Source organism: Sarcophilus harrisii, chromosome 1 (genome assembly GCF_902635505.1).
Source record: "Sarcophilus harrisii chromosome 1, mSarHar1.11, whole genome shotgun sequence".
NCBI lineage: Eukaryota > Metazoa > Chordata > Mammalia > Dasyuromorphia > Dasyuridae > Sarcophilus > Sarcophilus harrisii.
In genome coordinates this window covers 96806650-97095007 of record NC_045426.1, presented here as the reverse complement: position 1 = coordinate 97095007, position 288358 = coordinate 96806650, and positions in this window count along the sequence as shown.

The following is a 288358-nucleotide window of genomic DNA, read 5'->3' as shown; positions in this document are numbered from 1 at the left end:
TATATTTGAGTATCCACATGGGTCTCCAGCTTCATCACTCCTCCTCTAAGACCAAGGACTCGGGCCAGTCCCAAGATCATCCAGAGAGCTAGTCTAGACACTATATTTTGGCACTCCAAGGTGGGACTCAGAAAGCACACTAGACACATTTGTATGTAGATACATGCATATATGTATTATACATGTATATATGTAAACACATAATATGTATACACACATGTATATACTTGTATGTATATACACACATATGTTTATGTATGTGATTGTGGGTAGACAAGACCAGGAGAATGTCATACACAGTAACAGCAAAATTGCATGGATGTTCAACTATGATAATTTTGCTCTTCTCGGGAATACTGTGATTGAAGACAATCATTTTACTTGGGATGGGAAAATGCTATCCATATCCAGAGAGAGATCTAAAGAGACTGAATGTGGTTCAAAACATACTATATATAATATATATATATATATATATATTCTCCTATTTGTGTAGTGGTTGTCTTACTTTCTTTGCTTTTCCTTTCTAGTGTTTTTTTCCCTTTTGTTCTGATTTTTTTCCCCTTTCACATGGTGACTAATATGGAAATATATTTAAAATGTTTGTACATATATAACCTATATCATATTGCTTACTGTCTTGGGGAGGTGGAAGATAAAGGAAGAAGTGAGCATTTTGGATTTCAAATTCTTACAAAATATATAAATGTTGAATATTCTTTAACATATTTAACATGTATGGGGCTACCTGCCATCTAGGGGAGAGGGTGGAGGGAAGGAGGGGAAAAGTTGGAACAGAAGTTTTTGCACGGGTCAATGTTGAAAAATTATCCATGCATATGTTTTGTCAATAAAAAGCTACAAAAACAAACAAATAAATAAATGTTGAAAACTATATTTCCCTGTAATTGGAGAAAATAAAATACTATTAAAAATAAAGTGACCACTGGACATATGATATTTGTGCTCAGGAGAGAGACTACTTCCATTCTTCCAAATTATCCTTGCTCTCTGACATCCATCTTTTTCAAGGAATTCATTTCTGTAATCACTTAAAGTAATATTATGACATTTCAGAGACCATCAATTTTAGAACATCAATCATGGCTTTTGTTGATGTCTTTTTATTGTGAATTCCACAATATTTGTGGTTTTGTAATATGCTTCAGAGCTCTAGATTCAGCCATCTTTTCCATAGGGTTGGATTTGACTTTTCAATATATTTCTACTACTCTGAAACCTTCCATTAATCCTCTGCCCTTTCATTGATTTTTCTTTCCTTTAGACTTTGAGCAAAATAATTAAATATTAATATTTCTCGACATGGTGCTTTGAGTTATTTAGAGGGAAATTGCTCTAAAATTATATGAAAGAAATTTGATAGCTTTCAAACATTTTTATTCTTTTCATTTTTAAATCAAAAGTGATTGTGATTGTGAGTCAAGAGACTTAGTTTCTAATTCTTTCTTTTTATCATTAACATTGACCTTGGACAAAGTAAGCTCTGTGGAGCTCAATTTCCTCATCCATGGAATTAATGGACTATATTACATGTTATCTATTCGTCTCATTTTCTAGCTGAAGGAGCTGAGACCCAGAGAAGCAAAGTAAAGAATAGAACCATGAGTTGAACTCGGGCTCTGAAATCGCAGATTTTTTTTTCTATCTAGTTCTAAAGTTCTCCCTAAAATAGTAGCATTTCACATTTCTACCTCACATCATAACTACTGTTCACATACTTTCCTCAGTCCAAGTTGCACTACATATTATCCCCTGAAAATGCTTTTTAGTTTACTGCCACTGAGCCACTTGCTTAGGCTATGCACTGTGTTAATAATATCTTCTGCATACACCTTTACTTATTGAATTTCTAACTCTTAAAACTCAGCTATAAGGCTACCTCTCCCAAAAATCTCATATGATCTTCACTAGGCTTGAACTTAAAACTTGTCTTTTCTAGGTCTCTATGTATATCCTAAATAAAATTTTTTTATCATACTCATTATTTTTATCATTGATTGTTTTATACGGTGACTCTCTGAGTTTGTATTTAAGCATAGGGGGATAATATTCCTACTTTTTAGATTATTATGTGCAATATTTAAAAATATATTTAATATTTGTCATGTTGAAGAAGAAAAGTTAGCCCCAAAAGAATTTTTCCCTCTTCCCTCATGGGAAAGAAAAAAACAAAGAAAAAGATGAAAATGATATGCTCTGATCCATATTCAGTCTATTTTCTATTCCAAGTCTATTAGAACTGCTTTGAATTACTGCATTGCAGAGAAAAGGCAAATCTATCACAGTTGATTATCAACAAGTTACTGTGTACAATATTCTCTTATTTCTGCTCACTTCATTCAGCATCAGTTCACATAGGTCTTTCTAGAATTTGCTGAAATTAGCCAGTTCATCATTTCTTATGAGACAATATTTCATTATATCCATATACCATAACTTATTCAGCCATTCCCCAATTTTCAGTTACTTGCCACAACAAAAGGGGCTACTATAAGTATTTTTCTACATGTGGGTCGTTTTCCCTTTTTTATGATCTCTTTATGATATAGGCCTAGTATCGATGCCCCTGGATCAAATACCTTTTGCCCATCATTCCAAATTGCTATTCTGAATGATTCAATTATTTCAGAATGCCAACAACTAACAGTTCCAGTTTCCTCACATCCTCATCATCATTTATCATTATCTTTTTTTGTTACCTTAGGCAATCTGAGATGAGTAAAGTGGTGCCTGAGAGTTGTCTTAATTTACATTTCTTTAATCAGTAATGATTTAGAACATTTTTATATGACTATAAATGACTCTAATTTCTTCATCTGAAAATTCATATTTTTGACTATCATTTGGAGAATGGGTTGCATTCTCATAAATTTGAGTCAGTTCTCTATATATTAGAAATATATATATATATATATATATATATATGTATATATATATGTGTGTGTATATATATATATATCTGACTGTAAAAACTGTTTTCCACTTTTCTGCTTCCCTTCTAATAGTGGATATATTGGCTTTGTTTGTGCAAACCCTTTTTAATTTAACGTAATTAAAATTATCCATCTTGCATTTCACTATTTAGTCTAATTCTTCTTTGGCCATAAATTCCTTCTTTTTCCATGGATCTGACAGCTTGACCATGCCTTGCTCTCCTAATCTGCTTAAACTATCACCCTTCATGACTAAATCATGAACCCATTTCAGCTTTATCTTGGCATAGGGTGTTAGGTATTGGTAAATGCTGAATTTCTGCCATTTTTTTTCAATTTCCCCAGAAATTTTTGTGAGGTCTTATCACTATAACTGGAGTCTTTGGGTTTACCAAACACTAGATTATTATAGTTATTGACTATTTTGCCTTGTGAACCTACTCTATTCCACTGATCTACTGCTCTATTTCTTAGCCAGTACCAAATCCTTTTGATTACTGCTGATTTACAATATAGTTTTAGGTTTGATACAGCTAGATTACCCTTGTTTTACATTTTTTTCCTCATGAATCACTTTGATGTTATTGACCTTTTGTTATTATTTTTATAGCTCTATAAAATAATTTCTTGGCAGTTTGATTAGTATAGCACTAAATAAGTGGAAGTTTAGATAGAATTATCATTTTTATTGTATTACATCAGGCTGCCCAGGAGAAATTGATATAGTTACAATTTTTTTTAGATCTGAATTTGTGTGAAAAGTGTTTTGTAATTGTATTCCCATAGTTCCTGGGTTTGTCTTGGCAAATAGACTTTCAAATAGTTTATATTGTCTAAAGTCATTTTAAATAGATCTGTCTTTATTTCTGTTGCAACTGAACTTTGTTGGTAACAAATATCAATGATTTACTTGAATTTATTTTATGGGGATAATATTGTTTATTCTGCTCTTAGCTTGTAAATTCCAGAAGAGTAGGAGCTATAGCTTACCTAAACTTTATGTTTCCTCCAACAAATTTAGAACATTAAAAAATGTTTCAACAACTTAACAAATTTGTTGGATTGTATTCCATTCAATTGACAGCAGGGCCATATTCTTCCTTATAAGCTTCTTCATTATATTGTACTTGATTAATATTTCATGACCCTAGAATTCTTAACTTCTCTGGAAATCACCATTTTTTTAACCTCTACTAGCAGTTTCTTATATCTTACTCTTACTGCTTCTTATGTCTTGCCTAGTAATTGCCAATAAAAAAGAACAAGAAAATATTTCTCCCAATATAATTTTATAACATATGACATTAGCTATGTTTTTCCTAGTATATGTAAACCTACTCTATATGTATTGACTCCTTAATGCATTCCTCCAAAACAATCATTCTTATCTCTCCTTCTTCCAAGATACCTTAGCTTCTTTTAAGATCTCAACTGAAATCCTATCCTTTGAAAAAGGCCTCCCCCATTACTTACATTCATCAAATTAGCATTTTCTCTCTGAGATTAAGTTACACTTATTGTAAAAATCATATATATATATATATATGTATATATACATACATATGTATAATATATGTGCACATATACACATACAAATTCATTGTTAGAATTTGAGCTCCTTAAGGGCAGTGACAGCACTTTGAATTTTGTATATATCATCCATCAATCTATCAATTGGTAAACATTTATTAATTATCTACTATGTAAGAGGTGCCATACTAAATGTTGGAGATACAAAAAAGAGGGAATAAACAAATACGAACTGTTTACAAGATAAACAGGAAATAATTACCAGAGGGAAAACATTAGAATTAAAGAGGAATAAAAACGATATCCTGTAAAAAAAATTAAAATTTAATTGGCAGTTAAAAAAAAGTCAGGAAACTCAGTAGGCAATTTTGAGGAAGAATGGCCTTCCAGGAAAATAGTCAGAAAAAACATCTTGAACTGAGAGATGAAAGAATCATGTAGCCTCTATTACTATATTTTAAAAAAAGTATGTGGTAGAAAATAAAGTTTAAAAAACCTGGAACACTAACAAAGAGACAGGTATAACTTGTTTTGAATGCCAAAGATGGGGATAGCTGGTATAGATGAAGAAGGGCTGGACCTAAAGTTAGGAAGACTTGTTTTTGTGAGTTAAAATCTATTTACTAGTGGTGTGACACTGTCCAAGTCAATTCAACCTGTTTGCCTCTGTTACTCATCTGTAAAATGAGCTGGAGAAGGAAGGCAAAGGCAAAATACTCAACTATCATTGATAAGAAAATCTCAAATGTGATCAAGAAATGTAATACATGACTGAAAAACAACTGGGCAACAAGAGAGAGAATGGTACATAATTGGCAGATTTGAGAATTATCAGCCCAGGGATGGTAATGTAATTAAATGCATGAGAGCTAATGAGATCACCAAATGAAGCAGTATAAGGGCTAAGAGAAGGGGACCTTGAACTGAAGTTTGAGGGAAAGCTATTTGAGAGAACATGACCTGGATAAAAATTCAGCAAAGAAGAAAGAGAAGTACTTATATAGCAAGAGAACCAGGAAAGAGTATTGTCCCAAAAATTTAGAGAAAACAGTATAAAGAATGAGAGAGTAAGCAACAGCTTTACAGGCTTCAGAGCTCAAGGGAAATTAGTATTCAATTCCCTTATTATATAATAAGTACTTAATGAATGTTTATTGATTAAATGTCCAACAATGCTCCAAATATCTTGCCCTAGAGAGTTATTCCTGCTCTTTAACGTGAATGTTTCCCCCAAGACTTTCTCCTGTCTTCTATTTCTTGTATCCATAGACTCTCTAGAATTCACAACACGTGTGATACCTAATATGCCGGAGGATTTTCTCATGCTGTCTTGACATTATTAAGAGTATCAGTGGAGCCTTCTGATTATTTCAAACTGTCATCCTTTGTCCTTGCTACTTGACCAGCCAGTCCTTTCTTTCTGTTAAAGAATTCCTGGATAATAGCTTGTTCTTCAGACAGGTGCTCTAGCCTCCTTCTATCTCCCTTATGCTTCTTCATGGCCTTTTTTGAATTATGCATCCTCAATCTTTCACTTTAGTTTTCCCTGATATTTGACAATACTGGTAAATATTAATATTAAAAATAGGGCATTGTGTTCACAGTGAGATTAAGGCCAATAAAAGGGTTTTTTTGGATTGCCCTTGAAAAAAATGAACTCTTCTACTTTGTGTATTTTAAATAAATGTATGTTATACTAGATACTTTTCATTTCCATTTTGACACCACATTTAAAGTCTTCCTTCTAGGGACCTGCAAATAAACTTTTAAATTCTGGAATAAATTTTTAAGAAAATGTTTAAAGTAAAAATGTCAGGACAGAGTTGTTTATGTTATTTGGAACTAAAAGTAAAGGAAAATATGATGAGGTTAAAAACAGGGGTAATGGAGAACATTATATATTAAAAGGTACTGTGATTTGGTGAAAATAATTCCATAATTTGAGTGAAAGGTGCTAAGATCAAATCTAGGCCATGATCCATGGGTAAACATGAGTCAGACCCTATTTTTTCTCGGTCTCAGTTCTCGTATTTGTAAGATTTGGACAATTATCTTTAACTTAAATCTCTCAAATCTATTTCTCCCTTGCTTAATCAGTTCCCTATTTCTTAAAAGATAAATAAATAAGTAAATATCTCTCTTTGAGACTATTTAAAGCCTCTTGCAATCTAACCTCAACCTCTTTTTTAGACTTACTGCATATTATTTCCCCCTTTGCACACTTTATATTGAAGCTACTCTGGCCTGTTGGCTATTTATTATCACACTGTTTTATCTTGTTTCATGCTTTTGTACAAACCATCCACTGTACATAGAAAAATGTTCCTACTACATTTCATATTATTCTTATCTTCCTTCAAATTGAAGTTTAGGAACCATTTTCTAGACTAGGCTAATCATATTTTAAGCTACAGGCTCTCTGTCAAAAAGCCCCTAGCAATAGAATATTTATAAAGTGCTTAGCACTTTGTAAAGTGCTTGACATATAGCAAGTGTTTAATAAATGCTTATCCCATCTCTCCTTCCTCAACTTCAGGCAACAGTTTGTATATATTTTGTTTTGGTAATCTATATACATATGTTGTCCCTCTTTCATAACTCTTCCAGGAGAATGTCAACTCCTTCAAAAGCAAGGGCTATTTCGTGTTTACCTAGTAAAGTCTCTCGTACGTAGTGTTTAATAAACCCTTGTTGAATGAATACATGTACCTGGACTAATATAATGGAATGGGTTCTCAGTTTCTGTAAAATACTTCATAGAAAGTCCTTTTAATCCACAAAAAGGGGATATTTGATAAAAAAACAAATTGATTACATTTTGTCAATAATGAAGGTTTCCCTTCCACACTGTGCTTAATATCTGTTACAGGAAGAATTGAGAAAGAATGAGAATAAATTGGAATCCTCAATTGTTTCAGTAGTCACTGAAAAGGCCTAAATGGGGTTGTCTAACTTAGTTCCAGAGTTTGGGATGGAAGGGCAAAGCCCTAATTGAATCTCATCTTCAAACATCCAGTGTAATAAAATAGAAATAAGAATGGAATTTCATAGCCGCTCAATTTGTGAACCCTTGTAGCAGCTCAATTTGAGAACTCCACAGAACAATTACCTATATATTAACAGATCATAGGTAAGTCTTATTTTTTTCCTTCTCAGTGAACATTTTCTGGCAATAAAACAAGCACTGCCTTCTTTGCCTTCTTTCCTTATTACTCTAATATTGCCACCAGGCTTCATTTAATAAGAAATAACTATGAATAAATTACAGCATCAAATTATGCACCAGGAGGTGACTTGGTATGAAAATCCAGACTGCGGCAGTGCCCCTTGAAGTTAATTCAAGTTAAGCTAGGTAAAAAAAAAAAAAATACTTCATTATTTTCTGAGAACCAGAGTTCTTTTTTCATTAGAATCACAGTTAAGCAGACTGCCTGTAGAAAGCTTCTTGTGACAGGCTATGAGGTAAATGAAGCTCATAACTGTGGGGTCAAGAGACTTGGCTTCTTGAATTTTTCACTAATTTGTGGCATGAAAGTTGTGTTTTTTTTTAAAATAGAGCTGAACTCATGGACTCATATAATTTAGTGATTTTGAAGGAAAGACTCTTAGAGGACCTCTAGCCAAGATTGCACCAGATGGGTACCATCTAAATAATTCATGGAATCATGGAATGGATTCTCTGCTGACTATTAGCAATAGCTAATTTTTTAAATGAATGAATAGATAGATCAACTGAAAGGGAAATAATTTATTAACCACTTATTATGTGCCAAACGTGGTGAAGATATTGGGGGGTACAAATAAAAACAATCCTTCTCTTATAAAGCTCACAGTCTAATAATTGGGAGAGTCAATACATATAGAAAAGTTGAGCTGCAAGGAGGACTGAATGGTCTTGAAGTCCAAAGTGTGAAGTGATGAGTAAATGGAAATAATTATAAGTCCTCAGGGTATACCAGCAAGTCTGTTAATAATGTCCAATAATCTGGAGGGCAGAAAGTAATTTCTAGTTACCTTATTAGATAGATAGTAGGTATTTATTTAGGTGTAAACATCCTTGTATATTATCTGGTGGGTGGGAGGAGTACAGGAGAGAGGGGAAACAACTCAACAGTACTGGGAAGAAGAGAGTATGTCTGAGAGACTGAATGCTCCAAGAATTCTGGATTCCCTCCTCTGCAAATGGAGAGAGGGAGTCAATGTCCAAACAGTATGGAGGAAGGGAAAAGAGAAATTTGATAAAGGATTTAGGAAGAAAGAGCTCTAGCTTTTTCTGGGGCCTCAGTGAGAGTTAGACCACAATTGTTAAAATAAAATGTGAGGAAAGTGAAAAAAAGTGTACTTCTGCTTTTTTTTTTAATATCTAAAAGAAATGAGCAAATGGCCAATAAGAGAACCTTACATCATTCAAGAATTAGTAGTATAGAATCATGAAATGAAATGTGAAAGAGACCTTATATATAAACTAGTCCTTTTATTCATTTTATAAATGAAGAAACTGATTCTAACATCATAAATTCTACCAATATAACCCCTGCAAAAATGCTCCATGGATATTGATCTTAATTATAGCTAGAATTAATGCAACATTTATCACATGCCAGTCACTGTTATCTATTTTGATTATCACAAAAAGGTATTATTTTTTTTTACAATTTTACATTTTACAAATGAGGAAACTAAAAAAAAGAGAAAAAAAGACATACCTATAGTCACACAACTAGGAAGAATCTGAGGCCAAATTTGAACTTGGATCTTTTGACACCTCCTTCCTATTAATGGAATATTTGGTACTTCATGATTTTATCCAGTCTGAGATATTTGTTGAAAGCCAGACTTTATTTGGTCAGTAAGAACATGGAAATGACTTCAACAGAAGACATGGATATTCTCGATTTGTTTTAAAAACAAAATGATCAGTTCCTAACCTGGTACTACATAAAAATGGGAAAATCCTTCTGGACATCTAAAGTCTTCCATAATTTAGTTTGACCTTCATGTCAATTCTTATCTTAAAATGCTCCTCTTCATTGAACTATATTTCAAAGAAAATGCTAATCTTCTCTGGATCATTATATGCCCATTATACTTTTTAAAGACTCATCTTAAATTGCCTTTGGAAGGTAGCTGGGATTAGTTAATAAATATTTTAACCTGACTGCAAGTATTTAAATTCGCACTAGTTAAAGCTATAATTATATAAAATACAGTAATGCTTTCCAATGAAATATACAGTATAAATTCAAATAATGCAACAATTTCATGAGATGAATTATTCTCACTTAAAGGGACCTGTACATATAAATGTCCCTTCTTTCAAGTCAATGCTATTCAGATTCCCATAATAGATCTCCTAATCTTCTTCCCCTCCAGGTAGTAATGCTCTCTTACCAGACAGCTTTCCAAAATGCTTTCTCTTGATCATGCCTTTGTCTTTGAGCTGCAAGGACTCTGAGTTTCCTGGTATTCTAAGGCCCTCTCATGCCTTTATTGTCCCATGTCTTGAACCGTTTATTTATATGTCATATCACCTCCATTATTTTACAAAATCCTTTGTGGAAGAGAATGGTTCAATTCACATTCAGAACTAAACAATGTATAAAAGCAAAAATGGATTCTTAAAGATTTTACTCAAATCATACAGATAAAACTAGAGAAAACTTTGTTCAACCCATCTTTGATGATAAATAATAAGCAAAACATTAAAAACATAAAAAAAAATCAGAGTTTCAAGTTGTTGACCAAAGAAATTAATCAATGTTACGACCTACTCAAAAAAGTACTTCCTATAAATTTTAAAGATATTTTCCTTTGTATATGGCATTTTGCAGTTTACATTGAGCCATACAAACAACAAGGCTTCATTGGTGAAATCTACAACCATTCAAAGACAGGCATCCTAATATTTCATATAATAAAGAACAATGAGATGAATCATGTACACTGTTCAGAATCTCACATGCAATTGAATGGGAATTAAAATGTGTTGTTTCATCAGCCCAAATAGCTTAGACAAAATACCCCATAGATACAATGAGCAGGATTCAAAGTGATTTTGAAAGTGTAGATGGGTGTTATAATCAAGTTGGTGGAATAAGGGCAGGAACTCACACAACCTTTCTGCCAAACAACTCCAGATTCCTTTAAAAAGTGATTCTGAACAAATGTTAGACCATTAGAACACCTCAAAAGATGGAGTAGAACATTTTCCAGCTGAAGACAACTTAGAAGGTCAGCAGAAAAGTTCTGTGACATCAGGATGGGAATCCAGCACACAATCCCAATGCAGGCTGTACTGGCACATCTGGCCCCAGTGTACCAGTGCAGCCCTAGTCCTGGACCCACCCCCAGCCCTGGACCATACCAATAAAGCAGTAACGGGTCTAAAGACCTCTGAATCTGTGGCAATCATGGTGGCTCCAAGACTGCTCAGTCCAGAAACATCAAAAATGACTTGGAAGGTCAGCAGCAAATATCTGTGGCAACAGGATGGGAGCCCAGTGCCTAGTGCTGGGTACTCTAGTGCAGCCTGGACCACAGCCCAAATCAAGTGCCAGCAGAGCAGGATCTCTGAATCAGCAGCAGCACTGGCAGTTTCTAAACCTCTCAGCTAGGAGAGAGTAAAGATGGCTTGAAGGTTGGCAGAAAAGATTTGTCACTAGCATGAGAGAGCCTTAGAATACCAGGAAACTAAGAGTGGATGACAGCAGTGATGCTAATGGCAACTTCCTGAGGTCTTAGCTCACAAGAGTTTTCTTCATTAGAATTGAGGACAGATTCTGTTGCTTTAACACATTACAACTTACAGCTACATTGGAGCAGGGATACTCCATAGCACAAGAGTGCTTGTGGCCAGATACCTAGAATAATCTCTGAAAACAGCTGCATAAAACCAGCAAAACTTGGGACAATGCACCTCCACCCTGGAAATAGAGCCTTCCTTTAACAAAGAGTTGAAAGCCAAGTAATAGGCTTCCAAAAGGAATAGTCAACAGAAAAGTCTCTTGCTCCTGAAAATTACTGTGGTAATAAAAAAGATGAAGATATACACTCAGAAGATGATAACAAAGTCAAAACTCCTACATTCAAAGTCTCCAAGAAAAATAAGATTTGGGATCAAACCCTGAAAGAGTTCAAAAGGAATTTTGAAAATCAAGTAACTGAGATAAAAGAAAATTAGTAGTAAGACAATTGAGAGTGGTGCAAAAGAAAGTACAGAAAGATAATGAGAAGAATTCCTTAAAAATCAAAATTTGCCAAATGGGAAAATAGGTACAAAAGCTTACTGAGGAACATAATTCCTTAAACATTAGAATTGAGTAAATGGAAGGTAATGACTTTATTAAAAATAAAGATGCAATAAAATAAAAAGAAAAAATAGGGGGGAAAGCATGTGAAATGGGGGGGGGAATACAGTTAACCACAGTAATTGTAAAAAGAAGATGGATGAAATGATCAAGAGATATGAATGATACCTAAAGGGCTATAAAATCATGCGTACCCTTTGACTTAACAATATTAGGCATGAATCCCAAAAGGAATTTGAAAAAAGAAAAGAAAAGGACCTGTATAAACAAAAAAATCTTTATAGCACTTTTGTCCTCAAAGCCAAAAAAAAAAAAAAAGAAAGAAAGAAAAAAGAAACACATCAAGCTTTAAATCCAGACCATCTGATTTCAAACACAGACTACTTTATATTGCACCATATTGTTTCTAGCATTTATGATCAAAATAAGAAGTAAGTTTAAAATGTGAGAAGAGAGCATAAAAGATACCCTATACACTGCATTGTTATCTATGAAATATTGAAATATATAGAGAAAAATATTCAGAACATTGTCTAGGTAATTGTTAGGAATGTTTATAGATGGAGATAAATAACAATCATATAGGATGAGATGATGTGCGTGAATTACAATTTGTTCCAATGTAAGATGCCAGAATACTTAAATTACCATAATATGTAGCCACTATATAATACTGTTCAACATATTCTGTGCTTCATTGATAATTGAATGTATTTTAATGGATTGAATTGGTTGCTCTGAGAGCCATAGTGTCCAAAATTCGGGAATTATTAGTTCTATCATTCCCTGCCTTAGCCAGATACATCTAGGATATTGCCATCAGGTGATATATTTTTTGGGAAAAAAATTATTAAGCTTAAGGATTGTAAAAGAAAATGACCAAGATGGTAAAAGGAATAGAGAATATATTATATGGAAATGTTTTAAATGGACTGAATTTCATTGAACTTAATTAAACTTCTTACCTTTTCTTGGATTCTGTAAACTCATCTTTGAAACACGGATTCTGAATTTGCATATTATAGAGTTCCTTCCTAATTCTACATTCCATGATATATGGGTTCCTCAGTTATATTAACTACATAGTAATATAGACCCTTTACTACCTTCATATTTGCTGTTATCCTATTTTCTAGCTTTATAAGTTGTAAAGTCATGGTTAATAGAATTATTTTTTCTGGGTTATGGAAAAATATACTTGAAGCCATTAGAGGGGAAAAATATGATTTTGAAAGACACTTATCTATAAATTCGTTGTAATAATTCACATATATACAACACTTCTTATTTTATAAAGTATATTTCTAACAGAAAAAAGAGATCAACATAGTTGTTGCAAATATACATGTTACACATAAATAAACAGACTCATTTAAGTAAAATAATTAATCAAAGATCATACAATAAGTGTTAGAGCCAGGATTTAATTCTAGTTCTTTTGACTTCAAGACTCTTGTGTTAGACACTATTTCATAGTGCTACTCAATTACCTGGTCTCAAATGTTTATTACATAAGATATCATTTAAAGAGTTTCTTTAATGTATTTATTCCCTTTAAGTATTTTGGAGCACTTTAATGGAGAGGTTTGGGAAAAATATAAAGAAATAGTGAAAGAGACCAGAAAAGAACATAAAGAAATAGAAAATCTGTAGTTCTATAATTGTGAAAGTTTGGGGTTTGACCAGCATTATTGGAGCCTCTTTGCTAAATCTATAATTAGAGAATCCTTGTTTCTTTAATAGGAATTTTTATGACTGCCCTTAATGAAACCTCTAATAAATAAATAGGGATTAGAGAACTATTGAAGAATTTTGAGTAGAGGAGTTACATGATCAGGTATATTCATATGGAAGAATCATCCTTACAAGATACTACAGGATAGAATATTTGATGTCTTTTGCAGAATGAATTTTCATTTTTCTTGAGGTAAGAACTATATTCTTATATACAAGATATTTTTATTGGTAGATCTGTATATTGCCCAAGAGAAACAGGTGAATAGAACTCTTGTCAGTAGACAACCATTATATAGAATTATAACCAGGTATATAACTCTATCTATATATACATATATATGTATATGTATATACATATATATATGTATATACATATATATATATGCACACATACTAATGTGTGTGTATGTGTGTGTATGTGTGCAACACATGAGTGCTAGGGGATTTCTATTTTCTTCTGCAGCTCATTTTATACATGAGATGTTGAGGTAAAAAGGATTCAGTGACTACTTGTGTAGGGTCACACATTTAGTAGTAAGGATTGAAGGCCACATTTGAACTTTTTCTAACTTCAGTACAAATATTCAACTCACTGCTCCATATAGTTGTCCCATATGCACAGGGAGGGGAAGAGTCAGTATGTGTGTGTGGAATCATTACAGAAGGAAAGCATTGGAATAAAGAGGCATTGAGAAATGCTTCCTGTAGAAGGTAACATTTTCATTGTAGTGGGCAGTGGTGAAGTCCTCTATGGCATTTTAATCGATGATTCTAAATTAAAATTTAGAGGAAGATGGATCATATAAAGAAATCCCCCTTGTGGGATTGAAGGAAGAATTGTAACTAAAAATTCTTATTCTGGACCATTTATATTCCCAAGTTCAGGTTTACCCTCTTTTGTATGGTTTAAGTAGTCAACCCAACACAAAGGAGGTATATGGTAGTTAGGGGAAGGGGGCCCATAACAAAAAACCGCATGATGTCATGTTTCTGGCATGATAATCAGTTCAGATTTGGGTCAGGGTTTCAGGGAGGTCTATTTACTCTGATCTGTTTGCCTCAGTTTTTCATCCTGTGTTAGATTGTCTTTTGCTGAATTACATCATTTCACAACATTGCAACATGAATATAAGGGGATTACAAACTTAGCTATCTCAGAATGTAACAACCAGCTCTATTTTTTAATATATATGCACAATTCAAATCCCACGGGATTCATAACCAGATTGCATATCTGGAAATAAGCCTGGGTTTTCCATATTAACTGCACAGTACTACAAGATCTAGCAATCCAGTTTTAATACAAATCTCTTCTGTCCTTTGTAGCTAAACTTCAAAATGCTTCCTCTAACTTGTTGTTCAGCTCTTTCAGTTGTGTTTGACTCTTCACAATCCTATTTCAGGTTTTCTTGGTAAAATTACTGGAGTGGTTTGCTGTTTCTTTTCTAGCTCATTTTATAGATGAGATTTATCCTATTTTTCTCTTCTCACTCTCTTCATAATGCCTCAAAAATGTTTTCCATCCTCATCATTGAATGAAAATGGCTCTCTTCCACCCATCAAATTTAATGGACTTTTCTCAATTGTTATTCTCCTTGTTTAGTGCCCACAATGTGCTAGGCACTATGCTAAGTGCTGAAATTATCAAGGAGGGCAAAAACATCCCCATGCTGCCAAGACCTTCCCATGTAAGTGTGAATAAAGGGAAGAAGAGAAAAAAATACATACATATATATATATATATATATATATATATATATATATATATATCTGTGTACAAAGAAGATATCTCTGAGATAAACTGAAAAAAAAATTAAAAGGGTAGTCATTGTCAGTATGGCTACCAAAAACTCTATACAAATCACTTTATAGAATCATCATTCTCCTTTCTCTGCATTTCTTGGAACAGCTAATACACTAGATACTATCTTCTCTCTAGGTATTTGCAAAGTCATTAGCTCCTGATTCTCTTCCTACTTATCTCTTCTCTTCTTCACTGTCTGTTTTGCTGGATTTTCTTAAGAGTCATGCCTTTTTTAACTCTAGGTCTCCCTCAAGGTTCTATCCTGAGCCCTCTTCCCCTCTCCCTATATGCTACTTCACTTGGTGGTTTCATAAACTCCCACTGTCACCATCTCTATACTGATAATTCTCAGACACCTATATAACTCTAATCTCTTTTCAACTATGACCTCAAACATCCAATTACCTTTCAGACATCTTAAAATAAATTTCAGTATACATCTTAAATTCAGTACTTTGCAATGATTAATATGATTTCTGTCCCCAAACTCTAAGACAGAAGCTTTTAATCTGAGATCAATATTTTTCTTACTTTTTAAATTTTAATGCTTGCATCTCAAAATGAATATTGAATGTGTTGCAATGTTACTATTTAATTTTATGCATTTAGAAATAGGATTCTGAGAAATGCTTACAGGCTTCATCAAAGTGGAAAAATAATCCATTTTATTTGTACATATGCACACACATACACACACACAAACACAAAACAGATTAAGAATCATAACACCAAAAAATATTTCCCATCTTGATACTGTCTTATATACTGTCATCATCATCATCACCATTATCATCATCATCACTACTATTATCACAATCACTCACATGCTTATTATGCCTTTAGTTCTGCAAAGTACTTTGCACACATTATCTCATTTGATCTAATCCATTACCCTGGAAAATAAGTGTTATTATTAACTCTATTTTACAGATGACAAAATAAAGTATAAGATAAATGACTTGACTTGTACAAAGTTCCTTGTCACTATACTGATAGTTCCTTCCCTTTGAAATGCTTTTAAATTTATCCTAGAGAGATCTTTGTACGTAATTGTTCACATTTTTTCTTTCTTGTTCCAAACCACTAGTACTATGTGATTGGGATGTCTTGGCAGCCTGGGACTGCACAGTCCCTAGCACATTGTAGGCACTTACCAAATGCTTGTTGACTTGATGATTTGGGATAGCTTGTTGGTAGATTCATATATGAAAATAGCCATATGGAATAATTTGCTTAGTTTCTTTCTGCTACTTGTGTTAACACATTCACTGAAGCCTTGTTCACATCAATCATTGAAGCTTCTGGAATTTCTCTCATTTTCATGACCCTAATGATAGGTATTAATCTAGCACTCATACTTAGCAGACCATAGAAATATCTCTTTTGTGCTTCATTTAATGTATGTTCATTAAAATTTTATGAATGACATTGCAAATATGTGCCCAATGCCAAGCAAGCTGTAATGGCTATTGTTGGGTTCCTACAGTTCAGCATTTTCTATGTCGTTTTTACAGCATTTTTCTCAGGCATTGGAAATACATTTCCCATCTGGTGGTTATGTTCTCATCCCTTACTTTATATGAGTACTCTCTTTGCAATGTCATTTTATGTGCTTTGCAGTTCAGGCTAAACGGAAAGCAGCTGAAAATTTCCCTATCAAAACCTCCTGAAGAAGCATTTATGATTATTGTAAATGATGAACTAAAAAGTTGGCTTCTTATTTCTAGATCATTAATAGATATAAATAAAACCCTAAGTATATGAGTGTATGTATATGTATATGTATATGTATATATATATATATATATATATATATATATATATATATATATATTTAGAGAAGCTATATGAGATAGTGACCTATGTCTATTGACAAGTTTTACTGTCAAACAGGGACAGGAAGTATGTCCTTTTTTAAAAATTTTATTGATGGGAGTCGGGGGAAGTACAACTAGTAAACACATCTCTAGGACTGTGAAATAGAACTCTCCATTAAAGGTGGAACTGAAAATCGACCAATCATTTTATTCATATAATGGGTTCATTACTTTCTCTAGGGATAGATCATTAATGACATAAGTAAAGTCATAAATAACATACATATCATGTGGGCATAATGCAAATTTGAGGGGAATGACTAACATGTAAACAACAAAGCTGAGATCCATTAAGATTTCAAATGTCTGAGATGATGAAGTGAATCTATAAAAGTGAAATTTGGTAAGAATAAAGTTTAAATAACTATATAAGTAGACAAGAAAAAAAGCTTAGGCGAAGGTTCACTTAACATAGTGGATTTGACTGCACTATCACTATCACCAGCGTGTACCAAAGAATATTTCTCATCACCAGAAATTTCATTATTCTAGAGATTGCATCAGCTTTGGTGCTCACACTCTCTCATCAATATCCTCAGTACCTTCAGATTTTTTTTTTTTTATTAGAGGGCTGGCACATGAAGCAAGATCTTTTAAAACCCACATAAAGAAGAATCTCAGTCTAGCCATTTCCCAGAAGACATAGTCCTTGGATTTGAGTTCCCCATAATCATGTTCCCACTCTGGTTATCTTTTCCTTCCCACAATACCTAGTTTCAGTTTCCTTTTGTGTGTTGTTCTATCCATTAGACTGTAAGCTCTTATGGGCTGGGACTGACTTACTGACTTTTTTTCCTCCTTATATCCCTGATGTTTAGCACAGTGCCTAGCACACAATAAGCAGGTGTTTAATTAATACTTATTGGACTGAATTATTCAAAAGATGACTGAGGGATGTTAAAAGACTCCAGAGTATAATATAAAGCTGAGGTGGAAGAGCGGATGACATTGGAAAAGGTCACTTAATCATTCTATATCTCTGCTTATTTATAAAATGAGCTGCCTAACTTCAGGCTTTTATTAAGATAAAATGAGATGATACTTGTAAAGTACTTTATAAAGCTTAAGTCACTAAATGTTATCAGTATCTTCACCTCTTACAGTAGTAGTTGAAGTAGTAATAATAGTAATAGCAGCAGCAGCAGTAGTAGTAGTAGTAGTAGTAGAAATAGTAATAGTAGTAGTAGTGGTAATACTAGTAGTAGTAGTACTAGTAGAAGTAATAGTAGTGGGGTGATAGTGTTAGTAATGGTGGTGGTAGTGGTCTTAATCATCATCATGATGGTAGTAGTCTTATAGCAGCCAAAAAAAGGAAATTTGACTTGAGGCTGCCTAATACTTCTTACTACATAGTAGGCACTTAGTAAGTATTCATAGATTGTTTTCTTTTTCTTTTTATTTCTAGTAAATTTATTTATTTTTAATACACATGAGTTTGAATGATTTCTATTACTACTTTTGTTAATTGGGTAAAAATATTATCTTCTTTGAGAATCAGTTTTTTCCTTTGTAAAATGAGGGTTGGGTTAGATAATGTTCATGTGTCCTTAAAGTTGAAAATCTGATTGAAATAATTACATTAGGAAATATACATTACTTAATCATGTTGGGGGAGAGAAATCAGAGCAAAAAGAAAAAATCATGGGAGAGATTTAAAAAAAGAGGAAAAAAAATGAACATAGGATGTATTGACTGACATTGTTTCCTTCCTTCTTTTTCCGGATGCAGATGGCATTTTCTGTCCAAAGTCTATTGGAAATGTTTTGGATCACAGAATCACTGAGAAGAACCATGTTTTTCATAACTGATCATCACACATTGTTGCTGTTAGGATATATTCAGATTTCCCACTTCCATGCTGTCCCTGGTAGATACATTTGAGTTGAATAGTGGAATAAAAGTCATAAGTTTTCAGTTTTTTTCCAAACTCCTACATTGCATAGCTGAATGATTTAAACCATGCCACTTGAATATTCTTTCATTTTCTACATTTGGAAAGAGAGATAATATTAATCACTTTTCCTTCTGCCCTGGAGGATTGGTTGGCTAATGAGTTAAGGAAAATGTTTTATTTTTTTCTTAGATAAATTCTGCTAAGCATAAAACAACACCAGAGTTTATTAATGTGTTTACTCCCTTTTGGCACAGTGGGAAGGTATTCATATAGAGTAGACATATGGGAAAGCTCAATATAAAACTAAGGTATAAGCATCATCATTATTATGCTAGTACTCAAGCTGTCCCTCTGGTAAACTGAATAACAAAAGGTAGTGGCTTCTGAATTAAAACCTGTTAGAAAAAAATAGAGGAACCAAAAGGATCTAGCCATATTAACAATGATAGATAATGTAAAACATGGGAAATTATGATCTTCATGGCTCTCAATGTGACCAAAGTGATTACCCATAACTATTATATAAGCTGATTTTCTTTCTTCAACTTATCTTTTTTATTCTCTCCACAAATCACTTTATTAATCAGTCAATCAATACCACTGACAAATATAACCATGATACCTGTTTCTGTCAAGAGAGTACCTTCCCTTTACTGTTGGGAATATTGTCATTGTTTTTCAACTGCTTTCTCATTTCTACATGTGTATTCCCTTCAGCTCTCTAGCCAGCTTATCTGAGGTTATCATTCTCTTCCTCTTCTGCTTCATCCCCCTTTTTATTATTATTATCATTATCACCACCACCATCATCATCATCATTAGTATTTATGTGACACTTAAAAGTTGTAAAGTGCTCTACACATATTATCATTTTATTCTCATAACTGTAAAAGATAATGCTACTATTATCCCCATTTCAAAGCTAAAAAAGGCACGAAGTGATACTTTCCCAAATCTATACACAGATACATACATATATATATATATATATATATATATATATACTTACAATATACATATAACATAATATATGTATACTTATATATGGATAGATATAGTCATAGAACATGAGATATAAATGACAGATGTAGAAATAAAAGCTAACTTTTATATAGCTCTAACTCTATTCCAAGCACTGTGCTAATCACTTTATAAATATTATTTCATTGTATCTTCCCAGCAGCTTTTCAAGATAGATAATATTATTATCCACATTTTAAAGAGAAGCAAACTCAGACAAAATTCATGTGACTTGCCAGGTCATGGAGATAGTCAGGGTCTGAGACAGATTTGAAATCAGATTTATCTGATTGCAGAAGTATAATTCACAGTATGAGAATTTAAGAGCAGGTATCTTCTCTCAGTGGAGCAGGATATGAGAAATCACTCCAGTATTTTTGCCAAGAAGACCCCAAATGTATTTAAGAATAGCCCTATATGATTGAAATGACTGAATAACGACAAAAATTGTTCTTTCTCAAAGTTCAGTATTTAAGAGCCTAGAAGGAAAGTTGAGGAGTTAGATTTAATAAGAAAACATTTTTTTAAAATTTCTTTATGGTTTTAGAGTAGCAATCAATATACCTGGTTACAAATTTGAGCAGGTCTTCCTTATTCAAAAACCAGCACAAGATTTACATACAAAAGCAAAGAGTTCTGATATCTAGAACAATTAAAGTATTCATGCAAAATATTTATTAAATGTTTTCTGTGTTCTAGGTTCTGAGGATGAAAAATAGCAACAACAAACAAAAACAAAAACAAGACGGTCTTCATCATTAAAGAGTTGATATTGAGGGTGTTTGGTGATAGGGAAGGGAGATGGTGACATGTAATGTGAAGATAGGTAAGTAAATTAATTTGAGAAGAAAAAGAACACCTAAAACTAGGGTAAAGGAAGGAGTTTTGGTGAATATAACAGCGCAAAATTAAAATAGAAATTTTGTTAAAAGAGGCAACCATTTTGTTACTTTGAAAATTTCCTTAGAAATTAATGCCAAAAATTTCTCTCCACTAGTCCTTTAGAAAACAAAACAAAACAAAACAAAAATCAAAACATATTTCTTGTCCAGATTTTAAGTTCTTGAGGGCAAAGGCTTTCATTTGCCTCTTTTTGCAATCCTAGCACTTAGTATAATGCCTGGCACATAATAAGTACTTGACAAATATTTGTTAAATTAAAATGAATTATCTTATGATCCTATAAAATGTGAAATTAGCTCTTAGAATACTGTCCTTGAAACATAACTAAAGTTATGACAATGATGACAAGTGGCTTTCTCCCTCTTTGAAAACAAACCTCCCAATGAAACTCCCTCATGAGCTGAGCACACACACTCTCCCTTACAATTCTCCCTTATGCATGGTTTATGCTTCTGCCAGAGGTGGAAGTTTATATAATAAAATGCTTCATTTTTCTGAGGATAGAGGTTTTTTTTTTCTTTTTTCTTTTTCTTTGTCCAAACTCTCTTCCCTTCAATAACAATAGACCACTAACCCTCTTTAATAATGATTTATAATTTACAAAGAAGCAAAGTGTGTGATAATTGTTATGAGTCTAGAAGAATCCTGCCTCTTATCCTTACTAACAGTATCATTATAGACAAGGCATTTACTATGTCTAAACCTCAGACAACACTCAAAGGCTACAATCCAGAGAAATGTTAAAGTTTCTGTTGATGGAGGGAGTTCTCAAATTGAAAAATAACAATATTATATATAACATCACATATATTCATATAAATATGTATATATAGATATGTACATTATGTATATGTATATATCTATCTCTATAAATTCAAATGCATGCACATTAATATATAAGTAAATAAACAGATTTAATTAATTGTTTGGTTGATGGTTATAATCCTTTTTTTTTTTGTGAAGAGTTCAAAAATAACATAATTGGGTGAAAGTCAAGTTACAATATGTCCTGCTAGGACTGATCACGCCCCAAATACTCAGAATGTTCTACCACAGATCAAGCAAAAATAATACGTTCAAAGATATGTGTGTACATGCACACAATATGTATATGAGCATATACAAATATACATATAAATATATACATATATGAATATATACTTATATATAGATATAGTTATGGAACATAAGATACAGATGACAGATGTAGACATAAAAGCTAACTTTTATATAGCTCTAACTATGCCAAGCACTGTGCTAAGCACTTTATAAATATTATTTCATTGTATCTTCCCAGCAGCTTTTCAAGATAGATATTATTATCCACATTTTAAAGAGAAGCAAACTCAGACAAATTTCATGTGACTTGCCAGGTCATGCAGATAGTCAGGGTCTGAGACCAGATTTGAAATCAGATTTATCTGATTGCAGAAATATAATTCACAGTATAAGAATTTAAGAACAGGTATCTTCTGCTTGCCATCTAGGGGAGGGGGTGGAGGGTGGGAGGGAAAAATTGGAACAGAAGTGAGTGCAAGGGATAATATTGTAAAATAATTACCCTGGCATGGATTCTATCAATAAAAAGTTACTATAATAATAATAAAAAAAGAGCAGGTATCTTCTCTCAATGGAGTAGGATATGAGAAATCACTCCAGTATTTTTGCCAAGAAGACCCCAAATGTGTTTAAGAATAGCTCTATATGACTGAATTGACTGAATAAAACAAAAATTATTTTTTCTCAAAGTTCAGTATTTAAGATCGTAGAAGGAAAATTGAAGAATTAGATTTAATAAGAAAACTTTTTTTTTATTTCTTTATGTTTTTAGAATGGCGATATACCTGGTACAGGAAACTCCCATCAAAGGACTCACTGACAATATACAAGAGTGTTTATTCTGTAATTTAACCAGAGATACAACTCTATGGAACAATATTCAGCAGTGACATTTTGAAACTGGATTATTTAGGATAGCTCCTGTGAAAATTTCTGACAGAAAAAAATGCCGTAAAGAGTTCAGTCCGATTAAGTGTTTTGTTTGAATATAAGCTTCCATCTTGGGGGCCATATGGGCATTTTATTAAGTGATGCTAAATGAGAACTCAGTATTTTTGCTTTGCTGCTCTTCACTATAATGATTTTGACAAGTCCTTCCTGCTTTTGTAGCTATTGATTGTATTGTGAGCCTACAGCATCAGCAGTAGTGCTTAACGGTTATATATAGCTTACTATGTGCCAGGCACTGTGCCAAGAATTTTCCAAATATTATCTCATTTGATCTTCACAACAAACCTGTTAAGTAGATGCTAATAAACAGGGTCCATCACAGTGCCAGCAAAATGTCCCCTGTAATTTCCTTTTGACAAGATGTCTGACTCACCATCTATGTGCTGGAGAGAAAAATACACAAGGACTGCTGTCACAAAGATTAGAGTTCAGATCTGGTCTCAGACATTTATTTGCTATATGAGCCTGGTAAAGTCACTTTCCTCAACAATAAAACAAGGATAACAATAGCATTGTCCATATTCTTTGGAAGCTGCAGTCTATTTAATCATACAAGTTTTAAGTGATTATGTGTGTATATATATATATATATATTTCTATAAATATACATCCACACATATATAAATACAGAGAGATACATATTTGGGTCTCCCTAAGTAGTTAAGTAAAAGATGCACTTACCAAATAACATGAATTAAGTATGAGACAAGTAGTTCATTCCTATACAGGGAGAAATATTTCATAGAAAGAACTACAGTGTGCAATACATACTCAGTAGAAAACAATTCATTAACTTAATTTCTAAGAAGTATTTAATCTTCTAGGAAACTGATAGATAAATCTTTTCAGGATATTGTTTTATATTTTCAAATTAGTTGGCTACTTTCTGACTAAATAGCCATCTTTTGTCTTTTGTTTCTGGTGGTCACTCAATCTGAAGAGGATTTTGCCTTTACTATCAGTCCACTTATGCCACTGATAAAACTATCACCATTCTCATGGTCATTTCCACAAAAAACTAATAGTTTTCTAAATTTCAAGTCTGCAAGAATTTCTACTTAAGGAAAACAAACAGGGAAAAGCAGTAAAGAGAGCATGGATTCCCAGCACAAATGCATCTCATTAAATCCCCCAGAACTAATTCCTACATGGTTATCAAAATAGATAAAGAGTAGAGGCACAGTGGATAGAGCACTAGGCTTTACATCAGAGAAGGTCTACTTCATGAATTCAAATCCAGCTTCAGATACATCCTAACAAAGTCACATTGAGCCAGTACCTCTGTTTCCTCATCTGTTAAATGAACTGGAGAAAGAAATGGCAAATCAATTCAATATCATTGATAAGAAAACTCCAAAATAAGGTCAATAAAAAGTCAAATCTGATTGATCAAAAAAGGGAACAAATATGACTTTTTTCACCTCTTATTAAAATGACATTAACTAATGTTGTTCAGCCCAGAGAACATAAGGTAGAAATTGTTATTTTTTTCACAGTTCTCCTGAGTCGTCTGCTCTCTTGGATCAATAGCCAATAAGGTTGTTCCCATTAAATCTGGTAACTCACGAGACTGGTAGTCTAAAGTTGAATTGCCCACTAGAAATAGGCAAATATCTATTTATGCTTTATATAAACTCATGTTAGCGAGGTTTTCCAGGCTCCTGGGAGATTAAACAACTCCTACGAGTATGTCAGAGGTAGGAACTAAATACAAGACTTCTTGCTTTTGGGCCTAGTTCTCTATTCACCATGTTGCCATGCTGCCTCTCTCATAAACATGTCTAGTTTGTTTAAATTTCCTTCCCTACCTTGGGACTAGTTGGCAGTAAAATCTGAAGGTGATTTAAACACTGAGCTGTAGAAAATTGTAACTTGTTGCAAACTGCCTTGCTGTACAACTCAGGCAGCACTGAATTAAATTAATGTGGTACTTTAAGAAGCCAACAGTAAGTATGAGCCCTCGATCACACTGCATTCTTCATCCTGTGCCTTTGTTTATTGCTTACATCAATACTGTGAATCACTCTGGCTAATGGGAGACAGGTACAAATGGATTCCCAGAAAGTTGGTGGGAGGAGCCAATCATTTGAATTAGTAGTTTCCCTCTCTTCCCTGATGTTATTGTGATCAGAATTGCCAAGAAAAAGCAGAAAACCTACTGTTTAAGAATCATAAACTTAGGAGAGTGTAGTCTAGAGTTAGGGGAAAAAATAAGTTCTTATACTTTAGAGCAACAAGAACAAGAAAGGAGAAAATGATGTGATAGTTCAGTTTTCTGGAAAATTAGGAAATAGCTCTTTTTTTAACTACATGGTTTTGGAGAAACCAGTAACTGATTCTATCTTCTGGCTTTAGCAAGAAAATTTTGTATTGTTGTTCCATTGACTTGCAGTTGTCCAAAAAAATCAGAACTGTAATTGAAGGCCTCCTCCCTCATTGGTCCTTTTTTTTTTCTTTGGCTGCGTGAAATGAAATAATTATCTTTTATCCGACTTTAGGAAAATAGATACATGGACATTTCTATACTTCTCAATGACTAACCAAAATAGGATTTATTTTCTAATTTCACATACACTTTCCAGTGTCTAATATAGGTTAGTTTTCAAATCTAAATATAAAATCATTTCAAATATCTGCTTCTCATATTCTGTTTTATATGTTCAAGTTTTCCCTCTGGAGAATATTAAATTTATTGTGCTGTGCATGGTAAAATTTGAGATCCCCTTTTTTGGTATTCCTTTTCTTGGAGATACATATGCAAAAAATGAAAGAGATTTCTGCCATACATTTGTTCTATTTCTATTCTCTTCTTTCAGGAACTTCACATCTTATCTTACCTACTTTTATTTAGTAATCTGTGAAATATATTGGACTCTTCACCTCCCCCACCACATTCTACTGACTCACTTTCTACTAATAAAGTTACATACTTTATATTCTGATTTCCCAGCATTTTGAACCTGGAAGAAAGCTTTGCATAGATTAGTCTCTGAATCAGGATAATCAGTGTTCAACTATCTTTTTCTAACACTAGTAATATAACCTTGGATAAGTGTTGACTGCAGATAGTATAAATTTAAGGATTATATGGATCTTTTAGATTTGTTCACTATTTCCCAAAGGCAAAAAAAAGGTACCAGTTTCCTACCCTAAAGATGTCACATAAGAAATACTTCATGTAAATTACTATACACATACATACATACATATGAGTAAAACTTTTTTAAAATTACATGTACATATATATATGCATATACTTACATACATACATACACACATAAACATAATACATATGGAAATGAAAGTTAAATCTCAAAGGAGGGATGATGTTAGTGATGGAAGTAATTGGCAAAGGAAATCTTTCAAAAGAGAAATGATTACATCTTTCTACATTTCAGTTTCTTGGTTTTGTTTGGTTTTGTCTGGTTATTTATTCATTTTTCCTATGTTAATAATTTGTTCAGTTTCAGGAATTACCATTATGTAATTTTTAAAAATAATGTCTATAATGAATTTTTTTATTCCCTAACTTATAGTCTTATAGTATATGTTGTTTTCAAGGGCCATCTCCAGTTCTCCTGATCTGTATCTGGTCATTGGACCTACATGGCTCTGCAAGAGAAAACAAGGTGGGTGACTTTGAACAATCCTATCTCACTTAAACCCAATTCTCTTACATGTTATAGTGTCACCTCCCTGATGTCGTGGTGTTTTTTGGGAATGAAAGAAAAACAACAAAACCAACAATAACAATAACATAGGTTGCATTTAAGGCAGGATTGAACCCCGATGTTCCTGATTCCAGAACCAGTCTTCTATTCATTCACTATATCACACTATCTCAAACATACTTCTATTTAGAAACATCATACTATTGAGACGCATGTGAGTATTTGATATTTTATATACATGTTTCTCAGTAGCATGTTTATTTTATCTGAAAGTTAGCAAAACAGTTTTCACAGATAAATAGACTAATAAAAAATAAAAATCATTGTGACCATTAGTTGTGCTGCTAACTGTTTGTGATAGGGCATTTGTCCATGCTTACTAGCACAACCAATTGATGATAATATGCTAAACTTGTATATAACTTAAAACACTGTCATGAGAGAAAATCAATTGAAGAAAGTGAATGAAAAGCATATGTCTAAGAGAAGACTTTTATCCAAAGACCACAAAATGTCAGAACTAAAAAGGAATCTTAAAAATTATGCAATCTACCTTTTTTCATTCAATTTACAGATGAAAAAGCTGTAACCAGTAAAATTTGTGGACTTTGCAATTTTTTTTTAATATATTAGCAGCAGATTAAGTATTAAAAGTCAAATCCTCTAATTCCTGTTAGAATTTTCTTTCCCCTAAAGTATACTGTTACTTAAGGGACTTATAAATAATATCATATGAGGAAAATTATATATAGACTCTTTCATTAATAGAGAAAACCATTAACAAATAAGGATTCAGCAAATATACAATGCCTAGCCTCATTTTAAAGTTCTTTTTAATATAAAAGTGTCACTTCTTCACTACTCAGATATGAACTAGCTGCTATGAGTTTCTGTTTCTTTAATTCTTGGGTTTGGCAATATGTTGTCATTTCTACTTTAAAAATTATAAAATATTTTACAATTAATTTTTATAATATATACATATGTGACTAGTTAAGAGGAAAATATAAGTGTAATGATGGAAGGGAAAAAGTTTAATTAAAAAAAGAAGAGAACAAAAAAGGTTGGTTGGTTATTGGTAATTAGTATAGTGTATGCAAATGAGAAAGTAACCAAATAGTCATGGAGTAATGAACAATTAGATCAAGAAGAGAAATTGAAAATCATCATATCTAAATCTCTTATTTCACAGATGAGAAAATAGAGTCTCAGAAAGGCTCAATGGTTTTCCAATTGTTACACTACTAGAGAAAAAATTCTACTAGGAAATATGAATCCAGTTCTTAACTACCAAATTGGTTTTTAACAATGTTGCTCAGTCTTTCCAGTCATGTCCAACTTTTTTTGACCACATATAATTTATTTTATTTTATTTTTGTAAAGACACTGTAATGGCTTGCCATTTTCTTTTACAATTCATTTTGTAGATGAGGTAACTAAGACAAATAAAGTAAAATGACTTCTTTGGGAAGCACCTTAAGGTCATATTTGAACTCGGGTCTTTCTGACTCCAGGGTCATTGCTCCAACCATTAGACCACATGGTTTTCCAATGTTGATAATTTTTATTTCAAAACAAAATAAATATCTCTACCATTATTTCCTAACATTATTTACAGCAATTAACTTGCATAGTAAATTCAATCTTTGTGTATTGTGCTGAGGTAAATTTTAGGGCAGACTGTAAAAACATGATTCCAAATCATAAATTAATAGCATTTGAATGTGTTGATTTAGTGACAAATGGAGACAGATCAAATCCTCAAGTTGTTTCCCGGAAAAAAAGTTTTTTTTTTCTTTTTTGTCAATAATGTGATAACTTAGGATTGAATATACAGGTCAGTCATACTATTGTAGAATAAAGAAAAGCTTTGTTGGAAAGATGATCCCTTGGAGAATAGGTGAGATTTCACCAGAGAGAGGTGGAGATGTGAACCCCCAAGGAAAAATATCTATTTGAAGAATCTAATAGAGGTAAGAAACCATAGAATATCCTGAGGTCACAGAGAAAATTCTTGTCTTACTTGTTTTAGGTTGTAATAGAAAAAAATAGTGGAAAACAATTACAGGAAAATAGTTTTAAGCAAATTATGGAATGTCTTAAAGGCCATGGATAGGATTTTTTAATTGTTCAGTTTGTCCCAAAAGGACAACTAAGTGGATAAGCACTGCAGAAAGAAAGATTTCAGTTCAATATAAAGAAACACTTCCAATAAATCAGAAGTTCCCAAAAGCAGTTTATGTTGCTTGGGGACATAGAAAGTTACCCATGATTAGACATCTTCAAGAGAAGAATGGATAACCTCTTACCAAAAGTACTGCAGAGAGAGTTCTTCATCTTGTTTGAGATAGACTGATTGCCCTGTAAGTTCCCTTTCCAACTCTAAGCTTCCTGATTCTGGGAGATTATAACTGTATTCTGCATTCAGTGGATATTTAATGAAGATATTGTGAATAGTGAATAAATATATGTGCATTTGGGAACAAAATCATCTGGCTCAGAGCTAGGAATGGTAAGACTAGCATGTTAGACATAGGGTAAGAAAAAATAACAAAGAGTTAAGAACACATCTTAATGGCATTTTTTTTTTTTTTAGAAAAGCACACCTTTTAAGTGCCAAATCAGCCACTTTATACTGAAAACTCAAAGTTTTGTGGCACACAGCAAAAGGCAAGATGTACAATCATAAAAGTCCATGGTACAGGTAGGAGAGGAAAGTCACAAATGCTTTGTCCTGGATCAGGCTAAGCTCATTAAAAAATTGGCCCATTCTCCAATTCCTGAGGAAGTGTATAAATTACATGAGGAATTAAATCAGTATTCTCTTCTAGTCCTCAAACATAAGTTATTGCCAGTCTTTGGGAAATGACAATCTGTACACTGCTATAAATTCTGAAAAGGCTTTTGGCTGAGCTAAGTAGTATAATGCTGACATGTTGATATTGGGCTCCAATTGGGAAGATTGAGAGAGATGCTGGATGGTGGAATTCTCTTGGAAGCAAAAAAAAATATGTGTAAGTCAAATCCTTTTCCTGTTAGATTCACCCAAAGCAGCAACAAATCAGTTTGTCAAAGGAACAATTGAATATCTGCAGTTGGTGTAAGAAAAAAAAAATAGAAAAAAAAAAGAAAAGAAAATCTTTGCAAGAGAAAAACATCTCTTTTGCACAGATGATTAATGCTTATGGGTTCTAAAAACTCATTAGTGAAGCTCATCAGGGAGATATAGGTATCATCTTGGGTCATGAATGGAAAGTATATTCTAAATATATACCACTAACATTCTGAACAACCAGTGTATCTTAAATTGATGTGAAAAAATCCAAATGAAACTTAAATAGAAATGAGTTTATGATTTTAATCTCCTATCCAACAGTTCTTATTTTATTTGATATTTCAAATGTTATGAGATGTACCAAAATATCCAATTAAAACCTGAAAACTCTTTTTCCCCTCAAATTGTGATAAGATTTTATTTCTGAGCAAATGAAAATGCCTGGTTCCAAGGGAATTAACTTTGCTTCACTTAGACTGTTTATAGGATGCCAAAACAACTGATCAGTTTAGTCAAATGACTATTCAAGTCAGCTATTGAAAAATAAAATGATACAAAATAAAACAAAAAACAGAAGTGAGCAATCATTTAAATTCTATTCACCAAACATTTATTAAGTATCCTTTTTGAGTCAGGCACTATGATTGGCACTATAAGGACAAAATGTGAAATCATCTCTGCTCTTAAAGAGCTTTCACTTTATAGAATGGGTGACAGTAGTGGTAAAAATAGTATATGAATAGAAATATGAATGTAATATAATATAATTTGTGAAATTTGAGACTAATACCAAATAGGGAAATCAAAATAGGTTTGCCACTAGAGGTTCAGCCTTGAGAAAAGTTAAAAATTTTAAAAGAGAGAAAGGCATTCTAGTCATAAGAGTTTGGGTATTAGTCTGTGGGAGATAGAGTTCATGTTTCCAAGAATAGCAAATAGGTCAGTCTTCTGATTCTTTTGAATCATATAACCCAATGATCTTTGTAGATTTTGCTTCAGTCTCTGTTGACTCATTCATTGCCATGGTCTCTGCAGAACCACAGACTATAAGAATGAGGAAGAGAGGTAATAAGCTAAAGACAACAATAAAAACCTCATCAGCAATTGAAAATGTTCCTGTATCAATGCTTTCATCATCTTTTACTTCTAATTCATGAGGAAAATTCAGGAGATATGGAAACATATATCAATAAAATTAATATTTTTTAAAGTCCATGAAATGCTTTCCTCAAAAGGACTCTATACATTAAGAACTTCATTTTATAGAGAAAAAATGGTAATTCAGAGTATTCATAAGCATATAATATAAGTTTTGAGGGAAATTTAAGTGATTATTTAGCATAGCCTTTTAATTTTACAGATCAAAAAACCAAGTCTTTCAAAGCCATGAATATAGTATGTGGCAATTGAAGAGTCAAGCCCTGGTTTTCTGACTTGAAATCTATTCTTATTTTGGTGACATTAATGCAGCTTTGAAGAACTTTCCTCAAGGGGCATACTGAGAATTAATGGCAGAAACAAAATTTGAATTTTTGTGTCCTAACTATATCCAGCGGCTTTTTCTACTACTAGCTCAGCCCATTTTCAGCAGGGTAACTTCCATGATCTGTAACTTTCTGTCTTCCCTTCCTCAGAGCATTTCCTATACAAGACTGAAGTTATTTATCCATTTTATATCTCTATGTCATCATTTTTTTCTCATGGGTTAGCAGGTATCTGCCCAGGTTTGTTTTACCTTGCCCAACTAGAAATCCTACTAAAAAGTTTTCACTTTCACTAAGCACTTCAAAGTATTACCTCATTTGATCCTCACAACAATACTGGGAATTAAGTTTTATTATTATTCCCATTTAACTGATGAGGAAATTGAGACAAATAAAAGTTATTTGGCCTAGGGCAAAACAACAGAAACAACAAAAACAGAATTCATATTTGGCTCCTGATACTTCCTAACTGTGTGATCCTGAATAAGTGACTTAGACTATCTGTATCATGGGTCCTTCCATTGTAAAATGGGGTTAATGATTGCATCTGCCTCAGAGAATATTGTGAGGATTAAATGAAATAATATTCATAAGTGCTTATTCTAGTGCCTGGCATATGGTTAGTGATAAATAAATACTTATTTCCTTCATTTCTTTTTATATTTATCTCCAGCTCTTAGCAGAATATCTGAGACTTAATATGTATTTTCAACCTCATTCTTTCATTCATTCATTCTATTTTTAAGTGATATAAATAAGTTTCTTATATATAAAATAATCTAACTTTGTTTTCAAAAGGCCTGACTTTAGATCCTAGCTTCAATGCTTCTACGTTTTTTGGCAAGTCACTCAATTTCTCTGGGCCTAATTTCAAAAAAGAGATGGCATTTGACTTTCTTCCAGCTCCTAATCTATAATTTAAGGTATCTTCCAATTTTGAGATTCAGCATGTGAAATGATCCTATGTTATTTATTTTATACATGTAGATAAGTAGTATTTATATATACATCATAAAGTTATGTCAAAATTTTTCTTGATGAGGTAAAAATGGATAACTAGAAACAATAGTCATAATCATATGCTTGAAAGATCTTAGAATATTGTCCTTAGAGCATCTAGAACTCAAAGCTTTAAAAACATATTTTAAAAATGGATTTATATGTAATTGGGGAAAATAAAATATTAGATAAATGGAAAATATAGTCCATGAAATAAGACATTTAAGTGATTATTTTAATGATAAAGACAAGATAGAGTAGCGACTGGATCTGAACTTTCACTAGTATAAGGAAAATCATGGATTGGGAAACTCCTTCTGTCAATATAGGCTAGTACCTTCCTTAAAGTTCATAATATTAGAAATTTGCCTAAAGGACTGAGAAGTTGTAACTTTCCCAGAATAACTCAGTCAATGTCAATGTAGAATTTGAACATAGTTCTTCAAAGGTTCAAGGCAAAGTAATCATCCTCTATACTATATTGCATTTTAAAATATAAGAAAAGAATAAAAAGAACTGTAGCACAAACTAAAAGGTTAAAAGAGTTCACAGGAGGGAAAATGTTTGTTGGATGGATGGATAGATGGATGAATAAATGGAGAGATAAATGGATGAAATGATGCATAAACAGATGAAAGAAAATGAATATACTAAATGATAGGTAGGTAATTTGTAGAGTTCAGAAGCAATTTTAAGAAGGCCATTGGAGGTATATTAGGTATTGAAGTAAGAATAAAGTCTGAATAGGGAATGAGACCAAGAAAGAAAGTCAATATAGGAAAAAGACAGTAACTTTTCAATTGAAGCAATGGCATTTTTGGTAGCTAATTTCATTACTGAAAATGAATGAGTTTTTGAATTACAGACAATAAGGAGGTCCTGGGGTCAAAAGCTGCTTTGTGGTACAAAGCCTTAAGCTGAGAAATTGTTGCAAATAGCAACATTCATGTTTTGAAATTTTATATTATGGAGGTACTTTTTAGGGAGTTAATATTCCCAATGACTGCTTTTAGTCCAAAAGAAGCTGCCCCAAAGCTAATTATCATGTACTGTAGTGAAGTTAATAAAATTGCTTCCTAATGGAGCTTTCTCCTGAAGAAGTCTTTTGAATATTTTCTGCCTGAAGGGTCTTGGCGTCAGTAATGATATATAATGTTTACACTTTTTTTCATGCTTGTATAAAATGGGGCTAAAACAACTCCAGAACAAAGATACCTAAGCATTCAGAAAGCAACCAGATCCATTCATTCTTATTGCATGTGAGGAAAGCAACCATGGTGACAAAACCCAGGTTGTTCTGTATAGGCACATAATTGTGGAATTAGCAGTTTGTTTTATGACCATTTGGAATTGATAACCTGGATAGAAGAGCTGCTTTTTCCCCCCCCCATAAACAGATATGCTTCTGGAAAAAAAATGTCACAATTAATCAGTGGGTCTAGAACAAAATGATTGCAGTTTTGATTGGAGCATTTTAAAATAAACATTTTCCTCCTATTTGAATATTCATTTACTCATTTAAAATTAATATTTAGGAGAAAAAACATATTTTTGAAATTTAGATATATTATATAGAAAAGACCTCTCTTTGAAAAACTTCAAAAGCCCTTTGTCCTTACATACTTATATGTGTATATTGGCAGTTAAGATGAATAATGGCTAGAGCAGATTTGGAATTGGGAAGACTTGAATTGAAAGTCTGCCTCAAACATTTAGTAGCTTTTGTGATATAGCCCAAGGCAAGCTTCAATCTGCCTCAGTTTCCCCAAAAGTAAAATTATGGTAATAATTGTACTTACTTCACAATGTTGTTGTAGCAAGTGAAGTAATACATTAATTTTTTTTTTTAAAATGTGTTTTATGGAACAGCTTCCTGGAACAGTGGATAGAATGACAGGCCTGGAGTCAGAAAGACTCATCTCCTTGAATTCAAATCTGGCCTTAGACACTTACTAACTGTATGACCCTGGACAAGTCACTTAACTCCATTTTTCTCAGCTGAAAATAAACTAGAGAAGAAGACAGTGAACAACTCCTACAATTTTTGCCAAGAAAATCCCAGATGGAATCACAAAGTTAGACATGACTGAAAACAGTTAAAAAATAATGTGCTTTATTATATTCTACTTTCTTCAGCTGTAGGCTTTTTATACCCTAGGTATGTCACTTTTTGTCTAGAACTCCAGACTCTTAACCTGGTTCTTTTCTGGATGTTCTTCCCTAGCTATATATCTGCAGGGGTTTTTCATTTTCTTTTTCTTTTTTTTTTTTTTTAATCCGTGAAAGGCAACATGGAACAATAAAAATGGATTTGACAGCAAAGGGCAAAAATTGTTTCTTAGCCACTGTCCTGGACTATATTTCTGTGGCTTTCCATTAAATGCAACAAATGAAAGGTGTTTTTGCTTTTCACATTGATTGGCCCACCTGCCTCCTTTGTAAAACCCCTTTAAGGGGAACAACAGATCCCAATGGGCAACATATCCAAAAAGTGTCATTTAAAGTTTAGCAACATATCCCAGAATTTTAAAGAGTAAGAAATCTCAGAAAATAAGGAAAGAAGAACTCTCATTGCAGAATACCCGACTCAGGGACCCACCCTGGAGAATCCCTGACTCTTCTCAAAGTTTAATAAGAAGGTAAAATACCTACTGCCAGTTAAATTTTAAAGCAAAGCAATAGCATAATTTTAAAATATAAATTGCCTTGAGCTGCACTTCTGCATAGCTGGAAATTTGAAGATATAATCTAATTTCTGTGTTGTGCAAAGAGTGATCAAGAGCATTATCTCAATAGCTCAGCATTTTAAGGTGAAATAGAGCCTCCATGCATTTCTTTTATTGTATATTTTTCTTGTGCTGTCGTCATGGGGATTTAGAGAGCTCTGAAGTCCCTTGTAGTTATTTCTTAATGTATACTAAATGACAAGTAGAAGTCAGGTACAGGATGGAGTTGGAAAAGCTAGTTCTGCTTCAACAACCTACTCATTGGTGATGATGACACAGTGAGTGTAGTGGAAGATCCTGGGGTAAATGCTAGGTTGGAGGAAGACCTACAGAATAAAAGACATCAAAGAGCCCTATATAGTATAGTATAGTAATATATATATATATATATATAATTTATAAATAAGTAGATATGTATATGCATCTGCTTAGTTTTGTTTTGTTTTTTATAACAATTTAACAAGAGAAAGAATGAAAAGAGCAAATAAATAAAACATCTATATTTCTATATTTTCCAAGATAACTATAGCTGGAAAGAATTCTCTAGCCAAGTAACAGAAACATATTCTCAAATAAACTTTGTAATATGTGAGATGAAAATAATTGTTTTAAAATTAACAAACGTAACTTGGATAAATGTGGTGACAATGACACTAAACCTTTTGGGATATATTTGGATCTTGCACAGTGAAAGGAAAAATACTTTCTCTCTCATTTACTACCAGTGTAACATTAGAAAAGTCATATGTCATTAAATTCTAGTGTGAAAATAAAGACTAATTAATAATTGATAAAATCTGAAAATGTGGATGATGAGAATCCAAAACATTTCACTGACAGATATAAAACCAGACAAATATTTATCTCTCACTTTGAAGTTATAACTGCTTAGACTTCTATGGTGTTCTATCATAGGCCATTCATGAAAATAATGTCAAATGCTACTGGTTTTGGACAAATGCTTTTCCATGTACTGGGGGAAAAAATACAATTTTTAGAAAAAGTACTTTTAGAAATTTTAGTTTGGGAATGTATAATATTAAACTCAAGTTTAAGGAGAAAAAAGCTTATGAGTGATATAGGCTTAGATTATTTTGTTTAGCTTTTTAGTAGCTTCTAATACTTGAATATATATGTGTGTGTATATATATATATATAAACATATATATACATATATAGTACACATATACATACATGAATATATACAAATGCTTCTTTGCATCTGAGCAACCTTTAGTATGAATTGATAAATATAAGGAAAGGAAGAACTAGTTAAATTTTTGGTTTTAAAAGATTAAAACAAGTTAAATAAAATTCCAGTGATGAACATCATTGATTTTAAGAAATCAATAAGGCAATTTCAGTGTTTGTAAAATGATTTACTATGTAACCCCAACAGTATATTTTCCTTGGGGTGAAACTATTGATTTTAAGGAAGAAAAAAAAAAAGCTCTATTTCCTCCTTGCTCATCTAACAGTAGAGTTGATGGTAGATAGCATCTTGTCTCATTACATGTGTTTATGCTGGAGAATTGTAGATGTTCCCTGTTACCTGGGAAAAATAACAGAGTTCACTGTTGTAGCAACTGGTCATTTTTACACTAAGAGTAACAATACAAAAATGAAAAGGGCAGGCAGTTGGTTAAGAATGGAATAGGATAAAAATAAGTTACATTAATTGCACACTTCAGTGCATAGGCTAAGAATATGTTAAACTAGAAAGATAAATTCAAAATTGTTTTCTAAGTCCTTACATTCTAACTGGAGATAGCATACATATGAGAGGTCAGAAGCAAGATACATGATAAAGCTTAAGGGTTTCTAGGGTTGAGTAGTAGAGAAAATAGAAAGGCAATGGGGTATGAAGTCCCACAGGGCCAGAGAATATTGTAACTTCTGATGGTTTTTAGAACCTGGTGGCAAGGAACGTGTTGTGGTCTTTAATCTTACCAGAAGGCCTGTAGTTATTGCTTTCCTACTCAGTGAGGAGAAGTTAGTGGGTATATCAATCTCACATTTGAGAGGCTGGAGATTTCTGTGATCTGGATTCGTGTTCCCTAGAAGTGGGAATCCTGTTGGGATAACGGTAGGCTTATTAGTGGAGAGGGTTCCATATTGGTCATACTCTCTGGTGTCCAATTGTGGGTTCTGAGTACGTGTTGGTCAAGTGGAACCAATAAATCTTAAATACAATCTAAAGCAAAACAAAGTTTAATAAAAAGGAACAATGTATTCATATTTGTTTTCATTTTTTAAGTTTTAAGAAAGCAACTGTGGTACCTAGAAAGAAAACAGAAAGTTTGAGGTTAAAAGAATAGAGTTTGGAGTTGAAACCACATAAAAAATATAGAAGTTGAAATATATTAAATGATTTTTATAATGAGTATTGCTTTAGATAGTCATTAGGTTTAAATTCTAGTATCTGGGGGAAAATATTGGGATAGAAGGTAATCCAGTGTGTTATTAAAATCTTTGTAGGAACTTTCTCTTCTCTGGACTTTATTTTAGTCATATGTAAAATTACTTAATTGGATTAGATGATTTCTAATATCTTTATAACTCTAATACTCAAGAATTCTGTGATATAAAATTTATTATTATTACATGATTAAATATAGGAAAGAGGAGGCTAGTGACAAGGTTTCTTTGAGATAAAGGATAATTACCTGATATCACACTATATACATATGAACGCACATATTTTCCTCCCCACACTAGACCTGTAATTTCATTGGATTAGGAGATTCTTGGTAAGAAAATTACCTTTGCCTGTGCAGATCTCTACTTCTATAGTTCAAAGTTTTTTTGTTGTATATCAACATAAATATATATGAGTTATACTGAACTATTGAATAATACTAAACTATTGAAATGATAATTTCCTGACTATAAAGTTTATCTCGCATACATGTGCCTCTGTGAATATATTTCTGGTAATATCATGTCATAAAAAACCTGCATTTGAATGAAATGATATAGAATATTTTAATTTCATATGTACAATATCCCTGATAACATAAGATGACTTATATAAAACTTCACAATGCAAAAATATGGTGTATTTTCATAATCTCAATTGGAGCAATATGTTTGTGATGCAACCAGAACAAGAATTTTTGACCAGTCTTTTTCCGATGGTTTATGTTAACATGATGGTTATTTTGAGTTGTTGAAAACAGTGACAGTGAGTCATAGAGGCACAGATTCTGAAAGTCCAATCAATTTTGAAAGTCTTTAATTTCTGTTTAGTAACAATCTATATCTTCTGTATAAGGATAAATCTACTAAGTTTCATGTTGTGATCATCAAAGCTTCATAAAATTTTTGGTCTTTGAGAGCAATTGGTCTTTGAGATAAAACTTAAAAAATGACCTTCAATTCTTAGACCATTCATATTTGTAGTGATAAGGGTGAAATAGTATCAGGAAACAGGGTAGATGGTATTAAGAAAAAAAAGAATTTGTAGTTTATCTAAAAACTAATTGAATTGTTGGTGCTTTTTAATTTGGATTAGTTGTTAAGAAACTATATTGAATTGAATAGTTGTATGCACTTATATATGTAAATGAAAAGGGAATTAGCAGTTATTTACAGAGAGATGTTCTTAAAGGAACACATATTTTGGTTCAAGTACTTAGGGATAAAGACGACATATGATTCTGTTATATATATTTTAGAAAGGATTTGATTTGCTAAAACAAAATGGAACTTTGTCTTCTTTGTTCTTCAAACCATCTTCTCTTTCTAACTTAGTACACTTGAGGGTATTACCATCCTCCCACTCCTGCAGGCTCACTATTTGGGTGCCATTCTTGATTTCTCACATTCTCTTAATTCCCTATTGGATTTCTTGTCAAGTTCTGATTCTACCTTGAAAATCTCTCTCAGACAGAGTTTCTTCTCTGCTAATATGATAGTTCAAGCCCTAATCACCTCATGCCTGGAATATTGCAATAGCCTGAATAGTCTGCATATAATCGCCCTGATTCTAATCTCTGCTCACTCAAGTCCATTCTTTATTATTCTTATTGGTTTTTACTCATTTCTTTGCTATTCATTAGGACAAACACTCTATTTCATGAATCCAGTTTTTGTCAATGTTTTTCTCCCATCCCTGGTATCACTGGATCACAAACTGTGAAAGGAGTAAGGTATAAGAAGACTGGAAAAGGTTACTAATGGCTTTAAAAATCCAATAATATTTTATGATCTTAGAGGTAATGTGGAGCCACTGAAGTTGATATAACAGGAGTCAGACCTGCAGATCATATTCATAGCTGAATAAATAATGGACTGCATATATGTTTCCATTTTGTCTTCCCCTATTGGATGGTGAGCTCTTTGAAAAAGGAATTGTTTTGTTTTGTTTTGTTTTTACCTCTCTTTCTATCTTCAGTTCTTAGCACTTTTAATCTGCATGAAGTGTCTTTAAATCAGAGAATCTAGGTAACAGAAATTCTGGTTGCAAATGTTGTTGGTGACATGCTAAAGAATTAGCAGCATGATCAGTTACTGAAATCATATGGAATAAGTCATGACCAATAGAATAGGAAGAAGTGGTCACAGTGATTGTGTTTTTCCAAAGTTTTTTTTTTTTTTCTTTAAACAGTTCTCTATTAAAGTTTTATTGTTATTTGAGTTCCTCTCACCATAAGCTTCACTGACTTCCATGAAAGGATTCTCTTCCTTGTATTTTTATAATTATTATACTACAATCCTATAAAATACTGTCTGCATAGTTCTTGGTTCTCTATTTAGATACCAATTTAATGTCTATGTGTATCTTGTTACATATTTTAAAAGATAGAGTATCCATGGTACACCTTTAAGTTCAATCTATATTACTGAGAACTTCTCCATTACTTTTTTAAAAATGGGTCATCAACAAAAGGATAAATGCATCTCTGAATTGTAGCATTTGCTGATTTTTGAAGGCTAAAAACATGAGTTACACTGAACTACTTTGAAAATTTAATGGCTCTGATTCCAGTACAACCCTGATTATATACTATATTAAATGGTTAAATCAACTAAGATGTAACATGGAACTCACTATTTAAAAACAAGAACAAACAACACTAAGTTCATAAGCAATCATTTTAAAAGACCTTTTTTCATGACCAGTCTTGGATCTTGCAAAGAAACTGGAAAAATTTATTTCCTTCCTATTACACAGAGATGGGGATAAAACATTGCATTTATTATAATATTTCGCTGAGGTTTTATTTGTTTTTGATAAACTTCCCCCCTGCCTTTTATTGTTTGTTTTAAAGTTTGTTTTTTTTTTCCTTAGGAGAAGGAAATTAATTGGGAATAATGATGATGTAAAAAAAATGACTCAGAATCTATCACTATTTTTGGTATTCTAAATGCTACAGTAAAGCTGGTGGTGACTTGGAATTATCCTTTTAAGTGAGACATTTCAATATATGATATGGTGAAAATCCACAGAGGGAAGTGAGCATGCATTGCAACTCTAAACTGGGAAACACACTGAATTTGGCTTCCTGTGTTATTTATGGAGGAAGACAAGGTTTCTACTTTTTTTGAAAATCATAACTTGTTAAATTTAGTCGTCTCTACATTTATATAAGTGTATGTGATTAAGAGGATAGTCACAATTTCCCTGATTTCTTTTTACCAATACAAGTGCTGCTAAGTAACTGATTAATATTCTGGGAAGCAATTTCTTCTCTTGAATAAGTTGACTCCCTGGTGTGTTACATATTTGACACTTTGGGAAACTGCATTAATATTTAGAGGCAACTGAGGCTTTATTTTAGATAATTTAAGCCAAACAACTAATATATGAGAGGGCTTTATTTAAGTTAATACAAGTACAACCATAACCCCAAATTAGAAATGTCCTCCATCCTTTTGTGTTGGCAATAGTCTTTAAGATTGGTGAGTCGAAATGCTTTATCAGTCACACATCTATACCTCATTTAATGCTTTAAAAATTACAACTTAAGAAATATCAAAAAGCTGAATTTCTTTCTTTTCATAGGTAGAAATGTTTGAAAAAGAATGTGGCATTTAAATAGAATTATCCAATGTGATATAAACCATGTATATCTCAATTTTTAAATGGTAAAATACTATAAAAATAGTTTATTTTAATGGATTTCCTAAGGATCAATAATTTAAGCTGGTCTTTCTCATTTCTCATTTCTTATTTCTTATGCTTTATGTCCAGCTCTGACAGAAGAGTACCATGTTAGTTCTTTATGGTAATCGTAGTTTGAAAGAATTACAGGTAGACAGGGATTGTATCTAGATTCATGAGGAATAATCAAAAAAAAAAATAGTCCAAAGGCTTCCTGCTTTTATTCCTCTATAAATCCAAAATTAAATTAATGGTTGTCAGATACTTAACAATATGAGATATATGTAGAAATAGGAAAACCTGTTTAAAAAAAAGAACACATAGTCACATGTTTTCTAACAATTAAATACAGGAAGAATAAGATCCATCAAATATTTGTTAAGTTATTGTAGTATATTTAAAGATTGTTTCAACTTCCCTGTCTCCATCTATGGAAAAAATAATTTTATACCTTTTAAGAGGCATCTCTCTCTCTCTCTCTCTCTCTCTCTCTCTCCTCTCTCTCTCTCTCTCTCTCTCTCTCTCTCTCTCTTTCTCCACACACACACATGCACACATCTATCTATCTATCTATATACACACACACATATATATATATATATATATATATATATATAGTTCTATACATTATTTTAATATTGTTATATTAAGAAAATTATTTAGACATTTTCCTTAATCCTTTGAAGGAAATTAATTTAAACATATGTAAAATATCATTTTAAAAAGTTAATTATTTTAAAATAGGAGAAAATTTTCTCTCATGTTTCTTTGACAACACAAGTTCATTAGACCATCACATTTCTATTTTTGAAATGCTTTCCAATTTAAGACTCAGAAACACAAAATATTTTGCCTAGTGAGCTCCAAAACTTAATGGAGCTTGATAAAGCCCAAAGTATTTTTTTCCCCCTGAAAGTCCTGTAAATATCATAGAATCAAAAGTTTTTAAAGGCCCATTATTGTCTGTTTTTCTGACTTTAGCCAGAATAAATATGATCTCTGATTTAATATCATTCAGCTATTAAAAAAATACTAAACAAAACAAATAACAACATCATGCCCTTTCTCAATAAAATATCCCAATGTTTAACAATCCTCATATGAAGAAAATATATTTATATAAAATCTATAGACCTCAGTTTAAGTTTATGTCTTCAACTTAAGATTAAATTCAGTTTAAAATCATGTCTTCTTTTCTGGAAAAATAAATTAATTTTTCAATAACATGAGTTTATAAGCTTATTTGTTAAATGAACATGAAGTCATTCTTCTTGGGAATTAAATGGATTATTTTGCATACTATAGACAAAAAGAAAAAAAAATTGTTAAACATTTTTCATTTTGTGAGAACCAGATTGACTAATACACTTTCCAATTCCATTTTAATCTCTTGAAGGATATTTACGTTTCCTATTAGGTAATATAGAAAATATTTTCATTTTGCTGGTTCTATGGATAAAAGAATAGTCTTCCACTGGTATCATATTGGCTCTTTGTCTCACATGGTGTAAAAGGTCAAGCCCTAAGGGGCTCTGGGATTTTTACTAAAGCATTGATATTCATCCTATGTGCTGTGCACTGTGTGCATTCAGACCACACATTGAGACTGTCCCTAGTAGCAACTGTTTTCTACCTTCTCTTGTGAGTAGTAATAAAGTCTCTTAAAACTAGCTCTGTGTGGGATGACACATCTTATCTGGACTCCTCTGCTATACAACTTTTAAACCTGGTGTGTTAGTATTGGTACATCCATAATTAGACTGCTAATGGAACCTTTAGCCAATAGGAACTATCTCAATTCTTTTGTTTCTTCATTATCTATTAACCATAACTTATTTTCCCCTTTTTGAATCTCTGCTAAATGTATCTCCAAGGTCTTCACCTTCCTCTTCTAATTGTGGTTTTCTGAAGAGGGAGGGTAGAGTACAACAGAGAATTTTTAATGAATACTAAATATAATGAAAGGGATACTTCACAGTCTCTACATTCTAATCTGGTCTAATTTATATTCTATTAATTTGGAATGTTATACTTGGGGTTTCATGTGCAACAATACTTGTATGATAGAATTATTACATATTCAAACCCTTCATTTTTCAGATGAGAAAATGGAGACTGAAAGAGTTCAAAAATTTTCCCACAGGCATATAGTTGGTTAATAAATAGCACAACCAAGACTAAAAATTATATCTCTTGAATATTATTCAAGTATACTATAAATAAAATCAGCAGTAGCAAAAGTAGAATCGTGGTAGCAAAAACAAAAGCATCACCAGAGCAATTATTCTTGCATATAAGACTAGGTTTTGCAAAGCCAGATATGCAAACCTATAATACAAGATTTTCACCATTATACTACTGTTACTTTAAATGATACAGAACAAGAACCCCAAACTTACTGTGCCCTTATCTTCCTTGGCAATTGCTCTTATTTCTTAAACCATTTAGGTTTAGGATATACATAGGTTTCTATAATTTCCCATTCCTTCCAACTTTACTTTCTTTTTACAAGAACACCATTCAATTATAGTTGCATGTGAACATGTGAACTTCCTTCTTACAATTGCCATTCCCTCCTTTCTATCTTTTTTTTTTTTTTTTCCTGAATCAATTGGATTAAATGACTTGTCCAGGGTCTAAGACCAGATTTGAACTCAGGTCCTCCTGACTTCAGGGCTGGTGCTCTATCCACTGCAGCGCCTAGATGCCCCAATTCTCTCTTTTTTATGATTTTCTTTGACTTTCTATGTCTCTATCTATGTTTCTTTCTTTTTGTTGATCTCAAGAGCTGTTCATGAGCTGCTGTAAGGGAAGAGAAAGGAATAGGTATTTATCAAATATCTTCTATGTGCTTATTGTGCTAAGTGATATATATATACATTTCATTTGATCCCCAACACCAAAAATTCCCATTTTGCACTTGGAATTTTACTCAGGAAATTGTGGTAGAGAGAGATTTTTTCTGACTCAGTATCACAAAGCTAGTAAGTATCTGAAACTGAATTTGAACTCATATCTTTGTCATTCCAGATCCAGTGTTTTATCTATTGTACAGGATAAGAATTCTTTGTAATTCTAGGAACCATTAATTCAGCTAAAGAAAATAATGTCTTAGAGAGAAAAAAACAACTACAATAACTGTCTTCATTCTTAAATGCTTAATAAGAGCTATGCTAAACCAAGAATACTTGAGAAACATAATGGAACTGAACTAAATATGTCTTAATGGAAAGATTTTGATGGAACAATAGACTAATTATGTTACTCAAAGCATTTTTCAAGATTAAGTTTTTCTTAATCTTGAAAGTTTTTCTGGTTAGAAATATCATTCCTAGTCAAAAATTATTCTCCTTTGATTCTATTTTTCAAGGTACTTTTATTGTCTCCTTGTGATATACTTAATATATTTTATTTTGTATTCTGGTAACATTTATAATTATCTTATTTTTCCTTCTTTATTGTAAGCTCCTTTTTAGAGTTAATTACCCCTCCCCTTCTTTAGACATTGCGGGGGAGATACAATGCAACTTAAACACTTTATTATATAAATATTTAGTATATTTGCATATACCATTAATATGTTTATATAAATCTATGTATACCATTAAGACATTTCCTTGTATAGATGAAGTGTATGCCTCATTGTATGGATGAGTCTGGTATGACTTTTAGGTCCAATTATATGCAGGCAATAGGTTGCCTGCATAAATATTTTCTATTACTACAAAATGCCCACAGACATTTCTGTTGTTCTACCTATATTCTCCTCCCTCCTATTCTTTGCTTTAGCCTCTGTGCCAGTTAATAAGATCACTGTTAGAAAAAAATAGTAAGAATGCATTTTGATAAATCTTTCAATATCTCTTGTTATGTCTTAGGGACAAGGAAAAGTACTTGCTTCATTTATTTTCAGAGCATACATTCATTTCTCTTTGGAAACAGTTTTATATTTGTCTCAACACCATGTGTTAACAAGATTTTGCTCCTTCCTTTTCCTTTATGACACCCTTCTTACTTTCATCTCCCCACTGACATGTAAACATAACCTTCAATCTCTTCAGATTCTTTTCCATCTTCATTTTCAATTTGAAGCCCTTCAGCTGCTTTAAAGAAAGCTCTTCTCCTCTCTGGAAACCTGAGAATAAAGAGAGAGTCCTTAAGATCCTGGAGTACTTTCTGTTTTAGTGTCAAGATTATACACTTTGGGTGGCAGAAATAGAAATATCTCACTCAAGTTAAGAGACTACAAAGTGATGTTTTCTTTCAGTTGAAGTTATAATTACCTTTCCCAAAATGGCATAAATCTCCCTCTGGATCTTTTCTTATCCAACCAAATGTCTGTTCTTCTTTTGAACTTGAAAATAGTTTCATTAAATCCTTTATCAACAAAAAATCAAACTGAGGACTCCTGGACTGGTACTATTACTATATAGTTATTGAGTATGAGGCATTTGATGTTCAGGGGCCCACAAAGGTGAATTAGCATTATTCTCTTAAATGCAAGCTTTTAATACTAGAAAATGATGTGTGTGTGTATACACACACACACACACACACACACACGTGTGTGCGTGCACACAGATTATTTTGTAGTGTTATGCTACATTTTTTGATAAATCTTCAAAACTGCCAGTGTATACCAATATCCAGAAGCCATAATTTTTAAACTCTTAGTAGTACCTATAAATGCATCATTGCAGCTTTAACAATAAATATAAGAAATGTTTAATTAATGCTAATTATTTACAGATGACTAGAATAATGCAGGTAAAACACTTTGAAAAGTAAACTAATCATCAAGTGTTACTTTTAATATTAATATTAATATCACTTCTATTAATAGCTATGTTATTATAGCATGTCCTTTTGCTTGGCTCTATGGACAGAAAGTCATCACAGAGCCTTCCATTCAGAAATTAAACTCTAGAAGAAAAAGGACGAGCACGTAAAAAACTATTTCATAACTGCATTGGAGAAAACTAAGAAAAGAAGTTTGAAAAATTTTCAACTGTCTAAAAGTAGCTTTGCTTACAGACAGATCTATATGCCAACTGCTGTTCTTGCAAAAGGAATGAAGATTCGGTTTAAAAAAATAGCAAATGTGTTTTATTTTGCAAGTAATCTGTTATGCTGTGACAATGTCTAGGAAGACCTAGAGAAACCAGAAAATTGGAGAGTCTGACTTTGTTATCACCATTGGAGGTAACATTTGTTGGGAAACTTGAAAATACTTCAGTCAAATGAGAAGGGGAAATTTATGCTTAGAGAGGCATTCCTAAAACACTAGCTACCAAGGCAAATTTGAATATTTTAGTGCTTTATCTTTTTGGAAATAATATTGAGAGACTTAGTCATGACATAAGTACAGATTTCCTAAATAAGTATTTCAATTAAGCATTGAAATGTGAAAATACTTATTGATTTTGTACTGAGATTTTGTAATGTATATGTATATAAAAGTATCTATATATTTTACATGTGTACTTGTGCACATTTATGTATTTATGAATACATGTGCACATATTCCTTTCTTATCTGGGATTTGTATTGTGCTTTAAATATAGCTATGTTCCTGTGTGTTAAAATGAATGTTCACTCACAGGACCTTTGAAGCAGTACATGGTAGAATTGCATAGGAACTTATTTTAAAAGATCTGATTATAGGATGAGATGATAAGAAAAAAAAGTATGAGAAGATTAAATAGCAAGGGGAAAGAATAACAGATTTCAAGAGACATAGACAATCATATAATTGCTGAAGAGCCTGAAGTAGGCTCTTAAAATATTGACTTGGCCGTTCTATGAAGAATGTGTGGATGATATGGACGAGAAAAACCTACTATGATAAGTTTTAGTTAGGTTATGTTCAGGATAATTTAATTTAGTATCTGCTATGATGAGATGGAATGAAACTTTAAAATACATATATATTTATTTCAAGAATAACATTATGCACTCCATGATTATTCAATCACTGATGTATAGAGAGAATCAACATTTAGATCATGTTAATTACGATAGAAAAATGTTTTGTATTTTTTACAAATATCATCAAATTTATTCCTCACCAAAAAATGCAATAAGATAGATGTTATTTTCATCCTCTTTGACATTTGAGAAAACTGAAGAAAATAGAAGGTAAGTGACTAACTTGGATCCACCTAATCTATAAGATCAAATTTGAATTCAGATCTTCCTGACTTTAAATCAAGCCCTCCATCCATTGTACTACCAACTGATTTGAGTATATGCTGTACATTGGCTGACATTTTCCATCTATTTTATAAATTCAATTTCTATTTTTTTCACACATCTGTGTGAGCATTAGCATCAGTAGTGGTTGTAGATTTGAAATTATTATCTCTGGTGTCTTATATTAATTGATTCAACCTAATTGCTTAAATACTTGTTCGATTCATTATTTTATTTGTATATATGTACTCTTCTCACAAAATAGATTCTAGTCATTCCACATTTTAATAATTAGCTTAATGAAATATTATGCCATACAAAACAAAATATCACCCAATTATCAAATTTCTAGCAATGAGATGCTCTGCACATGCCTAGGTTAGTCCTTGGATAGCAGGTGTATATTTTATCTATAGGACAATATTTGAAAATTAAGTCTTTGAAATTAATTCTTTGGATTATTTTCTTCAGAAATACTTGGGTTCTCCAATCCATAATAAATTATTTTTGGGGAAAATGACTAGTGAAAAATCATACTTATGTAGCTGTATATTTAAAGTGTCAATTTTATTTTCAAATTAAAATTAATGGTGATACCATGGGCTTTCATGGAATTATGATTAAGAATCATTTGAGTAAGAGATTGGAATAGATGATCTCCAATTCTATAAACTATCAATTTGTAAAAAATGAGTGGAAATGCTGCTGGCAAAGGAGCATTCTCCCTCCAATTCTTTTGTTGAAGGAATCTGCTATTTCTTATGAATTACTGAATATATTTGACTCTACAACATAATTTCTCAATGAATGACTCCTCCCTCAAATGAAGCTTCTTTTAGCATGAAATCAAAAAAAAACAGATTTTTTTCTCATTTTTCCCCTCATGATTTGATTTTTCTTGTGCAATAGGCCCTATATAACTTGTACACAGCAACAACAAGATTATGTGATGATCCACTTTGATGACCTTGGCTTTTATCAGCATTGAGATGATTCAAGGCAATTCCAGTAGACTTGTGATGGAGAGAGCCATCTGCCTACAGAGAGACTATGGGCACTAAAAATGAATTGTAATGTAGTATTTTTACCTTTTTGTTGTAATTTGCCTGATTGTCCTTTTTTTCTTTCTTACTTTTTCCCCCCTTTGATCCGATTTTTCTTGTGCAACATGATAAATGTGGAAATGTGTTATGAATTTTATATGTTTAACCTAAATTGAATTACTTACTATCTAGGGGAGGAAGAAAAATTTATAATGTGTGATTTTGCAAAAGTGAATATTGAAAGCTATCTTTGCATGTATTTAGAAAATAAAAATCCATTATTAAGAAAAATTTAAAATGAAATTAAAAAATAAAGAACAGTATATATTACACTTTCTGGAGTCAGTATATGTAGATTTAAATACTGCCTTAGACTCTTACTGCTACAAGTTTTCCTGGGCAAATTAATTTCTGTCTGCCTATTAGGTTCATCTGTAAAATTATCATAATAATAATAATACTGTCTTTAAGGGTTGTTATGAGATAACATTTGTTTCATGTTTTAAAAGCCTTAAAGCACTTTATAAATGCTAGTTATAAATATTAATGCTAATGTATTAAAAACAACAACAATGCAAAATATAGTGAGGTAGGGCATGGTAGAAGTTGTATTCCATATCATTAGTTGGATAGAAAGAATGGTTGACCAAAAATAAAATTATTGCTAATGCTTTCTCAAGTATAAGGAACTTAGGGACCATCATAACCCCTGAATTATGTTTGGCTTGAGCCCAGCCAAAGTGAGAGTTGTTATCCCATGTCCTGCTTATGCCTCAATTATCTTAAGTGAACCCTGTGCCTTGTCTTTAGGAATTATAAACATTGTCTCACTGGTTTTGAGTATGGTGAGGATGATTATAGAATTAGCTAGTCATCAGTAAATGACTTAAGTATCCCACTGAGATATGATGAAATAAATCCATTTATTGATACATATCTTTATATTTCATATATTATGATTAACTTTAACTATTAGCACACATTATTAGACACATATTTTTGAGGGATTATGAGATTGGATTAATGGCTTAGATCTAAGAGATATGTGTCCAAGTTTGATATGGTTCAGTTATTTAGAAGTCATGGGCTTCATAGTTTGCTATGAGTAGTTTGTTTTTTGAATCTCATAGGAACATATAAAATGAATCTTGTTCACTTTCTTTTCATTTATATGTTTGCTACTAAAATAGGAATACAGATGTAATTTCTAAAATAAAGATACATTTCTTGCAAATAAAATATTGTGAAATGTTAATTAAATAATGATTACACTCATTTTAACCTGCATGTAATTGAATATGGGGATGTTTGTGTGATTCCAGAGCAAAATGCCTTTTGACAGATGACAGCATAACATGTTTACTTCAACAAACATATAGAAAAATTTACCAATGTGACCTTTAAAATAGAAAGAAAAAATATCTAAATTTTCTTATTGTATTATTAAATAGGACTACTCACATTAACGATGTAATGTTTCTAGCAGACCTTTTTTGTAGTGGCAAGGAAATGGAAATAGAGCCGATGCCCAGCAGTTGGGGAATGACTGAATAAGTTATGGTACATGAATTTAATGGAGTTTTATTGTTCTGTACGTAGTGATGACCAGGCTAATTTCAGAAAAGCCTGTAGAGTTACATGAATTGATTCTAGTGCAGTGAGAAGAACCAAGAGAGCATGATACACAGCAAGAAAATTAAATGATGATCAATTGTGATGGCTCTGTCTTTTCAACAATGGGGTTTTTCAAGGCAATTTCAATAGTGATAGAAAGAACAATCCACATTCAGAGAGAACTATGGAGGCTGAATGTGGATCAAAACATAGCATTTTCATCTTTGTTTTTGTTGTTCCTTGTTTGATTATTTTTTTCTTTTCTGTTTGATGTTTTCCATCCTTTTAATCTGATTTTTCTTGTACAGCATGACAAATGTGGAAATATGATAATTCTAGAGCTTGGCTCTCCATCACCTATTATGTATTTTACTTCTTTGCTTTCACTTTTATTCCAAACATGGGCAATATGAGACAAGTTGTTTTTTTTTTTTTTTTTTTTTTTTAACTCTGCATGGTAGTATCAGTGACATGAAAGACACTGATTGCACTCATGTCTCAACACTGACGATAGCATTGGCTTTTAAGAGAGTTTTTGGTCTGATTTTAGAGGACCATCTATAAAATTAGGATACTTAGGCCTCTTCAGCTTATCATTTAATTATATAGAGGTCCTCAAACTTTTTAAATAGGGGTCCAGTTCACTGTCCCTCAGACTGTTGGAGGGCCAGACTATAGTAAAAACAAAAACTTTGTTTTGTGGGCCTTTAAATAAAGAAACTTCATAACCCTGGGTGAGGGGGGATAATTGTCCTCAGCTGCCGCATCTGGCCTGTGGGTAGTAGTTTGAGGACCCCTGAATTATGTTAAATTATATAAAGATGAATTATTAGTCTCTAAACTCTTTGTTCTATTTAAAGTTTATCTTCAGGACTTAAATATTATCAGTCCACATGTAACAAATTTTTTGGTCTCTAAAGATAGCCCATTTCAATGTTTCTGCTTTTTTGATGTCCAAGGTTATTTGTTTTACTTTTGAAAAAAAAAAATAGGTTGTCTATGAGCTTGAAAAAGACTAATGTATCTCTGCTGAAAGTTGTTCTTTTTATACAATTATGCCATTGGCTCCTGCTGCAATTTCATGTGTCAATCAGCAAAGAATCCCAACAACAGGATAAGTGGATATGATTAGATATTATTGCCTTTCAGCAGTAATGGAAACTCTAAGTAGTAAGTATCCACAATTTTAATATTGGTGCTGGTGACAGGCACAGATATTGCTTGCAGTATTCACAGTGTTAGTCATACTTCATAAAACAAATAAAATTCTTGCTTGTTTTCTAAAACTTTCTCATTCACACATTTTGGATTTATAGTGTACTGAATAAGATTTTTGGGATACTTTCTAACTTTTAAAAGTTTCAACTTTGTTGAAATAATTGATGAAAAAAGAAGATGAATTTTAACTACCAATGTTAATTAATATGTATGATTACTTTTTTTTATATGGTTTCTTCCATTGCATGAAGCAATGATGGGAATTGCATGGGGAAAGTCACTATCACTCTAGGAATCTTGATTTAATGATTAGTTGAATGAGGGGCTGTTTAGATGATTTTTAATACCTTTTCTAGGTCTACATTATAGTGTCCAACTATTAACATTAAGTTTAATGAAAGTATCTATAAAGTATTTTGAACTTCATTAGGACTAGGGAATCATCTTTCAATAAATTATGGCATTCTTTTTCTGAAACAAAAATTAGTACATGTGAAGAGGATAATGTAGTACATGTTTCACATAATCATAAATTCAGAACTGGAAAGAATCTTAATGGACTTCTAATACAATTTTTACCTTAAAAATATTCCACTACAATGTTCCTGTAAGGTTATCAAGCTTTTTTTCTTAAAACTTCTAGTGAGAAGGATGCCATCGCCTCCCTCGCTTAAAAACAACAAAAAAATCTTATATTTTGTATTAAAGAGAAAGTATTTGCATATGTGAACATATAACAAATATATCCAAAATAAATACTCAGTGATAATATATTTGGAAAGCTCTAGCATCTAGGGAATCCAGGATAAACTGAAGAAAAGTCTCATGAAGAAGAATGTGTTTGAGCTTTAACAGAAGCTAAAGATTTTAAGAAAAAAAAGATAAGGAGGCATCAGAAAGACTGAAGATTTTTGATCATGGAAATGATAAAGTCAGAATTGCACTTCAGGGATATTACCTTGGCAGCTGAATGGCTGATAAATTAAAACTGATTTTATTTTACAAAATCTGTCATGCATTGTCACATGCCCTTTATCAATCTATTCTCAGCAGGACAATTGTTTCCATTTTTTCAAAGTTATTTTATTAAAATAAACAGAATAATAAAAAGAAAAACAGAAAAGGAATACAAAACAAAAGAGAAGAACATTGCCCTGTACCCATCAGGGAGGTTTCAAGTATATTTATTAGCAGAAGAAATTATATTCACGAATGTCCATCTTTTCTTTACTTCCTTGTAAATTGTTATTTTATTCTGTGGTTTTTTTCTTTGTTCTTTTCTCCCCCTTTCATAACTCCCATCTCCTCTAAGCATGCTATAGTTATGATACATATGTAGATACACACACACACACACACACACACACAAACAAACATAAAACACAAACAACACCCTGCCCCTTCCCTGCAAAATATATATATATCTATGTATATATATATATATATATATATATATATATATTTTTTTTTTTTTTTTTTCCTATCCCTGATAACTCTTCTGCTTTAATTGTGCTCCATTACTGGCCATGCTTTAACTTAACCTTCCCCACCCAAGGATCACTTCCTAGTCTTCTTTCCTCACTGTTCTTTCCTATCTGCCCATTCCTCACCTCTTATTTCTTTATATATTTTGGAAGGTATTATACCCTTTAGTTATATATATATATATATATAGTATATATATATATACTATATATATGATACTACTATATACATACTATATGTATATATGTATATATATATATATATATATATATATATATATATATACTACGAGCCTCCTCCCTCTTCTAATGCTTCCTTTCTATTCTTCCCCTGCATTTTATTTGTATAACGTAATTACTATTGTTACCTTAACTGACACAATCTTTCTTTTGAGCTATCTTATTGTTGATGTCCATCTTAAATATATGGTATACATTTCCCATATTAAAAAAAAAAAAAACAATTTTTCCATGTTAAAAATTGATTTTTTGATATTGGCTCTTATAGGTTAAATTTCTATTAAGTCCAGGTTTTGGTAGAAAGTTGTGAAAATCTGCAAGAACATTCAATATTATGGATAATTTTGCTGGATATAATATTTTTGACCACAGGCCTAGTTCTTTTGTTTGCTGGTGTAGATGATTCCAAGACCTATTGTCTTTTATTGTGGCTGCTGATAGGAATGGGCAGATAGGAAAGAAGGGTGAGGAAAGAAGACTAGGAAGTGATCCTTGGGTGGGGAAGGTTAAGTTAAAGCATGGCAAGTAATGGAGCACAATTAAAGCAGAAGAGTTATCAGGGATAGGAAAAATATGTATATATGTTGCAGGGGAGGGGCAGGGTATCCTTTGTGTTTTTTTTTTTTTTTTTTTTTTTTTTTTGTGTGTGTGTGTGTGTGTGTGTAAGTCCTGTACAATTTTAATTGTACCTCCAGCATATTTGAATTGTTATTTTTTTCTTGTTTCTTGAAAAAAATTCTCTTTATTCTGGGGGTTTTGAAATCTGGCAGTAATACTTCTATGTGTTTTCCTCATAGGAGGATCACTGAGGTGATGATGGGTGAATCATTTATTTATTTATTTATTTTGTTTCTACTTTTCTATCACCCCAGGACAATTTTCTTGTATTGTTGTATAGGTTTGCTTGTTTGTTTGTTTTTGCTCACAACTTTCATGTAGAACAATTATTCTTATATTTTCTCTTCTTGATCTGTTCTCTAGGTCTATTGTTTTTCTTATAAGGTGTCTCATATTATATTATATTTTTTCATTCTTTATAATCTGATTTGTTATTTCCTGGTCTCTCATAGCTTCACTGACTTCTCCTTGCCCAATTGCATTTTTCAAATTATTCTTCTGATCTTTGGGACTCTTCATCTTCTTTTCTAGTTGGTTAACTTTTTTTTCATAATCTTCTTGTTTTTCTTACATAATTTTCATTTTAAAAAATTCCCTCAATGCCTCTCATTTTATTTTTAAATTCTTTTTTGAATTCTATAAATTCTCTCTGGGCAGAGAGCCATTTAACATTACTTTTTCAAGTAGAAGAAGCTTTTTTTTTTCTTCTTTTTTTTTTTTTAACTTAAGTGTCTTCCTCTGAAGATGAACCCCAGTCTTTCCTTTTCCCATAGTAGATTTCTATGGTGGGGTCACTTCTTCTTTGCCTATTTCATTTTTTAAAAAAATAAGAACTATTAGTGTAAGTACCTCTAATTGTGGAGTAGGAGGAGGATGGTGCCTCAAGCTTCACTTCAGCTCTCCTCTCTGACCTAGATCCCCAAACCAAGACTTCCATACTTTTTCAAGTGCCCACAGTCACCAGCATTCCTGTCCCTCTGCTTCTGCACTCACTATGTGCTGATTCCTTCTCTCCTAGGGCCACTTCCCAGCAGCATAGCCGAGCTTCATGTTCTCAATCAGCCAAGGTTCCCTTTGTCTCCCCAGATTCAGACTATGATTCCTCACATGTCCAGGAGTTAAAAATCTCTGTAGTTCCTGCAGAGGGTCAAGCCACATCCAGCTTGCCTCACTGGTCTTCACTAGGTATTTTCCTGGAGCTATCCAAGAAATATTTGCATTTAACATCGGTTAATTCCCGTCCTAAGGGCTTTCTGTGGATTTTCTTGGGCTGTACCAGGAGGACTCCTGATAATTCCCAAGTCTTCTTGATTTTTTCACCTGTCTTTGTTCACTTTGAGGCATAAATTCATTGTTTGGGGAGGAAATCTGGAAAGATTGGAATTTACTGGCCTACTTTGCCATCTTCCCCAAATCTTCCCAGAACAATATTTTTTCTAAACACAATTGAAACAATTTCATAAATATTCAATGCAGATATGTGTTAAATGACATTTGATGTTATAGATTTTAGTTTGCAGCTATCTTATGATAAGGTTTATACTATATGGTGATGATCTATAGGTGTGGGGAAGAAGATCTCATTTAGTGATATCATTTGCATGTTCATACACTGAACCAATATGTCTAATAAGGGCAACCAGACTATGAAGTGGCTAGATCATTCATTGCTTTGGAGTCAAGAACACAAGTTCAAATTATGCCTCAGACACTTAATAGCTGTATGGTGCTGGGCAAATGAGTAAAGATTTCAGCCTCATTATCCAATTTATAAAATAGGGATAACAGTTGCACATACATTTCAAGATTTTTATAAAGATTGGATGAGATAACCTTATATAGCAAAACACTTTACAATTATAAATCTTTTAGTGCTTTTTAGTAGCTTTACCTTTTTAGTAGGCTTGACTAGATTAGCAGCAAATCAACAGTGGAGCCAGTGGCATGTGAGTCTTTCATTTCCCAGCACCAGATTCATACTTTCCTTTTTTCATTTCACTATCTCTCCCATGAGGTTTTATTCTTAAAGTGGACTTTATAACTGACTGGGTACTGCCTCTCTCTGACTTTGTCTCCTTCTTTTTCCATAGGATTTAAAGAATTAGGGACTGAATCAGAAGTTAGAGATCTTCTAATACAATTGACCTTATTGATCTTAGTGAGACCCAAAAAGGGGAAATTATTACTATAAATTATAAAGGGACAATGCAATTGAGATAGGAGTTAGACTCAGGTTCTCTCACCCAAGTCTTTTAAACCATGTTCCACACCCTATTGAGAGAATCTACTTGAAAGGCCTGGTGATCCCTTGGAGCCTCATATACTCATAAAGTTGACTTTTTCGGTAAGATAGGGGCCTTTGTGCTCATACTACCCTAAGTGGGAATTTGGAATTACTCTATGTGGCTCTTTGGGAAGAGCAGGAAAAGATTGAATGAGACTGGGGCCCAGCCTCCTCAGATTCCCTGTCCATCTCCTTCTCCTTACCACCTTAAAATCACGACTAGATCTTTCTCTTATACAAATTCCCCTCAAATAAATACTTCATGGATTAGGCTGTATTTAGTTGATCACACTGAATCTGTTTTAAGGCTCTCTAATTCTATCCACCTTTTCCGTCAAGTTGCTCATGCTGTAATGTGATCAGCTAATACGAAAAGGCCCAAGCAATAGAAGTCCCTAGAGCCAGGAGGTCACCATGACCAAAGCTAAGGCCAATTTCTTGTTTGCCTAACAGGAAATAGAACCTTCAGGGACAAGCAGAGCAATAATTATTTCCCTGGTGCCCTTGTCTACCTTTTATTGCCACAAATTCTGCTCATCTTTTGGCTGCCAGAATAAAATCACCAGGGATGGTGAATCCACAGCTCTCCTCTTTCATTATACCAGTCTTTTCTTTCCACTGTTTCAGGAAAGCCACAATCTTTTTAAGAGAGAGAGTGAGAAGAAAAAGAAGGGAAGAGACAGACAGACAGACAGAGACAAAGAGAGATACAGAGAACAAACATAAAGTCACCCTTCATTTTGCCAAGTATTATGATATAGATGATAAAAGTTTCACTAATGACAGCTGTAATACATCTCCTTATTATATAGTACTTGTGGCCTGAGGACAATTTTTTGGAAAGTTGTAAACATTGCATATTTTACTGCAATGGCCACATCCCCTGACACAGACATATTTAGGATGAGATTATTTTGTCAATCACTGGTATTGCCTGTCTTTGTAACTCTTATCTGTCCCTTCACACATTTGCTCATAAATTATTACAGAACATTGTCTCTATGTGTGGAAAGAATAAGAGGGCTTAATCAGGTTCTGGCATGGTAATATATTTCTTTTGTAGTACCCAGTGATAGGATCATTGATGATTTCCCATTTTAGTTAAAACTTAAAACATTATTAAAAGATAAATGGTTTACATCTTTATGTTCTCCTGGCAGTTGGATTCCCTCCTGGGTAGCCCACTGGTCATTGTAAAATTAAATTAATGAGAGAATTTTGAGCCAGTGTCCTAAGCTGATCAGTGATCATAGATGGAAGTTGTGGATAAAAATAGCACTAGATTTAACTTTTGAATTCATATTTTATTCTAATTCTGAGTGTGGTGTCTAATAATACTTGGAGTCTACAAGGGAAGACGAAGTTATACATAAAGATGGTAAGGGAACTTGAAAGAGTCATTCCATTTTACTAAATCAACTAAATCATACAATTAATTCTGTGACTGATATATAGAATAGGGAAATAAGAAAAAAAAGAGAATCTGTTAAAAATAATCCTTTATTATCAAATTCTTCCATACTGAAGCAGGAAGCTGGGAAACAATTTTACAAAAAGCGTTTCTGATTTCTAAAATATATAGAGAAAGAAGTCACATTTATAAAATTATAAATCATTCCACAATTGATAAATGAACAGGCAGTGTTTAGATGAAATTTAAGCTATCTATACTCATATGAAATTATGCTAAAAATCACTATTGATTAAATAAATGCGAATTAAGACAACTCTGAGGCACAACCTCATACCTATAATATTGGTTAATATGACAGAAAAGAAAAATGATAAATGTTGGAGAGGATATGGGAAAATTAGAGCACTAATGCATTGTTGGTGGAATTGTGAACTGTTTGAACCAATTGCTTTGGATGACATTTTGGAACAATACCTAAATTACTATTGAACTGTGCATATCCTTTAATCCAGCAGTACCACTAATAGCTCTGTATCCCAAAGAAATCACAAAAGAGGAAGAATGACCCACATGTATAAAAATGTTTGGAGCTGCACTATTTTTGGTGGTAAAGAATTGAAAATTGAGAGTATGCCCATCAATTGGGCAATGGGTGAATGAGTTATGGTATATAAATGTAATGGGATACTATTGCTCTATTAGAAATGATGAGCAGGTAGATTTCAGAAAAACCTGGAAAAACTTACATGAACTGAAGCTGAGTGAAGTGAACACAACCACTGTACACAGTGACAACATTGTGCAGATTACACGAACTGATGCTGAGTGAAATGAGCAGGACCAGGATATCATTATATACTTCAACAACAATACTATATGATGACCAGTTCTGATGGACCAGGCCATCCTCAGCAACGAGATCAACCAAATCATTTCCAATGGAGCAGTAATGAACTGAACCAGCTATGCCCAGAAAAAGAACTCTGGGAGATGACTAAAAACCATTACATTGAATTCCCAATCCCTATATTTATGCACACCTGCATTTTTGATTTCCTTCACAAGCTAATTGTACAATATTTCAGTCTGATTCTTTTTGTACAGCAAAATAACGTTTTGGTCATGTATACTTATTGTGTATCTAATTTATATTTTAATATATTTAACATCTACTGGTCATCCTGCCATCTAGGGGAGAGGGGGGGGGGTAAGAGGTAAAAAATTGGAACAAGAGGTTTGGCAATTGTCAATGCTGTAAAGTTACCCATGCATATATCCTGTAAATAAAAGGCTATTAAATAAAAAAAAAATTGTGCAGATTATCAGTTTTGATAGATTTTGCTCTTCTCATCAATACAATAATTTAAAACAATCCCCCCCCCAAAAAAAAATACACATCAATTATGGAAAAAATACACATCACTATCCACATCCAGAGAAAGAACTGTGAAGCCTGAATGCAGATGAAAGCATACTTTTTTAACTTTTTGTTGTTGTTTTCTTTCTATTTTTTTTCCATTTTGATCTGATTCTTCTTTCACAACATTTGAGTAATGTGGAAATGTTTAATATGATTGTACATGTATTATCGGTATCAGATTGTTGGCTATCTTAAGAAGAGGTAGGCAAGGAAGGGAGAAAAAAAGTGGAAATCAAAATATTTTAAAAGTTAATGCTGAGAACCATTATATAATTTTTAAAAACTAAAGCTAAAAAACTGTGCTATGTTCCAGATTGTTAGTATACTGTTTACTAGTAAATAGAAATAATATGAAATAAACTGGTTGGTTGGTGGGCTGATGACTTTTAGCTTTCTATCAGGATACCCATGAAAGACAGAATGAGTTGTAAATAAAACCTCAGACAAAATAAGCAGTGATTTGAGCAAAGGTTTCTTAATGGGAGCAGTAGAATTCTGAAAAATTCTTTATTTTCTTACTTTAAGAAGCATAATATCCCACTTAGTTACCTCATTAAGTTTCTCTAAAAATATTGAGAAGCAAAAATACACAATACTGAAGAATTATTGAGCAAATATTATGTAGAACTTCAGTGAACTCAGGTATAAAGAGGGTAAGGATAACATCTTTCCCACTTAAAAGTATAGAGGGAAAAAATAATGTGAAGGAGGATATGGGTTTTTATTTCTTTTCCTTTACTATTTTCTTACTATTCTTTCATCCATCCTGCCTTGGTAACAGAAGCTAAGTAGAAGGAGAAAAGTATGAAAGAAAAGAGAGGCACTTCTTACATGGGTTTCTCTCCTTTCCTTTTGTATTTTGAGTTCTTAAAATTCATTTCTAGAGTAATAGGAGAAAGCAATACAACCAGAAGCATTTAAGAAATTCAGTCGAAGCTATGTAAATGCATTCTCATTGTAAAATAGTCATTATTTAAAACATTACCCCTTTTCATCTGGGCAATAACAAGTACTTCATATTTAGGGGGAGGAAGGCAGAAAATATTTATCTAAGTTTTTTTTTGTTGTTGTTGTTGTTTATGCTGGAAACTTTTTCTGAGGTAATTATACCAAAGCAGAAATCCAAAGACATGTTTATATATGGGAAATTTGTTAGAAAATTCAAGACAGTTCAGTGGCATCATCTCCTCCTGGAGAATAACATGTATCATATCCAGTGAGTGTTTCAAATTGCCAAAGGTATAAAAATAAGATAGTCTAGTTAGATTGACTAACATATAAGAGGTTTTCTTCCTTCATAAATATATCTGACAATGACGCTTTTCTACATCAAATTATCAAGATGAATACCTCTTATGTATTAGTGAATAGGCAATCTATTGTCTAAGTGCTAAGTACCTGATAATCAAAAATTTACAACAATTTTTGGTCATGATACTGATCTGTTTTCTTCTGGTAAAATATCTCCACCTGGTAAAATACCATCACTGATAAACTGTGGTGAAATGAGAAAAACCATGGAGGATAAATTAGTAACATAATCCCATTCTTTTAATGTGTCTCTATCTCTATATCTCTGTGTGTCTTTTTATTTGTCACTTTCTGTATCTCTATCAAAATCTACTTTCCTGAAATTTCCACTGATATGTTATATAATTTTATTTTTTTTATTCTCAAGTACTAAGCAGGAAAAGTCAAATCGATTTTTAAGTTACAACCCTAAAATATTTTGTAAAAGTTAGCATGCCTCTCAGTCTTTGTGCTAGACCAAATCTTTCCATTTTCTTACAATGGTGCTTGCTTTTTTTTGTTTTTTTTTTCCTTGTATTTTTTTTTTCATTATCCCAGTTAACCTCATTTAGACTCATTCAAAACCTGTAAAATTTATTACTAAAATGTGGTGCCTGGCATGTTCTCTTAAAAAAATAGAGTTTATCTATTTATTTAACAATAGTTTTTAGGGGGCGGAGCCAAGATGGCGGAGAAGACACACGCGTCTTTCTAAGCTCTTCTCTTACCCTCTTTATCAATAATATATCAAGCCTCAAAAATAGTCTTGACTGCTACAATTCGTAAAGATAAGAAGTAGAACAACTCACCAGCCGAAAAAAATCTGCAGTCTCGCCAAAAAAGGTTGGTTCCGGGGCCAGGGGGGAGATCGGCACAGACGGGGAGAGAAATTAGGTTCCGAGGAGAGTCTCAAACCGAGGGTGAAGGCACAGATCTCAGCACAGCGCCGAGCCCAACCCGCAGTACGGGCTTTTCCTTGGGTCAGTTGTGATCCTGCACGGCAGGAGGACGCAGTCCGGGTTAGCCTCCAATCTGCAGGGGGGAGCTCGCTTAGGGCCATAGAGCTTTTTCCAGGGCCGATTTGCATCAGGCAGAGACGCTGGGCAGAGTTTGTGGCTGTCTGCGTTCTGCGGTCTGCGCTCAGCTGCTAATACTCACAGTCCCACAAGAGGCTCCGGCCTTGGCGGTGACACTTTCACCACTTAGTCTCTAGCCGAGGGCAATCGATAATCCACTCAGCTCTACTAAGCAGTTTGATAGCTCGGCCAGTGCTGAATCCACCTCCTGTTGGGGGAAGGGAAAACTCTCACACAGAGCACTCCCATACCTTGGAGCCGGAAATCGGTTTACATCTCTCCCTATTCTGCAGAGGAAGCTGGTAACCCCCTTGCCTAGGAGACCTACCCTAAAGGCTTTAAAACATGAATAAAAAGATGAAAAGAACAATCGACAGCTTCTATGCAGAAAAAGAGCAGGTCAGCAAACCTGAAGAGACCTCAAACAGCAAAAATGCATCAGACTGTCCTCCTTTACATAATGCTCTCATAGAAGAGACCATTAAAAGTCTCAAAAGAGAGTTGGAAGATAAATGGGGAAAGGAAAGAGAAGCCTTACAAGAGAGCAACAACTTCCTTAAATACGAATTGGAAAAAATAAAGAATTCACTACAAAGTAGGATTTGTGATTTGGAAAAGACAAAGAATTCGCAAGAAAGTAGGATCCATGAATTGGAAAAGACAAAGAACACGCAAGAAAGTAGGATCTGTGAATTGGAAAAAGAAAATAATTCACTAAAAAAAATTAGTGAAATGGAAAAAATTCCACAGACCAAAACAATACATTCAAAAACTCAATTGGACATATACAGAAAGAAGTAAAAAAGCTATTGAAGAAAATAATTTTAAAATTAGAACTGAACAAATTGAAACTAATGATTCATTGAGACAGCAAGAATCAGTCAAGCAAAACAAAAATGACAAACTGGAAAAACCACGAATTATCTACTTGCAAAAACGACAGACTTGGAAAATAGATCTAGGAGAGATAATCTGAGGATTATTGGACTTTCTGAAAACTATGATGAAAAAAAGAGCCTAGATACTATTTTACAAGAAATCATCAAAGAGAATTGCCAGATGTAATAGAATCAGAAGGTAAAATAGGCATTGAAAGAATTCATCGAACACCTTCTGAAAGAAACCCTAAAATAAAAACCCAAGGAATATTGTGGCAAAATTTCAGAACTATAAGATTAAGGAAAAATTTTACAAGCAGCCAAAAAAACCATTTAAATACCGAGGTGCCACAATAAGGATCACCCAAGATCTGGCTGCCTCTACATTAAAGGAAAGAAGGGCCTGGAATATGATATTCCGAAAGGCACAAGAACTTGAGATGCAGCCAAGAATAAACTACCAGCTAAGCTGAGCATTTTCTTCCAGGAAAGAAGATGGACATTTAATGAAACAAATGAATTCCATTTGTTTCTGAAGAAAAACCAGAACTAAACAAAAATTTGATCTCCAAGAATAGAACTCAAGAGATGCAGAAAAGGTAAAATAACTCTTGAAAATTGTATATCTGTTGTGGATACACAAAAAGAATACATGTATAATTTGATTGTACTGATATAACATAAAAAAGGGAAGTAGATATGGAAAAGGGATGATGGCAGAATAAGGTGGGAAGGAGGGATAAAAAGAGGGGAACCACATCCCACAAAGAGGCTAAGGAAACTTATCATATCTGAGGGAATTTAGAGAGGGGGAGGAACATTGTGTGAATCTTACTCTCATCAGAGTTGCTCAAAGAAAAAATAATTGACATTTGTTTTAGAGAAAATTTCTCTCGCCTCATTAAAACGGGGAGAGGAAAAGGAAAAGAAAAAGAGTAATAAGGGAAGGAAGGGGAAAGACCAAAGGGGAGGGAGGGATTATAAAGAGGATAAGTATCTGATACAAGAGGGGTACATAAGTTTAAAAGGGAAAGAGGGTTGGGGAGGCAAGAATAAGTAAAGCACAATCTGGGGTTATTAGGATGGCAGGAAATACAGATTTAGTAATTCTAACCGTAAATGTAAATGGGATGAACGCCCCATAAAGAGGAGGCAGATAGCAGACTGGATCAAAAGTCAGAACCCTACAATATGTTGTTTACAAGAAACACATTTAAAGCAGGGGGATGCATATAGAGTAAAAGTAAAAGGCTGGAGCAAAATCTATTATGCTTCAGGTGAAGTCAAAAAGAGGTAGCCATCCTATCTCAGATCAAGCAAAAGTAAAATTGATCTAATTAAAAGAGATAAGGAAGGTAACTACATCCTGCTAAAGGTAGCATAAACAACGAAGCAATATCAATATTAAACATATATGCACCAAGTGGTATGGCACTCAACTTCCTAAAGGAGAAGTTAAGAGAGTTGCAAGAAGAAATAGACAACAAAACTGTAATAGTAGGAGATCTCAACCTTGCACTCCAGAATTAGACAAATCAAACCACAAAACAAATAAGAAAGAAATTAAAGAAGTAAATAGAATATTAGAAAAATTAGGTATGTTGGATCTTGGAGAAAATTGAATGGAGATAGAAGGGAATATACTTTCTTCTCAGCAGTTCATGGAACCTATCAAAAATTGACCATATATTAGGACATAAAGACCTCAAAATTAAATGCAAGAAAGCAGAAATAGTAAATGCTTTCTTTTCAGATCATGATGCAATAAAACTACATTCAACAAAAGTTAGGGGAAATAGACCAAAAGTAATTGGAAACTAAACAATCTCATCTTAAAGAATGATTGGGTGAAGCAGCAAATTATAGATACAATTAATAATTTCACTCAAGATAATGACAATGATGAGACATCATACCAAAATTTGTGGATGCAGCCAAAGCGGTAATAAGAGGGAATTTTATATCCTTAGAGGCTTACTTGAATAAAACAGAGAAAGAAAAGATTAATGAATTGGGCTTGCAACTAAAAAACTAAAAAGACCAAATTAAAACCCCAATCAAATACTAAATTGGAAATTCTAAAATTAAAAGGAGAAATTAAAATATTGAAAGTAAAAAACTATTGAACTAATTAATAAAACTAAGAGTTGGTTCTATGAAAAAGCCAATAAAATAGATAAGCCTTTGGTAAATCTGATTAGAAAAAGGAGGAGGAAAATGAAATTAGTAGTCTTAAAATGAAAAGGGAGAACTTTCCACCAATGAAGAGGAAATTAGAGAAATAATAAGGAGTTATTTTGCTCAACTTTATGCCAATAAATTTGATAACCTAAGTGAAATGGATGACTACCTCCAAAAATACAGACTTCCCAGACTAACAGAGGAAGAAGTAAATTGCTTGAATAGTCCCATTTCAGAAAAAGAAATAGAACCGGCAATTAAACAACTCCGTAAGAAAAAATCCCCAGGACCAGATGGATTTACATGTGAATTTTACCAAACATTTAAAGAACAATTGGCCCCAATGCTATATAAATTATTTGATAAAATAGGGAATGAAGGAGTCCTACCAAATTCCTTCTATGACACAGACATGGTACTGATACCTAAACCAGGTAGGCTGAAAACAGAGAAAGAAAATTATAGACCAATCTCCTAATGAATATTGATGCTAAAATCTTAAATAAGATATTAGCAAAAGACTACAGAAAATCATCTCCAAGATAATACACTATGATCAAGTAGGATTTATACCAGGAATGCAGGGCTGGTTCAATATTAGGAAAACTATCAATATAATTGGCCATGTCAATAACCAAATTAACAAAAACCATATGATCATCTCAATAGATGCAGAAAAAGCATTTGATAAAATCCAACATCCATTCCTATTAAAAACACTTGAGAGTATAGGAATAAATGGACTTTTCCTTAAAATAATCAGCAGCATCTATTTAAAACCATCAGTAAGCATCATATGTAATGGAGACAAACTGCAACCATTCCCAATAAGATCTGGAGTGAAACAAGGTTGCCCACTATCACCGTTACTATTTAATATTGTATTAGAAACGCTAGCTATAGCAATAAGAGCTGAGAAAGAGATTAAAGGAATAAGAATAGGCAATGAGGAAGCCAAATTATCACTCTTTGCCGATGACATGATGGTATACTTAGAGAAACCCAGAGATTCTGCTAAAAAGTTATTAGAAATAATCCACAACTTTAGCAAAGTTGCTGGTTATAAAATAAACCCACATAAGTCATCAGCATTCTTATATATCACTAACAAAATCCAACAGTCAGAGTTACAAAGAGAAATTCCATTTAAAGTAACTACTGATAATATAAAATATTTAGGAATCTATCTGCCAAGGGAAAATCAGAAACTTTATGAGCAAAATTACAGACCACTTTTCACACAAATTAAGTCTGATCTAACCAATTGGAAAAATATTAAATGCTCTTGGATAGGGCGAGCAAATATAATAAAGATGATAATATTACCTAAACTAATCTATTTATTTAGCGCTATACCAATCAGACTCCCAAAAAACTATTTTAATGACCTAGAAAAAATAACAACAAAGTTCATATGGAAAAACAAAAGGTCAAGAATTTCAAGGGAATTAATGAAAAAAAAATCAAATGATGGTGGCTTAGCTGTACCAGATCTAAAACTATACTATAGAGCAGCAGTTACCAAAACTATTTGGTATTGGCTAAGGAATAGACTAGTTGATCAGTGGAATAGATTAGGTTCAAGGGATAAAACAGTCAACAAATATAGCAACCTAGTCTTTGACAAACCCAAAGATCCCAGCTTTTGGGATAAGAACTTACTGTTTGATAAAAATTGCTGGGAAAATTGGGAACTAATATGGCAGAAACTAGGCATTGATCCATACTTAACGCCGTACACCAAGATAAGGTCAAAATGGGTTCATGACCTAGGCATAAAGAATGAAATTATTAATAAATTAGAGGAACATAGGATAGTTTACCTCTCAGACCTGTGGAAGGGGAAGGTTTTTATGACCAAAGCAGAACTAGAGATCATTACTGATCACAAAATAGAAAATTTCGATTATACCAAACTGAAAAGTTTTTGTACAAAGAAAACTAATGCAGACAAGATTAGAAGGGAAGCAATAAACTGGGAAAATATTTTTACAGTCAAAGGTTCTGATAAAGGCCTCATTTCCAAAATATATAGAGAATTAACTCTAATTTATAAAAAATCAAGCCATTCTCCAATTGAAAAATGGTCAAAGGATATGAACAGACAATTCTCAGATGAAGAAATTGAAACTATTTCTAGTCATATGAAAAGATGGTCCAAGTCATTATTAATCAGAGAAATGCAAATTAAGACAACTCTAAGATACCACTACACACCTGTCAGATTGGCTAAGATGACAGGAAAAATAATGATGATTGTTGAGGGATGTGGGAAAACTGGGACATTGATTCATTGTTGGTGGAGTTGTGAACGAATCCAACCATTTTGGAGAGTAGTTTGGAACTATGCTCAAAAAGTTATCAAACTGTGCATACCCTTTGATCCAGCAGTGTTACTACTGGGATTATATCCCAAAGAGATTATAAAGAAGGAAAGGGACCTGTATGTGCACGAATGTTTGTGGCAGCCCTTTTGTAGTGGCTAGAAACTGGAAACTGAATGGATGTCCATCAGTTGGAGAATGGCTGAATAAATTGTGGTATATGAAAATTATGGAATATTACTGTTTCTGTAAGAAATGACCAACAGGATGATTTCAGAAAGGCCTGAGAGACTTACACGAACTGATGCTAAGTGAAATGAGCAGGACCAGGAGATCATTATATCTTCAACAACAATACTAGATGATGACTAGTCCTGATGGATCAGGCCATCCTCAGCAACAAGATCAACCAAATCATTTCTAATGGAGCAGTAATGAACTGAACTAACTATACCCAGAAAAAGAACTCTGGGAGATGACTAAAAACCATTACATTGAATTCCCAGTCCCTATATTTATGCACACCTGCATCTTTGATTTCCTTCACAAGCTAATTGTACAATAATTCAGAGTCTGATTCTTTTTGTACAGCAAAATAATGTTTTGGTCATGTATACTTATTGTGTATCTAAGTTATATTTTAATATATTTAACATCTACTGGTCATCCTGCCATTTAGGGGAGGGGGTGGGGGGGGGTAAGAGGTGAAAAATTGGAACAAGAGGTTTGGCAATTGTTAATGCTGTAAAGTTACCCATGTATATATCCTATAAATTAAAGGCTATTAAATAAAAAAAAAAAAGGAAAAAAAAAAAAAAAAACAATAGTTTTTAAATTTCAAAATACATGCAAAGATAGTTTTCAAAATTCACCCTTACAGAATACTATGTTCAAAGTTTTTCTCCTTCCCTACCCTTCAGCCTACTCCCTTAGACAGCAAGGGATCTAATATATGTTAAATACATGCAATTCTTCTATAAATATTTCTATATTTATCATGTTGCACAATAAAATTCAGATCAAAATCGGGGGTGGGGGTGCCATGGAATGGCAGAATAAAATCAGGAAGCTACTTGAACTCTTCCAGTCTTCCTCTAAAAATCACATAAAACCAAAACTCTGACAAGACTCTAATGGAATGAAAACACTCTGCAGCTCAAAAAAGACTGGAAAAACTTTCAGAAAGGTCAGTCTCACTGGGGTGAAAAGTGTTCAGCCCAGCTCAGATAAATTCTGGGAAAGCCAGTGAGCAGGTCTCAATCACAGCAGATCAGTAACAGAGACCCTCAATCCTGGCTCAGTGGAAGAATAGGACAGTGGGACAATTTCCAGTCCCAGGTCAGAAGGCAAATTCTCTAAAAATATTGAGAAGGAAAAACACACAATACTGAAGAATTAATGAGTAAATATTATGCAGAACTTCATTGAACTCAGGTATAAAGAGGGTAAGGAAATAGGGAAGTTAATAGGATCCTAGATAACATAAAAATGATTGATCTATGGAGAAAATTGAATAGGGACGGAAAGAAATACATCTTTTTCTCAGCAGTATATAGCACCCGCACAATCACTGACCATCTTTTAGGGTATAAAAACCTCACAGTTAAATGCAGAAAGGCAGAAATAGTAAATGCTTCTTTTTCAGATAAGAATGCAATAAAATTTTTCTTCAATAAAGGGCCAAGGAAAGATAGATTAAAAACCAATTGGAATATAAATCTAATTCTAAACAATGAGTGGGTTAAACAACAAATCACAAAAAAAAATCCATAATTCCATCCAACAGAATGACAATAAGGAGACTACTTACCAAACCTTATGGGATGCAGCCAAAGCAGTTCTTAGGGGAAATTTTATATCTCTATATAGCTGCATGAATAAAATAGAGAAAGCAAAGATCAATGAATTAAGCATACACCTAAAATAAAGCTAGAAAAAGAACAAAATAAAAGCCCACAATTAAATACCAAATAGAAATTCTGAAACTCAAAGGAAAGGTAAATAAAATAGAAACTAAGAAAATTATTTAGCTAATTAATAAAACTAAGAGTTGACTCTATGAAAAAATCCAACAAAAGGGGTAGCTAGGTGGTTCAGTGGATAGAGCAGCAGCCCTGACGTCAAGAAGACCTGAGTTCAAATCTGGTCTCAGACACTTAACACTTCCTAGTTGTGTGACCCTAGGTAAATCACTTAATCCCAATTGCCTCAACAAACAACAACAACAACAACAACAACAAAAATCCAACAAAACCAAAGTTTTTGTCTACTCATAAAATCAAAAAAAAGAAAAAAAAAAAAAAAGAAAAAAAGAAAAACAAATCACCAAAAATGAAAAAGGTGAACTTATGACCAATGGCAAAGAAATTAAAGCAATTATTATAAGCTATTTTTTCCTTCTTTATTGCAGCAAGTCTGACAATCCAAACAAAATGGATGAATATTTATAAAAAAAAATAAATTGCCCAGGTTAACAGAAGAGAAAATAAATTACTTAAATAGTCCCATTTTACATAAAGAAATTACATAAGTCATTACTGAAGTCCCTAAGAAAAAATCTCCAGAGCCAGGAGGATTCACAAGTGAATTCTTCCATTCAAAAAACAATTAATTCCAATACCTTGTAAATTTCTTGTTAAAATAGGTAAAGGACTCCTGCCAAATTCTTTCTATGATACAAGTATGGCACTGCTACCCAAACCAAAAAAGCCAAAACAAAGAAAGAAAAATCATATCAAAAATGAAAAAAAAGAGAAATATATCTATTTTTCATAAAAATTAAAATGATAATCATTCTGTATGTAAAATGAAAATTTCTTCATTATAAGAAAGTTAAATAAAAGAGAACATATTTTAATTGATGGTACACATTTATAACAATAATTTGATATTAAAATGTACCACACTTTTTTTTTACTATTGTTTATGATAGTCCAAAAACGCACAAAAAGTCAAAATTTCAATATTCTATTTTATACATGAACTATCTTAATGTAATGTTATATTAAATAAAGTACCACCCCACAAAATATGATGGACTAACATCCATTAGTACTTTTATGCCAAACGGTCTCTGCTATAAATGGAATGTTTTTTTTTTCAATTCAAATAATTTTGTTTATGATTATATTTGAGAATAAATTTGAAGAAATAATTAGTATTTTTGAATTTATAACAATTTAGTCAAAGGACTCAAATTTTTTAAGTAGTTAGTGTGGGATACATTAAAAAGTCTAATCAAGTAGGAGTCATTAAAACCAGTTAAGTTCTCAGAATATAGAGAACATACTAATAATATCAGTATTAAAACATTTATAAGATCAAACTACATTGTGATATATTTTCATGTTGTAAAACTAAAATGTAATAGAGATGCCAAAAGAAAATAAATTCAGAAATGGTTTTTAGCATTTACTTTAGCTCAGAAAGTTTCAATACTGTCAATGTTGTCCACCTTAACTTTTCAGCTGTGACTAGTTGCTATCATAACATCAGAGATCATATAAAGTTTTCCCTGTTAAAAGAGTGTTTTCTAAAAATGAATAAGGTTCTTGCCTACATATCATTATTGCTCAACTTAGTGATCATTTATGTAATTATCAGATTTATTGTCCATGACAACATGACCCAAGATGGGAGCAATAAACACTATTTCTACAAGCATTTTAATGACTTTATGAAAATTTGGGACAAGCAGGACATACAGCAAAAATATTTTCTGGACTTTTTGCCATATGTGTTATAGGGCTAATCAGAAAGTATTTCCACTTATTTCAGGAAAATTGACTTTTTAAATTTACTTGTATTCAGATGTTTTCATACACAACATAAAAAAAAAAAGTTAAATGTTCAGGTGCTTGTGCAAAGTTTTCATTGACAATTATTTTGTTTTATTTTGGATATTTCCTTTTCAATTTTAATATTTCTCTGCCTCAAAGCATATACTATCTGCCCAGGGGACTATGGGAAGCAGTTTATGTTCTTCTAGGTCTAAAGAATGTACTAATTGTGATGATGCAGAATGGGACGTCTAGTGAAAGCTATCCACAAAGAATATTTTATTTTGTGTCTTTTACCTTCTTGTATACAGGTACACACACACACACACACACACACACATATAGCTATATATATGTTAAAGTTCATCTTTCCATATATGTATTTATATATTTGAATTTAAATTTAAAATTTTTGAATTTTAAATTTAAATTTTGAATTTAAAAGTTAGAAGAAACTTTAGATTATCTTCTTGACTTTTTGCATTAATGATTTGAAGATCAGTGAGAGGAAGTTTTGTTCAAATAATGTTAATGAAAAAGAATTACACTATTTTATATTAGTCATTGGGTCTGATTTTAGCCAGAGAACTTGAACTAGCTCAATCTATTCTCATGTCCTTATATGTAATTTGGAGAGGCACATGTAAACTAAATTGGTTTTCATAGGTGATTCATATAATTCATAGTGAGCTCATGATTTGAGATTTTTATTTGATAGGAATTGTTTGCAATTGTCATTTTTCAGTATTGTTCATACTCATGTAACATTAACCACATGAGAATGTCAGTAAGAGAAAACCATCTAAAATATATGTGTTTCATGAATAATGAAAAGGAACACTAAACATAAACTAATCAGAAGACCTGGTTTTAAGTCTTTGTATAATTTGCTTCTTTTGTTATTTTGAATAAATGTTTTACCTTTTTTGAAACTCAGTTTCTTCATTATAAATTGGGAATGGATCCTCTTCATTCCTAAGTCACAGATTTGCTGAGATGATTTCAAGAAAACACCTGAGGTAAGGCAAAAACAAAACAAAGCAAAACAATTTCATCTGAAATAATTAATTGTAAATTCTCACATTATTCTTGAGAAAGAGTATTGCATAGTAGACACAGAACCAGTCTCACTATTAGAAAGAAGTGCATTCAAGATTTGTGTCTATTCCATATTGACCATATGACTGAACAAAACCTTTAACCTGTCAGTGCTCCTGAGAAACTCTAAAATCTTTATGTTTTGGAGAAGATGTTGATCCATAAAGATTTAAAAAGTCCCCTACTTATATCTCTTTACATCAAATAAATCATGGATACAATTTAAAAACCTGTTTTTATTATATATAATAAATGTCAAGAAGGGAAATGGCATAAGGAAATAGATAGAATGCCAGGCTTAGAATAAGGAAGACTTCATCAACTTCAAATGCCACCTTTAACACTTAGTCCCTGGGAAAAATCATTTCATTTCTGATGACCTCAAGCAATCCTCTAGACTTATCTACCAAAGCTGAGATGGGTTATGACTTGTTATAGGAATTCCCTATAATGACAAAATCACGTTCTGGGTCTCTACTGCAGCTATTGCTACTTAGGGAGGAAAAAACAAAAACAAAAAAACAGCCAAAGTAAGCTGCTTCAGGGAACTCTCTTTATGAGTGCACCATCTTAGTATTTGTTCTACCATTTAATTAGACTAAAAATAGCAAAATTCCCTGGGAACATCCAGTTTCCAGGGCAACATAGACCTTCTGTATATCTATCTGAAGTGATCAAATTCTCAGAACAATAGATATTTACAGCTGATGACTGGTTCACAGAACTTCTTACTATAATCATAAACTGCAGCAAAAATGCCTCAGGCTTTCTCCTACACACCCCTCAGGGATGTTGGGGAGTCTCACAAAGCTCTGTGAACTTAATAGCAAAGAAATGAATCTAAATTATATTATTACAATTCTCCTGTAAAAGTGAACTGAAGTCCAGATTCCTGGGATATATCAAACAAAGCATAACATACATGAAATACTTCGAGGAATGAAAGAAATCAATGAATTAGAATGAAACTTTTGTGGTATTTTAGAGATCTAAAAAACCTTAAAAGTCATTTGAATTCATTCCCTTTTGTAATTGATAAAATTAAGACAAAGGGACCGATTTAGGATTATTCCAAGACTTGGACTGACATCCTCTGACTCCAAATTCTTTTCACCAATTTGCTCCTGATTGATCATTCATTCTATTTTATTCCTGGGCAGAAATATTCTCTGCACTTAATAAATGTCCATTTGGTCTAAGAAAAAAATTACTTCACCTTGTTTATAAATGACATTGTTTAATTCATAAAGGTAGAGATAAATGACAATATAGATAATTTACAGTCTAATTTTCTTATTTTACAAATTTAAAAAATGAGGAAACTAAGGTATGTCAAGATTAAGCATTTTGGGATTATAGTTCAATATAAAACGTATTAAGGAACACATCAAAATTTGAACTGAAGTTTTCTGAGTCCACACTCAATGCCCTTTAAGCTGTTCCCTTAATATTGTCTCCAAATTTGTCCCTTTAAAGTATATATCTATTGTTTCTTTAGGACAAAGCAGAACACATCTATTTTTATTTTTATTAATATATGCTTTGGGAAAATAGAGTCTCCTCTATCCTATGATAAAGCATTGGAGAAGGAATTTAGGAGAGATTTACTGAAGATAAGCTGCATTTGTCAAGTAATAGTACTGACATCACCTTACCCACTGAGACAAAAACAGACCAACCATACTTAAGATTTAAATTCAAATCTTGGTCACCTTGATTTTAGTCATAGCCATGACTGGAAGACCTCACTATTCTGAGGAGGTCATGCTGAGAGTAAAAAGGGCAGAAACTCTTTATAAAAGATAGAGACAGTTATAATTCTTTAGAAAAACATGCCGCTCTCACCATTCAGAAGATGCAGTATTGAGCCCCTTTCTATATAAAAATCTGCCCTACTCAAAACTTGCAAACATACTTTGTCTTCAACTGAGGATTCACTCACTAATATTACATTTAAAGAAATTATTTTTGTTCTCAGCAATAATGCCTCTTCTCACTGAACTATCATTCCACAATCTCTGGTTCATCTTTTTCATCAGCATTGTTTCCCCCCTCTTCCACCTCTTAGACTTCTTACTATTCAATAACTCTACTATATAGTCATCTCTTCAATAGGAAAACTGACCCTTACTACTAGAAAAATAGCTATAAATCTCTGTCATACAGTCACATTCTCTACAAAATATATGGAAAACCAATCCCAACTTAAAGACTTCAAAGCTTCCTCTAAACTATTGAATATAGTTATAGATTTTGTGTATTTAGATGTAAGCTGATATACTTTAAATAGTCTTGCCTTGCTCTACATTGTCCTTGTCTTCCATCAACTCCCCAGCTATTGGCTATTAGCTGTCATCAGGTACATCATTTTAAACATTCCAAAATACATTTAGGGAGTATCCAAACCAATATTTCCAAAATTTATGTTGGATGATTTTCTTAGACAAAACCAGAATATATGGCATAGAATAGGTGCTTAATAAATACTTGGTTACTGATTGACTGACAGAGAAATGGTCAAAAAAGTTCATGAAGCTAATAATCCAAATTGTAACTTCTAAGAGTTACTGGCTGGTGGTTGTTTGCAATATGTGAAATACAGCTATCTTTTCAACATCATGGGGGTTAGATGCATGACTCCACTGCTAGAAAGTCTGCATAAATTTTCTGGCTCTCCCTTCATACCAGAGAAGAAGTCTATTTTTCTTTTACTTTCATTTATGTGGTATACAACATCCAAGTTTAAAATTTGGGTTGATATTATACAAGACTATAATTGGTTTTATGCATTTCTGAGTTTCTAACTTTCTTTGGTGTTGCCTACTTCTCTAACTTCTGCAAAAACTCCTTCAAAATTCCTATTTAGTTTCTTATGTCACCCCATGATATAGTGAAAGCCCAAATGGGAAAGTCATAATGTAAAAGGGACAATTAAATTCTTGAGAACAAAGGTAGATATGCTAAGTAAAGCATAAATATATAAAAGTTTAATTTACTTAGTATGTATGGAGATATTAGAATTAATATTCTTCAATCTACTCACCTTGACTGTATTGCTATTGAATATGTATTACTTGGACCAAGAAATTCTGTATCTATGTATCTTTCCATTTATATCAGTATTTACAAGTGATTAATGTGAGGCAACTTTCTTCTTCGAATTCAAACTTTCTATTTTGAAGGCTGATTTACACTTTGTTTCTTGCAATAAAGTTGTCACATTCTTCCTGCTTCACTCTCCTTGTTTATCCCCATTAGCAACTCTCTTTCTCAATGGATATGTACTCATTATGTCACTAATTTATTTATTCATCACAGATTCATTAAGTATATTATTATGTACCAAATTCATAATGGTACATTGTGTAACCATTGGGAGAATTGGAGATTTAAATACTAATTTAGTCTCTTTCATGTACAGTAGGTGAGATGAATAATATATATTTTGTGCAAATTAAAGTGACTAATGAACAGTCAGGATGATTTGTATTTAAATTCAGCAGTCACTTATGAGTTATGTGACTATGGGCAAATAACTTCAACTATATAAGTTCTAGTTTCTTGATTCCTGAAATAACAGTGACAATAACATCTATCTTACACTGTTATTATGAAGAACACTTTATATAATATCTTGTTTTCTTGGACCCCTGAAAACTTAAAGCAGCATATACTTGATAATGATGAAAATGATGATGAAAAGTAAATAAAATGGATAGAATATGCCATCAGATAAGATGAAGAAGAAATCAGATTTTTAAGTAGGGAGGATTTATGGAGAAGGAAGCATTTAAATTGATCCTTATGAGATGTCAATAGAAAGAAATGAGAGGGAGAACTTTCTAGTTATGAACAAATAATGAGAAGGTGACAGAAGTAGAACATTGAAGAATGATAGAAATAATATTTGTACACAATAAAACATGTGAATGAGGCTCAGTGTAAAATAAGATAGAAAAATTAGTTTGGGGAAAGAAATAATGGCTTTGAATGTAAAGGTAAAGACTTTAAAATTGATAAATAATAGACATTATTAAAATTTTTGTTAGTGGCTTAGTAGTATAAACGTGGGTATGACCTGGTAAGAATAATCTGATATTTTATTCCTTCTTCTAATCCTATAAAATGGATGTAACAGACACATTTAAGGAAGAACAGACTGAGGATTTTCATTAAATAGCTAATATCCCAAATTGAGCAGAGAGTAGCTTGGCTAGGTTAAGACGAAAAAGAATGGAAGCAACAGTAAGAGTGTAATGAATATGCAACGCCACATCAATAACTCCAATATTTTGCAAAAAGTGGTTCAAGGAAACAGTGCATAACAAGTATTAATCTGCTTTTATTTTTAAAGCAGAAACTGGAAAATCTACAAGGAAGCACATTTTAAAGATTCCATTATCACATAAGAGAGTAGTACTGAAAATTGTAGATTAAACTTATTCTGTTTGGAAACCAATCTCTAATGTTTCGACTCTTATATTAAAGTAAAAAACTAATGAAAACTGTGTTTGAATTTAGCTACATTATGTGTGGAGTCCCATAGTGTTTTCAATAAGGCTAACATTTCATTTCAGTGCAAATGAATGAAAATGTTCATTAGCATAAATCTCCTTAGATAACCTTTTTACTTAACTTGTTTTCATTTTCTTTAAAAGGATAATTACCATTTACATAACACCAACCAAGCTATCTATGTAATTTTGCTAAGGTTTTTCTTTGCCTCAAAGAAATTTCATTACCATCTATGATATTAACTGTAACATTTATATAAACTTACACTATTCACTTCTTAATAACTGTGCAAATTCCTCTAAAAATACTATTTGCTACTTTGCTGTGGTAATTTTCATTTGGCCAGATCTCTTACCTATTACCATACACCTTGATTGCTTTTGTGGAAATAGTTTTATCCTTTGTTAAAGTACATTTCCAATGACTCATCTTGGTATAAAAGTTGTTCCAGCTGAGTATATACTCTCACAGGACACATCAAGTTGGAAAGTCTTTAAATATGGATCCAAAAAGGAAGGATTATTGATGGTCATGATCTGAAAACTAACCTAAATCCAGAGAATAATTATTTGCTTTTGGCCTTTATTAAATTATCCCTTCTTTGTATTGTGATAATCAATTAATGACTTCTAGCTATCTGAATGGAAACCATGGTTTAGGATAAGCCACACTTCTGATGTTTGGGTTTAGAGTACTTTAGTATTCCCCAATGCATCATGAATTTAGATAATAACTTTTTCTTTATTAATGAATCAGTACACACTTAGTTTAAAAAATTGTTTCTTCCTTGAAAAAGGAAAATTACTTCCAATAGGCTTTACAATAACGATAGCATGGAAGACAGATATAATGTTGCTCTCCCAACTCTTACCTTCATAAATTTTAAGGAACAATCTTGGATCATTATAAAAAGGAGCAGCAAAATGTTTGCATATCTAGCTATTCTGGGCTATTTTTTCCCCTGTTCCCTCCTTCCCATCAAGTTGATCAAGGATATGAAAGTTGCTTTTTGTCATGTCCTTTTTAATATTTTTCATATTATGTGTTGGAGAGTAAGGACTAAAAAGATTTGAAAAGTCACAGGTAGATACATTATGAATGGCTCTTACATCAAAAACAGAATTTTTATTTGATTCTGGAAACAATAAAAAGGCTTTGGAGTTTGAGAAGAGGATTGTTATATGGTCCTACCTATGTTTTAAGATCACTTTAGTAGCTGAATGGTTGATGAATTAGAATGGGGAGAAACAAAGTAGTCAGACTTACCAATAGGCTATTACAACAAACCAAGAATGAGATAACAACAGCTTTCACTAGAATAGTGGGCAATATCAGGGGAGACAAAAGTGCAAATTCAAAAGATGTTGAAAAGGTGAAATTAATAGTCCTTGACAATAGATTGGATATGAAAGGTAAAAGATAGTGAAAAGGAACGGGACCATGGTGTTACCCTCTACAGTGACAGGGAAAGTAAGAAATAAGGAGAGTTTAGGAAGATAATGGATTCCATTTTGGACAAGTTGAGTTTAATATGTCTCCTGAAATAAAGTTTAAGATCTTTGAAAGGCTACTAGAGATTTATAGGCAGGGTAAGTAGATTTAAGAATCATTATTATAGAAATGGTGATTAAATCCATGGGTGTTTAAGCATTGTATATAGGAAAGAGAGCCCAAGATAAAGTCCTGAGGGATACCTACAATTAGAGGGAATAATCTGAAAAGCAAAGCAGAAAGAGAATGAATATCAGATACTAGGAAGAGCATCAAGAGAGAATGTTGTCTCAAAAATTTAGAGAGAAGTATCAAGGAGGAGAGGTAAATCAACAGTATGTATATATATATATATATATATATATATATTTTATTTAATAGCCTTTTATTTACAGGTTATATGTATGGGTAATTTTACAGCATTGACAATTGCCAAACCTCTTGTTCCAATTTTTCCCCTCCTTCCCCCCCACCCCTTCCCCCAGATGGCAGGATGACCAGTAGTTGTTAAATATATTAAAATATAAATTAGATACACAATAAGTATACATGACCAAACCGTTATTTTGCTGTACAAAAAGAATCGGACTCTGAAATATTATACAATTAGCCTGTGAAGGAAATCAAAAATGCAGGTGGGCAAAAATATAGGGATTGGGAATTCAATATAATGGTTTTTAGTTATCTCCCAGAGTTCTTTCACTGGGTGTAGCTGATTCAGTTCATTACTGCTCCATTGGAAATGTAAATCAACAGTATTAAAGGGGACACATTGGTCAAGAACAAGAATCAAAAAAAAAAAATCCATTGAATTTGGGACTTAAAAATTATTAGAGTCATTTTAGTAGCATGATGGGTTCAGAAGCCAGTTAATAAAGGATTAAAAGAAAAGTGGAAGGAGAGAAAGTGGAGGGATATATGTCAGAGAATCATTTCAAGGAATTTAGCAACAAATGGAAGAAGAGATATTGGATAATAGCTAGAAGGGATAGAAAGAGCAAGAGCTTTATTGTTTTTTCACAGGAAAGGAAGCAGTAAAGAAGGAGACATTAAAAAAAAAGTAAAACAGTAGAGATGACTGAGGGGTCAGTCTATTGAAGGAGATAAAATAGAAAAGAATCACATGAACCACAAGAAGGGTTTTCTTTGGTATGGAGTAATGTCAGATTATGATGTAGGAAAAGGGTGAAGGGGTTAATATTGGTTGAAGAAATTTGAGTGACAGAAAATGAGGAAGAATAAACAAATGAGGAAACCAATGTCAATTGGTTTAATATTTTTTTCCTCTTGTAAAATCTGAGGGAAAGTTTTCAGTTGAGAGAATATGAGGGAAAGCTATGAGAGTTTTGAGGAACATAAATACATTTGGGAGAGCCACTATGAAGAATGGGATAATGAGTTAATTAGAGAAGTATAGTAGTGAGGAGTTAATTGAGGTTATAGAAAACAAATTTTAGTGTACTCACTCAGAACTTTTACATGATTTCTTACATCAAAATATTTGTTAGAGCAAAGGTGGAGATAGTCTAAGTGTTATAGGATTCAGGCTTGGTTGAGTGTAATTAAAAGTAAGATAAGGAGACTAGGGATTCAAGAGAGGAAAAGGTAGTTATATTGGTTTATCAGTGGTCAAGATGGGTAGAACAAAAGATAATGATTAATCCAGGAGTGATAGAAGAAAGAAAATTTAGAGCAGTCAAAGAAATTAGAGGCCACAGTATGGATGAAAAGAAATTTTTAGAAGTCAAAGCAGAGAAAAGGGTGAAAAAGTCAATAGATTATAGTTGGATAGGGAGGATTCAGAAGATATTATGAAGATCAAGATAGGCTAACTGGAATAAATGGTATCTAAGGTGAATCTCGAATGAATTTAGGAAATTAAAAGTCAGAATTGAAGGAGCAGAGCATTTTAGGTGTCTGTCTTGCTTCTAGCCACTGCCTTCTCAAATCTTCCTTTTTTTTTAATAACATTTTCATATTTCTTGACTTCATCCCTTCCCATCTTCCCAAAGAGTTAGATAAGATTTCTGTATCCAACTAAATGCATATAATATATGCTTCCTTTTTTGGACCAATGAAAGCAAGGTTCAAGCATTGTCCACCTCCCCCTCATTTCCCCTCCATTGTAAAAGCTTACCTTGTGTACTTCCTGTACATGAGAAAATGTGTCCCATTTATCTCTTTCTTCCACCTTCTCCATTTCATCCTTCTTTTTCAATGTCCCCTCCACACACACATACACATGTGGAAATCACTCCAATATAATAAACACAGTGTGTTCTGTGTAATTTTTACCTGTTCTAAATTCTTAGGCATTACATGCATTATCTTTCCATATATGGATGTAAACCGTTAAAGTCAAGTGAGCCTTCTATAATTAGTCTTTCATGTTTACTTTTTATGCTTCTTTTGAGTCTTCTGTTTGAATGTGAAATTTTCTATTCAACTCTGCTATTTTTATTAGAAGTTCTTTATTTCATTAAATATCCCTATTCTCTCTAAAGGATTATATTCAATTTTGTTGGGTAGGTTGTTTTTGGTTATAATTCCAGCTCCTTTACTTTCCAGAATATTATATTATAAGCCCAACAAACCTTTAAGATGTGTAATTTTGTGTCTTGTATAATTCCAACTATGGCTCCATATCTGAAATGTTTCTTGCAAAATTTTCTCTTATAGCTGGGAGTTCTAGAATTTGGCTATAATGTATCTAGGAATGTTTATTTTGGGATCTCTTTCTTTGAGGCTAGCTATTTTTTCCTAAAAGATTTTTTTTTAAAAATTCTACTTTGCCAAAATAATCCCTTTTTTTTATTGTGTGTGTGTGTGTGTGTGTGTGTGTGTGTGTGTGTGTGTGTGTGTGTGTTTTGAAGTCTCATGCAATCATTAGTTTCTTTTTGGCCAATTTTAATTTTTAATGAAGTATTTCTTCAGTGAGCTTTTGTACTACTTTTTCTCAGTTGATCAAAGTTCTTTTCTTTGCTTCTTAAAAATGTATGTATGCATGTATGTATATATTTAATATTTCCCAACTTCAATTCAAAATAATTTTTAAACATTTGTTTTTAAGATTTTTTGAGTTCTAGGTTCTCTCCCTTATCCCCACCCACAAATAAGAAAGTATATGTTGAAGTTATGCAAAACATTTTCATAAAAGTCAAGTTGTGAAAGAAAATACAGATCTCTCACCCTAATGAAATAAAAGCCCTCAACAATTAAATTAAAAAGAAAGAGAGAACTAGATAATGCTTCAATCTGTATTCAGACGAAATCAGTTTCTTCTCTGGGTAGGCATAGAACTTTTCATTATAAGTTCTTCACAATAGTTGTGGGTGATTGCACTACTGAGAATAATGAAGTCATTTACAGCTGGTCATATCAAAATATTGCTATTACTTTGTATAAAGTATATTTTACTTTGTTTAGGGAGGATTTTCCAGGTCTTTTTTCCTCCTGAGAGCATACTGTTTATTATTTCCTAGAGAATAACAATATGCCATCATAAAAACATGCCACAGTTTATTGAGCCATTCTCCAATCGATGAACATCTCCTCAATTTCTATTTATTTATTTATTTATTGTTCTGGAAAGAGAACTGTTATAAATATTTTTGTACACATAGGACCTTTTCCTAATTTTTTTCTTTAATTTTTTTTTTCTCAAAATCTCTTTTGGCATTCATGCCTAGTAGTGATGTTGTTAGGTCAAAGGATATGCATAAATTTTCAGACTTTGGGTACAGATCATATCTTTTTATCATTTATCAATTGGGGCTTGACTCTCATTTTTTATATGACACTTCATTTTATTTTTATTATTTTTATAACAGCTTTTTCTTTTGTTTATTAAAAAAATTATTTTCAAAACATATACATGGATAATTTTTCAACAATGACCCTTGCAAAATTGTATTTTCCAAGTTTCTCTCCTACCCCCCACCTCTTCTCCTAGATGGCAAATAAGCCAATATATGTTAAATATGTTAAAATATATGTTCCATAAAATATATACATACATATTTTTATAATTATCTTGCTGCACAAGGAAAAAAAATAGATCAAAGAGGAAAAAATGAGAAAGAAAATAAAATGCAAGCAAACAACAAAAAGAGTGAAAATGCTATGTTGTAATCTACACTCAGTTCCCACACTCCTCTCTCTGGGTATAGATAGCTACCTTCTTCACAAGACTATAGGAACTGACCTCAGTCTTTTCATTGTTAAAAAGAGCCATGCACATTAGAATTGATCTTCATATAATCTTGTTGTTGCCATGCACTATGATCTCCTAGTTCTGCTCACTTTGCTTAATATCAGCTTATGTAAATCTCTCTAGGTCTCTCTGAAATCATCCTGCTGATATTTTCTTATAGAACAATTATATTCCATAAGATTCATATACCACAATTTATTCAGCCATTCTCAAACTCATAAGCATTCACTCATTTTCCAGTTTCTAGCCACTACAAAAAGGGCTGCCACAAACATTTTTGCACATGTGCGTCCCTTTCCCTCCTTTAAGATCCCTTTGGGATATAAGTTCAGTAAAAACACTTCTGGATCAAAAGGTATGCACAATTTGATATTATTTTGAGCATAGTTCCAAATTGCTCTTTAGAATGGTTGTATCAGTTTACAACTCCACCAATAATGTATTAGTATACCAGTTTTCCCACAACCCCTCCAACACATGTAATGTTCTTTTCCTTTCATCTTAATGGCTCATTTTTTAAAAATACATTTGACTCAGTTCCCTCTATGTTTGAGCAACAAAGCTTTTTTTTTTTTTTTTTTTTTTTTTTTAATGATTTTTTGGTCTTTTTACTATTAGATTAATTCTGTTTTTAAAATATTTCCTTTAGTATTTTTTGTGCCTCTTTTATAAAGCTGTTAATTCTTTTTTCATCTTTTCCTTTCATCACATTAATTTATTTTCACATTTTTTGCCTTTATCATTTTCATCCTTTTCTTTACTTCTTCCAGGAATCATTCCTGTCTTTGGGTCCAATTAGTATTTTCTTTGAATTTTTGACTATAGCTTTTTAAACATTGCTGCCTTCTTCTAAGTTTGTCTTATTATTCCTTGACATTATAATAGCCATTTATGGTCATGTTCTTTTGTAGGGGTTTGCTCATTTTCCACTTTATTTCAGACTTTATCGAGCTCTACTCCTCTGGGAATAGGAGGCATTTTGGCCAGTTACAAGCATTTTTGTGTGACTGTTTTCAGAACTAGTCCTGGGAGTCTACAGGTTTTAGTATCTTCACAGTTGGTGTTATCCTGGAAGAGGTATGGTCACCTGTGAACCCCCTTCAGGTCTGGGTTATAGTCTTTACATGAGAAGGTCCCTTTCTCCCCTGCAGCTGGAAGTGCTAATGCTCTAGGTCCTGCTCCTTATTCACTTAGGAACAATTAAAAACACTCCTCCTAACTTTGAAACTTATAAAACTACTCATTGCAATAATTAATAATCAACATCATCTATACTTAGTGTCAGAAAAAGCTCTACTGTAATTTTTATCTTTTCTGAGGTGATTTTACTTTTTTGATTCACAGCTTACTCAGCTCTACCTAGATCTTTCTCTTGGACTATGCAATTACTAATATCAATCTTAGCCATATCATTTACATTTTCATATAAACAATTTGCCCTATTCAGTCTTTTGAAATTAGTCTTTATTGAAAGCTCTTATATGTTAAGATTTCTATTGGCTTAAGTTTGAGACAAAATCCTAAAAATGTAGCAGTTTCTTGAAAGTTCATCCCCCCGCCCCCATTCAATACTATGGATACTGTTGCTGAATATGATATAATATTTTTGACTGCAGGCTTAGTTCTTATGATTGTCGATATATAGTATTTCAAGATCAGTGGATATTTTATTGCAGCTACTGATAAATTCTGTGCAATTCTTATTTTTAACTCCAACAGATTTGAATTTGCTGTTGTTGTTATTGTTGTTGTTGCTGCTGCTTGTAAAATTTTCTTTTTGAGCTGAGGGTTTTGAAATTTTACAATGACATTTTTATATGTTTTCCTTTTAAATATCTTTGAGGTGGTAAGTAATAATTTTTATATATTTATCCGTTACTCTCTTTTACTAATACATTTTCTTTAATTATTGTATTATTGTTTCAAGTTTTCTTTTCTGGTTATAGTGTTCAAGAAGTTAAATTATTTTTATATATTTTTTTCTTTTTGATATGCTGTGCACATTTGTTATTTTTCTTATAAACTTAAATACTTTAAATACTTTCTTCTAGTTTTTCATTCCTTATATTTTGTTTTAGTATTTCTTGTTTTATTATAACTTGACTGGCTTCCTCTTACCAAAAAAGGGGATGCTTTCTTTACTTCAGGATCATCCTCGGAAGATGACTCCTGAACTTTATTATTCCTTTTTTTGTTTTTTTTAATTTAATAGCCTTTTATTTACAGGTTATATGTATGGGTAACTTTACAGCATTGACAATTGCCAAACCTCTTTGAACTTCATTATTTACATAGGAATTTTCTATTTTTTGATTCTTTCTCCTCTGCCTGCTTATTATTATTATTATTATTAGTAGTAGTAGTAGTAATGGTAGCAGTAGTAAAAACTTAATAGTGTAATCATTGTGGGGTAGGTGGGAATGGTACCACTAGTTTCTCTTCAGGTCTCCCCTTTGACCTGAAACTCTAACCCAAGAATTCTGCCTTCCTGTAGTGTTCCTGCCCCACCTCTGTAATCACTAGCTGTGTATTGGTTCCTTCTCACCCAGGGACAAATCTCAGCAACACAGCTGGCCCTGGCATTCCTTAACAGCAGAGATTCCCTTAATCTTTTCAGTTTCAGAATCCAGACTCCCCATAATGTCTAGGAGGTAAAAGTTCCTGTGGTTGAATCTGAGGCTGTCTCCAACATAGTTATCCCTCTGGCTCACATCTGCCATGTTGGAGGTGTTCACATTTCATGACAGTAATCTTCAATCCTGGGGTCTTTGTTATAAGCTTCTCTGGTTGTACAGGGATGGGAATCAATCTATATAAAACCCAAAAAATCATTTGCTAAGGCAACCACAGAATATGATGAGTTGAAAGCTGGGTACTACAACCTCCCACTGTTTAAGTTCCAAATAACACTTGGTAGAAAAAGATTCCTCACTCATTTTAGGGAGGGCCTCTGTTCTGTCTCAAATCTTTGTTTTTCACTGGTCTTGATTCCCTTAAGATTCAATTTTGTCTTGATTGTAGCAGAAATATAGGATGCTTGGAATTTTCTAGCCTACTGCTCTACATTTTCCCAGAATTTTCCCCTAAATTCTAAGACTTCTTGATTGTCTGAAAAACTTGATTTGAAAAATTATTAATTTTAAGTGACATTTTAATGCATTAAGGGATGAAACAAATCTCATTGCCAAGTATAATAATCAGAATAAACTTTCTTTTCCCCATATGAGATTCTTTTTTTAAATGATTTTTAATTTGTTATATACTTCATTCTTCATTACCCTGTTATTCCCCTTGATGTTTCTTTTCTAGAACACATAAAATAATGATTAATTCTTCTATGAGATCCTTAGCAAATACTTCAGAGAGAAGCATTTTGTATAATTTTCTTAATAAATTGTGATAGCATTCGATGAGAGAGAGCAGGCTTGATTTAGAGTACTAAATCTCATATTCAAAAGATTTATATTTATTTTTGGAGAAAAGTAACTTATTATTTCTGTATTCTAGTTCTTTCATCCAACAGATAAGAAGAATTTTCATCCAAGGCCATCCTTTTAAACTCTGTCTCTAATTTTAATGTGTTCTTTTATTGTCCTTGCTTAAAAATAACGAAATTAAAATGGAAAAGATTGATGAAGAACAAAAATGAAATCAGTTTTTTTTTTTTTCTGATTATGAAAGAGATGAGCTTGAAGAGTCTCTGGAGAGAAAGAGAAAGAGAACAATTAAATTACTTTTAAGTCTACTGAATGATTTCTTCCTGACTCAACAATCAATCAATTAATAAATCAATCAGTTATCACTCTTCTTTGATACAGCCAGATCCAATGATCTTTTCATGAAGAAAGCCATCTATACCCATAGAGAGGACTGTGAAAACTGAATATGGATCACAATATAGTATTTTCACTCTTTTTGTTTTTGTTTGCTTGCATTTTGTTTTCTTTCTCTCTCATTTTTCTCCCTTTTTGATGTGATTTTTCTTGTGCAGCACAATAATTGTATACATATGTGTATATGTATGTATGTATATATATATATATATATAGAATTTAACATATATATTTTTAACATGTTTCACATGTTAGATTATTTGCTATTTAGAGGTGTGGGGGAGAAAGGGGAAAATTTGGAACACAAGGTTTCACAAAGGTCAACATTGAAAAATTTTCCATGCATATATTCTGAAAATAAAAAGGTTTGATAATTTTTTTTTGCATCAGTAGTCATTGATCTGTAGTTTTCTTTCTCTCTTTTGACTGTTACTGGTTTAAGTATCAGTACCATACTTCTGTCATAGAAGCAATTTGGCAATATTCCTTCTTTATCTATTTTTCCAAATAATTTACATAGTATTAGAATTGATTGTTCTTGAAATGTTTGGTAGAATTCATTTGTGAATATATCTGGCCCTGGAGATGTTTTCTTAGGAAGTTAATTAATAATTTGTTCAATTTATTTTTTCTAAAATGGGACTATTTAAGTAATTTATTTCCTTTTCTGTTAACCTGGGCAATTTCTATTTTTATAAATATTCATTCATCTTAGTTAGATTGTCAGACTTACTTACAACATTTGGGCAATGTAGCTCCTATTTATTGCATGAATTTCTTTTTTATTGGTGGTAAGTTTACCCCTTACATTTTTTGATGCTGGTGATTTGATTTTTTTCTTTCTTTTTTCTGATAAAATTAACCAACAGGTTATTTATTTTGTTAGTTTTTTTTAAAATAAAATCACCTCAGTTTTAATTATTAGTTCAATAGTTTTCTTAGTTTCTATTTTATTAATCTCTCCTTTAAGTGTCAAATTTATAATTTGATATTTAATTGGGAGGGTTTAATTGTTTTTTCCTAGATATTTTCTTGCATGCCTAATTCATTGATATCTTTCTCTATTTTATTTATATGAATTTAAAGAGGGTAAAGATTTTTTAAAGATATATTTCATTTAAAAATACAATATTTTCCCTAAGAACTGTTTTGACTGCATCCAATAGATTTTGGTATATAGTCTCATTATTGTCATTCTTTTGGATGAAATTATGGATTGTTTCTGTGATTTGTTGTTTGACCCACTCATTTTTTAGAATTAGATTATTTAATTCCCAGTTGGTTTTTAACCTTTCCCTGACTCTTTATTGAATATAATTTTTATTGCATTGTGGTATAAAGAGCAGGCATTTACTATTTCTGCTTTCTTGCACTTGATTGTGAGGTTTTTATGCCCTAATACATGATCAGTTTTTGTGTAGGTAACATGTATGGACTTGTTTCTAGAATATTGGGGCAGTTTTCCTTAATAACTTTTTGTAGAATGCTACCCAAGATCTTTGGCCCAATCCAGGCCCAAGGTCCTGGACTAAAAGTAAGCCAATCATTTTTAAAATGTCTCTTCTGCATGTATTTTCCAGGTCAGCTGTTTTTTCAATGAGGTATTTCATATTTTCATCCACTTTTTCATTCTGTTTATTTTGTTTGACTAATTATTGCTGTCTCACAAAGTCATTAGCTTTCATTTGTCCTGTTCTAGTTTTTAATATGTGATTTTCTTCACTTATCTTTTGTATCTTTTTTTTTTTCTTTTGGTTTATTCTGTTTAAGGAGTTGTTTTCTTCACAATATTTTTTCCTTACTTTGCCAAACTGTTGACTTTCTTAGGCATACTTCTCATTTCCTTTCTCATTTTTTTTTTTTTTTTTGCCTTCTGCATCTCTTATTTGCCTTTTATGAGCTTACAGGAAACCTCATTGGCCTTGAGATCATATTAACTCACACTGAGATTTCTTCTGTGGATCTACTGTCATTGTCTGAATTTGTGTTTTGGTCTGTCCTATCACCATAGTAGTTTTCTATGGTAAGTTTTTTTTTTTCTCTTTCTTCTCATTTTCTTTCCTTTTCTTTTGAAATTTCCTGTTTTTTTTTTTTTTACTTTTAAGGTGGAGCTCTGTTTCTGGGATAAAGGGGGTACTGTCCGAACCTTCCTGTGCAGCTTTGAGGACAGCTCCTTGTGTTTGTGGGGTTGGGGGGGGAGGGGAGCTTTGCCTGATTTTTTTCAGATATCAGCCTAGTTTCCCAGAGTTTCCTTCTGAGCAGACTGGAAGCTGCCCCCTGCTGTGCCCTGCTGCTGAGCCAGGACTGAGGGTCTTAGATGCTGATTTGCTGTGATTAAGACTCTCTCACCAGCTTTCCCAGAGTCTGTCTGAGCTAGTCTGAACACCCTTTTCATCCCAGTGAGATTGACCTTTCCTGAAATTTGTCCAAACTTTCTTGAGCTGGAGAGAGGTTTCATTCCGTCAGACTCTGTTCAGAGGCTTTGTTTCATGTGGTTTTTGAGGAGAAATGGGAGAGCTCAAACACCTTCCTAACCTTTACCATCTTGGCTCCACTCTGGGGCTCAAGGGATGTAATTTGGAAGACATGTCATTTTGACAAAAAAAAAAGAATCTTTATTTTTTTCCCTATTTGTCAAAAAACACATCTAAATGAAATTTAATTAAAGGAAGTAATATTAAAGCTCAATGTAAAAAAAAAATTCTTGGCAATTATAGTTGTCTAAATGTGTTTAGGAAACAATGATGATTAATTAATAGAGGTCTTCAAGTGGAGGATATTTTTAAAGGAATATAATCTTCAAGCACAGATTCAACAGCTTGATCTATGGGGATAGTTTTACCTTTGATAGATTATGTTTATATATTTATATGATATGGAGACCTTTGTTCCTGTATAATATTCACCAGGATAAAATAATAAATATGTTCATGTGTAGAGGGCCAGTATTGAACAAATCCATGAACAAGAAGACCAGTTCTCTGTTAGGGCAAGTGATTCAAACTATTGGCTCACCATTCCCTATCAATGAATGATAAAGACATACTTGAGATAAATTTAGGATATTCTTGATAGGGAATGCATGTCACAGAAACAAGACATTTTAACTATACCATTTACTTCTTGACAATGAGTTAAAGGCATACATGAGTTAAATACATTAGTGTGATAATTTCTGCTATTTACTTCTCTGAACAAGTACTTTGGTATTGATAAACTTCACAACTATTTCCTATTTTGTGGGTACTTATGAGCATCACTATCTTATTTACAATTCTGTGTTGATGAGTACTTTGGTATTGATAGCTAAATGGATACTGAAATGTCAAAATATGGATTGTGCATTAACCCTAGAAGGTATAAGATGTCATCTGAAGGTAGCTAGTAATAATGTAACACTAGTTTAAAGAGTATATAAACCCTGAGGCTCAGATTAATAAATGGATATTGCAAAGGTATCTTCCACCTGGTGAATGATAGTATCATTCACACTATCAGTATTCACTGGAGCTGGACTCCAATATTCATGCATTATGTTTTGTTTTGTTTTTTAATCTAATTTACTGTAAGCAGAATTATAAAAAAAATCAAGTATAACCCTTCCCCCAATATCTATGAGTTAAACTAATTCAAACACTTAATTGAGCAGAAGAAAATTTTGGTCCATTATATTTTGACAAATTAATCGACTTGCCCAAGAACATATAGACAAAAGAGTGGCAAAACCAGGATTAATAACCAGATTACCAAACTCCTGGTCCTGTATTCTCAATATTATATAACAAACATTTTCTTATTTATTACCACCTACTTTACTATTGTTAATTGTCATTGAGCTATGTCTCTCTTTCACACAACATTTGCTACTCTGATAAATAACACTGACCCTTCAGGAAACAACCAATACCATTTTAAAGGTCCTCAATTATGGATGTAGGCAAGGACTGGTGTGACATGATTAGCAACAAGCTCCTGCCCCTTTCACAAGAAGTGAAGGACATATTCTTAATTAAAACTTGACCTGTGATGTCTCCTGCTGCCTGATTTCCATTAGTAGTCACTAGAGATGAAATTCTAATTATGGCATTTGAAGAAATAAAAATTCTCAAGGGAGAGGGCTCTGTGCTCAGGTTACATTGTGGCTAGCTGCAGTAGACTGACTTTACTGTAAATTTCCTCATTTTAACCTTTGCCTTGAAAATGCAAAATGAATGGAGTTCTCTTGAAATGGCAGACAGATTGAAAGCCTGCTCAGTGTGGGTGTTTCAGAACTAGCCTAAAGCCAAGGCAACATCCTTTTTGTAATAAAAGTTCCATTTGAGTTCCTGCATTTTCTCTGAAGTTCTGTGTGTACTATTCTTTGAAATGTTGATGAGCTGACATTTAAATGCTGCTATGGAATAGATGACAATCAGATTTAAAATGAATTCACTGCACTTTCTTCCCTCTAGTTTGAATCACATTTGGAGATGAAGCTTATTTTTAATTAAGTTTAAATGTAACCAAGTATCTAGCAAGATACTTTTTAAAAAATATAAACATTTACACACAAAATGTAGAAGTGAACTTTGATTCAAAATTGTGATTCTCTAAAAAGGGTTTAGAAAAAGTTCAGAGGATTCAGTATGTACTCTTTAAAGTTAACTGTGATATTATCAGTGACAACCTTTAATATATCAGAGTCAACATAGAAGAGTTTTTCTTTTACGTTTTTCTATAATATACCTTTTTGACATTCTGAAAAAGCTTATGAATCTCTCCTCATAAATTCACAAAATATACAGGATTACCAAAGAAATCAATTATTTTATAACTGGGTTATCCAAATGTTTTAAAAAATAATTCACAAATTAAAGTTAAAGGTGCCTGACATAATGTAACATCTTACACAATTACTGTGAGAAAAGTCACAAGAAATACTAAAAGTAACAAAGCAAATAATAATAATAATAATAATAAATGAATTTAAATATATATGTATATAGAGAGATATAGATAGATTAAAGGGAAATATTTAATCAATTTTTTAATATAAGGAAAAGGTAATAATCTACAAAATAAATAATTCAGATTTCAGTATATGAAAAACTTTTCCAAAAGCTTTTTTCATCTCTTGCAAAATTGCTGTCTGGGAAACAAAGGAAAACTTAATTAGGGCTAAATTCTTTGTATCAAATATCTCTGATAACAATATGACAGTCACCATGATAGGTAAGCAAAAACAAAACAAAACAAAACAATATTATTATTAGACCAACAGCTACTTTCAAATGAAAAAAAAAGAAATATGAACAAATCAATTGATTTGAAATTAAGAGGAATTATTATGTATGTAGTGTTTAATATTGGTAAAATATTGTATATGTATTTTTCTTGGATATATATGAAAATCCTGTGAAATAGTTGTTACTTCTGTAGCCAAAAACAACTATTTTAAGTAATTTTGATAACACTGCATACAGTATTATAATGAAATCTGAGTGAGGAGAAAAATGAAAAAATCTCATTCCTGAACTTTTCAAATATAGTTTTTTTCACCATCTTTATGAGAGAGATGAGAGAGAGAGAGATCCTTCATAAAAGAAATAGGTCAATAAAGTCTAGAATACATATGGAAAACATGAGAGTGATTAAATGATTGAATTTGAATAACTTGGGAGGGAGAAGGGAAGGCCTATTTAATAATGTGCTTTTAACTAAAGGAAAGCCTTAACTGTGAATGTAAATGGGATGAGCTTATTCATAAAACTGAAGGTTTGGGGCAGAATAGATTAAAAATCATGTTGTTCACAAGAGATTCACTTGAAGCAAAAGGACATGCCCAGAAGTAAAATAAAGGCCTTTAACAGAATCTTATATACTTTAGCTCAAGTGAAAAAAATTAAAAAAAAGGGCAAGAATAATGATTGTTATTTCAGACAAACTAAAAGCAAAAGTAAAGCTAATAAATTAAACAGGGAAACTGCATTTTGCAAAAAGATACCATAGATAATGACATATTATTTAGAAAAAATGTCAGCACATTTTTCTGTTAAAGATTTCACTTTGCAAATATGTTTTTTCTAGTTTATTAATATTAAATTACCAATACTCAACAGATAAGATACAAATTTTTGTTACTGCCAAAAATGTGTTACCCTAAATATTTTGATGTTTGTCACTCTGATCTTATCAGATTTGTCTTTGTAAAGAGGTGGACAAAGGGGGAAAATACATACATAAATACATACATACATATATGTATAATGGAATGAAGTGCATAATTAGTAAACTTAACTCTGACCTTTAAATAGAAAAACTTAACTAAAACTGACAAGGATAGAAGATGTTTCACTTAACATTAGTTCATGCAAAAATTTCCAAATTTTTCTAAAATCAATCTGTTGATCATTTTTTATAGAACAATAATATTCCATTACTTTCATATACCATAATTCAACCATTCCCCAACTGAAGGACATCTACTCATTTTCCAGTTTTTTGCCACTACAAAAGGAGCTACTAGAAACATTTTGTGTAAGTGGCACTGTGGGATCAAAGTGTATGATCGTTTTTCTAGCCTTTGGAAATACTTTCAAACTGCTCTCCAGAATGGTTGAGCAATTCACAACTCCACTAACAATGCATCAGTGTTCCAATTTTTCCAAATTTCCCTTTAATATTTATTAAATAGGCAGAAGGTGCAAAATGATGTACTAAGCACTGGTAATGCAAATAGAAAAGCAACACAATCCCTAATACCAAGAAACTCATATTCTAATAAAATACATATTAGATTATATCCTTATGGCAAAGCACCATCAAGGACAGTAATATATCTTATTTAATAGTATTCCCATGAATGACACAATGCAATTTAGTGAATTGAACCAAGTCAAGAATAAGTCTGTTGTGCCACAGTTCTCTTTTGTTGTTCTGACCGTTTCCACATTGTCCTATTTACTCTGCATCAGGTTATAACCTTTCCCTCTTAATGTTTGATGAGATAAAGGTCTACCTCAGTTGCTCTCCCCCAAAACCCCAGGCTATAATCATTCCCTCTCAAATGGTTGATGAGATAAAGGTTTTATATCTTTAGGCTATAATCATTCCTTCTTCCTCCCATACCCATCCATGGATACTTTCGATTCAGCCAGGGGACAGTAAGACACAATCTTTGCACCTGGATTCTCAGAATAATAGAATGCTGACAGAATAACGGGCATTGAATTCTGAGAAGGTTATTATTCAGGACACTGGATAATACCCTTTGGTTTTGTGTCTCCTAGATTTGTTTTTGTCAGTCTGTCTGTCTGTGTTTCGGCTTTGGTTTTGATTAGTGTCGAACTGGACACAGTTGTCATTACTGGGTGTTCTTTTAAGACACCATTTAGCTTTGGTTTTGATCAGTGTCAAACTGGATGCAGTTGTCACTACTGGATGTCTTGTTAAGACACCATTTGGCTTTGGTTCCGATTAGTCCCAAACTGGACGCAATTGACACTACCTGAGTGTCTCCTAAGACACATCTGGTTCTGTGTGCCAGTTGGCACAACTCTGGGCATTCCAGAATATAAATCTGGGTGTTTTTTTTTTTTTTTTTAAAGACAGCATCTGGCAAAAAACAAAACAAAACAAAACAAAACAATGGCATGCTCTGTTTGGATTATGGGAAGGGAGGGTAGACTGGAACTGACTTTGACTGCTGGACAATCTAGGTGTGCTCTGTGTTCTATGTGATTTGTTTGTGTGATCTGTGTTAATTTGACTGCTGGACAGTCTATGTGTGTTCTGTGTTCTGTGTGATTTGTCTGTTTTGTTAATTCTAAGGGTTTTGTTAAATTTAAGAACAATGATCAAATTTGGGAATTGGTTATTTCAATACCAAACTCCAGCTGGAGAAAACGTTTGATTAGGAATTTTAAGATGATTCTAAGTTTGGGAAATAAATTTTACTGTTGCCTCTGCAGGCTAGAATTAGTTCTCTTTAAGGATAAGATCTTATAAGAACAATAGCTTTTAAAGAAGTTCTATTAACTTGCCTGAAAGGGGTCATGTGCCTCTAATTAGTTAAAGTATGTAGCAAAAAGGATCTAACTTTTCTGAAAGCTTCAACTCTTTGCAAGTTGGAGCTTAGGAGGAGTCTATTGGGAATAATGGCCACATGGGGCTAGAGGAAGAGAAAGAAAAACTATGCTGTTTCATTACTTGAAATATGATAGAAAAAGCAGTTTTAGATTATTGGGAATTTAAAGCTGTATTTTGGTTCAGAGTTTGTTACCTATATTATAACATTGTAAGTTATGCTTTGAATCCAGCTCTGCTGGAATTGGGTTTTATGGATTCTTCCCCATCCATCACCCCCACTGATTTCTGCTACTTTAAATGTTGGGTGGGATAGGGATTTTTTGTCTTCAAAGGTAAAGATTTAAACTCGCCCCACTGCTGTTACTTCAGCTATTGGAGCATCTAGTCAGCCTGGAGTGGTTTAGTTTGACTTCCCTCCCCCCCTCCCTTTCTTCCTCCCCCCTGCACCCACTTTTAGGAGGTGTGTGGGGAGACGGGCAGTCATATGGAATCCTCTCCTCCCTCCTCCCTCTAAACTGTTTTTTTTTTTTTTTTTTTTTAATCAAGTTGTAGCTACATGGTTCTTGGCTTAAAGAAAACTGATTTGTATAAATATAAGGTTATGGTAAATATCTCTTTAGGATTTGTTATTGGAGGTAAAATTTCTTGGGTTTGTAGTTAATGTGTCACTGTATTTTTTTTCCTCCTGTAACTGATTTCTATAATCAGAGTAATGGTCAATAAAAAATTGTCAATGCAATTCAATTATGTCATACCTTACTGTTTCCAATTCTGGTAATTACGATATAATCACTATATCCTAAATACTTGAACAAATAAGTATTTAGTCTGGTCATCTATAGATTACTTAATATTGTTTCTGGATATTCAAGTATTTTTAAGGTTTACAACTAATGAGAGGCCACATCTTGTAGCAGTCCTTGTAGACTAGTCTTTCTGTCTTGAGCCCTGCTGCTCTGTAAGCAGAGGCCGCGTCATGCACAAATGACCACAGACCTAACTCACAGTGAACTCTCCATATACTCCCCAACTACAGAGGACCTAATATGATTGTAATAAGGAACTTTGTGTATTGCTGATTAACTCTGGGGTTATCAAGGAGAGACTAGACCTTGCCATAAGTCCTTGCATTGTTATAGCTTTATTTTGGTTTTTATTTGGTCTATTTACTTCACATAGAGTTGGTCAAAATTATGGTGCTAAGACATTCTAGAGGAAGGTAATTCAAGGATTTGAATAGTTAGAAAAGAGTGTGTGGACTGTTGTGCCACAGTTCCCTTTTGATGTCCTGACCTTGTTTCTCTAATTGTCCTATTTAGTTATTCTGCCTCAAGTTATAAACTTTCCCTCTTAATTTTTGATGAGATAAAGGTCTACCTCAGTTGCTCTGCCTCAAAATCCCAGGCTATAATCATTCCATCTTAATGTTTGAAAGGATAAAGGTCTATCCATTTTAGACATCATTAGAATATCAGTAACCTCTCCAGTACCTCCCTCCATTGTGTCATCCTAGGTGCCTTCCCCCATTAGGTTATCCCCATCCAGGTACCTCCCCCATTATGTCAATGTTCTTGTTATCCTATAAAAAATCTGCTGTCTAATACTCAGGGCTGGATTCTTAGAGACTATAGTCTCGTTCAGCCCTGTAACCAAACATGGATCCATTTGGTCCCAGTAAATCTCTCCATTGAATACATTATTAATTTGTTCTCTAGTCTCTGTCTTCCTCAGTTTCTCCAGCATTACATGTCAAGAACTTTCTTCTCCATTTATTTATTAGTTGTTAATTACTAAAGATGCAGTACCTGTAACACATTCAAAAGTGTCAGAGTGTGTCTCTACCAAAGATACATCTTTTTGGTCATGGTGGCTAAGCTTAAAGCAAGATCCATAGTATAATTAAATTTCATTAATTTAATTAAATGCTTTTGGATTCAACTTTTAAGAACCTGGACTAATTCCATCTAGATCTGAGAGGATGTGATCAGGGTGTCAGAGGTGATAGAACTTGTTTGGCACATGTCATCTCTTTTTTTTTGTTTTTTAGGGCACCGGCATTATTCTTAATTTTTCTTTAAGATATTTACTAAACAACAAAATATTTATCATAACACTTTTCTGTAACAAAGAAATAGAAACAAATTACATCACTATCAGTGGTAGAATGACTTAAAAATTGTGGCATAGGAATGTAATGGAATTTTAATAACTGTGTTCTAATAAATGGCAAATAATAAATGCAGAGAGAACCATGGAAAGATTAATATGATCTTATACACATTGCTCTTACATATAGTAATATCTATCTACCTATCTACCTTTCTACCTTTCTATATTTCTACCATGTCACTGAAAAGAATAATCATCAAAAAGTCAAATGTGAATATGGTAAAATTACAAAGAATAAGCATGGCCCCAAAGAAGAGTTATGGAAAGACTCCCATCTCTATAACAATGGGAGATCCATGTGGCATATGGTACATTGCGTCTCTTTTCAGATTTTTAAATACATGGTAATCAGTTTTACTCTTTTTCTCTTATCCATCTATTTAATTTTTTCACTTTAAAATATATTTTTTAATTGTGGAGAGCCCTATGGGAAAGAAAAGGGGGGAGAAATATTGAAGGAAAGTACAGGCTAAAAATAAATAATATTAATAAAAATCAATTTTAAATGTTATTATTCATTTGTAAGTCATCAGGCCAAATTATTGCTCCCTCACTCTCTTTGCTTGTCATTTTTGGTTAATTTGCTATCTTTTTCTGAAATTAGGTTATTTAGGATATTATTTTTTTCCTCCCTTTTTAAATTGTTTTATTTTTCTGATTACACATGTACATACACTTTTAAAACACATTTGCTTATGAATCATGTTGAAAGAGAAAAATCAGAACAAAAGGAACAAACCACCAGAGAGAAAATAAAATAGAAGATAAAGAAAAAAAGTGAGCATTGCATGTGTTTATTTGAATTTAGTATCCTTATTTCTCTCTCTGGATGTAGATGTCATTTTCATCCAAAGTTTATTGGGATTACCTTGAATCCCAATCTTCAATTGCCTTGTACTGCTGAGAAGAATTAAGTCTTTCATAGTTGATCATCCCACAATCTTGCTTTTATTGTGTACAATGTATTCCTGGTTCTGCTTATTTTGCTCAGCACCAGTTCATTGTAAATCTTTCCAGGCCTTTCTAAAATCAGCTTGTTCATCATTTTTTATAGAACAATGATATCCATTACTTTCATATAACACATCTTATTCATCCATTCCCCAATTGATGGGCTTCTATTCATTTCTCAGTTCATGTAGGTCTTTCCCCCTTCTTTATAATTTCCTTGGGATACAGATCCAATAATATGCACTGTTTTATAGCTATTTGGTCATAGTTCCATATTGTTCTCCTGAGGGATGGGATCATTTAACAATCATATCAACGATATTTTTATTTATTTCTTATTTTGAAATTATATGTACTTTAAAAGATGTTAATCTTTTTTTTTCAATTTTTAATTTTGCTTCCATCTAATCGAATAAAGGCTTTTCTGAAAAATTCACCTATTTTATCATTTTCTCATAAGAAGGGGGGAATTATAACTTCCATTAAATTGAGATTTGTAGCTTTTGTTGACATTTCTCTATTATCATTTGCACTGTTTTACAGTCTTTAATGGAATATTTAATTTGTGTAAAGGTATACAAAAAAATACACATATTTTTAACATTCCAAGTCAGAATTGTTAGTAATTCAAATTTATAATTCCAAATATATATATATATATGTTTGTATGTATACACAAACATACATGTGTGTATGCATGTAAACAAAAAAATTTAAAATGATTGGACATGGGTTTTGTAGGAGGGAATCTTCATCTCTCATCCACCATCATTTTTGTAGGAGGCTTTATGTATAATCAATCCAAAATATCTAAACTGCTAAAACATCTCTCTTTTTATTTCCCTCCAAACCTTCACTGCATCTGAACAGGTAATGTTTCTGTCAAGAAAACCACGATTCTTTAATCTCCTTGATATGTAACCTTGACATTTTACTCAGCTCCTCACATCTGATCAGTTGCCATATTTTCCCATTTATAAATTCATAATATGTCTCATATATGACTTTTTCATATTATCAAACAATCAATAAACACTTCTTAAGTACCTATTATGTATCAGACACACCCACTGTAGTTCAGGCAATTTTCCTCTAATAGATTGATTTAAGACTTTCCCCATCACAATTCATAGTCCATGTGATATTTTTTGTATAAATAACATTCCTTACCACCTGCAAATTCTATTCTTTCTTAGAACACCAGAGTTTAGCAAGGTCTGTGTGACAAGGAATAGCTTAGACACTACTACAGGGAGATTCTAAAAGATGGGTATTTCCACTGAGTTTTCCCAATTGCACTATTCTCTGCACTTCTCTTTGATTGACTTTACCACTATGAGAAATTGCTGAAGGGAAACTCTCTCATTTCTTATTTTATCTATCCTATTACACACACACACACACACACACACACACACACACACACACACATACACACAGTATTAAAGTTATCACTAGAATTTTGTTAAAGCTTTATAATCTTACGACTCAACTTCTTTCTTACTAACTCTCTAATGTACCCATCTTAACCTGTCCTACAGACAGAATATATGAATGATGGTACTAAAGAGTTAATTTTCAAACTATATGTTTAAAACATTAACCTTCAAGAGAGACAGGAAGGGTGCAGGACTACTTCTACAAGGGTAGCAATGGAATAGGGAATTAGAGAGGAATCTGGTTGAAGTTAGACAAAAATAATGAATTTATAATCTGGTCTTTAGTTTTTATTTTTGTTTTTATGTAAATTTCTTTTTAATGTATACTTTTGACTTTCTTCTTCCTTCTAAAATGGAATATCATTAAGGATACTTTTCCTTCTTGATTGTGGTGAAAAAAAGCAGAGTCTGAAATTAACTGAAACTTGTGTTATCTCATAATAGTTGTAGAGATATTTACATTGATTTTTATAATATATACACATATATGTAAAACCACAAAATATAACATGCCACGGAACTTTGAATTTATTTTTTCAAGTCATATTGTAACATTTGTAGTGAAAATTCAGTTTTTTCTCTGAATAGTAACATGTGGGAAAAATTTCTTAAAGTCAAAGGATTCCAATTTTTAAACCTTGTCCATAGTGCATAAAAGCCTAATACTGGCTTTTTTTCCCCCCATACACTCCATTTATATCCATTGAAAACATCAAATGTACTTAAGGATGTCAAATCTAATAATTTTATTTTTCTTCTACTATTTCGTAAAAGCTTTCCAAATATTCACACTGTTGATCTTCTGATTTGATAATATTTCTTATTTTCTACTTTATATAGAATAGATGAAAACAATTCAATGGTTTCATTAGGCATTCCAGAGAAGCAATTTGACTGACATAATCTGACAAGGCAAAGAATGTAGGAAATGTAGAAAATTAAAAGAAACTAAACCTTCCAGTATCCATTACAAGTAAAATGAGTTGTTTAAATTTTCCTGGATTTGAGTAAATTTGTCCTTGCACATTGTGGGATGTTTGACCATACATAGCTACATCTGAGCAAATGAGAAATGCATGAGATTTAACAGCTGGTTCTATTTCCCTGGCAAAATATAACATAATTTCCCAAGATTTCAAATCCTAGGAACTCTTCCAATATGTATGCCAAGATATGTTAAAAGCATTTAAAGGATATTGTTTTACTCTACTTTTGGAAGATCCAGTAATGTTAATACATATACCTATGGTAGTTTAGGACTTTCAGACAATCAAGACATGTTTATTAAGTATTATGTGTCCCAAATTGCAGTAAACCCCAGAGTTACCAAAAAAAGCAAACAAATGCTTTCAACAAATTTAAGTCAGAATATAGATAACAATTAAAGAATAGAGGGAATCTCCTTTCCTCCATACCCCTTAGTGGGGATGGCACTAGTAGTTGGGGGCAAAAAGCAATGTTTCATCATGAAAGTGGCTTATAAGCTGAGTCTTGAAGAGAATCAGAAACTCCCAGAGTTGGGAGGTTGAAATGAGAGCATTCCATCCATGAGAAACACTTAGAGAAAAATATGGACACAAGTGATGAAGTGAAATATCAAAGTAATAGCAGGTGGGTCAGAATAGCTTGTTTTTAATTATGCTTTGTTAACTGTTGCTTAATTGCTTTTTTTAAATTTATTTTTATTGCATTAAAAACAATTTTTTTAAACATTTGTTTTAAAATTTTTTGAGTTCTAGATTCTCTCCCTTATCTCAACCTTCAAGCCCCATTAGGAAAGCACATTAAAAGTTATAAAAAAAATTTCCACATAGAGACTGAACGAAAATCAACACATGCTATGTTCACTTTTTTCTTTTTTTTTTTTCCTCTTGTGGTTTTTCCTTTTTGTTCTGATTGTTCTCTCCCAAATTGATTCACAAAGAAATGCTTATTTTAAAGTTAATGTATATGTATAACTGAATAAAAGAAAACAATAAAAAGGAAAAAAAATTATATAAAAAGCATCTTGTGAAGGAAAACAGATCTCCTTTCTGCCAAAAAATCAAGAAAAATAAGAGAGAGAGAGAGAGAGAGAGAGAGAAAGAGAGAGAGAGAGAGAGAGAGAGAGAGAGAGAGACAGCGAGAGGAAGGGGAAGGGGGAAGGGAAGGGGAAAAGGGAGAAAGAACACTTCAATCTGTATTCAGACAATCTTTTTATGGCTATGTATAGGACTTTTCATAAGTCCTTTATAGTAGTAATGGATCATTGTATTGAAAATAGCAAAGTCCTCCACAGCTGACCATCCCATAACATAGCTTTCACTTTTCCACAATACATTTCCCTTTGAATGGGTTCATGTGTGACTTTCCAGGTTTTTCTGAGCACATCCTACTCATTGCTTCCCATATAAAATCCCAACTGTTGTGCCACAGTTCCCTTTTGATGTACTGACCTAGTTTCCCCATTGTCCTATTTATTCTGCCTCAGGTTATAACCTTTCCCTCTTAATGTTTGATGAGATAAAGGTCTACCTCAGTTGCTCTGCCCCCAAACCCCAGCCTAAATTCATTCCTTCTTAAATGCTTGATGAGATAAAGGTTTTATATCTTTAAGTTATAGACATACCTTCTTAAGGTTTGAAAGAATTAAGGTTTATCCATTTTAGAAGTCATTAGAATATCAGTAGCCTCTTCAGTACCTCCCTCCATTGTCTCATCTTAGGGGACTCCCCCTATTAGGTTATCCCCACCCAGGTACCTCCCCCATTATGTCATTGTTCTTGTTATCCTATAAAAAGATTGCCCTCTGATACTTAAGTGCTGGACTCTGAGATGATAGTTTCATCCAGCCCTGGAACCAAACATGGATCCGTTGGTCCCAGTATCTCTCTCCATTTAATAAACTCTTGAATTGATCTTTACTCTCTGTCTTGCTCAGTTTCTCCGGCATTACACAACATTATAACATTATCACTCACAATTTATTCATTCGTTTCCCAGTTTATGGGCAGTTCCCAGTTTCCAATTTTTGGCCCTGAGAAGAGAGCTATTTTAAATAAAAAAATATATATGTACATATATATGCGTGTGTGTGTGTGTGTGTGTGTGTGCGTGTAAAAACAAAAGACTAAGTAATCTCTTTTGGGATTCATGGCCAGTAATGCTATTGTTTAAAAAAAAATTTTGCATGATTTTGTAGCCCTTTGGGCATAGTTGATAACTTTTAATTATTTATCACTTAGGGCATGACTCATATTGTAAATCTGACTTTTCTCTGTGTTTGAGAAATGAGGTCTGATAAGAGAAACTTGTTTCAAAATGCTCTTTACAATTACTATTACTAACTACATTTCATCCCATTTATTTTATTGTCTCTCTTCTTTCTTCCTGTCTATCTTTAAAAGTTGTTGTGCCACAGTTCTCTTTTATTGTCCCAACTTAGTTTCCCTAATTGCCTGACTCATTTTCCCTAAATTGTCCCGCCTCTGTTTGCCTGAATTGTTCTGCCTCAATTGTTCTGCTCAATCCTGCAAAACCACCCCTCCCTCTTAATGATCAGAATATTTGATAAGGATAAAAGGTCTTATATTTTAGAATATCACAGTGCCTCTCCCCATCCCAATCTATCAGAATATCAGATACCTTAAGAAGCCTCCCCAATTCTGTCAGAATCTCCATCTTGCCTCAGTTTCTGCAGCATTACAAGGAGTTTTCTACTGACCAATCCCTCCCCCAATATGCCCTCTTTTCCATCACACTCTGCCTTTCCCATATCCCATTCTCCTTTTAATTTCATGCAAGGTAAAATTGATTTCTATATGCATATTGACTGTACGTTATTTCTTCTTTGAGCCAATTCTAATGAGAGTAAGATTCACTCACTCACCTTCTTTTCTTTTTCCCCTCCACTGTAAAAGTTCTTTTCTTCCCCCTTTTCATGGAAAATAATTTATACCATTCTATTTTTTCCTTTCCCTTTCTACCAGTACATTCCTCTCTCACTCCTTAATCATTTTTTAAAAAGATATTATCCCTTCACATTTGACTCACAAGTGGCCTCTGTCTATATATACTCCTTCTAACTGGCATAACAATGAGAAAGTTCAAATGAGTTACTAGTATCATCCTCCTATGTAGTAGGAATGTAAACTGATAAACCTTATTAAATCCTTTATGATATCAGTTTCCTGGTTACCTTATTTGAAAATCATTTTTTTCATTCAGTTCTGGTTTTTTTTCATCATGAATGCCTGAAAATCCTCTTATTTGATTGACCACCTTTTCCTCTGAATGATGATATTCAGTTTTTCTGGGTAAGTGATTCTTCTTTGGAATCATAACTCCATTGTTCTCTGGAATATCACATTCTAAGTCCTCTGGTCCTTTCCTGTAGAAGCTGCTAAATTTTTTGTTGTCCTGATTGTGGCTCCACTATACTATATTGTTTTTGGGTGCTTGAAATGTTTTCTTCTTGACCTGAGAGTTCCTGGAATTTGGCTATAATATGCCCTGGAGTTTTTATTTTAAGATTTCTTTCAGAAGGTGATTAGTGGGTTCTTTCAAATTTATTTTACCCTCTGGTTCAAGAATATCAGCACAGGTTTACCTGATAATATCTTGAACTTTCAGGTATAACTTTCAGGAGATATGAAATTATCTCGTCTGCATCTATTTTGCAGGACAGTTGTTTTTCCAATGAGACCACATTTGTTCTATTTTTTTCATTATTTTGGTTTTGCTTTATTGTATCTATTTTGTGTCTATTTTGCTTTTTAAGGCATTCTTCTCCTTATTAGCTTTTAGTATTTTATTTTGCACAACTCTCAATTTTTTCTATCTCTTTTAGTTGATTTTCAGAATCCCTTTAGAACTCTTCCATGGCTTGAGGTGGGGAAAAAATGTTTGTTTTGTTGTTGTTGGAGGCTTTGGATGTAGGAGATTTGACCTTGGTATCTTTTTCTGAGTTTGTGTTTTGAACTTCTTTGTCATTATAATTAGAATCTTTTTCTGTTGTCTGTTCATTTTCTAGCCTATTATTTGATTTTTAACTTTTTAAAAAAAGGGCTCTGTTTCCAGTGTGGAGAGTGCACTGTCCCAAGGTTCAGGGTTTTTTTGCTTCTGTTTTCAGGGGTCCTTCTAGGGAACTGACCACAAGTACTCTTTTCTTCCCTGAACTGTTAGAAATTTCTGCGCTCCACTGTAGCTATAGGGACTAGTGTGCTAAAGATATATAGCCCTTCCTCAGTGCTAATAAAGAGATATTCTGGGAGCTGAAGCCCCAGAAGCTGTCCCTGCCAACACTGCCCACTTTGGGTTTTTTGGCATCCCAACTATTGATACTCTCACACTTGATAAACTTTTCATGGTGACCTCCAAATCTTCTTGGGTGTTTCTGGGCTGAGAGATTCAGAGGTCCTTAGGCCAGTTTCTGCTTTGCAGGCACTGGAGAGAGAGCTAGGGTTGGGGCCAGAATGAGCTGTTGTGTTGTGCACCAGAAGCCTGTGCTGGACTTCCAATCTGGTGCCACAGATTCTTGCTGCTGACTTTCTAAGTTGACCTCAGCTAAAAACATTCTGCTCTGTCTTTTTGTGTGATTTAATATTATAAAATTTGCTTAGAGTCATTTAAAGGAATTTGGAGACATTTGGAGGAAAAGTTCTTGCCTTTATTCCACCATATCAGCTCCTCCTTTCACCTTGCTTTTAGAAAATTTGAAAGGGAGCAAAAGGTAAGACATTTCAAAAACATAAAATGTCAAAGAAAGGACTTTTTTATTATTCTGGAGGTAATAATGAATCACTAGAGATTATTATTATGAATTAAAGTGAAGTAAATTAGAAATATAACTTTACATTACATTTACTTGCTTTTAGATGGGTAATGGTTAGAGGGAATAAGAGATAAAATTAAAAGTCAAGAAAACCTAAGTTCAACACATGCCATCTGACACATACTAGATAGGGAACAATGGTCATATTACTCAATCCCAACAAGCTTCTAAAAATAAAAATAGAAGATTGCAATAAAGAAGCTAATGAAAGATATTTATAAACTATACACTGTCTTATAAAATAACCATTATGCTTTTCTCTGATTTCTCTGGCTCCCTTACATTTATGCTTAGACTATTTTTCTTGTTTGCCTATTGTACAAGTCAACTCCCAGGGAGAAAGCTATTGATTCTACTAACCATCTGCATTCATTTGGTGTCACAAACATGATGCTTCAAAAGCCTTCCCTCCCAGAAGAACTGGAGACATATCAAAACTGTCCCCTGAGATTTAGACTGCTCGTTTATTTTTATAGTGACATTTAGGTATTCTGACAAGAGCTTAATTATTGTATGTTCCACCAGAAAGGTTGTCTCAGACAATAAGTGTAAATCACCAAAATGAAAGCACCATAAGCTATTATTTTTTCACACTAGTTGACATCTGTGATATTCATTAATAAATAATTCAGCATGTTTATGGATGATGATGAAGAGACTAACATTAATGCTGGGAGGCTTTGTTCCCATAGGATCAACTCAGCAGATGATTCATTCTAATCAGGCTATATCTTTCAGAGTGTGGTTTTGGTTGGCACTAATGTTAAACTAATTTCAATAGACTACACTAGGTCAAATCTCTCACAGCCAAATTTCTGGTGTGAATCTAGCTGAGTTGAAGGTTATCCCATCTTGTCCTTACATGCTTTCCTTCTTCCCCCTTTCTCATTATCTAGAGATTAATTTTTTTTTAATGTCATGTATTCTTTTGGCTGTCTCATGAAATGTCTCCTTAGAATAATGTTTTAAATGCACAAAATACACAGTATTTCAAAGAAACCCAATTATGTTAAAATATAGGTACGAAGGGGCAGCTAGGTAGTACAGTAGCCTGAGCATTGGGTCTGGAGTTGGGAGTTCAAATCTGGATTCAGACCATTTACTAGCTCTTTGATCCTGAAATTCAATTTACCTCTGTTTCTCTTCTGTAAAATAGGGACACAATGAAGAAGGAAATGATATACCACTTCAGTATCTTTACTAAGAAAACTCCAATTATGAAAGTTCATGGGATCTTGTAGAACCAGACACCAATGAACCACAAAAAGAGACATAATTATCACTTTTTTTTAAAGTCAGGAAACTGAGATCATGAATCCCTGATCTCTACATCTGGTTCTTTTCTGACACTGCCCCAGGAATAAAAGGTTACCAGAGAACATTTCATCTTTTATTTTATAACTTTTTATTAAAGATTTTTATTTTTAAAGCATATACACAGATAATTTTCATCTTTAAATCTTTAAATGAAGCAGATGAGAAGAGACAAAGCTTGCACAGCATGTCTCTCTATATCCTAAATATAAATGAGGCTCTAAAGTCCATTTAAAGTTGAAATAAATTCTCAAGTTAGTATCCAGAATTTACTCACTTCCAAATGATACTAAATTTTGGGATGTGGGTCATGAAAGATCTTTCAGAGAAGTTAGAAAATGTTCATTTATAGCTGGAGACTCAGGATACAGGGACATAGATATAGTCCATTTCCAACAATTTCCTTTTGAGATACATCCCTGAAAATTAGTCATAATATTCTTCTAGAAAGATTAAGATTTGCACACTATAATGCATTAAAGGGATCGCTCAGCACTAGCAATCAAGTCAAGATAATAAGTAATTACTAAACATTTACTATTTCTTATATACTGTAATGTATATATAGAAAGATCTCTGCTCTCAAGGAGTCTAATTTTGGAGACATGAAAAATGTAACTAATATATAGCAGGATGAATAGGAAATAGTCACAAAAGAAAAACACTAGGATTAAGGGGGAATGAGAAAGTTTTCTTGCATACTGTGGGATTTTGTTTGAGACTTCAAAAAAAGTGGGAAAGACAAGGTGGAGATGTGATTTTGATTGACTTATTTCCCTAAGGATAGATGGATACAAGCATGATATAAAATGAGAGAGCTAACACATAACCTGATATTCCAAGGAAATCTGTATCTGAAGTCTCTGGTAATTTGACAATCCCTATTTTTTGTTTATTTGTTTGTTTTTGGCTTTTTGTTATCTTTCTTTTGCTCTGTATATGTATGTATGGGGCAGGGAATACATGCAAGTCCTTTTTTCTTGTTCAGAAACTTAGACATAAGATCTGGAAAATGAATGTCATTATTTGCATTTCTAAAAGATCATAAACTCATAGTCAAAGATCATAAACTAATGGTCCTTGCCCATACATTCTGTTTGTGTCAAGGGATAACAGAGGAGTTAAGCTGGTTAAAACAAACCTGTTTGCAAGAGACAGTTGCTATTGTTGAAAATTTAGCCTTTGCTTAGTTTGGGTAGATTTCTTTCTCAAAGGGCAATTTTGTGAACCAACTGTATACAATAAAGAATAAGAAGTACTGATGAAGAGAAAGGTCCATCATAACTTTTTTCATTAATCAAAATTAATCAAGCAAAAATAATAAACTTAACTACTATTCTCTACCAGGCTAATCCAAGACAATGTACCATTATGATGTAATGAAAAAGACAATGTATTGAAGGATAAGTGATCTAGAGTTGAATATTGTTTCTAACATAATGAATAAACTTTTTTTTTCCAAAACAGAAGAAAAGGAGTATTTGCAGAATGCTAGCTAATGCATGAACTTTTAGGGAAATTTCTGACTCAATAACAAATATGTAAATCCATTTAATATTATTGAAATAAATAAAAGTGTAATTCTTAAAAGTAACCCTGAAGATGCTAAGTAAAAAGAAAGCATTCCCAGAAGATGGAACTAAATTATTTTTTCCTGTGAATAGATAGATTAGACTTTAAGAAAGACAATGTTTGTTTTCCAGGTGTAGAGGAGGGAGAAAGTAAGAAAGAGAACACCAAAAGATAGATGGTCAACGACATTATCTTGTTTTCCTTTGCTTTCTTCTAGGAATACTGCTACAAACTATGGTTCTACTCTCCAGGGGGGGAAAGGTATGTGTGTGTAAAGATTATTACAATAGAAGGAAAGAATAAAGGTGGGGGAGCACTTTTTGAACCTTAATTTCATGGGATTTGGCTCAAAGAAGGAATAACATGCCTATATAGTTTGGAGCAGAAATTTCCCTCACCTTATTAGGAAATAGGAGAGAAAGGGAGAAAGAAATGCAAGAGGGTCATAAAAGGCTGTGCTGAATTAGAAAGAAAAAAGTTAAGAAAAGGAGCACAGTTTGAGGCAGGTAGGGTCAGAAGAAAAACACTGTTGAGGAGGAAAGGGGTGAAAAAAGAGAGAAAAGTATAAATGGGAAAAAATAAGATGGAAGGAAATACCAAGTTAGTAATCTTAAAAGTGAATGTGAATGGAATGAACTCTCTCATAAAACAAAAGCAGATAGTAGAGTGGATTAAAAGCCAAGATCCTACAATATATTGTTTAAAAAAAAATAAAACAACAACAAAAATGTGAATCAGATATACACAGAATAAAGTTAGAAGGCTACAGCAGAATCTATTATGCATAAACTGAAGTAAAAGAAAGGAAAGGTATAGTGATGGTGATCTCATACCAAGCAAAAGCAAAAATGGATCTAATTAAAAGAGATAAGGATGAAAACTATATATTGTGGAAGGGGACCAAAGATAATGAAGTTATATTAAAAGTACATATATATTCACACAAAAGTACATATATATAAAAGAAGAACTAGAGAACATTATGAAATGCAAAATGAACAACTTTGCACTAAATTATTATTATTTTAATAATAGCTTTTTTGCTTTCAAAATTTATACAAAATAGTATTTTACATTCACCTTTGCAAAACTTTCTATTCCAATTTTTTCTCCCTCCTTTCTCTCCTCCCTGCCTTCTGCTAGACAACAATTAATTAATCCAATATATGTTAAATATCTGCAATTGTTCTATACAAATTTCTGTGATTACCATGTTACATAAGAAAAATCAGATCAAAAAGGAGAAAAAATAAGAAAGAAAACCAAAAACAAGCAAACAACAACAACAAAACATGTGAAAATATTTATTATATTGTGATCCACATTCAATCTCCACAGTCCTCTTTCTGGATGCATATGGTTCTCTCCAATACAAATCTATTGGAATTCACAAAAAAACCACATCCATCAGAATTGATCATTTCATATTCTTCGTCATTCACTTCCATTTTTCATTTCTAATTTTTAATGTATTATATTTTTCAATTGCCTATTTTAACTCTTTTTGTATTTGGCCAATTGAATTGTTTTGCCCATTCCTTTTGTTCCCCATTTCACAAATTTTGTTTTTCAATGAGTTGGTATCTTTTTCATATCTACTATGTAAGGCATTATATGCTTTTTCCATTCCTTGTTGCAATGATTTCATTTCTTTTCCCCATTTCTCTTTTAATTCTTGTTTAAAATCCTTTATGCAGTCTTCTAAGAAAGCCTTGTGAAATGGAGACCAGCTTATATCTTCCTTTGGGGCTTCATCTGGAGTTTCTTTGCTTTTAGGAACCTCAGGATTTGAGGTCTGTTCTCTCCATAAAAGCTATTTATAATGAGAGTTCTTTTTGTTTGTTTGTTTGTTTTTGTTCACCATTTTTCTAAGGCTTGAAGTCTGCTCTTATTGAAAAGAAGTGACAGCTGCTTTAGTTTGACCTGGGGCTGTTCTGCTGATTGACTTCTGGTGTTGGGTAATCACATCTAGGTTTCCAGTTCTTCCAAGGCTCAGTGGTATACTAATTTGCCTTTTGAAGCAAGTCTGCCAAACCACCTGATTGCAACTAGGACAGAGTCACCTAAAAGGCTCACAGAAGTTGCCCAGGTGTGTGGAACCTGTAAAGCTCTGACTCCTCACCCCAGCTTCTTGCCCCTGTGCTGCAGTCTGGGCTTGGCAGAATATCCCCTTGCCCATTTGAAACAGATCTGTTCTGAAGTTCTTTCAAGATGTCTTCTTCTGGAAATGTGTTGTACTCCAAATATTTGTATGTTCTTTGACTCCACAACTATTTTAGATGCTTAATCTGCTGTTGGTTTGAGAGGTCAAAGTAAGTCACAGAAAGTCATATATGCTCTCTGCCATCTTGGCTCCAACCTCTGTAATCTCTTTGCCAAAATTTTATATAAGATTCTTGCATTAATATTCATGAGTGAAATTAGTCTATAATTTTCTTTCTCTGTTTTGGCCTTACCTTGTTTAGGTATCAGCACCATATCTGTGTCATAAAAGCAACTGGGTAGTCCTCCTTCTTTCCCTATTAAATATCTTGGAAACTCTTAAGGAAAGATCTATCTCAATTGGATAGGAGGAAATGTGGCTCCGTGAAGATGTAGAGCAAGAAATTTAGTTGGATGCTCTTAGCCAAAATAAAACAGCATTACCTTCAGTATCATGAATTAGAAGGCCAAAGGATTGGCAAATAAGCTTTAATATCGCCAACATAAAAAGCTAAATAGTGAGTCTCTGAACTTCAGCATAATAAGTAGGACTTGACCAGATCACTCAGCACAGTGGGGAAGTCTGCATCCCTACTCCCTACAGCACAATCAGTGAGAAGCCTATGTTATCCTGTAGAGGTAATTCATGTCAGTCTCTCCTGTGCCCTATAAGCAGATCTCTGCCTTTAAAAATAAACAAAAAAGTAAAAAGTGCTCTGACCATAGAAGCTACTATGGAGATAGGGAAGAAAAGAACACAAACCCAGAAGAAGACAGCAAAAACAAAACACCTTTAGAGGAACTCTCAAAGAGGGACTTAAACTGATCTCCAGCTCAAAATGCTGTCTTGAAAGAGTTCAAAAATGATCTTAAAAGAGAGTTTTAAAAGGGGGAGCTTTGCAGGAGAGTTTGGAAAAGGAAGCAACTCTAAAAAATTGGTGAAATGGGAAAAATACTGAAGAAAAATAAATTTCTTTAAAAGTAAATTTGGTGAAATGCAAAAAGAAAAGAAAATCTTTGAAAAATAGAATTGCTGAAATGTAACAAGAGAAAAATTCCTTAAAAATATAATTGGTGAGGTCAAAGGATATGAACAGACAATTCTCAGATGAAGAAATTGAAACTATTTCTAGTCATATGAAAAGATGCTCCAAGTCATTATTAGTCAGAGAAATGCAAATTAAGACAACTCTAAGATACCACTACACACCTGTCAGATTGGCTAAGATGACAGGAAAAAATAATGATGATTGTTGGAGGGGATGCGGGAAAACTGGGACATTGATGCATTGTTGGTGGAGTTGTGAACGAATCCAACCATTTTGGAGAGTAGTTTGGAACTATGCTCAAAAAGTTATCAAACTGTGCATACCCTTTGATCCAGCAGTGTTACTACTGGGATTATATCCCAAAGAGATTATAAAGAAGGGAAAGGGACCTGTATGTGCACGAATGTTTGTGGCAGCCCTTTTTGTAGTGGCTAAAAACTGGAAACTGAATGGATGTCCATCAGTTGGAGAATGGCTGAATAAATTGTGGTATATGAAAATTATGGAATATTACTGTTCTGTAAGAAATGACCAACAGGATGATTTCAGAAAGGCCTGGAGAGACTTACACGAACTGATGCTGAGTGAAATGAGCAGGACCAGGAGATCATTATATACTTCAACAACAATACTAGATGATGACCAGTTCTGATGGACCTGGCCATCCTCAGCAAGGAGATCAACCAAATCATTTCCAATGGAGCAGTAATGAACTGAACCAGCTATGTCCAGAGAAAGAACTCTGGGTGATGACTAAAAACCATTACATTGAATTCCCAACCCCTATATTTATGCCCACCTGCATTTTTGATTTCCTTCACAAGCTAATTGTACAATATTTCAGAGTCTGATTCTTTTTGTACAGCAAAATAACGTTTTGGTCATGTATACTTATTGTGTATCTAATTTATATTTTAATATATTTAACATCCTACTGGTCATCCTGCCATCTAGGGGAGGGGGTGGGGGGGTAAAGAGGTGAAAAATTGGAACAAGAGGTTTGGTAATTGTTAATGCTGTAAAGTTACCCATGTATATATCCTGTAAATAAAAGGCTATTAAATAAATTTAAAAAATATATATATATAATTGGTGAAATGGAAAAAAATAGTGAAAAAACAATTACTTTAAAAATACAACTGGCCAAATGCAAAAGGAAGTAAAAATAAAGGTAGCTAAAGATAACAATTCAATAAAAAATAGAATTGGACAAATGGAAGTGAATAACAGCGGGACATCAAGAATCAGTCAAATAAAACCAATTATTATTTTTTTAAAATAGAAGACAGGATAAAAATCTTCACTGAAAAAACAACTGGCCTATAGATCCAGGAGACAAAATCTAGGAATTATTGGACTATTTAAAATGAAAAAAAAAAAATAGAGCTTTAACACCTTTTAAGTAATCATCAAATAAAACTTCCCTTCATAACATAGAAACAGGGGGTAAAAAAGTCATTGAAAGAATCCATTGATTACCTCTCACAAGAGACCCCAAAATGAAAATTTCCAGAAATAGTGTAACTAAATTACAAACTTATCAGATTAACTAGAAAATACTGCAAGCAGTCAAAAAGAAAGAATTCAAATATTGAAGAGATATCATTAGGATCACCTATGATCTTGCAGCATCTACTCTAAGGGAACAAAGCTGAAATATGATATTCTAAAAGACAAAAGAACTTAGATGGGAATCAATTATCCAGCAAAACTAAGCATTAATTTTTTAGGGGAAGAAATAGAGAGTCAATGAAATAGGGAATTTTCATTCATTTGTGAAGAAAATACCAGAGCTGAACAGAAATTTGATTTTCAAATACTAAACTCAAGAGACGCATTACAAAAGTAAAAAGGAGAATAAAAAAAAACACAAGTTTGAAAAGGTTGCAATGTTTACATCCTTATATAGTAAAATGATACATGTAAATTTTGAGAATTGTGTCTTTGTCAAGAAAATTAGAAGGGGTATACTTAGAGTGTGTAGATAGATGATGACTTTAATATGATGACATAAATGGTGTGGAAAGGGAATTTTACTGGGAGAAGAGGAATGGGGAGGCAAAATGGAATAAATTACTCCACATCAAGAGGCAAAAAATACCTATTACAGTTGAAGAAAAGGAAGGTTGGGGAGAACCATTGTTTAAATCTTAATCTCATTTTGAATCTTAATCTTTGAGAAAGAAAGAGAATATCATAGACACTTTGGTATAGAAATTTCTCCCATCCTATAGGGAAAAGAGGGAGGAAAGTAGCAAGCTAATAGAAGGGGAAGCAGAAGTAGAGGGGGGAAAAGTATAAGAAGATGGGGCTGAAAAAAAGGGAATATAGATTGAGGACACTGATGGACAGAAGCATAACACTTGTGAGGAGGGAATGGGTGAAAGGTGAGAGAGAAATATACAACTTGGGAAAAATAGGAGAACTGGAAATATAAAAGTAGTAATTTTAATTTTGAATGTGAATAGGATGAATTCACCCATAAAACGGGATAGCAGAATGGATTAAAAGCCAGAATCCTACAACATGTTGTTTACAAGAAACATATTTGCAGCAGTAAGGTAGAAGTATAGGTAAAAGACTGGAGCAGAATCTCCATTAAAAAAAAAAAAAAAAAAAAGCAGGGGTAGCAATCCTAATCTTTAAACAAGTGAAAGCAAAAATAGATCAAATTAAAAGACATAAGAAAGAAAACAACATCTTGATAATGAAGTAATGCTAGAACCATACACATACCAAGTGGTATAGCATCCAAATTCCTAAAGGAGAAGTTAAAGGATTTGCAAGAAGAAATGGAAAGTTAAACTATATTAGTAGAGGATCTCAACCTCTCTTTATCAGAAAGAACTGAATCAAACCACAAAATAAACAGGAAAGCAGTTTTGGGAGCTGAGCAGAATTTTAGAAAAGTTAGGGATAATAGTCCTTTGGAGGAAATTGAATGGGGACAGAAAGGAATATACATTTTTCTCAGTGGTACATGACAGCTACACAAAAACTGACCAAGTGTTAAGACATAAAAAGCTCGCTATTGAATGCACAGAGGCAGAATACACACAAAAAAAGCATCCTTTTCATATCTTTGTACAAATAAAATTACATGTAATAAAAGGCCATGGAAAAATAGATGAAAAATTAATTGGAAACTAAATAATCTCATTCTAAAGAATAAATGGGTGAGACAAAAAAAAAAATCAAAGAAAAAAATTCAATCATTTAATCCAAGTGAATGACCAAAATTTGACAGCAAACAAAAATTATAGGATGCAGCCAAAACAATTCTTAGGGGAACTCTAGATGCTTAACTTGAATAAAATAGAAAAAAAAAAAAAGCATAAGATGAATGAATTGGACAACTAATTTAAAAAGCTAGAAAAAGGACAACAACCCTCCCAATTAAATACCAAATTTGAAATTTTGAAAATTAAAGGAGACATTAATAATATTGAAAGGAAGGAAATTGTTTAACCAATAAACAAACAAGAGTTGGTTTTACAACAACAAAAAATAGAGAAATCTTTAGTTAATTTGATTAGAAAAAGATAAGGAACAAAACACAAATTAGCAGTATTAAAAAAGAAAAGGGTGTACTTACCATCAACAAAGAGGAAAATAAAACAATAATTATGAGCTATATTGCTCAATTGTATGCCAATAAATCTGATAATCTAATTGAAGTGGATGAATACTTATAAAAAATATAGATTGCCTAGATGAACAAATAAAAAAAGTAATTAAATTGTTCCATTTTAGAAAAAGAAACCGAAGAAGCTATTAATGAACTAAGAAAAAAAAATTCTCCAGTGCCAGATGGACTTACAAGTAAATTCCACAAACATTTAAAGAACATTTAATTAAAATATTATATAAACTATTTGGGAAAAATGAGGGAAGAAAAAAATCATACCAAATTCCTTTGATAAACATTGATATGGTGCTGATACCTAAACCTGAAATGGCCAAAATGGAGAAAGAATATTATAGACCATTTTCCCTAATAGGCATATCGATGTAAAATCTTCAATAAAATATTAGCAAAAAGATTGCAGCAATTTGTCACCAGGATAATATGCTGTGACCAAGTGAGTTTTATATCAGGAATGTAGGACTGGTTCAATATCAGGAAAACTATTAGCATAATTGACAATAGCAATAACCAAACTAACAGAACTCATATGATTATCTCAATAAGTGCAAAAAAAAAACCTTTTTATAAAATCCAACACCCATTTCTATTAAAAACCCCACAGATCATAGGAATAAATGGGGTTTTTCACAAAATTTTAAGTAGCATATATTTAAAACCAGCAACATCATATGTAATGGGGATAAACTAGAAACATTTCTAATAAGATCAGGAGTAAAAGAAACTTGCCCACTGTCAACACTACTATTTAATATTGTACTAAAAAATAGCTTTAACAATAAGAGAAGAAAAATAAATCAACAGAATTAAAGTAGATAACAAGGAAATGAAATTATAATTATTAATGATATAGTATTATATATAACCAACTAAAGATTTAGAATCAAGTAAAAATTACTATAAAGTTAATTTTAACAAAGTTGCAGGACACAAAGTAAAGCATTTTTATATGCTACCAATAAAATACAACAGCAAGAGACAGAAAGAAAAATTGTACTAAAAATAACTGTAGATAATATAAAATATTTAAGAGTTTACCTGCCAAGAAAATGCCAGGAACTATATGCATATAACTACAAAACACTTTCAACACAAAGTTAAATCTAAACAAATGGGAAAATATCAAAGGCTCATGTGTAGACTGAGCTAATATATTAAAAATGACAATTCTACCTAATGTACTTCTTCAGTGCCATATAAATCAAAAAGCCAAGAAATTAGATTATGTGCTTGAAAAAATAATAACAAAATTCTCCTGATTGAACAAATCGTCAAGAATTTCAAGGGAATTAATGAAAAAAAAAATGCAAAGGAAGGTGGCCTAGCTGTACCAGACATAAAACTATCTTATAAAGCAGAGTCATCAAAACCATCTGATACTGGCTAAGAAAATTTAGTAGTGGATCAATGAAATAATTAAGTTCACAAGACACAATAGTCAAGGACTATAGTAAACTAGTCTATGGTACTGTATAATAGTATACTATAATCTATGATAATCTAGTGTTTGATAAATCCAGTTTCTGGAATAAGAATTCATTATTTGAAAAAAAATTGCTGGGAAAAGTGGAAAATAGTATGGCAAAAACTAGGCATTCACCAACACCTAAGAAAAGGTCAAAATGTATTTTATATTTAGACATAAAGAATGATACTCTAAACAAATTAGGAGAACAATGCATAGTCTTCTCAGATCTATGGAGAGGACAGGATGTTGAGGACAAAGAAGAAATGGAGAACACTATGAAATGCAAAATGGATAATTTTCATTATAGTAAATTTAAAAAGTTTTTGTACAAACAAAACCAGTGTAGCCAAAATTAGAAAAGAAATAGAGAACTGACCAGGAAAATTTACATGCAGTGTTTCTGAAAAAGGCTTCATTTTTCAAATATCTAGAGAATTGTTTCAGATTCCTTAGAATACAAACCATTTACCAATTGATAAATGATCAAAAAACAGATTTTGGAAGCTAAGCAGGATCAGACCTGGTTAGTACTTGAATGGGATAAATGGTTAAAGATATGAAGAGAAAATTTTCAGATGAAGAAATTAAAACCATTTCCAATCATATGAAAAAAAAAAACTGCTCTACATTACTATTCATTAAAGCAATACAAATTAAAATAACTCTGAGGTACTACTTCATAGCTCTTAGATTAATTAAGATGACAGGAAAATATAATGATAAATTATGGAGGGGGGGAGAGAACCTAGGACACTATTACATCATTAGTGAAGTTGTGAACTAATTAAACCATTCTGGAGAGCAATTTGAAACATGCTCAAAGGACTATCAAACTCTACATGCCCTTTGGTTCAGCAGTGCCATTACTGGGTCTATATCCCAAAGAGCTCATAAAAAAAGAAAAGAATCCACACATGCAAAAATGTTTGTCACAGCTCTTTTTGTAGTGGCAATAAATTGGAAACTGAGTAGATAGATGGCATTCAGTTGGGTAATGGCTGAAGTTATAGTATATGAATGTAATGAAATATTATTGTTTTATATATAATGATGATCAGGCTTATTTCAGAAAATTTTGGAAAGACTTATATTAAATGCTGCTAAGTGAAGTGAGTAGAACCAGGAAAACATTGTACACAGCAACAACAAGATTATGTGATGATCAATTCTTATGGACATGGGTCTTATCAATGATGTGGTGTTTCAAGGCAATTTTAATAGACTCGTAATGGAAAAAGCCATCTCCATCCAGAAAAAGGACTATGTAGACTGAATGTGGATAAAAACAATGTTTTTATTTTTTGTTGTTTATTTGTTGTTATTTTTCTCTTTATTCATTTTTCCCTTTTGATCTGATTTTTCTCATATAGCATGACAAATGTGGGTATATGTTTAGAAGAATTTCATATATTTAACCTATTTTGGATTACTTACTGTCTAGAGAAGGAAGAAGAAGGGGAGTGAGGGAGAAAGAAAATGGACATAAAGTTTTGCAAGCATGAAAACTATCTTTCTATGTATTTTTAAAATAAAAATTATTAACATTTTTTAAAAGTTCAACTTGCTTTGGTATCACACAGCTCATTGCTTCAATTTTTATTTTCTCCATTGTCTGAAAATCACTCTGGCCATAATTGAGTTTAGGATTTTTCTTCTGTTCCATTAAAGCTTCAAATAAATTAACAAAAAGTGAAATTGGATATATGTTCAGATATGCCTCTAATAACATTTATGTCCTATACTTTTCCTTGCTTTTCCTCAGTAGTATTCGCTTTTTCACTTAGAAACTCACAAGGTGACCCCACTTATAAAACCACTAAGACCAGATGAACATAAATATGTCCAAAATTAGGGAAGCAATATGAGTTTTATCTCTCAAATTTTACTTTCTCTGACCTATGTGCTTTTGACTTTAAGTTGCCTCTTCACCATACAGTCCTCACCACCATCATCTGACTCACTTATTTAATTTAAAGAACCCTGAACCTTGTCACAATACCTAAAGTGACATCTTCCTTGAAATAGAACTTTCCCCATTTCTTGCCTCCCATAGTTAAAGTGTGTACATCTTGAGAGCAAGGAAAGTCTTCTGTTTTTCTTTTTGTTTAAGCCAGTATTTAATACAATGATGAATGAATATTGGATGCTTATTGTTTTCTTTATTTTCAACTATTCAACTATTCATGGATTTTAGATTCTGACTCAATCTGGCATGTAGAGAGCACTATTCAAAGAATAGCATTGTTGAAAAGGACCTTAGAGATGATCTAATTAAAATCCTTCTTTTTGATATGAGCAAAATGAGATTAGAGGGAAATAGCTTGTTCAAAAACACCCAGGTGGTTACAAGAAAAGCCAGTTCATGGAATGTGTGAATTCCAGAGATGGAGGGCTGCTTAAAAATAGACTATGGTAGAAGAAATCCAAAGTACAGCTGGGAAATAATGAAGCAAATATAAATAATCATTATATAAATATTATTCATGGTTGATAATGTTTCTGATATCCCTTTTACATATACTCTGTATTTTATGTTCATTAATGCTGAATAAGTGATATGCACTTTTGCATTATCTTCAGTCTTGTTGAATATACTCTAATAGTAGTAAAATCTATTTGGAAACTAATTATTTGAATTAATAGTCTAAGTAATATATATATATATATATATATATATATGCACATACATATATATACACATTATAAAATGGTTATGAAACACTTTACTTGAATATTCTCTTTTGAGTGTGAGATAGGTAAGTAAAAACATCATCATTCCCATTTTATAGATGAAGAGAAAGAAGTTTATAGAACAAATAACTTAGTTATTTAAGGTTAAAAATATGTTCAAAGACTAAGATAGAACTTAAAAATCAGATCTTTTGGCTCCAAATAAACTGGTATGCTCCCAAGTATGACTGGCTCTTTTTCCACTACACCATATTGCCTTTTAAAGAGCACACATAATTCTTAACTAATTCACTGCATCTTCAGTCAGAATTTAGTTTGACTCATTTAGATAGATGATTGCATACAAACAGTTAGGATTTAGGAGATAGATAAAAATGAGCTTCCAGGAAGGACTGAGTTGACCTTTTCCTCTGGGGGTAAATGCATTTGTCCACTATTGTTCTGGTTCAGTTACTTTGAACTGAACAGTCTCCTGAAGTGAGGGCTGCATGTGCTTGAAAACCCATTATAACCCTGCCTAATGTTTCCCTATTGCAATCACTCATCTGTCTTCCTACCAGCCAAATGTTAATGTGACATCTGCTATACCTAATTCTGATGAATACTGAGAACTTTTTGGCACACAGTTTATCACACTTATTGCCATCAGTTTCATACAAGACATGTCATTTTTTAGGGGAAAAATTTGTTCTTGTTGCCTGATAATTTTATGAAAGGGAAACCAGACAATCCTATCAATTGCCAAGTCCAAAGACCTAGGATCATGCATCCAGATGTTTATAATCCTTCATAATATTTGCTGACCTAGGCAATTTAAGCCTCACAAATAAGCACATTATGTTTGTAATTCCAAATTAAACAGATGGAGCTATAATTAAATGCTAATAATGCACTACATTAGGATTTTATAATGTTAGTAAAGAAAGAGACCAAAAAAACAAAAAAAAAAAAACAAAGCCTAATCAGGTCACAAATTAAGAATTCCTTTATCAGTCTACATTAAAAAAAGCAAAGAGCCTAGCAGTGAATTCAATAAGACTTTGTAAAGAAAGATTTGTGTGTGTGTATGTATGTGTGTGTGTAACAATAATAATTATAGTAATAACATTGTAGTTGATGATTTTAGTGACAAAATAATATTTATGATAGCGATTCATGTTCAGGGCATTATTATACAACATTTCAGAAAATTCAGACTTATAATAAAGATTATATCATAAAGTAGAAGAAAAGTAGATGTTTCTATAGATTGCAAAATTCTGGATTTACTAGATGTTTAGAATGATATGATCAGATGACTAGATTTATAATTTATTCCAGAAGTTTACTAGTTTTTATTAATTAAGAGATAAGAGCCCACCTTACATATGTAAAACCCAAATATTCTTGAGAATTCAACAAATTAATTCTGTTGAGTCCAGAGACTATCTTACTACAGAGATTTATTTACAACTACTCAACATGACATGAATGCACAAAAATTTAAGAGCAATGTTTTTAAAAGATGTTACTTTACTGAATACTCATAACAGTTAAACTACATATACTGCAAATAATTTAAAATGTTACACAAGCAATTCTATGGGAACAAGAAGATAGACATATCAAAGCTGTTCTGAAGATGCTTCCAATATGTTTATAAAAGATGAACCTTCATCCAAATTTTTATACTTTTTTATACTTTTTATTTAAGTATAATTTAATTAAAAATATAATTTATACTTTTATACAGAAGATATGTCTCCATATCTTGCTTGTGCCAGAAGTGCAGTAGCAGCTCCCAAGCCTAATTCTATTGCTGATTGGTCATGTTTCATGATTCAACCTCTTTTATTTGAGCCTGGGCTATTTTGTCCTTCCTTAGGCAATGTGGGTTCATCTTAAACTTCTGGCCAGATTAAATATAGACATCAATCATTTTAGGTCTCAGTAGGACAGAATTCCAAAGCTCAAGTGATCTATTAGCAATAGTTTCAGTCTCAGATTCCTCAGTAACAGGGACTGTAAGCATAAGCATCACCATTTTTGGCTCTAAATACTTTTATTCATTTACAAAAATTCATTTCTTTTATTTGATTTTGCAAAAGTTTGAATGCTGAACTTATAAAAAAAATAACAATAGCAAGGCATTACTTGTCTTACAGAGGGTTTTAAACTCTATTAGAAGATGATATTATTTATATTTTTATTTTATATTTGTTATTATATGTTATATATTTAAACTTTTGTCATAAGTTATTGTTTCATTTCTATAATTTAATCATTGCAGGCAATTCTTTGATGTGGTAACTTCCTTTCTGGTACAAAAATCTCTATAATTATAGTTATATAAAGTTGGCTAGAAAATCAAGTAGTCAAATAATAAATAACCTTTCCTTTTCCACCTCTTATGAGCGATAGGAGGAAGAGAAGAAAAAAATTTTTTTTCATTTAAAAATAAATTGAAATAAATGGAAATGAATATATTGAAACAAAACAAACAAAAATGTCACTGAGGTAACATATTTTATATTAGATGGAATTTGAAATAAAATATTCCTAACTTTAAGATTCTCCCTCCTGCCACTAGACCTCAGTGCCATGCATACAGTGATACAGTTTCAAGCATTGGGCCATATCTATTTTTGGTAGAATAGATAACATCTTATGAGCTTTTTGACTATATTAAAGACACATTTTAATATTTTTAGCCTGTAAAAATAAAAAAAAAAATTTTTCTTTTGATTTGTGTTTATTTTTTTTCTTACAAGGATGAGTTTTTCTTGATCTTCCTTAGTTGCTTCATCATTAAAATGCTATTTCCTTCAAAGCAAATTTTTTATCTTTCATTTTCTTTCTATATACAAAACATAATAGACTAGCAACAGAATACTAGAAATGATAGTATATTCAAAATCAGGAGATCTTGATAAACATTTTATTTCTGCCACATCCTAATTTAAAATCTTGAGAAAAAATCATTTAACTTCTCTTTTAGTTTCCTCACCCGTGAAATTGGACTCTCAGAGATACACTACCTATTCCCTTAATTATAAGGAAAGCAGTTTGTAAAATGGTGAAGTGTTATAAAAACAAATTATGGAATACATATCCTATGAGTAAATACTTAGTGGAAAAATTTTATGTGGTGGGGATAGGTAGACAGCATTTTCAAGCACATAATACAAGCAAAAAGAGTGCTTGCAGAAATATAGGTTATTTCAATAGAACTACATGAAATAGGGGAAAAGCATCCTATAAATCTCTCTACTCAGATATTATTATGATACTTTATTGTTAATTAAAGACATGTTTCCTTAATGTCTTTCCTTAATGTCTAAAATAATAATAATAAAATGAGAGTTTTTAGAAACTAACAGAAAAATTTCTACTGTGGTACTCCTTTTAGCCCCCAAGTATTTGTGAAATCAGTCATATCGTATCAATATTAGAGCTCTTGTGAGGAAAGTATAAATATACAAATATGCACCTATATGCAAAATATATAAGTATGCAAAATATGCAAAATACTTTTATTCCCTTTAAATATTTTAGAAAGGAAAATTTTTATACTTACTTTGAGGTACATGTGTAGAACAAAGAGTTTCCTCCTGAGGTGAGGGAATAAGCTATCTATAGCTGAGAGCTGGGAAAAGATCCATTAGATCATAACAGATAAGAGAAGATGGCTATCCATTAGGCAATGTTAGCATTTTAATAAAAATTTTGAATCCATATCAGTACAGAATTAATAAGAAGCAAATGAAGTTAAAGGAAAGATAAACATTATAGAAGTCAGAAACAGAAAAGCTGAAACTAGAAGGTAACATAGATACTGGAGACAATTGTCAATTGGGTATCATTGTAGTAAATTGGACCAAGAATGCATCATGTTTAACTGAACATTTCTGAATACTATTAAAATTAAGGGAAAATGAATCAGTCTTTAAAATTTTTTCTGGGCTTGAGAACTAGCCACATCCTAGTGAAAATTCTGTTAATATGCCCTAAGGTCTCAGAGAATACTTTTACTACATTCTTCCTCTTTGGGAGCCAGCTGTGGAAATCAAGGCCATGAAATTGTGGCAATTAACTGTGACTTTGATGTTAGATACATCTTCCTTGGGCTTTAAATATAAGGGATTAAATTTTTAAATATTAGATCATTTTAGGGTTGTCTGCCCTAAAAAAATAATGCCAACCTCTACAGTTTATTTATATGTGCCATAACTTTCCTAAATTTATGCCAGTTACATCTTATTTTGAAAGCAAGCTAACTCAGGAAAAGATGCTCAGGAAAAACAAATGTTTTCATAATGCATCTACATAACTAATTCCAGGTCATGAGTTGTTACATATAAAAAATGGTAATGAAAATTTCTTCCTACCTCAGGACAATGTATTTATATTTAATTCCCACATAACATGATTAAACACTGTTAAATACTCTCTCCATCGTTGTAACAACAAAAATTATCATGAAGGTCAGATTTGGTGGAGTAGAAAGGAAAATGGAGCTAAAGACAGAAAAGGCAGAATTTTATTCATAGAATCATTTAATGTTAGAAGTGAATGGGATCACCGCATTCTTGTAGACATAAGTAAGATACAAGGGTCGCTAACTATAATCAATAAGATAGAAATTGCAAACCTCTGTATGAAACATTAAGCAAGGCATTAGATGAGTATTAAGGGAAAAAATGATGCATTTCTATGTAAGAGCATGCAATAATTTGATATGTCCCATGAACAAAATGAATTATTTTGTTCTGATCTGAATAGGAAATGAAAAAGAGTCTATCTGATTTTCAGGATGATAGCAGTATTGAGAATGAGATAGAGATGTGTAATAATAATAAATTTAAGTGAATTCATAACAAATTGGGACTTCAACATATAATGTACAAAGGGACTCACCTCTGGCTCAAAACTTACTCATGAGTAAAATGGACAGATGAAGTGGATTTCAAAAATTCTATCCATCTCCAAGTTATATATTACTATTATTATATCCAATAAGTAATAATACATAAGTCTGTGACAACCAAGATTCAGGTGGTATTCAGTGATATTCAGTAGAGGTCTGAACTTGACCTTCCCTTATTCAATATTTTAATCAATGAATAGTGACATAAAGGGCATAACAGATTACAGATAAAATAACTGAAAAGTATAACAAAGTCACTGAACTAACAAATCAAAATTTATCCAAAAAAGATATTGAAAGTTTAGAACAACGTGCCAAAACTAAGTAAATTTGATGAAAAGCAATATAAAGTTTTGCAGTTAGATGTAAAAATAGACAAGCACCAAAACTTTCCAAGCATAAGATAGAGTATCAGAGTATCAGAACACTTCACATGAAAAAATGATTTGTGTGAGGAGAGGAGGTTTGATGGGCTGCAATCTCATCATGAGTTCAGAACAAAAATGATTCAAATGTCTCACAATGCTCTGACACAATGCTCAGATTATATTTAGAGTATATTAAGAGATGCATTTTAGAAGTACATTCATTTAGAGGCAAATGAACTTTGTTTGAAAACTGGCTTTGTCACTGACTGCTTATAATATCAAAAAAGTCATTTAAAATTTCTAGGCTTTTATCTTAATCTAAAATTCTATAGGAGTGGTTCAACTGACTGAGAAGTGGAATACTTTCTGCTTCTAACCCTATAAAATTGAACATTTAAAATTCAGTCTTGTGATTTTACTTTAACAAGAAATTTGAAAAATTGAAGATCATCCAGAGAAACCTGATCAGAATGGTGAAGTGTATATGACAGATAGGGAATCGTTGCAGAAATTGAAGGCATTTTACTCTGGGGTAAAAATAGGAGTAGGCATATTATTTTTTTCCTTCAAATATCTCAAGAGCTTTCATGTGAAAGAAGCACTCATTTTGCTATATGTCATTTCAGCATAGCCAAAGAAGTAGGCAACTGTTAAATGCCTTTAAATTTTGGCTTGGCATAAGAAAGAATTGTGAAAAGATTATAGCTATTTGGAAATGGAACACAATACTTTTTGAGACATTGAGCTCCTTGACTATGAAAGTATTCTTGTAGAATATTGACAACTATTTATTAATTGTTTCCAAAATAAGACAGAAAACTGTTCTAACTACAACATGGATTTTTTGTTAAGTGTACTAAACTATATATATATATATATATATATATATATATATATATATATATATGCACATTTGCTTACAACTAGTCTACTCAAGAATTCTGTCTTCCCCAAATTGATTCCATTTATTTCAACTGAAATATTTTTTCCCTAAATACCAATTTTGTGCTAATTTGTTGTGGATATAAAGACTTAAACAAACTCTACCCCATCATCAAGAAGTTTGGCTATGGGACAAAATGTGCTTCTTGATTTAGCTATTAAAGCCTTTCATGAGATGGCCTCAATTTCTATTCTCTTTTTTTTAATTATTTTTTTTTAATTTAATAGCCTTTTATTTACAGCTTATATGTATGAGTAACTTTACAGCATTGACAATTGCCAAACCTCTTGTTCCAATTTTTCCCCTCCTCTCCCCACCCCCTCCCCCAGATGGCAGGATGACCAGTAGATGTTAAATATATTAAAATATAAATTAGATACACAATAAGTATACATGACCAAAACATTATTTTACTGTACAAAAAGAATCAGACTCTGAAATATTGTGCAATTAGCCTGTGAAGGAAATCAAAAATGCCGATGGGCAAAAATACAGGGATTGGGAATTCAATGTAATGGTTTTTAGTCATCTCCCAGAGTTCTTTTGCTGGGCGTAGCTGGTTCAGTTCATTACTGCTCCATTGGAAATGATTTGGTTGATCTCGTTGCTGAGGATGGCCAGGTCCATCAGAACTGGTCATCATATAGTGTTGTTGAAGTATATAATGATCTCTTGGCCCTGCTAGTTTACTCAGCATCAGTTCGTGTAAGTCTCTCAGACCTTTCTGAAATCATCTTTCAATTTTTATTCTCATTGAAAAATCATTTCCCTCCTGTAGCCTAAGATACAGGCAATCTGGCTTTCTTTCTGCTTTTCTCTATTCCTTAGGAAAATCTGTCTCTTTATCCATATCTTTGAAAATAATAATTAATAATAATAATAATAAAAATAATAATAAACCAAGCATTTATATGATTCTTTAAGGTTTACAAATCATTTAAAATGTTATTTAATTTTATCCTCATTAACCTTGAGTAGTTACTATTATTATATTCTTCTTATACAAAAGGAAACAAAGAACACAGAAGTGAATAAATTACCCAAAACCAATAAATGTTTGGGGTCAGTTTTGAACTTAGGTCTTGCTTATTCTAGATGCTATCCATTTAGCCACCTAGCAGCCTTTGTTCTCCATGTTTGGAGTACACTTCTTCTCTTACCTTCACCTAAGATAATCTTTCTCCTATTTTAAGACTCATATTAAGCTCTAACTTTCCTTTTCCCTTTCCCCCTTTTCCTTTTTCCTTTTCCCTTCAAATCGATATCATTGTCCCACTATCTATTATTTATTTGTTTTTATTCCTTTTATATTTGTTCTGAGAATAATAATGTATATACACACACACACACACACACACACACACACACATATATATATATATATAATATATATATATATATAGAGAGAGAGAGAGAGAGACAGAGAGAGAGAAAGAGAGACAGAGACAGAGAGAGACAGAGAGAGGGAAAGATATGTGTATCTATCTATATCCACATATATATGCATGTTTACATACACATATGCATGTATGTATAAGTTATATATATATATATATATATATATATATATATGTACATGAACACATACATAGACAATTATATACATATAAATGTGTGTGCATTTTTTCCCTAGAATATAAGCTGCTTGAGTACAAGAATGGTTTCTTTCACTTCACTTTTATTCTCATCTTGCAGCTTAGTATTAAGTGTAATAAAAAAGTAGGTGTTTAATACTACTGATTGATTAGTACTATCAGATATAAACATGAGAGGAAAACTATGGTGTCAAAAATAAAAAAAATTAAAATGATTGTATATGTATAACATATCAGATTGCCATTTTGGGGAGAGGGCCAAGGAGAGAGGAAGAAAAAAATTTGGAACTCAAAATACGGAAATGGATGATGTTAAAAATTATTTTTATATGCACCTAGGAAAATAAAATACTATTGAAATAAGTAAAAATAAAATGAAATAACTTTTAGTTTTGCTTCCTTATGGGAAACTAAAATTAAAAATCAAGTATGTGTTAAACTGCATTTGAAACTTTGCACTGTTCTTTTCCAAATGAATCCATTAAAATCTAGTAAGCACATGCTGAGCTTGGCAAGTCACTTAAAGAATGCTGACTATACCATATTCTTCTTGTATAGTTTGAGTCCCTTGGAAAAAAAAATACATATTTTAAGTATTTTAATAATATCTCCCCATAATGCATCCTAACAGCTGCCTTATATTGCTGACACAGTATATAATATAATCCTCAGATGTAGTATGAAGTGTGAGTCTCTGTATAAGTATTAAGATTTTTGTTTTTATTACTTTTCTTGATGCATTAATTTAAAGAATATTGTATTACATTCATGCTGAGTTAGAATCCAAGAATTCTAGAATTCAAGAGCTAGGAAGGACCTTAGAAATATTTTAGTCAACTGACTTATGTAAAAAGTTAGATTCGATCTCCTAAAGAAGACTTGCAAAAGAATGATAATCTTTGCTTTGTCATTCTTTATATTGAATTATTATAACAAATAGTGCTTGACCTATCTGTGAAAAGATGGGTAGATTACCTACTAACATTATATTTCTTGGTGCTATCTGGGATGTTTAATAACTGTAATGTAATAACCAATGGCCCATTAGGCTAGTTAAGTAAATGCAGCTAGGTTTCACATAAAGTAATGTACCTATAATGGAGAAGATGAATTCTAGTTTGACCTCAGATATTTACTGCTGTGTATCCTGGGTAAGTAGTTTAACTTCTATTTACTAACTTAGTTATTTCATCTCTAAAATGGAGTTAATAATAAAAGTAATAAATGCTTTTGAGAATTATTGTACCAAATGATATAATAATTATAAAAGGCTTGGCATAATATCTAGCACACACTAAGATCAATATAAATGTTAGTATAATTATAATTATAATCTAGAAAGAAGAAGATATGTTTTAATCATTATCAATCATGTATAGGAAAGAATTCATGAGTAAACAAGGTAGAATAAAAATCACAGATAATTGATTACATTCAATTTAAAAGGGTTTATAGAAACAAAATGAATCTAAATTTAGAAGTAAAAATTACCTGTGGATAAATTTGCAGCAATTTCTCTCATAGAGATATCATTTAAAGATATATGTGAAACTGATTTAATTGTATAAACAAAAGAGCCATTCCTCAGTAGATGAATGGCAAGGAAGAAAGGAAAGAAGGATTGAGAAAGAAGGGAGAAAAGAAGGAAGGAAAAGAGAAAGAAAGGGGAAAAAAAGCAGAGGAAATGAAACATAGGAGAATATAAAAGATTAGAGAGAGGAGAGTAAATGAAAGATAAAGGAGACAAAGAAGGAAGGAAGAAAAAAAAGAAGGAAAGAAGAAAACAAAGAATCAGGAAAACCATAAAGGGTAAAAGCAAAGAAAGAAATTAAAGAAAAGGGAAGAAAAATACAAAACAAAAAGAGAATGGAAGAAAGGAGAGATAAAAGATAAAAAGGTAGAAGAAGGAAAGAAAGTAGAAAGAAGAAAGGAATGAAGAAGGGAAGGAAAGAATGAAGCCAAAGAAGGAAAAAAGGAGAAAGGGAAGGAAGGAAAGAAGGAAAGAAAGAAAGAAAGAAAGAAAGAAAGAAAGAAAGAAAGAAAGAAAAAAAGAAAGAAAAGGAGGGAGTTAGAGAAGGAAAAATCAAAGGAGAAATAAAAAAAGAAAAAGAAAAAGAAAAAATAAAAGAGCAACAGACTTTTGCAAAGCACAGGAAAGAACAAAATAAAAAAGAGAGAGAAAGAACATCATTCAGGAAGCATGTGTGCGCGCGTGCATGTGTGTGCTATGGCTTACTTCTGTAGAAAACAAGATATAGAAAACATAATCTCTGCCCTTGGGAAGTTGTTAGTCTTTTTTATTAGGGAAATAAGAAATAGACATGAAGTAATTAGAAATCAAAATAATGTACTATAAAATCAGTTGCTGAGTTTTTGACATAGAAGGCATCCAAATTAAATTAAAGATGGACAGAACTTTATAGCATGGTAAATTCAGAGAAACTTTTATGCAAAACCTGGGAGTTAGACTTCATGCATACACTCTAGAAGGGTAGGTACAATAGAAGAGGAGATCTTTTTAGCTGTGCTTGGCAGAGGCTACTGGCAATTGGGATTAGCAATAGAATGAAACATATGAATGGTTTATATACTTTGATGCTAATAAGATGTGGGCTGCTGAAGAACAATGTTTTGCCTTGAGTAGAAAGCAAAGAATTTGGAGAGAAGTATGTTTAGCCAAACATTATGATTATGGTAGACTGAATTGTAATACTGAGGATTCTGGCATTGATTCTACAGAGTATTCAATTATTGAGGATTATTTAAGAAAAGATGACATGAAAGAAGTATTTTGGAATAAACTAATATAATAGAAAAATAAAGCATAATTTGGATGGAGAAAAACTGAAAACAGGAAACTCACTTCCATAACTTTGAGTAGACTAATGACGGGAAAATAAGTAATCCTTATCTGAAAAATAATGATAAAACTAGTGATGTTAATAACAAGAACAACATCATAATCTTAATAGTGATGAAGTACTTTATAATTTGTAAAGAATTTCTCAAATATCATAATACATTATTGGTTCAAATGTATATCATACATTCCAAAAGAAATGTTTAAAAAATACATAGAATATATACATCAAGAATACCACCAATTTATATCTTATACTAAGGTCTTATACAAGCTGTGTTTTCTGAAAGATATAACTTGACTTATTCAAACCTTTATGACATATTATCTCATTTGATAGTGACCAAATGTTGACAATGAATCACAAATCTCATTTCCACTATTTTAACATACTCACATATATGCATTCTTTCAGAAATCATTGCAGGCTGCATACTTGCTCTTCAATTTTTCCAAGGGTCTGTGATTTTTTTACTATTTAAATTTCATACCACAAAGCATCCTCCCATCACATGCTATTGTGACTCAGTGTGTGTTTTTCAAATTCTCAATAATGTTACTTATCATAAAATTTTTGTGAGATTAAGTTATCAATTATTATTTTAACATATATATATGTTTTGGTTCTCACAAGAAACATCTAGGAACTTATTATAATGGCTTTATTTTACAAAGGAGACGTATTAGCATGAATTTGTGATTTTGACAAAGGTAGAAAAATTGTGAATACCTAAAGCAGAATTCAATCTCAAGTTTTCCTTACTCAAAAGATAAGTCGGCTGTGGATGCTTTATTTTTTCTTCTTTCAACATCAAGTACATATCTGTCTCTAATCAATTGCATATTTAATACCTTTCACTTTTGTTAGATGATTATTGGATTTCATGTTCAGTAAAATATGTGCTTGATGATACTGTCTCTATTACATTTTGGGGCACAAGATACAGAACCATAAACTTGGGGGGGTAGAAGAAACATCAAGAAGCATTCATGTAGTCAAACCTCTCATTTCATAGAAAAAAATTACATCCCAGGGAGAATATGTTGCCTAAGCCTCTTCAGTATGGATTTTGTATTATTATTCTTTGGACATTGTATTTCATTAATTTCAGTACAATATACGGGAAACATCCACCAAATAATCTCTATTGATAGATAGAAATGTGTACACTTTACCTGTGTATTAAAATTGTGCTAATATATTTAACTTAAATCAAATTGCTTGCTCTCTGAAGAGGAGAGAGGGAGGGTGAGAGAAAGACAAATTTGGAATGAAAGGTTTTGCATAGGTAAATGTTAAAAAAAACGATCTTTGCACGTATTTGGAATTAAAAAGAAAAAAGAGAGAAGAAAAAAAAAATTTTGATGAATCAAAAACCAGGAGTTCAGATAACTTTATTAAAACCATTCCTTCAGTATACAAACTTATAAAGAAGAATTCCTTTTTAAAGGACCATGGCTTTCCAGGTTCCAGATTTTTCTAATTAGTTTTTCACCTCTGTCCAAAAGGCCTACTCATAATGGAGGTATCTTTCTTGATGTTGCTCTCCCTCTAATAATAGATTTCATTTAAAAGAAAAAAAAATTCCACTTGATAAAGTACCCATGTCAGCCATCACCATCACTAAGATGGTTCTGCTTTTAAGTCCTCCACCTCCTTGCACTTTATTATTTTTAATTTAAGATTTTGTTTTCCACAGTCACATGTAAAAACAATTTTAACTATTCATTTTTAAAACTTATGAGTACTAGATTCTCTCCTTTTTTTCCTTTCTAACCCCTATCTTTATTGAGAAAACAAGCATTTGGATATAGGTTATACATATGTAGTCAGATAAAATATTTCCATAACAGTAATGTTGTAAAAAAATAGACAAAAAACTCAAGTAAAACAAAGTTTAAAAAGCATGTTACAGTCTGCATTTAGATACCACCAGTTTTCTCTGGGGCTGAAGAGAATTATTCATTTTAAGTCCTTCAGAGTTGTTTTGGATGATTACATCGTTAAGATTAGCTAAGTCATTCATAGATGATCCTATTACCACATACCACTACTTTGTACATTATACATTTCACTTTGCATCACCTTATGGAAATTCTTCCATGTTTCTTTATGATAATTATGCTCATTTCCCATAGCTGGTAGTATTCATTCCCTCATACCACAATTTGTTCAACTATTCCCAAATTAATAGCCATTTCTTCTATGTCCCCCAAAGGTCTCTATACATATTCTTGTATAAAATTTGCTTTTCTTGTATATAAATTATTTTTTTTGTCATTCTTGTACCAACTCCCTCCTTTTCAACTCACTTTTATGTTTTCTTTTTTTCTGTTAAAATATAAGCTCCTTAAGGCAGAATTTATCTTTCTTTTTACTTGTGTTTATGTTCCTTCCCTTAGCATTGTGCTTAATATATAGCAAATTTTTAACAAAGTAACCCCTAATTCAGTGGTTCTCAAACTTTTTTTCAGTATCTTTATCCTATTAAAAATTATTGAGGATCTCTCCAAAGCGTTTTTGTTTATCTGGATTATATTTATAGACATTTACCATATTGGAAATAAAAACTATTTTTGAATTTGTAGACCCTAAAAGGGCTTCATAGATCCCCAGGATTCTCTAGACCATACTTTAAGAACCACTGCTCTAATTTAACCATTTAACTAAAACCACTTACTCCAAATATGACAATGCTTTCTAATTTTTATATCTAATGATTTTTCTTAATTCTCATTCTACAGGCTTTGATATTTTTTCATCAACTTCTCCAGAATACCATTTCTATGCTTTGTTTTTACTCTTCCTACATTTTATCTTAATTCTACTTCCACCTATTTGAACATTCATTCTTAGGCTCCTTTGTTGATCTTTCTCCAGATCATTCTCACTAAACATGAGTGTCTCCCTAGGCTCTGATCTGTGCTGTCTTTTATTTTCACTTTATCCTCTCTTATTTCAAAGTCATGTCAGATGCCACAAATTCAATTATATCTATGAATATGATCTTCAGGTCTATTTATCCAGCTATATTCTTTCTCCTGACCTTGAATACATACAAAACCAAAAAATACCTTTTAGACATTCTAAGATAAATGTCTTTTACATATCTTGAAGTCAGCATATCCAATATATGACAGACATGTAATGTTTCCCTAAAACTCTCTTGCTTTCTAACTTGTCGATAGCTTTTGACAGTCTTTCAATCACCCTGACTTTCAGCTTGAGTGTCATTCTTGACTCATCTCTCCCATTCACTTTACATATTCAGCTTGTTGTCAAGTCTTTTTATTTATATCTTCACAATATCACATAATATCACACAGCTGACACCCTTATGTAGACCCTCTTTACTTATCTCCTTAAAGCTTCTCTTCTCATTCCAGTTTATCTTTTACTTAACTGCCAAAATAATTTTCAAAAACACAGGGCCAATTGAGTCAATCTTCACATTCCATCTCAGCAAACTTTAGTGATTCTCTATTACCTTCAGAATTAAAAAGATGTTTTTATAAAAGAAAATTCTGTTTTATGTTTAAAACTAATTGCAATTTTTCCACTTAACATCTTTTATTTTGTGTCAAGAAATAAATTGAAATTTTTGACAGTAGCATAATACAATTTTAATACAATCCAATTTTTTCCTCTCACTCAATATAGATGCATTTTATTGCCTATAGTATAGTTTCGTGACACACATATTTTTAAACCTTCATGTCCTAATATGGGCAATATGTATTCTACACAAAGAGCAGGCATGTGTCATAATCTCTGTGATAATTGGGAAAAAGTCATTTCTTCAACTAACAAATCTTTCCAGAACAAGGAAAAATTGCTGTGGTTGAATTTAACATTCCTATTGATATGTAAAAAAGATTTTTATTCCCCTAAGTCATGTGTCTTAGATGAATTATATGTTTTCTGAGACTGGATGAAGAGTTGTCTGAATTTAAAACAGTCTCAAAATAGGTGCTTTCTAAAAGTGAGCTCTGTACTACTATAGCAGGACATCTTAAATCAATGTGGACATTGAATTAGACAAAAAGAGTGAATAATAAGTAGCTGAGTACATATCAAGGGAGCAAAACCTGTGGGAAATAGGCAAAAAAGCAAGCACTTAGAGAATCAATGTGCTTAAAAGATCCTAGTAGACTTCATAAGGAAATAATTGTAAAAATCACAATAGAAGTAAGGAGTGCAAGTTGCCTTTCAATAAATGCATAATTTATATGCCTAACATCCAAAGAAATATTGGGGAATATTGGTCATAAATGTTTTCAAAGATTCTAGTGATACAGATGTAAATCTCTGTGAGGCCTTAGCTTAAAAGATTGTTTTAAGTCAAATTCTTTCTTTACCTTAAAGCCCTATGAAAACACAAGATATCTTTGATAGTGATTATAATAAAGAAATATGAAAAATCCTATTATGAGACATTCCCAAGTAGATTGTCTTCACACTACTTCCCATATACTAATTTATGTGGCCCTTGACCAAGGGTTAAATACCAAGAGACAATGACAGTCTTAAGAATAGGGGACCAGGACTGTGTTTAGAGATGAATATCCATGGTCCATCCTATAAAGAATTCTATAGATATTAGACTATTTCAGCATAATCCCAAACCCAGCCCAGACTCTGACTCAGATCTGGCCTCAGTCAGACCTCTGCAACAGCAGTAATACTGGTAGCACCAAAGTGAACTTGGAAGGTCAGAAGAAAAAGTCTGGGAAACCACTAAAGAAACCTAGCACTTCATCTCAATGTGAGCTGCACTAACATAACCCCAGTCTGGCCTAGACCCCAGCATCCCTGCAGGATCTCTGCATCAGCAGCAATGCTACAGGCTTCTGGGTCCCTTGGCACAGGAAAACCAAGGAGGACTCAGAAGGTCAATTGAGAGGATCTGTGATGTTGGAAGTCCAATATGCAATCCCAGCCCAGGCTGCTTCAGTGGAACCTGGGTCAAGAGTCCCATTACAGACCAGCACACTAGAAAATATTGCAAGTATCCAGTATGAAATAATTCAAGTATAGTGGAGGCATATTCAGGATAACACAAGATTTAGCAGCTTCTACATTAAAGAACCAGAAGACTTGGAATATGATATTGTGAAGCACAATGGTGCTATGATTACAGCCAAGAATTATGTTATTATTATAAGAATTATAATTATTATAAGAATTATTATTACATCCAGCAAAACTGAGTATAATTTTTCAGAGGAAAAGGTGATTATTCAGTGAAATAGATGATTTTCAAACATTTGTGATAAAAAGTTTGGAGCTGAATGGAAAAATTTTGTTTTCCAATAGAGAATTCTGGAGAAATATAAGGAAGGAAAATGATATCAAAAGGTTTACCTGTTTACATTCCTACACGGGAGGATGATATTTGTAATTCAATGGAATGTTCTCATTATTATGGCAATTAGGAGGAGGGCACAGGTGTGAATTGAATATGAAGGGATCATATCGTTTTGAAAAATGATGAAATTAAGTGGTGAGATTAGAATGTACTGGGAGAAAGTGAAAGGATGAAAGAGAATGGTACAAAATATCTACCATAAAAAGAGACAAGACATTATTAATCAGAGAAATGCAAATTAAGACAACTCTAAGATACCACTACACACCTGTCAGATTGGCTAAGATGACAGGAAAAAATAATGATGATTGTTGGAGGGGATGCAGGAAAACTGGGACATTGATGCATTGTTGGTGGAGTTGTGAACGAATCCAACCATTCTGGAGAGCAATCTGGAATTATGTCCAAAAAGTTATCAAACTGTGTATACCCTTTGATCCAGCAGTGTTACTACTGGGCTTATATCCCAAAGAGATTATAAAGAAGGGAAAGGGACCTGTATGTGCACGAATGTTTGTGGCAGCTCTGTTTGTAGTGGCTAGAAACTGGAAACTGAATGGATGTCCATCAGTTGGAATGGCTGAATAAATTGTGGTATATGAAAATTATGGAATATTACTGTTCTGTAAGAAATGACCAACAGGATGATTTCAGAAAGGCCTGGAGAGACTTACACGAACTGATGCTGAGTGAAATGAGCAGGACCAGGAGATCATTATATACTTCAACAACAATACTAGATGATGACCAGTTCTGATGGATCAGGCCATCCTCAGCAACGAGATCAACCAAATCATTTCTAATGGAGCAGTAATGAACTGAACTAGCTATACCCAGAAAAAGAACTCTGGGAGATGACTAAAAACCATTACATTGAATTCCCAATCCCTATATTTATGCCCACCTGCATTTTTGATTTCCTTCACAAGCTAATTGTACAATATTTCAGAGTCTGATTCTTTTTGTACAGCAAAATAATGGTTTGATCATGTATACTTATTGTGTATCTAATTTATATTTTAATATATTTAACATCTACTGGTCATCCTGCCATCTGGGGGAGGGGGTAGGGGGGTAAGAGGTGAAAAATTGGAACAAGAGGTTTGGCAATTGTTAATGCTGTAAAGTTACCCATGCATATAACCTGTAAATAAAAGGCTATTAAAAAAAAGTTAGAAAAAAAAAAGAGACAAGAAAAAGCTTTTACATTATAATAGACATTTAGTGCCCCGAACTTTATCTAGTGTTGACTCACTCCAACACAAGTTTTTTGGAGCTGACCTGAATCATCTTTTTGTTGAAAAGAGCCCCATCCATCAAAGTAGGTCATCACATAATCTTGTTATTGTTTTGTACAATGTTCTCTTGTCCTATTCACTTCAGTTAGTGACTGTCCATGTAAATCTCTTCAGGCCTTTCTGAAATGATTTTACTGAACATTTCTCATAGAATAATAATATTCCATAACATACAGTGGAGGGGCATAGGGAAAGGAGAAGATGAGTGAATAAACCTTACTTTTCTCAGAATTGATTCAAGAAGAAAATAACATGCATACTCAATAAGGGTATAGAAATCTATATCATATATCAGGAAAATAGGAGGGGAATGGAATATGGGAAGGGGAAATGGGTGCTAAAAGGGAAGGTATTTTGTGGGAGGGCATGATCAGTACCAAAAGCAAGTTTCTCTGATGATGCATGATCAGTACCAAAATACTTTTGAGGAAGGACAGGGTGACAGGAAACAAAGAATAAATGTGGGAAAAAAACAGTTAGCAGGGGAAGCAAGTTTCTCTGATAAGCTCCCATTCTGCAAATATAGAGGGAACTGAGTCAAATTTACAAAAAAAAAAGAGCTATATAACAATTGATAAATGATCAAAAGATATGACCTGTGCCCAAAGGGCTATAAATTCATGCATATCCTTTGACTTAACAATACTATTATTTGGAACAAATATTAAAAGAGATTTGGAAAAAACAAAACAAAAACAAAAGGAAAATGACCAATATGTACAAAAATATTCCTAGCATCTCTCTTCTTAGGGTAAAAAAATTGGAAATTGAAGGGGTACCCATCAATTAGGGAATGGTGTGCTTTCATGGAGGAATATTATTCCATGTGAAATGATGAGCAGGATACTTTTAAGGAAAAGAAAACAACAGAAAGGAAAGTCCTCCATCAACTCAAGGAAAGTGAAATGTATTGTATACAAAATAATAGCAATGTTCTGGGAAGAGTAGTTGTGAATGACTTTGCTATTCTTAATAGTACAATCATCTATGACTGTGCTGAAGGACTTATGATGAAAAATTCTATCCATATCCAGAGAATGAACTGTTTGTGTCTAAATATAAAATTCTCTCTTTCACTCTATAGCTCTTTCTCTTTTTCAACTTAATTTTTTAGGGTTTTTAATTTTCATTACAGTGGGAGATTTATGTTTTCTTCCCAACTTGATTTTTATGAAAAAAATTTTACATAACTTCATATGTAGTTTCTTAATCATAGGTGAGGATAAGGGATAGAACCTAGAACTCAAAAATTTAAAAACAAATGTTTAAAAAATTGTTTTGAATTAACTGTGTAAAAATATTAAATAAATAAATTTAAAATAAAAATTCAAGGGAAGACCAATAAAATGAGAAAAGGAAACCAAGTAGGAGGATCAACCAAAGTAGAGGTTTAGATATATTAAAACTATATTTACATGATTAAATAGGAATAAGCAAAGGAGGGAAAAATCCAACTTTAATGCCCAACACTCAGATTGTGCCATACAAAAAAATGTGTGAAAGTTTCAGTCAATAAAAAGGAATATGATTTGCTATGTATGGTTTTGGTTCAATCTAATGTGAACCACACTCCATTTTGATCAAGATATATAATAAAAGTTTACTAAATATTAGTTATTTGTTACTGAGTGGAAGTAGCATCCAGAGATAAGATCTGAAAAGTGCTATAAAAAGTACTTATAAATAAGGGATAGAAAGCTGCATTTATTTTGATACTAGGAAATTCTCATTGAACTATTGAAGGGCAATATTTCCTATAGAATACTTTACATGAATATACATTTAAACATACAAAGCAATTTTAATACCAATGTGTATCAAAGATATAGACAACACTTAAGAAAATGCTAAATTAACCAGCTGCAGCCAAAAAAAACCCTTAAAAACAGAAACAAAAAATGACCAATTGTCTGTCCTAAAAAAACATTGTTCGTTATTTTCTTTACAGGTAATAAGAACCCAAAGCTCTTATATATTTTTGGAGATAAGTTTAATAGTGACCTCAAATGATAGGGGTTTGAAGATAATTTTATTTATGTATATGAAATATGAAATTCTACCTCATAACTATCAGATTAACAAAGAGTAAGAAAGAAAAGGTAAAAATGTTAGAAGGATGGTAAGGGAACAGGCACATTGCTCCAATATTGGTGGATCTAAGAATGAATGCAATTTTTGTGCCAAAATAAAAAACAACAAAAAATAAATAAAAAAAATACTTCTGGGCCCCTTTGATCTAACTCTACCACTGCTAGTCCTATTCCCACAGAAATAGAAAAATGTTTTTACCTGCCAAAAAAAAAAATCACCATATTGCTAAGAGCTGTCTCTTATAGTTGATCATCATACAATCTTGCTCTTACTATATACATCAGTATATAGTTCATGAAAATCAGAAGTTCATGAAAATCTTGTTCTTGCTCATCATTTCTGATTGAAGAGTAGTATTCCATTACATTCATAAGTAGCAACTTATTCAGTCATTCCCCAATGGATTGGCATTATCTCAATTTCTAATCCCTTATCACCACAAAAAAGAGATGCTACAAATATTTTATATAACAGTTTTCTTCATATTTTTTTATTATTTCTTTATGATATAAATGCAGTAGTTGTAATGCTGGATCAAAGGGATATGTGAAGTTTGATTTCCCTTTCGACATAGGTCCAAATTGTTCCCCAGAATAGTTAGACCATTTCACAATTCTACCAACAATACATTAATATCCCAGTTCATATCCTTTTACCATTTATAAGTTGGGGAATGACTTGTGTTCCTAAAAATGTTGCTTAGCTGTATATATTAGAAATGAGGCATTTATCAGAAACATTAGCTATAATAATTATTTTCCAATTTTCTGCTTCTCTTCTAATCTTTGCTGCATTGATTTTGCCTTATAGATTTTTAAGATAGTAAAATACACATGCGCAGACACACAATCACATACACACAAGCACACACACATACATACACACCCCAAACCTGGGAATAGTTGAATAAGTTGTGGCATATGAATGTAATAGAAAAATATTTTCAGGAAAAAATAGATATTACAGCAACACATTAAGAATTAAGACATATAAAGTAGTGCAAAGAGAAAAAAAAAGAATCTGAATAAAAATTTAGGTTCTATAAAAGTATTATGAAGGCAAATAATGTTTGGAGACTATAAATCAATGAACAGTGAAATACACAGAACAACATAATTTATTCAATAAAAACAATTAAAGAAAGTCAGTTCTCAAAAATGTATGTCAAATACCATCACTATGCATAATTTCTTAGGACTAATGAAACATGTAGTGCACTTAATGACAGAAAGGAAATAGGTTTAGGGTACAGTATAAATATGCAAACACACATACACACCTATATATATATATATATATATATATATATAGGTGTGTGTGTGTGTGTATGTGTATATATAATTTTCACAAATACACATAATAAAATAAAATTAATTCCATCATTTGATGCATGCCTATGTATCAAGAGATGAAAAAGACACTACAGATTATAAATAGGTAAATAGATCAATAGATTGACCTATATGTGTATATATATAAATACACTATATGGATATGTGTATAGCTATTTCTCTATGTATAGTTATGTGTGTGTGTCTGACACAAATACACAGATAAAATAAGGGAAACAGAAAGAGAGGGAGACAGAGATTAATGAAAAAGATGTATGTATATATGTGTGTATATACATACACACAATTCATATACACAAAGCCTGGAACGATGGATGAAAAGTTCATAGATACATAGATAGATAGATAAACTTTATCTCATTTTCGTAAAACCCTTGAGAAGAAAGTCTATTATGCATTTTTAGATGAAGAAACTAAAATAGAAAAAGCTTAAATTACTTATGCAAAGATACATAAATAATAAGTGGTGTTTGAAGGTTGAATTTTATTCAGCTCTTCCTCATTCTAGGTGCAGCACACTCATCACTTCACCACTTGATTTTTCCTTAATGACAAAACACTATCAGCTCCACCAAAACTAGAAAATAATTTTCCCTACAAAGTAAATTATGCAAAATAGTAAACAAAATTGCTTCCACAGAATAATTGTGACTGAAATTATACATGATTTTTGATAGTGTATAAGTTTTTCAAAAAAAGGATGAATGTTTCTACATTAGTGGCTTGGTCTGTTGCATTTGCATAATATTTATGTATTCACTTTTGTCCATGACATTTGACCTTTGCTTTTAATATGATTAATATGATATATCTTTCCTCATGGCATTTTTATTATTTATTTTGCAGTAATCATTGTATAAGGAGCAGCTAGGTGGTACAGTAGATAGAATACTAGAATTGTAATCAGAAAGACAATGCAAAGCTGATCTCAAATACTTTTTAGCTGTGTGATCCCTTTCAAGTGATTTAACTCTGTTTGACTCAGTTTCTTAATATGTAAAATTACCTGGGGAAGGAAATGACAAACTACTCTAGTATCTTTGCCAAAAAAATCCCAAATGGGATTATGAAGTGTTGGACATAACTGTAATGGCTGAAAAACAAAAAAACCCCAAGTAATCATGATCTATATCTTTTTGGATTCTGCTTTTCCTTTCTTAATTTTAAAAATGTATTCATAACTACTTTTTCCTCAATTATCAGAAATCTTTTGATTGATTGCATATTCCATTTTAAAACAATAATTTTCCTCTTAACTAATTTACTTTTTTAAAACTTAATAGTATTTTTTTTCAGCTAAATGATTTTTGAATATTTTCTTTCTCTGGGTCTTTTGGCCCTTACTTGAAAAAGAATACTGTGAAAAGAGGAATTTCTAACATGCCTATTCAATATTTGACTTGTTCTGTGTTTAAGTTCATTTGTATATGTGGTGGAGTATATTCTCACAGATGATTAGAATTAGTAATTTCATTTTATTCAAATATCCTTCAATATGTAGCTTCACCAACTTGAATATTCTTGCCCCCTCTGCAGATCACTACCCTCTTGTCCTATACAGTTATTTTCCATATCTGTTTTGAAATAATCCTTAGAGGAATTTAGCTAATATATTGATTGACTAAATTTTCTAATATTTCATGGATAAACATACAGCACTCAGAATATTTATTTATTATTACTCAGTTTTCTTCACTGCAAGTTATCTTCACTGCAAGTCATTTCCTTAGTTAATTTTATAAAACATGATAAGTAGAAATCTCAAGTAATGCCAGTTGTCATTGATTTATTTTCCCTATGGATGACAATGAGAACCTTAGTGACCACTTGACTGAGAATAATTCTTAAAATGGTATCTGTATACATACATATATATATATCAATTAACAGAGAAAAAATAGAATGATTTATTTTAAATTAGAATTTCCCTCTAACTTGGCTCTTTTCAGCAATGAGGTGATTCAGGCTAATTCCAAAAGAGTTATGATAGAAAGAGTCATTTGCATCAAGAAAGAGAATTATGGGGACTGAATGTAGATCATAGCATAGGATTTTCACCTTTGTGTTGTTCTTTGCTAATAATAAAGAAATATCAGTACTAAACACATTTGCATCTAGTAGTACAGCATCCAAATTCCTAGAGGAGATGTTAAGAGAGCTGCAAGAAGAAATAGACATCAAAATTATAGTTGTGGGGATATCAACCTTGTTCTATTAGAATTAAATAAATCAAAAACAAAATAAATAAGAAACAACAATTTTACAAAACTTAAGTAGGATAGACATTTGGAGAAAATTGAATGGAGACAGAAAGGAATATGTGTTTTCTTCTTGGTAATACATGAAACCTACAAAAAGCAATACAGATAGGGTCAAAGGAGAGAAAGAAAATGATAGACCAATTTCACTGATGAATATTAATGCAAAAATATTAAATATTAGCAACAAGATTACAGAAAGTCATCTCCAGGATAATATACTATAACCAAGTAGGATTTATACCAGGAATTCAGGACTGGTTCAATATTAGAAAAACTATTGGCATAATAGACTATATCAATAAACAAACTAACAAAAATCTTATGATTTTCTCAATGGTATATTAAATGCTATGCAACATTATTTTTCATCAAGGTGATTTCAGAAAGGCCTACATGAAATAGTTCTAAGTGAAGTGAGTAGAACCAAGAGAACATTGTACACAGAAACATTATGCAATAATGATTTCTGATGGGCTTGACTATTTTGAACATTGAGATGATTTGTGCCAATTCCAATAAACTTGTGATGGAGAGAGCCATCTGCATCCAGGACTTTGGAGACTGAATGTGAATCACAATATTGTATTTTCACCTATTTGTTGTTTTTTTGCTTGCTTTTTTCTTCTTTCTTATTTTGTTTCTTTTTTTAATCTGTTTTATCTTGTGCAACATAATAAATCAAAGTTATGAATAATCACATAAAGATTCTCTAAATCACTATAGATTAGACTAATGCAAATTAAAACAAGTTTTAGTCAACATTTTACACTATCAGATAGGCTACTATGATAGAAAAGAAAAATGACAAATGCTGGAAGTGATGAAGCAATAAACAATGGGACATTAATGCACAGTTGGTGGATTGGTGAACTAGAAAACAATTTAAAAATTTGAATAAAGGACTTTAAAACTGTGCATAACCTTTGATTTGGCAAAACTATTAGAAGGATTGTATCCCAAAGAGAATAAAGAAAAGAGAAAGAGCTTATTTGTATAAAAAAGAATTACTGCAGTTTTGTGTTAGCAAACAAATGGAAATTGAGAGGATGCCTATCAATTGATGAATTACCAAACTTGTTGTGGCATAAGATTGTGGTGAAATATTATTGGGCTAAAGAAATGGCTGAAAGGATGGTTTTAGAAAAAAGAAAATCAGAACCTAGGAAGACCTTTACAAACTCATGAAAAGTGAAGAGAGCAGAACCAAGAGATGGTTATACAAAGTAACAATAGTATTGTAAGGATGATCAATTTTGAAAAATTTAGCTACTCTTATGAAGACAATGATCTAAGACAATGACAAAGGACTCAAGATGAACAATGTTATTCACAGCCAAGAGAGAATTTATAAATCCTAAGTGTGAATTGAAGCATACTTTTTATTTTTTTATTTTGTTTATTTCTTTTTCTTTTGCTATATAATGTGCAAATAGATTTTGTGTAACCTTACATGTATAATAAAAATGAATGGAAGAATGGGAAACTTCCTAAAGGAGTCTTTTTTAAAATGGTTTTGCAAAAGAAGAAGTTGAAGTAAGGTGAGAGGAATAGGGGACATTGTGAACAAGAAAACAGTTGCGAAAGCACAAGTCATTTGAAGCATATTGAAGAGTACAAATTTGGTGGAGGGTACAGAATGTGGAAGACAAAAATATACAATAAGCTTATAAAGTTATAGCCATGTCAGATTGTTTAAGGCCATGACTGTCAGATGAAGACTGGGATTTGAATGAACACTAACCCAGCCTTTCAGTTGTCTGACAGTTTCTTATTCTTTGTATTTCTCTCTGTCTCTGTCTCTGTCTTTGTTTCTGTCTCTGTCTCTGTTTTTGTTTCTGTCTCTGTCTCTGTTTTTGTTTCTGTCTCTGTCTCTGTCTGTCTGCCTGTCGGTCTGTCTCTGTATCTCTGTCTTTGTCTTTCTGTCTCTGTCTCTCTCTCTTATTCTCTGTTTCTCTCTCTGTCTCTCTGTCTCTCATCTCTGTCTCTATCTTTGTTTCTCCATCTCTCTGTTTCTGTCTCTTTACACGGAGTGCGCGCGCACACACACGCACACACACACACACACACACAATATATATATACATATAAAATTCCCTCAGTTTACAAATGAAGAAAATAAAATCTGGAGAGGATTATAGTCACACAGAGAGTAAGTGTCAGAGTCATAATTGGAATTCATGTCTTGTGACTCCAAGTTTAGAGCCCTAGAAACTATGTAGGGATATAGATTAATGTCCTGTCAGTCTTTGTCACTGTCATTTTTTATGTTTTTTATCTCTTTATTTATGTGTATAGCACATTCTCATGCACATATAGCTATATATAGTATACATTCACATATGTCATATACAATATATGGATACATACTTTAATAATTATTCTGGTCTAGATTGGTTTATTCTAATTATTGATTATATTCACCCATGCATTAAATTGCAAAGGGAGAATATAAGGTACAGAGCTTTAGTCAGATTGCATTTAGCCAGGGGGTTGACTTTATAATAAAACTTATTTCTTCACTGCTTCCCTTTGACCATAGCTGTACTTTTGATGTGAGAGTCTGCTGACAGGTATCAGAAGGAAACACTTTCTGACATCAGCCAAGATGTTCTATTTGCCTGAATCGGATTTTACAAAATGCATTTGATATGGTTTACAATAATTCAAAATCTAACTTAAGCTACCAATCCTTTTTTTTTTTAAATAGCCTTTTATTTACAGGATATATGCATGGGTAACTTTACAGCATTAACAATTGCCAAACCTCTTGTTCCAATTTTTCACCTCTTACCCTCCCACCCCCTCCCCTAGATGGCAGGATGACCAGTAGATATTAAATATATTAAAATATAAATTAGATACACAATAAGTATACATGACCAAAACATTATTTTGCTGTACAAAAAGAATCAGACTCTGAAATATTGTACAATTAGCTTGTGAAGGCAATCAAAAATGCAGGTGTGCAGAAATATAGGGATTGGGAATTCAATGTAATGGTTTTTAGTCATCTCCCAGAGTTCTTTTTCTGGGCATAGCTAGTTCAGTTCATTACTGCTCCATTAGAAATGATTTGGTTGATCTCGTTTAAGCTACCAATCCTAAACAGCATAGTTGATGACTATGAAAGTTCTGTCTTCTTAAAGCTTTTTTTTTTTTTCTTTTTCCTTGAAGCTAGAAAGAAAATGAGTTCAAATGACATTGATTAATTGACCAATTGTTAGCTTCTCAATTTGGGTATTTTCCTTCAAATAACTCTGTTTGATGTTGGTCTTAAAAGTCAAATTTAGAAAGGTAACGTTTCTTTCTGAAAGTGTTTATAACTTGAAACAGTTTATCAGTTTCTTTTTAGTAATTCAGAAATGTTGCAATAATTCCATTTTGACTTGGACATGTCTTTAAAGACCCTCAGTCCAATAACTTCATTTCATAAATTAGGAATCTGGGAACCAAAGAGGAACAAGGGTTTTATGTTATCGTTGTAATATAGTTTATAAGTAGCAGAATTTTGGTTATCTGGACCCCAATTATGTTATTATTTTGAGAACAGTTATACCTTGATTAACATATTTTTCAGAGTTCTCATTTCCAGATAGAGTATACATTTATGTATAATTTTTGGTCAACTTAGTTATTCTCATTTTTGAAAATAATTTGTTTTTCATTTTCTAATTTGTTTCCTGGTTGAGGAAGCAGAAACAAAACAAAGCAAAATGTGTGTGTGTGTGTGTGTGTGTGTGTGTGTGTGTGTGTGTGTCTATGAGTATTAGTGTGCTCCTGCATGTACTGTCAATCTAGCAGTAGCCAATCCCTGAACATTCTGACCCCCAAAGATCAACTCATTTATAAAGAATCATTTTTTCAATCTAGTGCACCTACTACAAAGGATTAAGGATTAATGATTTTCCTGGGTCTATTTCCTGACTTAGACTGAGAAGAAGCCTTATAGCCTATTATGGCTGTGTCCTGATAGGACTCATCTACCATGAGTAGGTTTTCCAAATTACCATCCTGGGAGTCTGATATTGCTACTATTGAAGGCAGGGAGTAGCTGTGAATTTGGGACATGCATTGCTGTCCAGATCATAGATCCCTTATTCTGTATATTCAATCAAATGGGATACTATGGTATCTCATCATCATCACTTCCACATATTTATTTCTGTTTTAGAGAAAAAAGCTCTTTAAATTTTCTTGCTGAATTCAGAATATCATTTCCATAAGGGGAAAATTTTGCTTTATACTACAATATTAAATTTCACTAACCAGATGTGCTTACACTATAATTCTCACCTGGTGTCATCATCTCTATCTGGGATTACTATCTATTAGACAAGAAAAAAAGTTGGGCTGTTTTCCTGATGACTCTGTTAGATTTAAAAAAAAAAATCTTCTAGAAATTGAAATGAATAAGCAAAATTCACTAATGAGATGCCTTCAGTGACATTAAAAATAGGTGATTTATTCCCTTTAAAGGGTATGGGTACCCCATCACCAAGGTATCTAATTTTTTTTCTCAGTGTTCTTGCTCACATGTTCATTCTAAAGATTATAACTCCCCTGATTTAAATGCCATCATTAACACCACATTTTCTATTAAACAAGGGGTTCCACTCCATCCACTTCTCCTAACTTCATAGTCATCCATGATCTCATTTAAGTCTTTCTGCTATATTTTATGTCTTTCACAGATTTCATAGTATTCCCAGCAGATACTTTTGTTCAAACTAAAGAGGACCACTCTCTATTCTCAAATTTTTGTCTTTCTCTCTGGTCCTATCTTTATATGTCATTGTGTCTTAGTTAATATTGTTCTATACACAGTGTTGTTGACTTTAGCTGAAGCAACAATACATACTGTGGGAGAGATAGAGGAGTCAAAATACCACCAAAATTCAACCAACACTACCCACCTAACAATCAGGGAAACATTCGAAAACTCTGAGCCCAATATCTCAGGGAATGACAATACCCCATGGATTAAAGGCCCTACTTCCATCCTAATTCCAATAACCATCATTACCCATGAAAAATTTAGTAGAGGATGAACTTCCTATTTTTATCACTACCAATATACCGGTTAACAAACCGTTGTGGTTGACATGTATGCCCATAAGTCACTGGAATAGCTGGGGCTTTCACATGATTCTCTCTACATTCCACAAATCTTCCACAATAATATTTTAAGTGTCTAATGTGTGTTTAGAGATGGCTAATCAATTGGTCCTTCAACTGCCAAGTTATTGCCACTGAAAGTGCAGGGAAGTCAATATGACTGAAGAAGCAGCCTATACCAAAATTTGTCTACAAGGTGGCATATGATGAGCAAGTTTTACTAGCACTATAATTTCTTGGGAAAATATTATAGAAAAATGTATAGAACCATGAGATAAAAAGAACTACAAAAATCCTTTTCCTTCCTTTAATCTCTAATGACGCTTCCAGTCCAGTTCCTACAACCATCACCTAAAGAACTAACTCATGGAAATGTACTCTAGAAATTGCTTAAGGATCGACAGCCTCTTCTTCAGCATTAACAACCAAAGACAAAGAAGAGAAAGTTATTTCTACTACCGCCTTGTAAAATGCCTCAACATCAAAAATGAATATAGTTCTCTCAATATAAATTATATGAAAGAAGGGGAGGAAAGATGGCAGAGAAAAGACAGGAAGTTGTCTGAACTCTACTTACTTTTCTTCAAATATAATAGTTTTTATTTAATTTGTTGTTTTTGTTTTACTAAATTACATTTAATAAAAATTTTACATTTGTTTTATTTCATAATAGCTTTTTATTTCCATAACACATGTAAAGATAATTTTCAGTATTTACCCTTGAAAAATCTTTTGTTTCAAATTTATTAGAAATCAAGAAACAATTAAATAAAACCAAACTAATAGAAAAATGGACTAGAAAACCAAATCATCTGGAAAATAGATTAAGGATATATATATATATATATATATATATATATATATATATATATATATATATATTAATTTAATAGCTTTTTATTTGTAAAACATAATATATATATATATGTATTAATTTAATAGCTTTTTATTTGTAAAACATATACATGAACAATTTTTCATTATTAACCCTTGCAAAACCTTCTGTTCCAACTTTTCCCCTCCTTTCTCCCATCTCCTCCCTTAGATGACAGGCAATCCAATACATGTTAAATATGTTAAAATATATGTTAAATACAATATATGTATACATAGTTATACAGTTCTCTTTCTGCACAAGAAAAATAGCATTTAGAAAGAATGTAAAAGTAACCCGAGAAGGAAAATAAAAATGCAAGCAGCCAATGACAGATAGAATGGAAATGCTATGTTGTGTTTTTTTTTTGCTGGGTGTAGCTGGTTCTCTTCATTACTTAATAATTGGAGGTGATTTGGATCATCTCATTGTTGAAGAGAGCCAATCCATCAGATTTTATCATCATATAGTATTGTTGTTGAACTGTATAATGATCACCTAGTTCGGCTCATTTCACTTAGCATCAGTTCATGTAAGTCTCTCCAGGCCTTTCTGAAATCATCCTGCTGGTCATTTCTTATGGAATAATAATATCAGGAGAGGTAATTTTAAAACTTATTTAAATACCTGAAACTATGATTTTAAAACTCCCCTGACATCCTATAACCAGAGAGTAAACTAGAAATGGAAAGACTATACTAATTATTTCCTATAAAAATCCAAAATGAAAACTCACAGGAATATTTTAGCCAAATTCCAGAGCTGCTAAGTCAAAGGGATTTAAATTAAAAATCCATTTAAAATATTGCAGATTGCATTAGATTTCAAAAAAAAAAAAAAAGACAAGATTGTAACTTAGATTTCAGATTATAGTGTTCATATGGCCTTCTTTCTTCCACGTTGTGCTAATGTGAGAAAAATAGTCCTGCCTAAATCACCTTGTTTCAAATTATAAAATCATGGAATTTTGAAAAGGTCAAGAGTAGAACAGCATTATTTTTCCTCAGACAATATTAGATACAAAAGTTCTTGTTTTCAATTTGTATGAGCATAATTACAATGAAAACTTAAAATGTCCTTATGGAGTATGATTTTTAAAGTAATTATAGTAATTAGTGGGGATATGCTCTAAAAAGTGACATTATCCTGGTTATCATTTTCAGATTTTTTTTGACTTGTCAGTGATTTTTAAATTCCTCATCCCTGTTTCTCATCTTGCTGTGAATTCTGGGCTGTTAGACACTGTTCTAGGAACAATTTTTACCATAGATTAATCGGTACTTATTGTCCCTACTAATAAGAATCAGCTCATAACTGACTTTGAAATTGCCAGGATGAAAATACAAAAGTGGCTTTAAATGCATAATCTATTTCCATGCAATTATCCATAAACAACCTCATTTTAGGCAAATAGTATAACAAAATAATAACATGCCAATCTGAATTGAATTAGAGCATAAGCAATTTCTAGGAAAGGAAGGAAAAAGAGAGGTGGAAAAGGCACTGGGGAAATGAGGTTAGGTTTAGTAAATCACAGTATTTGCCTGTGTACTAAAACATGCTGACCCTGTTCCCTAAACCTAGAATACTCTTCCTCTTTAATTCTGCCTCTTAGCATATCTATCTTCAAGCAACTCAAAATCTACATTTTGCAAATGATTTTTTTTCTTTTTTTTTTTTTTCATGGACCTACAAAGGCTAAAGACATTTCCCCTAAGTTATTTTCAGACATTTACAGAATCACAGATGAGAGTTAAAAGGACCTCAATAGACATTTGGTCTAGTTCTTATACCAGAAAAATGCACAATGCAACATAGCTGACAAATGGGTACATTTTCATTAAGCCTGTATGCATATTGCAGGTAACTCTTTATTTATGTATTTTATTCATTATTAGAAAATGTTACTTGGGGCCAGAGATCTTTTTTGCTATTTTTTTTATCTTCTCACCTATCACAGTGATTGCTCCATAGTGGTGCCTTAATAAATGCTTGCTGAATCATTGATTGAATTTCTGACAACCAGATTAACAAAGTATTCAAGTGCAGAGTTATTTGGCAATCAGCCAAGGAAGAACCTATTAAAGTTAATAGCGTTGAATATTGATACCACCTCTGTTCTGGAGTTAGCACAGAAAACATAATTAAGTAGATGTCTGAGAAAGTAGACTAAGTTCTTCATATACCATCTCTGAGCCATAGAGTCTACATTTTTTGTTTTTTGTTTTTTGGAAAATGTTGATATATTAATTGTTCACATTTAGTAGTTAATTATGGAGATCCTAAGAGGGAAAGATTTGCTATCTTGAGTAGTGGAAAACCAGCATAGAAAAAAAAACATCTCAATTGTAGAGAATTATATAGAGGATCCATATAGGAGTTACAAAAAAGCAGCAATCAACTTGGAAAATGGAAAACTAGGGGATTGTTGCAGTAATCATTAGAGTATTGCTGCAATTGTGCATCTGTCTGAGATGGTGATCTATTGCACTAATAGGAAGGTCTCATTTCTAAATTCATTGTTTAAGAATTTGGTATTATTTCTCTATGATGTATCTTATTAGAGAGAACAATATTTTCCAAGACAGGATGGAAGAATTAATTCAGGAAAACCTCTTTAGCTAACAAGGAAATATACTTTGCATGATGTCACTTGTATAATTAAATACAAATTGTTTACCTTCTTAAGGAGGAGTGAAAGGTATGAGGGAAGAAGAGAATCTTGAACTCAAAATTTGAAAAAAACAAACATTATTTTTACATGTAATTTGGAAATACAAAATACAAAAGAAATCTGCCTGTAGACCTATCAACAATCATCTAACTCATCAACTTTGACCCAATTCTATTGATTCACATAGAAACAAATCATTCAGTCCTAAACAAGACAACAAACACTAGAAGATCTTTTTAATGACTTAAAAACCTTTGAGTGAGCAGTTAAAGAAACTGGGTTTAATTTCTCTTTCCAAATGATACTTATGACTTTGGAAAAGAAAAAAAGAGAATTGGAAGTTTGTTACTAAGCAGGGTTTTGGGAAAGGATAATAATATTAAAACGTTTATTTCAAGGTGAAATGCATGCCAAAGTTTGTCACACTCCTTTGTCTTCTGAGAATCCTCAACATTTTAAAAAAGGGATATAAAGAAGAACGGGGGTATATAGGAGTGATCACCAAGTTAGATGTGAATCAAAGGTTCAAAATGCAAAAATAAAACCACATTATAAATATTAAACTCAGTTTGTGTAAATTCAATAATTTTACTTGTTTCATAAATTTGCTTATCCATTTTGCTACTGTCATTTTAAGATATATGAGTGAATTTGTCTTTTTCATTCTGTTTTTGCAAAAATGAAATAAAATAAAAGAGGGAAACAATTTTATAGTAAACAAATTTAATTATAAGAATCAAATTTTCAGTTAAACCCTTCTATGTCTAAATATTGTAAGATTGCACTATCCTTTTGACCAGCAGTGTTCACCATGTTCAATACTTATTTCTACCGCAAATATGTTCAATTAGTTATTTGTTATTCAAGGAACAGTCAGACAGTTGTGATTTCAATAACCTCTAAAGGCCAACAACTTTACAAAAAACCCAATTCTAGGCCCAACTCATTCCCTTCCATATTTTTAAACTTGATAAGCATTGACAGTAGCCTGCACACTTGTTCAATGTACTATACATAGAAACTAATTTTAACTACTTAGGAATTGGGCATGTGGACAACTCATTCCCAGAACAGTAACAAGTTAAAGATATTTTGTAGTTCTATCCAGAAGTTCTTTGGAAGTAGATGACAATGAAGAACTGTTTTGTTTCACATGTCTGATAGTTTAGGATTTTTCATTCAGGTTTCTCAATGTTATTTGTGAGATTCCCCCTACTATTATTCTCTTGTTTTGGTGCTAGTGATGATAGAAGAAATAATACAGAGATAAGATCAGAAGAAAATGTCCCAGGTATGGCAGTTATAGGATTATGTGCTATACTTTCGTAAGTGTAATGAATCTGTGAGTCAATCAGTCTCTAAGTATTTATTAAGCACTCATTATGTGCCAGGCACTTTGAAAGGTACTAAGAATACAGAGAAAGGCAAAGGACAATCTCTGCTCTTGAAGAGTTTACATTCTAACAAGCTGAGAGACATCCTAATAAAATAGAGAAGCAAGAAAGAAGTCCACACTGATCATCTCTGAAAGACTTTGGCATGAATTTTAAAGGATTTGGGGGCTTATTATTTGGGTATTATTATTATTATTATTATTTGGGTATTACGACTACATTTGACTATGTGGTGAATGTCCTATTGGCTTCTTTTGAGGATAATTATTTTAAATACCAAAATAAAACAAAACACATAGGTTTGAAATGAAACTCATTATATTTGAAATATAGGTCCATTTTTTCTTGGGTTCATATACAATTTTAAATCTATGCAAAATCCTAGTAAAATCTTAACATTGGTTAAAAATCTCAAGAATCTGGTCTTTGGAGAAGCAATTTAAATTAGCCTAGGACTATCTCGCTTAAAAGTAGTTAGAAAACTGATAATTTGACTGATATTTTCTTATATAGACAAAGGGAAGGATCACTAACAAAACAAATATAAAATAATAATGATGAATGAAAAAAATCTCATTTCTTAAATTAATCTGTTATTATTGAAAAAATGCAATGCTTCCATTATAATTTAATCTTTATTAAAATCCCTCATCCATCTCACACTACTTTTTTTCCTCTTTCCACCATTCTCTTTTCAGTTCAGTGAGTGGGCTTTTGGGGCCTCCTGATTACTCTTAAAATTAAACGGCTTGTCAACTTCAAAAGGAGAACTTTTTTTTGCCAAGTATGTAAGCACATTTAAATACATTAATTTGTTATATACATTTTCCCCTGAAATTAAAATTGAAATAGGAAAAACAGAACAATGTTTCGGCAAACACAAATATGGGAAAATTGTCTGAATTCTTGTCACTGATCTCAGTTTACCAAATTAATCTCTATGGAAACATGACTGATCATATTTATTGTGGTTCAATTGTTATTCAATTGTGTTTAACTCTTCATAAATTCATTTTTTTTTTTTTTGCAGAGATATTGGAGAGGTTTGCCATTTCTTTCTCCAGATCATTTTATAGATAAAGAAACTGAGCCAGACACTGTTAAGTGTCTTATCTATAGGAAATATAGGAAGTAATTTCATTAGTTCAGAGTTCAACTCAGGAAGATAATTCTTTTTGATTCTAGTGCAGGCACACTCTCTGATGTGCCACCCAAATTAAACTCTACAACGATCTTTATCAATAGTGTAAGACACAATCTGTTACCTAATGTTAGAATCTGTTAGTAATCTCTCCACAATTTACCTTTCCAGATTTTTCTCTCAGTGTTTTATTATAAAAATTTAAATTCTAGGGTGAAAAACAAATAATTTAATAAAGAAAGAATACATATAAATGAAGCTACGTTCTTTAAGCATTTTGCCCATGTTTAGTTTCCAGTCATGTGTTCTACTTTCTACTCTTGTACAGTCTTTCATCTTCAAACCATTGTTTCAATAAAACCATTCAAATGTAATACAACTTTTTACAACATTTTTTGTCTTTTGAAATTTTTACCTGGTACAGTGTATAGATAGTTGGAACTGGAGTCAGGAAGATGTAAGACTTTCCTTTGACCCAGATCTATCTATCTATCTATTCTGATCATGGACAAATAACTTAAATTTTAGTGCTTTAGGTAATTCACTAAAAAAATATATGGAGGTTATCATTCTGAACAATTTTATTTTTCAAGGAATGGTAAATGGTATTTATTATTTTTTATAGCTAAAATGCATATACACATATACAAAAACCACAAATGTATATATGTATGTTTGTTTTGTGTATATATGCAAACATGTATATATGTATTTCTAGTCAAATGTACATGAATACATAAATGTATATACGTGTGTAATATGTACATATGTGTGTATGTGTCTCCCAACACAGTTATAAACTTATTTAAGTATAGTTTTATAAACTTTGGCCATGTTCTAGAGGTAGAATACAATGTCAAACTTTATTATATATATATATATATATATATATACATATACGCATATGTATATATATATATATATTAGCACTGATATGAAACTCAAAAAGTACTGGTGGCTGGTAACCCATGCATAAGGATCTCAGCTTGCAAAATGAATTAGTTTTTTTTTTTTTTTTTTATTTAATAGCCTTTTATTTACAGGATATATACATGGGTAACTTTACAGCATTAACAATTGCCAAACCTCTTGTTCCAATTTTTCACCTCTTACCTCTACCCCTCCCTAAATGGCAGGATGACCAGTAGATGTTAAATATATTAAAATATAACTTAGATACATAATAAGTATACATGACCAAAACATTATTTTGCTGTACAAAAAGAATCAGACTCTGAATTGTTGTACAATTAGCTTGTGAAGGAAATCAAAAATGCAGGTGTGCATAAATATAGGGATTGGGAATTCAATGTAATGGTTTTTAGTCATCTCCCAGAGTTCTTTTTCTGGGCATAGCTGGTTCAGTTCATTACTGCTTCTTTGGAAATGATTTGGTTGATCTCGTTGCTGAGGATGGCCTAGTCCATCAGAGCTGGTCATCATATAGTATTGTTGTTGAAGTATATAATGATCTCCTGGTCCTGCTCATTTCACTCAGCATCAGTTCGTGTAAGTCTCTCCAGGCCTTTCTGAAATCATCCTGTTGGTCATTTCTTACAGAACAGTAATATTCCATAATTTTTATATACCACAATTTATTCAGCCATTCTCCAAATGATGGACATCCATTCAGTTTCCAGTTTCTAGCCACTACAAAAAGGGCTGCCACAAACATTCGTGCACATACAGGTCCCTTTCCCTTCTTTATAATCTCTTTGGGATATAATCCCAGTATACACTGCTGGATCAAAGGGTATGCACAGTTTGATAACTTTTTGAGCATAGTTCCAAACTACTTCCAAAATGGTTGGATTCGTTCACAACTCCACCAACAATGAATCAATGTCCAGTTTTCCCACATCCCTCCAACAATCATCATTATTTTTCCTGTCATCTTAGCCAATCTGACAGGTGTGTAGTGGTATCTTAGAGTTGTCTTAATTTGCATTTCTCTGATTAATAATGACTTGGAGCATCTTTTTCATATGACTAGAAATAGTTTCAATTTCTTCATCTGAGAATTGTCTGTTCATATCCTTTGACCATTTTTCAATTGGAGAATGGCTTGATTTTTATAAATTAGAGTTAATTCTCATATATTTTGGAAATGAGGCCTTTATCAGAACCTTTGACTGTAAAAATATTTTCCCAGTTTATTAGCTTCCCTTCTAATCTTGTCTGCATTAGTTTTGTTTGTACAAAAACTTTTCAGTTTGGTATAATCGAAATTTTCTATTTTGTGATCAGTAATGATCTCTAGTTCTGCTTTGGTCATAAAGACCTTCCCCTTCCACAGGTCTGAGAGGTAAACTATCCTATGTTCCTCTAATTTATTAATAATTTCATTCTTATGCCTAGGTCATGAACCCATTTTGACCTTTATCTTGGTGTACGGGCGTTTAGTATGGATCAATGCCTAGTTTCTGCCATATTAGTTTCCAATTTTCCCAGCAATTTTTATCAAACAGTAAGTTCTTATCCCAAAAGCTGGGATCTTTGGGTTTGTCAAAGACTAGGTTGCTATATTTTTTGACTGTTTTATCCCTTGAACCCAATCTATTCCACTGATCAACTAATCTATTCCTTAGCCAATACCAAATAGTTTTGGTAACTGCTGCTCTATAATATAATTTTAGATCTGGTACAGCTAAGCCACCATCATTTGATTTTTTTCATTAATTCCCTTGAAATTCTTGACCTTTTGTTTTTCCATATGAACTTTGTTGTTATTTTTTCTAGGTCATTAAAATAGTTTTTTTGGGAGTCTGATTGGTATAGCGCTAAATAAATAGATTAGTTTAGGTAATATTGTCATCTTTATTATATTTGCTCTCAGAGGGATCCTTAGAATTATAGCAACTGTGTTTTACCATTGTAACTGTTGCCCTCATTTACGGAAAACACATTTAATCCAAATGGTCCCTATGAGAAAAGGCACAGTCCTAACAAAAGACAATTTTCTTTTCACTCTCACCACTCTCATCATAGTTATCACTCTCCTTCTACAAAAATGAAGATTTGTAATTTTTTCTTCCAAGTTCAAATATATTTCTGTAGTCTTTCATATTTGCTGCAAGATATGATATTGGGAAAAGGGAGAAAAAAAGAAAAATAAGGAAGAATTTCCAGTGGACAAATTCTGGAAGCAAAGAGAGATATTCCTTATCTCTGTCTTAGAGATGGAAAAATAAAATGGATTCAATTCTATGATCTTGGATCCGTCTGAATGGCAGGTAGTTTGGCTTTGATAGTTAACTACTTTCCTCTCTATAAAATCAAGGAGTTGGATTAAGTTACCAGGAAGGTCCCTACCTGCTTTGAATCCTGTACTCCTAAAGTTTCCAGTCTCCTTTCAACCTAAGGTATTGAGTTGCTGGAGACATAGATTCAGAAATTGCATAAGGCATGATTTAAAAATTTCACCTCTACCTGCATGCATAAGAAACGTGAATTTTTACAGCTTATTTGACATGATGAAGTATAGATTCTTCAAGTTCAAAGGGACCTTAGTGGTCATCTAATACAAATCTCCTTTTTATGTAGGTAAAAATATCCCTGTAACAAATCCTTGCTTACTATAAAAAAGTTTTCTTACATTAAAAATACATGCATTTATAAAAAAGAAATCTTGAAAATTCTTGGCCAGCTCCCAACTCTATCCCTGATCCTGCTTCTGAATTAAACAGATGTACTTATTCCCTTCTTATGTGTACTAAAAAAGTTTTTTTTTTTTTTTTTAAAAATACAAACAGCAGTAAGAGAAGACATGTAACAATTTAAAGTTCACAAGCTATTTTACATACATTATTACAGATAAGATCTTGGGCCAGGCTAGAGCATATAACTATTGAGAAGAATAAAAACTTGATCGGGGGAAGATAGAATCTACAGGGATTAAGAAAGGCAGAGGATCATATGAAGTTGCACAATACAGGGTGATTTCAAGGGAGTAACTCTGTTGTTGCCTACAGCTAAAGAGATTCAATTTCTACAGGCTTAAAACTATAATACCAAAGCTGAAGATTATCCTCATGACCACAAAGGAGAATAAAATCAGGGAAGAAAAGAAGTGAATTGGACAAAAAAGTTCCCTTCTCCCTTCTTGTCATCTCCTGGGAGTTCTGGAGCTCATGCAGGAACCTCAAGGACTTCTGATAGCTGAAGGTCCCAAAGTTTATCTTATGATAAAGGTAAGAGAAGAGCAGGCCTGAAGTAACAAGTACCAGCTCCATTTCACAAGGAGAAAAGACAGTCAGAGACTAATTGCCCATCACGGTTCTCTCTGGTACAAACATCCAAGGCATTCCACTAAGCACTGAGGATAAAAAGGCAAAATTAAAAACAGCCCCTGAAGACTTGTGTGGACTGATAGAGAATGAAGTAAACTGTACCAGGGGAACAATTTATGCTGCAACTACATTATCTCAAAGGAAAGCAACTTGGAAGGACTTAGAACTCTAATTAATGTAGTATTGGGTCACCAGTCCAGAAGACTAATGATGCATACTTATCACTTCTTAGGGTGTAGGTGCAAAATGAGATGCATTTTGAGACTAACAATGTGTTAATTTATTTTGTTTGACTATTTGTGATCAAGGGATAGGGGAGGGGGAAGTGAGAAAGATGCTAGGGGAGATCCTAAGTGACAGATATCAACATATTCAAAACCGAACATTTCATGAAAGAGCAAACAAGCAAGATGAAGGGGCACTGGTATTAAATCTGATATATATATATATATATATATATATATATATATATATATATATATATACATATATATAGAGAGAGAGATACATATATATATATATATCTACAATTAAAAACAAGCTATACTAATAGAGATCCATGATTTCAAAGATAAAACTCTTTTCTGTTTGCATATTGAAATGTTTCTATGTACTTTGTCAAATTCATAATAAAGCATTTTAAAGGAAAACAAATTAGTTATTTGTCTTTTTTTCTTTTAAAATTTTGTGTTCCATTTTTATAGTCAAAGATTCTGATAAAGGCCTCATTTCCAAAATATATAGAGAATTGACTCTAATTTATAAGAAATCAAGCCTTTCTCCAGTTGATAAATGGCCCAAGGATATGAACAGACAATTCTTAGACAAAGAAATTGAAACTATTTCTAGTCATATGAAAAGATGCTCCAAATCATTATTAATCAGAGAAATGCAAATTAAGACAACTCTGAGATACCACTATATATCTGTCAGATTGGCTAGAATGACAGGGAAAGATAATGTGGAATGTTGGAGGGGATGTGGGAAAATTGGGACATTGATATATTGTTGGTGGAAGTGTGAATACATCCAGCCATTCTGGAGAGCAATTTGGAACTATGCTCAAAGTTATCAGATTATGCATACCCTTTGATCCAGCAGTGTTTCTATTGGGCTTATACCCCAAAGAGATGTTAAGGAAGGGAAAGAGACCTGTATGTGCCAAAATGTTTGTCTGTTTGTAGTGGCCAGAAACTGGAAACTGAATGGATGCCCACCAATGGAGAATGACTGAATAAATTGTGGTATATGAATATTATGGAATATTATTGTTCTGTAAGAAATGACCAACAGCATGATTTCAGAAAGGCCTGGAGAAACTTACATGAACTGATGCTGAGTGAAATGAGCAAGGCCAGGAGATCATTATATATTTCAACAACAATATTATATGATGATCAATTCTGATGAACATGGCCATCCTCAGCAATGAGATGAACCAAATTAGTTCCATTTATTCAATAAAGAATAGAACCAGCTACACCCAGCGAAAGAACTCTGGGAAATGAATGTGAACCACTACATAGCATTTCCAATCCCTCTGTTTTTGTCCACAGGCATTTTTGATTTCTTTCACAAGTTAATTGTACATGATTTAAAAGTCTGATTCTTCTTGTGCAGCAAAATGACTGTATGGATTTGTATACATTTATTGTATTTAACATATACTTTAATATTCTTAACATGTATTGGTCAACCTGCCATCTGGGGTAGGGGGTGGGGGAAGGAGGGGAAAAATTAGAACAAAAGGTTTTGCAATTGTCAATGCTGAAAAATTACCCATGCATATATCTTGTAAACAAAAAGCTATAATAAAAAAAAAAATTGTGTTCCAATTTTTCTCCCTCTTTCCCCCCTTCTCCTTTATTCAATGAGAAGCTCAGGCAACATGATATCAATTATAGACATGACATTTTGAAAAAAAAACTTATTTCCACATTAGCCACAGTGCCAAAAACTTAAATAATAAAATTATACCTTAATTTGTATATAAAGCTCATTAGTTCTCTCTTTGGAAGTGGGTATTTTTTTTTTTTTTTCAATTGTAAGTCCTTAGGCATTCCCTTGGATCATTGTGTTTATCAAAGTAGCCATGATTTTCACAATTGATCATCATTTTCACACTGCTATTTCCCACTTCTTCAATTCATTCTTCATTAGTTTATATAGACATTGCTATGTTCCCCTCCCTGAAACCACACCCCTCATTAGTTTTTATAGCACAACAGGGCTCTATTACAATTATATGTCACAACTTAGCCAGCCATTCTCCAACTGAGAAACATTCCCTAAGTTTCCAATTTTTTACCACTATAAAAAAGAACGGACATAAATATTTTTATTCATATTTGTCCTTTTCTAATGTCTCTGAACTCTGTAATACAGAACTACTAGTGATATTTCTAGGCCAAAGGATATATACAATTTTGTAAGCTTTTGAACATTATTCCAAATTGTTCTCCAGAATGGTTGGACCAGTTCACCACTCCATCAAGATTTTGTTAGTATAGCTATTTTCCTCTACCCTTTCCAACATATTCCATTTATGAAAGGTGTGAAATGGTACTTCATAACTGTTTTATTTGCATTTCTCTAATGATGACTTTGATTTCTATTTCTAAAAACTAATAGTTCACATTCTTTTACCATTAATAATTTAGATAATGAGCTTATTTTTAATAATTTTTCTCAATTTATATATGTAATATATATATATATATATATATATATATATATATATATATATATATATATATGAAATGAGAACCTAGAGAAAATTATTCTATTTTTAACTTTACTTAGTGAAATGTAGTTTATTTGGCTATTTATTTTAATTAGATGGATTTTTGCTTTTGTTTTGTCTGAGATCATGACTTCTTTTTTCTTCAACTGAACCACAACAGATGTTGTGTGTCTTTTATTTCAATAGTGTCTTTTATTAACAACATATTATTGTACCTTGGTTCAAATCTAGTCTTTCTGCTTCTATTTTATGGGTGAGCTCTTTCCATTTACATTCAAAGTTATGATGACTATCTTTCACTCCTTCCCATTTTCTTCCATTTCTTCTCCTCCCTTTTTATCCTATGTTTCCTCAAAAGCATATTTTACTTTTAACTATGACCTCCCTTCCCTTTGTCATTATCCATTTTCTCTTAATCTTTCCCCCCATTTTTCCTATTGGGTAAGATAAATATCTATGTAAAACTCTCTGTCTCTTTCCTCTTTCTCTGTCTCTCTCTGTCTCTCTCTCTCTCTCTCTCTCTCTTTCTCTCTTTGTGTCATAGGCTTAAGATCTTGGACTTCCTTGGAATAGAAACAATTCAGCAAAACTTTCTCTGCTTTGTGATGATTCTGGATACCACACTTGTCTTGTGTTGTGTTTCCACAGTGTCTGCTTCTTCAGTATTGGTCATTTGTAAAATGAAAACAAAACTAAAATGAAGAAATATTGGAGAAGAAAAAGTTTCCCCAAATGATATTTTTTTCTTTTCAATTAAAGATTTTTTATCATGCTTTCTATTCACCACTGGGGCACATGATCAGGAGATAGGCTGGAGCATACTTTTCCTGCAACAAGTAAGAGTTTTCATTTGGTATTGGCTAAGGAATAGATTAGTTGATCAGTGGAATAGATTAGGTTCAAGGGATAAAACAGTCAACAAATATAGCAACCTAGTCTTTGACAAACCCAAAGATCCCAGCTTTTGGGATAAGAACTTACTGTTTGATAACAATTGCTGGGAAAATTGGAAACTAATATGGCAGAAACTAGGCATTGATCCATACTTAACGCCGTACACCAAGATAAGGTCAAAATGGGTTCATGACCTAGGCATAAAGAATGAAATTATTAATAAATTAGAGGAACACAGGATAGTTTACCTCTCAGACCTGTGGAAGGGGAAGGTCTTTATGACCAAAGCAGAACTAGAGATCATTACTGATCACAAAATAGAAAATTTCGATTATACCAAACTGAAAAGTTTTTGTACAAACAAAACTAATGCAGACAAGATTAGAAGGGAAGCAATAAACTGGGAAAATATTTTTACAGTCAAAGGTTCTGATAAAGGCCTCATTTCCAAAATATATAGAGAATTAACTCTAATTTATAAAAAATCAAGCCATTCTCCAATTGAAAAATGGTCAAAGGATATGAACAGACAATTCTCAGATGAAGAAATTGAAACTATTTCTAGTCATATGAAAAGATGCTCCAAGTCATTATTAATCAGAGAAATGCAAATTAAGACAACTCTAAGATACCACTACACACCTGTCAGATTGGCTAAGATGACAGGAAAAATAATGATGATTGTTGGAGGGGATGCGGGAAATCTGGGACATTGATGCATTGTTGGTGGAGTTGTGAACGAATCCAACCATTTTGGAGAGTAGTTTGGAACTATGCTCAAAAAGTTATCAAACTGTGCATACCCTTTGATCCAGCAGTGTTACTACTGGGATTATATCCCAAAGAGATTATAAAGAAGGGAAAGGGACCTGTATGTGCACGAATGTTTGTGGCAGCCCTGTTTGTAGTGGCTAAAAACTGGAAACTGAATGGATGTCCATCAGTTGGAGAATGGCTGAATAAATTGTGGTATATGAATATTATGGAATATTACTGTTCTGTAAGAAATGACCAACAGGATAATTTCAGAAAGGCCTGGAGAGACTTACACGAACTGATGCTGAGTGAAATGAGCAGGCCCAGGAGATCATTATATACTTCAACAACAATACTATATGATGACCAGTTCTGATGGACCAGGCCATCCTCAGCAACGAGATCAACCAAATCATTTCCAATGGAGCAGTTATCAACTCAACCAGCTATGCCCAGAAAAAAGAACTCTGGGAGATGACTAAAAACCATTACATTGAATTCCCAATCCCTATATTTATGCACACCTGCATTTTTGATTTCCTTTACAAGCTAAATGTACAATATTTCAGAGTCTGATTCTTTTTGTACAGCAAAATAACGTTTTGGTCATGTATACTTATTGTGTATCTAATTTATATTTTAATATATTTAACATCTACTGGTCATCCTGCCATCTAGGGGAGGGAGTTGGGGGGTAAGAGGTGAAAAATTGGAACAAGAGGTTTGGCAATTGTTAATGCTGTAAAGTTACCCATGCATATATCCTGTAAATAAAAGGCTATTAAATAATAATAAAAAAATAAATAAAAAAAAAACAAGTAAGAGTTTTATCAAGTGTATTTCCAGCATGAATAAATCATTGAAAAATCCACAGGAATCAATTGGTCTGGAAGCAAGAGACAAGTGGGATAGCCTGAATCCTCAGGTCCCACAACTTTGTATGTGTCCATAACTTCTGGGGACCACATAAACCAGGAATTCTTCATGTGCCTCATCTCTCCCACCAATTCTACTTTTTAAGGAGTTCTTTTCCTCAACAATTTTTTGGTACATTTGCCTCATGTATCCAATTCTTATTTTAAAGCTGTTCTTTTCACTGGATTTTTGTGCCTCTTTTACAATTTGGTCTATTCTTTTTTTTAATAAAGTGTTTTTTTTTTTTCCTGGTACATTTTTATGCCTCTGAAAAGCTGTTGACACTTTTCCATGATTTTCTTGCTGTCTCATTTCTCTTTCTCAATTTTTCTCCTACCACTCATCTCTGTCCTTATTTCTTCCAGAAATGGGTTTGGTTCTAATTAGAATTTTTCTTTGAGGTTTCTCTTGTAGCTGTTTTCTCATTATCATCTTCTGAATTTGTGTCTTGGTTTTGTCTGTCACCATAGTAATTTTCTTATGTCTGAGTTTTTGTTTTTATTTTTGTTTTTTGTCTTTGCTTGCTTATTTTTCCAGGCTATCTTGTGACTTTTAAGCTTATCTTAAAGTTGGTCTTTCCTCACAGGTTGTCAAAAGGCATTTTTTCAAACTTTAGGCTTTTTCATCCTGCTATTTTCAGAAGTATTTCCAGTTGTCTGTAAAATTTTGATGTTTCCAGGATAGTGTAAACCAAGGAAAAGTATGGTCAGTACTCTTCTGGTTTATATTTTGTTCTTTACCAAGGAAGGGCACTTGCTTTTCTAACCTCACAGTCATTAGCAGTTATTGTGGTCCTGAAACTATGACCAGTTTACCTGTTTCCAGCTTTTGCAAGTGCTAGCACATTCTCTATCCTGGAACTGCTAACGTAGAACTATTTAATAAGAGCCAACTGCCCCCTGTGCCAAAAATAGGTCCTCTGCCATCTTCTTGTTGACCCTCCCTAGTGTCTTTAGGCTTAGAGTACTGAAGCTAATTACAGCTGAATTTTTTTATGGGTTCAAATTATATGAGGACTGTTTTTAGTTATGAACCTTGTAACTGTGAGCTCCAGACATTTTAAGCACATGGCTTAATCTAAACCTTAATATAGACTACTTCCTTTCTGTTTGCTTGTTTGTTTCTCTTCTTATTTTAAGGAAATGGGTGTTTGTCCTTAGATGGATGTACCCAAAGTTGGAGGTTACTTTTTATATCCAAAATATTTTGATTTCTTGGAACACATCATGTTAAAACTCAATGACTAGAATCCTCTTGCAAAAAATTACAGATAACCATATGGCTATGGCTAAGGCATGATCCATTTTGCCAGAAAATAGAATTGGGATTTGTTCTTATAGTACAGAACTGGAAAAAACAAAATGACTAATCATCAGGTCTGCAAACTTCTCTGTGTTCTAAAAACATTTAAAAAGCAGCTTCCCAGGGCACTTAGGTGGCACAGTGGATAAAGTACCAGCTCTGAAGTCAAGAGGACGTGAGTTGGAATCTAATGTGACCTCAGACACTTAACACTTCCCAGCTATGTGACGCTGGACAAATCACTTAACCCCAATTGCCCCAGGAAGAAAAAGCTTCCCCAAAATATAGTAATATAATATATATAAAAATTAGTAACATAACTTCAATTTCTAAATTTTCTTTTAATTTGTTCTATCAATGGAAACTATATTTTCTGCTTGATGATAATTCTTGGTGTGTGTTTCTGTATGTGTGTGTGTGTATGTATGCCTATATGTTTATAAAAGAAATAAATATCTGTTCTATAACTGATTAGTATTGCATATTGAAAAGCATCTACTACCCTAAAAATGAGTCACATTATATACATTGAATAAATTTCCATGGTGTTCCAAGATGGAAATTTAATGAATTTTTTAATAGAAAAAAAATTTGCCTAATAATCCTTTTATGGATGCCAAGTCTCCCAGAACTAAACTTAGTCCAGACTATATGCATAGCACCATAATATCCTGGCTTCTGTGCTAAAGACACTTGAGTCTAACAGTGGTTTCTAAACATTAGACAGAAAAGATGAGCTTAACATAAGGTATTAAAATAAGAAAATTTCACTTATATAATAATTGAAAAACTGGAAACTCAAATAGGAAAATATAAAAATGACTATGACTGGATATTTATTGAATTATATTAGTATAACTATAACTATTGTTAATAAGGACTGTATTAGGAACTCTTAATCACTCTTCAAGACAGTATGATTGTAATAGTTGAAGAAGGTAATAGAAGTATTTAGGATATCAAAATCTTAACCTACCATGTTATATTTTTTAAAATTTAAAAAATTTTAAAAATACTACTTACCTTAAAAGTTGCTTACCCTTTCCCCCTCACCTAAGGCTATGAAAAATTACCAAAACAAAGCATTTTAATGGTACTTTGACCTATTTGAAGGCAATAAAAGAGAAGAACTTATTAAATTACCAAGCATTAAAACTTCTTTACCATTCAGTGAATACATACATTCACTATGTATAGTGAAAACATTATCAAAATGTACTCCAAGGGATAGTTTTGGTGTGTCATTCAGAACTTTGATAGAAAGGAGGTTTCAATTTGTTTTGGGCAACATTTTTCAAATACCACAATCTAGGTTTGCTTCACGTTGATATAATTCATTATTGGTTTTTTTTTTTGAAGTAAATCTGATTGTGAGATTATTTCAAAGTTGAATGGTATAAATCTTGTCCTAGTTAGCTTCCACTGGCAAGAATTGGGTGTAAGGGGGCCAATAAAAGAAAAAACAAAATATATTTATAGACTGTTTCTGTTCTTCTCTCCCCCACCATTTTTTCCCTGAAGTTCAATGTAAAAATCATGGCAGATCTGAGAATTCTCTTTGCTGACTCAAAATGAACAAGAGACTATGTTCTATTTTCCAGTCAGTTGCTTCTTTTTTCTGATTAAAGGTGCCTGAGAACATTAAAATTCCCAGCCAGCTGTCTGTGATGGGCTCTATTGCTCTTCCATTGAAAGTGAATGGAGATAGTAAGTGGACAGTTTTAAAAAAATAATCAAAAAGACAGGTCACCATGGCATCCAGCACATCTTGTTCTCTCCAGATTAAAAAAGAAAGTCAAGGAGTGATAGGTAGGATTACTTAAAGCAGTGATATGAATTCTGATTGACTTTGCTGCAGGAGTGTGGGGGAAATGTAGCTAATGATGTCACTTCCAAATTTCTGTATAAAAAAATGGTACCAACACTTTAAAATTAAAGTGGTACAAAGAATATGTTGGAAGAGTTATGTGTTCTATTTTTGTTGCCTCTGCCACTGTAGTTTTTTTGGTGATAAAACACTTTCCTCTTTCAATCTGTTCTACCTGCCCCATGAGAAGTACAATTATAGCTTCATTTCACACTGGAAACATATACATATAAATGTATATATATATATATATATGTGTGTGTGTGTGTGTGTGTGTGTGTGTGTATGTGTATATATACTTTTCTTTTAAATCAAACCTGATGCCTATAGGAAAATTACACAAAGAATAGGACCAAAGTCTTAGGCAAAAAAAAATATATAATTCATTATTTCTTTTGTTTATTTTTGTCCTGAAGTCATGTTTCATTAATATGAGGGAACTCTCCATGTAGTAACTCTTGTCACTGATACTGATCATCAATATAGCTATACCTTAAATCTTAACGCGTTTCCAGGGATATAAAGCTAACTCATATTCCCACACAAACATATATATACATTATATATTTTTGTGTGTGTATAACTGTGGTAACACCATGTTACCATTATTTGATTTTTAATATTGTGTGACTTCAAAGTTATTACACTTTGGTAATTTCAAGTTTCATGATTCCATGATTATGAACGGATATGACTTTCATTAATTCAGTCTTCCACTAGTAGCAACATCCCCTTTCCCAATTCAACTCCTTCATTTAATCCTTTGATACCCCATATTTTTAAATATAGTCTTCTTAGAGATCCTAGCCTACCCACACAGGAAATATTTTTATGGTTAATTTTGTGTCTTTTTGGTACCAGCATAAAAGTCAAGATATTCATATTCATGTTCTGGGGACATTATGCTTCTTTTTCTGCACAGAAACATTATTAATAATGTATTTTACTCCGTTTATTTGCAACTTAATATTTTTCTTAGGTTGTTCTAGTAGATTTTTGCATAATTGTTTTAAGAAATTTATCATATATCTGAGAAAGAGATCTCTCCTCTCTCCCTTTCCTTTCTCTCCCCCACTACTTTCTCTCACTCACACAAATATACAAATATGAGCTCCTTAACATCATTATTTTGTTTGTAAACTGAGTGCCTAATACATAGTAGTTAGTTAATAAAAAATACATAAGCTGCATGTGATAAGATTGTGAATAGAGTTTTTGAAAAAACATCAAATTCAATTTAAAAAACTTTTCATCCAAAATCTGTTTTTGACACTTAGCTATATGATTATGAGTAAGTCTTTTAATCTCTCTGATCTTTGTTAAATTCAGTGTTCTCATACCCACATTACTTACTTAACAAAGCTATTGTAAATTTCAAATGAGATGATAAACATAAAGTTCTCGACAAACTTAAAGACATCATAGAAAGTTTGGTTTTTATTTTGGAAATGATTTTTGCTCGCTCCACTAAAAACCTTTTCAATTTAAGGATAGAAAAATAAAACTCAAAGGTGGAAGAACTTAATATTTTAGAATCTAAATGACTTTAATATATTATTGGAAATATGTTAAAGTTATTGATCTCTAAAGACAGGCATTTAAAACTAATCAATAGATCACTATTTATTCAAGATGATGTGATAACTGTGGACACCATTGCTTTTACTACAAATACATCATCACAAATACAAATTCACTTAGTAATATAAGAATAGTATTATTATTCTTATTTTACATTTAAAATAGTTCTTTTAAAAATAATAGCTTTTTATTTTCAAAAGGTATGCAAAGATATTTCTCAACATCCACCCTTGCTTTTGCAAGGAACCTTGTGTTCCAAATTTTTCTTCCTCTTTTACCTCCATCCTCTTCCTTAGACAGCAAGTGATCCCATATATGTAAAACGTGGGCAATGCTTGTATACAGTTCCACATTTATCATGCTGCACAGAAAAAAATTAGATCAAAAAGGAAAAAAAAAAAAAGAAAGAAAAGCAAGCACACTAACAACAACAACAAAAAAGATAAAAACGCTATGTTGTGACCCACATTCACTCCCCATAACCCTCTTTCTGGATGCAAATGGCTCTCTCCATCACAAGACTATTGGAATTGGCCTGTATAATCTAATAGTTGATAAGAGCAACTTATATCAGAGTTGATCATTACATAATCTTGTTGCTATGTACAATGTTCTCTTGCTTCTATTCACTTCACTTAGAATCAATTCATGTAAGTCTCTCCTAGACTTTCTGAAATTAGTTTTCCCTTCATTTTTTATGGAACAATAATATTCTATAATATTCATGTACCATAACTTATTCAGCCATTTTCCAACTGATGGGCATCCACTCAGTTAAAAGTACTTTCTGCTACAAAAAAGAGTGCAACAAACATTTTTGCACATGTGTGTCCTTTTCTCTTTTTTATGTCTATTTGTGATACAGATCCAGTAGAGACACTGCTGGATTAAAGGATATGCAGTTTTATAGTCCTTTGGGTCTAGTTCCAAATTGTTCTCCAGAATAGTTTGATCAGTTCACAACTCCACCAATAATATATTAGTGTCCCAGTTTTCCCACAACCAATCCAACATTATCATTATCTTTTCCTGTCATCTTAGCTAATCTGAGAGATATATAGTAGTGCCCTCAAAGTTGTCTTATTTTGCATTTCTGAAATCAATAGTGATTTAGAACATTTTTTTCATATGATTAGAAATTTTTTTAAATTTTGTAATCTGAAAATTATCTGATCATATTCTTTGACCACTAATCAATTGGAGAATGATTTGTATTCTTATAAATTTGAGTCAATGCGCTATATATTTTAGAAATAAGACCTTTGTAAGAATCATTGCATGTAAATTTTACCCACAGTTTTCTGTTTCCCTTCTAATCTTGGCTGCACTGGTTTTGCTATGTACATTTTTTTAAAAATTGAATATAATCAAACATGCATTTTGATTTTATTTTGCATTTTGCAATTAATAATACTCATTAGTTTTTGGCCACAAATTCCTTCCTTCACCTCAGATCTGAGATAAAGATTTTCTCTTTTCTTCCTAATTTGCTTTTGGTATCACCCATGAACCCATTTTGACCTTAATTTTTAATAGGGTGTTAGATGTTGCCTAATTTCTGTAGTAATATTTTCCAATTTTCCTAGCAATTCTGGTCATATTGAGAGTTTTGATCCCAGAATAAAATATTTTTTAAAAATGCTTTATATTTACTTTATTATTCAATCCTGACATAACCTGAGTGAATCTAAGATAAACATGCTAAGGAAAATGTGATGTTGTATTAAGATATTGGGTTTTATTTGTTTTCTTTTAGAGATAACTTAGGAAGAAATTAAGCTAAGGTAAAAACCAAAATCATTCCATATATTTGTATAGTGCTTTATTGTTTTCATACCTTCAGTTGTTATTTCAGATTATTCTTTCAGTGACAATGAAAGGATGCATGATTTAGAAGAAAGATTTTCTTAACTGAGTTAGGAGAAACTTGGATTTGAAATCCATCTCAGCAAGCTGTTAGCAATAAGACTGGAGAAATGCTTTGCCTTCCTTGATCTTCAGTTTCTTCATTTGTAAAATGTGACAATAATGTCTACAGTGTTATTAGATCAAAAGGTTTTCTTTGAAGATATAAAATATGTAATTTTTATTTGTAATCATTTTCAATACTTAAAATATAGGTTATTACTGTATAAATGGTTCTATTCTTTACAATTATGCATACAAGGAAACTGATATTTATTGACATTAAATAACCTCTCTAGATGTTATCACTTGCCCAAGCTCACATGGTTAGTAACAGTCTGAATTTGGATTTGATTTAAATTTTCCCTGACTCTTGGCCGAGTGCTGTATCTACAAGCCCACAAAGCTGCTATTAATATGTTTTAATCTTCATTCCAGGATTTAAGAAGCAGAGATTTCAGATGTTCTCTTTCCAATTCTCAATATTTAAAATGCTTAAATATTTTCAATGTCATAACTTTGTCCATGAAATTATTTTTGTCCTTGCACTCAGAAATAATCATCACCCCCACAAGTAGAAAGTGGTCAGTCCCTTAAAGCTCTGCAAAACTTTGTCTTTTAAAATATTTACCTCTAATGGGACTATAATCCCAAGGAATTATATTCCAAGGAAATCATAAAGGAGGGAAAAGGACCTACATGTGCAAAAATGTTTGTAGCAGCTGTTTTTGTGGTAGCAAAGATGTGTTTCTGTTAGAGCAGGAATGCTCTAATTGGTGTCTGAAAACAAAAATATTGATAATTATATTTCACTTCAAAACAATCAATTTTCTGCCAAATATTATATTAAAAAAACAAAAAAGCTTTGTTTTAAGAAAAGAGTTCATATATTTCAACAGAATTTTAAATAGTATCATAAATATTCACAAAAGTTTAAAATTGTAAGGTAAAGGTAAATAATCCCTTTTCTATCTTCCTATATGAATTTAGTATGACACAACTTCCCAATCTCATCTGTGAACTCCTACTGATGACTCAGAAAAGACAAAGATTGCCTGCTTTCATGAGCCAAAACTAACCAAATATAATTGAGGTACTTTGTAGCCAATAAAAAAAGACAAATTAATAGATACTGATAATGACTATAGACCTTTATTAATCATTTCCATCTTGGCTATAGCAATAATCCTCCAAAAAACAAAATGGCTCTTGAAAATGTAGAGCTTTAACTTTCTTTCTCATTCTTAAATTCTTGTTTTTGTTTTGTTTTGTTTTGTTTTTTGCTTTTTGCTGAGGCAATTGGGGTTAAGTAACTTGCCCAAGATCACACAGCTAGGCAGTGTTAAGTGTCTGAGATCAGATTTTAACTCAATTCCTCCTGACTTCAGGATGGTGCTCTATCCACTGCACCAACTAACTGCCCCTCATTCTTAACTTCTTTATAATAATTACTGTCCAATTTTTCCAAATACCATATATTCCCACTCAAAAGCCTAAAGACCCTGATCATAATAAAGCAACATTCCCTCCTTTTTAACCTACAAATTAAGCACACTTAAAAGTTATCTGCCCTTCCTCTGGAATCCAACTTTCCTTTGCATTATAGGATTAACTATAGTAATTCTTCCTAATGATCCATTCTCAGGATTCTTTTCTCCTCCAGTGAAACTCTTTTCACCAGACAGATCTGCCTCTATCCTAGATAAAAAGAAATAAATCCCAGAAAGTGTAACATTCCCCATTGTACAGGAATACAGTACTTATGGCTTCCTTGCAGTCACCAGGTGCATTATCAGACAAAAATAATTCTTTGCCCAGAACTAACTCATTTAATCCAGCCCTTCAGTTTTATTAGTCTTTTGGCCCTCTTGAAAAGTCGATAGGAAATATTTCCAGCATTGGATCATCCTTTTTTGTGCAGTCTCTCTTTGTCATCCTTCTCCCGCCCCAAATCAGGTTTTTAGCTTCAGGGTATACATGTACTCAACCCAAATCCACACAAACACATTTTAACATGGCAAGGAAAATGATTCTTCCCAGGTGTGCAAAGTAGATGAATTTACTTAATTGCTTTTTTAAAAAAAATTGTTTTGTTACAGATCAGCAAAATAATTGGTAAAATGCCCTATGAAAATATGCAGATTCAAATACTAAAATAAATGAACTGGTATTTATTAGAGATAAGACTTTAATTCAGGTTTGACTGTTTTATTCCAGATTGTCAATTTATTTATGTTACATCTCAACAATAATATTCTACATTTTATTTAATCACTTTTCTATTAAGTTGTTTCCATTTTAATTTAATCATTCCCAATAAGGGAATTATTAGGGAATTATTAGGTAAGGGAAATATTAGGTAACTTCTATTTTTTTCTAATTAAAAATAAATATAAGTGGCTATTTGGGGTCATCAATACAACTTGTGTGCAGTTATAATTCCCAGTCTTTGCTGAATAGGAAGTCACACAGAAATGATTCAGAAGGAATGAAGGACATTTTCTTCTAATATATTAGAGAAAAAAATGGAAATCATTGTTGTGTTTATGAATATATGCAGCCAATCAAAAACATGAGATATTTTGGATTTCTCCTTTGTTTTTAATTACCAAAAATTATATACTTATTATATGTAAAAATTATACATTTAAAATTTTTTGTCACTCAGATTTTCCCATAAGGATCATACAATTTTACTTCTATTTATAACTAAACAAGAGTCACTTAATTTAAAATGAAGATAATATTTTCTATTAGCTTTCCTTTATGGAGCATTACTTATTGGATTTCAGTTAGCTGCATATTTGTTTGTATATTGTCTCTTCTATTAGGATATAAATTCTTTGAGGGCAGGGATTATCTTTTGTCTCTGTTACTATCCCTAGCACTTAGCATAGTTACCTGAATATAGTAAGTGCTTAATAAATGTTTACTGAATGAATAATTTGGGAAATTTCTGTCATTAGTAGTCACTGGGTGAAACAAGGTATGAAGTCTCTAATGGACATGGTTTGACTGGAAGATATAGAAAATGAAATTAGTTGTAATTTGTTATTTAGCTATGTCCATGGATCATATTATTATTACTATTATTGACGAAGATATTGGTCTAGTTTTCCATTTATTTCTTTAGTGTATTAAGGCAAACTGAGGTGAAATGACTTGTTCAGGGTCACAAAGCTAATGCCTGAGGCTGGATGTGAACTTTGGTGGTCCAGACTCCTGGCCCAGTGCTTTATATGCTGAACCATCTACTGCTATCTGAGAAGGGAGGAAATGGGGAGATGAACAAAGGGTGCATATGATCTCAAGACTTTATCTTTTATTAAAATCTTCGGCACTCATAGCCAATGGAGAAGGCTCACTATCTCCAGAGAGAATAAGCACCCATCTTGCCTTGTTTGTACTATGGGTTTCAGGGAGCTCAATACCAATAATCTCTGAGTTTTTTTTTTTTTAATTTCTTCTACATTTCTTGTTCAACTCAATTCTCATGCCCATTATTTTCTTTATTATCTAAATCTGAGAAGGTATTACAAATAATATTAAAATGCAAATTAATAAAATTAAAATGCAAACTTAACAGTTTTTAATTTATGAGCACAGCCCTAAAGAGAAACCTCTGGACTTCATAAATCATATTGTTTTTAAAAATTGTTTTTAATAGATCATTTCCTCCTCCTCCTCCTCTTCTTCCTTTTCCTCCTCTCTTCTTCTTCTTCCTCCTCTTCCTCTTCTTCTTCTCCTCCTCCTCCTCCTTCTCTTTCTTCTTCTGTCATTGGAGTAATTATTTCATCAAAAGGAAGCAATTGAAGAGACCAGAATTCTTCTGTTCCCATGAGCTCCAATCCACTCCTTATCCAAATGGAGTTCATTGATCTTTTCCAGTAAAATCCCATACCCATGCTTTATTTTTTTGCATTTGTTACACAAGTAAAGTGAGAGAAATAAATGAAACTATCAGAGATTATAGGCAGTGAACCAAAGAAAATAGAAAATCCACATCAGGGTCAGAAAGATCTAAGTGCTGCTCAGGTCTCTGATAAATATTATTTTGTGTTATTTATTCTCAGTTCTCTATGACTTTCTGACAATTCCCTATACTAATCAAATCAGAGTTCCAGTTCACATCCATTACCAAACATACACATATACATCATCATCACCATCATCAACAACAATAAAAATAATCATCAGCTTTGATTTCAAATATCACTTCAAATATTTTCTGTCATTCACATTTTCCCACAAGATTCACACAAATTTACTTTTATTTATAACTAAACAAGTATGTTCACTTTATTTAAAATATGGCTAATGATAATTTCCCATTGCATTTCTTCTATGGAACATTACTTTTTTTTAAAATGTATTTATTTAATTGCCTTTTATTTACAGGTTATATGCATGGGTAACTTTACAGCATTGACAATTGCCAAACCTCTTGTTCCAATTTTTCACCTCTTACCCCCTACCCCCTCCCCCAGATGGCAGGATGACCAGTAGATGTTAAATATATTAAAATATAAATTAGATACCCAATAAGTATACATGACCAAACCGTTATTTTGCTGTACAAAAAGAATCAGACTGAAATATTGTACAATTAGCTTGTGAAGGAAATAAAAAATGCAGGTAGGCATAAATATAGGGATTGGGAGTTCAATGTAATGGTTTTTAGTAATCACCCAGAGTTCTTTCTCTGGGCGTAGCTGGTTCAGTTCATTACTGCTCCATTAGAAATGATTTGGTTGATCTCCTTGCTGAGGATGGCCTGGTCCATCAGAACTGGTCATCATATAGTATTGTTGTTGAAGTATATAATGATCTCCTGGTCCTGCTCATTTCACTCAGCATCAGTTCGTGTAAGTCTCTCCAGGCCTTTCTGAAATCATCCTGTTGGTCATTTCTTACAGAACAATAATATTCCATAATATTCATATACCACAATTTATTCAGCCATTCTCCAACTGATGGGCATCCATTCAGTTTCCAGTTTCTAGCCACTACAAAGAGACCTGCCACAAATATTCGTGCACATACAGGTCCCTTTCCCTTCTTTATAATCTCTTTGGGATATAATCCCAGTAGTAACACTGCTGGATCAAAGGGTATGCACAGTTTGATAACTTTTTGAGCATAGTTCCAAACTGCTCTCCAGAATGGTTGGATTCATTCACAACTCCACCAACAATGCATCAATGTTATGGAACATTACTTATCAGATTCCAATTAGCTGGCTTACCTGAACTCTTTTTGTCCTATTATCATTTTCTCATTGTAGAGATTGCTCAATAGAAATGTTCTTTATACTTCTCAATCATAGTACCATTTTTTCTTAGGAACAAACTCCAAAATGGATCTAGAAAATGGGTGTTAAGTGACATAATTTTCCAAAACTCTTAAGAAGATTGATACATTTTTCGTTAATTTTTTTCTTTGTTTTTTTGTATGTTTAGATTTGGTGGCAATTTCTGAGGTATTTCTTATGTAAAATATAAATCTATTGCAGCATCATTTTTATTCTCCAAATCATAAAAAGACCATAAATCACAAATAATGAAATAGATAAATCCAGTCATCTAGTAGTCAAATTCAAAAAGTACACTATAAATGAAGGACCCAAGTTTTAAAATACTCCATAATCATAATCAAGATATGCTTTCTTACATAGAGTAGTACCTGAATCTGTTAAATTATGTTTTTTGATCTATAAAAAAAAATTTGATAATTAACAATCTTAGAAAACATCCTAAGAATACAAGTGATGCCAACAGCATCACAAATTACAAATGACTTTAGCTAATTAATTAGAAACAAATATGATGTCTACTAAATGACATCAAACATAAAACTGACAGAATATAATACTACATATTGACAGTGCCACTGTGAGACTAAACATTATAAACATATTTAGTCTTTCTTGTCTAACCACACATAAGTTGAGATTTCAACTTACAATTCAAATGCCAATTATTACTTGATCATTATTTTTTATGCATCATTGCCTCCCTAATAAAGAGTATTTTGTTATTCCCTTACATTGCATATTTTATTTCAAAATCTATCAGGAACTTCATAAGGGCAGATAATAGAAAAATTCCATTTGAATTTTTAAAAGCATCAATAAAAATACATATGTAACTTCCCCCTCCAAAAAATGATAAAATACCTGTTTAGTAATGTATTTTACTTTGTCAAAAAATTGAATTTGATCCTCCCTATTTTTTGTTATTGTTGATGAAACATTTATTTTACTTACAAACTTTGTAACATTGAACTTTTGTTAGGTTCCACCCCTTTTCTGAAGTAATATATTTTAAGTACAATAAATAATTATATCTTCTATTAAGCTTAAATTTTTCTGATTTCAGTAAATTTTGATGATAGTAGAAAAACCCCAGTGTTTCAAATATCAAAAGACTTGGACAGAAGACCAGCTTTGCCTTTATTATCTATGTAAAACTGTTTTAGTTGTCTCTTTTTGTATCAGAAGACCTTTGTTAAGATCCTAGCCCTGCTACTTACAAATTATGTGACTTCTGTCAGAATAATCTATGTGTTTGAAGCTTAATTTTTTCATCTGTAAAATAAGGAGACTATATGATATGTCTGAACACTACCAACTTGAAATTTAATCACACATATTTGTTTGCCCTATTTTTCCTAAACTGCCTATTAGTTACTTAACTTCCTTGGACCTTACTTTCCTCATTTATAAAATTATGATATTGAAGGAATTTGATTAGATGATTTCTAAAGTCCCTTTGAGCTCTAACATTTTTAAAATTTTTATATGTAGACCTCTCAATGTCAAGGACACATATTAGGTGTTCTCAAGTTTCCATTGAGCTTCTAAGTGTAGAAAAAGAATTTAGTTATATCTTAGAAGATGGTATACATATGGATGATTATCCCATGGAATGGGTTATTTATCTCATCTTTCATACATCAAGGATAAATGATAGCTTTGCCATGGGCACTACCTCTACTAAGGAGATGGAAATGCTTCTATCCCATTAGATTAGGCTCTTTGAAGACAAGGAATGCATTTTGTCTCTTTTGTATGGCAGTTAGTGGGCATTGAATAAATATTTATTGAACATTTAGCAGAAGAATTTGTCAGTTGCTATGGCCAAAGAAAATCATCATGTGTTTGTTATGGCTTTGTAGATAAAATATTCCAACTTGCCAAGGTGATCATCAAAACTTGCAAAGAACTGCCAAAGTCTATGTTCCAGTGATGTGGTCTTGGAGTTCTTAGAGGTCTTTCTTGTTATGACAAGACATCAGGACATTTTTAATAGAAAATATCATTGCATATTAAATAATTTGTGCTTTTTTGATGTAATATTACAATCAAAAGATAACTAATTAATTTCCTTCTTAATATGTATGAATGCTTAGATTATCAAAACTCATGAAACAGAGAGAAACAATGAAAGGCAGAGAAATAAGACAGAGTCAGAGAGATATAAAGAGACAGATTCAAAGATATACAATGACAGAGAAATAGATACATAAACATATGTGAGACAGAAAGAGACAGAGACAGAGAAATATAAAGCAGGAGACAGAAACCAATACAAAATAAGAGAATCCTGGGGGTAGAATCAATAAGTCTTGGCTTTACTTTCAGACACTTATTGGAAGGTGACCTTAAGAACATCACTTAAACTCTTTTTATTTCACTGTCCATATCTGTAAAATGAGGATAAGACTACTTCACAATGCTACTTTGAAGAAAATGAAATAGGGTTTGAAAGTGCCTTGCAAACTCTAAAGTAATAAATAAATATAATCTTTCATTACATGACTTAAATATGCTTTCAAAAAAATGATTCTGACAAAGCATTTCAGAAACAACAAAAAACATGTAGATGGCATCATTTCTTTTTCTTTTTCTTCTTTGTCCCCTTCCTAATAATATATTGAATTTTTGGTGATGTGATACATATTACTGATAAAAGCAAAATCTATAGAGATAATTTCTAAATAACTTTTGATCCAAAGACATCAGTTATAATAGAAAGAAATCTGTGGAAAATATAGTTCACGCTGTGGGTTTTAAAAATATCTATTGCAGGAAATGAAATTATATAACAATAATGTTTATTTCTAGAATTTGGTGTAGCATAAAGAATAATTTAGATGTTTGTTGGAGATAATTATAAGACTGGAATTCCCCAGATTATTATTAATTTAATTATTTATTATTTTTATGTAAATAAAGTAGAAACACACAAATTTATATTTATATTTCATAAAAGTTAAAAACATAAATGTGAAAAATTATGAAAATTTATTAAACATTAATAAACCACTAAAGGCCATAAGTCTATGATAGTATTATTATTTTATAGAAATATTTTTTATGAGGAATACTGATAGGATCAAGTTGAAAAGAATGGAAATGGGTTGCCTGGAAAAAACTCAGGGGAGGACATGATAGGTGTTTTCAAGTATTTACAGAGTTGTCACAAAAAAGAGGCATTGAATTTGTTCCTCTTGGATCCAGAGAGCACAATTAGAAATAATGAATAAAGGTTTCAGAGGAGCAGATTTAAACTCCATGTAACATGGGGAATTATATTCTTTTGAAATCTCGGGTCCCTTTGGTAATCAAGTGATGCCCGTAGGCCTATTCTTAGAATAGTGTTTGTAAAAGTACACACACACACACACACACACACACACACACACGCAAAACCATAAGAATAGAAAGGGAAAATATTAGAAATATGATTACCTATATTTTTAAGTTTATGGATCCCAGGTAAAGAAAATATGATATTTGTGGGATAGATAACCTCAGAATAATTTTTTTTTTGTTATTTGTAATCAAGTAGGGGTTAGGCAACTGTTTTATGAGAACTAAAGGTAGTTTTCTGTTTATTTAAGGGTTGAACTAAAGAGTTCCTTCCAAATGTAAAATTTTGTGATCGTCTCTCAAACTAAATTTGAAATCTAATATATAGATCTTGTCTTCATTACATACATTCTTTTATAGCCAATATTTTATTGGCTATATCTTTATGCAGTGAAGATATAACATATAGCAATAATTAAAGTCCCCAAAGATCAAAAGATGGAAAAATTTGTCGTTGTTGAAGAAGTCATCTTGCAACTTGGAATTATCTCTGGTCAAACTACACAGTGATACATCTCCCTCCAAGACTTGCCATCCAGGAGATAGCTTTGATGACCAATGGGGTTCTTTTAGTTTTACATATGCACGTTAAGTAATTATATTTCAAAGTAAATGAATAAAGCAATCTTCACTGAATACTTTATGTTGCCATATACTGCCACTGACCCAAAGCCTAGGGTAATCATTATCATTTGGTTTCTCAGTAGTGGTGCACTGAGGCTCAAATGAGAAAGCACTTTGTTAAGTCAATGGATATTAAGCACTTTTTAAAAGCTTAAATCACAAGATAAATACCTACTATTCTATAAGTATTAGCCTTCAGTCACTAGGTCTTTATTCTCTGAAATTTTTACTTGGCTCTTTTTGAGGTCAAGCAATGTTTTTGTGGAACAACATAGGAATGGATTGAAAAATGGACTGGAGTGGGGAGATAAAATGAAGGAATATGAATCATTTGTTCTAATCTACATAACTGACTCTTTAGTAAGCTTAGAGAATAAAATAAAGAATAAACTATTGATTCATAGTAATCATTGATTAATAGTAATAGCTCATTTCTATAATGTAAATGATAGCCCTTAAAATTTAGCAACCACAACCCAGCTAGGATTGGCTCCATTATAAGCCTGGGCTTCAATCATTATTACAGCATTGTGTTCCTCCCTTTTGCTCTAAAAGACTATTTATTAGTGGCTGTGAAAAATTTTGAAATTTGTATTAACTGGGAATCCATGAGGCATATGTTATAGTTGATAAAGCAGCCATGTCAGAGCTTTATGGGAGGGAATAATGGACATATAAAATTTTATATATATATATAATGTTCATACATATGCACATATTTGTAGTTGCTTATATGTATGCACATATATATAGGTTGTATGTGAAACATAAATGTTCACATGTTCATATATACATTATATACATACATATATAATTTAAGCATGCATGTATACATATGTGTACTCTTTAATTATTTTTTATTTTCAGCTCAAAATTGCTAATATATATAGAGAATTGACTCTAATTTATAAAAAATCAAGCCATTCTCCAACTGATAAATGATCAAAGGATATGAACAGACAATTTTCAGATGAAGAAATTGAAACTATTTCTAACCATATGAAAAGATGCTCCAAATCATTATTAATCAGAGAAATGCAAATTAAGACAACTCTGAGATACTACTACACACCTGTCAGATTGGCTAGAATGACAGGGAAAGATAATGCGGAATGTTGGAGGGGATGTGGGAAAACAGGGACACTGATATATTGTTGGTGGAATTGTTAATACTTCCAGCCATTCTGGAGAGCAATTTGGAACTATGCTCAAAAAGTTATCAGATTGTGCATACCCTTTGATCCAGCAGTGTTACTACTGGGCTTATATCCCAAAGAGATCATAAAGAAGGGAAAGGGATCTGTATGTGCACGAATGTTTGTGGCAGCCCTGTTTGTAGTGGCTAGAAACTGGAAACTGAGTGGATGCCCATCAGTTGGAGAATGGCTGAATAAATTGTGGTATATGAATATTATGGAATATTATTGTTCTGTAAGAAATGACCAACAGGATGATTTCAGAAAGGCCTGGAGAGACACGAACTGATGCTGAGTGAAACAAGCAGGGCCAAGAGATCATTATATACTTCAACAACAATACTATATGATGACCAGTTCTGTTGGACCTGGCCATCCTCAGCAATGAGATCAACCAAATCATTTCCAATGGAGCAGTAATGAACTGAACCAGCTACACCCAGTGAAAGAACTCTGGGTGATGACTAAAAACCATTACATTGAATTTCCAATCCCTATATTTTTGCCCACCTGCATTTTTGATTTCCTTCACTGGCTAATTGTATAATATTTCAGAGTCTGATTCTTTTTGTACAGCAAAATAACGGTTTGGTCATGTAAAAAAAAAGTACTAGCTGCTTGTCAAGAATTAACATAAGTTAATAATTTTATGTTTAAAAATGTATATAAATTCTTCTTACTACATTGATAAAAATATTGCTAATATATTTACTTTGAATATATTTTATTGTAGTATAATATTCATATATCACAAAAAATTTCAGTGATAGCTATGAGATTAAATTATCATCTTTGCACTAGGAAAATTAGTTACCTTTTCTGACATCCATACTTTGTGCATTTGAGGCTACTTAGTTGTGGTATGAATTTTATTATTAGCTCTATCTTGGATTATTTTTCTCCTGTGTCTATGACAATGAAATAATATATATGGAATCTGTCTTAGTAGATACCTGTAGGCATTTTTCCTGCTCAGTTTTATCTTTTTAAACATTTATTATTTGCAAATTCTAGCCAAATTTATTTTAAGGGGGAAAAATATTTCTTAGATGGATTCCATCCCAAGACATGACTTCATCATACTTACATTTTAAGTAAAGATATGTACTTGAGAAATCCAAGACTTATCTTCTTCTTAGGCATGATATTCCTTACCAGCTGTTCATTTTCCACATTTGTTTTTTTCTTATAAAATTCTTGGCATGAATTAATAATAGTAATGAAAACACAAATATTTACCAACTATGCAGCAGTGATGAGTCTTTATGAACTTATATAGTTTTCGAATGACAGAGATATATCCTTACCCTAGATTTATGTGAAAAGCCTTTTCACTTTAGTAGGATCTTTTGAAACATGGTCTTTATTGGTATAAATTATGAACATCATCAATGCTACATCATGAAGAGGATTGGAGAACATTACTGGAGGACAGAAAACTAAAAATTCTCAGACTGTGAGGCATATTTTTTACCTAAATTCCATTGCGATATATCAAACTGATTATTGTAAATTTTATTTTTATTTTTTTTAACAAGTCACTGGAAGAGCATATCAAAATAGCTCAGAAACATGTCCAATAGCATTGCTCTCATAAGAAGATTGGTTTGTCTTGGGCAAGATAAAATATGTCTGAAGATGGTTGTCTCAATCAGAAATGAAAGCTTTTAATAGAGAAAGTAATAGTTGTCCCATTCATATAAAAACTATGAGCAGAGCAAATGGATTGAATAAACAGGAGATCAATGAAACAGGATAATGCATAGTGATTTTCAGTTTAACAGTAATATTCCACATGAGGCAGCATGGAGACTGAGAAAAGCTAGCTAGAAGGATGTTCTGCATGTAAATTCTTAAATTAGTGCTATATATGTACCAAATACACAATCAATATATAAAGGGGGATCTTTAGTGTTTCATTAGAACTATGTTATGTCGGGGGCGGAGCCAAGATGGCGGAGAAGACCCACGCGACTTTCTAAGCTCTTCTCTTACCCTCTTTATCAATATTATATTGAGCCTCAAAAATAGTCTTGACTGCTACAATTCATAAAGATAAGAAGTAGAACAACTCACCAGCTGAAGAAAATCTGCAGTCTCTTACCAAAAAGGTTGGTTCCGGGGCCAGGGGGAGATCAGCAGACAAGGGAGAGAATTAGGTTCCGAGGAGAGTCTCAAACCGAGGGTGAAGGCAACAGATCTCCAGCACAAGCTGCAGCCCAACCCGCAGTACAGGGCTTTTCCTTGGGGCAGTTGTGATCCTGCAGGGCCCGGGTTAGCCTCCAATCTGCGCAGTGGGGAGCTCGGCTTGGGGCCATAGAGCTTTTCCAGGGCCGATTTGCATCAGGCAGAGACACTGGGCAGAGTTTGTGGTGGTCTGCAGTCAGCTGCTAATACTCACAGTCCCTCAAGAGGCTCTGGCCTGGGGCAGGGAAACTTTCACCACTTAGTCTCTAGCCAAGGGCAATCCATAATCCACTCAGCCCTACTAAGCAGTTTGATAGCTCGGCCAGTGCTGAATCCACCTCCTGTTGGGGGAAGGGAAAACTCTCACACAGAGCACTCCCATACCTTGGAGCCGGAAATTGGTTTACATCTCTCCCTATTCTGCAGAGGAAGCTGGTAACCCCTTGCCCTAGAGACCTACCACAAAGGCTTTAAAACATGAATAAAAAGATGAAAGAACAATCAACAGCTTCTATGCAGAAAGAGCAGGTCAGCAAACCTGAAGAGACCTCAAACAGCAAAAATGCATCAGACTGTCCTCCTTTACATAATGCTCATAGAAGAGACCATTAAAAGTCTCAAAAGGAGTGAGAAGATAAATGGGAAAGGAAAGAGAAGCCTTACAAGAGCAACAACTTCCTGAAATACAATTGGAAAAGTTAAAAATTCTCAGGAAGTAGGAAACAAATTGGTGAATTGGAAAAAATAAAGAACTGGCAAGAAAGTAGGATCTGTGATTGGAATCAAGAGAAAATAATTCACTAAAAAAAAAATTAGTGAAATGGAAAAAAAATTCCACGACCAAAACAATACATTCTAAAAACTCAATTGGACATATACAGAAAGAAGTGAAAAAAGCTATTGAAGAAAATAATTCTTTAAAAATTAGAACAGAACAAATTGAAACTAATGATTCATTGAGACGGCAAGAATCAGTCAAGCAAAAACAAAAAAATGACAAACTGGAAAACCACGAATTATCTACTTGCAAAAGAGACTTGGAAAATAGATCTAGGAGAGATAATCTGAGGATTATTGACTTTCTGAAAACTATGATGAAAAAGAGCCTAGATACTATTTTGCAAGAATATCAAAGAGAACTGCCCAGATGTAATAGAATCAGAAGGTAAAATAGGCATTGAAAGAATTCAACACCTTCTGAAAGAAACCCTAAATAAAACCCAAGGAATATTGTGGCAAAATTTCAGAACTATCAGATTAAGGAAACATTTTACAAGCAGCCAAAAAAACCATTTAAATACCGAGGTGCCACAATAAGGATCACTCCAAGATCTGGCTGCCTCTACATTAAAGGAAAGAAGGGCCTGGAATATGATATCGAAAGGCACAAGAACTTGAGATGCAGCCAAGAATAAACTACCCAGCTAAGCTAGCATTTTCTTCCAGGGAAGAAGATGGAATTTAATGAAACAAATGAATTCCATTTGTTTCTGAAGAAAAACCAGAACTAATCAAAAATTTGATCTCCAAGAATAGAACTCAAGATGAAAGGTAAAACTCTTGAGAATTGTATTTTGTTGTGGATATACAAAAGAATACATGTATAATTTGATTGTACTGATATAACATAAAAAAGGGAGTAGATATGGAAAAGGGATGATGGCAGAATAAGGTGGGAAGGAGGATAAAAGAGGAAACCACATCCACAAAGAGAGCTAAGGAAACTTATCATATCTGAGGGAATTTAGAGAGGGAGGAACATTGTGGAATCTTACTCTCATCAAGTTAACTCAAAGAAAAATAATTGACATTTGTTTTAGAGTAAATTCTCCTCGCCTCATTAAAACAGGGGAGAGGAAAGGGAAAAGAAAAGAGTAATAAAAGGAAGGAAGGGGAAAGACTCAAAGCAGGGGAGGAGGGATTATAAAGAGGATAAGTATCGTGATACAAGAGGGTGTTACATAAGTTTAAAAGGGGAAAGAGAGGTGGGGAGGCAAGAATAATAAGCACAATCTGGGGTTATTAGGATGGCAGGAAACTAAGATTTATAATTCTAACCGTAAATGTAAATGGATGAACTCCCAAAGAGAGGCAGATAGCAGACTGGATCAAAAGTCAGAACCTACAATATGTTGTTTACAAGAAACACATTTAAAGCAGGGGATGCATATAGAGTAAAAGTAAAAGGCTGGAGCAAAATCTATTATGCTTCAGGTGAAGTCAAAAAAGTTAGGGTAGCATCCTTATCTCAGATCAAGCAAAAGTAAAATTGATCTAATTAAAGAGATAAGGAAGGTAACTACATCCTCAAAGGGTAGCATAAACAACGAAGCAATATCAATATTAAACATATATGCACCAAGTGGTATGGCACTCAACTTCCTAAAGGAGAAGTTAAGAGAGTTGCAGAAAATAGACAACAAAACTGTAATAGTAGGAGATCTCAACCTTGCACTCTCAGAATTAGACAAATCAAACCACAAAACATATAAGAAAGAAATTAAAGAAGTAAATAGAATATTAGAAAAATTAGGTATGTTGGATCTTTGGAGAAAATTGAATGGAGATAGAAGGGAATATACTTTCTTCTCAGCAGTTCATGGAACCTATTCAAAATTGACCATATATTAGGACATAAAGACCTCAAAATTAAATGCAAGAAAGCAGAAATAGTAAATGCTTTCTTTCAGATCATGATGCAATAAAAACTACATTCAACAAAAAGTTAGGGGAAATAGACCAAAAAGTAATTGGAAACTAAACAATCTCATCTTAAAGAATGATTGGGTGAAGCAGCAAATTATAGATACAATTAATAATTTCACTCAAGATAATGACAATGATAAGACATCATACCAAAATTTGTGGGATGCAGCCAAAGCGGTAATAAGAGGGAATTTTATATCCTTAGAGGCTTACTTGAATAAAACAGAGAAAGAAAAGATTAATGAATTGGGCTTGCAACTAAAAAAACTAAAAAGACCAAATTAAAACCCCAATCAAATACTAAATTGAAATTCTAAAATTAAAGGAGGAATTAAAAATATTGAAAGTAAAAAACTATTGAACTAATTAATAAAACTAAGAGTTGGTTCTATGAAAAGCCAATAAATAGATAAGCCTTTGGTAAACCTGATTAGAAAAGGAGGGAGGAAAATGAAATTAGTAGTCTTAAAATGAAAAGGGAGAACTTTCCACCAATGAAGAGGAAAGTAGAGAAATAATAAGGAGTTATTTTGCTCAACTTTATGCCAATAAATTTGATAACCTAAGTGAAAATGGATGACTACCCAAAAATACAGACTTCCTAGACTAACAGAGGAAGAAGTAAATTGTGAATAGTCCCATTTCAGAAAAGAAATAGAACAGGCAATTAAACAACTCCCTAAGAAAAATCCCCAGAACCAGATGGATTTACAGTGAATTTTACCAAACATTTAAAGAACAATTCTCTAATGCTATATATAAATTATTTGATAAAATAGGGAATGAAGGAGTCCTACCAAATTCCTTCTATGACACAGACATGGTACTGATACCTAAACCAGGTAGGCTGAAAACAGAGAAAGAAAATTATAGACCAATCTCCTAATGAATATTGATGCTAAAATCTTAAATAAGATATTAGCAAAAGACTACAGAAAATCATCTCCAAGATAATACACTATGATCAAGTAGGATTTATACCAGGAATGCAGGGCTGGTTCAATATTAGGAAAACTATCAATATAATTGGCCATGTTAATAACCAAATTAACAAAAAACATATGATCATCTCAATAGATGCAGAAAAGCATTTGATAAATCCAACATCCATTCCTATTAAAAACACTTGAGAGTACAGGAATAAATGGACTTTTCCTAAAATAATCAGCAGCATCTATTTAAAACCATCAGTAAGCATCTATGTAATGGAGACAAACTGCAACTATTCCCAATAAGATCTGGAGAAACAAGGATGCCCACTATCACCGTTACTATTTAATATTGTATTAGAAACGCTAGCTATAGCAATAGAGAGCTGAAAAGAGATTAAAGGAATAAGAATAGGCAATGAGGAAGCCAAATTATCACTCTTGCCGATGACATGATGGTATACTTAGAGAACCCCAGAGATTCTGCTAAAAGTTATTAGAAATAATCCACAACTTTAGCAAAGTTGAGTTATAAAATAAACCCACATAAGTCATCAGCATTCTTATATATCACTAACAAAATCCAACAGTCAGAGTTACAAAGAGAAATTCCATTTAAAGTAACTACTGATAATATAAAATATTTAGGAATCTATCTGCCAAGGGAAAATCAGAAACTTTATGAGCAAAATTACAGACCACTTTTCACACAAATTAAGTCTGATCTAACCAATTGAAAAATATTAAATGCTCTTGGATAGGGAGCAAATATAATAAAGATGACAATATTACTTAAACTAATCTATTTATTTAAGGCTTATACCAATCAGACTCCCAAAACTATTTTAATGACCTAGAAAAATAACAACAAAGTTCATATGGAAAAACAAAAGGTCAAGAATTTCAAGGGAATTAATGAAAAAAAATCAAATGATGGTGGCTTAGCTGACCAGACTAAAACTATATTATAGAGCAGCAGTTACCAAAACTATTTGGATTAGCTAAGGAATAGATTAGTTGATCAGTGGAATAGATTAGGTTCAAGGGATAAAACAGTCAACAAATATAGCAACCTAGTCTTTGACAAACCCAAAGATCCCAGCTTTTGGGATAAGAACTTACTGTTTGATAAAATTGCTGGGAAAATTGGAAACTAATATGGCAGAAACTAGGCATTGATCCATACTAACGCCATACACCAAGATAAGGTCAAAATGGGTTCATGACCTAGGCATAAAGAATGAATATTAATAAATTAGAGGAACATAGGATAGTTTACCTCTCAGACCTGTGGAAGGGGAAGGTTTTTATGTCCAAAGCAGAACTAGAGATCATACTGAGCACAAAATAGAAAATTTTGATTATACCAAACTGAAAAGTTTTTGTACAAACAAAACTAATGCAGATAAGATTAGAAGGAAGCAATAAACGGGGAAAATATTTTACAGTCAAGGTTCTGATAAAGGCCCTCATTTCCAAATATATAGAGAATTAACTCTAATTTATAAAAATCAAGCCATTCTCTAATTGAAAAATGGTCAAAGGATATGAACAGACAATTCTCAGATGAAGAAATTGAAACTATTTCTAGTCATATGAAAAGATGCTCAATCATTATTAATCAGAGAAATGCAAATTAAGACAACTCTAAGATACCACTACACACCTGTCAGATTGGCTAAGATGACAGGAAAAATAATGATGATTGTTGGGGGATGTGGGAAAACTGGGACATTGATTCATTGTTGGTGGAGTTGTGAACGAATCCAACCATTTTGGAGAGTAGTTTGGAACTATGCTCAAAAGTTATCAAACTGTGCATACCCTTTGATCCAGCAGTATTACTACTGGGATTATATCCCAAAGAGATTATAAAGAAGGAAAGGGACCTGTATGTGCACGAATGTTTGTGGCAGCCCTTTTGTAGTGGCTAGAAACTGGAAACTGAATGGATGTCCATCAGTTGGAGAATGGCTGAATAAATTGTGGTATATGAAAATTATGGAATATTATGTTCTGAAGAAATGACCAACAGGATGATTTCAGAAAGGCCTGAGAGACTTACAGAACTGATGCTGAGTGAAATGAGCAGGACCAGGAGAGTCATTATATACTTCAACAACAATACTATATGATGACCAGTTCTGATGGACCAGGCCATCCTCAGCAAGGAGATCAACCAAATCATTTCTAATGGAGCAGTAATGAACTGAACTAGCTATACCCAGAAAAAGAACTCTGGGAGATGACTAAAAACCATTACATTGAATTCTAATCCCTATATTTATGCACACCTGCATCTTTGATTTCCTTCACAAGCTAATTGTACAATAATTCAGAGTCTGATTCTTTTGTACAGCAAAATAATGTTTGGTCATGTATACTTATTGTGTATCTAAGTTATATTTTAATATATTTAATATCTACTGGTCATGCGCCATTTAGGGGGGGGGGTAAGAGGTGAAAAATTGGAACAAGAGGTTTGGCAATTGTTAATGCTGTAAAGTTACCATGTATATATCCTGTAAATAAAAGGCTATTAAATAAAAAAAAAAAAAAAAAAAAAAAAAAGAACTATGTTATGTGATTTATATAAAATTGTATTGATACATTGAGGGTTTTTCCTACTTTGACATTGATGTAAGGTCTGAGATTATAAATTATAATCTTTTTGTTTATTCTGTTTATTTCTGACAATTTTCTCATCAAAAGTGGATTTCAGAACATACCTTTCATATGTCAAACTCTGGGGTATAGTGTGTGTGTGTGTGTGTGTGTGTGTGTGTGTGTGTTTGTATGTATGTGTGTGTGTATGTGTTTATATGTATGTGTGTGTGTGTGTGTGTGTGTGTGTGAGAGAGAGAGACAGAGAGAGAGAGAGAGAGAAAGAGAGAGAGAGAAACGGGAATAATTATTTTTCAATCTGGCTTTAACTTCCACTGTGAACACAGTTCTTTTTTTTATTAATTCTTTTTTTTATTAACCCTTTTATTTTCAAAATATGCATGGCTAATTTTTCAACATTGATCCTTACCTAGCCTTGTGTTCCAAAATTTCCCCTCCTTCCCCTTGCCCTCTCCCCTAGAAGGCAAGTCATCGAATAAATGATATATATAATAAAATATGTTAAATCCAATATATATACAAGCATATTTGTACAATTATCTTTCTGTGCAAGATCAAATCAAAGAGGAAAAATAAATAAATAAAGACTAAATGCAAATGAACAATAACAAAAAGAATGAGAATGTCATGTTATGAGCCACATTCAGTTTCCACAGTCTTCTCTCTGGTTGTAGATAGCTCTCTTCAGCACAAGATCACTGAAACTGGACTCAATCATCTCATTGTTGGAAAGAGTCACATTGATAAGATTTTATCATCATACAATCTTATAGTTGCCATGTACAATGATCTCTTGGTTCTGTTCATTTCACTTAGCATCAGTTCATGTTAGTCTCTGCAGGCCTCTCTAAAATTATCCTGCTGATCATTACTTATAGAACAACAATATTCTATAATATTAATATATCATAACTTATTCAGCCATTCTCCAACTGATGGACATCCATTTAGTTTCTAGTTCCTTGCCACTACAAAAAGGGCTACTATAAATATTTTTGCATATATGAGTCCCTTTCTCTCCTTTAAGATCTCTTTGGAATATAAGCCCAGTAGAAATACCGCTGGGTCAAAGGGTATGCACAGTTTGATAACTTTTTGAGCATAGTTCCAAATTGCTCTCAGAATGGCTGGATGTATTCACAATTTCCACCAACCATGTATCAGTGTCCCAGTTTTCCCACATCCCCTCCAGCATTCCACATTATCTTTTCCTGCAGTGTGAGAGGTGTGTAGTGGTATCTCAGAGTTGCCTTAATTTGCATTTCTCTCATCAATAGTGATTTAGAGCATCTTTTCATATGACTAATAAATATAGAGGAAAAAAAAAACATGATTTTATCCTTTCAATTTTATCCACACTATTTGGAAATGGTTGGTGGCACTGAAAGACCCAAATCATATTTCCTATGGATCCTAACTCAATTGCATTATCTTCACAATCTTTACAAAACCAGAAATGTTCACAGACATGGGATATGCATGCCTTGATATAACTTAATTGTTCTTTCCAATCTCTGTAGACATATATCCAAAGAATCTTTACTCTTGTCAGTTTTACTCTCTGTATTAAACGGCTTCATACTAAAATAGTTTTCACAGGAAAGAAAGTATAGATGTGGATTATGACCAAAAGTATGACCTATAAAATAAAAGATCTTAGCATCCATAAAATGAGAATAAATTATGGTTAATTAAGTGACCTGTTCCATGGACATTTTTTTTCATCAACAATCAAAGAAAAGATAGGGCATATGTTATAGTTGATAAAACAACATTTAAAATTATCTACAATATGCTTCCCAACTGCTTTTTCAATATTATTTCACAATACCTTTTTCATGCACTCTAAATTCCAGTGAAACAGAATTCTTGAGAAGGAATAAATTGAGGGAGAGTAGGAAGAAGAAATGTCTTGGTTTGCTCTCCTCCCTCAATGTCTAGAGGAGGAAGCAAGTGCTTCATAATATATAAAGAATTGTGGACTCCTCATATTTTGATCATTCTTACAGTTAGTTTCTATAGTACAATAGTGGATAGTTTCATCATTTGAAGTGGGAGACAAGAACACAGTAGAAAAATCTAATAGCACAAGCCTCAGGACTGCATACTTCCAAAAAATTGTGACTTAACCCTTTACCACAAGTCACCTCTAAGTTTGAACCCATTTCCCCTCAACTCTATGTTTATGTATAAGAAATTGAGTCAAAGAATTTTAGAGGAAATGTTTGTAGCAACTGTGCCAATTCTACTATTTTAATAAGTACTTTTTTCTAAGACCTAATACAATCTCACTGAATAATTGATAATCATAACAAAAACAAGAAATATATCTGCTGGGATTCCTTAGCAACAGTATTAAAATAACCACCCCAATATTTCTGCTACCCTGAAAGAGGTCATCCTCCCAAATTCAGATCATAATAAATGATCTTTAATAATAAATGTGGAGGCTGGGATAGCATTCCCAGAATACATGCTATATTCCTACTAACAACAACTATTACTACACACACACACATATACACATATACAGAAATATATATATATATATATATATATATATATATATATATACATATATACATATGTACACATACACACCTAGATATCATTTACACATATGCATGTATATTGTGTGTACTGCTATGCATACAACACTTTAAGGTTAACAAAAACTTCATCCATATATATATATATATATTTATTTGTATATACTAATTTATATTATACTTACATTTGCCTACACATTTGAATATATGCACATACTTGCATGTATGCATCTGTATCATCTTATTTATAGTCACAACATTGCAAATTAGGCACTTTAGATATAATGGGACAGTGGAAAGAATGCTCTGTCTGAACCCAGGAAGAGTCATCAATCACTACTTAGTCTATTTCCAAAGATAATTAGGAAAAAGAAAAGAACCTATATGTTCTAAAATATTTATAGGAGCTCACTTTGTGGTGGCAAAGAATTGGAAATTTCAGGGATAACCACTGATTGAAGAATGGATGAGCAAGTTGCAGTATGATTGTGCTGAAATGCTGTGCTGTAAGAAAAGATGAATTCAATGATCTTGAAGAACATGTAAAGACTTTCATGAAATAATGAAAAGCAAAATGAGAATAATAAAGAGGATTTTGTATATAGTAATAACAACATTATTTTAAAGAATAATTTTGAATGACAACTAATTTTGACTATTGAAATATCTAAATTAACTATAAAGGGCTTATGAAGGAAGATATTAACTGCATCCAGAGAAAGAATTGATAAATAGAAGTTTGCATAGAATAATTTTACTTATATATACCTATTTGTGTTTAATAGTAGCTATCTATAGGACAGATGAGAAGTAAAGAAAGGAAACAAAGGGGGAAAATGTACATGACAATTTACTGTATATAAAAGTAATAGCAAATTTTGCAAAGTATATTTGTAGTTTCAAGTGTAATTATCTTTATAAAAATTGTTATGTTATAGAATGCTGTTTTATTCCACAAATTAAAAATAACATAAGTCTTAAAATTCTTGCCTTCAACACTAGCTGTGAAAGTAACATTGGGCAAGTCCCTTAATCCTGTATGTCTCAGTGCTTCATCTGTAAAATGAACTGGAGAAGGAAATTGCTAACTACTCTATTGTCTCTGCTAAGAAAACTCCAAATAAGGTCATCAAAAGTCAGACACAAAAGATAATTTCATCATCATTCATATGTTATTCATTTGTTATAGATGAGGAAATTAATACTTGAGAAGTTAAATTTGCTCATGTACAGATAATGAAGATGACATTTGAACCCAAACATTCATGACAACAAATATAATACTCCATCTATTACAACATGCTACTCCCCTACATAAGCATAAACACCTTAAGGACAGGGACATGGTTTTTTTTTTTTTTTTATATCTGTGCCCTTCCATAATTACTGACATGAAATAGGCACTTAATAAATGCATTTTGAATTTAACACAACAGAATATTCAAGAGAACAAAAGAAAATGGAAATTAAACATGTAGCTATTCAGGAATTGATCATAATGGGGAAAAATAAATTTGAGTATCTGTAACAGAAATAAATGCATAGACTTCTCCTGCTTAGCAAACAATTTGTTATAGAGTTTTAGATGTTTTATGTAATGTGAAGATATTATTTCCTTTGTTCCCTTCAAAATTTGAAAAAGAGAGAGAGAAATAATCTGATTTATAATTTGTAGGTTTCAAAAAGAGGGTGTGTATTAAATTTGAATTTCTTCTCCATTTAAGTTAAATGTCAGAAATTTTAGAGGCTTAATCTCTGTTAAATGAAGAAATCAAAATATGTGATGAAATAGTGAATATTGAAAAAACAAACAAAATCAAAACAGAAATTGAAAATAAAATTAATTATTCCTATGACAGCATACAATTTTGAAACACTTAGTTCAACAACAGACTTCTTACATAAAATTAAGAGTTATAGAACACTCATCACATTATTTTATAGGAATTGAGTTCATTTGGACTATTGTTGTACTAAACTTAATACCTACGTACAAATACTAAAAAGTTGGCATCATTTTTCAAAGCAAATGTGCTACATATCTGACTGAGTATACAGAGTGGATTTATTGTCTTAATAGCTCAGCCTTTAAGCAATTAAAGTTTAAAACTAAAGTATCTTTTGGGACATTTTATATATGATAAGTGATCAAACATAATTTTCCTACATGATTTTTCATTCTAAACTTCTAGTAAGTAAAATATATAGAGAAAAAGACTTGTAGTCAGGAAAACCTGAGTTTGAATACTGCTTTATACACTAAATAGCTGTTTCACCCTGGCTAAGTCATTAAACCTGGCAATGTCAGTTTCTTCATCAATAATAGTGCCTGCCTCAAAATTTTATGAATATCAAATGAACTAACATAATAAAAAAAATTGCAAAATCTCAAAAAACTATGTAAATTTTTGCTATTGTTGCTATTATAAAATCATAATATAATTACTTCCTTTATTTATATTGTTATTTACATGAATTTCCAACTGTTCGATATTAATAAATTTCTGTTGATGCACTGTTGTTGTGAATCATTAGCTATAGGTTTTTCCAAATTATAATGGAAAATGGCATAATGGGTGTAAATTGGCTGCAGCATCTTACCAACAATGTCTTCTAAGAAATAATGTAAAGGCATTAGATAGGAAATTTATGACTGGAAAGGAGATGATTAAAGAATAAAGTTAGACTAAATTATCTGAATACTTCATATATTATGGGAAGCTACATTTTTATTTGATTTTGTTTTCTTATAACAGAGGAAGGTTTCTAACACAATGAAAAATAAACATTTCTGGACAAGATTCTGATCCAGAGAACTGTGAACTTGCTTTTAAAATATTTTGATGATTATGTTTTAACATTATTATTTTCCTTTTTAATACTCTTTTTATTTTATACATTTAAAAACATAATTCCTAGACTTTGGCAGATTGCCAAATGAATACAGGATAGAGAAATGAAAAGTTAAGAACCCCTTTTCTTTGAAATATTTAAAGTAATATGAAAGCAAAACCGTTTATATGAAAAAGTAATGGATGAATTGTTACCTTCACTGTTGAAAGCCCACATTGATGAAATCATGAATTCATTGGAGTAGAAGCATCACTGTCATATTCCTTTCATTATTCATAAAATGATACAAGGAAAAATTAAAGTCAATAATTATAACAAGGCTATTATGTTTTCTTTCTTATTCTTTTCTCTATACAATAATTAAGCAAACTTAATTTTCCAGTTCAGTTGTATGATAAAGCCTTGGTTTTGACAGTTGAAGAATACTTGACAACAAAGTAATGTTACTTTTATTAATAAAATGTCACAAAACATTAGTGTTTAGAATTGGAATTAGAATTAGAATTGTAACTGAGGAAAAAAATTCATTTTTTGCTTCAAATAATAGTTTTTCCTTTCATTAAGAATACATAGAAAAGCTTCTTAAATTTCGCTCAACTTTAGAAAATTGAAATATTTCATAAAATATGTGTGAGGATGACAAATAATTTCTAGAAAATGTGTAGTTCCTCTCATATTAATTATAAGCTGAAATAGTTGTGTCCCTAGGTATATCAACAAGTAAGAAAAAAAATTAAAACCAAAAAAGATTGATCTTATATCTAAAAGTACTACATTCTGTCATCAAAATGTCATAAGTAATTAAAAATAAATATTGGTACACAGATGCAAACTCTTGGCAATAGTTCATATTTGGGAACTAAAGTAATTCCAACTGGATTGGAAACATCTCAGTGGAGATTCTTATCCTCTTATCAAAACCAGTGTAATTTTTAAACTAAAGATAATTCTCCTTGGTATTTGTTCTGAAGGAATTTTTAAATACATAATATATAAAGCACCATTTTTCAAACTGTGTCCCTGCACAAGCTACATCTCTTATGATATTGGAAAGTACATGGCAAAAGCAGATGCTACCATGGCCGACATTAGATTCAGAGAGTATGGAAAAAATAGTTTAAAAATAATAAAAAGCCCCTTCTAAACACTTAGGTTTGCTCATTTTGGAAGTAACAGCGCATACTCAAGAAACTATGAAGACTAGAGATCTGGGCTCTTTGCCAAGGTTTCATTTTGTACAGAGTTAAAAAATCCCCAGAGGAACCCCTTCTGGGTTATGAATTCTGCTTTTATGTATTGCTCCCTTTCCTTCATTGTGAACCCCAAATCACCCTCCTAATTTTCTAATTTTTTCTTCACAGTAAACAACACCTCTCTAATAATTCATAGCTATTTACTGTTGGAGAATTGCATGTGTGTTTTAATTATTTGCAGCTGCCTCACAATAATGATAGGAGTAGTACTTTTGTAACAATAATAACTGACATTCATGTAGCACTTTAAAACTACAGAAAACTTTTTAGGGATTCTATAATAGATCTCTGTGGTATGGAACATTAGTCAAATTGCTAAGAGGAAATTGAATAGGTCAAGTTAAAAAATATTACTATTCTAATATAGAATGGAGAAAAATAGATCCTGATTCACTGGAAAACAATTGTGGGGGATTAACATTACTGCAAGTTTAATAGAAGGCAACAATGTAACATGACTGGTAAAAAAGTTTGTGTGATCTTAGCCTATCTTAAAAGGTATACAGTTGCCATAAAAAGGATAGGAATGTTTACAGCAATAAATTCAGAAATGACAATTTACAGATATGTGAAGAGAGTGAGCATTAGCAAAAGACAACAAGATGTACATTGGTGACATAAAGGATAGTAATGACTTTGATAGAGGGACCCCTAGTCCCAATTCTCATAGGTATGGAACTCTTGACATTGGTACATATTAATGTTTTCAATCAGTGTGAGTGGCAGGATGGAATTGGTTAGAGTGGGAGAGAAGAGAGATCTAGTCTGTTTAATCTTTTAAAGTTTTAGCTTCCAGCATCAAGAGAAAAGATCAGCAGTGTCCCCATCTTACTTCAGAATCATAATAAAGAACCTGAGAAGCTGACATGTAGAACTCTGATCATGCCCTCATTCTGTTTCCTATACTAGAGACTTTAAAACATTTTCCCCATTGGTAAAATCTTTTTCTTGGTTGAACTATTTCATTCCCAATGGGGGAGCTCACTCATTTTGTATTATTTAGTATATATTCTCATATATATTTTATTTGATTTCTGTTTTGCTGCAAGTCATCTTTTTATTTTTATTTAAAAGTATTTTTTTACAATTACATATAAAGCCAATTCAAGATTCACTTGTTGAAAAATTTTGAGTTCCAAGTTTTTCTTCCTTCCTCCATTCCATCTTCCCCCCCCCCCCAAGATGGCAGGTAATTTGATATGTTATACACATGTAATCACGTAAAACACATTTCCACATAAGTTATGTTTTGAAAGAACAAAGAGAAAAGGGGAAAAAAGCACCATTTTAAAGTAAAAAAAAAAGTATGTTCAATATGCATTCAGACTCTAGCAGTTCTTCTTCTGGATGTGGATAACATTTTACATCATTTTTTTTTTTTTTGGAAATGTCTGGGATCACTTTATTGCTAAATAGAATGAAGTCAATCATAGTTATCATCACACAATGTTAGTTATTGGGTTCAGTGTTCTTTTGACTTCTGGTGCTTTTTGCTTCATTCAGCATTAGTTCATGGGATTTTCTGAAATATCCTTGCTCATCATTTCTTATAGAACAATAGCATTCCATTACACTTATATACACAACTTGTTCAGTCATTCCTCAATTAATGACTATCCTCTCAATTTCCAATTTTTTGCCACAAAAATTTGCCACAAATATTATTGAACATGTAGGTCCTTTTCCCTTTTTTATGATTTCTGGGATATAGAAATCATATTGCTGGATCAAAGGGTATGCACAATTTTATAGCCCTTTGAGGATAGTTCCAAATTGTTCTCTAGAAGGATTGGATCAGTTCACAGCAGCACAATGTATTAGTGATTTAATTTTCTCATATCTCTGACATTTGTCATTTTTAAAAGTTTTCTATCAAGTAAGATTTTTTTATAGGTATAATGTAGTACTTCAGAATTGCTTTAATTTGCATTTGTCTAATCAATAGTGATTTAGAACATCTTTTCATTTTTATGGATAACTTTTATTCATTCATCTGAAAGCATCCCTTGAACATTTATCAAAATAGGAAGGACTTTTATTTTATAAATTTGATGCTCCTCTTTGTAAAATTGAGATACTGAGCCTTTTATCAAAAGTAATTGTAAAAATTGTTTCCGAGCTTTCTCTTTTTTATTCTAATCTTAGTGGCATTGGTTTTTCATTTGTGCACATACTTTTTCCAGTTTCAGAAAATCATAATTATACATTTTGTATTTTGTTATATTATATTTGGTCACAGATTCTCCCCTTTACCATAGATCTGAGAAACTATTTTTGCTCCTCTTATTTTCTTATATATCTTATTTTCTTATGGTATCACCCTTTATGTCTAAATCATGCATCTATTTATCTGCTTCATTAAATAGAATTTGTATAGGAAAAGTAACTTTAAATTTTAAGCTCCAAGTCTTAAATACTATTTTTAATGGGAAAAGAATGGGCACAAACTTTATATAAAAAGCTTGATTTCCTTCCTATCAAATTCAAGTTCCACCATTAATGCAAATACAAAGTAGCAAAGAATCCAAAGATTCCATCTTCTGCAATAAGAACTCACATTTGACAAAAATTGCTGGGAAATTTAGAAAATAATGTAACAGAAACTAGGCATACAACAATATCCCACAGTTAAGTTCAAAATGGATGCATGATTTAGATATAAAGGGTGATATCATAATAAAATAAGATAGAAATTTGGCCGAATAAGGAAAAAAAAAAGTGACCAGTCTTTGATTTTATACTCCAGCCCCCCACTTCCTTGTAGGAATCAAAATCTTCTTTTAGGGATGTGCACAGAGGAAATTCTGCATACCTCTATCATCTTAAGGTGAACTACATCAAGACAGCTGCATTGCACAGAAATATTTGGAAGAGATGTACATTAAAATTATTTTTGGACATGCTGAGTTTAAGATGTTAATAGATTTTGAAACATACAAAAGGAAATTAGTGTTTTATAGAAGAAGTTTAGCATTAGGGCTGGGTTCATAGATCTTAGAGTTATTTAGTTGTCAGAAGACTGGTGAAGTTAAACTCATGTCAATTAATAAAGGTAAGAAAAATAAAAAGAAGAAGTATTCAGAAGGACAGAAACACAGAGATTGAGACAAAGGAAGTAAAAGACTGCTTGATTCAGAAAATACTTGGGTAACTCACATTTTGGAGGAGGGACAGGGATGATGATCTAACAATCGAGATTGAGAAAGTTGGTAGACAAATAGCAACAGAAACAAGATGGTACAATTCCCTAAAACTCACAGAGGAATGTTAGTACTGGAGGAGAGGACAGTTAACAATATCAATTGATTCATTAAGGCCAAAAGGATAAGATCTGAGATAAAGGCATCATATTCACCTTTAATCTTTAAAAGAACATTAATAATTTTGTATTGAGTACTTCCAATTAAGTAATGAACTTGATATTGGATTGTTAAAGAGAACACAGTGAGAGGAGAGCACATGAAAAATATATGTATCTTTGGAAGAGTGTGGCTAAAAAAAAAGAGAGATATAAGATGATAGTTTAAGGACATGTAATCTTCTACAGAAATCTTTCAAAGAATGGGGGAGAACTACAGATGTTTTAAGGAAATAGGGAAAGATTCAGCAGAAATTCTCAGGGAGAAATTGTATCCAAAAAGAGAGAGCATAGGATTGGATGAAAATGTTCTCAAGAAGAATAGTGGACAGTTTGAAGATACATGGAGAGATATTTACCTTGGCAAGGAACAGGTCCATTTCTTCATTGTAGAAATGAAAAAAGATGAGAGACTAAGGGAAGAATCAAAAAGGGTACGAGATTCAGAAAAGAGATTTTAAAAGAGCACTAGATTCATAGACAGAAGTTGTCAGTAAAAATCTTAACTCTGACACTTGTCAGGTCAGTTACTGAATAGCTCCAGCCCTCAGTTTGTTTATTTATTTGTTTGTTTCTCTGCCTAACAAAAAGGATTTCAATTAGATGGTCTTTAATATTCATCCCAGATCTAAATGATAGAGTACTGAGACTAAAACAAGAATAATCATTTCAAATTCATCCACTTCTACTTACTCACCTTTGATCATGTACAAATAACTTAATCCCTCTAAGACATCCATCTGTAAAATAGGGATAATAATTCCTGTATCACTTATCTCATTATGATCACAATGTCACAATTATCTCATAGATAGTGTATATAATAATACACATTGCAAATTCAAAGTGTTAATATCAATATTATTTTTGGAGAATTAATATTATTATTCTTATTCTTCTTATATTTGATGGAATTCAGATGGAAATAGTCATAGAGCAAGGTACTCTAATCTTACTCTAATCCTTCTCTTTTGTTTAATATTTGGTAGTATTTTGCATAAGGAGGGGGAATGATTACTTTTTGATATTGAATAAGTGTATTATATTAACCTATTGGCCTTCTAATATGTCTTCCAGAATGCCGTGCAATAAAAGCACTTTTGAAATAATTCTAATAATAAGGATAGTGGAGATAATATGCATTTTATGCTGTTACCACACAGTTCAGGTTTATTTTGTGAAGAACTCTTATTTTGAGATTTTCATATTGTATAGAAATTATGAATAAATGGGTGAGATGTTTGAAACCAAGATCTTTCTCAATTTCTTGAGACATATCTTTAAAAATGGGATGCTTAAATATTAATATATCAATTTCTATCTGGGCAATTATGAACAACAGTTTTTCCATGATGGTGCTGTAGTTTTAGTCCAGTTATTATTTCTGCTCTTGTGCTTATCCAATGATCCATCTTCATTATTGGAAAAAACAGGGCAATGCATATTGTCTAATGATTGTAGGTCCAGATTGTCAATGTTAACTTGAAAGATTATTGTAAAAAGCTTTTACCAAAAGTCTTGCTTATGTATTCTAATTCATCATAGGTAAGGATAGATAAAAGTAAGTTCTTAATTTTTGAGAAAAATATAATTTTTAAAACTTATAACTCCTTATCTCTGCATTTCATTTCTTATTATATTTGCATATCTGCCATAAATTTACTTGATAAAATTTGAGAAACTGTCAGAAAAAAAAGCCAAAAGCATATCCAGAAGCCAGAGGCAAAAGGTAAAAGGTAATCAATTAGTAGCATTTGTTTTAAAAATTCATAAGCAAGATGATTAGACTACCTTTACCCCCGAGTCAGGGAAATAGTCATGATGACAAATTTAATTACACTTCAGGGTACAGAGTTTCTGAGAATAGATCATCTATAATAGGCTTTCACACTATACTATAATGAAACTTGGCACCTGCCCTAAATTGATCTTCACCTCTCCCTGGATAAAACATAGTCTGCCTATGGGCCATTGGGCAAGTATGCAAATATCTTGAAAGATTATCTGATTGTGAATTGAAATTTGGTAAAATTCTTCATAGCAACTAAAATAGTTTTATTCAAGTTAGATTATTTATTCTTAACATATCTCAGCAAATTCCATGTCAGGACACAGGGAGGTTATTGGAAAGGTTTATCAGGTAAATCCTTGGGTTAAAAGGACTAGTCATTTCCATTGAATAGGTTCTATTTTCTGGACATGTCTACAAACCTCTTCTTGCTTCTTCCTTTCTAATTCTAAAGTGTTATAAAGTCTTTGAAATCTACATAATATCCTTTGACCCTGAAAGTATGCTGACTTTAATAATTTTATGCAGAAGTGAAGAGGCTATTAGCCTCTTGCTAGCTGTTTTCAATAAGTCTGGAACAATGCAAAGATTGGGGGCAGGCTTCTTTGAGTGTCACCTGCCCTATCTTCACTTTCTTCTATTTCTGGTACTCATTCCACTTAACTTATTAACAACAGGAATATGCAGTTTCCAGAAATAAGCAAGAAATTGGAGAACAGGAAAAAAAATAAAATAAGCAAGTCTCAGGTTTATTATTTTAGTTAGCAATCAAAGGTTAGAGTTCCAGAAATCAAGGACATTTTATCAAAATTTTACATTGTATCACTACTCCTATGTACTACAAAAGGATTAGACCCATGACCTTTGAATTTGAATTTTGAAGGTTCACAGTAAATCTGTATCTGAGTGTGACTTAAAATAATGCACTCTAGAGAACAAAAAATATTTAAACCTGCCTAGGGGTTTGGAATTCCAGTTCTAACTTCGAAAAGGTCACTCTCCTTCCTGTGTGACAGCCAGAGCTGTGTGATCCTATGAGTGAACTGAGATAATTGTTGTTTAGGTGTTTTCAGTTCTGTACAACTCTATGTCTACCTTTGGGATTTTCTTGGCTAAAATACTAGACTAGTTTTCCACTTCCTTTTCCAGATCATTTTACAGATGAGGAAACTTGAAATAAATAGATTTGTGACTTAACCAACATCATAGAGCAATGAAATATGTGAGGGCAGATTTGAATTTAGGTCTTTTGGGTCCAGGCCTAGCTGCTAGCAAGGAATATGCATTTGAAAAATCAGATTGCATCAATCAAGTACATTACAAAAACAGAATAAAAATGAAACACTAGAGAAAAGTACTAGTCATAGAAAACTGAAGCAACATGATTAGATAATGACATTACTGCCCACTACAAGTGTCTGATAATTTTTAGTATTCCAATCATCAGAGCAAATGACCAAAATTTACAAAAGCAAGCAAAACAAAACAAAAAAGTATGCAAAAAATTTGCATACTTGCCCAATGGCCCATAGGCAGACTATGTTTTATCCAGGGAGAGGTGAAGATCAATTTAGGGCAGGTGCCAAGTTTCATTATAGTATAGTGTGAAAGCCTATTATAGATGATCTATTCTCAGAAACTCTGTACCCTGAAGTGTAATTAAATTTGTCATCATGACTATTTAATTTTTAATTTTATTACTATAGCTTTTTATTTATAAAACATATGCATGGGCAATTTTTCAACACTGACCCTTGCAAAATCTTCTGTTCCAACTTTTCCCCTCCTTCCCCCCAATTCACTTCCCTGGATGACAGGTAGTCCAATCCATATTAAATATGTTAGAGTATATGTTAAATCTAATATATTATACAGTTATCTTTCTGCATAAGAAAAATCTGATCTAGAAAGAAAGAAAAAAAAAACATGAGAAGGAAAACAAAAATGCAAGCAAACAATGACAGAAAGAGTGGAAATGCTATGTTGTGGTCCACACTCATTTCCCATAGTTCTCTCTCTGGGTAGAGCTGATTCTCTTCTTTACTGAACAATTGGAACTGTTTTGAATAATCTAATTGTTGAAGAGAGCCATGTGCATTGGAATTGATCATCATATAATCTTCTTGCTGCTGTGTACAATGATCTCCTGGTTCTGCTCATTTCATTTAGCATCAATTTATCTAAGTCTCTCCAGGCCTCTCTGAAATCTTCCTGCTGGTTATTTCTTAAACAACAATAATATTCCATAACATTCATATACCACAATTTATTCAGCCATTCCCACTTAATGGGAATCCATTCAATTTCCGGTTTCTAGCCACTACGTAAAGGGCTGCCATAAACATTTTTACACATGTGGATCTCTTTCCCTTCTTTGAGATCTCTTGGGATATAAGGCCAGTAGTAACACTGCTGGATCAAAGGGTATGCACAGTTTGATAACGTTTTGAGCATAGTTCCAAATTGCTCTCCAGAATGGTTGGTGTTCACAACTCCACCAACAATGTATCAGTGTCCCAGTTTTCCCACATCATTTTCAATATACGCCATTATCTTTTCCTGTCATCTTAGCCAATCTGAGAGATATATAGTGGTATCTCAGAGTTGTCTTAATTTGCATTTCTCTGATTAATAATTATTTGGAGCACCTTTTCATATGACTAGAAATAGTTTGAATTTTTTGATCTGAAAATTGTTCATATCATTTGACCATTTATCAATTGGAGAATGGCTTGATTTCTTATAAATGTGAGTATTGGAATGGAGTATGTCATTTTGGAAATGAAGCCTTTGTCAGAACCTGTGAATGTAAAAATGTTTTCCCAGTTTATTGCTTTCCCTTCTAATCTTGTCTTCATTACTTTTGTTGTACAAAAATGTTTTAACTTAATATAATCAAAATTTTCTATTTTGTGATCAATAATGATCTCTAGTTCTTGTTTGATCACAAATTCCTTCTTCCTCCACAGGTCTGAGAGGTAAACTACCCTATGTTCTTCTAATTTATTTATAATCTCGTTCTTTATGCCTAAGTCATGAACCCATTTCGACCTTATCTTGGTATATGTGTTAGGTGTGGGTTAATGCCTAGTTTCTGCCATACTAGTTTCCAATTCTCCCAGCAGTTTTTGTCAAATAGTAAATTCTCATCCCAAAAGCTGAGTTTTTGGGGTTTGTCAAGCATTAGAGTGCTATCATCATTGACTATTTTTGTTCTGTGAATCTAATCTATTCCACTGACCACCAGCTCTATTTCTTAGGCAGTACCAAATAGTTTTGATGGCCACTGTTTTATAATATAGTTTTATATCTGGGATTTTCCTTTTTATTAATTCCCTTGAAATTCTTGACCTTCTGTTCTTCCAGATGAATTTTTTTGTTGTTTTCAGTAAGATAGTTTATTGGGAGTCTGACTGGTATAGCACTAAAAAAACAGATTAGTTTAGGTAGTACTGTCATCTTTAATATATTTGCTCAACCTATCCAAGAGAACTTAATATTTTTTCCAATTGTTTAGATCTGACTTCATTTGGGTGGAAAGTATTTTGTAGTTTTGCTCATGTAGTTCCTGACATTCCCTTGGCAGATAGATTCCAAATAATTTATACTATCAACAATTAGTTTTATTTTTTAATTATAGCTTTTTATTTACAAGTTATATTCATGGGTAATTTTTAGCATTGACAATTGCCAAATCTTTTGTTCCAATTTTTCCCCTCTTTCCCCCAATCCTCTCCCCAAGATGGCAGATTGACCAATACATTCAACAATTATTTTAAATGGAATTTCTCTTTCTATCTCTTGCTGTTGGATTTTCATAATGATATATGTGGATTTATTTTGTATCCTGCAAATTTACTAAAGTCATAGATTATTTCTAATAGCTTTTTAGTAGATTCTCTGGGGTTCTCCAAATATACCAACATATCATCTGCAAAGATTAATAATTTGGCTTCCTCATTACCTACTCTAATTCCTTTAATCTCTTTTTCATATCCAATTGCCAAAACTAGTATTTCTAATACAATATTGAAGAGTAATGGTGATAGTGAGAAAGTTCCCAGATTATCCCCATTACATATGAAGCTTGCTGATGGTTTTAAATAGATGTTATTGACTATGTTAATTAAAAGTCCATTTATTCCTAATTTTTCCAGTTTTTTTTTAATAGAAATAGATATTGGATTTTTATCAAATGCTTTTTCTGCATCTATTGAGATGATCATATGATTTTTGTTAATTTGGTTATTGATATAGTCAATTATGCTGATAATTTTCCTAATATTGAACCAGCCTTGCATTTCTGGTATAAAGCTTACTTGGCCATGGTGTATTATCCTGGGGATGATTTTCTGTGATCTTTTTGCTAATATTTTATTTAAGCTTTTTGCATCAATATTCATTAGCAAGATGGGTCTACAATATTTTTTTCTCTGTTCATCTTACCTGGTTTAGGTATCAATACCATGTCTGTGTCATAAAAGGAATTTGGTAAGAGCCCTTTATTCCCTATCTTTTTTTTCAAATAGTTTATATAACATTGGAATTAACTGTTCTTTAAATGTTTGGTAGAATTCATATGTAAATCCATCTGGTCCTGGGGATTTTTTCTTAGGGAGTTGATTAATAGCTTGTTCTATTTCTTTTTCAAAAATAAGACTATTTAAGCAATTTACTTCCTCCTTTGTTAATGTGGGCTGCCTATATCTTTGAAGGTAGTCATCCATTTCACTTAGTGAATAGGAAATCTCCATATTATTAGTAAGTTTATTTCAAATCATTGTAAGAACATGACTTTGCCCATGTGAACCCAATCTCCATGTGAATGACTTTCCCCAGGTGAACCTAATCCCTATGTGAACTATGTGAACCTAATCAAGGGATGATGTGACTTCTGTGAGAACTTGACCATTCTCACCCACAAGAACATATGTTTTCACTCCTTCTCCTGTGGGAACTTGACCATAAAAATAGGTGTTTTAGCTCCTTTTCCCATGAGAACTTGACCTATAACCTGGGAACGTACCACATGTGTTTTAGCTCCAACTACATGATTCCAGGAACTCGCCACTCCTTGGAACAGTTGCTGTCGATAAGGACTGGCCTCCTTGTCCATGCAACACTTGACTACAACCACCTGGAGCCTTTGTCGGTACTTCCCTGTCTTATATTATGTCTTTATTTGGCTCAAAGCCTTCTTTGTCCTGATACCTATAAAAGGCAGGTGAAGCATTTTCTATTTGAAACCTCACCTATGGAGATGACGATCTGCTTAAGATTTTCCAGTTCGGGACTCAAAGTCTGAATTATTAGGGTTTCCCAGCCACTGTAAGTCAATTAGAATCAGAGTTCCCCAGATTGGTGATGTATTTCTCTTTCTCTGTTTGCTATTCTATTCATAATTCTCATTATTCTTTGTCTTTTATGTATTATTTGCTGTATTAGTAGTTATTGTAAGCATTCCATTCCATGTATTGTGTAATTAAATTTTACTTTCACTTTGATTGAGTCCAAGATTGTCATTTATAGAAGCGAATCCGAACTTTTCCCTAAAATCATGTAACAGTTTATCATATTTATTGGCATAAAGTTGGGCAAAGTAAATCCTAATAATTGTTCTAATTTCCTCTTCATTAATGGAAAGTTCCCCCTTTTCATTTTTAAGACTAACAATTTGATTTTCCTTTTCCTAATCAAATTTACCTAAGGTTTATCTATTTTGTTGGTTTTTTAATAAAACCAACTATTAGTTTTATTTATTAATTCAATAGTTTTCTTTTACTTTCAATTTTATTAATCTCTCCTTTTAGTTTTAGAATTTCAAGTTTAGTATTTGATTGGGGGGGGTTAATTTGCTCTTTTTCTAGCTTTTTTAGTTGCAAGTTCAATTTATTGATCTCTTTATTTTATGCAAGTAAGCCTTTAGAGATATAAAATTTTCCTTTATTACCACTTTGGCTGCATCTCATAAATTTTGGTATGTTCTTGGATGAGATTATCAACTGTGTCTATGATTCACTATTTTACCCATTCATTGTTTAGGACAAGAGTATTTAGTTTCCAATTACTTTTTAGTCTATTGTCCCTTGGCTTTTTATTTAATGTAGATTTTATTGGATCATGATCTAAAACAAATGCATTTACTATTTCTGCCTGTTTGCATTTGATTTGAGGTCTTTATATCCTAATATATGGTCAATTTTTGTATAGGTTCCATGATCTGCCATAAAGAAAGTGTATTCCTTTCTGTTTCCATTTAGTTTTCTCTAAAGGTCTATCATACTTAACTTTTCTAGTATTCTATTTGCCTCTTTAACTTCTTTCAAATTTGATGCCATACCACTTGGTGCATATATGTTTAGTATTAATATTGATTCATTATATATAGGTTCCTTTAGCAAGGTAGTTTCCTTTCTTATCTCTTTTAATTAGATCAATTTTTGCTTTTGCTTGATCTGAGATCAGGATGGTTACCCTTGCTTTTTTTTTTTTTTAACTTCACCTAAAGCATAATAGATCCTGCTCTAGCCTTTTACCTTTACTCTGTATTATCACCCTGCTTTAAATATGCTTCCTATAAATAATATATTGTAGGATTTTGGCTTTTGATCCAGTATGCTGTCTGCTTCTGCTTTATGGGAGAGTTCACCCCATTCACATTTAAGGTTAAAACTACTAATTCTGTGTTTCCTCTCATCTTATTATCCCTAGATTATACTTTTCTCTTTCTGTTCCCCCCTTATCCAGTATTTAACTTAGGGCCACCACTTGCCTCAAGCATCCCTCCCCCTTTAGAATCCCTCCCCTTAGAGTCTCTCCCTCTAGATCCCCCCCTTTCTTATACCTGTCCCCTATTATTTCTATATTCCCTTCTATTCACCTATCTCTTCCCTTTTCACTTTTCCCTTCCCACTTTTCTATGTGGTGAGAAAAGTTTCTCTGTAAACCAAATAGGAATGGACAGTAGCTGTGCTGCACTGCAAATAGGCTGGAAAAAAAAAAAAAAACTGCATTGTGAAGAGTGGCTGTGCTGTGATTGTGCTGAGTTACTCCTGGTGCTGGCTGAGTGTGTCCAGGTCCCATGAGACTGTGGCATTTTGGGGTACATTCTACCTTTTGCATTTGTATAATTTCTCTGCTGATTTACTGTTTTGCAAACAAAGCAGAGTAGCCAACACTATGGTAGAGTTCACCCCTTGGAGACTGCACCCTGCATCCTGTCTGCTCAGTGGGTTCTGGCCTCCATGTTCTGCTTCCCTGTCTGCACTGGCCTCTTCCTATGCCCAATCAAAACAGACCTTTTCTGGAGATAATTGAAAATTTCTTCTGCTGGTAATTTGCTACATTGTAGTATCCATGGATTTTGCCAGCCCAGCACTATTTCAGAGGCTAAATTTAGTAATTAATGTGAGGATAGTAGAAGAGCTCAGAAAAAAGTGTATGTTCTCTCCACCATCTTGGTTCTGCCCCCCAACTTGTGTGCTTTTAACTCTGACTCTTCAGTCTCTTAAGAGACTTGGGTTTGAGAAAGAATTCCCCCTCACCACCACCACCGAGTGATGCTTTCACAACCATGTCCCAAGTTTCTTGATGTAGGACTCTTCTTCTAGGGAGAGAGATCCTTTAAAAATCCTATTAGAAAACAGTACTGTCCAGTTCTGACTCCATGTTAGTTCTCTCTCTCTGAGCTGATATAACTCCCATGGTATTTAGTAGATTTGACTCCACAAAATAATCTAACCAAACTTTGAAGAAAAGAGAATTAACCAATACCTAGGCTGAACTTTGCTCACAGAAAGTGCATAATAAATACATAATTAATTGAAATTATAACTGAGATTAAATGTTTCTGCCATGAGACTCATATTTTCTATAAGGACTCAGGTATTCCTGAGTAACAGATTGAGAGATAACTTTGTAGCTGTATTTTTCTGGGTAAAAATAAGAGTGAATGGTCAGTTTCTGCCAATAAAAAGAGAAAGGTAGAACTTATTAGGCAGCATGCTATTTTAGGGATGAGTATTCATGGAGGGAATTAATCACCAATTCCCTTTCCAAAACTTAAGTGCTGGGAACACAATATGTAACTTTGCTTTACCTCTGATAGACCTTCTCTTCTTGTGAGAAGATGATGGTGATTCAAGGAGACTGAGAGGTGGTTGCTGTTCTCTGACCTCCCCACTGAGAGTCTATTGTATTGTCTGACCTCTCTCCTCTTCCCTCTGCCTCCAATTTATTTTTTCAGCCCACAAGCAACACCTGTGTCAGTAAAAGGCTGCTTTGCAACTCCTTCTTAAATTCACAGCTGTGGAGTCTCTCAGAGAATTGACCTGTCCCTTACAGTACACTTAGGCATGGTCCTTAATACATCCCTATTTTTTGTTTTAAACGTAATTATTTTCCCCCACTGCATGGTCAGTAAGTTTCCACATGCTAAGTAGTGCAAACAGCACTATAGCCCTTAACAAAAAGACTGATAAAAATGCAATACTCTGATAACTTGACCAGGTAAAATAAAAACCCATACTTTAATCAATAATTTAAAAAAATATATATACAGGTATGAAAATCCCTAGGTCAATTTAAAATTCCTTAAAGGCCATCTGATAGAAAGTATATTTAGAATGGTTGAGGAGACTTGATCACACTTCATGATTATTTATCTGTAGTTTGGGGAGGGGAAAAGCAAGCCATCCGAATCCATGAATTTGATTGCCTGGCAACAGATGAGAGAGATATTCCAGTCAAGTCTCTGATAAGGAATCACTAGTATGGGATTGGAAGAGAAGAAAATAACCCCCAGCTTCAACCTCCGTTTCCTCAAAGGATGTTTTCTATAAAGGAAACTCTTATATGTTTCAAAAGTTTGTACAGGAGGGAGTTATTCCATCAATATCATAAAACAAACAAACAAACAACAACAAAAAAAAATCAGGAATAGCTGATGGTAGTGTCTCCTTTAGGAGCCAGAGGCAAACTAGACAAACTGGGGGAAAATGACTGTAAGACTACAAGGAGATTGGCAGAGAAGCTATAAATGTTAAAGGGGAATGTTATGAGTACCATACAAAGGAAAGAAAATACTTGCAGCATCCAAAAGCTATGCATTATTTTTTTTTGGCCGTAAGTGCTCTAAAATTAAGCTGCTCTCCCCTGGAATCCCTATTATTTTGTACTTGTGTGAGGGTATACCCCAAGTATGGGTCAATAAATTGGGTAAATTATACCACTGTAATAAATATATATTTCTAAAAGTTGATTAAATCTAGTTAATTAATTAATTTAAACCGATAATGGAGGGAGAAGTAAGTGGTAGATCACACATGTAAGGGATTGTGAGTTAATATATTTGAAAATAAGCCTCATAACATATATATTTGGAAGACTATAAAAGTCTTCAAAATTCAAATACAAAAAAGAGGGAAAGGGGAAAAGATGGCGAGAGAATATAAAGAAGGATACTTGAAGAAGGTGTTAGCTAAATAATAGGAGGGCAAAGTAGAGGGCAAGTGGGTAGGACTAAAGCAGAGGAATCAGAGAAATAGGAAACGGCATACACACAAACATAAAGATCAGAAGTAGTATTTATTAGATTAAGAAAAAGCAGGGGTAGTAATCATAATCTCAGACAAAGCTAAAGCTAAAAGAGATTTAATCAAAAGAAAATTAGGGATACTACACTATATGTCAGCCATATGAATCAATATTATTTAAACTTTAAAATATCTAGACATTATGAGGTTAAAGTATTGCTGTAGCTGGGAAATGATGAGTTGGTAGAATAAGAAAAAAATAGAAAGACTCAGACTTATGAAGGAAGATATCTACTTTCAGAAAAACAGAGAATAAATAAGTATATTTTAGTCTTCCATATATATGTGTGTGTGTGTATATATATATATATATATATATATATATATGAATGTATGTGTTTTAGATGTGTATGATTATAGATACACATATATATGTATATACAGATATAGATAGATATTAATAACTATGTGTATATATGAGTATGATTATGAATGTTTATGTATATATATGTGTATGTATATACTATATATATATATATATACTATATATATATATATATATATATATATAATGGGTGTTTATATGCAAATTTTACTTGTATATGTGTATAAGTACATGTAAATAAATCCATGCTTAATTGCAACCTTCTTGGGGGACAGGGAGAGGAAAAGGAACAAAAATAATAAAATAAAAAGTACACAGCAGAGGACAAAAGAAAACCTATGAGAAAGCAAAGAAAAAGTACACAACTTTGAAGATGATGTGTAATATTCATTACACAGACTTTCTTGGAATAGAAAATTTTGCTTTATAATTTGAATTCTCTCATGCTCTGCTGCGCACATGGTGATTTTTGTTTGTTTGTTTCATATTTAAGTTTTAAATAAATAAATAAATGTAAAGAAAGAAAGTCCCCTCAGTCTCCCCAAGACTACCCTTAGAACTCTGAGAGGACAAATGCTGTTGCATCTCAGAACCTGTCCTGACAGCACAAAGATGAGGTTGAAGAGTAGTTCCATACCATATATTAACCTGTATTGGAGGGAGTGACGAAGATGAAATTAGGAGAGATGGCTTCAATATCTAATTCTGCCATGTCAGCTGTATGATGTTGATCAACAACTCATATCTCTTTATCTCTTTTATTTCTCTGTTGAAAGCATATATTATTAAATGTAGTACCTACCTTGCAGAGTTTGATCCTAGAAAATGTTTTTTAAAATTTGAAGCATTATTTAGATGTAAGCACTTATATTCAAATGAACAGAGACTTTGGAGAAATATCCCCAATTGTGTGGGATTAGGCTATCTCTTAAAAGTTCATAAGATTAGAGAATTTGTTGACATAGTTTAGAATCACTATCTACTCTCAAATTTTATTGGACAGTCAAATCTTACCATTTGCATTCTTTATTTTATCCAACTACTTGATTTTGTGATTGTTTGCTTCCTTATTATTCCATAGAATTCTCATCATCTCTGCCAGTTTGGAAAAGAAAACAAGCCTAGAGAAAAGGAGTTGGCCAGCTGTCTTAGCAAAAACATCTGGCAATAAAAGTCATCTGCATCATGTACCATTTGGGGAAAGCATGCATCAATGAGCACCTTTTGAAAGCAAAACATGAGAAATCTGCTATATGGTTCAATAGATTCTTTTCATCTATGATTGGTCCTTTGTGGGATTGTGTTGCCAATTCTTATTGATCCCACTTCCATAAAAGCTTTTCTATCTGTCCACTTCTACTTAAATAGATTTATTCCTAAATCAGTCCTTCTTGTCTCTCTCCTGCACTATTAAAATAGCTTCTTAATTAGTTCTCTGCCTCTAGTATCTCCCATAACTAATCCATTCTCTATGCATTAGCCAAATAAAAACTAAAATAGACTTGATGAAATCAATATCCTTCTCATCCAAAAAACATTTTAATGGCTATTCATTGCTACTGGTATAAAATATAAAACACTGTAATCTGGAGCTCACATAACTGTCTAGTCTTATTATCCTTTTTCATGCACTCTTCCTTCCTATTAAATGGACCTATCAGCTAATCCATGAATATATCATTTTATAATCTGCTTCTGTGACTTTTTACAAGTACTCCCCTGTGTCTAAAATGCATTCCATCCTCACTTCTATCTTATTAAATCTCCTGCTTCTTTCAAAAAGATATATGTCTTGATCACTTCCTGGATGGCACGCACAAGCTCCTTGAACTTAGGAATTGCTTCTTGTTTTTTTTTTTTTTTTCTTTGAATCCTATATTATCAAGTTAAGGATTTTGTACATAACTGGAGTTTGAAAAATGCTGAATTAAAGGGATTGAACTGTCTGAATCCTGTATGATTAACTTAATTAGATAAAACATTATGAATTGTTGGACAGTAGATCAACAACAAATTTTATAAAGAAACTGCAGGACAAAAAAGTTACCCTTGACAGAAATAGACTTATGTGATACCACATTTTTGATAGAATTTTAAAATTTTGAAGAGTTGTATAAAATCATATGCAAACTTCCCTAGTCAATTAGTAACCTGCATCTGTCACCTTTCTCTCATAACCGTGTTGTAGAATCCATCAGGCTGCTTGAGGAAGCCACTAAGGGGAAAAGACATGATTAATATGAAAATCATACAGGCAGGCTCTCATCTATCTGATGGTGAAGGAAAAAGAATCTCCTTTTCTCACCTGGTCGTTAAGACAAGTGGAGGATGAAGGAAATGAGAGAATGTATTTTTAGGGAGAAATGCTTACTCTGCTCTTCTTTATTCATTTTAAAGGGTCACAATATCTTTAGCTTCTGATAACAGTGAAGAAAAAAAAAGTTAAAGGGGTAAAGACAAAAAATATTACCTTTTTCTAAAATAAGAGAGCTAAAATCTTACCTAGTCAATGTACATAATGGTAAAAAAAAAAGTAGATAATTTTTTTGTTGTTGTTGAATCTGGCTCTTTGTGACTCCTTTTGAGGATTTCTTGGTAAATAGGAGTGATTTGCCATTTTCTTCTTGACCTCAATTTACAAATGAGTAAACAGACAAACAGAATTAAGTGACTTGTCCAGGGCCATACAAATAGCAAGTATCCAAGGCCAAATTTGAACTCGGGAACAAGGTATGGAATTTTATCCTTTTGTTACTTCTAGCTCTATAGATAAGAAAAAAGAAAGACATAAGCTGTATGAATGAATCAACAAACACAAATAAATTAAGTAAAGTGAAGGGTCTCTTTTCATGTACCTTTGCATAAAACCCTATCTCAAACTTAGATAATATTTATCATCTGTTCAGTGAGATATGGCTATACAGAGAGAATATAAAACAACATTATATGTTCTAATGCAAAAAAGTATATTCATAAAAATACAGACGCCACTTTTAATTCCCCTTATACTTGTGTCAGTCAAAGGGGCAGTTTATTCTTGGCGCAACATCTAATTGTCACCACTTGAAATATCAGGAGTAAATTTTCTTGGGTGAGTGAATTAACTTTTTTTTTTTTTTTGTGGTATGTTGTTTGAAGAGCTCAGTGAAGAATGTGACTTACTTAGTTATCAATCTCCATTTGTCTGCTTTAAAACAGTTTGCAGACAAAAGGCAAAGAAAAAGGAGATTGAAGTGATTTATCCTTGCAATCAGCTATATATTTCATTTATGGGCTGTCCTTCTTCCAATTTCTATAGTTTGAGGCACTTAAAAATAGATTTAATGAGAATCATATAGAGATTACTGTGTTTTGTGACAAAATGCATAAAGATAGATTTATTCTTGGAGAGAAGTGATTATTAATAATCAATGATTTGACAAAATCCAGAATCCCCCTTTTTTCAATAGTCCACATTTCAAAGTTTAGTCTCTTAAAGGACATAACTGAAAATGAGAATGAGAATGAGATTGAATTAACTCTCTTCACCCAAACTTATTAGGAATTTATTCTGAGTTCTACTCAAGTTTAGGTGGGGATAAATTATTATAATTATTGTCCAAACCTGGGGTTGGTCTAGGAGTAGATATAATATATTTATCCAAATGAGACATAATGCCACTATCTCAGACTTTCATCATAATATTCATAGTTAATTGTCACTCTAAGCAATATTCATCTCTCAAAGGGCACATAAACTATGAGCCCACTATCACCATGGATACTTGCCATTTAAAAGTATATCTTGCTGTCTCATGTGGTTATTTATTTCTCCTTGGTCTTTCCTAATTTCCTGGAAGTCTTTTACATTGATAAGGTGTATCTTTTCTAAGCTATTCATTTTTTTTTCCATTCTTGCCTCAAGAGTTTTTATTTCCATAGTTTTTCAATATTCCTTAAATTCTTTTAGGTATTTATATAATCCTAATGGGGGAAATCCTCTAGAGTCTATGATTAAAGTACTTAGAGGGGTTCTGTTTCTGAAACTGAATTTTTGTGTACCTTTGAATTTACTATAATTCTTTAGAATGGTCTTCTTTCATCTTTAGTTTACTCATCTCTCTAGTTTCAGTTACTGAGCAGGAGCAGGAGCATTACATTAGGACCAGGCTCCTATTCTTTTGTGTTTTTGGATCAGCTTTGGTGCTGCTCAGTCATAATAATTCTGTATTATTATTATTTCTGAGTTTACCTTTACCTACATGGGTAAAGGGTTCCCCAAACTTTGAGATTCATAAAAATGAGTCTTTATGACCCTCTTTGGTGACTCTTGATAGAGTATCATAGGTCACAGAGCCTTGGTGAATCTCCATCTGAATGCTGATATTACCCTAGATTCTAACCACTAGTTCCTTCCGCTCCCCACAGCTTATCAAGTACTAATTTTGTCTTCTGAATTTTCAGAACTTTCCTTAGGTATCTCTGTTCTCACTGTCACTAAGTACATAGACTTTATTGGCATGGAGACATGTGCCTTTGTTCAAGAAACCATCTTAACTTAGCATCCTCCAGTATTACATATGATACATCCTGTTCTAGTCAATATATTTCTCTGTTGTCATAAATTTATCATATTAATGCAAAATCTTTTTAGTTTCATGCAGTATATTTTAATTATCTCTTGTCATTGCCTCTTTTTTATTTGATTAAAGTAATTTCCTAACTATTCCTATAATTATTTTTATTTAATATTTTCTCTAATTACATGTAAAAACCATAACTATTAAAATAAATTATCTGCTTCTCTTCTTTTTAAATAACAAATTAAATAATATATTAGTTTCTAATTTATTATTATAATATATTCTTTTAAGATGTTGGCTTGTGCCTAATTTTGGCCAAAATTTTATGAAGTTTTTTTTTTTTCTTTTGGTAGTTTTCTCAGATTTTTTTTTTTTTTTTCTAAAAGAGGTTCTTTACTTGGCCTATTTTTCAAGCTTACTTATTAAACTGCTGTTGAGTTCAATTATCTTTACTGCTTTATCTAGTCTATTTCATTAGTCAACTTTTCTATATTTTAACTAGTAACAAATAATTTTGATAATATCTTCTTTTAATATATTTTGGGATCTAGAACTGGCATTTCCTCTATATTCTTCCCTTTTACCATTATCATGGTATTTTTTTCTAATATATCTTTCTATTTCTTTCTCTTCTTTAACTTTATTTTTTATTATACCTTTTTTTATTTACAAGACATATGCATGGGTAATTTTTCAGCATTGACCCTTGCAAAACCTTCTGTTCCAATTTTTCCCCTCACCTAGATGGCACGTAGAACAATAAATGTTCTGTTTAATGTTAAATACATTAAAGTATATGTTAAATGCAATATATGTATACATATTGATACAGTTATCTTGCTGAACAAGAAAAATGGGATTTCAAAATAAAGTAAGAACAAGCCGAGAGGGAAAACAAAAGCAAGGGGACAATAACAGAAGGAGTAGAAATACTATATTGTGACCCACACTCATTCCCATAGTTCTTTTGCTGAGTGTAGTACTGAATAACTGGAAGTGATTTGGATCATCTCATTGTTGAAAAGAGCCACATCCATCAAAATTGATCATTATGTAGTCTTGTTGCCCTGTGTAATGATCTCCTGATTCTGCTCATTTCACTCAGCATCAGTTCATGTAAGTCTCTCCAAGCCTCTCTGAAATCATCTTGCTGGTCATTTCTTACAAAAAAAAATATTCCATAACATTCATATACCACAATTAATTCAGCCATTCTCCAATTGATGGGCATCCATTCAATTTCCAGTTTTTAGCCACTACAAAGAGGGCTGCCACAAACATTTTTATACATACAGGTCCCTTTCCCTTCTTCAGTAACTCTTTGGGACATAAGCCCAGAAGTAACACTGCTGGATCAAAAAATATGCACAGTTTGATAACTTTTTGAGCATAGTTCCAAATTGCTCTCCAGAATGGTTGGATACATTCACAACTCCACCATCAATGTATCAGTGTCCCAGTTTTCCCACATCCCCTCCAACCTTCTTTATTATCTTTTCCTGTCATCCTAGCCAATCTGATAGGTGTGTAGTGATATCTCAAAGTTGTCTTAATTTACATTGTCTGGAAACTGTCTGCTATTAGTCTCTTCAGGATTGGAAATCTGTTCTCTTTCAGTATAAAAACTATCTATAGTTTGCTTTTTTACTAATTTTTTTTAAACCCTTGGAATCTGTTTTTTGGGCAGGGAGGTTTCATGCTTCTTCTACAGAACAGGGACAGAGGGACAGTAGCTATCATGCAAACAGGCTGCGAAGAACAGCCTTGCCATGGACGAGCTACTGCCCTGGGAAGAGAGGCATGGTATATTTTTAGCTTAATTTTGAAGAAAGATTCAGTTGTTCTTTGTGTGTAATAGGCATTTGGGAAAAGCATTTGCCCTTTGTGGAATTTTATAAAGAAATTGATATTACTTTACAGAAAACTCACTTACCAACTGAGATTTCAAAAGATGTATAAAGAAGATGGAATAAAGTGTAAGAAATGAAGAAGAATGTAAAATCCTGATAGGTTTCCTAAGTATATTTTCCAGATTACTGAAACTCAAAATGAACTAAAGTTATTGAAGGAAATGAAGAGTTATAACAACATCAAAATTGTTTTTTGTTTGTTTAGGCTATATTGAGGCAAGAGGGCAGAAATGCATTAAATAAGATAAGAAAGGCATTTGCTGAGCAAAGAAATACAAAACCATGATAAACAAGAGGGTAAATGACTTATTTAAGACTACATACTTTCAATTGTAGAATTGGAAATGGAACCTAGGTAAGCTGACTCTAATTCTGATGTTCTTTCTTCTACAATTCACTTCTACAAATATTCATTAAATGTTTCTTAGGTATAAGGACCTGTTCTGAGTCCCATGGATATTGTAATGATAAACAAAAGAGACTGAACAAATCATTTAACTTCTAAATCTTAGTTTCCTGCTCTGTAAAATGAATTGGTTGGATAAGATCTTCTTTGGAATTGCTTCCAGGTTAGAAATTCTGCTTTATGAAACTAAGATTCTATGACACTCTTTCTGTGTCCACTGTTATATAAGGTAATGCACAAATTATGGTGTGATAAAAATATATTTATCAAACTCTATTTCATAAGGAAAAATAAATCCCTCTAATTAATATAATTAAGCCCAGATACTTAATGGTATAAGGACATTAAAAAATAAATGCTATTTTACAGAGTTTGATAGTTAATTATCTATTCTCTCATCATAGAGATGTAAAAACAAATAGGTTGCAAAATTTTAAGTAACAACTATGAAATTTTTATGAATTCATAGAGAATAGGGTAGATGAACTTTTTGTTATAAAACACATTCTTGGTCTTGTAAAAAACCTCTGGATCTTTTTGAAAATGATATTTTCAAGTATATAAAATTAAATACAAAGTAGACCCATTATGTTAAACACAGTTATCAAATTAAACATATAGATATATTTCTATATATGCATATATACACACACATAAAATCTAAAGAAAAACTGGCTTAATCCACATGACATTTCCTCACATTTTAAAAATAAATTCCTAAATTATTTTCATATGTATTCCAAGCCATAGTAATGACTATACACTCTTCCTAAGAAGGAAGGAACTGAATGTTCTGAAGAGAAAGACACTTGTCCACCATTTTTTGTTAGAGAAGTGGCCAGAGAAAGAAGAGAAGATTATTGACTAGTGATTCATTCATAGGATATCTATGGATATATATAGCCATAGGATATATATATATCCTTAGGATATATATGTTATGACTACTATTAAGGTAGTCATTTCATAAGGGATTTAATAAGGTTAAATTGTTTATATTGTACATCAGAAGATGATATTTATAACTCATAAGAACTTGCTTATTAGTAGGGCAGTTAGAAAGAATATACGTAGACAAAAGGCTCATTGTGGGTTGAATGTGAAGGGAAAATATCCATAAAGTAGAATAAAATTAAGAGGAGAGAGAGGAGGAATATGCTGAGAGAAAGTGAATGGCAAAAGTATAATGAATTAAATAATCTCATATAAAAGGGATCAGGATTAAAAAAAAGAGGAAAATCAAATCATTAGTCTTAAAAATAAAAAGAGAGATTTTTTCCACCAATAAAGAGGAAATTAGAGCAATAGAAGTTATTTTGCCCATTTTTTTTGTCAGCAAATTTGATAATCTATGAGAAATATCTACAAAAATAGAACAAGCTATTAATCAACTCCCTAAGAAATATCCCCAGGACCAGATGGATTTACATGTGAATTCTACCAAATATTTAAAGAACAATTAACTTCAATACTATGCAAACTAATTTTTTTTTTTAAATAGGGAAAGGAGTCTTACTAAGTTACTTTTATGACAGAGACATGGTACTGATAACTAAACCAGGTAGGATGAAAACAGAAAAAATAAAATTATATACTAATCTCCCTAATGAATATTGATGCAAAAAAATAAAATATTAGCAAAGGGATTACAGAAAGGCATCCCCAAGATAATACACCATGAGCAAGTAGCATTTATAACAAATGCAGGGCTTGAACTAACAAAAAAAACATATAATTATCTCCATAGAGGTAGAAACAAAATTTGATAAAATCCAACATCCATTCCTATTAAAAACACTAGAAAGTATAGGGATAAATGGACTTTTCCTAAAAATTATCAGTAGCATTTATTTAAAATCATCAACAAGTATCATATTTAATAAGGACAAACTAGAACCATTCCTAATAAGATTAAGGGTGAAAGAAAGTTGCTCACTATCACCATTACTATTCGATTTGGTTTTAGAAATGTTAGCTTTGGCAATAAGAGAAAAAAAGAGATTAAGGAATTAGAATAGGTAATGAGGAAACCAAATTATCACTCTTTGCAGATGATATGATGGTATACTTTGATAACCCTAGCGAATCAACTAAAAAACTACTAGAAAGAATGAACAACTTTAACAGTACACAAAATAAATCCACAGAAATCCTCAGCATTTTTATATATTATCAAGAAAGTCAAGCAGCAAGAGATACAAAGAGAAATTCCTTTTGAAATAATTGTTTATAATATAAAATATTTGGGAATCTAATTGCTAAGGGAAAGTAAAGAACTATGGGGATACAACTATAAAACTCTTGACAAATAAAGTCAGATGTAAACAATTTGAAAAATATCAAGTGTTCTTGGGTAGACAGAGTGAATATAATAAAAATGACAATAATACCTAAATTAATTTACTTATTTAATGCTATAGCAAAAACTGCAAAGCAATTATTTTACAGATCTACAAAAAGTAATAATAAAGTTCATCTCAAAAAAACAAAAATTCAAGAATTGCAAGTGGATTAATGAAAAAAAAATGTAAATGAAAGTGGACTAGCTGTGCCAGATCTAAAACTATATTATAAAGCAGAAATCATCTAAACCATTTGGTACTGGCTAAGAAATAGAGTAGTTGATCATTAGAATAGGTTAGGCTAATAAGACAAAATAATCATTTATTATAGTAATCTAGTATTTGATAAACACAAAAATCCCAGCTTTTGAGAATAAGAACTCACTATTTGACAAAAACTCTGAGAAAATTGGAAACTAATATGGCAGAAACTATGAATTGATCCACACCTAACACCATATACCAAGATAAGGTTGAAATGGGTTCATGATCTAGACTTAAGAGTACAAGCAAATTAGAGAACATAGAATGGTTTATCTCTTTGATCTCTGGAGAAGAAAGGAATTGTTGACCAAAGAAGAATTGGAGATCATTATTGATCACAAACTAGATAATTTTGATCATATTATTCTAAAAAGCTTTTGTAAAAACAAAAGTAATGCAGACAAGATTAGAAGAGAAGCAATAAACTGGGAAAACATTCTTATATTTAAGGATTCTGATAAAGGCCTCATTTCTAAAAAATATCAAGAATTCATTCAAATTTATAGGAATTCAAGCCATTCTCTAATTGATATGTGATCAAATGATATGAATAGACAATTTTCAGATGAAGAAATTGAAACCAAATTTTTAGCCATATTAAAAAAGTGCTCTAAATCACAATTGATCAGAGAAATGCAAATTAAAACAACTCTGAGATACCATTACACACCTCTCAGATGGACTAAGATGACAGGAAAAGTAATGACAAATGGTGGAGGAGATGTGGGGAAACTAGGACACTATTACATTGTTGATGAAGTTGTAAAGTAATCCAACAATTCCTGAGAGCAATTTGGAACTATTGCCAAAGAGCTATCAAACTGTGCATACCCAGTGATCCAGTAGTGTTTCTACTGAACTTATATCCCAGTGAGATTTTAAAGGAGAAAAAGGGACTCACATGTGCAAAAATGTTTGTGGCAGCCCTTTTTGTAATGATAAGACACTGGAAATTCAGCGGTTGTCCATCATTTGGAGAATGGCTGAATAAGTTTTGGCACATGAATGTTATGGAATATTATTGTTCTATAAGAAATGATCAGCAGGATGATTTCAGAGAGGCTTGGAGAAACTTACATGAATTGATGTTAAGTGAAATCAGCAGAACCAGATCATTGTACATGGCAACAAGAAGATACAAAGATCAATTCTGATGGATGTGGTTCTTTTCAAAAACAAATTATTGAGAAACTTTGAATGATCTTGTGAAGAGGAAAGCCATCTACACCCAGAGAGAGGACTGTGGGAACTGAGTGTGTTTCACAACATAACATTTTCACTCTTTTGATTGTTGTTTGCTTGTATTTTATTTTTTCTCATTTTTTTCTTGTTTGATTTTGTTTTTCTTGTGTCACAAGATAATTGCATAAACATGTATGCATATATTAGATTTAACATATATTTCTACCATTTTTAACATGTATTGGACTACTTGCAATTTAGAGGAGGGGTTGGGGGAAGGTGGGGTAAATTGGAAGACAAAGTTTTGATAAAGTTAATATTGCAAAATTATCCACACATATGTTTTGAAAAGAAAAGCTTTAAAAAATATTTTTTATAAATACAAGCAAAATTGGCTTTTAGTGGATTCTTTATGTCAATATAAATCAAGATTGGAATATTGCAAATACAAAAATTAATTTTGCCATCGATTACATTAAGAAAGGGAACAGAGAAATGGAGTGAAGGGAATAAATATTTCTATGGTAACTACTCTGTGCCAAGCAATGAGCTGTGTGTTTAACAAATATTATCTCGGGGGCGGAGCCAAGATGGCGGAGAAGACACACACGACTTTCTAAGCTCTTCTCTTACCCTCTTTATCAATATTATATCGAGCCTCAAAAATAGTCTTGACTGCTACAATTCGTAAAGATAAGAAGTAGAACAACTCACCGGCCGAAGAAAATCTGCAGTCTCGCCAAAAAAGGGCCCAGGGGGGAGATCCGCGCAGATGGGGAGAGAAATTAGGTTCTGAGGAGAGTCTCAAACCAAGGGTGAAAGCACAGATCTCAGCACAAGCGCGCAGCCCCAACCTGCAGTACAGGCTTCTCCTTGGGGCAGTTGTGATCCTGCACAGCAGGAGGATGCAGCCCAGGATAGCTTCCAATCTGCACAGTGGGGAGCTTGGCTTGGGGCCATAGAGCTTTTCCAGGGCCGATTTGCATTGGGCAGAGACACTAGGGCAGAGTTCAGGAAGTCTGCGGTCTGCTGCTAATACTCACAGTCCCACAAGAGGCTCCGGCCTGGGGCAGTGACACTTTCACCCCTTAGTCTCTAGCCAAGGGCAATCGCTAATCCACTCAGCCCTACTAAGCCGTTTGATAGCTCCACCAGTGCTGAATCCACTTCCTGTTGGGGGAAGGGAAAACTCTCACTCAGAGCACTCCCATACCTTGGAGCCAGAAATCGGTTTAAATCTTTCCCTGCTCTGCAGAGGAAGCTGGTAACCCCCTTGCCTAGGAGACCTACCCTAAAGGCTTTAAAACATGAATAAAAAGATGAAAAGAACGATCAACAGCTTCTATGCAGAAAAAGAGCAGGTCAGCAAACCTGAAGAGAACTCAAACAGCAAAAATGCATCAGACTGTCCTCCTTTACATAATGCTCTCATAGAAGAGACCATTAAAAGTCTCAAAAGAGAGTTAGAAGATAAATGGGAAAGGAAGAGAAGCCTTAAGAGAGCAACAACTTCCTAAATACGAATTGGAAAAGTAAAAATCTCAGGAAAGTAAAATTGTGAATTGGAAAAATAAGAATTCCACTAGAAAATAGGATTTGTGAATTGGAAAGACAAAGAACTCGCAAGAAAGTAGGATCTGTGAATTGGAAAAGAAAATAATTCACTAAAAAAAAAATTAGTGAAATGGAAAAAATTCCACAGACCAAAACAATACTTCAAAACTCAATTGGACATATACAGAAAGAAGTAAAAAGCTAATGAAGAAAATAATTCTTTAAAAATTAGAACAGAACAAATTGAAACTAATGATGCATTGAGACAGCAAGAATCAGTCAAGCAAAAACAAAAATGACAAACTGGAAAAAACATGAATTATCTACTACTCAAAAGCGACAGACTTGGAAAATAGATCTAGAAGGGATAATCTGAGTATTATTGGACTTTCTGAAAACTATGATGAAAAAAAGAGCCTAGATACTATTTTACAAGAAATCATCAAGAGAACTGCCCAGATGTAATAGAATCAGAAGGTAAAATAGGCATTGAAAAAATTCATCGAACACCTTCTGAAAGAAACCCTAAAATAAAACCCAAGGAATATTGTGGCAAAATTTCAGAACTATCAGATTAAGAAAACATTTTACAAGCAGCCAAAAAAAAACCATTTAAATACTGGGTGCACAATAAGGATCACCAAGATCTGGCTGCCTCTACATTAAAGGAAAGAAGGGCCTGAATATGATATTCCAGAAGGCACAAGAACTTGGGATGCAGCCAAGAATAAACTACCTCAGCTAGGAGCATTTTCTTCAGGGAAGAAGATGGACATTTAATGAAACAAATGAATTCCATTTGTTTCTGAAGAAAACAGAATTAAACAAAAATTTGATCTCAAGAATAGAACTCAAGAGATGCAGAAAAGGTAAAAATAACTCTTGAGAATTGTATTTCGTTGTGGATATACAAAAAAATACATGTAAACTTTGATTGTACTGATATAACATAAAAAGGGAAGTAGATATGGAAAAGGGATGATGGCAGAATAAGGTGGGAAGGAGGGATAAAGGGGAAACCACATCCCACAAAGAGGCTAAGAAACTTATCATATCTGAGGGAATTTAGAGAGGGGAGGAACATTGGTGAATCTTACTCTCATCAGAGTTAGCTCAAAGAAAAATAATTGACATTTGTTTTAGAGTAAATTCTCTCGCCTCATTAAAAACGGGGAGAGGAAAAGGAAAAGAGATAATATAAGGGAAGGAAGGGAAAGACTCAAAGGGGAGGGAGGGATTATAAAGAGGATAAGTATCGTGATACAAGAGGTACATAAGTTTTAAAGGGGAAAGAGGTTTGGGAGGCAAGAATAAATAAAGCACAATCTGGGGTTATTAGGATGGCAGGAAATACAGATTTAGTAATTCTAACCGTAAATGTGAATGGGATGAACTCCCCATAAAGAGGAGGCAGATAGCAGACTGGATCAAAGTCAGAACCCTACAGAATGTTGTTTACAAGAAACACATTTAAAGCAGGGGATACATATAGAGTAAAGGTAAAGGCTGGAGCAAAATCTATTATGCTTCAGGTGAACTCAAAAAAGAGGTAGCTCATCCTTATCTCAGATCAAGCAAAAGTAAAAATTGATCTAATTAAAGAGATAAGGAAGGAAACTACATCCTGCTAAAGGGTAGCATAAACAAAGAAGCAATATCAATATTAAAACATATATGCACCAAGTGGTATGGCACTCAGCTTCCTAAAGGAGAAGTTAAGAGAGTTGCAAGAAGAAATAGACAACAAAACTGTAATAGTAGGAGATCTCAATCTTGCACTCTCAGAATTAGACAAATCAAACCACAAAACAAATAAGAAAGAAATTAAAGTAAATAGAATATTAGAAAAATTAGGTATGTTAGATCTTTGGAGAATTGAATGGAGATAGAAGGGAATATACTTTCTTCTCAGCAGTTCATGGAACCTATTCAAAAATTGACCATATATTAGGACATAAGACCTCAACATTAAATGCAAGAAAGCAGAAATAGTAAATCTTTCTTTTCAGATCATGATGCAATAAAAACTACATTCAACAAAAAGTTAGGGAAATAGACCAAAAGTAATTGGAAACTAAACAATCTCATCTTAAAGAATGATTGGGTGAAGCAACAAATTATAGATACATTAATAATTTCACTCAAGATGATGACAATGATGAGACATCATACCAAATTTGTGGGATGCAGCCAAAGCGGTAATAAGAGGAATTTTATATCCTTAGAGGCTTACTTGAATAAACAGAGAAAGAAAAGATTAATGAATTGGGCTTGCAACTAAAAACTAAAAAGACCAAATTAAAACCCCAATCAAATACTAAATTGGAAATTCTAAAATTAAAGGAGAAATTAAAATATTGAAAGTAAAAACTATTGAACTAATTAATAAAACTAAGATTTGGTTCTATGAAAAGCCAATAAAATAGATAAGCCTTTGGTAAATCTGATTAGAAAAGGAGGGAGGAAAATGAATTTAGTAGTCTTAAAATGAAAAGGAGATCTTTCCACCAAGGAAGAGGAAATTAGAGAAATAATAAGGAGTTATTTTGCTCAACTTTATGCCAATAAATTTGATAACCTAGTGAAATGGATGACTACCTCCAAAAATATAGACTTCCCAGACTAACAGAGGAGGAAGTAAATTGCTTGAATAGTCCCATTTCAGAAAAAGAAATAGAACAGGCAATTAAACAACTCCCTAGAAAAATCCCCAGGACCAGATGGATTTACATGTGAATTTTACCAAACATTTAAAGAACAATTGGCCTAATGCTATATATAAATTATTTGATAAAATAGGAATGAAGGAGTCCTACAAATTCCTTCTATGACACAGACATGGTAACTGATACCTAAACCAGGTAGGCTGAAAACAGAGAAAGAAAATTATAGACCAATCTCCTAATGAATATTGATGCTAAAATCTTAAATAAGATATTAGCAAAAGACTACAGAAAATCATCTCAAGATAATACACTATGATCAAGTAGGATTTATACCAGATATGCAGGGCTGGTTCAATATTAGAAAACTATCAATATAATTGGCCATGTTAATACCAAATTAACAAAACCATATGATCATCTCAATAGATGCAGAAAAAGCATTTGATAAATCCAACATCCATTCCTATTAAAAACACTTGAATATAGGAATAAATGGACTTTCCTTAAAATAATCAGCAGCATCTATTTAAAACCATCAATAAGCATCATATGTAATGGAGACAAACTGCAACCATTCCAATAAGATCTGAGTGAAACAAGGTTGCCACTATCACCATTACTATTTAATATTATATTAGAAACGCTAGCTATAGCAATAAGAACTGAGAAAAAGATTAAAGGAATAAGAATAGGCAATGAGGAAGCCAAATTATCACTCTTTGCCGATGACATGATGGTATACTTAGAGAACCCCAGAGATTCTGCTAAAAAGTTATTAGAAATAATCCACAACTTTAGCAAAGTTGCTGGTTATAAAATAAACCCACATAAGTCATCAGCATTCTTATATATCACTAACAAAATCTAACAGTCAGAGTTACAAAGAAATTCCATTTAAAGTAACTACTGATAATATAAAATATTTAGGAATATATCTGCCAAGGGAAAATTAGAAACTTTATGAGCAAAATTACAGACCTCTTTTCACACAAATTAAGTCTGATCTAACCAATTGGAAAAATATTAAATGCTCTTGGATAGGGCGAGCAAATATAATAAAGATGACAATATTACCTAAACTAATCTATTTATTTAGCGCTATACCAATTAGACTCCCAAAAAACTATTTTAATGACCTAGAAAAAATAACAACAAAGTTCATATGGAAAACAAAGGTCAAGAATTTCAAGGGAATTAATGAAAAAAAATCAAATGATGGTGGCTTAGCTGTACCAGATCTAAAATTATATTATAGAGCAGCAGTTCAAAACTATTTGGTATTGGCTAAGGAATAGATTAGTTGATCAGTGGAATAGATTAGGTTCAAGGGACAAAACAGTCAACAAATATAGCAACCTAGTCTTTGACAAACCCAAAGATCCCAGCTTTTGGGATAAGAACTTACTGTTTGATAAAATTGCGGAAAATTGAAACTAATATGGCAGAAAGTAGGCATTGATCCATACTAACGCCGTACACCAAGATAAGTCAAAATGGGTTCATGACCTAGGCATAAAGAATGAAATTATTAATAAATTAGAGGAACATAGGATAGTTTACCTCTCAGACCTGTGGAAGGGAAGGTCTTTATGACCAAAGCAGAACTAGAGATCATTACTGATCACAAATAGAAAAATTTCAATTATACCAAACTGAAAAGTTTTGTACAAACAATACTAATGCAGATAAGATTAGAAGGAAGCAATAAACTGGAGAAAATATTTTTACAGTCAAAGGTTCTGATAAAGGCCTCATTTCAAAATATATAGAGAATTAACTCTAATTTATAAAAATCAAGCCATTCTCCAATTGAAAAATGGTCAAAGGATATGAACAGACAATTCTCAGATGAAGAAATTGAAACTATTTCTAGTCATATGAAAAGATGCTCCAAGTCATTATTAATCAGAGAAATGCAAATTAAGACAACTCTTAGATACCACCACACACCTGTCAGATTGGCTAAGATGACAGGAAAAATAATGATGATTGTTGAGGGATGGGAAAACTGGGACATTGATGCATTGTTGGTGGAGTTGTGACGGGTCCATCCATTTTGGAGAGTAGTTTGGAACTATGCTCAAAAAGTTATCAAACTGCATACCCTTTGATCCAGCAGTGTTACTACTGGGATTATATCCCAAAGAGATTATAAAGAAGGAAAGGACCTGTATGTGCACGAATGTTTATGCCAGCCCTTTTTGTAGTGGCTAGAAACTGGAAACTGAATGGATGTCCATCAGTTGGAGAATGGCTGAATAAATTGTGGTATATGAAAATTATGGAATATTACTGTTCTGTAAGAAATGACCAACAGGATTATTTCAGAAAGGCCTGGAGAGACTTACACGAAATGATGCTGAGGGAAAGGAGCAGGGACCAGGAGATCATATATACTTCAACAACAATACTAGATGATGACCAGTTCTGATGGATCAGGCCATCCTCAGCAGCGAGATCAACCAAATCATTTCTAATGGAGCAGTAATGAACTGAGCTAGTGATGCCCAGAAAATAACCTGGAGATGACTAAAACCATTACATTAAATTCCAATCCCTATATTTATCACACATGCATTTTTGATTTCCTTCACAAGCTAATTGTACAATAATTCAGAGTCTGATTCTTTTGTACAGCAAAATAATGTTTTGAGTCATGTATACTTATTGTGTATCTAAGTTATATTTTAATATATTTAACATCTACTGGTCATCCTGCCATCTAGGGGAGGGGGTGGGGGGGGTAAGTGGTGAAAAATTGGAACAAGAGGTTTGGCAATTGTTAATGCTGTAAAGTTACCCATGTATAAATCCTGTAAATAAAAGGCTATTAAATTAAAAAAAAAATACAAAAAAAACAAAAAACAAATATTATCTCATTTGTTTCTGCAAGGTAGGTATTTGTTATTATTTCCATTTTAAATTTGAGAAAAATTTGACAAAAAATATTAATTGACTTGGCCAGGGTCACAGAACTAGTAAATGTTTAAGGGAAGATATCACTCAGCTATGTCTAGTGGGATTTAGTGGTGAGGATGAAGGAGGTGATTTAATGTGGATATCACAGAGGATATCTGTAGAATTGTCCTCAAGTCTGGATACCAGCATCTTGCTATAATACTGTTAGATGAAAGAATTTCTCGATTAAGAGATCAGAATGTCAGAAATCCTCTAAATTATAGTATCTGAAGATCTTTTGAAGGAACTAAGGAAAATTTATTGAGGGCAAGAGAAAATTGAGGAAGGGGAACAATAGCTATAATCAAGGATTTCTAGGTCTGATAAAAGAAAGAAAAATTAAATTAAAAAATTAAACTGGGCCTGTTTAGAGCCAGACTTCATTCTTGAGAGGATTGACTGAGTTTTTAAAGTGACAAATAAAGCTAGATAACTATTACCAGATTTCTTGTAGCACAATTTTGTTTTTCAAATATGTGCTAGGCTAAAAGTTCTTTCCAACTTTGAAATTCTGTAAGTGTTTGACCTATAATTCATATATTCATCCCATTATTCTGATCACAGCCAACAACTATTTTTTTTTACCTTGCTATACAGTCATTTCATATATATATTTTTTAGCTCAGCACTCCATATGTATCATTAAAACTGAAATTCCTAGGGTTAGGTAAGGATTGCTGGAAAGGTAGCTGCTATTTTACTTCTAAAAACCAGTATGTGCTTTTCATGTATAATAGAAAATAGTTCCAAGAACAGGGTACTGAAAAAAATCTCACATTCTTTCTGAAGTGCATTACAATTAGCTTACATAAGCAGAGAAACTTAACAGTTTTATGTATCATTTTAAGAAACTAGAAGTAAAAACTTTTTTTAAATGATTGCCAATCATGATGAGAAGTCATCTCCAGTCACAATAGATGTTTAGCAATCACAAAGATGTTTAGAAAATTCTGTTGTTCAGAAAATTCTGAAGATGTTCAGAAAATTACTGATTCATCTCTAATACAAAGCAGGGCAATGTGAAATGTTTAAATATGCATTATTTGCACTTCAATGTAGATACCACCACCAAATATGTCTCTAAGTATCAGAAAATATCTGATCCTTTGTTTAAAAGGGATCTAAGTCCCAGGCAACTGCTTTTCTGAATTTATATCAGGTCAAAGCACTTATTCTCTTTTATTTCTGGGACAGTACTTGCAAAGGCAAAAACAAATTCAATTACATGAAGATTAGTACCCTCCCCAAATCTAAAATTAGCTATTATTTACTTATTCTTGCACAACATATTTCTATTCATAGAACAGTTTCTTGACGGCCTACACTGATATTTTGTTTTTATCTTTATATTACCTGAACTCCCCACTGCTTAACTTCTTTGTTCATCATATATCCTGAATGGGTTATGACTCAAACCCACAATGAATCACACAGGCAACGGTCTGACACAAGATGAAATTCTACCTAATTGGTTGTACCTGAATAATGAACAGGTGAATTTACCTATAGTCAGAGGGCAAGACTGGCCATCAGATGCCAACCAAGATACAGCATAGATTTATGCCTCATGACCTGGAAGAAGAAAAGAGCACTGGATAGCCTGGCATAAGAAAGTGGTAGCAAGAGAAATTACAGAAAGAAGATTGGGAAGAAAGCTGGGAGAGAAGTAACCAAGTGTTTTATATATATATATATATATATATATATATATATATATATTTTTTTTCCCTCTGTAAAAAGGTCAGAGAGAGATTAAAGTCACTAGAAGAACAAGACAGGAGATGGCAGTGTTTGATTTATTCACCCCCTGTAAGTTGCCACAGAGGTGTGGTAGTTGCCTCTTTGTTCATTTTTCTGAATACCTGGATATCACTAAGGTACTACAGCAGCAGGCTTTCAACACACAAAACAATTTATAAAGTCTTTTTTCTGTAACTTTAGCTATGATTGATATTTAATAGTTACAACCCAATATTTTTATTCTGCAACTGCTAAAGTTTATGTTTATTCTTCCTCTTCTGTCCTTCACCTTTTCATTTTCTCCTCTTCTCTAATGTTCAATCCCCTTTCCGCAAACAATTTGCTCATATTCAAATTGACAACTTCATTCATCCCTCTGGTAATTTGCAAGATTTCAAGCTAAACAGACTAGGCAGAAATTCCCCTTTCTACTCCTGCCAGAAGAGATTGGCTCATTTCCTAGATTTCAAGAAGTATAGCTACCTTTCCATTAGGCTTCCACTGAAATGGATAGGGCCTTCTGGATTCTTCTGCATGATAGATTTTGTTAGGGTTATTGGCTTGAAAATATTTGGATATTTTTTTTAACTCATTTCTCCATTTCTCCATTCTTTGTGATTGTCCAACTTTTGTTTTTCTTTGATCATTATCTCCTCCCCAACCCCTCCTCCCCAAACCAATTGTTTTCCTTTTTAGGAAAATACATTTGCATAGACTTTTAAGTTTACCAAAGGATACACTTAAAAATCACTTACTGGATGTTAGACTCTGGGGAAGATTTAAGTTTTAGATAAAATAAAGGTCAAGCCCTTAAGGAATATTTAGTCTTAACAATAAGGCAATAAATTAATAGGATTGAGAGGATGTAAAGGTGCTAAATTTGTAGTTAGATATTCTGGATTTTAATCTTGATTATATTTCTTATATAATAATGTGACCTTAAGAAAGACAAACCTCTCTTGCTCTCATTGTTTTCATATTTACTATAAAGAAAAGCATTTGTCTTTTACTCTAAAAAGAGCTTCTTTTAAAAATAAGACTTGATTTCAATACTTGACTGACACAAACTAGTTATTTCTTCCTAAGCAACTCACTTATCCTATCTGTGCCACAGGTAATAAGCACAAGATGTGAAGAAGTAAGATTTTTCTGTACAGGGAGTGGTTTTTTAACAGGAGTTCCCTATTTTGGCATTATCTCAGGCCTACTGTAAAAGAAAGAAATAATAAATAGTAAAGGGCTGGATTGTATAATCTCTGAACTTTTCTGTTCTAAACCTATGCTCCTGTGTTAATGTCCATCTTCCTTGATGTCTGTACAGTATGGTCAAGGAATGTTATAATGCATACAGTACAGATTATACACTTCTATATCTATCTGTCTGTCTATCTATCTGTCTGTCTTTCTATCTATCCATCTATCTATTTCCACTGTAGAAAAGGAAAACTGAAAGTGACTTTAAGAGATCAGTTAGTCTAGCTCTTTGCCTCTGGGCAGGACTAAATTTAATCCACATATGACTTAAACATTCTTAGAAAAGTGAGCATCTTTCTTATTCTAAAACCCACCCATGAGGCCTCCCTCATACCTCCTCTCTTGAAAGTTAATTCCAGTTTTATGGGGTTACTAGAATAAGTAAGATCTCCTTGGAGCTGTCCTGAATTTCTACTCCTGAAGTTGAAATCTACTTTTTTTTCATTCATAGTACTAGGAGAAATGATAAAAATCTGTCATTTAGTCAGCGTATAAATAATTCTTCAATCTTTAGCTAACTTTTCAATCTTAAAGTATTTTTGATTGGGTCACCCAGTATCTTCTTCTTATATTCCCTAACCCTTAATGTTCATGGTTAATTGTTAAATCCCACTCAGGTATTTTTTGTCTCTCTTGAAATAAGTTATTTCAGAAATGGAAAATGATCATTTCCTTAGAACATACAAATGGCCATGCTAGATCAACCCTATAATCCATGAATTTTGGGATTTGATACAATTGATTAAAGAACTCTAGCCAAAGGCTGTGGAAGGTTTATAACCTTGATACCAATTTTGACTATGCTTAGGGATATGCTTTCCATAAAAATTCCACTTTTCTATACTTTTATTTTTCAGTCAAATAATGTTTATTGGACAATAACTCTATTTAAGGCACTATTCTAATAAATTGTGCAAGATAATAGGAAATTATGATACCAATACTAGCAAAATTAAAATAATAATAAATACTAATAATAATCAATTTAATAGTAAAATTAAAATAGTAATAATAGTAAAATATTATTTATACATATCTTCAAAGAAATGCAATAGGAAGGAAAGAAATAAGCATTTATTACAATGTTTTGTTGAATACTTGCCATGATCCAATCACTGTGCTAAATGCTTTCCAAATATTATCTCACTTGGTTCTCATGATAACTTTGGGCCTTGGGGTTGGAGTCAGATAGAGGTTAAATGACTTACTCATGGCTATATAATTAGTAAGTATATGAACCAAGATTTGAAATCAGATCTTTGTGACTCTAGGCCTAGCCCTCTACTAAGACTACTTCTGTAGAGGACATGAGAAGTCCTCTATACTGATGAAACAATTGTCAGTAATTTGATTGATCTTGGAGAATTAGATACTACAAGATGGGAGAAAGAAAGAAAGAAAGAGAGAAGGAAAGAAAGAAAGAAAGAAAGAGAGAAAGAAAGAAAGAGAGAGAGAAAGAGAGAAACAGAGAAAGAAAAAAAGAAGGAAAGAAAGAGAGAGAGAGAAAGAAAGAGAGAGCGAGAAAGAGAGAGAGAGGAACGAAGGAAGGAAGGAAGGGAGGAAGGAAGGAAAGAAGGAAGGAAGAAAAAAATAGAAAAAAGGAAGGAAAAGGAAAAGAGAGGGAAAGAAAAAAATAGAAAAAAAAGGAAGAAATAGAAAAGAAAGAATTGTAAGCATGACTTTACTCAAATTCTTGGCAAAATATGAGAGCATATGTGATGGTGAGTTAACATATGGAAACTAAAGTGTTGATTGAAAAGAGACAGAAGGACTTTATCAAAACCAATTCATAAACAACTCTCTTTACTTCTGTTTTTGACAACATCCAGAAATATGTTACCTAAGGCTTTGTGAAAGGATATGGCAAAGCACGTTCTTTTGGTCAGTGAGATTGAGATGTCTGGATTGGGTGACAGTACAATTTTGTAAATTGAATGGCAAAAAAACTGACTGAAATAGCAATAAAAAAAAACTAAAAGCAAAGGAAATTTACAATAAAGGGTTATAAGGATCTAGTCTTGATCTCTATTGAGAATTTCTTTTAAAAAAATGAATGATGAAAATATAAATGAAATGCTAAAGATAGCACAAACTGTATCTCTAGGGTGAGGGGGAGAATGAAATGGAGGGGAAAAAACAATGCATTATGACTTTATTATATATTTAAAAGGAACATTAAGTTGTACATAATAGATTTACAGCTTTGTGTGTGTGTATGTGTGTGTGTATGTGTGTGTGTGTGTGTGTGTGTGTGTGTGTGTGTTTACAGGGTAAGATATGAGCTCTTTCAGGCTTCTTTTGCTAAGGGCTGCAGGCCTGATTGTTTCCCAGATGTTATAGTAATATAATCCTGAGGCACACAAGTGAGCTTCCTGTCTGGTGCTCCATTGATAGGGCAGCCTGGGATTTTCTGGTGTTGATGGAAGTAAAAGGGGTCTGTCAGCTTACTTGTCCCTAAGGAGAAGTTCTAGTCATAGTGTCTAGCATGTGCAGCAGCTGATGGGTTATTTCTATATTTCCCTGCAGCTACATTAAAGCATATGATGTCTGACAATTGGAGATTTCCTGTTTGCCTGGTGATGTACTAGAGCACTTAATGGTTCTCAGAGTTGAAATCTGCTGTCCATTGTGCAGAGTGAAAATATCCCTCCTGCAATAAAAGAGAGTGAAACAGAGCTCTGAGCCTTTAGCACTTTATGAAAGGATTCATGGGACCATCTAGTGAAGTGGACCTCAGATCTTCCTCATGATTTGAGATGCACCCTCCTTTCAAGTCCCTATTTTTATAGGGATAGAGATCTAGACTTTCAGAAACAGCTATAACAAATACAGAATAATTCTATCAATTGATTTCTGAAGCATAAACTAAATAAACAAAATAATATATAAACAGGGTCAGGGAGTGAAGCAAGGAATATCTTCACAGAAGTTGGACCAGCTTCATCTTAGGTTAGGCAGGAAGAGATGGTACAAGCTATCACAGTCAATGACTTAAGTGGTCATAAGATGATCACCTGCTTGTATTGCATAAAACAGAATTGTCTAGAGATATACAAATAAATTGAAAAATTGTCCGTGTAATTGAGTTTCTGCCACACTGAGCTTATCTACTCCATAATAGGGAGAAACAAAGGTGGAGGGTGTCTACTTAACTTCCTATGATTAAACAAATGAACTTAGGCTCACAACTCTGAGACCTAATATATAGCACTTGTAATCACTCCACCTATGGAATCATATCAAGTTGATTAATATTGATTGGAATAGAGGAGGGTTCCAAATGAAATTAGTTCTCACACCATTCCACTGGCTATTCTGAGACATGTAAAAAAAGAGAAGGCCATTTGCCTGCTCCACAGCCCCGGGGCTCAGAATCCACCACTAGTTTTCTGTGTGAAGCTTGCTGCTGGATACTCTTTTCTGGACTTGGCTCTCCCTTTCCTGGAATGAAACAAAACTTTCCTGCTTATCTTACAAGTTTCTTGATCTAAATAATTGTTTCTTCCTGCCTTTTTTGCTGGCTTTGTATTGGGATGCTATTTTATAAGCTTTTTGGAGGTAAACATGGGAGAATTCCCATCTTGGCTTCCAGAAGGCTCCTCTGTTTAAATGTTTAATTTGTATTCCAGGTGTATTCAAGATGTTGAATACAAATGCTTTATTCCTGGGAGGTTGACTGTACAAGAGTCACTTAATCCCTTTTAATTCTTTTTTTCCCTCATAATCTCTTTTTGTTTTGTTTTGTTTTTGCTGAGGCAATTGGGGTTAAATGACTTGCCCAGAGTCACACAGCCAGGAAGTGTTAAGTGTCTGAGGCCAAATTTGAACTCAGGTTCTCCTGACTCCAGAGCTGGTGCTCTATCCACTGTAACACCTAGCTGACCCTCTTCCTTCACAATCTAATCAAGCATAATTTACTTCATAAATTGTTCTAGTCATGGCAAATATTTTATGAAGTAAATAGAGATTTTGTAAAAAGAGATTTTGTTTCACCTTAGAAGATAGAAATAGAAATAAATAAGTGGAAGTTTCAAAGAGTTAAATTTACACTTGTGTTAAAAACAAAAACAAAAACAAAAAGCTTTCCCAATGCTCAGGAGCATGAGAAAATGAAAAACGCATCTTTGGAAATGTAACTTTTCCCTGTCACTAGGAGTCTTTTAAGTAAAGCCTGAATAACCAGTGTATGAATATTTTGAGAGGATAATGCTTCATTAAACGTTGGATTAGATAATCTTTAGGTTTATTTTCAAATTTGAGATTCTATGATTTTATTTGGAAGGCAATACTCACTAATACTCACAATACTCACTAATTGAAATCTAGGCAGTCTAGTGGATAGTATGCTGAGGGTGGAGTCAAGAAGATTTACTTTTGAATTTGGTCTCAGACACTTCCTAGCTATGTGAGCCTGATCAAATGACAACCACTGCCTGCCTTAATTTCTTATTTGTAAAATGGGGAGAATATTAATGATAGTGTTTTTATAAGGATCAAATGAGATACTTGATAGGGTTTTGCACATAGTATATATTTAATAAATTTTGTGTTTTTTTCCCCTTCCTCCTTTAAAATAAAATAAAACAATTGATATTAGTAGAATGAAAAATCCTTAAAGACAGAAACTTGCACTTTTTTGTCTTTTTCTCTATTCTCTAGGAGGTTCTTTTATTTAGTGGCTTCTTAATAAAAGTGTTGAATTGTGTTGTTAGTATTTTCCTTTGTTTTTCTTTAATCATCTAAGAACTCATGAGATGTTGCCTAATTTGAAGTTCTTTTGTTATTGTTTAATCATTTTCAATCATGTGTGACTTGCAATCCTGTTTGGAATATTCTTGGCAATGATAATGGAGTGATTTGTTATTTCCTTCTCCACTTCATTTTACAGATGAAAAAATATCCTACAGAGCAAATAAGTCTCCACATTACATTTGAATTCGGGAAGATGAGTCTTCCTTACTCCAGACATGGCATTCTATGGTACTGCCTCGATTTGATTCTCTTGCCTTCTTTTATTAATTCTGATTAATAAAGATTAAGAATAATATATAGTTACCCTAATAACATATAATGTCCCCTTTTATACTTCTATATTAGGAACATAGATGCCCAAATGATTCTAGTAAGGAAAAGCTTCTTTGAGGTGATGCTAGAAAAAGAAGTATCTCCTCATGCTGCTGTAATTGCACTGGAGGCAAGACATTTGGAATTGATCCACCTGCCTCTCTGTGTAAAACTTAATGCATTTAAAGTGAAGTGTTTCACATTTTTGAGCAACAGAAATTTAAAGTCTAGGTGTTTGAATAGGAGTTGCTTTACCAGGGTGTTTCAAGCTGGTGACAAAATCTATGTTAATTCCTTTCAATATCTATATCTGGCAGGAAGTGACATCCATACTGAAGCCCAAAGAAGTACTCTGAAAGTGCTTTTTAAAGCCAGTGAATAAGGTGGGAATAGAGCATGAATTCAGTCTCATTCATTTCTATAGAAATACAGGTATCATTCTTTCTGGCACTAATGTTACAATGTCATTTACCCTCAGCTTTTCACTGTTATTCATCCCAAAAGCCCAATCAGTGGAAGATTAATCATCTCTAACTTCATAACATCTCATGACTGATATTTTCTCATTATGATGTTGCCAATATCTTATTTCAGGCTTTTAGCCTTACATTTTCCCTTGCCTGAATTATGATAATACCTTTCTTGTTGGTCTTTGAATCAAGATTCTTTCTTCTCCAGTCCAATATCATCATACCCCAAAACACAAATCCAGGTATGCCAACCTCTACTAATTTAGTTTCATTGGCCTTTCATTATCTCTAGAGCACAGATTCTTAAAGCATTTTTTTTTGTGTGCTATCAGTCTTATGGGCACTCTGGTGAAACCTATGGATGTTTTTAAATGTATAAAACTACTTAAGATTAAAATAAAAACCAATTACTTTAAAACAAAAAAAAAAGGCTATCAAAATAATAATAATTTAAAAAAGAAATATTCATGAAACCAAAACTAAGAAATCCTGCTTTAGAGTCAAATGCAAAATCCTTTATTTTGAAATTTAAAACTCATTATGTTCTTATTTCAACTTACCTTTCCAGACTTATTTACATGAAGCTCCCCTCCCCCAACCTTGCCACTGAATATTTTAAATTATCAAAGCTTAAAGCTATACGAAAACTTTTGGGACAAGTGTCATACTTTTATCTTCTATCTCCATCAAACAATGGTTCATTAACATTTGCTTAATTGTTATTGTTCAGATATGGCATTCTCTCCCCAACATTTGTTGTTTCCTCTACATGATCCTTCATATCTGAAATATATTTTTCTTCTCACCTATAATCATCTTAGAATCTCTAATTTCCTTCTCTTATAAGAGGTCTCTCTCTAATGCCTCCTTTCTTAAATATCTGTATCTAATGATTTATCTCCTCTCCTCTCCTCTCCCCTTCCCTCTCTTCTTCTCCTTTCCCCTCCGTCCCTTCTTGCCCCCCTCTCTGTTTTTTCTGTCTCTCCATACATTCATCCATCCAAGTATGTGTGTGTGTGTATATATATATATATATATGTATGTATATATATTTATGTATGTGTGTGCCTGATCTCTGTTTTCTATTCTTTCCCTTTTTTCCTCCCTGTCCTTTTCTCCCTTCATCTATATAAAATATAGAATACACTTCTATATATGCATGTCTTCATTGCTAGAATGACATACTTGAAGGCAAAGATGGCTTTATTTATGTCATTGTATCCCTCAGTAACTAATATAGTATTGGACATATAGCAGTGACTTAGAAAATATTTTTCTATCAGTTTATTGAATAAATAACAGTATTATGAAATGTTATATTGAGTTTTTCAAAGTTTATGAAATAGACCACAGCATGAAGTGAGAGGAGAAAGTGCATTGCCAACTTAAATGAAAGGGGTGAATTTGGAGTGATGTATTTGGACTGGTTTAAGGATGGATAAGAATACAAAATGTGGGGAAAAAAAGTATTACAGATTTTAGACAAAGTCTGTGTAAGAATTGGAGATTCTAGAGTCAGACAATAATATTAAATAAACAAGAATTAAGCACTTACTATGTGTCATTCAAGCATGCAGTCTGCTAGGTGATGCAGTTGATAGATGTAATTTTTGAACTCAGGAGGACCTGAGCTTCAGCTATGTGATCTGGACAAATCAGTTAATTTTGCTTGTCTTCATTTCCTTATCTTTAAAATAAGCTTGCATATAACCTGTAAATAAAAGGCTATTAAATAAAAAAAAAAAGAAAAAAAAAGAAAAAAAAGAAAATAAGCTGGAGAAGAAAATGTAAAAGAGCCCATATTTTATTCAGAAAATCCCAAATAAGGTCAGGAAAAGTTGGACATGACAAATCAGTAACAAACAACAAGAAGTCTTATACTGTCAAATGCTTTTGAGATGCTAAAAGAAAAGAAAAAATAAAGATAGGTCCTACCCAGAAGAAGCTCCCAAAGAAAGGATTTTGAATATATTTTTAGATAAGAGGGTTTGATTAGTTTAGATATGATGTAGAAAATGTAGCTTAAACTAGAATTCCTTTCTTCCTCTCTCCCTGTCTCCCTCCTTTTCTGTCTCCTTCCCTTCCTTCCTCCTTTCCTTTCTCTTTTCCTCCTTTCGTTCTTTCCTTTGTTCCTTCTTTTGTTTTTCATGATTCTCTTCTAAAACACTCTCTTAAAGTCTCATCATCCCTTTGAGTTGACATTAAATTTCTGAGTCCTATAAAGAAATCATATGCCCTTATACATTATGCCAATCTAGGAAGCCTTGGAATATAAGTCTGCTGATAATACTCTGTGCTTTATTTATTTATTTATTTTGCTGAGGCATTTGGGATTAAGTGACTTGCCCAGGGTCACACAGCTAGGAAGGGTTAAGTGTCTGAAGCCAGATTTGAATTCTGACTTCCAGGCTAGTGCTCCATCTACTGCATCAACTAACTGCTCAGATACCCTGTAATTTAAAGACTATTTATCTAACAAACTAAATTCATGGAACCTTATCACAAGAAGTTTTGCATTATTTTTGGCCATTGTAACTCAGGAAGATTCTCTCTTAAGATAATAATAAAGTGATCGCAATAAGCATCAATGAAGGGAGTATCCATTCTAATGAAATCACATCATTTGTATTATCTCTAAACATTGAAAATGTCTGTTATTTCATTGATACAGGTAACTCTACCAATGACATAAATAACAATCCTTTTTATTTCATACAATGATGTAGTGAAAAATTAATTCATGATTTAATGTCCAGTCTTTTGTTTGTAAATGTTCAGAAACTAAACACACTAAGTTAGATTGGTCTTTAGGTGGCATATGCAAAAAATAAAAAATAAAAAACCAGTCCATTATGAAGTCTTTTCCACTCTGCTCAGTCAGATGATTTCATTGGAATAGCTTTCAAGAACACATGGCATTTTCTATATCATGCTGAGGATCTGGAGGAAGATTCTAGTGGCAGTTAGATAGAAGTGAATATATCTCACAGTGGTTGTGCATATAGTCAATGAACTCCCAGAAATGAACTACCTAGGAACTTTGGAAAAGTCTTTGGCTCTTTGCATAACTGCTGTAAGCAGTAATTGAAATTCAGCAAGTATCTATATCCTCAGGGGAAAACCAATGGTAGGGAAAACTTTCAGCTCTCATTTCTAGAATTATTCTGCTTTAAAGATAAAGTAATTATAAAGCAGACAGCATAGAAATTAAAATACCTTATGAGAAAATCTCAGTCTTTAAGATCTATTAGAGAAGTTTCCCCCTTTAATTTGGAAACCAACTGAGTCATTTCTTGAATTTCTTCTAACAAATCTTTATTAGTTTGAATTTTCTAATTTCTCTAATATTGCTTTTCTTTTTTTTAACTAAGTAGATTTTTTTAAATTCACCTTTTCACACATTTAGTTTAGATACAGGATTTCCTGGTTAAAACTCATTTTTATCTTATTTCTGCAGCAATAGTTTTAGAAATAGCATTTAAAAGGAACTATTATTTCAGGCATAGATAACAATACACGTGTGCTCATGCTAGGTAATATTATTATTGCCAATTACATATAACACTTTTACATTTGCAAAAGATTTTTCAAACAATATCTCAAATGAGCCTCATGTTCATCCTTCCTACTCAAAAGGCAACAATGATATCATGATATTAATGTCCAAGGTACAGTCTGTTCATCTGTGGCTGATCAGTTTAATACAACTTCAGATTGTGATTTGTCATTGACAGTATTACCTGTATTAATGAAATAACAGATATTTTCAATTAACAGTCGTGCCCAAGGCAGACATAAATGAGCACTAACATTTCTGGTATGCTGAGCTCTTTTCAGGACTGCTCATCCACTGTTGGCATCAGTCTGTCACCCAATTCTCACCTGTGGCTCCAAGAAACTGTAATAATGTATAGTAGCCACACCCTTGTAAAAAAACAACAAAAACTTGTCAGTAGATAGACTAAATAAGCCTCACAACAACTCTGGAAGAAAGGTAGTCCCTGAGTAATTTTCCTCATTTTACTGATCACTTAGCTGAGGATCAGATGGGTTAAGTAATTTGGTCATAATCACTATAGTGTATAGGGGGTAGGGGAATTTGAGCATGTCTTCCTGATTCTAAGTCTAGTTCTTAACTTACTATATCATGTTGTTTCTCTAGTACCATGTATTCATACAATCATGACATAATACATTTGGGTTAGGAAGAGATCTCAGAAGCCATTGAATCCATATGTCAACATTTGCAAACAACTGTGGCACAGCAGAGTTAAGGAACTGGCTCAAGGTCATCTAGTGAGCACATGGAAAACTGGATCTTGTTACTTCTAATTTCAACTCTTCATCTACTACTCTAGAATGCCTCTGTTCTGGGAAGATTCACATGGACCAATGCAATGTCAAGTGACCATAAGTAGGAGGACATTATACAGAGTAACAGCAATATTGTAAGAAATGATCAACTGTGAAAGACTTTAGTCTGATCAAGTAAATGATCCAAGATGATCCAAGGACTCATGATGAAAAATATTATCTACCTCCAAAGAGAGAATTGATGAACTCTGAATGCAGCTTGCAGTTAATATTTTCAATTTATTTTTATGCCTTTTTTGTAAGATGGCTAATATGGTTATATGTTTGTATGATTTTGCATGTATAATTGACAACTAATTTCTTCCTTTCATAATGGGTTGGTGGTGGGATATATCAGAGAGAATTCAGAAACAATTTTTTTTAAAGAATGTAAAACTAAATAAACCTTATTTTAAAAAGAATCAAAGCACAACATACCATTTCAAATATTAAATAATAACCTAATAAATTATAAATAATCCATTGTGACTGTATAGAAAGAGTTTTGTTATTAATAAATAAGGAAATATACTTCTTTTTACCAAAGTATTTCAGTGAACTAATAGCAGGTTTTTACAACCATAATGCAACATTGTTACAAAGATAATACAGGAAAGATGTAGCACTATCTCACTGAATCCCTTAAAATATTCAGACTAGTAGGAAGACAGGTACCAAGTTCTCTAGTCACTCACAGTTATCTTCTACCTAAGTGGGTTCTGATACATATTGAGTTTGCATTTTCAAAGAAAATATCTGTTGTATACTATTAGTATGGTTTCCCTGGTATACTTTAAGTGTGTGAAAACTCTCATGATTGTTGAGGAATTTCTTGATGCTTCTATTTTCATCCTAATCAATAGCAAAAATATATAGGCATATTAGTCATTGGTAGTCCCTCTTACTAAAAATCAGCTTTCAATTTATTCATTTGGAAAATAATTAATTGAGGTGATTAGTTCTAGATATGATTTCAGATGTCTTTAATATCAATTACTGGTGTCATAACTAGATATTATCCTGTGGTAATTTTTTTGTTTTATGTTGAAATATGTTAAGCACCTCTCTGGTGACGTCTTGAAGGAATTGAGTTCCTATTAGGAAAAAGGTAAAAGTAAAGTCTGTTTTATGGAAAGGGTTAAATCTAATAATGGGCTGGTGATATTGTGGGCTAACAGATCTAGGTGTGTGGAGATAATAGATCCTGCTCTGTAAGTAGCATAATGTGCTTGTGAAGTTTGTTTAAAAGAGAAAGGTTGACTCTGACCAACTTAGCTTTGCACAGGTCAACATTGACCTGGGTCAGGTAGATGCTCCAGAGAACTTATCTTCTAGGTGCTAGATAATTTTATAGCACATTTCCCCACCTGGGAAGGAGAAGATGAAAGGCCAGTATCAGTCTGTGAAGCTCCTTACCCAAACTCAATCATTCTCCAAGATTCCCCTGTGAGAAGATTATTTTTTAAATGAGGAATGAAATAGGAAAAAAAATATCTTTCCCTCCCAGAGACCATTATGTAGCTGGTGATAGTGTTTTTGCTTCCCAGATCCCCGGGAATTTTCTCCTTCTTTAACTCAAAAACTTTCTAGGATTTGGAAAGGAAAATTAAGTTGGTATTTGGTAGAATATCATAAAAAAAGAAAAAGAGAGAAACTTCATGATGTCCTGTCCTGCCCAGATTGGGCTTCTTTAGAGTAATGTTTACCAGATATTGATGTTCTTCTACTCATCTCAACCAAGCCTGGTCAGCCAAGCAGAAAATCAATAATGATGAGATAAGATAGGGGCAATTAAACTAGGATATGATTAGAAAGGGAGAGAATCGGTGAACCTCTCCTAGTGGGTTATGGTCAGGGAATTTTTTTGCCTTTCAATTTCCCAATACTGTTTACAAAACTTTTTAATTTTTCACACTCAAGCTATTTTTCCCTCTAAGAAATGGGAGAATTTTGGGGGAGGAAGGGAAACTTATGAATATTTACTAACTTGTAAGAATGGAAGGAATTTCTTGTTTAACTATCCTAAGTCATGATGTCAGAGACCAGTATTCTGAAGGCCCAGTTCTTCTTTTGCTATGTTTCTCCAAGTAATATAACATTTTAGTAGTTTGGAGGGGGAAGTACAGAAATAGGTTTTAGTCTCATCTCTGAAATTTACTCTGCACATCCTTTCACTCTTTTTAAACTGAAAGTGTCTGACTAGGACCTTTTGAAATCCTTTCTAACTATAACAATCTATGAATCCCTGGGGCCTCAATTTCCAAGTATATAAAATTAAATAGTAGGACTGAATGAACTTTATCTGAGATACAATTTATGATGCTTGTCCAGGGACAAAATTTCCTGGTTATGGTGCTGACATTTCAAAATGTTAAACAAAGCCAAAAGTAAACTTTGGAATACTGAAGGTTAGTTATTTTCCACATTCCTATAAAACAATGTTTCAATTTAAATATAGCCAAATGATGTTACTATTTAGAAAAGAAAATATAAGGCTCAATAATGATAATTATATCAATTTTGTGACATTCACTATAGAAGGATGATGATTTGGTACTCATAAATTTATCCTAACATCAAATTTCTAAAATCTTCCTATTATCTATGAAAGTTGTGAAAAGAACAAAAAGTTCAGTTTCTTAAAAAAAAATAAATTTTCTCATGAAAGTTTTAAAACTGAGGTAGGAAAGAACAAATTGTGAGTAAAATCAGTCTATAAATCAACAAGTATTAAATACCAACTGCATGTACAATATTATATTAAATACTTGGTTCTCTAAAATAAAAATAAAAATGTACCTACCTAGGAATCCCAAATCCACTAGATTTAGCTAGTCAATTTATATATACTCTTAATATATATGATGAGCATACTTTTCTAAAAGAAAATACTTTTATTTATGGAGTATGTAGACATTTCATGGGTGAACTACATAGCAAGCCAGAGTAATTTCAATTAGAGAATAAATGCAGGGGAATTTATTTAAATCTGTTTATCCACAATGAAAAATAAAATAATGGGAAATGCCAAATACTAACACAAAGGTAATTCAAATTTCATCCCTTAGGAATGTGCATGCTTTGAAATAATGATCATTCTTTAATTGTTTTTTTTTTTTTTTTTTAAAGAAGAAGCAAGAACATGCAGTTAATCAGCAATTACTGTGTACTCTGCATTACTCAGAGAAATATTGTGGAAGATATAAGCATAGTCAACAATCATTTGTCTCCAGAAGAAAACATTAAAATCAGGGGAGAAAGTTATGCTCACATTATAAAATATAGAACTGCACAAGAAATTCAAGGTAATATGTCAAACATTACATGAGGTGTAGATAGTAAGTAGTCTGAACAAATGTATAGTTCTGTGAGGGATAGAAAATCCTATCCAAAAATGACTACTCAGAGACCTCTTGAAGTAAAAAGCAGAAAAGTTGTTTATTTAATTAATTCTCATGAGAATGAGCAATTCCACCGCAAGGAGGGAAAGAGAGAGAGCTCACGGTAGAAGGGCTAAAGAAGGGGATAAGGTATACAGTTTTTATAGGGTTTAGATACAAAGGATTACATCATGAGTTGGAGAACATTAAGAGATAGGTGCCCCCCACCCCTTAATTGGATGTTATTTATGCCAAAAACAGCAGATTCCTAGTTCTAGGAAGAACCATACATCAGGCAACTAATTGGCCAGATGTTGGTAACTTGAACAGTGATAAATGTCATCATTCGAGGTTAAATACATATGTCTAAAATCTAAGTATATATTGGCTACCACTCAACATACTCACGCAGGTCACAGAGACCTAGAGAAACTAAAAATGCAGAAGAGGAAGTTAAATGTCCTTGGAAGTTCAGCTGCTGAAAGTTCTTCACCTTATCTTTACTACATACAGCTGCTGGAAGTTCTTCAACTACACACACACACACACACACACACACACACACACACAATTATTACACATTGCTTTCATAGTACAAAATTCCAAAGATACAAATAAAATTTAGAGTTACTGTGTATTCTAAGAAAATCTATTCCTGAAATCTAGTAAAGAGAACTAGATCCTGAATTTTCATGAAAAATATCCTAAAATCACAACCAACCGATAAGAGACTTTTTGATGTGACCAATTGAAGCAGTCTCATTTCCCCAACATTTAAAGAAGGTGGAATCCATTCTGCACTTGCTGCCCTATTTAGTGTCAATAACAAAATGACATTTTTAAGTAAAGTACATCACCATGTCTTGCCTTATATCACCTCCCTTAACCTCTTCTCCATTGTGAATGAAGGACCTAAAGATGAAGAACCAAACTCCTCTCAATACCCTCATTTATAAAGAAATGACTTGGAGAGACAGCCCTGAAGTCAGGAGGATCTGAACTCAAATCTAACCTCAGACTCTTAAAACCTCCTAATTCTGTGACCTGGGGCAAGTCATTTAACCCCAATTATCTCAGGAAAAAAAAAAAAAAAGACTTGGGTACTCTACTCTGTATTTAGCATTTTGCTTAATTTTAACTCCACAGAACATGATGGTCCATCACTGGAGACCTGGTAATTTTGAAATTTGCTTCTTGAAAATCTGGCTCTTCATATTCTTTGACTATCAACTGGGAAATAACTCATTTTTAAAAACCCACATATTTGTGGTTTTTATACATGTATTATACACACATACACACACATATATATATTTACAAGTATCTCTGATAAAAGTCATATTTTTCAAATATAAGAGAACTGAAGCAAATCTATTAAATTTCTTCACTAATTTATAGCTCTGGCAGTTGTAATGCTGGAGAAACTGAGGCAGGAGAGAGATTAGAGAGTTTTCAATATTTTATTAATTGGAGAGTATAATTGACTGGACAGGGCTCTCGTCTCAAATTATCCAGTCAGACAGAGATAAAGATATACTGGGACCAAGGAAACCATGTTGGTCCCAGGGCTGGGGGAGACTGTCATCTCAAAGAATCCAGCAATCAATAGGAGAAAATCAGCTTCTTAAATACCCCCTAGAAACAAAGAACAAAGAAGCACAGGAAGACTTCTGTCAGGATGGGGGGAGACCATACATCCTAAAAGTCCACAGACAGGATGTCTGAACACCCAGAGATAAAGATGTCAGTGAGCTATCTTGGAATATTTTAGAGGGATATTGTAAATTCTTGAGAACAGGAGAGGGTCAGGAGTTCTGCTCTCTTGTTTATCTTGCTAACAATTTATAACCTTAGGGTAAACGGTTCCCAATCTTAATGGACCAGAGTGGGTTTTTACAACTAAGGGGATTGACAGAACAGTTAAGGAAACTGAGACAAAGGAAATTAGTTCAGGGATACCGAGTCAGAACAGTTAAAAAGAACTGTGAACTATGGTATAACACAGGCACATGTTTCCATGCTTCCCTGATTTATTTAATATAGCATTCTTTCTTCCTAAATAATTTGCCCAAATAATGCATTGCTTGCTTTTGGGGGAGCAGGAAAGTCAGGGAGAGGAGAAAAATTTGGAGCACAAAGTTTTACAAAAATGAATGTTAAAAATGATCCTTTTTATGTATTTGGAAAAGTAAAATACTATTGAAATTTGTTTTAAATCTTTTTTTCCATTTTTATCTTTTCTTGAATTAATATGCTATATTGATCAATGCCTAATTTTTGCCAAGATATCTTTCAGTTTTCTTAGCAAATTTTGTCAAATGATGAGTTCTTACTGCTAAAGCTGGAATCTTTGTGCTTATCAAATGTTAAACTGTGATTTTCATTTACTACAATACATTATATACCTAATGTATTCCACTGGTCCAGAACTTTATTTTTAAGCCAGGATCAGATTGTTTTGATAATTACTAATATATAATATACTTTGAAATTTGGCAACATGGGGTTGCCTTCCTTGATATTTATTATTGTTATTTGTTTCCTTGATATTCTTGACTTTTTCTTCACCCAGAGGAATATTCTTATTATTTTTTTCAAGATCTAAAATAATTCTTTGGTAATATGATTGGTGTGGCACTAAATAAGCAAATTAATTTAGGCAGAAATTTCATTTTTATTGCATTGTGTCAGTCTAAACCTGATTGATCAGTGTTTCTGTTATTGTTTGGATTTCTCATTATTTGGGTGAAAAATGTTTTATACTTTTGTTCATACAGTTCCTGGGCTTATCTTGGCAAGTAGAGTTCTAAATGTTTTCAATTGTCTTCAGTTATTTCAAATAGAATTTTCTTTTCAGTGGTTTTGATGGGGAAAAGATTCCTATTTTTGATTCCCAAACCCCTCTAGTTAATGTAATTACCCTTTGACTCACAAATCCTGGTCCCTTTGAATTCCAATAGAAGATCCGGACCTGTCCCAGCCCCATCCGGATCTGAGCCAACTTTGGGGCTACACCCAAAAGTCTCTCGAGCTAAATCTCCCATTATAAAAGGGAGACGCTGGGACCCCCTCTTTGCAGAGATTCCAAATATGCTAGCTATGTGAGGACCCTCTGTTCACTGGACCCTCTGTCCGGTGCTCTACTTATCTCTACCTACACCTATCTCCTTACTTCCAAACCCAATAATAAATCTCTTTTATCAATCTAGCTCTTGGACCAATAAATGCTTTTATTGGGGACTCGTGCAGCTACTAGACCTCATTTACCGCCGTATCCTTGCACCGAATCCAAAGAGGTTGCAGGGGAACTCTGTTTGACTCCCTGTACCGCAAACCTGCCTCTAGACCTCAACTAAACCCTAATTTCATTTAGGTACCCCAAACTTAGGCCTCAACAGTTTTTTTACTGGGTTTTGTTGGGAATATATAAAAATGTTGATGATGTATTCAAGTTAATTTTATGCCTTTAAAATTTGTATTACATTTTTCAACAGTTTATTTTTTAGTTGAATCACTGAATTCTCTAAGCATACTATCATACCATTTGCAGTGATAGTTTCCCTTCCTCATTGTCTATTCTAATTGCATCAATTTCTTTTTCTTTTCTTCTTGCTCTAGCCATCATTTCTACTATACTATTAATAATACTAGTGACAATGGATATTTTTGCTTCATTCCTGATCTTATTAGAAAAGGTTGAATTTTATCCCATTTATAGATAATTTTAACTCTTGTTTTTAAATAGATGTTACTTGTTTTAAGAAAAACTTTTGATTCATATGGTTTCTGCTGTTTTTAGTAAAAAGCAATATTATGTTATGTTTGACTTTTCTGTATCCATTTATATAATCTTACTATTTTTGTTGTTTTTCTTATTGATGATCAATTATGTTGATAGTTTTCCTAATATTGAAATAACCCTGAATTCCTGGTATGAATTTCATGTGGTCATGATATTTCCATTTGATATTTGTCATGTAGTGCTGCAATCTCCTTGCTAGTATTTCATTTAACATTTTTGAATCATATACATTAAGTAATTTATTCCATAGCTTTCTCTGTTTTTATTGTATCTATTCTATATATCAAAACCTCCATATTTTTGTCACAAAAGAGATTTCTAGTACTCTTTATTTTTAAACAGAGTTTATATATTGGGCTTCATTATTTCTTAACTGATAGAACTTATGTGTAAATCCATGTTATCTTGAATATTTCCTTGAGAAGCCCATTGATGGCTTACTAATAATTAAAAAAAAAACCCATAAATACCAATAATTATTTCAATTTTATTTTCATTGTTGATACATTGGTTCTTTTCACATTAAATACTAACAATTTGGTTTTCTTCTTTGTTAAGTTAAGTTAACCAACACTGACATGTTACTTTTCACAAAACTAGGTGCTAATTTTATTTATTGTTTCAATTTTGGTCACTCTATTTTTTTACTTCAATACAGGGATATGAATGTGTAGATTAAAAATTAATTGAGAACTAAATAGTCTAATCCAAAAAAATGAGGAGGTCAGAAAATAAATCATAGAAATAATAATCACAATGAGAGAATATTGCAACATCAATAAGATAGAGAAAAAACAGTACATAGGGAAAAATTCTTAGTTGTAATCACAACTCTTTTACATTTTGGAACATCATTTTTCAAGCCCTCCACTCCGTTTATGTGGTACTTATTAAATCTTCTGTGATCCTGACCCTGCCTTCACAGTATTTGAATGTGTTTGATTTTTTTCCTATTATTTGAATATTTTCTCTTTGACCTGGAGTTTTATAATTTGGATATAATATTTCTAGAAGTTTAAAAATTATTAGAAGATTAAAAAATAAACATTCTATTTCACTTTATGATTCTAGCATATTGGAGCAGTTTTCCTTAATAATTTCTTGAAATATGTCTAGTCTCTTTCTTTCATGATGGCTTTCAGGTAATCCAATAATTCTCAAATTATCCATCCTTGATTTATTTTTCTGATTAGTTTTTCCTCTCAATGAAGTATTTCTCATTGTCTTCTATTTTGTTTTCTCTCTTTTGTTTTTATTTTATGGTTTGTTGATGTCTCATTAAGTCATTGGCATCTATTCATCCAATTATTATTTTAAGGAATCATTTTCTTCAGTGAGATTTTCTGCCTCTTTTTCCTTTTGGTCATTCTTCTTTTTAAGTTATTATTTTCTTCAGCATTTCTTTTATTGAAATTATTCTATTATTTATAAAGCATATGCATAAGCAATTTCCCAACATTGACCCTTGCATAACCCTTTGTTTCAAATTTTCTTCCCCTTCCCCCACCCCCTCCCATATATATATATGCAATATATATGCATTTTGCATATATATATATATACAATATATATATACATATATGTATATGTATGTATGTGTATTAATCGGAAGTGGTGTGTAAATGTGAAATGGTAGAAGAGTTGTCGAAGGAGGCAAACGATTAAGAACAAGGAGCCAATGATTACGTGTAACCCATGAAAGCCGGTTGCTAAAAAGAATGTTGATCCGTAAATGCCATCAGAGATAGTTAAGGGGGCTTCATAGTATTCTGTAGCCTGGAGAATTGTGAAATAGAAGCCTAAAGCAATAGTAGTTGTTAAGGCTTGGATTATTTGTTTGTGGTCACCTTCTATTAGGCTATGATGTGCTCAGGTGATGGAGACGCCTGAAGCTAGAAGAATGGCTGTGTTTAACAGTGGGAATTCTAGTGGGTTAAGGGGTGAATTCCTAGGAGGTCAACAGCCCCCTAGTTCTAGGGCTGGGGATAAGCTTGAGTGGTAGAAAGCTCAGAAAAAGCCTAGGAAAAAGAAAACTTCTGTTGTAATGAAAAGGACTATGCCGTAGCGTAGGCCTTTTTGGACTACAGGGGTATGATGTCCTTGATAGGTTCCTTCTCTTACAATATCCCATCATCATTGGTATATTGTTAGGAGTATTGTTGAAATCCCTATAAATAGAAGTAGCATAGAGTGGAAGTGGAATCATATGATTATTCCTGAAGTAAGGAGGAGAGCTGATATTGCTCCTGTCAGTGGTCATGGGCTAGGGTTTACTATGTGGTAAGCATGGGTTTGGTGGGTCATTAGGTATCATCATACAGCTACGATCTTAATATATGATTATGTATTATCATGTAAGTACAAGCTTACTAGTAGAGTGAAGACTTAGGCCTGGATCATAGCTACGGCCAGTTCTAAAATTGTAAGAAAGAAAAGGATAATGAGTGTAATTGAGGATAATACGATGTTGATAGATATCAGTGCTAGAGCAGAGGAGCCAATTAGGTGAATTAATAAATGGCTGGCAGTAATGTTGGCTGTTAGTCATACTGCTAATGCTAATGGTTGGATAAGGAGGCTAATTGTTTCAATGATAATTAGTATAGGAACAAGAGGTGTTGGAGTTCCTTGTGGTAGGAAGTGAGCAAGTGAAGCTTTTGGTTTATTTCGAAAGCCTAAGACCACAGTGCCTATTCAAAGGGGGATAGTTATGCTAATATTTATAGGGAGTTGTGTTGTTGGGGTGAATGAGTAAGGGAGGAGACCTAGAAGGTTTGTGGTAGCAATAAATAGGATAAGGGTTATAAGTATAAGGGCTCATGTTCGACCCAGATTATTATGTATTGTTATTATTTGTTTGGTAATAAGTCGGATAAGCCAAATTTGTAGAATTTGGATTCGATTGGGGAGTCAACGTTTAAGTGTTGTGAAAATAAGAAAAGGGAAAAGTATGATAATGGGTAGGGTGGAGATACCAGTCCAAGAACACAGCCAACAGTTAAAATAAAGCTCCGATTCAGAAAAAAGTGGAAAAATGAGCAAAACTTATTCAGCCATTTTCCAGCTGATGGGCATCCATTCAGTTTCCACTTGCTTGCCACTACAAAGAGGGCTGCCACAAACATTTTTGCACATGTGGGTCCCTTGCCCTCCTTTAGGATCTCTTTGAGATGTAATCCCAGTAGAAAAACTGCTGGATCAAAGGGCATGCACAGTTTGATAATGTTTTGAGCATAGTTCCAAATTGCTCTACAGAATGGTTTGATTTGTTCACAGTTCCGCCAACAATGTATCAGTATCCCAGTTTTCCCACATTCCCTCCAACATTTGTAATTACCTTTTCCTGTCATCTTAGCCAATCTGAGAGGTATATAGTGGTATCTCAGAGTTGTTTTAATTTGCATTTCTCTGATCAATAGTGATTTGGAACACCTTTTCATGTGGCTACAAATAGTTCGATTTCTTCATTTGAAATTTCTTCATTGAAAATTTATATCCTTTGACTATTTATCAATAAGAGAATGGCTTGAACTATTATGAATCTGAGTCAATTCTCTATGTAGTTTAAAAATGAGGCATTTATCAGATCTTTTGGATGTAAAATTGTTTTTCCAGTTTATTGCTTCCCTTCTAATTTTGTTGGCTTTACTTTAGTTTGTACAAAAAGTTTTAAATTAATATAATCAAAATTATCTATTTTATGATTAGTAATGATCTCTAATTCTTCTTTGGTCACAAATTCCTTCCTCCTCCACAAATCTGAGAGGCAAACTATCTTATTTTCTTCTAATTTATTTATAGTCCAGATCATGGATCCATTTCAACCTTATCTTGGTATATGGTGTTAGGTGTGGCTCCATGCCTACTTTCTGTCATATTCGCTTCCAATTTTCCCAGCAGTTTTTGTCAAATAGTGAACTCTTATCCCAAAAGGTGAGGCGTTTGGGTTTCTCAAATACTAGAGTGTTATAATCATTGGCTATTTTTTCTGTGAACCTAACCTATTCTACTGATGGACTACTCTATTTCTTAGCCAGTACCAAATGGTTTTGATGACTGGTGCTTTATAATATAGTTTTAGATCTGATACAGCTAGGCCACCTTCATTTACTTTTTGCTTCTTTAATTACTTTGAAATCTTGACTTTTGTTCTTCCAGATGAATTTTGTTGTTATTTTTTCTAGTTCAGTAATATAGTTTCTTATGTGTTTGAGTGGTATAACACTAAATAAATAGATCAGTTTAGGGAGTATTGTCATCTTTTTTACATTTTCTCAGACCTATCCATGAGCACTTCATATTTTTCCAATTGCTTAGATCTGACTTTATTTGTGTGGAAAGTGTTTTGTAGGTTTGCTTATATAGTTGCTGACTTTCCCTTGGAAGATAAATTCCCAAATATTTTATATTATCAACAGCTATTTTAAATGGAATTTCTCTTTGTATCTCTTGCTGTCTGATTTTGTTAGTGATGTATAAAATTGCTGATGATTTATATGGATTTATTTTATATCTTGCAACTTTGCTAAAATTGTGAATTCTTTCTTTTTTTTGTAGTGAACATTGAGATTTATTTATTTTTTCATTATTGATTTTTTAATAGCTTTTTATTTACAAGTTATATGCATGGGTAATTTTATAGCATTGACAACTGCCAATACTGCTGTACATTGCTGTGGATTCTTCCCTGTAGATTTTCTGCTGCACAGAGTCTGCACTTTCATACTGAAACTGCACTTCCCTGGGACTCTGCACTGTCTGCATTGGTATTTGTCATCAGTTGTTTGTGTTAGGCTGCCTCCTTCCCGTTTCTAATTGAAACAGACCTTTTCTGGAGATCTTTGAAATTATCTTCTGCTGGTAATTTGTTTTACTCCCAATATTTGTGGATTCTGCCAGTTTAGAGCTAATTTAGAGGCTGGATTTCAAAAATATTGTGAAAATAGTAGAGAAGGTCAGAGAAAAATGAGCATCATTTCTGCCATCTTGGCTCCACCCCCAAGAAAACATTTTCTTCAACATTTTGTGCCTTATTTGCAAGTTATTAATTGTGTATTTGTGATTGTAAAGTTTTCTTTATCTATTTTTTCCTCTTTCACTCTTATTTGATTCTAAAAATATTTTTTAACCTCTTCCAGGAATTTTTCTTAGATTTTTCTGGATACGAAGATCCAGTCCCCATTATATTTTTTGAGGTTGTGCTTTGTAACTGTTTTGACTTCATTGTCTTCTTCTGACTTTATGTCTTGACTTTCTTTTTTAACATATTAGCTTTTTTGTTTCAGTTCTTTTTTTGATTTTTGCTCATTTTTCCACTTTTTTCTGAATTGGAGCTTTATTTTAACTGTTGGCTGTGTTCTTGGACTGGTATGTGTCAGAGGGCTGTTGTCTCAAGCTTCAGGCTTCTTATATTCTGCTGGTTTCAGATCTAATTGTGCGTACTTCTGTGTGTTTTTTCTTTTTGTTGTTGTTGTTGTTTGTTTTGTTTTGTTTTTGTTTTTGTTTTTGTTTTTTAATTTTCAATACTTCTAAGGTGATGTGGCCCAGGATTAAGTGCTATCATAACTTTATTTGTCTGCACTTTTATCCTTACCCACAAAAAGCCGTGATAACTTGATATTGCAATTAATACAATCCTGAGGAGCAACTCAGGGTTTCTCCTCCCTTAGGATCAAAAGCAATACTGTTTTTCATGATTCTTGCTCTTTTGGGGCCAGAAGTGATATCATTTTTCAGGGATGTTCCTCAGGACTTCTACATTCTCTTGACTAAAAGAGTTTCTCTCTTCTCCATCAATTACCTCTAGCCTAGAAATTGTCATTGGTAAAGGGATCACTGATCACATTTCATGTATGGCTTTTATTCTTTCTTCACTGAAAGTGCTCCTCTCTTCCCAGAAGTGCATATAGTCAATAGAATTCCAAAATTGATCCTACATCCATTGATATCAAAGAGGTATCCTAGCATCTCTTTTTGAACACTTGCCAGCTCCTTTGCTATCTCTGGCCTGGGAGCAACTGAAGATGCTGATACATCTGTTATCATCACCTAGCTCTACCATTGGTATTTCATCTATGTAAGCTTCCAGCCAACTTTAACCCTCTGTCATAGATTTTTCTTTGTGACCTACTCTGTTTTCTTGGGAATGACTTACTTTGACATTTTGTTGTCTTTGCTTCTCCAGAATATGAGTTAAAACAAAGTTTTTGGAGGAAAATGTTGGGAGAATTCATCTAAGTTCTTTCTCTACTCTGTCACTTTCACATTTTTTTTTAAAGGATACAATTTGGAACTCAAAATATTTAAATAAAAACAATAATAATTTACATGGAATTGGGGGGGATAAAATATTACTTCTTTTTTTTTTCAAAAAGACATCTATTCCTTCCAATCTCTTTACCTACAGAGCCTACTCCAGAGCCAGATGTTAAACATTTACCAGAAAATTCTTGCCTGTATACCTGTCTGAATTCCTCATGTGCTTCCCTTTTGTGAACTGTAAGTATTTCTGGACACATACAGAGTGCTAATCTCAATTTAAATGACAGACCCCATGATACAGTAGAATGATACTAAACTCAGAATAAAAGAGTCACTAATATATATTTAAGGATTGTCTGGGTAATATATTGACAATTCTAAAATGCAATACATGTTTTATTTATTTTTATTTTATTTTTCTATGCATTTACCAATCATATTTTAATCTAGTTCGAACTGTTCTTGGAATATTGTTTGACTCCTCTGGCATAATCAACATTATACTATATTTGGAATCAGTAGCAACCTGGATTTACATCCTGTTTCTGAAAGTTTCCAACTCTTATATCTTGAGTTTTCTCTTCCATAAAGTAGGGATAATTATACTTCTAGTAGCTATCCTAAATGTTTGTTGTGAGGTTGTAATGGGTATAAATTATTTTCCAAACAGTAGCAACAAATCATGAATATTATTAAACATATCTCCTACTGCAAATGGGAAATTGGGAATTATTTTCTTAGGAGAAGCACAGATAGAAGTTTGGGTCTAGCCTCAAATTTCTGATACTGGTGACTGAATTTTTCTCTAGATTGTTAAACACTAATCATTTATCTCAGTGACATAAATATCAACCAGATGGCATTTGATTATTGTAGATCATAAAATATAATTGAGATGTAATCATGTACCTGATGTCATCCCTCCACCCTATCTTCTATGGGGCATAAAGACAGTATTATCTTTATCATAATGTGACGATGGAAAATATTGTCCCAAATTGAGCTATAATCTTTCCACAAAAAACCTGTTCTTCTTACTGATTATAGTATTTTGTCATTGGCAACAACATTCACCTTGTCTCCTGTTTTTATACCTTTGTGTTAACTATTCTCTCTTCCTTACCTCTCATATATAGTCAAGTTACCAAGAACTGTGATATTGACTTCCCCTCCATTTTCATTGCAACTAACCTAATTCAGGCTCTCACTACCATTATCCATCTGGGCCATTATAACAGCTCTTTAAATATCTTCCCACATCATTTCCCTCCTTCTAATCCATCCTTTGCTTTGTGCAGACAAATTAATATTTTATTAAATTCAGGTCATCTCTCACTACTCAATATTTAAGAATACCTAATGTCTCTACTGCCCAATAAAGTTCAGATTTCTTATATTGGTATTCAAAATCTTTCAAAAATGCTGTTGAACCAAATGGACATGGAAATCTCTTGAATCTAAGATTCTGTAGTTTTTAAAACCTAATTTTCAACTCTAAGGATACCAGTGTAAGATTAGGGTTTCTACTCCATTACCATTAATGTTATCACAGGTCTCTTAAGTTCTCTTGATTCAGTCAATCAATAAATTGAGTAAAATAATAAAAGATGAAGGATCTATAAAGAGGTTCAAGATCTTGAGATGACAGTTCCCTAAGTTCCTATGTAAAATCAGGTCTTTATGGCTCAGGGAACAACAAAGGAGGTTTTTGATAACCTTTAACCACAAAGCCCACCAAATACAAAGACAGAAAACTCAGGTAATCCATTTTTTCAGATCAGGGCAGTCACTTGCTGATTCTCATTCTACATTTATTGCATCTTTCCATTGCCTGAATTTTTGTTGTCACCAACTAGATTTTGCATTCAATGAAAGCTAGAACTGTATTTAACCAAAAGTTTTTGTTCTCCCTATGAATTTTTTACAGTATTCTGCCCATGGTAGACACTTGAGGGATTTCCCCCCCCCCCATCAGTGGCTATATTAATTTTTAAGGCAATATCTGAAATATCATTAATCTTTTATATAAAGAAATTAATTCCTAGGTATGATTCAGGAATCTTATTAGAGTTACTTTTCCTATATTTATCTTGGGAATACTGAAAATTGTTACTGGGATTCAATTTGCATTGGTAAATTCTTTCATGAAGAATTGTGTGATCAGGGAAAATTTCCAGTTTTCCTTGCAAGAAAAATAAGAGAGATATCTTTACTCCTTGCTTCAGAGTGTATATGTAAAACTCAAAAATTGTTGTGAAGTGTTTTTTTCTTTAACCTTTTAAAAATTAAATATGCAATTTCATTGGTATGGGGAATATATAATGGAGAACATTCCTCTACCAATGTAAATTGGTAATGTCTTAAATTTATAGTATTATAAAGTTTCCTTGGGCATTGAGAAATTAAATTATTTATCAAGGGTCACATATCCATTATTCTTTAAGGTTGGGTTCTTAATCCATGTCTTCTTGACTTGGTCTGGTCTTTACAGTATATTATGCTGCTACATTAATGCCCTTTATAATAATAATAATAATAACAATAGTCATTATTATTATTATTACATAGTGTTTACAATTTTCTGTTTTGTCTACCTGAATTACTAAGATTTTCCCTCTCAATATAAATATAATTATGGTGATTTAAAGAAATTAGGCAATGAGATGAGTGCTGAGCATATGCCCTACTCCTCTCTTCAAATTTTAGTCTCCAAGTATCTTTGTTTTCTTTTATTTTTTTCTACCCCTTGGGAATGAAAGAAAATATTCTCAATCTGGGAGATGTTGAATTAAAGGGCAGAATAGTGAGAAAGCCAACAGGTGGGCTTCAAAACTGGATAATTCCTTCTTTTCTCCTAGTTTCCATTGATAAACAGATTGCTTTCCACAGCCATATGGATGAGGCCCATATGTTGGCTTTAAAATGCAGAGACCGAAAATTAGCCAACCAGCTTTTATCATTTTTTTGAAATTAAGAATTCCTAGAGAAGGGATATTGGTGTCAATCCACAGCTTGTTGCTAATACTGCTGCTGTGGCTATATTACATCTCTGGGGCTGGAGTGAGAAAGATGGATTAGACTGAGATCCAGAGCAGCCAATTGGGAAAGATGGGGAGATCTGGGAATGGACTAGGACTACATGAAAAGCCAGAAAGGTTTTCCAAAAAAAACATTGTGGTCCATGAGAACACTAGTAAATGTATCAGTCCCTGATACTATACCTATTTCAACCTTTTTATTGTTCTAGTTTAGATCTGGAACTGAGTCCCAAGTCTTTGTCCTATATCAATCATCAATGGTAATCTCAATATTCCTTTTACATAACATATGGGTGTAGAAAGACAACTTTGATTATTGACAAAGTTGGGAGGTAGAAGGTATAACTAGACAAAGAGTTCCATGGAGTGTTTAGTAGTTTTTTTTTTTTAATTATTATATTAAGTAAATCATATAGCTACAGAAACATTGCTTGTCTGTATAATATGAATATTTAAAAAGTTGAAAGTGATCAAGGAAGATTCCCAGGTTGAGACAGAGTAGAGCCCTAGATTTCCATATTTTAATAATCCTGAAGATTATTTTATATAATACTCTAAATAAATTCAGAACCTGTATTGACAGTATTTGTTATACCAGTAAATTGCTGAAATGTTTAGCAGCATAAAAACTAATTTTACAAAATTATCTTAAAAATATTTTAAAAGATTTCATGCCATCAGGGTGTAATCCCATGAGGGAAGGAGCTATCTGCATTTTTTTTATGTCCCTTGTGACAAACATAGTATACAGGAGGCATTCAACTAATGCTTATTGGATAAGTGAATTAATTTTGTATAGAAATAAGCCAAAAGCCACTGGGAGTAATGATGAACATTTCAAGCAGTAAAAGATATCAAATGATATATTGGTGATCAACATTACAAAAGTTAGCCCTTTTGCTAAGACTCATGTTGTTACAATGATCAGTTTACAAATAGGTCAAACACCAGCAGAATGACTTAATGAAAAATGTACATGTATACTCATATTTTAAAAAAATATTGCCAATGATCAATTATTTTAAAGGGTAAGTTATATTTTAATGAAAAGTCTAAATGTTATGTGTTTAAATAGTGATCAGTTTTTAAAATATTTTCCCCAAATGAAGTAATAACCTGTAAATTTGATATTTGATTTCCTCTAAAGTAGCAGGCGCTTTCAATTGAGGCAACATTCATCAAAGGCATTGATTAATGTTTTTAGAGTATATTAGTCTCCCGATCTGTATAATAAATCCTCATAGGTAGATGATTTAAATGTCTAAATTATGTACCATGTTCCTCTATCAATTCAGCCAATAACCTGGCATCACCTCTAGAACTTGGGCCTTGTTCTTGGTCTCTCTCTGTCTCTGTCTCTTTCTGTCTGTCTGTCTCTTTCTCTGTCTCTGTGTGTTTCTCTCTCTTTCTCTCTCTCTCTCTGTCTCCCTTTCTCTTTCTTTCTTTTTTCTTTTCTCTTAAATAACATTCTTGATTTCCTAGGAATTTCAATTGCAGGTCTGCAAAATAAATTTATCACATTCTCCTGCAGGATAGATGATTTCCAATATGTGTTTGAGGATCATAGTAAAAATATTTCCATATGTGTCTCTAATACTGAATTTTAGTTGCTTCATTATACTTCAATTTCAAAGACAAGCCCTTGTCAAACTGAGAAAACCTTTATATTCTTTAAATACATACTAGGTCTTTAGTTCTGTGTGTTTAGCACATTTTCTCTCTTTTGCTCTTTGTGACATTTGAAATATTCCCATTTCATTTCCTGAAAATATACTGTCAGTGAACAAGCCTTCACAGATATTTCATTTGAACCTTATCTATATCTCTACTGTTTAGCACAGTACCTGCCACAGAGTAGATGATTTATAGATTATGGCTTGATGATAACAACATTAATAGGAATAATTGATATTTTAAACAACAAAGTTTTCAAAGAACTTTGCAGGTATTTTTATAAGAACATAAGTTTTGCAAAGAAGGAAACCAAATGTCAGTGAAGTTGTGTGATGTGTTCAAGGTTGTATGAATATAAAACAAGATTATGACACGTAGTTTTTGTTTTGTTTTGTTCTGAATTTCCAATCCAGCTTCGTCTTTTCTTTATAATTCTTTCCTTTCTAAGAACATTCTATTACAAATGACCGTTAGTTATTTTTTTCCCTGTAAGTTTTCTTTAAAAAAAATTAAGATTTTCATTATATCCCTTTGGGCTATCAGAATGTGTTTGCAACATAATTTAGTTGGAGGGGATGAGGCTAGGGTTCTTTTTTGGACCAAAGGAAAAAAATACATTTTACCTTGATCTTTACTGGCACTTTGGTTTCTTGAGAAACAAACTGCAACAAGAAAAGTTAGGAAAAGCATATGCTTTCTTTCTGAAGAACATGTATATGTATAAATCATATATTAATGTCCAACTACAGAGATACACATTTAATTATATGAATTAGAGAAAATAGTAAAGCATGGTGTAGTAGACAAAAAAAGCTGATCTTGCTGACAGGAGACTTGGTTTTAAAATCCACTGTAGAGATGTATTATCTGTATTATCATGGACAAGTAGCTTCCTCTGAGAATCTTTATTTTCTTATTTGGAAAAAATAAGTAATTATTAGACCATCTATCTTGAAGGGTTTTGGGGAAGATCAAACTGATATTTATACATGTCTTTTTTTTTCCTTCTTTGTCATTAATTTTAAGTTTCTAACTTATGTATAGGTTGGTTAGATCTGAGGGTAAGAACAATTTTGTAATTTTTAATATAGTATTCATTATCATTTACTAAAATCATCATGATTTTGTACATGCTCATAACAAATGACCAGATATCCCTTTTTTACAAACATCAAATCTATTTTTGCATCAAATGATAGAATTAAATATTCAAATTTATTGTTTTATTAATCTGAGTAAAAATGATTGTCTGCTATACTTTTCATTTCTCTTATTCTTGGTAATTATGAGAACTATTTTAAATGTTAATTGATAATTTTAAAAATATATTTATTTTGCATATCTACCAATCATTTATTAATGTAAATTAAGACTCAATTTTATGTATTTGTTGCAATATATTTTAGGTTTGGTTCTACTCTATTATTTAATGCAGTTATTTTTATAGCGTTATTGCAAATTGTACTCAGGTGACAAAATTATGTCTTGCCTTATTTCATATATTTGTCAAAATGTCTTGGGTTTTCCAAATAAACTAATGTGTTATACATAACTAAAGATATTTATGCTTAATTTTTGCTGAAGTTCATTCTTTGCTTTTTCTTCTATCTAATGTTTCTATTCTACTTTACATGTTTAAATTGTTAAAACTTTAAAGTCAATGATAATTCTTTTAGAATTTTTTAAAATAAATAATGTCAGGTTTTAATTTGAAAAAAAATTATGTTTCTATGTTAAGAAAATAGTCTTTTTTATTATTATAATCATTTGTACTATTGCCCTAAATTTTAAGTTTTCTTCATGGCTTTTTTTCTTTTGAATTTGCTGATATCTATATTCTAAGAATATTTTATGTTCACTGCTACAAGGTATGCTCCTTTAGATCAGGGACTTTCATACATTATTTTATTTCAGAAATGTCTTACATATGAAATGATTAATAAATGTTATTTGAATGTTATTGTTTTAATATTAAAATATTTTATGTACATCATTTTCATTTCAAACAGCCTTTAGATTATTTTTACAGATTCAATGTGATCAAATATTCTTAGAAACATTTCCATAATATATCAGTCAATTTGCATTTGATATTTCTTAGTATTACTAATTTACTTCAGAATCATTATCTTATTATGGCAGAAGTGCTTGCATAGCTCAATTAAACTCTGAACTATGTCATTCAGCATTAAGTAAAATGAGCATGTCTTAGTGGAGAGTTCTGAGAAACGATGATCTGCTGAAGAAGGAAATGGCAAACCATTCCAATATCTTTGCCCCAAAATACTCCTGGACCATATTAAAATGATTTTATACACACACACACACACACAAACACACAACACATACACACACACATATACACACCCCTCTGTCCTAAAGAAGAGCAATACCAAGGAATACTCATATCACTCTGTAGAGGGTCAGAAATCTGGAAAAGTATATTTGAAACAAAAATACTTACAGCAGGGTGTTTACTCAGTGTGATCCATGAGATAATGGTTCTCTAGTTCACAAATACTTAGTACTTAGTATGGTGATGTAATGGTTCTATGAAGCAAGCTCAGTTGCTGGTGATGTAATCTTGCTGAGGTATTTAAGGACTGAGAGGATTGGGAACTCAAGAGTCCCTCAGCCACAGACAGTCCATCTTTGACCAGTCTTGTGGTGGCTCTCCTGCCTTCATCACTTCTCCAGCTAAAGACAAAGATCCTCCAGAAAGCTAGCCCGGATACATCATTCATCGACTAGATTGCCCAACTGAAGCTTTAATAATATGTGAGTTGAAAATTACCGGAACAGTCAGGTTTTCAAAAAAACAAAGGAATTAGAGATCCAATTGTCAACATTCATTGCATTATGGAGAAAGGAAGGGAGTGCAAGAAAATAAGCAAACAAAAAAAATCTTCCTCTGTTTAATTGATTACACTAATTCATTTTACTAATTTGGAGCACAATAAAATGTGTCAAGTCTTCAAATAGATGATAGTACTAGTTCATCTTGTTTCCTCACAAGTTAGAATGGAACATGGAACAATTGATTGGTTTAAGATTAGACAATGAGTCTGACAAGGATATATATTGTTATCTTATGCATTTAACTTAAACCTAGATTACTTCTTACAAAATTCCAAGCTCGATTAATCAAAACCAGAATTAAGCCTGCTAAGAGAAATATCTACTATCTCACTTATGAATATGATTGCATTCTAATGGTATAAGATGCAGAAGAATTCAGAAGCCTTTTGTTGAATGTGAAAGATTTTTGAAAGGTAGAAGCTGGTTTGAAGCTTAACATAAAAAATAAAATCTTGGCAAGTGGTCCCATCACTTCTGATATATAGAGTGAGAAGACATGATAGCAATGTCAGATTTTATATTTTTGGTCTCAAAAAATCATTTTAGATGATGACTACAGTCATGGAATTAAAAGAAACTTCTTTCTTGAAAGGAAAGTTATGACAAATCTAAATAACATACTACAAAGCAAAGACATCATCTTGCCAGCAAAGGTCCACATAGTCAAAGCTATGATTTTTCCAGTAGCACTATATGACTATGATAGTTACTATAAGCAAAGCTGAGTGCCACAAATTGAGGTTCTGAAGACTTTTGAAAGTCCCTTGAATAGCAAAGAAGTAAAGTCGATACTTAACTTAATTGAAGGTATTCGAAGGAATGTGAAATATTGAAGCAAAAGATTAAATCCCTTGACCATGTAATGGCAAGTGTCATTGCAAAAGTCGTTGGTATTGGAAAGGATTGAAGGCAAAAGGAAGAGAAGAAAGCAGAGGATGAGATGGATAGTGTCATAGCAGCAAGGAAAAAGAGCTTGATAGATTTTGGGAGATAATGGAGAATAAAAGAGCTTGGTGTACTGTGGTCCATGAGGTGACAAAGAGCATAGACTAAACAATAACAATATTAATTAATGCCATTTGTTATTAGTTCTTTTTCTCCCTTGTGTTTTTTCCTATTCTGAGAATCAGAATCATATTTGGTTCAGGAAAAAAAAATAAAAAATGGATTAGTTGTCTTCTTATCTCCCCCAGCCCATGAAATCTGTTTGAATAGAATTTTTAAAGGTTTAAATGTTTCAACAATTTGATTATAACCACCTGACCTTGAAAATATCTCTTTCCATCTCCCATAACATATAATAGCTCATTTACAATTGCTTTTCATTTTTTATATCTTTGTAGATATCCAACTGTCTTTTACATTTTAAGTCTTGCTATCTATTCCTAGTACTCACAACCTTCCAGACCTCACTATCTTAATTTCACAATGGTTGTCCAGGTTATTACTGTATTTCTTGTCATGCAATCTTAGAATATTCTCCAAAGTTTTCCTGTCTGTTGTATCATTTTGGAATCAATTTTTGGATCTTCTAGATATCACCCCAACACATTTTTACCTGATTTTCTCAATTTCAACAACCACCACTTCAGCTTTTCTTATTGGTACTACTATAATGGGTTAGGTGAGAATAAAACACTGAGAAAAAAATTGGGGTAACATAGGATGGGAGGATGCCTTTATCCCCCCAAAATTAATTTAATAAAATTTTCAAAAGTTTTAAAAGTTTAAATAATTTTCTTGTATCCCCCTGGCCTTGAAAAATTTCTCTTTCCATCTCCAAGATCATATGACAATTTATTTAGTGCCTGCTGTCTTCTGTAGTCTATTATCTATCTTGCTATTACCAACTTATACATACCCTCTTCAATAGTCATCTAGCTGACAAAATAATTTAAAGAACCATGATTCTGGCTATGTTATTCTGCTGAAGAAGATAATAATTTCTTATTTTTAGGAAATATATAGAAATAGTTATACATATATATGTGTGTGTGTATATGTTGCATACTTAACCCCCTTTACAATACTTTTTTAGTTTACCTTCCAAAACTTATTCAACACTCTTATGTATTCTATATTTGACTTTTGCTCTCTTCTTTAAATGACATAGGATAATTACATCTCTAATCTCCATGGATTTTCATAGACTCCCTTTTGCTTTCTTTTATGATTTTTGTCTCTTGAAATGTTAATTTCCATGAAATTCAGCTTGAATATGCCTCCTATAACAAATACTTATTCCTATAATTATTACTTTCTCTCTTTTAATAAATTTAAATTGGTTATTATTGTTATTACCATTACTATTATTGGGAGCCTCTTGAATGGGAAAGAGATTGAATCAATAAATACTAAAAGAAACCTATTAAAATGATTCAATATATCAGAGTTTTTGCTTTTTTTTCTTTAGTAAATGCTTTCTCTATGAGATCAGACACATTTTCTTTTTTTACTGCTTTACTTTATTTGTAACAATTATTATTATTATTTTGTGTGAGGTAATTGTGGTTGAGACTTGTCTGTGGTCATACAGCTAAGAAGTGTTAAGTGTCTAAGGTCATTTTTGAGCTCAGGTTCTTCTGATTCCAGAGCAGGTACTCTATCTGCTACACCATCTTAGCTGCCCCAGTTATTTTTTGTTTTTGAGGAAAGGAAAGAAAATTAAACTCAATCGTGGCTATTTATTCCCCCATTCTGTCATAACTTTAGCTAACTCACTGTTATATTCTAAATATCAAAACTTCTAATTAATAAAGAAGAAGTATATCTTGATGTTTCAAAAAGTAGTAAATATCAGTAATGATATTATTCCTCAGACTGATATGTGATCAAAAACTTGTAATTTTAAACCACAATTCTCAATCAAAATTTCAAAGTACTGAGTGTATAAGTATAAAGATATGAAGCTAATATAATCTGATCCAATGAACCTAAGGCATTTGCTTAAAAGACTTATTTATTACTCACTGTGTGGTAAGATTTTTTTTAAAGGAAAATTAATGTCAGTACATAGTGATGAAGACATAAAAATTATTTAGGATCTTTTAAAAATAAATAATTATAACTATTTCAAAGAAAATTACTTTAAGTGTGATAATGTCTTTAGTACTTGTTAACTAATTGGTTCTCTGTTGAAATGCTCATCAACTCTTTTTCTAATAAATTAGTATTTTAGAGGAAAAAACAAACCTTCTCCCTTAACTTATTAGAGTTGAATTCTAGCATTTCCTAAGACAGCAAGGAAAGACAGGAGGAAACTCAGCTTTAATACTTTACTAGTTTAGGCTAAGCCCTTTAAAATGAGTTTAATATTTTTCATAAATTTAAAGAAATAAATTGATTTCTCCATTATATCAGAAATGAGCAAATCAGTATAGAAATGATAAAAAAATTCTTTTATGGAAGAGTTGTTGAAAGGAGAAATGATCAATTGAAATTTCAAATATACTTCTTTGATATCATTGTTTACAAAATAAACATCATGTATTTTGTTATATGGAAAACAAAGTTTTAACTATTAAATGAGGGTACTCTACACTGTGAGGATAATGCATAATGCCTTTTTCATTTAAACATGTCACATGTAACCTGAAGAGCAGGTTAATCAACAAACATTATTATGTGCAAAAAATTATGCTAAACAGGGAATATAAGCAAAAACAATTAAAAAGTCTTTGCCCTCAAAAAGCTTACATTTGATCAGCAAGATTCATAACATGTTTCCAGATAAGAAAATAGAAAAGCATGTTTGTCAAGCAATGCAAAGTGGTTTCAAGAGGAAAAGGTTATTAACACCTCTTGGACAAAAGGCTTAAAGAAGATAGCTGTTTTCAAGCACTTTAAAAGCTGTCATATATAAGTGGTATTAGACTAGTTTTGATTATCTACAGAGAGACCTAGCAACAACAAGGGTTAGAATACAAAAAAAAAAAAAAAAAAGTGAATTTGGGTTCAATGTCAATAAGCAAATAAACAACTTATGAATAATCAAAGCTTTACAAAAACAAAATGGATTTCATTAATAGGTAACAATCTTCTCTCATTGGAGCACTTAAAGTAGATTTTGTATATTCACTCATCTAATATATTTTCCTTTGAATTATTGTTCATTTAGGAATTGGACTCAATAGACATTGAGATCCTTTGTTGGATCCAATATCGTAGAAATTTGTTTACATATATATGCAAATATACTGCAAATACAGAGCCTTATGCTTTATTAATATTTATAGTTTGCTAGTAAATTATACAAATTACATGTTTGTGCATTCTATAATTGAGTAGTAAGATTGATCTAATCAATGGATCTGATAGCTCATTAACTTAATGGATTCAGATGTTAAAATGAGTTCTTTATTGCTTATAGAATTAAGAAAATATCAATTATTTGACTTCATAATTTTTCTTTTGTGTTTCTTTGGGACCTACTCTATTTTAAGCTGAGATTCCATTCCCAAAAAACAAAATAATCATAAACAATTAAAGAGAGCAAAAAATGTCTTAAATTCGAAAAATAAACAAGGAAGGACTGACATAGTTCTCTGTGTAAACTAGAAAATCTGGGCAAAGGGGGAAACAATTCCCTTTCTCATGCCAGGTAGGATTTTAAAAATGAATTGTACTATATTCAAAAAAGATTGAAAAAGGGGATAACAAATTAAATGGAAACTCTAAAGCTTGTTTTGATGTTTATACAATTTGAATTATGAATAACAATGATCTGAATAGGCTATGCATGTGGTCCTATGAACCTTAGTTGTCTTTGTTATAATATTATTGGTAGTGTGAAAATTGAGTATTATAAATGACATTACTTCATTAATATAATAGGAAATTAAACAATTAGACCTGGGAGAGACTTTATAGATCCTCCAGTTCAATTTCCTTATTTTCCAAATAAGGAAAATGAGATACAGAGAAAGGTAAATCCTCACCCATGTTCAAAATAATAAATTGGAACTTGTTATATGATTACAAACTACATGTACTTTATATATATATATATATATATATATATATATATATATATATATGTCATTTTATACATTTACTATCATACTGTCTTTTGAGTACATTTTGGTGGAGAAAGTAATGCATTTAAGGGGACAAAGAAAAAAGAGAACAAAAGAACAACCATGGGACTTGAAGGAGACTTAATGGTATAAGTAGTGAATGGCAATACTCTATTGTAGTTTTCTGGAGAGGTATTCAAAATTCTTTAATTTAAGCTTCTTGGTTAGAAAAGAAAGCTTTTATATGCCTTGTGATTTTAAAATTCAGCCTGAGAGAAAAAAAAATACTTCTTAGTTATCACTAGCCTCAAAAAGAGAAAAGACAAGTTCACATATGATGCACAAAGGTAGATTTGTTTCAAAAAATATAATCCACAAAAAGATAGAGTAGAATTTGCCTTCTATTATTAATATTGATGAAGTCTGCTTTTGGGGGTTCCTGGTCAGCGAATCAAATGATGAGGTCTAGTTTTTGAGGTTCCCAGTCAGGCAACCAAATGATAAGGTCAGGGTTCCTGGTGGTCACAGAGTTAAATGATGAGGTTAGTGGCAGGTTTGGTATTCAGGGAACCAAATGAAGAGGTTTGGCTCCCCCAAATCCCCTTAAGATTGGTGCAAGGTAGGGAGTTGTTGGAACCCCACTTCTGGTGGCCTAGAGATCCTTTGTAAAGGAATTTACAAACCTGAAAAGCTAGACTGATTAAAAGAAGTTTATTATAGGCACTGGGAAATCAGCCTAATTCCTTAGTGACAAGGTCCCAACAGAGAGGCATAAAATCTCATTAGTAAATAGGTGAAGGGGATAAGGAGAGGGTAATGGTGAGAGAAAATATCATTCCAGGGGGCAGAGGCTGCTATACCAGGAAGAGAGAGAGTTTCCTTGGCATGGCATATTAGGTCCTCTGCAATGACTGAGTTCCAAGTTGGCTCTTTTTATCAATAAGCTAGGTTTCAGTTTGAGCTGGAATTGAATAGAAAAACCTTAGAATTGAATGAGTATTTCTCCAATTCAATGAGGTTAGAATCTCCAACTCCAGACTCAGCTAGCCCCACCTAGATAAAAGAATGAAGCTCTTTGTCCTCGGGTGGAGTCTTTACAGTGGCAGGATTAGAGAGAAAATCTCCTTGAAGGAGCTTCTCAAGTGCTCTACTTCATGGCTCATTCCCAAAGTCAGAAGGAGAGAAAGAGAAAGAGTTCTGGGGCTCCCCTCATCAATATGAATAAGTGAGACAGCTAAGGTTCAATATTAATGGACTGCCTGTCCAGAAGGCTAAATCTATGTTATTGTTTGATTGTTTATTTTCCCTGGGGCAGGGGGTGGATTTCACAACTTTAGTATGGAACACTAGATGTAAAGAAAGAAGGAATTTATATAATGTGTGTGGACTGGATTGTGGTGAAAATCCCATACAAACATCTTATCATGTTTTCCAGTTTGAAAAAGTACTTATTTTCAAAAAAATTATTAAGTTGCTTTAGATTGCAAAACTTAGCCAGTTGTAAAGTATAAACTTACATCTATTTTCTTAATTTGATTAGTTTTTACTAATGGTTTGTTTCCTTGTGCCTCATTCTTTGAGGAAGCATAGAGATTTTTGTATATGGAATAGGCCAGATTGTTAATTTTTAGTTATTAAATATGTGTGTGTATATTTTCCTGTTTCCCCTGAGGAATGGGAATTGTCACTACTTTTAGCTGAGTATTAGTCTTCCTGGTTTTACTAGTACTCATGCACTGAAAGTCATTCAATTTGGTCCTCTTCAGTTGTTATGAGTTGAGAAGCCATATCTCCAAACCTATGGGAATCATTGCTAAATTAACAACTAATAAGATCAACTGTCTTATGGATAAAATGATAATATATAGTGAATAAGCTTGATAGCATCTGTGGAATTCTGGTCTCTCAGATAACTTCCAGATCTTGGCCTTTATTCAAAATAGGAGGCTCCACATGACCATTAAAAAATGAGATTTCATTCCTTTATTTATGATTAAACATGGACAGATCTCATACAGTGAACAAGAAGCTGTGGAGAGACTGTGATCTAGACTGGCAGATGGAGTGCTCACTATTGTAAAATACCAAAAGAAGTCAAAGGAAATCAAGGTAAATTATTTCTTAATTTTTAATCTTAAATTTTTCTTAATCCTGTGATCTCTACACTGGATCTTTAGGAAAATATTCCCATCATGTTCATATGTGCAAAGTAATTATGGTGAATATTAGTTTAAGAAACCTAAACAGCATTTATTAAGCTCTTTGATCCTTATTTCAAGTATTGAGACTTATGTGATTTCTTTGTTATTATTCCTGTACTATGTATGGATGTATTATTGCAGTTCTCTATGAAAATGTGTCTACTCAGAGAAAAGTGTATATATATATATATATATATATATATATATATATGTATGTGTGTGTGTGTGTGTGTGTAAAAATGGATATATATATATACTTATACATACAATACATATATTCATACTTGTGAATTTATGTGTGTAAAATATATATTATGATTTATTATATTTTATCATATATTATGTACTATATTATCAATTTAACTTTTTACCCATCACCTCCAAGGATTAGTATATGATATTTCTCTGTGGCAGACAAAGTGAATCCTGGAATCATGGAACAGTATGACAACTGCAAGATTATATAATGTAGGGAGCATGAATTTAAAGCAAAGAACCTAGATTCTAGTTGAAGCTCTGCTGTTTTCTTGATGAATGACAATGGGTAAAGCCCTCTGTAAAAATATTAATTTGCTCATAATATTCCATCTATGCCACTGCTTTTTTTTTTGAGTAAAGCAATCTGTAAATTTCAAATTTACTATGATTTCTATACTGTATAATTTTAATTGCACACAAAGAGAAAGTAATTCAGATGAAAAGCAATAGAGATGGCAGTCAATAAAACTTTACTGCTGCTCACAAGAGGAGAACATATGCCAGAGGGAATTTTCAGTATGAAACTTTCATTGCCCTTAGTCTAAAAGCAAAATGCAGTGAGGTGATATTCAGGCTCTAAGTGAAGGCTCAGAGTCTCCCAGTGTTCAGATTTATATGTTTTCCTACAAAGATCCTAGAAAAGAGAGGAGATTAATGGAAGATTATCCCACCATCCTTAGCTAAAGATAGTAATACAGTCAAGACCACTAAAGTGAGGTTATTTTATAAATTGTTTAATAAACATTAAGGAATGAGGAACAAGGACAAATGAAGCTCAAACTCTTAACTCTGACATCTAGGAAGAGAATTGGTAAGGAAAAAGAAATATCTGTTTTCTAGTTTGTTAGATCTGTCATCTATGCTTTCTACGAGTTGGGGTTGTGCTTTTCAAATTGGGTTTTATCTGCTCATAGCTAGGTTATTGAAGCAATATTCTGTTGTAAAACAAACAAATATAACTGTGAATGTTAATACAATCAACTATGTGAAGGAACAAAGTCTATATACTTGAACTTGAATGTTTTCATCCTCTACAGAATAATAAGAGGAAACTGAATAAATCAAAGATTAAAGCAGAGAAATTGCATTTAACTTTATTCTAACCTTCAGTTCCTTAAGATAAAATGGATTATACATATGTACTCACAGACTTCTAACAGTAATCTACCTTTCCATCTTTTCTGCTTAGATGACTGGAAATGGATCCATAATTAAACTGAAAGTTTTGAGTTTTCAGATTAGATTAAAGATTAAAGAATGACTTGAAAGAACATTCAGAAACAGAAATGTCAGTACTTGAATCATGCTGAAGAATTAAGTATACAGTCAGAGGGGAAAAGTATCTAGAAACAAGCCAACCAAGTATTACAGAAGCAGCAGATTCCAGAGAACTAAAGGAAGTAGTCAAAGACTATAGCCCTTTGGAGTGAGGAGAGGGTTCTGAGCTGGTGTTCATTAGACATGATTTTTTTTGCTTCTTAAGAGGTCTGTGTTATAGTTATACACACATGTATATTGTATATTCAAGCTGCACACAATTAACATATGTGTTATATATATATGTATACATGCACATATATATATATATATATATATATATATATATATATATACATGTATATGCACGTATATGTCTGTATGTCTGTATCTATATCATCACATCTTTGAAGTTTACTTTCCTTATCATAACCTAAACTATGTTTTAGTGGTAAATCCAAACCAGGGTTATAATTTTAAAGTTTTTCTTAAAATTAAATTTGATTTTAATTTCTCCCATTAAATTTCTGATGATTAAGATGAAGCTGTGGAATTCAATATCTAAGTCAGAAAAGGAAATTAAATAAGTATAAATATATATCTCTAAGCATTTGATTCTCTGATAACAAATCCAGATTGATCTATTTGGATTTTTTATATTGATAATGAATGAACTTCAAGGTATAAGTGAAAGATCTTTGATTTTAGAATTGGGACACTTGGCTCTAAATCTTGTTCCTGCTACTATTTTTCAAGAATTTGGGAAAGTCATATAATCTTGAGGGGCTTGGTTTCCCTATTTTTAAAAATCAAATAATTGTATTACATTATCCTAAGAATTATTTTGTGTGTCAAATCATAGAAAAACCTTTTGAAAATATCACTTATACTTGCAGACAAGATGGTAAAACATGGCAAATGATATTACATTTAGTTGAATTTGCAGTGGATTACATATGATCAAGGTGACTGAATTAGTATTTACTTGGAGATGTTTTTCTATACAGCAAATTCCAATGAAAGGAATATTGAATATGGAATTAGAAGACCTGGGTTCAAATCTGGCCCTGTCACTCATTGAATTACTATGGGTAAACAACATAATTTTCTTAGTTATCACTTTCCTTACCTGTAAAAGAAATAACTTATAAAATCTATAAGTATTTGATTTTAACATTATCTTGACTTGGTTATCTTCTGTTAAGCTGATGCATTCTCCTCACAATTTGGCCTTTTTTATATATTTAAAGACCAATTCAATTCTTTGTCCTCCAGGAAGTATTCTCTTTCCTCTCCATCATACCTTGTAAAACACCTTTTTATTATCTAATAACTCAACTAGTGAAAAATATTGCATATTATATTTATTTATACTGATGTGTTGTCCCTTTATACATAGTATCCTACTTGAAGACAACCATTCTGTTATATTTTGTTTCTGTCCCCAAACATAGTGGTCTGTATTTTATGGTTGCATTAGGCTTGCTGTCTTAATCTATATGGATAGCTCTTGATGTGAATCATTTTCCCACTGACCCAAATGAGAAGCTAGTCTCTAGTCTATAATTTTAGATAATTACCTGGAACAGGAGAGTTTGAACGATTTGACTATGGTCATAGAAGTAGTAAGTTTCAAACACTAGTCATTAGCATAGATATTCCCAACTCTAAGGTTAATCTTCTATCTACTACACCACAATGGCAAACCATACTTAGTACTTAGTAAGTACTTACTAAATATTTGTGATACCCTGTATCAAAGCTCTCTCCTTGAAATAATCCTGTTCAAAAAGGTCAAGAATTTCAAGGGAAATAATGTGAAAAAAATGAAATGGAGGAGGCCTAGCTGTACCTGATCTAAAACTATATTTTTAAGCAGCAGTCACCAAAACCATTTGGTATTGGCTAAGAAAAAGACTAGTTGATCAGTGGAATAGGTTAGATACACAGGACAAAATAGTCAATAACTATAGCAATTTAGTATTTGACAAATCCAAAGACCGCAACTTTTGGGATAAGAATACACTATTTGACAAAAGCTGTTGGAAAAATTGGAAGTTAGTAGGGCAGAAACTGGGCACTGACCCACACTTAACACAGTACACCAAGATAAGGTCAAAATGGGTTCATAACCTAGGCATAAAGAATGAGATTATAAATAAATTAGAAGAACATAGGATAGTTTACCTCTCAGACCTGTGGAAGAAAAAGGATTTTATGACCAAAGAAAAACTAGAGATCATTATTGATCACAAAATAGAAAATTTTGATTACATCAAGTTAAAAAGCTTTTGTACAAACAAAACTAATGCAGATATGATTAGAAGGAAAGCAATAAACTGGGAAAATATTTTTACATTCAAAGGTTCTGATAAAGGCCTCATTTCCAAAATATATAGAGAACTGACTCAAATTTATAAGAAATCAAACCATTCTCTAATTGATAAATGGTCAAAGGATATGAACAGACAATTTTCAGATCAAGAAATTCAAACTATTTCTAGTCATATGAAAAGTTGTTCCACATCATTATTGATCAGAGAAATACAAATTAAGACAACTCTGAGATACCACAATACACCTCTCTGATTGGCTAAGATGACAGGAAAAGATAATGACAAATGTTGGAGGGGAGGTGGGGAAACTGAGACACTGATGCATTGTTAGTGGAATTGTGAATTCATCCAGTCATTCTGGATAGTAATTTGGAACTATACTCAAAAAGTTGTCAAACTGTGCATACCCTTTGATCCAGCAGTGTTACGACTGGGCTTATACCCCAAAGAGATATGAAAGAAGGGAAAGGGACCTGTTTGTGCAAAAATGTTTGTGGCAGCCCTCTTTGTAGTGGCCAAAAACTGGAAACTGAATGGATGCCCATCAATTGGAGAACTGCTAAGTAAACTGTGGTATATGAATGTTATGGAATATTATTCTTCTGTAAGAAATGACCAGCAGGATGAATACAGAGATGCTTGGAAAGACTTGCATGAACTGATGACAAGTGAAATGAGCAGAACCAAGAGATCATTATACACTTCAACAACAATACTAAATGAGGATCAATTTTGATGGGAAAGGCTCTCTTCAACAATGAGCAGATCCAAATCAGTTCCAACCGATCAGTAATGAACAGAACCAGCTACACCCAGCGAAAGAACACTGAGAAGTGAGTGTGGACCACAACATAGCATTTATACTCTTTCTATTATTGTTTGCTTGCATTTTTGTTTTTTCTTCTCAGGTTATTTTTACCTAATTTCTAAATCTGGTTTTTCTTGTGCAGTAATATAACTGTATAAATATGTCTACATATATTGTATTTAACATATACTTTAATACATTTAATATGTATGGGACTACCTGCCTTCTAGGGGAAGGGATGGAGGGAACTAGGGGAAAAGTTGGAACAGAAGTTTTTGCAAGGGTCAGTGTTGAAAAACACCCATGCATATGGTTTGTCAATAAAAAGCTATAATAAAAAAAAATCCTGTTCAAAGTTTTATTTTACTTTTGTAAAAATTTTATCATCAACTTGAATAACACTTAAAAAGTGAACTAGTCAATTTTTAAAGTGACACAATTTTGAGAAGAATAATTAATGCGATGGATGACAGAATAAAGATTTAAAATTATCCCAGCAGGATAGAATGGCAGTTCATGATAAAGTTAAATCAGAATAAATGTGAAGCCTTATATTTAGTTTAAAAATATACCTCATCAATGGCATAAGAACAGTATGAGAGATAAGTGACTTCATACTATGTCATGTGAAAAAAGACCCAGAGATTAGATTAATTAGCTGGCAAATAATCAATAAGGCTTTGTATATAATAAAATCACTGAATTTCTGTTAGAAAAGATATAAAGTCCATCTAGTCCAAGTACTTAACCCCCCAAATCTCCTACAATTAATCACATTTAATTATCAAAATTCATTTTGGAGAGCTGTAGTGAACTTTTTAGGCACCCTATTTGAGTTTTAATATAATAATTAAAATCTTTAACCATTATCAAGTGTTGGTTTTTTTCTATTTGTAGGTTCTAAGTACTACTTCTTATTATTCTTGGGCCAAAAATAAGTCAACAAGTAAAAAAAAATACACTACACACACACACACACACACACACACACACACACACACACATATATATATATATATATATATATATATATATACATACATACACACATATATAGTGCACACACAGTATGTACTAGTCTCTGGGTTGAACATTAGGAATACAAAAAGAAGTAAAAAACAAATATTCCCTTACCCTCACTAAATTTATTTTTAATGGGGAAGATAGTACATAAAAGGATGTTAAAATATTTTAAGGGGTGAGAGACAAGACACTCACATAGGAACAAGGTAAACAAATCAGAAGCATAGCCCTGAAAAAATGGAGAGTCGACTTCATCCCTTTCTTAAGACTAAAAACATGACGCATGATTTAATATCATATAGTACAAAATAGAATATATACTATGCCATGAAACATCATGATATTTTATAAGATAACATAAGAATTATAAGATTAAAACAAAATAAAATAAAATATAACTCTTTTGTCCCTCTTCTCTTTTCTATGTTAAGCATCAACTAGTCTTTAATCCAGTTCTTGGAATTGATTCTCAGGTGACATGGACTTAAACCCTTTATTATTCTAGTTGCCATTCTGTGTATGCTCTTAATTTCCACGAACAGCATATTGTAGCAGATCTCTGTTAAGAGCAAAAGAGAATCTAGTATCTCCTTACTATCAGAAACTATGCTAATTTTCATGTAGTACAAAGTATCTACCTACCACATTGCAGTCTGAAATTCAAATATATTCAAATACATTCTTAAAATCCTGGGTGACTTTCAGACCATACTGTATTTGTGAAGGTTATTTTTGAACACAAGGTATATTATTTCACATTTATCCCTCTGGATTTCATCTTATGAGATTTAAGCTCCCGTTGAAAGGTATGATTCTATATATTACTTAATTTATTACATTATATTAAATATTGAGGAATTTTATTATAACCTCATCAAAATTTGGGTATTTGCCCTTATTTTATTTGAAAAGATCAGAGTATTTGATTGAAAAGATGAAGAGAAAATGATGACACATAGGAGAAAAATATAACAAAATCAAAGAAACTTGTGATTGATTTTCATGTTTCAGGCTACACATAGAACATATAGAACAATCAAATGTAGCAGTGATTCAGTCAAGTGGAGAATTAAAGCTTTAGAGAAATATACCAGAGGGTATATCACCTAAAAGAGATGATGATGGAGAATGGACTTCTCTCTGTCTTCTTACTATCATCCAGCCATTGATAATATTATTGGAGAGACTAGATTTATGTGAGAAAACACAATTAGACAGTAGCAGAAGGGAGCATATAAGAGAAAATGGATCATTTCTGAATAAAGGAAAGGTTTTGTCTATCTTCCTTTTTATCAGAAAAGTACTATTTGTAAGGGTGAACTGGAGAAAAAGCCCAGTCAATATTACTCTGTGTTTAGTTCTGGGTTAATGAAATCTCCATATGGTCTTTAGAGCATGCATGGATATTCTGAAACAGGTTCTATCTTTTTAAGTACATGGTTTAAGTACATAGTTAAAAATGAAGGTTCATTTAGAAAAAACATTATATGGCAAGATCCTTTCCTTCTTTTTTACTTGTCTTCCTGGTTGTCAAGAGATGAAAGAATGATGTAATGGGATTGTTTTTGTCCTTCAACATTTAGCACTCAGATGATCTGTGAATGTAGGTATTACTTATTTGGAGTAGCATTATTTTTCAGGAAATGGAATTGGAGGTTATAACATTGCAAGTTTTGAAAGGTTAGGAAATCAAATCATTAGGTAGTCTAAGAATATATCTATTTATATATAAATAGATTGGTGATATATTCACCATATCTTTATCCCTTCACAACAATAATACTATGAGTTCTTAAAGTATTGAGATTTAAGTTCCTTATTGTATTGAGGAAAATTTAGATTTTTGAAATAACCTAATGAGAACTGGCATATTTATTTACTAGTGTTTTCCATCTTGCAATTTCATATGACTATTGTGACTTTTTATGTCTCCTGCTAACATACTAACTATCTTCCTTAAAATAATGAATATCAAATTCCATCTTTCAAAAAATTAATGATTAAAATTCATCAGTAATAATAACTTGTAGATTGTTGAAAATTACAAAAGCTGGAATAAATAATGAAGAATCTTTATATGGAGAACTGGTCAGTTCAATTAAGCAATTCAATAGGTACCTACCCTTTGCCAATTTGAAGTAGTACTTACATATTAGGTGAAATCTTAGAGAATACTTTATTTCTATTGAATAACAATGACCCAAGAGACTGGGTGAGTTTTCAAATCCTAGTCCAGGTAATGTCAAGATGCTACAGAATCAAATTGGGAATATTTAGAATCTATTGAAATACCATAAATAATAGGCAGATACGGCTATCACAGTGGGAAGTAGGTCTTATTTCAGACCCATGATTAGCATTAGCATTCCAAACCAAATTTAGCAATTATACTTTTCATACCTGATTGAAAATTTACTTTAAGCATTTAATTAAGCAGTAGTAAATTCAATTAGCAGCTGTAATTTGATGATCCCTTCTGAATCTGACCTCCTTTTCAACTGGAAAAATAGCAGTTGGGAGTGGAAAGAAAGTATCTTTCAGCCCATCTCCTAAACGTCTGTGTGGAAGTCATCAATTCGTTGGAATGACTGTATCTTAATTTGATTTGAATCCCAGTAGTATGACTGCCAGGAAAGCAAATTGCAAATACCTTGGTTAATCCCTCTGATAACATGTCTTTTTTGCTAACTCCTTAGTCCCCTACTATTTCAATAGCAAAATAATAGGATAAATAATCACAGTGAAGGCACTAAACTTGATTTTCCCATAAGGCTGGGAAGCAATTTAACCTGTGGTAGAGATGTAAATAAGTTGGAAACAAAAATCGTTATAACTTCTCTATCATCATTGTTCTTTACCTTGATGTTTTCACTTCTCTGCTACCATAGGTAGCAACATAAACTTCTTTATGACTTTTATTTCTCATATTTTGTCTTCACTTAATATTTTAATTTTTGTTGCTATTACTTCAAATAATGATAATATATGCGTTAGTGTTTAACTTTCTACATAGCAAGCATGGGGACAAGTTGAACAAAGTTCATTATATGAATTTAAGGAAATGCTATTTTATAATAAAAACTGGTGACTGTCATATGAAAAGATGCTCCAAGTCATTATTAATCAGAGAAATGCAAATTAAGACAACTCTAAGATACCACTACACACCTGTCAGATTGGCTAAGATGACAGGAAAAAATAATGATTATTGTTGGAGGGGATGCGGGAAAACTGGGACATTGATTCATTGTTGGTGGAGTTGTGAACGAATCCAACCATTTTGGAGAGTAGTTTGGAACTATGCTCAAAAAGTTATCAAACTGTGCATACCCTTTGATCCAGCGGTGTTACTACTGGGATTATATCCCAAAGAGATTATAAAGAAGGGAAAGGGACCTGTATGTGCACAAATGTTTGTGGCAGCCCTTTTTGTAGTGGCTAGAAACTGGAAACTGAATGGATGTCCATCAGTTGGAGAATGGCTGAATAAATTGTGGTATATGAAAATTATGGAATATTACTGTTCTGTAAGAAATGACCAACAGGATGATTTCAGAAAGGCCTGGAGAGACTTACACGAACTGATGCTGAGTGAAATGAGCAGGACCAGGAGATCATTATATACTTCAACAACAATACTAGATGATGACCAGTTCTGATGGATCAGGCCATCCTCAGCAACGAGATCAACCAAATCATTTCTAATGGAGCAGTAATGAACTGAACTAGCTATACCCAGAAAAAGAACTCTGGGAGATGACTAAAAACCATTACATTGAATTCCCAATCCCTATATTTATGCACACCTGCATTTTTGATTTCCTTCACAAGCTAATTGTACAATAATTCAGAGTCTGATTCTTTTTGTACAGCAAAATAATGTTTTGGTCATGTATACTTATTGTGTATCTAAGTTATATTTTAATATATTTAACATCTACTGGTCATCCTGCCATTTAGGGGAGGGGGTGGGGGGGTAAGAGGTGAAAAATTGGAACAAGAGGTTTGGCAATTATTAATGCTGTAAAGTTACCCATGTATATATCCTGTAAATAAAAGGCTATTTAAAAAAAAAAAAAACTGGTGACTGTGAGAAAGTCTGAGATATATGAAAAAAATTTTTTTGTTAAGTTATGGAGGGTCAAGAGATTGTACAAGCGAACAATGTAAACTGAAAATGATACTGCAAATTATATATTTATAGATAGCTAAACATATGATGATTGATCTTGGTCTCATGGAAGTGATGAAACATACCTTTATAATATTAGTTGAAAAGTGGGGTATACACTATGTAAACTTTGTTGATTCAGCTATTTTTTACTTGAATCTTTTTCATTATTTCCAAAAATGGGTGTGAGTGAAACTGTTTTATTGAGCATGAACTAAACAGAAATGATATAACTTTATGAAAAAAAGACTATAAATCCTAAAACCATATTTTTGTTGTAAGGAAAAAAATAAAGTATAATCACTAAGGTAGCTAAGTGATTCTAATTGCTTATTTAATAGTTGAAATCTATATCCATCTCACTTAAGAATATTTTACCTTTATGCAACTAGCATTCACGAACTGATCATAATTCCCTCTATAGACAATTTTTGGCATACATAAGATTTTCCTTTTTCCTTTCCTTGCACCTTCCTTACTTCTTTCATTCCTTTAATTCCTTCCATATTCTCACTTTTCTTCCCATAGTTGTGATTTATTGATGTGGGGAGCTCCCAATAAAGAAAATCCCTTGGTCATTGCAAATTTCACAACTTTAAAGTGCTTGGTAGTGAGGTAACAGTTAAACTTTTAGTATCTTGTCAAGATGACATGTTAGATAGTATTTGAACTTTCTGCTTTAAAAAGGTAGTTCTGTATCCACAATATCATGATGCCTGTCAGAATGTCTTATAAATAATTTCCTTTCAAGATGTTCAAACAAGTCAAATAATACTTATTCACCTTAATTATATGACATTTCACTTATTTATTACATATATACATATATGTTTATATATATATATATATATATATGTGTGTGTGTGTGTGTGTATGTATACAAAGAAAGAAACATGCACACACACACACACACACACACACACACACACCTACAAACATTATAGGTTTCTCTTCCTCCACAAAGATAAAATACACAAAGGAAGGAGAAATCGTAACATGATGAATCATTTATGTGGATAAGAGAATTCTAAGCTAATCCATAAATGAAATTATATGTTAATCAAAGACAAAAAAATATCAATGATAGATTGTAAGCAATTTTTATCTTTTTTAAATTTATTTTTAATACTCATTGCTTTATGAATCATGTTAAGAGAGAAAAATAAGAGCAAAAGGAAAATACCTTGGGGGGAAAAAACAGAAAAAAGAAATGAACATAGCATGTGTTGATTTACATTCAATATTTGTAGTTCTTTTCTTTTTCTGGATACAGATAGCATTTTCTGTCCAAAGACTATTGGGATTGCTTCTGTATCACTGAACTGCTAAGAAGAATGAAGTCTTTTGTAGTAAAAATACAGTTTTGCTGTTGTTGTGAACAATAAATTTCTGATTCTGCTCGATTGACTCAGCATCAGTTCATGTAAACTTTTTCTAGGCCTTTCTAAAATCAACTAGTGCATCATTATTATAGAACAATAATATTCCATTATTTTCATATACCACAACTTATTCAGTCATTCCCCAATTGATAAGCATCTACTAATCTTCTAATTCTTTCTACCACAAAAAGAGCTGCTACAAACATTTTTGTGGAACTTTTTCCTCCTTTATGCTTTCCTTGGGATACTGACCCAGTAATGGTACTGCTGCATCAAAGAATATGTACAGTTGTATAGGTCTTTGTGATTATTTCCAGATTGCTCTCCAGAATGGTTGGATCATTTCACAACTCCAATAACAACACATTAGTGGCCCAGTTTTCGCACATATCTTCCAACATTAATCATTATCTTTTTCTGTCATCTTAGCCAATCTGAAAAGTATAAGGTGGTACCTCAGAGTTGTTTTAATTTGCATTTCTCTCATCAAAAATTACTTAGTACATTTTTTCATATAATTATAGATGATATTAATTTCATCATCTGGAAATTGTCTGTTCATATCCTTTGACCATTTATTAATTGGGAAATGACTTGTGTTTTTATGAATTTGACACAAATAAAATCTGAATTTATATAATTCAGAAATGAGACTTTTATCAGAAATATGTATTACAAAGCTTTTTCCCCTAGTATTGTACTTTTCTGTTAATCCTGTTTCTGTTGCTTTTGTTTGTGCAAAACCTTTCTAATTCAATATAATCAAAATTGTCCATTTTACCTTTTATAATGTTCTCTAGTGTAAAGTTCAGGCTTTCTCCCTGGAGGGCCTCAGGGTCAATAAGAATCAGGATAAATCAAAGTCCTTGGTCTTTTGGGGGAGAAGTGAAGGAGGCAGGCAAGCTGCCACGTGGCTTGCCAAAGATGTATCCTGGATTATGGATTCTGAAGTCTTCAGCCTCTCTCTTTCTTGTCCTGCCACCAAGTGAGTCTGTCTTCTCTCTCTCTGCCCTCCAATCCTTGCCTAAGATTGTCTCACCACCAACCATTCAGCAAATACCAATGGTGAGGAGAGCCATCATCCAAATATATGCTAATAGAGTCATTATCTCACAAAGAATAGATATTAAGTGGTCTCTTGTCTGATTCAGAGTTTCAGCCCTCTACAATGTAGTTCTTTGCTCATAAATTCTTTCCTTCTCCAAAGATCTGATAAATAATGTCTTTGTCTTCTAATTTGTTTATGGTATTATCCTTTATGCCAAAATCATATATTTATTTTCACTTATTTTGATATTAGTGCAAGATATAGATCTATGCTAAGTTCCTGACATTATTTTCCAGTTTTTCCAGCAATTTTTGTCAAATACTAAGTTCTTATTCTATAAGTTAGAGTTTGGGTGTTTATAAAATACTACATTGCTATATGCCTTGATTATTGAGTCATCCGTATCTAATCTATCCTACAAATCCACTCTATTTTTTAGCCAGTATCAAATGATTTTTGATGATTGGTGCTTTATTATTATAAAGCAGTTTTATGGTTGGTATTGCTAAGCCAATATCCTTTATATTTTTTCATTAATTCCCTTGATATTCTTAATCATTTATCATTCCAGATGAATTTTTATTATTTCTTCTATTTTTATAAAATAATTTTTGACAGTTTGGTTGTTATAACATTGAACAATTAGACCAATTTAGGCAGAATTCTCATTTTTATTATATTAACTAGGCCTAGCCATGAACAATTGATATTTTCCAGTTGTTTAGATCTGACTTTATTTATGTGAGAAGTGTTTTGTAATTATGTTCATATAGTTCTTGAGTTTGTCTTAGCAGGTAGAGCCCCAAGTATTTCATTTTGTCTATAGTTATTTTAAATGGAATTTCTCTTTCTATGTCTTGTAATATATAGAAATGCTGATGATTTGTATGGATTTATTTTATATCCTGCAACTTTGCTAATGTTGTCAATTGTTTCCAGTAGTTTTTTGGATGATTTTCTAGAATTCTCTAAGGATATCATCTGCATAGAGTGATAGTTTTTATTTCCCCTTTGTCTATTCTAATTCCAGTAATTATTTTTTATCTTATTGCTAAAGTCAACATTTTTAGTACAATGTTGAATAACAGTGATGATAATGTGTATCCTTGTTTCATCTCTGATCTTATTGGGAATGCATATAATTTCTCTCCATTACAGAAAATATTGTAAGTTTTATATAGATATTGGTTTTTATTTTAGGTAAAGCTCCTTTTATCACTCTGCTCTCTAGTGTTTTTAATAGCAATAGATGTTGTATTCTGTCAAAAAGCTTCTTCTGTATCTATTGAGATTATCATATGCTTTATCTTGGTTTTGTTATTGATATGGTTGGTTATAGTATATTGAACCAATCCTACATTCCTGTTATTAATCTCATTTGCTAATATTGCATTGTTCTGCTAATAAGATGCTGTAATTTCTTTGCAAATATTTTATTTACAATTTTTGCTTTGATATTCATTAGTGAGAATGTTTTGGCTCTTCCTGGTTTATGTATCAGTGCCATATTTGTGCCATAGAGGAAATTTGGAAGGACTCATTTTTTACTTATTTTGCCAAATAGTGTACATAGTATTGGAATTAATTGTTCTTTAATTGTTTTGTATAATTCATCTGGCCCTGAAGACATTTCTTAAGGAGTTAATTACTGATTATTCAATGTCTTTTTTTCTAAAATGGGACTATTTAAGTAATTTATTTCCTCTTCAATTAACCTGTAAAAATTACAACACATGTAAATATTCATCCATTTCAGTTCAATTATCTGGTTTCCTGCTATACAATTGGACAAACTAGCTCCTAACTTTTGCTTTAATTTCTTTTTCATTGGTGGTAAATTGACCCTTTTCATTTTTCATGCTGTTGAATTTTTTTCTTTCTTTTTCTTATCAAAGTAACCAAATGTTTGTCTATTTTGTTGGTTTTTTTTTCATGAAACCTACTCTTAGTTTTATTTATTTGTTCAATAGTTTTCTTACTTTCTATTTTATTTTTTGAGTTTGTTTAAGCTTCATAATTTCTAATTTGTTATTTAATTGAGGGTTTTTAGTTTGTTCTTTTCTAGCTTTTTTATTCATGTAGCTATTTAGAGATGTAAATTTTCCCCTAAGAATTTCTTTGGCTATATTTCATAGTTTTTGTTATGTTGTCTCATTGTCATTCTCTTAAATGACATTATAGATTATTTCTGTGATTTGTTGTTTGACCTACTCATTCTTCAGTATTAGATTATTTAATTTCCAATTGCTTTTTATTCTATCTTTCTCTGGCCCATTTTTTAATATAATTTTATTGCATTGTGGTCTGAAAAAGAAGCATTTACTGTTACTGCCTTTCTTCATTTGATTGTGAGATTATTATGCCCTAATATATGTTCATTTTTTTGTGGAGGTGCCATATACTATAGACCAAAAGGTGTATTCCTTTTTGTCCCTATTCAATTTTCTCAAAGATCTATCATATCTAGTTGTTTTAGGATCCAATTAACCTCACTAGTTTTTTTCTTGTAGTTAGATTTGTCTGATTCTGAGAAGGGAAGGTTGAGGTTCCCCACTATAATAGTTTTGCCATCTATTTCTTCTTGTAACTGGCTTAAATTTTTCTCTAGTAATTTGCTTGCTCTACCATTTATTGCATACACGTTTAGTACCATTACTATTTTATCAAGATATACTTTTAATAAGATCTATTTTTACTTTTTCTTTATCTAAAATCAGAATTGCTACCTCTGCTTTTTTTTAACTTCACGTGAAGCATAATAAATTCTGTTCCAGCCTTTTGCCTTTACTTTGTATATGTCCTTCTGTGTCAAAATTAAAATAGACAAAGGGTGATCTCCATATAGTCATGACAATAGGGAATTAGAGAAGATATTAGATTTTATTTACTAAGTACTATCCAAGAAATATTACCAGGTTTATATGAGTTTCATTCTTTTTGTAATGATAGTTAATAAAATTTAATTAAAAAATAATTACAAGTAATAAAACAATGTTAAACATACATTTTTAAAAATTTTGAGCTACAAAACCTGTCCTTCCTTTGCTTCACTAAACCTTCCCTGATTAAAAAAAATTCAATTTGATATAGGTTATGCATATCAAATTATGAAAACAAAGTAACATATTGATTATATTACAAGAGAAAATGCAAACAAAAACAAAACATCAAAAAAAAAAGAAAATTTTAAAAATACTTTGATTTGTATTCAGACACTCAGTATTTTCTCTGCAGGTGGATAGCGGATTTAATTATGAATCTATTTAATCATTATATTATTTATAATAGCAGAATTATTCACAATTGATCTTCCTATAATTTTCCTGCTAAGGTATACAATGTATTCCAAGTTTTGCTGACTCCTCTCTACATTAATTCATGTAATTCTTTCCAAGTTTTTTTTTTTTTTTTTTTTTACTGAAAGCAATCTAGTCATCATTTCTTATAGCACAATAATATTTCATTACAATCTCTTTCTAATAACATGCAATATTTTCTAATATTTTAATAGTAATTTATTTCTGACTTTTTAGTAGAGTTTTCTTTCTAATATTCTAAAATTAAAAATATCATGATATTCTAGTTTTTTCTATAATAAAATGTTGGTTGTTATTCTAATATACCTTATGTGGATGCATTTAATATGATTGTATATATATATATAAACTATATGACATTGATTACTATCTTTGGAGAGGTAGAAGAAAAGGAAGGGAGGGAGAAAAATTTGAAACTCAAAAATGATTTTTGCAAAGCATCTTTATGTGTAATTGGAAAAAAATATTATTATACCATGCATAAAAAATAAAGAAAAAAGTCTTGAATATTATAAACATATGTGTGTGTATGTGTGTGTATATATACACATATATGTCTATAATATTCAAGAAAATATATTCTATATTTTATATTATATATATATATATACACACACACATACACACACATATATGTGGGAGGTGGGAGGTGGGGGTGGATGTGGGTAGATGGCTAGGGGTGGGGATGGAGATAAAGGTGTGTGTGTGTATTATATAGGCAGATAGATATTTTAGTAAATAACATTGGAGCTTCCCATCATTTGGGAATTAGCTGTACAAATCACAGTATGTTACTATAATGGGAAAATATTGTGCTAAAGAAATGAAGAAAGAGTTGGTATCAGATAAATATGACTTGTAAAGTGAAATCAAGAGGACCAAGAGAACAATTGGTGTACCCATATCATTATGATGAATGATTTTGAAATTTCAGAACTCGGATTAAGTCAATAATTGACCAAAATTTGAGAGGAAAAATGATGCATACTGCTACATATGTCTTGATAAGGCAGAATGAAACATACATTTGTGAAAGTAGTCAAAACTGGATTATGGTTTGCTTGATTGCACATTTATTACCTATTTATAAGTTTTTTTAATTCAACTATACTTACAGTGGAGAAAACAGAAGGAAGAAGATGAAAATATGTGACTGATAATTGAAAAAAATTAAAATGCATACATGCCTAGAGTTTTGCTTCTTCTTTTTAAGATATATTATGTTTCTGCTTGTGACTCTGGTCACAAAGTCAGAGATTTGATGGAAATAATATGCAAGAGATAAAGACTCAATATTTATTCATATCAAATAACCTTACAAAATGAATACCACCTGTCCTATGCAAACAGACAGAATTGTTAATTTTCACTAATTCATTTCAATTATTCGGAAAAAGCTATGTTTTAAAATGTGTTCCATCCATGTTGTCTTTTATTGTGCCATAGTGCCTCAGAAAATGACTTGGTGATAAATAGTTTGCTCAATTAACAATACAACTAATATGAGAGTTATTGAACTTTATTATGATAAAACCTCAAAAATTATTCCTTCCCCATTATTGAGTATGCTTTAGTGGACTGGAAAACTCATATCATATCAATAAAACAGATAAACAAATAGTTAACTTGTTTTTTGAAGAAAGAAGAAAACCAAATTAAAATTATCAAAAATAAAAAGTGAATTCATCACTTTTTATTTTTATTGTTTTATTTATTTATTATCAAATATTAAATAAATCTTTATTTATTGGAGGAAATTAAAGCTATTTAAAAAGGTATTTTGCCAAATTATGTGCCAATAAAGCTAACAATATAAGTGACATAGATTAGTTGTTACTAAAAATAAATAAAATAACCAGGGCATGCACAGGCTTGTAGCCCTTGGGGAAGAGTTCCAAAGTTTTCTCCAGAATAGTTAGATCATTTCACAAATCCACCAACAATGCATTAGTGTTCTAATTTTTCTATATCTCCAACATGTCTTGTTTCCCTTTTCTGTCATACTAGCCAAACTTAACATAGGTTGTTATTTCAAGAGTACTTTTAATTTGCATTTATCTAATCAAAGTGATATAGAACATTATTTTATATGACTATAGATAGCTTTAATTTTTTACATGTGCAAACTCTTGTTCATATCCTTTTAAATATGATTTTAAAATACTCCCTGAATTTCTAATTTCTTTTTTCTCCAAGACTTTATGCTACTTAGAAATGATTTATTAGTTCCTACTGATGATTGACTGCCACATCAGGCTTCAGAAACAGTGGTTATCACATTTGACATCTTTTCAGACCCTTTCTGTAACATTATGCATACAATTTTCTTTTATTACAGCACTACTCTGTCATTAATGCCATGATGACAAATAGACATTGTTTTGGATTGACTGGATTGTGAACATGATGCCAGACACAGGAGTGATGTACAGAGTTTTGAATAACATAGGAAGATGAAGATTGGGATTGGGATTTCTGTTGATGCCAGATGGTTTACTAGGATTTCCTCTTGTGCAGATATTCTTCCTCTTTCCTCTGTTTTGGCTGCTATAATCTTTTTTATTTTTTTATTATAATAACTTTTTTATTGACAGAACCCATGCCACGATAATTTTTTACAACATTATCCCTTGCACTCACTTCTGTTCCTTCTTTTCCCCTATCTCCCTCCACCCCCTCCCCTAGATGGCAAGCAGTCCTATATATTTTGAATATGTCACAGTATATCCTAGATACAATATATGTGTGCAGAACCAAACAGTTCTCTTGTTGCACAGTAAGAATTGGAGTCAAAAAGTAAAAATAACCTGGGAAGAAAAACAAAAATGCAAACAGTTTACATTCATTTCCCAGTGTTCTTTCTTTGGGTGTAGCTGCTTCTGTCCATCATTGATCAGTTGAAACTGAGTTAGGTCTCTTTGCCAAAGAAATCCACTTCCATTAGAACACATCTTCATAAAGTATTGTTGAAATATATAATGATCTCCTGGTTCTGCTCATTTCACTTAGCATAAGTTCATGTAAGTCTCACCAATCCTCTCTGTATTCATCGTGCTGGTCATTTCTTACAGAACAATAATATTCCATAACATTCCTTTGTTGTGAGGGGAACTGAGAAGTGAATAGAATGTTGTTCTTTATACTGCATATATCGATTGAGATTGAACTTTAATTTATTTTAAATTTATGTTTTTATCTAACATCATTAAATCTTGTGTTTAGACATGCTCATTACAGATGTTCAAATGACTAGCAGAAATCATACTTGAAACTTTTAGCCAAATAAAGCCAAAAGAATGAGAGCATGAATATTGGATGAATAACAATCATCAGACCCTATGGTCAAATCCAAAATGTTTTATTCAAAATGACAATCTTTGAAAGAAAGGACAAACATTATATTGTTCATCTATCAATTGAAAAAGTAGACATATAGTTGTGAAATGACGCACTATGGATTTGAGGCAGATAGTTGACAAAAGTAGGATTAAAACATAGTTTGTTCCCACTATACCAGTATTCCTCTCAAAAGATGTATGTAAAACTCTCTTGTATACAAAATGAAACTAAAATAACATACAAAATTATTCTGTAATGCTTACATATATGACTCCATTTTTATTTTTAGGAGAAAACAAATATTATTTCCATTATAATATATTTTGTCCTACAGAATATGATAAAATCATATGTTTGATCCCTTCAGATGCATTTCTATTAGGTGATATATTATCCCTGGTGATGAACACAATAATTTTATTATATGTAACTATAATTAAGTGAACTTATTGAACTCAGGAGTTTAAATGACCTCTACTAGCCTTCAAAATAATTAATTATTGAACTAACTGTTCATACACTAAAGAAGCCAGTGTACCTTTCTGAAAGCTGAAATAGTTTCAACATTAAAACAACGGCAAGAATTAAAAACTGAATACAAATTAATTGATAGTTTAGGAATTCTGAAAGCACTTCAATATTAATTAAATTCTAGAAATTAATTAAGGAAATACATTTATTAAGTTGTTTTAACTCTTTTAAAACATTACATTTTAGAAGGGGCCCCTAGCTCACTTTTTTTTAAAATTGTAACTGTTTATTGACAGAACATATACCTGGGTAATTTTTTTTACAACATTATCTCTTGCACTCACTTCTGTTACAACTTTTCCCTTCCCTCCCTCCAACCCCTCCCCTACATGGCAAGCAGTCTTATACATGTTAAATATGTTATAGTATATCCTAGATACAATATATGTGTGCAGAACCGAACAGTTCTCTTGTTGCACAGGAAGAATTGGATTCAGAAGGAAAAAATATCCTGGGAAGAAAAACAAAAATGCAAACAGTTTACACTTATTTCCCAGTGTTCTTTCTTTGGGTGTAGCTGTTTCTGTCCCTCATTGATCAACTGGAACTGAATTAGATCTTCTCTTTGTTGAAGAAATCCACTTCCATCAGACTATAGCCTCATATAGTATTGTTGTTGAAATATATAATGATCTCCTGGTTCTGCTCATTTCACTCAGCATTAGTTATGTAAGTCTCTCCAAGCCTCTCTGTATACATCCTGCTGGTCATTACTTACATTCATATACCACGATTTACCCAACCATTTTCTAATTGATGGGCATCCATTCATTTTCCAGTTTCTAGCCACTACAAACTGGGCTGCCACAAACATTTTGGCACATACAGGTCCCTTTCCCTTCTTTAGTATTTCTTTGGGATATAAGCCCAGTAGTAGCACTGCTAGATTAAAGAGTTAGCACAGTTTGATAACTTTTTGGGCATAGTTTCAGATTGCTCTCCAGAATGGTTGGATTCGTTCACAACTCCACTAACAATGCATCAGTGTCTCAGTTTTCCTGCATCCCCTCCAACATTCATCATTATTTTTTCTGTCATCTTAGCCAATTTGACAGGTGTGTAGTGGTATCTCAGAGTTGTCTTAATTTGCATTTCTCTGATCAATAGTGATTTGGAACACTTTCATATGAGTGGTAAT